The sequence below is a fragment of the Microtus oregoni genome, unplaced genomic scaffold (genome assembly GCF_018167655.1).
Source record: "Microtus oregoni isolate MIOR12 unplaced genomic scaffold, Mior012 000003F_ref0000135, whole genome shotgun sequence".
NCBI lineage: Eukaryota > Metazoa > Chordata > Mammalia > Rodentia > Cricetidae > Microtus > Microtus oregoni.
This window is the reverse complement of record NW_024543062.1, coordinates 8,361,929-8,647,037: the sequence shown is the minus strand read 5'-3', so window position 1 is coordinate 8,647,037 and position 285,109 is coordinate 8,361,929. Positions and strand designations below refer to the sequence as shown.

Sequence of the window (285,109 nt, the reverse complement as noted above, 5' to 3'; positions counted from 1 at the left end):
AAGCTTCAGTGAGTTGAGACTTGGATCTATCTGTTACAGGTCACACAAGGACTTCTGTCAGTCAACAGTTTAAGCACCCCCTCCACCCACCCACACACATACATACACTGCCTATCCTGAGGGTGGGCTCCTTCCTTCCCCATGGCTTTGGGACTCCTTTCTGCTACCAAGCACCAGTTCAAGTTCCAAGTGTACACTCACAATAAAGATTTCCCCTAGGCTCTGTAATTTTACCTTGTCCTGCTGTGGGACATTGGTCTTTTATCCTATCACTTGTATTACTTTTAACAAAACGTTCATTGGCCAGTAGCCAGGCAGGAAGTAGAGGCAGGGCAACGAGGCAGGAAGTAGAGGCGGGGTGATGAGAACAGGAAAGACACAGTCTGCAGTCATCACCCAGTCACAGAAGAAGCAAGATGAGAATGCCTCGCTGATGCTTTCATGGCTAATACAGACAAGAATTATGGGCTAATATAAGTTATAAGGAGCCTGAGCTAATAGGCCAACCAGTTTATAATTAATGTAGACCTCTGTGTGATTCTTTGGAGGATAAACGGCTGTGGGATTGGGCAGGACAGAAATCTTGGTCAACATTTTCCCAGGAGATTTCCACTCCGCTGATAGACACCATCCAGGAACCAACTACAGCCCTTGTAAACTGCTCCAAAATAGCCTGCACTTTGACAGCCACAGGCCAGCCCTGGACTTGCTGAAAGCTGAATCAGTCTGCCCAATGACTGCTCCCTGATCTTCAGGCTTCTTTGGAGAACCAGATGCTTCTGACAAAATTTCCACTCCTCCCCATCCCTACTTTTAACTTGCATTCCAGCCTTTCTGGGTCCATGACAACCTTCCCGGCGTTGAAGCAGTCAGATTACATTATATTGCTCCTTATCAACAAAAGGCTGGGATGTTAGATCTCAGGCAGTCCAAGATGGACTGCCAAGCACTCCTTTGGTCTGCCAAAAGGAGCCATTTCCCTTACCTCTGGCAGAAGTGACATATGGCTCTACTGACAAATACCTGTAGTTGCACATCAAAGTCCATGCTGGCCTCCAGGTTCCCTTAGTCCCTACTCACATGTACTTGTTATACATTTCAAAGTCCATGCTAGCCTCCTCAGGCTTCCCTCCTCCCAGATACCCTTTTGTTCTTTTTATAATGGCAAGGTTTCTCCCCCTGCCCCTGATAGTCTCTCTTCTTTCAGATAGCCCTGGCCATGTCTAGTCTACTTCTTTTTCTCTCTGCTCTGGACTCCAGCTGCCTCTGGATATTTTCTTTCTCTTATGTACAATAAAAACCTTCCCCCTAATAGGGGAAAGTTTCTTTACAGTGCCATGTCTACACTTTCTATACTGCAATCCTTCTCATTGCAGAGGGAGATATATCAGAGAAAAAGAAAAGGCAGGTGTACAGGAGCATAGAGGAGCAGAAAGGAGCAGGGAGGGCAGGAGAGAGGCTGACTGCTCAGACAGAGATATCAAGAGGCTATCCTGTTTGTGTCTGAAGCTAGAGGAATACCAGGAGTTCAGAGTCGTGGTGGTGTGGAGGCCGGGGCTAGCAGGAGTGGCTGGAAGCCTACATGGAACTTCTTCCATTCACATAGTCACAAGAATTCCCCCAAAGAGATGAGTGCCATTTTTGCGCCGGCCTTTCCTGCCGCGTCTTTCTCTGTCGTCCGGCTTTCCTGCCCTCTTCGGGTCCCGAGGTCGCCGCGCTTCTCCTAGCGAAGCATGGCGATGAAGGCCGTGTGTGTGCTGAAGGGCGACGGCCCTGTGAAGGGCACCATCCACTTCGAGCAGAAGGCAAGTGGTGAACCAGTTTTGGTGTCAGGACAAATTACAGGATTGACTGAAGGCCAACATGGGTTCCACGTTCATCAGTTTGGAGATAATACACAAGGCTGTACCAGTGCTGGACCTCATTTTAATCCTCACTCCAAGAAACATGGCGGACCAGCGGATCAAGAGAGACATGTGGGAGACCTGGGCAATGTGACTGCTGGAAAGGATGGTGTGGCCAATGTGTCCATTGAAGATCGTGTGATCTCACTCTCAGGAGACCATTCCGTCATTGGTCGAACAATGGTGGTCCACGAGAAAGAAGATGACTTGGGCAAAGGTGGAAATGATGAAAGTACAAAGACTGGAAATGCCGGAAGCCGTTTGGCCTGTGGTGTGATTGGGATTGCCCAGTAAACATTCCCTTTGTGGCTGAGTCTCAAACTCATCTACTGTCCTGCTAAACTGTAGAAAAAACCCAGAACATTAAACTGTAAAATTAAAAAAAAAAAAAAAAAAGAGATGAGTGCCAGTGTTAGGACACCAGCATCTCCTGTTCAGGCTGCAACACTGACCACAACTATTGAGTGCTGTCACCGCAGCAGGGCTGATACCTCCCTTCTACTCTGTGCACGCACAGCCACCTGCTGTATCGAGCACCCTTCTGCTCCCAGCTTTCTGCCACATCTATCAATCTATCTATCTATCTATCTATCTATCTATCTATCATCTATCTATCTGGTCTGAAACCCTTAGGCTCACTTCCAGTTTACCTCATCTTCTTCCTGAGTCCATGGCAGCTCTGGGGTTAAGGAAAGCAACAAAGATCAAAATCAGGGGTTGGAGCTGAGGATGCACCCAGAAGGTAGAGGCAGGAGGATCTCTGAGCTCAAGGACAACCTGGTCTACAGAGTTCCAGCATATGCAGGACTACACAGAGAACCCCGTCTCAAAGGACAAACAAACAACAACAAAATCAGGGCTTGGATGTGCTCAGTAGGTAGAATACTGGTCTAGCATGCAGGTTCCAACTCCAGCACCACATAAACTGGTTTAATGGTGTACTCCTGTAATGCTAGCACTCGGGAAGTAGAGACAGAAGTATCAGAAGCGCAATTGGAGCTCCCGGAAACTTGAGGTCATCCTCAGCTATACAGTAAGTTTAAGGTCAACCTAGGACTACCCAGGACCTTTTTTCAAAACAACAGCAAAATACCCAACACGCACATACACAAAGAAGTCAAACTCGGGGATATCATGTAGCTCAGTGGTAAAGCACTTGCTTAGCATATGGAAGGCCCTGAGTTCTATCTTCAGTACAGCCATTTTTTTTAAAAAAAGGATTTATTCTATATGTGAATGTTTTTTCTGCACATATGTCTGCACACTGTACAGACAAGACACCAGAAGAGGGTGTTAGATTCCTTTGAACTGGCATTACAGATAGTTGTGAGATACCATGTGGGTGCTGTGAATTGAACCCAGAACTTCTACAAGGACAAGTGCTTTTAACCACCGAGTTATCATTCCAGCCCCTACTGCCAAATATTTTAAATGACTTTATCATATTTATTTCTTTGTTGAATGTGTATGATATATACATACTACATGAGGTCAAAGAACCAGAGTTGGTTCTCTCCTTCCACCATGTAGGTTCCTCCTAGGGATCAAAGTCAGGTCATTAGGCTTGGTGGCAAGTGGCTTTACTGGCTAAGCTATCTCATTGCCACCTGCCCCCCTTTGAGAAAAATCAATATACTGTAACCTGAAGTCAAATGGGCATGCACACGGCCACAGAGTAGCAGGCAAACTCTGGGAATGGGAAGGGGCTTATCATCATCCCACTCAGATGGCAAGATAGTGATTCTCTTTGCTTGGGCCCAGTCTTTTGTTTTCCTGGATGTTTTTTTTTTTTTTAATCCAACCAGGTGTTCTGGATCACATGTGTTCAATGGCAGGGCATATGCAATTACAAACAAATCCAAGATATTAAAAACAGGCGAAGCTGAGGGTGTTGCTCAGTTGACTGTTTGCCTAGCATGCATAAAGCCCTGGGTTCCATCCTCAGCACTACAGGAGCCAGGCATACCTGTAATCTCAGAATTTGGGAGATGGGAGCAGGAGGATCAGGAGTTCAAGGTCATTCCTGGCTAAACAAGTATGAAGCCAACCTGAGCTAATAAAAGCAGGGTAAGCAAACATATGAAGACCTCAATGAAGTACAACCTAATGACACACATACAAGTCAATCCCACTGAAGCCTAGAAGGGCTAAAATAACTTGGCTAACCTCACAGCCAGAGCACTGCAATTGACAATCTGCTTTTCATTTCTTGACCCTGGAATGAACGGAGGGCATCTCTGCGCTTGCTCACTCTGTAGATCAGAAAGGGAGCCTGACTAGCTCCCAAGATAATAATAGCCTAATTGATCCCTCATCCACAAAGAGCATGGAATCCACTAAAGCACATCTCAGCGGGAAGCAAGCTGTTGGCCCATGACCACTGCCAAGAGAGGATGTGGAGGAGGTGAAGGGCCAAAGACACCCTACAGGGGAAATGCCTTCCCAGGAAGGGGTTATCATGAAACAGGAGCTACCTGAGCAGAGGTATTTATAGTCAAACAACAAAGGGGTGACTTCAGTGGCACCTCCTGAGCAGGCAGAAAGGCATCTCACAGCGGTCCAGAAGATCAAGAGCTGTGTTTAACAGTCTAAGCTGAACAGCTCTCACCCAGCAACAGGAGGAGGACAGGATAGCTTGACACCCTGGGGAAATGAGACTCCACAGTCATCAAAAAAAACACAACGTGGAGAGAGGAAGTTAGAAGAATGAATCTCATATTAAGTTTCAAAAGCACATTTAAACAAGGTATCTGTCTGGGATGCCAGTGTCTAATTGGATGCACAGATCATCTTCATAGACTGCAAGCTGGGTTTGAGGGCTTCCACTTTATCTCTTCAGGAAAGAGAGGAAGAGAGGATAGAGGATCAAACAGATTTCCAAGATAGATTTGATCACACACTATAAGCAACAAACAATGCTAATCACCTCAGGGCTTTCTTGGCAATGGGCCTGGAGCCTGGGCACTGGGACACTGTTCTGAAACAACACATTCCCAAGACTACTGGAGCCAGTTTCTACAGGTCCATCTTAGCTTCCAATGCCTTCTCCACAGCCTGCACATTTCCACAGAGGCCTCCTGGGACTTCCCAGGAAATGTGCTTTTCAAAAATCCCATTAAGATATTCTTTTCCCTGGAGTTGTAGAGATAGCTCAAAGTACCCAGTCTTCACGTCAAAGCCAGGCACAGGACTGGGCATGGTGGTATACACCTTAATCCCAGCACTCAGAAGGATCTCTGTGAGTTCCAGGCTAGCCAGGGTTACATAGTAAGGCCTGTCTTGGAAAAAAACACAAACAAACAACAACAAAACAACACCCCCCCCCACCAAACAGAACAGCAAAATGCTAATCCATTCATAGAGGGCAAAGTGTGCTATGATCTCAGTGCTGGAGATGTGAAGCCAGAAAGATCCCTGAGGCTTGCTGAGTAGCCAGCCTAACTGAATTGGCAAATTTCAAGTTCAGTAAGATCTTATTCAAAGAAGGTGAAGGGACATGTTCGAGAACGACACTTGATAGTGACCCCTATCTCGTGTGTATATACAGACAAGATACTCTCTTTATCAGGACCAGCAGGCCACATAGCTCAATCCTTAAAAAAACTGTTTTTGTTTATATATGGAGTGTGTGTAGGCATGTGTGTCACTGTACATGTGTTAGTTAGAGGACAACCTATGGGTGTCAGTTCTCTCCTTCCACCATGTGCCATCTGGGGACTGAACTCAGGTCATTAGGATTGATGTGCAAGCGTCTTTACCCACTAAGTCACCTTATCAGCCCCTGACTCAATCCTCTTAATTCTATGGCCCAAAGGCTTTGGCTTCCTGTAAAAATGGAAAGAGGGCTGGAGAGATGGCTCAGTGGTTAGGAGCACTGGCTGCTCTTCCAGAAGTCCTGAGTTCAATTCCCAGCAACCACATGGTGGCTCACAAACATCTGTAATGAGATCTGGTACCCTCTTCTGGCCTGCTGGCATACATACAGACAGAACACTGTATATATATAATATAGCTTAAAAAAATGGAAAGCAGAGAAGAGAAATTCCTTCACATTTAAGAGGGGCCACCATGGCCTAATTCCAACTTACGTTAAGCCCAACAAAAACAGTCACAGTGCTCACACCAAGACCCCCACAAGGGAAGGGTCTGGATCTGGGAGTTCCATCCTTACCCAGCCTGTGAAACAGAAATGTTCATCGCTTTCCCATACCAATGCTGGGTAAGTTATGTGGGTCTCCAGACAGCATGGAGGTCTGCAGACATGGAATGATGCCTGGATCCAGGAAGAGCTGTGGCAGAGACCTTTATTCTTACTCCTGCCACAACCACAGACCTCTGCTCTCTCCTAACCATCAGCACAGCCTCAGTCCCTGGAACCACACTTAAAGTAGGAGAAATTATCTGACCTTTCTTAATTGGTATTTAGCTGAGGTAGTTCACACAGAAACTATTTCAGATATCAACAAACAAAACAACCCTAGGAGGGCAAAGGGCACTGGTAGGCAATTTGTATAAAGCAGATATAACAGGGCAGGTCACAACTGTGTATAACTCCAATCCCAGAGGATCCGACCCCCTCTTCTGGCTTCTGAGGATACTGTATGCACATGGTACAGACATACATTAAGGCAAAACATCCACACTGAGTGGGGGGGCAATATGGTTCAGTGGGTAAAGGCACTTGCCACCATGCCTTATGACCTGAGTTCTATCCCCCAAACCCACACAGTCAAAGAGAGAGCTGACTTCCACACACATGCCATGACAGCCACATATCCTCACACACACAAATAAATATGAAAAAATAATATGTATGTCTAGGCCAGAGAGATGGCTCAGTCAATAAAGCACATGCTGTGCAAGCATAAAGATAGGAAGTTGATCCCCAGCACCCAAAGTCATGGGAAAGCAGACATAGAGATCCACCTGCCTCTGCCTCCCGAGTGCTAGGATTAAGAGCGTGTGCCACCACCGCTTGGCTCAGAAATATTTCTTTACTTAAAATAATAGTTATATGTGAGCCATGCCATATGAAACTACAGAATTAAAGAAGAAAAAGCCATGTGACTGGAGTGGTGTAGCTCAGTAGTGGAGAGCATGCTAGGCAGGTGTGAGGACATCCCAGCATGAGAGGAAGGAAGGAAGGAAGGAAGGAAGGAAGGAAGGAGGGAAGGAGGGAGGGAGGGAGGGAGGGAGGAAGGAAGGAAGGAAGGAAGGGGCCGATGCAGGGTCAGAGTGAAGATATGGCCTTGCTAAGTAACCCAAAGGAACTAGTCAGTCAGCTGGGGGAATTACTGTGTGAGTACACAGGAGGGGCATAGTGAGAGTAGATTGTCTGTTGGGTGTCTTGTTTTACATTTACTATTTGCAGAGGTCTGAAGTGTGTCATTCCTTCAGTGACGTCAGTGTCCAAGTGGTTCTCCCATATTCCTGTTTGCCTGTATTGCAAGGTGTGAGGAAACATGAGTGTGTTGGCTTCCTGGTATTGTCTCTGACCAACTGCACTTTTAAGCACCCAAAGCTTGTTTGCGAGGTGCTGCTGGGAAGTCATTTTCTTTGCCCTTTTTCTGATTTCATTAGTTGCAAGGAAAAGTAGGTTAGAATGGAGGTACAGTTGAGCTAGCAAAAATTGGGTCAACAAAAAGGATTAGAAATCCTGGGAATGTGCAGAATGGTACCATGTTACCACCTTCCCAGTTATTCTGCAGCCAGTGAGTAGGGTCTTCCTTTGGCTAATTATTCACTTCATGTCCTGTCCTAGTTGTGAGGCAGAATGAATATTGTATGAATGACCAACTGTGTCCACCATACAATAACCTCTTCCTTTACTCCACTTCATCCCCAAATTCCTATGTGCAGTTTGGATATACCCATCCCACCTCCAGGCCTTTGGACTGGAGGATGTTATTGGCTTACACAGGGTCATGCTGACGAAGGATAACACAGAGTGAGTCACAGCGGAGTCTTTTCCCTTGGGACTGAATGAACTGCTCAGAAGGACTCCCGAGACAAAGGGTCATCTCTTGTAGGACCAATTACAGGAAGGTGAACAGATAACATCCTGTTTCAAGTTGCCCAAGGTACTAGACAAACAAACGAGAAAAGGGATTCAGGAAATAGTGGATTTGGCCCAGGGGATAAAAGATGCCGTGATGCCAGCTGGGCCTCAGTTTATAGAACCAACCATCTGTACAGACTGTTAGAAAATCTAAAGTTTCCAGGAAGGAAGTTATAGTGGTATATTATTTGTGTTTTAAAAAAAGCTTGCCTGAAGATTAGTGCAAAACAGCCACACTAGTCAGCCATAGAGGCCAGGCAGTGGTTGCATACACCTTTAATCCCAGGAGCCACACTAGTTAATCACAGAGTCAGGGTAGTGGTGGTGCACACCTTTAATCCTACTACTAGAGAAGAATATAAGACAGGAGGAGACATGGCTCATTCTCAGTCTCAATCTGAGGATTTGTAAAGGCAGGATCACCCATTTTCAGTCTGAGGTAGAGGTAAGAGCCAGTGGCTGACTGTTTTGCTTTTCTGATCTTCAGGTTGAACCCCAGTATCTGTCTCTGGGTTTTTATTATTTGTGCTACAATTGGTGCTCAACATTTGGGGTAATGTCAGGGACCCTTGTCCCAAAGATGATAGAAGGGACCATTGTCCTAATATGTCAGGGACCCTTGTCCTAAAGATGATAGCAGGGACCATTGTCCTAAGGATGTTTGCAGAAAGCCCCACTACCTTGAGAGCTGTTTGCTAACAGAACCTGCCTCACATCCCAACTATCTTGATAGCAGGGACCACTGTCCTAAGAATGTTTGCAGGGAGCCCCCACATCCCAATCACCTTGAGAGCTGTTTGACCAGGTGTGCTGACTTTTGCTACCCCGGCAAAACCCCCACCCCAACCCAAATTCCTCATTCAAGGGCTATATAAGCCGCTGCCATTACGCTAATAAACTGAGACCTTTACAAGAATTTTGCTTGATCTCCATTTCTCTCTCACACCCATATTCTTTCAGATAGTGCCTCTTTAGGACTCTGGAATAACTGGACCTGCTTGGCGGGTGCAGGGTAAGAAAAAGCTGTTAGTCTATTGCTTTACAGGCACTGGCATAGGCCGGAACTATACATGATTGAGGTCACTGCCCTACCAGCTAGGTTTTCCTTCTCTCCTAGCAGGGCTCTCCCTGAGCCCTTTTCTTGGGTTACTGCCAAATTAAGTAGCTGTCTTGAAATTAAGTCAGGCCTTTACTGTATTACGCAGCAGCAAAAAGCCTCACATCTTCAGCAGTAGCAGATTTGGAAAGACAATTGGGAATTCTTAAAGGGAGGAATTATTTAAAAGAATTTTTCCCACATTAAAAAATGAGAACCATTACAATGGAGGGATTTGGGTCTCTGAATGAAAATATGCTTGAAAGTTTGAAATTAGAAGGATTAAATGAGAGGATAACCAATTTAGATGGGATTTACGTAATGTCAATTGTGTTATCAGATTATCATTTTTGTTTTATCACTAAAAATTGGTTAATCTGAGTGCTATTAGAAATTGTCTTGAAATTAAGCCAGGCCTTTACTGTATTATGCAGCAGCAAAAAGCCTCACATCTTCAGCAGTAGCAGATTTGGAAAGACAATTGGGAATTCTTATTAGAAAAATCTAATAAAACAGGTCACAGAGACACTCAAATCCAGACAGAGGAATTTAATGGAGAACCAATTTCAATGTTGCATTTTAAGAATAGAGAGGAACAGCTTAAGGTTTTCAAACAACCAACCCTATCCAGTAACCATATAGGAATTGTCAAATGATAGAGTAAGAGCTGATTGGACTCCTGTGCCAATGTTAAATTTAAGGAGATTCAGGAAAGCAATAGTCTCATATGGCTTGCACTCACCTTTTGTGAAGCAAATGTTAAAAACTCTGTCAGTTTGTGATAGAATTATCACTAACTTAATAGAATTGGTTAAAGCTGTTTTAGAGCCTGGTCCACAATTACAATGGAGTATCTGGTTCAGAGAAGAGGCTAAGACTATTGAATAATGGAGTAAAGCCAGAGGTAGGGAAATCGCCCAAGATCAAATTCTTGGAAAAGGAAATTGTGCTACTATAGGAAGGCAATCTTTACATGATGGCCACATCCTGGCTTTATGCTGAGCAGCTGCTTTGAATGCTTGGGACAGAACTGATGAAGTAGGGAAGAAGGTTGTATAATTTACTAAAGTCATACAGGGTCCAAAAGAAACATTCACTGATTTCTAATAAAGATTGACATCAGCAGTAAATAGAATGATAGATACCAAATTCAGATGCTAGACAAATAATAATTAAATCTCTGGCTTTTGAAAATATAAATTCTCTATGCAAAAGGATAATTAGGCCTTTAAAGACAAGGTCAGCACCTTTGGAGAAGGGGATTCAAGATACAATTAATAATGAATCTCATGACCATGATGGTGTATGAATAGGAGAGGTGATTTCCACAGGTTTAAGGAAAAATTGAAATGTCAAGTGTTATAACTGTGGCAAACAAGATCACCTTAAAAGGGATTGTCAACAAGACGTTCCAGATATAAGGTTTTTTCTAAAAATAATCCATTCATAATGCCCCTCCCTTCTAGATATGCAGAAGGTGTGGCAAGCAGACATTGGACTAATGAATGTAGGTCAACAGGGATATTCAAGGTAGTCCTTTGCTGTTGGGAGAAACTCTGTGAGGGGCCTCTTCCGATGCCAAATTTGGTTCAGCCATTTCCTGCCATTGTAGAGGAAACTCCTTCCCAGAGCAATTAAAGAAACTAATGTCTATTGTAAGAAACCATACTGCTCTGGATAATAGAACAGTTATAAAAGAGAGAACAAAAAATTCAGAAGAAACCATAAAGCAAGTATTTTGGCAAACTTCTATAAATAAAGAACAAAATTAAAAATATGAATAAATGATGTCATTGAAGGTCTAGTAGATACTGGTGTGGATATAACAATAATTTCATCAGAATCTTGGCATCCAAATTGGCAAACGTTCAATTTTTAGGGACTGGAACTTTATCTCAGGTAAAGCAGAGCATGAGATGGATGGAATGTATAGGGACAGAAGGAGAGAGAGGAATATAAAACCTTATTGGATAATACAGCAATGGATTTGTGGGGACATGATTGGAATGGAATTATAATCATTACAGTAATGGAATACTCAGACTAACATTCCCCCAATCTTAGAAACAAACCATAAATTAACATATGTTTCCAGGAAAAATATTACAAAGTTTTATAAAGAACAGTCACTGACCATTCAGGTTGTACAAGAACAGGGCACAACAGCTGCTGATCTTCCAAAGGCACCAACAGCCCTACCTATCAAATGGTTGATAGACAGACCTGTGTGGGTTGCACAATAGCCTTTAACAACAGAGAAACTGCAGGATTTAGAACAGTTGGTACAGGAGCAACTAAATGCTCAGCATATTGAAGAATCAACCAGCCCTTGGAATTCTCCTATATTTGTTGTGAAAAAGAAATCTCGAAAATGAAGAATGGTAATAGCTCTAAGAGCTGTTAATAAGGTGATTCAGCCCATAGGCTCTCTACAGTTTGGAATGCCTTTGCCGTCCCTATTGCCTAAAGGAAAGTTTCTTATAGTTATTGATTTAAAAGACTATTTCTTCATTATTCCTTTACAAGAAAAAGAAAAATTTGCCTTCACAGTGCCTACTTATAATAATACTCAGCATGCTAAGAGATGTTAATGGAAGATTATCCCACAGGGAACATTAAATAGCCCCTCCCTGTGCCAATATTTTGTGAAATCAGAGATTGGAAATGATATCTAAGCAATTTTCTGAATCTCTATTTCACAATTAAATAGATGGCATTTTACTTATTCAAATGTAGATACTTTAGGAAGAATGTTTGAAGAATTAAAGAAAATTTTCCCTTGTTGAGAATTACAAATTGCTCCCTAGAAAATTCTATTATTTAGATTATAAAATAGGTTTATAAAAAAATTAGACCCCAAAAGGTACAAATTAGGAAAGATTGATTGCAGACTCTTAATGACTTACAAGGATTGGTAGGAGACATTTCTTATCTACAGTGCACTATTGGGATAGGTCCTGCTGATCTGATTAATTTAAACAAAACCTTAGATAAGTGACAAGGACTTAAATAGTCCCAGGGAATTATCGGCTGAAGCTGAGAGAGAACTGACTTTGATTGAAGAGAAATTACAGAAGGCACAGATGGATGGATCATGTGGATCCAAATCTCAACTGCATTTTGGTCATATTACCCTCCAAATATTCCCCTACAGGAATTTTAATGCAGAGGGAAGATATTATCTTAGAATGAATCTTTTTACCAGGTAAACCAGGTTAAAAAATTAAATATGTATGTGGAAAAGATCCCTAAGTTAATTCTAAAAGGAAAGTTGAGACTTTGTCAATTAGTAGGAATAGACCCAGCAGAAATTATAGTATCTTTTAATAATGATGAAATTGATTAAAAAATGGGAAAAAAGTGAACCCTGGCAAAGAGCTTGTAGTATTTTTGCGGGGAGAGATTAACAACAACTATCCCAAAAGTAAGAGAATTCAACTTATAAAGAGAACTAAACTGGATCCTTCCTCACATTGTATGGGATACACCAATAACTGGAAACCCAACATTCTATCCTGATGCAAATAAGGAAAGGCAGGTTACAAACCAGAAAATTTAAGTGGAAAAAGCCCTTATAATTCTGTTCAAAAGTCAGAATTATATTCTATTCTCATGGTACTAATGGATTTTAAAGAACTTCTCAACATAGTTACTGATTTACAATATGCAGAGAGTTGTTTTGCATATTGAAACCACTGAATTTATACCAGAATTGGCTTAATTATTTATTCAGTTACAAGATCAATCAGGAATAGTAATCATCCCATATACATAACACACATATGATCCCCTACAGGTCTGCCAGGTCCTCTAGCACAAGGTAATGCAGAAATCGATCAATTATTGATTGGAAATGTGCTGATGGCCTCAGATTTTATAGAAAACATCATGTCAATGGCAAAGGTTAAAAAAAAAAAGACTTAGCACATGACAACAAGCTAAGGAAATTATAAGGAAATGTGCTACTTATTCTTTATACAACCAAACACCACTACCTGCAGGAAGTAACCTAAAGGGTACTCTAAGGAATGAAATCTGCCAGATGATGTATTCCATATCTGTTATAGAAAGATCAAATCAAACTCTAAAGGGTATTTTAAATAAACAGATATGGATGATAAATACCCCCAGAAATAGATTGCATAATGCTTTATTAGCTTTGACTTTTCTAAATGCTAAAGAGAAAGAAATAACAGTTGTAAAAAGACATTGGATAGTAGAAAACTATAGAATTAAATCAGCGGATATACTTTAAAGATATACTGACCTCAGAATGGAAACCAGGACATGTATTACACTGGGGAAGGAGTTTTGCTTTCTTTGTTTTCACAGAAGAAAAGCTATGGATTCCATCAAAATTGACAAAGATTCGATTTGAACAAGAGACACTTTTTAATTAGAAGAGATTATAGTTCATCAAACAGCATGGCCATTTAATCTGAACTAACCTATAAAACTAACAAATGCTTTTCATTTGATCAGATGTAACTTGCCAAAAGAAAATCTCCCCAAAATTAGGGTTGGGGAAGGGTTTTGTTTCTGTCTTTTCAAGAGAATAAAGGTATCCATTCAGCTAAGGAATCTGAAGACCACCAGACAAATGAGACCATCTGAAGAAAAAGGACAAATCATCTAGAAAAAAGTCACAAGAGTAAAATGACCTATTGGTGTATCACATTTACAATAGGATAAAATTTTATAAATCTTCCCAAATGTTTGTTTTTGCTACATTCTACAGACATATAATGCAAATGGTCTTTTGTAGTCCCAGTCCAGTTAAAGATTAAACTGGCTTTGAAGGTGGAGTGTGGCTCTCTCCTCCTCTCAACCCAAGCATGCTTATTTTAAAGTGAAATCCAAAATCTCTGTCTCATGTCAGAAGAGTCAACTGATATGACAGAAGAAAAACAAAAATTTAAGGACTATTTTATTGTTACTAATCTCACAATCCTTTGATTTTTTTTTTTGTTTTTGTTTTTCGAGACAGGGTTTCTCTGTGGCTTTGGAGCCTGTCCTGGAACTAGCTCTGTAGACCAGGCTGGTCTTGAACTCACAGAGATCGGCCTGCCTCTGCCTCCCGAGTGCTGGGATTAAAGGCGTGCGTCACCACCACCCGGCACAATCCTTTGATTTTACATTAACTCTTTAAACAGCATTTCAAAGTTTAAGATTAATATATATATTTAAAACTTTTTGTCACAATATCAGTGGTCATATAGAGTACTATTTAATTCTAGAAAATGGTTTCCTCTACCTTTCTGCACATGATTTCTGGTTTGAGTCTCTATTAGTTTTCTGCAGTGAACCATGAGCATGCCTAACAGCGACCTTTGCAGTCTCCAAAAGGAGAATGGGCCCACAATGACTCCTCCAGGACTATGATAACACTGTTAAGCTGAAAAACACCACCTTAATATCAGCCTTTGAACTACAAACTGCTCAGAACAATTTCAAGGTGGCTAACTGAGAGGATCCATCCTAACATCCTACCCTAGCCAGGACCTGAGATGAGCCCTGCACTTTCCAATTACAGAGACTGGACAACAAACAAATGGTACAGCTAGCTAGCTCTCCCAGGACTTGACAATTAATACAAAATTTTCCTTAGGGTTCCCTAAAGATACTGTTGTCCCCAGACAGCAGAAAGCAAATTTAAGAATACGATGCCCATATTCCCAAGAGGTGAGGTTGGATGGTTTTGGTTGTTCAATGGGTTATGGATATTTGTCATTGTTTAGAAAGTCTGGTTATAAGTTGTTATTGGTTATGGTCAGGAGAAAAGTTGAACAAGGGAGATTAGATTCAGATTTCTTGTTTTGAAAAGAAAAAAAGGGGGATATAGATGACAGGATAAAAGGGTAGATTATTGAATCTACTCTGAAAAAAAGGACACAGATATGACAGGATAAAATGGTAGATTATTGATTCTACTCTGGAAAGAAAAAAGGAAGGATATAGATATAAGATAAAAAGGTAGATTATTGAATCTACTTTTAAAAATCAACTACTAGTTTTATATTGGATTGGATTTTTGTATACTGTAATGCAAATTTTGTATATTGATACAAATTTGAGATTAATTTTGTTAGAACATACTGTACATACATTTCTACTCTTGTTCAAGGTATTGTACCTATACAACTCATTTAACAATGTAATGCAAATTTCTAGTCCTTGAAAATTATTATTACTAACATTGAGGATAAGAATACAGGTTAGCAGTTAATCACTTATTATAATCAAACTTGTAGTCACATTAGGGATGTTTTTAGGGTCAATCAAAGATATATTTTAGATAGACAGGTCATCTTCAAGCACTTCAGAGATCTACAGAATATGGCCTTTAAGATGTTTTAATAACATAGATTCTTGTTTTTTAAATGACAATGAGACATATGTGCTCCTAGCTGCACCAATCTACTTCAGAGAACATAATGGGCATAGAAGAAAACTCCACAATGGAGTTTACTTTGTGGCAAAAGTAAGCCATTGGGCAAGAAAATGCCCTTGCCTCGACTACTGACAGTATGATGTCCTAATTGGACAAGCAGGAACAAAAGAAAGTGACTGACAGACATTGTCAAGACAAGAAGGGACAGCCCTTCAAGATATTCTGCTTTACAGAAAAGTCTGTCCGATATGCTAGGCCTGTAGGCTGAAGATGGATGTCCCAATGTTGCAGAGGACTATGTGTGACTGTTTCTGTCATTTCTCACATTTTTTGGAAGTCGCTTACTTACACTTACTACTTACTTAGTTAATATTATTTCCTTCTTGGGTCTCTGAGGGTGTTGAAGATTAGATAGTTATAGTTTTCCTTGTTTACCAGAAGCAGAAAGCAGGTTATGGTAGAAAGTAAATTAGGTACAAGACTTTGGACTCACCAAGAAAGGACAGATAATGGAATATTTTCTCTGAATTTGTCAAATGCAAATGGACTAGACATTAATGTATTTATTGTTTGTATTTATTGTATATAGTTACTGTACTTACTGTATAGTTTTTCTTATATTAGATATAACCTTTTAATTTAGACAAAAAGGAGAAATATAGTGGTATATATTATTTGGGTTTTGAAGACCAGTGCAAAGTAGCCACACTAGTCAGTCATACAGGCCAGGCAGTGGTTGTACACACCTTTAATCTCAGCAGCCACACTCGTTAGCCAGGCCGTGGAAGGAGAGTTACAAGCCCCAAAAGTTGTCCTTTGACCTCTGCACATGACTCTGTACTCTCTCACACATGAAAATAATCAATATGTGAGTAACTGGTCAGGCCACACTTATGGAAGAACAGGGCCAGAGGAACATGACAAGAACTAAGCAGGCTGTGATGCTAATAGGAGTGGGAATATGCCACTGTCATGTGAGATTCCAACACTGTCACTGATGACTAAAGGATGAACACTCAAGAGCTGGGGCTGTTCAGGGAACACAGCAGCCACAGAAAATGGAAGGCAATCCAATGTCCTAGCTAGGATTCCCAAGACTGGTTCCAAGCTGAGCATGTCAGATCAAAGTTCTACAGAGAGTCTAGGAAAGCACCCGGGAAACAGTCTAGAAGTAAAGTGCTACATAAGACTCAAGTTTAATGCCCAGAACTCACATTAAAATCCAGGCATGGTGGTGCATACTTATAATCCCAGTCATGACAAGATAGGTGGAGGAAACAAGCAGACCTCTAGAAGCTTGGTGGCCTGCTAGCCTATCCTACTTGGCAAAGCTAGGTCAATGCACACAAAACACACACAGGGAGAAACAGAGAAGAGGGGAGGGAGAAAGGAAGGCAAAGAAAGAGAGGAAGGGAGAGAGAGAACAGTGGTACATACACATGCAGCCACACAGATCCACATACCCACAGGTCTGGGAAAACAGATGTCTATGTCTCTACTGAATGTGACAAGAGCCAAAAAGGAGAGATCCCTGACTCTCAGCTTAGTTCCCAAGTTCTCTAAAGACCCAGAGGATGGGGTCAAAAAGTCATACCCACAAAGGAACTGACTGGTAGCATCTGCCAAGCAGACAGCAGTGCTTCAGAGATGGTATGAGCGCATGGATGAATGAGCCTTTCATGGCCCCTCCTCTGAAGCCACTTTTGTAGACAGAGGGGCATCAAAGGGCAGATTTACTGCAGGAGCCCGCTCAGCAGCTGCTTCCTTCTTCTTCCTTGTTTAACTTCTCTCAGGAGAGCAGGGCTCTGAACCTGGCTGAACAGGTGTTTAAGGCAGGCAATTTTGTTCCCATTAATTGTCTTAAGTAATAGCAGAGCAGACTGGAAGGTTATCTTGTGTACTTGAGGGGACACTCTGTCCTGCACATACTCAATCACAAGCTGACACTGCCTGACAGCAATGTCAAGTTCTGCTTTTTTCAGGTTTCGGCATCTTCAAATTTTGAATTCTGGTAGTTAGTGAACTGAAAAACCTCAGCACCACAAATATAGCCTACAGCCAGGCATAATGGTGTACCCCTGTGATTCTAGTACTCCTTTATTTGTTTGTTTTTCTTGTTTTTGTTTTTGGAGACAAGGTTTCACATTATGTAACTCTGGCTGTCCTGGAACTCACTCTATAGACCAAGCTGGCCTTGATCTCAGAGATCTGCCTGCTTCTGCCTCCTGCATGCTAGGACTAAGGTTGTGTGTCCATGCCTAGTTTACCACTGCCCAAATTAATCCTACTACTCTTGAGGCTGAAACGGGAGAATTGTTGAGTTCCAGGTCAACCTGAGTTACACAAGGAAATCCTATCTCCAAAAACAAAAAGGAGGACTGGATATCTGGCTCAGTCTATAAAAGCACATATTGCTCATGCAGAGGACCAGAGTTCAGGTCCCTGCCCTACACCAGAAGGCTTACAACTGCCTATAACTCCAACTTTAGAGGATGTGACATCCTCTTCAGATTTCACAGGCATCTGCGTTCATGTGAATACACCAATAGATACATGAACACAAACATATAATTCAAACATACAAACACATCTACAGCAGGCTGGGACTGTGGCTCAGTTGGTACAGTGCTCGTCTAGTTTGTATACACTAGCACACAAAAGGTCCAGGGTCCCATCCCCAGTACTACACTAATCAGACTGTGGTGGCACAGTCCTGTAATTTTAGCAGTTAGTAGAGGCAGGAGAATCAGGAGGAGTCCAAGGTCATTCTCAGCTATATAGTGAGTTTCAGACCAGTCTCGCCTATATGAAATTATCTCTAATCACAGTAACAAAAAGAGAAACTCAGTTCTTCTCTTTTAAGTCCAGCTAAACTGTCACACTAATGACCTCATCCATTGTTTCAGTTCTAAAGAACTTTAAAGAGAGTTTAATTTTACAAACCATGAAAAAAGTCTTTTGAACGGGAAGTTTCAGGACATGTCAAATATGACTGTAACCTCCAAGTCTTCCTCCCTCAGTGACCCACTCTGTGGAAAGGCCCCAACAGTGTTATTTTGTGGTATGCTGTCCTCAGTGGAGATAACCACTGGTCACCAAGACTAGCTGAGGAGGACATCTTCCCCAATGGACAGAACTCTGAATTCCCTCATGCATGCTCAGTCCTGTACCTTCAGTTTCCTCCCACTGAGGAGCCGCCCCCACAGGGAGCAAACATGCGGTGACACATCTCTTTCTCTCTGTCCACGTAGTTCCTGTAGTGGCTGTGGAAAGAAAGACAAGCTTTGTAGGTTTGCAGGAGGTGACATCTGGTGGCTGGAATTCTCTGGTAACAGAGACACTTAAAAGTCTGCATTGGAGGTCAGGTGGTAGTGGTGCATGCCTTTAATCCCAAAGCTACAGAGAAACCCTGTCTCAAAAAATTTTTTTAAGAAAAGTCAACTTTGGACAGCAGCCAATGGGGATGACACTGTGGACAGGCAGAGACAGGCAAGGCTAAGCTCACTAAGGATGGTCCTAGACACGAGGCCCTCATTTGGAAAGACAACAGCTGGGAAGGCAGAAGTCACTGTCAGTGGGCTCAAGCCAAGTCTTGCCAAATTACTTCTTGCACTAAGTGACTTCTGAGTCATTTTGAGATGTTCTTGCTAAGGAAAGGTCAGCTTCCCCCCATAATTCAGTATCTAACCTGAGAGGAGTCTTTTCCATACCAGACAGGAGCTCCTGGGAAACCCAAAGAGAACAGCAGCATAGTGGCTGCATTCAAATAAAAATGATACACACGGAGCTGGAGAGATAGCTCAGAGGTTATGAGCACTGGTTGCTCTTCCAGAGGTCCTGAGTTCAATTCCCAGCAACCACATGGTGGCTCACAACCATCTGTAATGCGATCTGATGCCCTCTTCAGGCCTGCAGGGATACATGCAGGAAGAACACTATATACATAATAAATATATCTTAAGAAGAAAAAAAAAGAAATGATGCATAAACCTTAAAAACTTCAGCAATGGTGATAAAATGTTTAAGGTTAAGGAGAGACCCTCACCAAGGCAGAAAATACATGTTAAAAATGGTGGCTGTCTGCTGGGCAAGGTGGCACATGCCTTTATCTGCAGCACATGGGAGGCCAGTCACACAGACTGGCCTTGAACTCGAAGAGATCCACCTGCCTCTGTCTCCCAAGTGCTGGGATTAAAGGCATGCGCCACCACCACTTGGCCTTAAGTATAGTTTTTTAAAATATTAATTTTTTTTGTGGCAAAGTTTGTAAAGCTCTAGCTGTCCTGGAACTCACTCTGTAGACAGGGTAGTCTTAAACTCAGAGACCCACCTGTCTGGTTCCTGAGTGCTGATTTCAAGACTTTATCGTGGGAGATCTTTTTGTACATTTATTTAGCGTGTACATGTACAAACCATGTATGGAGGTCAGAGGATAACTTGTAGTCAATTCTTTCCTTCTACTATGTAGGTCCTAGGATCAGAATGCCAAGAACTTTTAACTGCTGAGTCTCCTCACCAGTCCTTTGGTTTTTGAGTGACTTATTAATTATATCCTAGAAGGTCGGCATTTGAGATCTTCTTGCCTCAGGATCTCAAGTTCTAGGACTACTAGAGTGGACCACCATACTTGGTTTGTACAACACCCTTTTAAGGTCACATGGGGGACTACAGAAATAGCTCAGTTGGTAAAGTGCTCAGCACCATGTTAAAAAATCAGACCCAGTGAGTAGAGCGTGTCTGTAATTCCAGCATGGGGTGTCAGTGGGGGTGGGGGCAGGGTCAGACAGGAGGATCTTTGAGACTAGCCACCAGTCCAGTCTAACTGCTGGACCCCAGCATAACACTCAAGGTTGCTTTCTGGCCTACACATATAAATATACACAAAGGGGTTGTGAAGACTCACTTCTCTAAGAAGGGCTCATCTGCAGGGTGGTACAACAGGAAGGAGGGAAATGCTCAGAAGTGAAGCTTCTTCCCCGCTAAGGAACAGCCAGTACAGATCAATGAGCATGCAGGTGGGGTGGCTGCCTCTGAGCCAGTTTGGGACAACATTCTTAGCCTGTCCTCTATCCAGATGGTTGGACTAGAACTCTTACAGCTACCTCTCACTGTACCTCTGGTCACACTCCTGCCCCCGGCTCTCACCTGGACAGTTTCTTCAGCTCATTATTGATGTCATGGTTACAGGGCTGCTCCTTCTGAGCTCGCACTAGAAAATCCCGGGCCTGCTCGTACTCAGTTAGAAGGAGGCAAGCCTGTGAGGAAGGAACAGGGCATTAGATTAAGAGATTAGCATTTGTGGTAGTGGCCCAAGTGAGACCGACTGCTCTGTGTAGGAGTGCGTAAGTGCACATGTGGATGGAGACCACAGGTCAACCTGGCTTCCTTCTAGGGAGCAGCACACGTTATTTTCAAGATAAGGTATTCCTCTGGGATCCAGGACTCCCAATTCATCTAGGCTGACTAGCCAGAAATCTCTAGGGACCTACCTGTCTCTGCCTCCCCAGTGAGGGGATCTAGCCCCCTGGGCTCTGGAGAATGAACTCAGGCTCCCAGGCTGGCATACCTGGCAAGTCCTTTATTGACTGAGTTATTACTCCAGCCCCTCTCCCCGCTTCCTTCTCTCGGGCACTTACCCTCAACTCACCTGTCCACACCGGAAGAGAGCCTTGGCGTTCCTTTGGTCAATGAGCAGAGCCTGCTCCCCATAGCGCAGGGCCATGGCAGGTCGGTCTAGCTTCAGATACACAAAGGACAGGTTAAGGAGGACCAGAAGCTCAGCAGGCTCCACTAGGTGCTGCTCCTCACAGATTGCCAAGCGTCGGTGAAGCAGCAGCAAGGCCTGAGGAGAGGAGGGAAGACAAAGGGTAAGGAGGGACCGTCTTATGTCCTTAAAAATCACACAGAACTATGACCTAAAGGAAGAAATTCATCTAGCTGTCAGGAAACAAGGTTATTAAAGTCAGGAGGCTTCTTTTTATATGTGTGGGATAGGATGTGTGCATGTGAATACAGTGCCTGTGGAGGTCAGAAGAGGGTGTTAGATCTTCCTGGAGCTGGAGTTACATGTAATCCTGTGCTTCCTAATGTGGATGCTGGGAACTGAACTCAGGTCCTCTGCAAGAGCAATATATGCTCCTGACCACTGAACCAGCTCTCTAGTCCAGTTTGAAGGTTTCTAACAAAAGGCATGTAAACCTGAGTGAGGCAGACAACATGTGTCCTCTATTCTTTTGCCTCAAAAGTAATAAGGACAGTATATCCAACATGAGCCAAGGACTAGCTAGATTTCTGGCACCCACATCAGGTGGCTCACAACTGTGTGTAAGCCCAGCTCCGTTAGCCACAGCACTTTTACATGCACACATTCCCCACACAGAAACATAAACACAGTTAAAAAACAGACATAGTTTTGAGAATGTATCTCTCTCTATAGCCCTGGCTGTCTTGAAACTCACTCTGTAGACTAGGCTGGCCTCAAACTCACAGAGATCTGCCTGATTCTGCCTTCTGTCTACTGGGTTAAAGGTGTGCGTCACCACACCTGGTTTCTTTTTTATGCATTTTTTTATTTTATGTATGGATAGTTTGCTGTATTTATGTGCATTACATGTGTGCCTGGTACCCAGAGATCAGGAGAAGGCATCATATTCCCTGGAGTTTTATTTATGAGTTACAGATGGTAGTGAGTCACTATATAGATGCCATGACTTGGGTCCTCTGTAAGAGCAGAAGTGCTCTAATTTGCTGAACCATCCTTCAGCACCCCATCCCTGCTTTTTGAGACAGGGTTTTTTTTTTTTTAAGACAGGGTTTCTCTGTGGCTTTGGAGCCTGTCTCTGGAACTAGCTCTTGTAGACCAGGCTGGCCTTGAACTCACAGAGATCTGCCTGTCTCTCTCTGCCTCGCGAGTGCTGGGATTAAAGGCATGTGCCACCACTGCCCAGCTTGAGACCGGGTTTTTTTTTTTTTTTAATATAGCCCTGGTAGTCATGGAAAACTCAACCTGTAGACCAGGCTTGCCTTGACCTCACAGAAATCTGCCTGCTTCTGTCTTCTAAATACTGGGGCTAAGGTATGTACCACCATGCTAGCCCCCCCTTTTTTTAATTTTTGAGATAAAGGTCTCATATAGTCCACGCTGGGTCTCAAACGCACTACGTAGCAAAGGATGACCTTCAATTTCTTGTTTTTAATTACGTGTATGCATGTGTATCTGGGTGTTGTCTGTGGGTATATGCACATGGATGCAGGTGGTAGTGAAGACAGATAACATATCCTTTGGAGCTGCCAAATGGGAATGCTGGGAACAAAATCCAAGCCTTCTGCACTCTTAACTGCTGAGCCATGTCTCCAGACCTAGCTTCAACTTCTCATCCTCCTGTCTCCAACCAGGGATTATACCTGGTTTATGCAATTCTGAAGTTGAAACCCAGGGTTTCATGAATGTCGATTCACTAACTGAGCTGAATCCCCAGCCCAGGAGGTCTGTTTTCTGGAGAAATGGAACAACAAAGAGTACTGACTCTGGAATGGGCAAATGGGAGTGCTGCTAATGGGTGTGTGGACTAGTACTGTTTCCACAGCAGAGAGCCAGGCCTCTGTCCCACTTCTGCTTATCACACAGCTCGCAAGGTAGCTTGAAACCTAAACAGCCACAGAGTGACACCAGTCTCTATGGTAAGAGGGACAGAAAATCCTGTAGATGGCAAACACGATGGAAAAAAATCAGCTACAACTGGTGGTGGTAGTGATGCTGGGATGAGGATTTTTTAAAATAAACTTTTTGGAGCAGTAATAGGGATTTTTTATACTTATATGTATGCATGTTTATGTGCACAAGTGCACACATACCTATGGGCATATGTACATGCAAGTGCATGTGGAGACCGGAAGATGACCTCAGGTACACACCTCAGGAGCCATTCACCTTGTTTTTTCAGACAGTCTCTTACTGGCCTGAACCTTGCCTAGTGGATCAGACTAGTTGGCCAGGGAGTCCCAGGAATTGCTGCCTCTGTCTTGCCCATTCTGGGATTACAAGTAGGCACTACCAAACCTGGCTTTTTTCTTTATTTTTAAGTATGGGTTCTCAGGACAAAGACTGTAATGCTTGCTTTCAGCACTTTACTGAGCTATTTTCCCACCTCCCCAGGAAGGTACTTCTTGAAATACCAAATTAAAATACATAAACACATGGGTAAGAAAAAAGTTCACAGCTTAATGAACTTTCATAATTCAAATATACCCAGGAAAACATCATGATCAACACACAGGCCAGACATGGAGTGCATACCTTTCATCCCAGCACTTGGAAGGCAGAGGCAGGTGTATCTCTGTGAGTTCAAGGACAACCTAGTCTACAAAACAAGTTCTGTCCAGCCAAGAGTGCACAGTGAGACTCTTTCTCAAACAGACATACAAACAAAAAAAGAATCAACATACAGAGCCAAGTTTGTATCTTATACCTATAACTTCAGCACTTGGGAGGCTGAGTTAGGATTACCATAAACTTGAGGTCAGTTTGGGCTAGACAGTGACCTTGTCTTGGAAAACAAAAGGAAAAAAGATCAACATAGAGAACATCACCTCACATCACCCAGTCCCTACTCCCCCTGTCATTTCCTTCTAGCACAAGAATTTTCTCTGTGTATAATGTATATGGTGTATGTACATGCGTGGGTACGTTGGTGTGGCCATTAGGAGGCCACAGGACAATGTCAAGTGTCCTGCTATATCACTCTACCTCAACAGTTCTCAACCTGTGGTTGAGACCCCTTTGGGGGTGGGGGTCGAAGGACCCTTTGACAGCAGTCGCCAAAGACCATTGGAAAGCACAGATATTTACATTATGATTCATAACAGTAGAAAATTGCAGTTATGAAGTTGCAACAAAAATAATTTTATGATTGGAGGGGTCACCACAACATAAAGAACTGTATTAAGGGTCATAGCTTTAGGCATATGGAGAACCACTACTCTACCTTATTCCTTTAGACAAGATCTCTCACTGAACTTGGAGCTAGGTTTCAAGTCTCAGTAATCTTCTTGTCTCTGCCTCCCTCAATACTGGGATTGCAGTACACATGTGGCCATACTTGGCTTTAAAAATATCCTTTATGTGTAAGTATGCAAACCCATGTAAACTTACATATATCATGTGGGTGAAGAAACCCACAGAGGTCAGAAGGGGGTATGGGATTCCCTGAACTAGAGTTACAAGCAGCTGTGAGCCATATGGATGCTGGGAACCAAACTCTGGTCTTCTGTAAGAGCAGTAAATACTCTTCTCTGTTACACCATCCATGCCGAGTATTTTATATAGCTACTGGGATTTCAACACAGATCTTCATGCTTATAAAGCAAACACTCTTACTCATTGAACTATCTCCCAAGTCCCTTTTTTAGTTTGTTGAGACAGGGTTTAGCTAATAAACCAGGCTGGCCTGGAATTTATAATCCTCTTGCCTTAGCTTCCTGGGTGCTGGGATTATAGGAATGAACAACCAGGCCCATCTTAATGTGATCTTTCTTTTTTCTTTTTTTTAACTGAGACAAGAGTTTCTCTGTGTAGCCCTGGCTGTCCTGGAAATCACTCTGTAGACCAGGCTGGTCTCTGATGGAGGAGTTAATTTCATTGGTTAATAAAGAAACTGCCTTGGCCCATTTGATAGGTCAGCCCTTAGGTGGGTGGAGTAGACAGAACAGAATGCTGGGTAGAAGGAAGTGAAGTAAGACGCCTCAGACAGACGCAATGAAGCTCCAGCCCAAGATGGACATACACTAGAATCTTTCCCGGTAAGACACCACCTTGTGGTGCTATACAAATTATTAGAAATGGGTTAGTCAAGATATGAGAGTTAGCCAAGAAGAGGCTAGATATAATGGGCCAGGCAGTGTTTAAATGAATACAGTTTGTGTGTTGTTATTTCAGGGCATAAGCTAGCAGGCAGCCGGGAGCTGGGTGACAGGAACGCCAGCCCGCTGCTCATACTACAGGCCTCATACTCAGGGATCCGCCTGCCTCTGCCTCCTGAGTGCTGGGATTAAAGGCGTGCACCAACACTGCCTGGCTTACTATGATTTTATTAGCAGATGCCCATGAAGAATAGCAAAGAGATGAAGATTAGCTCTTAAGTTTCCTGGAGCTGGAGAGATGGCTCAGAGGTTAGGAATATTGGCTGCTCTTCCAGAAGATTTAGGTTAGATTCCCAGCACCACATGGTGGCTCAAACTGTCTGCAACTCCAGTTCCTAAAATCAATTCTTAGGGATCAGATGTCCTCTTCTGGCCCTGTAGTCAGCAGGCACGCATGTAGTGGACAGACAGACATGCAGATTGCACACCCATCCACGTAAAATTTTTAAAGATGAAAGTTTTCCGGACCATACACTTCCAGAGGATTCTTACCCGCTTGTATCTCACTTTGGCATCACAGAAGCGGTTCTGGCGGAAAAGATAGTTGCCAAACTCCCTCTCAGTTGCTGCTACCTTGAGAACCTTCTGAAGTGGAAACTGTTCTTGCTGCTCCTGAAGACCAAAGACAAGAGCAGTGACATGGAGCAAGAAGCCCCAGTGGCACAACGGCAGTCGTGCTACATTCATCAAAATTTCCCTCTAGGACCATAAACTCTGTTTAGTCCCCTATGTGTGCAGAGGCCACACATGTGGATGCTGGAACAGGCCCACCTACAGAGCAGTGCGGGTGTCAGTGGCTGCTGTGATCCTCCTCAGATTCCCCCAGAAGCAGAAGCATCCATAGAACCTGAGGGAGTCTGCCAAGCTCAGAAAACTTTGGCACTTCCTGGTTGGTTCAGGTCCCTGTGGTTCTATATGCTCATGCTGCTATCCTGGATTCCTATCAGAACCTCCTGCAAAATCCTATCCAGAGTCCCAAATTAGAACCCAGGTTAAGTACAGGACCATTTACTCTGTGGAAAGATGTGGGCAAGGTGAGACACACAAACTGAGGTACTGACAGCTTTAATGTAGTGTAGAAGACCCAATCAAATGGAGAAGCAAAATCTGGAATGAATGCACAGATACCACCACACATGCAGTCGGTAGATGACAACATCATAGAGACACGCATGTGATTGTTGATGGGATTATACACTGTGCTTCTATGGGCTGGGAGTGAAGGACTGCATAGGAACCAAGACTTGGGTTGTAAGGATTGTGACTCTATACCCAGTATCCTGAGATTGTCTTAGTTTGCACCTCATGTCGTAATTATCTAGTAAAAGCCTCTTTCAGTTCTCAAGGGAGGCACCAATTCTCTAGCTTGTTTTTATGGTCCTGGCGATGAAACCTAGGGTTTGTTAATGTTGTCACTCTAGGCAAGAACTCTATCACTGAATTATATCTCCAAGCCTCAATCACCTTCATTAAAGCTACCAGGGCCTAACTTCCTGAAAAGCAGTTACCACCTTATAGTGAGAACTAAGCAAAGGGCCACTAAAATAGCAAACAGCTAATACAGAACCAATCTATACCTTACAGTCTTTGTTTTACCTTGGACAGACTTGAGAAGATACCACTGTGTGGGAGGCATGGATGGAACCTGGGACAGGCAATCTGACAGAAATATCCAAATACAATCCGATCCCTCCCCCTTTAGAAAGTACTGGAAAATCTGAGGTATTGAACTTACAGCTGAGAGTGCACAAAACTTGTCTGACTCAGCAGAATCAAGGAAGTCAATCAGCTCAATCTCAAACAGGACAGTGGCATTTGGAGGGATGAGGGGCGGGCACCCCAGGGTGCCATAAGCATAGGTTGGCTTGAACAGGAACCTGGCCAGCTCCCCTCTGCGCATGCTTAGAAGGCCCAGCTCCATGCCCCAGAGTGTAATATCTGGAAGAAAGGACAGAGAACTCAAATGATGCTCACCCCGCATCCCATTCAAAGTCACCAGTTTCTCCCTACTCCAAGTGTATGTGCCAATCCAAGTCTTTTGCACAGGTACCCCAACTCAATGCCTGGTCTTGTTTCTGCTGTCCTGCTTTCTCCAAATGCCATCTTTCACAGGTTCCATCTCTATCACATACTCTGTTCTTTCTTCGAAGCTCTCTTCCCTCAATGTCTGTGGTCTACTTTAACTGAAATTCTTCAAGATTTTTTCCTTTATGTTTATGTATGTTTTGCCTATATGTACCACATTCATGTAATGCCCTCAGAGACCAGAAGAGGGCATCAGATCTCCAAGAACTGGAGTTACAGATGGTTGTAAGCCATCATGTGGGTGCTGTAAATTGAACCTAGTCGGCTGGAAAAGCAGTCAGTATTCTTAACTTTAGAGGCATCTATCTCTCCACTCCCCTAGTTGAGATCTTATTCAAACCTCAGGACTCTCGTCTCAAGCCTTCTTTTCTGTGTAGTGCATGTGGCCCTGCCAGAAGGAAAGTAATTATAATTTCATTAAGCAGACCAAGAACATTCCCCAAAGCTCCATATTTCATTCAATTCTATGAAGTTAGTTTCTGGATTAAAGGCCAACCTCCCCCACCCTGGTAACATGCACAAGGACAGGGTTCTCATCATCTGGGTATGGCCTGAGATCTGTGTGTGTTGTTGTGTATTACACGTGCGTGCATGTGGATGCTAGAGGACAATCCTAGGTCACACTCCTCAGGTGGCATCCACCTTGCCAGGATCTCTCACTGTCCTGGAGTCTGGTACATAGGCTAGGCTGATTGGCCAGAGAGCCCCAAGGATCCATCTGTTTCTGCCTGCCTCTCTACACTGAGATTATAAGCATACACTATCACATTTGGTCTTTTTTTTTTTTTTTTCGAGACAGGGTTTCTCTGTAGCTTTGGTGCCTGTCCCGGAACTAGCTCTTGTAGACCAGGCTGGCCTCGAACTCCCAGAGATCCGCCTGCCTCTGCCTCCCGAGTGCCGGGATTAAAGGCATGCACCACCACCGCCCGGCTTGTTTTGTTTTTTTAAATGTGGGTTCTGTGGGATGGAAAACAGGTCCTCATGCTTGTACGGCAAGCACTTCACTGACTGAGCCATCCTCCCAGATCCTACAATTTCACCACACATGCTGGGGAGTTAAGTATTCACTACATTTATTTGATAAATGCACAAGGAAAAGTGCCCAGTGGATCCAGGTGCATGTTTATCATTTTCTCACTCAGCGCTGGGGCAAGAGGCTTTTGAATTCAAGGTCAGTGTGGGCTGTACAGTGAGATTCTGTCTTAAAAGATGCCCTGTAGCTGGAGAGATGCCTAAGCAGTTAGAGCACTTACTTATTGGGTTTGGTTCCAAGTAACTATATGGTGGCTCAAAACCACCTAACTCCAGTTCCAGTTCTAGTAGACTTGGCACCCTCTTCTGGCCTCTGCAGGCACTGGATACATACACACATGTGGACAACATATGCATAAAATTTAAAAAATCAAGACTAGAAAAAAATTCCCAATGGGTAACTTAGATGCCAAGATAGATAACTTTGCCATCTAGGCTATCACTCAGAAATAAAGTCCCAAGAAGAAGTGACATATAACCTGGGTGCCTCCCTGAAAACTAACATCAGCTACCAACTGTAAGAACCTGTTCTTGCCGGGCGGTGGTGGCGCACGCCTTTAATCCCAGCACTCGGGAGGCAGAGGCAGGCGGATCTCTGTGAGTTCGAGACCAGCCTGGTCTACAAGAGCTAGTTCCAGGACAGGCTCCAAAATCACAGAGAAACTCTGTCTCGAAAAACCAAAAAAAAAAAAAAAAAAAGAACCTGTTCTTAAAGGAGTCAAGACCTGAGCTGAGCTAGTAGGAGCTCACTGACTCTGGACTGACAACTGGGGAACCTGCGTAGGACTGAACTAGGTTCTCTGAATGCAGGTGACAATGGTGTGGCTTGGGCAGTATGAAGAGCCACTGGCAGTGGGACCAGGATCTAACCATAATGCATGAACTAACTGTGGAGCCCATTCTCTATAGAGAGATACCTAACTCAGCCTAGGCATAGCGGATGAGGGGAGGGCCTTGATCCTGCCTCAGTGAGGTGATGGGACAAACTTAGTTGACTTCTCAGGGGAGACCTTACCCTCTGAGGAGCAGGTGGGGGAAGATGGGAGGAGCAGAGTGGGAACAGAGGGGAACTGGATTGGTATGTAAAAAAATTAAAAAAACCCTGAATATTGTGACAATCCTAAAACACGTCATGTCTTTGTTTGCCTAGAGGCCCCAGATGACCTTACCTTCCCCAAGTTTCATCAGTCGAGGTGCTTTCCTGAAGTAGTTAGAATCGAAAGGCTTGTCCATGTGCTCCAGGTACCCAGAATATTTCACTAGGGCAGAGGGAGAAAAGCACAAGTGCAAGGAAAACATTACAAAGACATCCCCAGAACCATCACGTCAATACCACAGGGAAACACAGCAATTAGCAGGGTTATGTCTATAACCCCAGCACTTGGGAAGCAGAGATAGGAGCCCCCGACACAGGAGTCCTTGTCTAGGATAAAAGAAGAATTAAATGAGTTTCAACTGCCCGGCGCCCAGATCCACAGGAAAGCTCTTGTGGTATTCTGAATCTCTCTCAGTCCTGAGGTTCAAGGGCTCTCCTGATGAATCTCAGCTCACTGTTCACAGTGGCATAAAGGGGAGATCAGGAACATGCTTTACTTCTTTTTTTTTTTTTTTGATTTTCGAGACAGGGTCTCTCCGTAGCTTTTTGGTTCCTGTCCTGGAACTAGCTCTTGTAGACTAGGCTGGCCTCGAACTCGCAGAGATCCGCCTGCCTCTGCCTCCCGAGTGCTGGGATTAAAGGCCTGCACCACCACCGCCTGGCCTCATGCTTTACTTCTTAAAACCCTGAGGCAGGCAAGGGTAGCAGCCATTTGTCATCCCAGATCTGCAGAAGCTAAGGCAGGCAGAGTGCCAGTTTAAGGCTGGCCTGGAATATAGATCCTATATTTGAAAAAAAAAAAAAAGACTGGGCTTGGTGGCACATGCCTTTAACCCCAGTGATGAGGCAGAGACAGGTGGATTTCTGAGTTTAAACTTAGCCTGGTCTATATATGTCCTGGTCTACATATGGAGCTACAGGCCAGCCAGGGCTACAGAGTGAGACCCTGTCTCAAAAACAAACTAACCAAGGCCAGCTGGCCTAGGTCTGAAAAAGCATGGGATAAATCCGGACTAGCTGAACATAGCAGACAATGAGGAATACTGAGAATTCAAGAACAATTGCAGTGGGTTTTTGACCCTACTGCACGTACTGGCTTTGTGGGAGCCTAGGCAGTTTGAATGCACACCTTACGAGACCTGGATAGAGGTGGGCAGTCCTTGGGCTTCCCACAGGTCAGGGAACCCTGATTGCTCTTCGAGCAGATGAGGGAGGGGGACTTGATCGGGGGAGGGAGAGGGAAATGGGAAGCGGTTGTGGGGACGAGGCAGAAATCCTTAATAAATAAATAAATTAAAAAAAAACTAACAAAAAACAAAACAAAGGCCGGGTGATAGTGGCACAGGCCTAATAATCCAAGCACTCGGGAGGTAGAGGCAGGTGGATCTCTGTGAGTTCAAAGCCAGTCTGGTCTACAGAGTGAGTTCTAGTACAGGTTCCAAAGCTACTTAGAGAAACCCTGTCTCCACAAACCAAAAACAAACAAACAAACAATAAAACAAAGGCTGGGGGTGTAGCTCAGTTGGTAGAATGTTTGACTAGCATGTATGAGGCCCAGAGTTCCATCCCCAGCACCATATAGACCAGGCATGGTGGCATAAATGAACAATCTCAACAGTTGGGGAGTAGAGGCAGGAGGATCAGAAGTTCTAGTCATCTTTGGCTACATAGGATTTTGAGACTGTTTCTCAAAGAGCAAACCTTCTCCATTCAAGAGAAGCACATCCAAGCCGGGCGATGGTGGCGCACGCCTTTAATCCCAGCACTCGGGAGGCAGAGGTAGGCGGATCTCTGTGAGTTCGAGACCAGCCTGGTCTAGAGAGCTAGTTCCAGGACAGGCTCCAAAGCCACATAGAAACCCTGTCTCGAAAAAACAAAAACAAACAAAAAAAAAAAAAAAAAAAAAAGAGAAGCACATCCAGTCCTTTAAAATGCCGTAGTTTGGAAAGATGCGACCAATTACCTGAAGACACCTAGGTTCTAGGTTCAGTCCCCAGCACCTTGAAACAAGGTGTCATGAAGTCCATTTGGAACCAACACAACTCACACACCAAGTCAATGCAGAAAACAGAAATGTATTGTAATCAAGCCACTGCTGAGCAGTCAGGGCCATAGAACAGACTGCAGCTGACCCGCGGCCCCCAGCCAGAATGTTAGAGCTTTTAAGCCTGAAGAGCACAAACATCTGTGCCAAATTACAGCTGCGTTTGTCCACCAATCAGGATCCAGGGATAGGGGTCTGTCCTAGGAACATCTGTTCTGTGGCACACTGACCGTATTCTCATTGGCGGGTTTACTCCCTGCCCACCACTCATGTCTCACCTTGCCAACCAGGACGTCAGTTACCCAGCCAGGTCTGGAGAGATCTTGGCAACTTAAATTTTATTTAACCCTTACTCAAAACGGAAGTTCGATCCACAGTGGCTTCAGTTTGGTTCCTTGTTACAAGTGAATGCTCTAAACCAACCAGGAAGACAGGTGTACACGGTTGTGATGCCAACACCTGGGATGTAGGGGAAGGATCGGAACTTCAGGGTCATCCTCTGCTACACAGGAGGTTGGAATTCGGTCTGCGCTATTTTTGTGCCCATGTTTCAGGAACAAAACAAAACAACATAGGTAAACAGCAGGGCTGGGGATGGGAACTCAGCTGGCGGTGGTTTGCCTAGCATGCGCAAGGCCCTGGGCTCTGTCTCTGGCACCACATAAAATGAAGTCCTGCCCACCCCTAATTTCAACACAGAGACAAGTGTCAGCAATGCCGGGCGGTGGTGGCGCACGCCATTAATCCCAGCACTCGGGAGGCAGAGGCAGGCGGATCTCTGTGAGTTCGAGGCCAGCCTGGTGACAGACTGAGTTCCAGGACAGGCTCCCCCCCAAGATAAATGAATGAATGAATGAATGAATGAATGAAAGGTGTGAGGCGTTCAAGGTCATCCTCAGCCTACACAAGACCGTTAGGAGGCCAGTCGGGGTTGCATAAACCGTAGTTTCCCAGGGACGAAACGCGGCCTAGTGGCCTCCAAGTACCCAGCACGGAAGCATCGGGCGTCACGGGATCGCCGGCGCCCTCGCGGATGATGTCCTTCAGCACACCCCGGTCCCCAGAAATGTCCAGCATCCGCTGGCTCAGCCGCTCGTAGGGAGACTGGAAGAGAGAAAGCCACAGGCCTCAGGCGCGGCAGCCACGGGCTCGCCTCCCCGGCTAGCGTTGTCCCGCTCCCGCCCTCACCTGGCCAGGGACTTCGCCTCCTTCCGGGGCTCCCGGGCCGCGGGTGCTGCCACCCATGGCCGCGCTCCGACTGCTCCCCAGCTCGTGCCCCCAGGTCCCCGACTCCCGCTCCGTACCCGGCAGTCGTCGCGCGACGGCGGGATTCCGTTCCTGAGGCGCGAGAAGACGCTCATCTTGCCGCTCAACAGTCACCAGACACCTCGCCGGAAACAAGCCCGGAAGTGAGGCGCGGGCGCGTGCCGTGCACGAGAAACACACGTGATTGACGCCGCGGGCATGCGCCGAGGCGTCTCCCAGCATGCACCACACACGGAGCAGCGGGAGCAAAGCCTGATTGGGGCTCGAAGGCTAGGCTCAGAGCCTTTCTTTAGGTTTCTGTCTTGTCACAGGTGGAACAGATCGCCACATTAGTGACTTACAGCGACACCGGCCTTTTAGCCTCAGGGGCGAATAGTTAGCTGTTAATAACTTATTTTTGTGTGATACTGAGGATTGCATGTGGTCAGTAATAACAAGTGTCCCAATGCTGGACAGCATCCACGTAGATGCCCGTCTCTGAACAAAGCGTCCAGCCCTTCACTGAGGAGTCTAGGCAGGCTCTCTGCTGCTGAGCTATGTCCTCGACCCAAAACTTCACCTTTTCTTTAAAAACTTATTTATTCATTTGGTTTTTCAAGACAGGGTTTCTCTGTGTAGCCCTGGCTGTCCTGGAACTCACTGTATACCAGGCTGGCCTTGTCCGGCTGCCTCCGCCTCCGGAGTGCTAGGATTCAAGGTGTGTGCGCCACCACAATTGGCTCCAAGACTTCAGACTTTGAAAGTTCGTAATTTAGTGACATTTATGGAAAGGATCCTTATGTCAAAGAGTACAACGCCTCAAATTCCCAAACAGTGGACTGAGTTAGGGGTGTAATTTGGTGATAGAGAGCTTTTGCAGCATGCTCGCGACCCTGGTTCTAGCTCCCAACAAGACAAGAAACAAATGAGGCCAGGCAAGATGGCCAAGTGGGCAGGATGCTTGCCACCAACCCTGACAACCAAGACCTGCAGGCGGAAGGAGAGAACAGACTATTGCGGGTTGTCTTTTGCCCTCCCCATGTATAAGGGGGCCCGTGCCTGCAAGCACACACAGCAGATGTTAAATAAATAAAGGCAGCTAGCGTACCATTCCCACGCTCACCCGGCCCAGGATTTCATCCCCTTCCAGAACAGTCACCGTCTTGATTGGGAGCCTGGACTGGCAGGGGACAAGGGACTGACACTGGAAATGCTCTACAATTTGATCTGTTTTGTTTTGCTTTTGAGACAGTCTCATGAAGCCCAGGATGGCTTTGAACTTTTGTACCTGAGGATGAATTTGAACCTCTGGCCTACTGTCAGCACTTCCCAAGTTCCAGGATTACAGGTGTTCACTACCTGTTCAGTTTACACACTTGAGAGTGAACATACACAGGTAAGATATACATCACTACATCACACTGTGAGGTTAAATCTGTTTATGTCGGGGGCTGGGGAGATGGCTTGTAGCGAGCTGTGTGGAATCACACCTGATGGAGATGTATAATCAACTCCTGAGATGGCTAAAGTCTGACTTATGCCTGATCACGCAATGATCATCAGCTGCTTGCATATGCGTGGGCCTATGGGCAGTGCCCACCTAGCAATCCGGGATTGGCAGCCCATGCCTACTTAAGGGCTGGGAGAGGTTTGCCCAGGGAGAGAGGGGAAGAGAGAGAGAAAGTGAATAAAGTCCTGGAATAAACTGCAGTGAGAAGAGCTCTGGTGTGTCGCGCGTCATCCTTGCGGGTCGAGGGTGGCCGTGACAATGGCTCAGAGGTTAAGAGCACTGGCTGCTCTTCCAAGGACCTGAGTTCCGTTCCCAGCAACCACATGGTGGCTCACCACCATCTACAATGAGATATGGTGCCCTCTCCTGGCCTGCAGAACACTGTATTAATAAACAAAACTTTATTACACCTCAAATGAAAATAAAATCAGAATAAGCAGTGTGTTTTTTCATTGTTTTGCATACACACACACACACACCTCATCCTAACTACAAAACGAGAAAATCTAATAAATAAAATACCTTTAAAATTCTGTGTGTGGGGGGGGGGAGGGGGTAATTCAGAAGCATGCCTGTCATAGCACATACCTGCTCTGATTTGGAGTTCTTAAGTACAGAAGGCATGCTTGCTTGCCCCTCCCCCATCCTGGGCAAGGCCACTATCTGCCTGTCTAGGTTATCAGCAAGGACCCAGCAGAGGCTGCCGCCTCAGTCTCGTGGTGTGACCCACTTTCCACCTGATTCTGGATGACCTTGGGGACACAGGTGTTGCTGGGAAAGGGGAGGGGAGAGGAGAAGGGGCAGACACCAGGCAGTGGAAGCTGTGTCCAGCTGGGCACCCCGGGTCTGTGTGTCAGCTGTCCCATTCTGGGAGGAAGAAAAGGCTTGCGTGAGCAGACCGAGCTGCTGGTTTGAGACCCCCGGGGGAGGCCTAGTGGACCACAAGAGATCAGGTAATGCAATAGTGGTATTGGGGACAAGGTTGCTATCGTGGTCAGTGGAGACTTCATTTCTGTTTCCATAGGGAGCAGGTGGGAGATGAGTAGCAAAGCCTCCCCATCCCAGACTCTCGGTGGATAATGTTGTTCTGGGACAAGGGACTTGGCCCTTGGTGCTGGGGATGTAGCTAGTGACTAGGTACTGACTTGCCAAATATGCTTGAGGCCCAGGGTTTTATACCCAACACTGTATAAAGCAGGTGTAGTGGGGCATACCTATGTTCCCAGCATTCCTAGTCCTCCAATCCCAGGTGGAGGAGGAGGCTCAGGGGTTCAGTTTCATCCACGGCTACATACAACATTCAATTCTGTAACCACTTACATGAACCTTGTCTCTAAAGAAAAAAATTAACAATCTTGCTTTAAGATTGCCTGGATGGGCTGGGCAGTGATGGCACACACCTTTAATCCCTGCACTTGGGAGGGATGGGCAGGTGGATTTCTATTAACTCAAGACCAGCTGGGTCTACAGTGAGTTCCAGAATAGTCAGGTCTACACAGAGAGATGCTGTCTTGAAAAATGAGAGAAAGAGAGAGAGAGAGAGAGAGGAGAGACTCCTTCTTAAAGTAGAATCTTGCTTAAAGTAAGACTCCTTCTTAAAGTAGAATCCTTGAAGCTGGGACTATGGACAGTTTAGTGAAACCCCGTCTCAAAATAAAAAGGGGAGGGGCACTAAAAAAGGAGAAGGTAAAGAGAAAGCTGAGTGAGGCTTTATCAGTAGAGTGCTTGCCTGGTGTGTGAAGGGCCCTGTGTTCAATCCCCGATGCTGGGGGAGGGTGGGGGTCATATCTCCATGTGACTTTTGTGGTGCTGGGGATGGAACCCAGGACCTCGTGTGTGCTGGGAAAATGACTGCACCTCTCTGAGTTACCCTCCCAGTTGAGTGTATCCAGTCCCATAGTGACCATTTTTTCCATTTAAATCCTTTTTATTTTCTGGATGGGGAAACTGAGGCTGAAGGTCATAGTGGGTCGAGGTCGCAATCCAGGGCTGGCATCCTCCCTAAGCTTCCAGCATCTCTTGGATTGGGGGCAAAAAAGGACAAGGGGAGGGAGTGGCAGGATAGAAGTAGCCGCCACCTGTGTTGCAGCTGAACTGTGTGCATGGCGTGGCGAGTGACTGTGCCCGAGCTACAGGACCAGCTGCAGTGTCCCATTTGCCTGGAGGTCTTCAAGGAGCCCCTGATGCTACAATGCGGTCATTCCTACTGCAAAGACTGCCTGGACTCCTTGTCCCAACACCTGGACTCCGAGCTGCGCTGTCCCGTGTGTCGTCAGTGGGTAGACTGCAGCAGCTCCCCGCCTAATGTTTCCTTGGCGCGGGTGATCGATGCCCTGAGGCTCCCGGGAGACACGGAACCCACCGTCTGCGTGCACCACCGAAACCCTCTCAGCCTCTTCTGCGAGAAAGACCAGGAGTTCATCTGTGGTCTCTGCGGCTTGCTGGGCTCTCACCAACACCACCGAGTCACACCTGTCTCCACCGTCTACAGTCGCATGAAGGTGCGAGGGGAGGGCGGGCCGCTGGGCGGGGGAGGAGCGGAGCAAGGGGCAGCTCTCCTGAGCTCTCTTGCGCCGCCACTCCATCACACACACCCAACTCCTCCTTGGGAGCCTATGCCCAACAAATACAAGCATGCCTTCATTCATTGGGTTTTAACGTTGTTTTGTTTACTGACTGTGCGCACCGTGTACCATGGCATGCAGAATCAAAAGACAACTTGTGGAGGTCAGTTCTCTCCTTCCATGCGGGGCCTCATTCGTTGATTTGGAGCAACTGCTTATGCCAGGTGCTGGGGATCACGGCTGCAGGAATGAAGGGGAGTCCCTCCGCCAGACCTTTCACCCTCTTTTTCTTTGCATCTCTGGCTTATTTTATTTTGTTTTGCTGGCTGTGCTAGAGACAGAACTCAAGGCTCAGTGTATAGCTTAAGCAGCACTCTACCCCAAAGCAACATCACCAGATCTCCTTCGGTTCAGTGGGATGTTTGTTTCGAGTGGTTCATCGGTGGCAGGGTTTTAGTATGGCAGCTCAGGCTGGCCTTGAACTCACTGTGCAGCCCAGATTGGCCTTTGGCTCTAAATCTTCTTGTCTCATTCTTCACAGAGCTGAGATTACAGGCATGCACCGGCATTGATTTTTTTTTCTTTTTACAGTTTTTATTCATTTCTGTGTGGACACACGTGTGCATGTGTGTGGAGGTCAGGGGACAACTTCCAGGAATCAGTTCTCTTCTTCCACCATGTAGGTCCCAGGCTGCATCTGCTGAGCCCTATCATTGGCCTGGCTTCTTGAGAGCTCCTTAGTCTGTCTATTCACCAGCACGAGGGCGGGACCTTTGTTCCCTGCTGTGTTTCAGGGGCTACAGCAGTGGTTCTCTACTGTCCTTTCACAGGGCTTGCCTAGTAGATATCCTGCATAGCAGATATTTCCATTATGATTCTAAGAGTAGCAAAATTACAGTTATGAAGTAGCAAAAAATGTCTTGTGGTTGGGAGTCACCACAGCATGAGGAACTGTATTAAAGGGCCACAGCATTAGGAAGGCTGAGAACCACTGATCTACAGCTATAGCTGGCAAGTGGTGAGTATTCAAAATAAATATGTTAAATTGAATCCCTCAGTTCGTGGACTTCGGGTGAACAAATCAACATCTATTCTTTAAAAAAAATTCAAATGTAATATACCTAACGCTTAAGAGTCACATGTATAAGGCTGGGAACATGGCTCAGTGGTAGAGCCCCTGCCTAGAATCCCCCAGTGAGGGGCTGGGGTATAGCTCAGTGGTAGAGCCCCTGCCTAGAATCCCCCAGTGAGGCGCTGGGGTGTGGCTCAGTAGTAGAGCACCTGCCTAGAATCCCCCAGTGAGGGGCTGGGGTATAGCTCAGTGGTAGAGCCCCTGCCTAGAATCCCCCAGTGAGGGGCTGGGGTATAGCTCAGTGGTAGAGCCCCTGCCTAGAATCCCCCAGTGAGGGGCTGGGGTATAGCTCAGTGGTAGAGCCCCTGCCTAGAATCCCCCAGTGAGGGGCTGGGGTGTGGCTCAGTGGTAGAACACCTGCCTAGAATCCCCCAGTGAGGGGCTGGGGTGTGACTTAGAGGCAGAGAGCTTGCCTAACAGGTGCAAGGCCCTGGATTTCCCCAGCACCAGAAGGAAAGACAGAATATTATATGTATAAATTTGTAAATGGGACTGAAAGAGGTTAGTTTTATTGTTCTTTTTTGACCTGGAAAGACAGGTAGGACACCAGGGCTGGGCAGTGCCCATGCCTTTGACCGACATGTACACACTGGGTGTCTGATATGTGCGGCCCTGTGCCTGTGTCTGCTACAGCAAACAGTGGGGCAGAAGTCCCACAGGCCTGGAAGCTGCATCACTCGGGATCTGAGAGTCCTGGGTGTCAGAGGCCCAGGTTAGATACTTACTTCTGACAAGAAGCAACTTAAGGAAGGAAGGGTTTACTGTGGCTCATGATTTGAGGGTACAGTCCATCATGGTGGAGAAGGCATGGCGGCAGGAGAAGGAGGCGCTGGCCACACCCACAGCAGGAAAGCAGAGAGATGGATGCTGGTGCTCAGCTCACTTTCTCCTTTTCTCTCAGTCTTGGACCCATGGCCTGGTGCCTCCCACACTCAGGTTAGGTTTGTCTTCTGGACTAAACCACTGTAGATACACCTTCACAGCCATTCCAGAGATCCATACCACGCTCTTTATTAATCTAGTCAATTAAGATTAACCACCACAGTGATCATGCACACTGCAAAGTCACAAGTAGTCAGGGAAGGCTTCCTGGAGGAAGTGGACTTCCAACCTGAGATCCAAATCACTAGGACGATAAGGGGAAAAAAGAGGAGGAGGAAGAGGAAGCAGCACCTGCAAAGGAGCCAGAGGCATGTGGGAGCCATTCCAGCACTGGAGAGATGGCACAATGGTGAGGGCACTTGCTGCACGAGGGCCTGAATTTGAATCTCCAGCACCTGTGTAAAAACATGAACCAAGCTGGGCAGTGGTGGCACACGCCTTTAATCCCAGCACTCGGGAGGCAGAGGCAGGCGGATCTCTGTGAGTTCGAGGCCAGCCTGGTCTACAAGAGCTAGTTCCAGGACAGGCTCCAAAACCACAGAGAAACCCTGTCTCAAAAAACAAACAAACAAACAAACAAAAAAACCAGTGTATTGGAAGAAAGAGACCGGAGGATAGTGGGGTTGTTGGCTGCCAGCCTACCTTCAACATCATGGGGAGACCCTGTCTCAGGGGACCAGGGCTGGCAGTGATAGAGCAGGACATCCTCCTCTGGGCTCCACAGGCGTGCAAATGGGCAGGCACACTTAGACGCACGCGTGCTGTCCCACAGTTCAGTAGGGAAAGAGAGCTGGAGAGCCAGACCTGGTGGTAAATACCCCAGGCCTGGAAATGTAGATGCAAGAGAGTCAGAAGTTCAAAGTCAACCTTGGTTATGTATCAGGCTTGAGGACAAATGGAGTTACATAAAACCCCCTTTTAAAAGAGAAAGAGAGCGAAGGAGGAGAGGGAGAAAAGGGAGGATGGAGAGGGGGAGAGTGGGGGGGTTAAGAAGGAAGAAAAGAAGGGCCAGGCATGGTGGCATATAGGAGGCAGAGGCAGGCAGATCTCTGTGAGTTCAGGGCCAACCTTGTCTACATAGTGAGTTCTAGGCCAGCCAAGGCTATATAGTGAGGCCTGTCTCTAACAGACAAACATAAAATAAAGGAGAAATGAAAAAAGAGAGGGATGGAGGGAGAGATTGGAACCAGATGGGATAGGCAAGTAAGCAGGACCCAAGTCATGGAAGCCTGGATGAGCCAGGAAGGGACCTAGAGTTGATTTAGAAACCATGGGCAAGTGGTGGTCTCTGGGGTTGTAGCGTGGCAGTGATGTGGTCAGATCTCCCTGGCTGGAGTGACTGGAGTGAGGCTGAAGGCTGCATTCGGGTTTGCAGAGATCGGGAACCAACAAGAGAAAGAGGTAAGGAAGTCTGGGTAGGCTTGGGAGGAAGATGAGGGAAAACCTGAGGCCGGAAGGTGGGAAGGAGGCAGCGTGCGAGGAGCCACAGCATCGCAGGCAGGGGGGCTGCCATGAGAGGGATGCAGTAGTCCACACCTGGGGGATGCCATTACTTGGGGCCAGGCAGAAAGAGATGGAAGACACAGACGAAGCCAGGAGCAGCAGAGCTTAGGATATGGAGCGAGGGCTGGAGAGCCGGCTCAGCAGCCTTGTGAGCACACATTGCTCTTGCAGAGGATCCGTGTTTGGTTCCCAGCTCCTAGATCAGGTGACTCACAGCCACTTGTGCCTCCAGCTGCAGTAGAGTCCCATGCCTCGGGCCTCCTTGGACACCGACACTTACGTACACACACATCCCCACAGTTACACACACGAACACTCACATAATTAAATCTGTTTTAAAATCCTTGCATGGGGCAAGGGCTGTGGAGACAGCTTAGCCAGTACGATGCTTGCTGTGTAAGCATGAGGAATTGAGTTAGATTCCCTAGACCCACATCAAAAGTAGTATATGCTGGCAAAGCAACACTTAAGAGGCTTGGGGTTTCCTGAGCAGCCATCCTGCCTAGCTGAATTAGGGGAGCCCCAAGATAGTGACAGGCCCTGTCTCAAAACACAAGTTGTAGAGTACATGAGGAGTAACACCTTAGGTTGACCTTTGGCCTCCACACACATGCATCTGCACATACATAGACATGCATGCACACAGGATATGGGGAGAGAGAGAACAGTAGTGGACTGTGGCATTCTGGGAATCGGAGAGCACAGCGCTTTAAGATCAGCTATCTGTGTCTATGAGGACTGGAAGGGAGCACTAACTGTAGGATGTGGCTGCCCATGTCTGTAATTCCAGCGCTCCGGAGTTCTGAGGCGGTAGGACCAAAAGTTAGAGGCTATCCTGGAGTACATACAGGGGAGTCTGTGTCAAAACAAAAAAGGAGCTGGGTGGTGATGGCACACGCGAATCCCAGCACTCGGGGAGCAGAAGCAGGTGGATCTATGTGAGTTCGAGACCAGCCTAATCTATAGAGCGAGTTGCAAGATAGGCTCCAAAGCTACAGAGAAACCCTGTCTCAAAAAAATAAAAACTAACCAATCAAACAACGAAAGCCAATGACAGCAAAAAAGCAAACAGCACTTGGGAAGAAGGAGGATCTGAGTTGGCAGCTGGGTCAGTGAGACAGCTCAGCACATAAAAGCATCTGCTGTGCAAGTGTAAGGACCTGAGTTCAATCCCCGCATATGGTAGAAGGAGAGAACCAACTCCTTAAAGCTGTCTCCTCCTGACCTTCACACGTGCCTTGGCATGTACATGTACACACACACAATTTTTTATAAAGATATGCTGATTGATTTTTTTTTTTTAGACTAGATCTCAAAACATCCTTCTGGCCTGGAACTCATGATCTTCCTGCCTCAGTCTTCTCAGAGCTGGGAATGCAAGTGTGTGACTTGCCTGTTTATCTTCCTCTCCCTGTGGTCCAATTCACTGACCTGATCACAGTGTGCTCTGTTTAAGGGGTGACCATCAGGGATCCATCCTGAGGCTGCTGGAAATGCTCTGGGGTCTGCCTGTCTAGGGAGAGAACATGGCATCAGTTGCTCCTGCATACCTGGGCTTGCTTGCTTCTTTTTTTTTTTGATAATTTCTAGATTTGTTTTATTATTTTATGTGCACGAGTATTTTGCCTGCATGTCTGTGTGTGTGTATCATGTGTATACCTGGAAAGGCGGTCAGGAAAGGGTGCCAGATCCCCTGGGACTGGAGTTAGAGATGGTTGTGAGCTGCCACATGGGTGCTTCAAATCAAACCACTGAACAATTTCGCCAGACCCTTGTTCTGCTCGTCTTTCTTGCCTGGCCCTTCACTTTCCCTGCTTTCCTTTCCTTCCCTCTGCCTCCCGTCTCCTTCTTCCTCCATCTCTCTCCCCTCTTCTTCCTCTTTCCCCTCTCCTTCTCCCTTTCCCACCCTCTCCCCTCCCTCGCCATTCCCTTTCTCTTTCCCTCCCAGACATAGTCTGGTTAAATACAGTGTAGCGTGGCCCTGAGCTGCCTCAGCCTCCCGCATACTGGCTGATAGGTGCGCACCATTACGCCCCTCTTCCTTAAGTACTCTTCACTGTGTGTGGAGGGCGCTGGGACGCTCTGCTTCCCGCTCTGACCCCACTGTCACAGTCACCGACACTCCCGAGAAGGGAAATGGTCTGTGCTGTACAAGAGCTGCTCACAGGACCATGGCATGTCACCTCCAGGAAGAACTTGCAGGCCGCTTATCTGAGCTGAAGGAGGAACGGAGGAAAGTGGAGGAGCACATTGGCAAATTGGTGAACAACCGGACCCGGATTATCGTAAGTCCCTTCCCTCCGCCTGGGGCCCTAGATCCAGCCACCCCATTTCCTACAGCTCTCAGGTTCCTACTCCCTTCTCCTCCCCAACCGCCATTCCCTCTTTTTGACAGGTTCTTGTGTAGCCCAGGCTGATCTTGAACTCTTGATGTAGCTGAGAATTACCTTGAACTTCTCACCCCTCTACCTCCTCTTGCAGAGTGCTGCGATCATAGATGTGTCCTACCATGCCTGGTTTATACAGTGCTGGGGATGGGACCCAGAGCTTCATGCATGCTAGGCAGGTTCCCCTCCTACTGAACCACATCCCTGGGAGATTCTAGTTAAGAGCTCTAGCACTAAACTATACCCCAAGCCCCTCACCGGGGGATTCTAGGCAGGGGCTCTACCACTGAGCCACACCCCAGCCCCTCACTGGAGGATTCTAGGCAGGGGCTCTACCACTGATCCACACCCCAGCCCCTCACTGGGGGATTCTAGGCAGGTGCTCTACCACTGAGTCACACCCCAGCCCCTCACTGGGGGATTCTAGGCAGGTGCTCTACCACTGATCCACACCCCAGCCCCTCACTGGGGGATTCTAGGCAGGGGCTCTACCACTGATCCACACCCCAGCCCCTCACTGGGGGATTCTAGGCAGGGCTCTACCACTGAGCCACACCCCAGCCCCTCATTGGAGGAGTTTAGACAATTGTTTTACTGTTAAACTCTGTCTCTGACCCAAATTTTCTGAGCATTTAGTTTGTTTTGATTTTTGTCATGGTGTAAATCAACCTGGAGCCCTGGACAATCAAGGTGAGGACAGGATTCTAAGCACTGAGCCACCCCCATCTCCAACTGCCCATAGCCCTGTTCTAGTTTGTCCTTTACAGAAAAGGGCGCCTTCTGTACAAAGCCAAGTTCAAAGAATTCCCTGGTGGCTGTGGGGAAGTTTCATTCCTTATAAGGGAATTGAACCCAGTTGTCAGAACTGGTTCCAAGTTGACTTTTGTTCAGTGCCCTTTGAGGCTGTGATAAAGTAGGACTGGAGTCCCAGAGATAAAGTTCCAAAGCTTGGGCTCAGGACTCCCCCACACTCCGGTGTTGCCCATGTCTGCTTGCCCTTAGGACAAAGGTCTGGACAGAAAGCTGTCAGAGTTGGGGGCTAGGAGTGGCAGAGGAGGGACAGCAATGTTACGCACGCTCTCACTCAGCACTGAGCCTTAGGAGGAAGATATGGAGATTTTGGTTTGGTTTGGTTTTCTGAGACAGGGTTTCTCTGTCTGTTCTGGATCTCACTATGTAGACCAGGCTGGCCTCTGCCTCCCACATGCTGGGATTAAAGGCACATGCCACCACCTCCCGGCTAGGAAAAGCATGAGGGTCCTTTAATCTGATTACAGCTGAGTGGCTGTTTTTGATCTACTTGTCATGTTTGTAAGCCACATTCAGGGTTTGGTGGGGAAGCATGTAATACCTGACTGTCCCTTTCTACAGTATAATCCCCCACCCCCCGCTCTTTTTCTGTTTGGTTTTTTTGTTTGTTTAATTTGTGACATTGGATCTCACTGTATATCCCTGGCTGGCTTTGAACTCATAGAGATCTGCCTGCCTCCTGACTGCTGGAACTAAAGGCATGTGCCACCACACCTGGCCCTAGTTCTTATTCTTCTGTATTATTACAAATCGTTTTACTCTTCATCTATTCTGTTTTTTTAAAACTGAGTGTTTGGGCTGGAGAGATGGCTCAGCCGTTAAAGGCTAGGCTCACAACCAAAAATAAAACTGAGTGTTTAAAACCATGTATGTGACCAAAAAGTTAGCTATGTATTTTTACTCTCAAGGTCAATTGAAGATCACTTCTAGGGGCTGGGGAGGAGCCCTGGGTTCCTTTAATCTGTCCTCTGCCAGTCACGCTGTGGGATATATTCAGGGTCTTGATGACTAGGTGGCTTCCCTCAGAAGTGCTGAGGACATTTGACTCTGGGGCAACCCTACTTTCAGAATGTACACTCTTGAGAATGTAAACCCTGGACCTCCACAGCTCTTTCTGGTCAAGAGGATGAGGATGGGTGACTTGCCAGAACTGCAGGACCCCTTGAGAAGCATCCTGGGGTTTCCTGGAAAGTAGCTGTCCTGAGGGCATGGACCAAAGTGTAGGCTGTTGTCTTAGACCCTGGATCGTTATTGGTTTTGGCCTCCAACTATGGTTATTGAACATCCAGAAGGTCACTTACACCAGTATTTAAGGACAAACAGTGCTTTCAAACTTAGCTGTTGATAACACGTAGGTAAAGTTTAACAGACATGTTTCTAAAAACACCTTACTTCGGTCAGGGCTCAGTTCGTAAGGGGAGGCTGACGTGCTCAGTGGAAACCTGAGCGTTATCTGACAAAACAGTAAACCCGTGTTCTCTAAGCACATTTTCCTAATAAAACAACTTTATATTTCAAGGAAAACTTAGGAAACTGTAGCTTAAACACAGAGAACATGTGCATTATATAAGAACATGTCTTAAATATGTAACATCTATGAATGCAAACAAAACAGACCTGGAGATAGCTTTTTTTTTTTTTTTTTTTTTTTTTTTTTTGGTTTTTCGAGACAGGGTTTCTCTGTGGTTTTGGAGCCTGTCCTGGAACTAGCTCTTGTAGACCAGGCTGGTTTCGAACTCACAGAGATCCACCTGCCTCTGCCTCCCAAGTGCTGGGATTAAAGGCGTGCACCACCACCGCCTGGCTTGGAGATAGCTTTTTAAAATAACATGTAGCCATGAGTGGTGGTCCTTTAATCCCAGCACTTGGGAGGCAGAGGCAGGCGGATCTCTATAAGTTCCTGGACAGCCTATATGAGTTAGTAGAGATCCTGTCTCAAAAGAGAGAGAGAGAGAGAGAGAGAGAGAGAGAGAGAGGAAAAAGAAAAAAAAGAAAATTAAATTAAAAAATAAAATAACAAGGCTAGAGAAATGGCTCAAAGGTTAAGAGCACTGACTACTCTTCCAGAGGTCCTGAGTTCATTTCCCATTTTTCCTCATTTGTGGTTCACAACCATCTGTAATGAATCTGATGCCCTCTTCTGGCATACAGGAATGTATGCAGACAGATACTGTATACATACAAAAAATTTAAATAAAATAACATCTAAATTAACCAATTTGTTAAATATTAGTTAAATAATAAATAAATCTTAATACAACAAGCATTTAGAAACTAATTTTGGTTCAAAGTGTTTACTTTCCGCTGGGCAGTAGTGGCACTCAGGAGGCAGAGGCAGGTGGATCTCTGTGAGGGGGAGGCCAACCTGGTCTACAGAGCGAGTTCCAGGACAGGCTCCAGAGCTATAGAGGAACCCTGTCTCGAAAAACCAAACCAAAACAACAACAAAGTGTTTACTTTTCATTTTGAGTTCCTAAGGAAGCCAAAGCAGCATAAAGTCTCAGCATCTCTTTACACTTTGTGTCTGGGCTTTTGCTAGTCTTACTTTTCCTTGCTTACTTTTGCATGTAAGCATATTAGTTGCTTAATCTGAAAGCACAGAGACAAGTGACTGTCTTAATTTTTGAGTTCCAGGAATAGTAGAGTCTAGGAAGATCAACCCCCAAGTGAGGCTATTTCTCCATTCGCGTGAGGATGGAGGCTGGAGCGAAAGTCACCATGTCCTGGGGGGCAGTTTATTGTCCCCAAGCCATAGGGACTTCTGGGAACCAGACCATGACCCAGTGAACAACACTGTAGGAACGCTTAATGACATGCACATTTTGTCTTCTGTTTTAGAGTTTCAGTTCCACTGTGGACTAAAACGAATTTGGCCTAACTTGGCAGTTTGAATTTTTATATGATGTTGTGTTGGTTGCTGTTCTATTGCTGTGAGGAGACCTCATGACCAAGGCAACTCTTATAAAAGAAAGCATTTAATTGAAGCCTTGATCACAGTTTTAGAGGGTTAGTCCGTGATCATCATGGCAGGAAGCAGACAGGCATGGCTCTGGAGCCGTAGATGAGAGCTTTACATCCTGATTCACCAGTGGCAGAAGAGGGTGGGTGCAGAGGGAGAGAGACAGACACTGAGTCTGGCCTGGGCTTTTGAAATGCATGCTCTCTTATGCACACTCTCTGTGACACACCTCCCCGACAAGGCCATACCTCCTAATCCTTCCCAAACAGTCCCACCAACTGAGGACTAAGCATTCAAATACATGAACCTATGGGGGCCATTCTCATTCATAAACCAAACAGGTGCTGTAATGGTCTGTCCTGTCCCTTTAAGAGACAAGTCCTGCCCACTCCCCCTCTTCTGCTAAGGTAAGCAGATCTTCCTTCAGCTTTCTGCCTCTTCTCTCTCTGCCCCTTCTCTCTTCGGAAGAGGTGGCTCCCCTGCCTCTCTCTCTCCCCTCCTTTCCCCTTTCCCTTTCCTTCCATAATCTACTGAATAAACCATACCCAAACCCTCTCTCTGCATGGTGTGCCTATCCGTCTCCCACCTGCCATAGCTCCTTGTGGGACTGGCTGCCCTGCCGATGAGGTCTCTCACCTGCCACCTCCCATCTGCCTGGGACCCACAGAGGCCTCAGGTGGTGGGACCCGACTTCCCCTCGTGGCCCGCTGCTGCCTCTCAGGGAACTATACCATTTTATCTAAACTATTACAGGCTGTTGATGGAGAGAGAAGGACCTCCTACACCAACAGGTGCTATATAAACAGTATTTTAAAATCATGAATAGAGGCTGGAGAAATGGTTCAACAGTGAAGAATGCTTCCTGCTCTTATAGAGGACTCAGGTTCAATTTTTTTTTTTTTTTTTTTTTTTTGCTTTTTCAAGACAGGGTTTCTCTGTGGCTTTGGAGCCTGTCCTGGAACTAGCTCTGTAGACCAGGCTGGTCTCGAACTCACAGAGATCCACTTGCCTCTGCCTCCCGAGTGCTGGGATTAAAGGCATGCGCCACCATCGCCCGGCTTCAGGTTCAATTTTTATAACCAACATGGCACCTTGCAGTAATCAATAACTCCAGTCCTAAGGGATCTGACACCCTCTTTCTGGCCTGCATGAGCACTAGACAGTCACGTGGTGTATATGCATGCATACAGGCAAAACATTCATAAAATAATAAAATAGATCTAAAAAATAGATTATTTTGATATGTATGAGTGTTTTGCCTGTATGCATGTATGTGCACTATGTGTGTTTCTCGTGCTCAGGGAGGCCAGGAGAGGATGTCAGATCCCCTGGGACTAGAATTTCAGACAGTTGTGAGCTGCCAGTAGGAGCTAGGAATTGAGTCCAAGTCCTCTGCAAGAGCAACAAATGCTTTTAACTTGTGATCCATCTTTTCAGCTCCCATAAATGAATTTTTAAAAAGACCTAGAAACCAATGCCAAGGCCCATTTCTTTTTTCTTTTTTCCTTTTGGGACAGGGTCTCTTTATGTAGCCCTAGAACTCACTATGGCTAGCCTTGAACTCACAGAGATCCACCTGGCCCTGCCTCCCAAGTGCTGGGATTAAAGGCGCCCACCACCACACCCACCCTCAGTGCTTATTTCTGACACAGTAATGTGCAATGATCCGGTGGGTGATTCAGCAAAAATCCCACCGGTACTCAGTAAAACAGCAAACTATGACTAAGCACAAAGAAATAATAAATTGGGCATAGTGGCACACATCTTTAATCCTAGCACTTGGGAGGCAGAGGCAGGCAGATCTCTCCATTTTGAGGCCAGCCTGCTCTATAGAGCAAGTTCTAGGTCAGCCAGAGCTACACAGAAAAAAACCTGTCTTGAAAAACCTAAATAAATAAATAAATACAGCCAAACATAACTCAGCCAAGGCAAACCATGACTCAACAAAAAGCATACCATGACTTGACCAAAAGATCAAGCCATAACTCAGCCAGAAATTCAAACTGTGACTCAGTAAAAGCAGTCAAACATAATTCAGTAACTCTCCAAACTGAGACTCAGCAAAATCATAAACAATGACTCAATCGAATAAGCAACCGTACTGCATGCACCCTGGTTCCTTTAGGGTTATAGGGTTAGGATCAGGGTTATGAATAGAGTAAGGAGTTGGGCGGTGGTGGCTCACGCCTTTAATCCCAGCACTCTGGAGGCAGAGGCAGGTGGATCTCTGTGAGTTTGAGGCCAGCCTGGTCTACAAGAGCTAGTTACAGGACAGGCTCCAAAGCTACAGAGAAACCCTGTCTCAAAAACCAAACAAACAAACAAACAAACAAAGGAATAGGGTAAGGTACTTGCCTAGCATGCATGCAGCCCTAGGTTCAATCCCCAGTACTGCAAAAAGTAGAAAACAAAACAAAACAAAAAACCATAAAGTAGGAGCGGGTCATTTCTAGGGCTCCCAGTCACAACGTGAACTTGCAGCTGTCATCAACCCACTTGGCATTTAGGCTGAGCCCCCTTCAGGATGGATCAGAAAAACAATGAGGCCACCCCCAGCCCAGCAGCCCAGCTGTGGCTGCCCAGTGACCAGCCCTCCTTGTCTTAGAACGAGTCCGACGTCTTCAGCTGGGTGATCCGCAGAGAGTTCCAGGAGTTGCATCACCTGGTGGATGAAGAGAAAGCCCGCTGCCTAGAGGGGGTAGAGGGTCACACACGTGGCCTGGTGGCTTCCCTAGACATGCAGCTGGAGCAGGCTCAGGGTGCCCAGGAGCGACTGACCCAGGCCGAGCAGGTGCTGGAGCAGTTTGGTAATGAGAGTCACCATGAGTTCATCCGGGTGAGTGGCTAAGAGTGTGGTTCCCAGCTCTCTCCTTAGCAACGCAGGTTCAACACAGCAGTAACCCCCACCCCGTTCTTCTCTTTTCTTCCAGAAGTTCCACTCCATGGCCTCCAGGTAACAACCTCAACTGAAGCTGCTGGGACAGAGGTCAGCCAGTGTCTGCGGGCATAGGCCTCTCGTCGCCATGGTTCCTCCCTGTGCTCTAACCCTAAGCTGCTCCCCACAGGGGCTCTGTCACTGAGTTCAAGGAAAACAGCAGAAGTCAAGTTCTTACCATCAGGGTTCTCACAGACTAGTGGTATAGAGGAAAAATTGGTCCCATCCCTGTGGTAGCTATGGTAACAGATACGACCTCAAGCTATAGACACGCTGTGGGGAGATGATGACCAGGGACTGGCAGAGGCATATAGGTGTGACAGTTGACAAGCCTGCAGTGTGCAGACAGGCAGAGTGGGATCCATGTTGAGAAACAGGGGTAAGCGGGTGTGCAGACCACAAAGTTCAGCGCTGCTTTGAAGTCAACTGTTATAATTGAGGAAGGGGAGAAAGGGGGAGATGTACCAGGCAGGCAACAAGGGCCCTTGAGGTGTGCTCTTTGGACTTGGGAAGGGAGTTGAGCCCATGTGAGTGAGTGCTGGAAATCTCAAGTTTCTGAACCTCCCTCAGACCCTGCTGACGTACAGCTCCTTGTTTTCTCTTAAATTCCTACTATCTTAGGTGTGTGGGTGTTTCGCATGCATGTGTATCTGTATGAAGTGCCCACAACAGCCATAAGGGAGCATTAGAGCCCCTAGAACTGGAGGTACAGACGGTTGTGAGCTGCCATATGGGTGCTGGGTCCTCATGAGGAGTACCCAGCGCTCTTCACTGCTGAGCCATCTCTCCAGCCCCTCCCAGTTTTCTTTATGTGTATTGTGTATGCGCATTTATAGGTGTGGAGGCCAGAGGACAGCCTTGGCTGGTGTTTTCACACACCTTCTACCTTGTTTTTTGAGACAAGGTCTCTCACTGGCCTGGGCTCACCAAGTAGGCTAGGCTGGCCAGCTAGAGATTCCCAGGGATTTGTCTGTTTCTGCCTCCTTCCGAGCATTTACTGCACCATCACGCTCGGCTTTTTCAGATTTATTCTTTTATTTAATGTGATGAATGCTTTGCCTGCATGCATGTCTGTGCACTGATTGTGTGTTTGGTGCCGGAAGAGGTCAGAAGAAGGAGTTGGATCACCTGGCACTGGAGTTGCAGACAGCTGTCATCTGCCATGGGGAAACTGGGAACCAACCCGGGTCTTTTGCAAGAGCAACAACCGCTCTTAAGCAGTGAGCCATCTCGCCAGCAGCCATGACCGGCTCTTTTATGCGGATTCTGGGGACTGAACTCAGATCTTCATTCTTACTTGGCAGGCAATATACCCATTGAGTTATATCCCTGCCTGCCCTTGTCTTTTTTGTTTCCTTTAGTCTTTGGGGCCATATGCCTAGAAGGCATGTATGGAAAAGAATAGACGGATAATTTGCGTAGCTCAGATAGGGGCAGAATCTTCCCCAGCTATAGTGAGCAACCAGGTCACTTGATGTCGACGAGAGTCTCAGGTGTCGGCACACATCAGCAACACCTGGAAGGCTAGCTAAAACATTACACAATTTTCCCAGGGTGATCGGTTTCTGATTAGTGGATCAGCATCTCTAACAGGTCCCCAGGAAAGTTAGACTCCTCTTCCCAGACCACGCTCTGCCTTGTCTCGCTGAGAACACATTCCCTGATGCAAATGACTTAGGGAGCAAAGAGTCATTTTGGTTTCAGAGGAATTTTAGTCCTTTGCGGCCAGGAAGGTGTGACAGTATTCATGGCAGTGGGAGCGTGGGCTTGTTCACGTCGTGGCAGATAGGGAGTTGAGAGATAAGGCTGAAGCCAGAGGTGGGTATGACCTTCAAAGCCCTGCTACAGTGACCTGTTCCACCAGCCAGGTTCCAGCACTTTCTAATAGTACTACCGTCTGGGGAGCAAGCCCGGGAGCATGAGCCTGTGGAGGACCCTTCCAAGACCTTCCATAGCAGCAGCTATGCAGCATCTCACGCTGTCTCCAGCGTGGCGTGGTCCTGGAAACCTGCCTGGGCAGCGAGGGAATGAAGAAAGAGCAAGTACAAAGACACACAGAAAAGCTGGTGTCAGCTGGGATGTGCACAGCCTGAGGCGGTTGCTCTGTAGCAACCTGGAGCCTCAGCATGTTTATATTACACAGCACGGGGTGGGGGTGGGTTGCATACTGTTGGCAGGCAGTGTCTGTGGGTCAGCAGTCTCAAACCATTACTCTCTAGGAGGAGGAAGCTGCATTTTCCCACACTCTAGTCAAACTTGTGAACACTTGGACTATTACACACGGTGAGCATTTGTACTGGGACAAGAGGAAGGCTTTGAGGTCCTTGACCTGGTCACACCCAGGTCAATGATCGCAGTCACCCAAGACTTCATCGGTACTTTGCGCATTCGCTCAGGGCTTCCTCCGCTCCCCAGAATCCCAATTCTCAGAAGCAGGCATGTCCTCCAGAAAGGAGGTGTGAGGGGAGGGAACGGTGGTAGCATGAGTGTGTGGCCTGGGTGCTGAATTTGCCTCTGTGGGCTCCCATATTGGAAGGAGGGTGGGAGATGGCCATGACATAGAGCTCCCCCATCACTGGAACTCCTGCACACAGGGTGGAAGTCCAGCAGGCCCGGCCTTTGGAAGGCGCCTTCAGCCCGATATCCTTCAAGCCAGGTCTCCACCAGGCCGACATCAAACTGACTGTGTGGAAGAGACTCTTCCGGAAAGTTCTGCCAGGTGAGGCTTCAACTTGTTATCCTTTCAATCGATTGATGGCACCCAGAGGCATACAGAGAACTTTAGGGGAGCCTGCACGGGGTAGTGAAGAGCGTGTGGGAATGGGCGCATAGGCACATACACTTGCGAAAGTCAGGAGGTGCACACACCTCCTCCTTAGTAAAACTCTTCCATGGTGGCCAGCATCCATCCACTCGCCCATCTCACCACTTACCCACCTATGCCATCCAGCCTTCATTCATCCATTCTGTCCATCAGCTCTGTGCCTGCCCCTTCCAGTCCTGGAGACACAGGCGGCACACTTGTCCCCTCCCCGAGGACTTAGGCTTGCCATCACCTCCTGGGCAGGGTCTGCAGGTCTCTGTGTCCCAACCCCAGACTTCTTTCTCTTCCAGCTCCAGAATCGCTCAAGCTTGACCCAGCTACTGCCCACCCTCTCCTGGAGCTCTCCAAGGGCAACACGGTGGTACACTGTGGCCTCCTTGCCCAGAGACGGGCTAGCCAGCCCGAGCGCTTTGACTACAGCACTTGTGTCCTGGCCAGCAAGGGCTTCTCGTGGGGTCGCCATTACTGGGAGGTGGTGGTGGGTAGCAAGAGTGACTGGCGCCTGGGAGTCATCAAGGGCACAGCCAGCCGCAAGGGCAAGCTGAGCAAGTCCCCGGAGCACGGTGTATGGCTGATTGGTCTGAAAGAGGGCCGGGTGTATGAGGCTTTTGGCTGCCCACGTTTGCCACTGCCTGTGGCCGGCCACCCCCATCGCATTGGCGTCTACCTACACTATGAACAGGGGGAACTCACATTCTTCGACGCCGACCGCCCTGATGATCTGCGGACACTCTACACCTTTCAGGCTGACTTCCAGGGCAAGCTGTACCCTATCCTGGACACATGTTGGCACGAGAGGGCCAGCAATTCACTGCCCATGGTACTGCCCCCAGCCAGTGGGTCTGGCCACCTCACACCTGCACGGCGATAGACTGCCCTGGTGCTGTCTCCCCATTGGCCCATTCTGCTAGTTACAAGAATTTAAGGGGTTCTGCTTGTCTTAAAGTTTGGACTGCTTGAGAAGTTTCTTCATACATGCATGTCTCTGGGACATTTATGTCAGGGAATATAGCCCCTTCCCTACCACCTAAGGGTTTCCGTGTTACCGTCCACCTTTCCAGGTCTTGTATCCACTCAACCTGAGTAACCCTGTCCCTCCCAACTCTTTCCAGGAGAGGGCAGAAACATTCCCACACATACTTAATCCTTACCATTGAGACCATCAAACATTTATTAAAAACAACAAATTGGACATTTTCTCAATTATTATTACTATTTTTAATATTTTAGTTTTAGTTACATGTATATTTGGGGGTGCTGTGCCCACAAAGGCCAGCAGTTGTGGGATCCCTTGGAGCTGGAGTTACAAAAGGTTGTGAGCTGCCTAACAGGTTCCAGGAACAGTGCTCTTGATAGTGCTCTCGATGGCTGAACCATCTTGCTTAGCCCAGCTACTGCTATTATTTTGAGAAAGAGACTCATGTTGCCCATACTGGCCTGAACTGGCTAGCCAAAGATTACCTCGAACTCTTGATCCTTCTGCCTCCATTTTCCGAGTGTTGGGGTACAGGAAGGCACCATTATGCCTGGTTTATTCAGTGGAGGAACCGGAACCAAGTGCTTTCTGCCTGTTAGGCAAGCACTCTGTTGACTGAGTAACATCACTAGCCTCCTCCTCCTCAGTGTTGAGAACTGACCCCAGCATCATCAATGTTGAGGACTGACCCCAGGGATCTCTACATACTAGGCAAGTGCTCCACTTCTAGCAACAATCTCTGCTCTATCAAACACATACTGTTTAATAGTCTATAATTTGCAGTGCTGAAGTAGGCGCTCAACCACTGAAACATGTCTCCAGCACCCCATTAGTGGATTTAAAATCGGTAATCTACCACTGAGCCACGCCCCTCACTGGGGGATTCTAGGCAGGTGCTCTACCACTAAGCCACACCCCAGCCCCTCACTGGGGGATCCTAGGCAGGGGCTCTACCACTGAGTCACACCCCAGCCCCTCACTGGGGGATTCTAGGCAGGTGCTCTACCACTAGGCATCTAGGCAGGGCTTTATCACGGAGCCTTTCATCTCATCACTGGAGGAGGCTGAGGCAGGGTACATTCTAAGTTCCAGAGTAAGTCACGGTCTTAAAAAAACTACAAAGTTGGCCGGACCGTGGTGGCGCACGCCTTTAATCCCAGCACTCAGGAGGCAGAGGCAGGTAAACCTCTGTGCGTTCGAGGCCAGCCTGGTCTACAAGAGTTAGTTCCAGGACAGGTTCCAAAGCTACAGAGAAACCCTATCTCGAAAAACCAAAAAAAAAAACAAAACTACAAAGTAACTTTTGAGACAGGGTATGTCTGTAGCTCTGGCTGTCCTGTAACTATGACTCCAACTCACAGAGATTCCCCCTGTCTCTGTCTCCCGAGCGCTGGGATTAAAGGCGTGCACCACCACACCCGGCTTTAGAATTAACTTTTGGATGCTGAAAACGCAAATCAGCTTCTTGGGAGTCTAAACAAGGGTTGTGCCTTTGGAGTCCGGAAGCCCGGCTGTGCGAAAGGTTGCAGCGGCCGCAAAGCCGGACCGAGCTTTGCGACAGTGTCGTAAGACCTTGCCAAAGCCACAGCATGGGGCTGTACGCGGCGGCGGCGGTCGTGTTGGCGGGCGTGGAGAGTCGCCAGGGCTCCCTCAAGAGCCTGGTGTATTCCAGCAGCTTCCAGGTAGTGAGGCCGGGTGCGGGGAAGAGGGCTTGGGGAGCGGGGTCTGGCGGGGCGGGAGTGGGAGGCGAGGCCCGCCTTGGGTGCAGCATGTCTCCCCTGTCCCTCGCAGAACGTGAAGCAGTTGTACGCGCTGGTGTGCGAGACGCAGCGCTACTCGGCCGTGCTGGACGCCGTGATCGCCAGCGCCGGGCTCCTGCGCGCCGAGAAGAAGCTGCGGCCACACCTGGCCAAGGTGAGCAGCGGCCGGGGCCTGTCGCCCACGCCTGGCTTTGCAGCTCTTTCTGGGATCCGAACTGAGCTGGAACGGATGTGACTTCACCTGTAGCATTACGTGAAGAGTTAAATAGGCGGAGACACAAGCTCGCGGTGGCAGATGCTACCTAGCGGGAAAGGGTGATGATGGCAAGGAAGGCTAGGGGTCCAGAGCTCTGCTGAACAGGTGGCTTCCTGGGGGAGAGGGACAGGCATGTGAGGCAAGCAGGACACCGGGATTCAATACTGAATCTGCCTTCTGCTGTCTGTCTGCCTATTTGTGACACTGGAGATTGAACCCAGAGTCTCTGGCATGCCAGGGAAGAGCCCAATCCCTGAGCCACACTCCCAGCCCCTCACTGGGGAATTCTAGGCAGGTGCTCTACAACTGAGCCACACCCCAGCCCCTCACTAGGGCAATCTAGGCAGGTACTTACTGCTGAACTGTACCCCTAATTCTTCTCTGGCTGATACTAGATAAGCTGTCTACCCTACTGCTGAGCCGCGCTCCCAGTCTCTTCAGTGGGGGATGCCCAGCAGTCCTCGTTGAGCCACGCCCACAACCCTTCACCTAGAGATTCTAGGCAGGTTCTGCTGAACTGTGTTGTGTCCCCAGCCCTTGTTTTTTTTTTTTTTTTTTTGAGACAGAGTCTTGCTAAGTTGTGCAGGCAAGTCTTAAATTGGTAACTCAGGTTGATTTCCAGGATGGAGTCTTCTTGCTTAAGTGTATGAGGTTGCTGGGATTATAGGTGTTTGCTCCCATATCAGGCCATTATTTCTTGGGTGATCTTGGGCAAGAGAATCCCCTTGACGTGACCACCTGGACAGGGCGTAGTCCTCTCACTGAAGGGTTTCATGGTGTTTATAGTTTTTCTGTTTTCCTCTCTCCAGGTGCTAGTATATGACTTGTTGCTGGGGAAAGGCTTTCGAGGGGCTGGAGGCCGATGGAAGGCTCTGCTGGGACGGCACCAGGCAAGGCTCAAGGCTGAGTTGGCCCGGCTCAAGGTTCAACGAGGTGTGAGCCGAAATGAGGACCTGTTGCAAGAGAGATCCAGGCCTGGCCAAGGTGAATTAGGCTGAGGGGAGGGTGATGGCCGTCAGGAGGGGCTTGCCTTCTACCCACTCCCTGCTGTGCTTTCTAGCCTTCCAGGTACCTCGGTTTGTGCGTGTGAACACGCTCAAGACCTGCCCCGAGGACGCGATTGATTATTTCAAGAGACAAGGTTTCTCCTACCAGGGTCGGGCTTCCAGGTGAGAACTTACCTGGGTACCTACATTTTCCTGGATGTCCAGATTCCTGGGGAAGCAGGACCCTGTGGGAAGAGGGACTGGGGCAGTACCTGCTTTCTCTAGATGTTTTTTCCCCCTACTTTCCCAACAAAAGTTTCTTTTCTTCTTTTGCTTTAAATGATATGTATGTATGTATATCTATGTGTGGGTGTCTGCTTGTGCCCGAAGAGGGCATTGGCCCCTCTGGAGACGGTGCTATAGGCTGTTGACCTGCTGGACACGGTGCTGGGAACCAAACTTAGGTCCTCTGCAAGAGCAATATGTTCCTAACTACTGAGCTGTGTCTCCCAGTCCCCCCCCCCCCGCCCCAGTGTGCTCCTAACTGCTGAGCTATGTCTCCAGCCCCCCCAGTGTGTTCCTAACTGCTGAGCCCTGTCTCCAGCTCCCCGCCCCCAGTAGTGTGTTCCTAACTGCTGAGCTGTGTCCCCAGCCCCCCCCCCAGTGTGTTCCTAACTGCTGAGCCGTGTCTCCAGCCCCTCCCAGTGTGTTCCTAACTGCTAAGCCATGTCCCCAGCCTCCCCCAGTGTGTTCCTAACTGCTGAGCCGTGTCTCCAGCTCCTAACTGCTGAGCTGTGTCTCCAGCCCCCCCCAGTGTGTTCCTAACTGCTGAGCTGTGTCTCCAGCCCCCCCCCCCAGTGTGTTCCTAACTGCTGAGCTGTGTCTCCAGCCCCTAGCTGCTGAGCCGTGTCTCCAGCGCCCCCCCCCCAGCAGTTTTTTCCTCATCATCTTCTGAGACCTATTTTTTTTTTACCCTAAACTGCTACTCCTGCAATTCTTCGTCTACGTTCTGTCTACCTCTCCATTTGTTCTTCAGCCTAACTGCTCCCTGTCCCCTTTCCAGTCTTTTGTCTAGATGACAGTCTCTTCAGCTGTAGGTCAAGACCCCACAGGCTGCAAGAACAATGTACAGTTTGCACTATTTGGAAACAGTAGAAGGTTTCCGAAGACACCACGAGCACAGTCCATTCATAATCAAAGATCCATAAATCCAGGGTGCTTTTAGCAGCATGTGTCTGTGTGTCATTACGTGGCATCGTCTGCCCTGGGCTCTAAACCCACAGCAATGCACTTTACACTGCACACTCGGGCCCAGCCCACAGACACTACACGGAGCATCTTGGCTCGTATTTGAGACTGCTGTATATTAGGGACTACGGTGTTTTGCTGCACATATAGTTTCTGCTCTTTTAGAAACATAATGGTCTAAATACGGAAAACAAAGGCTTCAGTATTGCCCTATAGTCATGCTGCTATCCCTTAGCCTGGAAATATCAGACTAGTCTGTCTGGATTATATTGCATTAGAATGTCTCATCTTAAAAACTGGTGTTTGATTTGCACCATCTGCACCTGCAATCCTAGGGACGCCGATGCCCTCTTTTGGTCTCCACAGGCATTGCCTGCACGCTGATGCAGACAAAACACCTAGACACATAAAAGCTAAAAACAAAACCTAACCAGTGGTTGTTCCCTGCCAGCCTAGAGGACTTGCGGACCCTCAAGGGGCAACATTTTCTTTTGGATCCTTTGTTGCCTGAGCTGCTTGTGTTCCCTGCACAGACAGATCTGCATGAGCATCCGCTCTATCGCGCTGGCCATCTCATCCTGCAGGATAAGGTTGGGGGGGGCAGATGGGGAAAGGGAGGATGTGGGAGGAGTGCCTTCGCGGCTGTGTTCACTCAGCTGTCCACATCTGCTGCCCTGCTAGGCCAGCTGCCTCCCAGCCATGCTGCTGTCTCCCCCGCCAGGCTCCCATGTCATTGATGCCTGTGCTGCCCCTGGCAACAAGACCAGTTACATTGCTGCTCTTCTGAAGAACCAGGGGTGAGTGCTGGCAATGAGCTTTGAGGCAGGGGGACAGGTGTGGTCAAATCATGTGCTTTGTGGGTAAAAAGTCTCACCGGATGCTACAGATTGAGAGCGTGGCTCTGGACAGCTCATAGGCTTGGGATAAGGCTCCCTCAGCCCTTGGGGTTCTTCCCAGGCTGGTTATCTGTGGTTGGAACCCCTATAAGCCATTTGTTTTATTTTGGGTGGTAGTGTATTGAGGATTGAATCCCCAAAGCCTTATATGTGCCAGGTAAGCACACTACCACTGAGCCACGCCCCCAGCCCCTCACTGGGGATTCTAAGTAAGCACTCTATTACTGAGCCACAGCCCCAGACCTATGTCCTGGCTTAGTATGTTACAGTTTGATGTTCTTTTGGGGCTCCATGCTCTATAAATTCTTAGTTCGGGGGCTGGCAAAATGACTCAGTGAGCACTTGCTGCTCTTCCAGAGGACCTGAGTTTGGTACCCAGCACTCATATCAGGTGGCACACAAGTTCTTTAACTCTAGCTCCCTGGGTTCCATCACTCTTTCTGACCTCCACAGGCATCTGCACACATGTGGCATACAGACACATAGAAGTTAAAGATTTATTTTATGTATCTACATATATCTATCTACATATATACCTGCTCGCCAAAAGAGGGCATCAGATCCCAATATGGATGGCCATGAACCACCATGTGGTTGCTAGGAATTGAACTCAGGACCTCTGGAAGAGCTGACAGTGCTCTTAACCACAGAGCCCTCTCTCTAGCCCCTAAAAGTCCCCTAGAAGTCTTAGTTTAAAACAACTTGTTAGTTCATTCTGCCTCTGCTCTCTTCCCTAGGAAGATCTTTGCTTTCGACCAGGATGCTAAGCGGCTGGCAGCCATGGCTACATTGCTGGCACGAGCTGGGGTCTCTTGCTGCGAGTTAGCAGAGAAGGACTTCCTGACAGTTTCTCCCACTGACCAGCGCTATGGCCAGGTCCAGTACATCTTGCTGGATCCTTCTTGTAGTGGCTCTGGTGAGATGGGGATAATGTAGCTGTGGTCTAGCCCCACAGCAACTTGGACACTAAAGGCTACCAGTTAATCTTGGTATTACTTATGACTTGTACTATAGGCAAATGCTCTCAATTATAAAATGGGGATTTTGATGGGAAATGGCTTCATAATTGCAGCGCCTTTTCCATAGGTATGCTGAGCCGGCAGCTGGAGGAACATGGGGGAGGCACACCTAGCAAGGAGCGCTTGCAGGCCTTGGCAGGGTTCCAGCAGCGGGCTCTGTGCCACGCACTCGCCTTCCCCTCTCTGCAACGCCTAGTCTACTCCACATGTTCCCTTTGCCAAGAAGAGAATGAAGATGTGGTCCAAGAGGCTCTACAGCAGAACTCAGGGGTCTTTAGGTAATGGTGTCCCCAGGACCTGAGAGGTCATGGCTACTTCTCATCAGGGTCTGAGTCCTCTCCTTCTCCACAGACTAGCTCCTGTCCTACCCACGTGGCCTCACCGAGGTCTGAATACCTTCCCAGGGTCTGAACACTGTCTCCGGGCTTCCCCCGAGACTACACTCACTGGAGGCTTCTTCATTGCTGTGTTTGAACGGGCAGAAGTGGTGTCTAGGTGAGTGAAGAGGAGCCAAGTTTTTGTTTAAGGCAGGGTCTGTGTAACTGATTGGCTTGCAACTCAGTATGTAGGTAGATGAAGAGTTTGAGCCTATGCCTCCTGAGTGTTAGAATTAAAGGTGTGGGCCATCATACCTGCTAACCTCTGCCCTGTTCTTCCAGCCCAGCCCCACAGGACAAAGCACTGGCTCCAGAACCTCTCAGCAAAGCTCCAAAGAGAAAGAAAAGACGCAAAGCAGCAGCTGGTGCCAGCATGCAGCCAAGCACATAGTAGCCACTGTGAGCCCTACAACCAGTAAAACCACCCTCACTGTGTGGGCACCCGACTCCTTCTAGGAAGGGCAGATGATGTCCTGGCCCTCCCTGTAGGTCCCTCACTAGGCAGCTACAGTCCTACCAGCAAAGTCTTTGCTTTACAAATAAAGAGCAGATTCAGGTCTATGACAGATCACAGTTTTATTTTTCATGACATAAGCAAGAACAATCTCACATTCATACTAAAAATCTTAGCTACGCTCACAGGAACTCAGTCTGTGGTGGGAAGCCCCAACCTCCCTGTCCAGCGTGAGCACGGACAAATGTGCTCACACACCGAGGCTATGCCAGGACGCCTCTTCAGGGGCCCTGGAAGCAGGCCTGCTGTGGAGCTGAGGTAATTAGCTCAGACTGAATTGCAGGGAGGCCCCTTCCTTACCTGAGGCACAGGTAGAGACTTCCTGTGCAGACCCCCCACCTATTCCCATCCCCAAAGGCATTGGGACGAGGTCCAGCTCTTTCCCAGCTCCACACAACCCATCTTAAACCCTGCCAGTCACAAAGGGAAGGGACCAGTTACAGCTACATCACATTGTTTATAAAGTAAGAATTACACTTATACGACATGTCCAGAAGGAGCTCCGCCCCCTCAGGAGAGCTGCTGGGGACAGCCACGAGCTCCTCCTTCACACAGGCATACTATACAGCTAATTCCTACTATTCAATAGCATTTATATTTAACCACCTCAGTGAACCAAGCTTGAAGGAATTTAAAAGGCAATTTAGCTTAAATATAAAAATAAATTTTTATTTTGTTAAAAAATGTTTAAATATTTTTTTCTTTTAATTTAGACACACGCATTCATACTTCTCCCAAAGAGGATGGGCATGGCAGCCAGGCTCTGGGGCCTAAGGGTGTGGTTTTTAAAAGGAAAGACAGGCAGGGAAGGACCCTTTTCAGGATACAACTATTAGGAACCTAAAAGTGTAGTTCATTAATCTACAACTCCAAACTCAGGCAGAAGATGCCCTTGCCTGGGGTGTGTTACGTGGGGGAGGACCAACAGGGAAGTCTGCTCCTACAGGCTCCATCCCCTGGGCTGCCAGCCCTTAATTCAAAACACTATTGAGAATTCAGGAGTCAGTACTGTGGCTGTCACGCGGTGCCACTTTCAGCATTCAATTAGCTAGGCCCAGGAGGGCCCAGGCGACATTGAGTCCGGCATTATCAACATGCCGCCACGCATACAATTCAATTCTTCCTCCAAACTCGATTCAAGGAGCAACACACATTAACATCAGACAAACACAATACAAGGCTTGGAAAATACAACCCCGAAGAGGCAAAGTGGCCCGTGGGGTGGCGGGCAAGTAAAGAGGCAGCTAGAAGCAGTGGCGGCAGTCTGCCTGCCCCAGAACTTTGTGGAGCAAACTCCCCTGGCTCTGCCAGGCTAAGTCTTGAACTGCCAACCTTTTGGAGGCTGGACTGGCAGAGGGCTGGAGATGAAACAGACTTGGCAGAAGAGGCGAGCAGCGCCCACTGGGGTCTCCAAGGCAAAGCAAGATTCACAGCCATTTAAAAGGAATGAATCTTACAGGACAGGTGAGGGACAAAGCAGCAAGAAATGAGAGACCCTGAAGGAACCAGAGGAAGAAAACCACTTCTTATGGCCAAGCCAAGCAGGCAAAGCTCAGGGACATTGTCTCCCCCAATCCCACCTGATGTATATCAGGGACCCAGGTGGGTTCCACGCACCCTCTAGCAGAGACGGTGCTCAAGGAAAGGGGAGGCGGCCTAGGCTACACACTAAACAAGCGCTGGGGCAGCAAGAGGACAATATGTACAGATGTTTCTTCAGTTCTCCAGCCTCACCAGTGGGACTGTTCAAGTAAAGTATCGGGCTTCTGCCCTCCCTGGGGCACCCACTTTCTCTAGAACAGAAAGGGCCAGGCTGCCACTTCTGCCCTGGTGATGGGCTGGTTTTGCTATGGAATTCGAAGGGTCAGAGGCTCTTCCTAGCAGGTGCTGAGGTCCATATCTGGGCAAGGGATGGGAGAGTGGAGCCAAGAGGCAGGTTACTTCTTGCGGGTATGCTGCCTTCGGGCCTGAAGTCGCTGTCGAGCCCCTGGGGTCTTGGATCCCGCGCCAATGGAAAACGAAGGGGCCGCTGATCCTGGAAAAAGTTGACAAGACCTCATCAGGGCAGCTGCTGCCACAGAAAATGTACCTGGTGCCTTGCTCTGGGAAGTTAGTTCAACAGCAGAAGCATAGGTGTTCCACCAGGGCTTCTGAACCTGTTGGCAGTCCTCCCAGGCCTTGGCAGGAACCCACCAGAAACATGCAGGAACACCAAAGCAAGTAAAATAAACCTGTACAAAACAACACAGAACAAAAAAACCACCAGCACTTGCTTCCCAAATGCCTGAGTTTCCAGAGAAGGCTCCACTCTACTGTTCAACTACCCTAGACCCTGAGGGCCAGCAATCTGCTATCCTGATCACTCCTGGTCCAAGGGACGGGGTGTCATGTTGGCAACAGACTGTCTCCTTACCAAAAGTTCCGACTCCAACAAAGCCTTGGGCAGGTGCTGAGGAGGCCCCAAATGAGAGGCTGCTACCAGCGGTGCCTATTCCAGGGGCAGGGGTACTCTGCCCAAAGGTGGGTGTGGATGTACCTAGCGGGAACAGACAGAAGAGCTGCAGAGACCGGGCAGGTGTCAGACCTATCCCCCTGTACCTAGTGCTGAGGAAGGTGGTCTCCGCCACCCCTCCATGTGTAACTGCAGCAGGAGGTGTGGGGCTGACAGGTTAATCCTGATCTGTCTCCCTGGTTCCCTGCCTTCCCTCTCACACTCACCTTGAAGGGCCCCAATCCTCCCAGGATCCCCTCTGGAAATGGCTCCTGCTCAGCCTGCACAATTATGCGATCACGTCAGGGCTGCTTTGTTCTGACATTGTTTCCAAGGCCACTTTTCACCCCTCCTACCTCAAACACCCAAATCTTTTGTTTTGCTAATTTTGAGACCGAGTCTGTTATGAAGCCCAGGTTGGCCTGGAACTCTCCAACCTCCTGCCCAAACCTAAGTGCTGGGATAACAGGGATGCACACAACCCCCAATAAGTCCAAGGGATCTGCCTACCTCCACACACTCAGCACTGGGATTACAGATATACACTGTCTCACCTAGCTACTGAGTATTGGGGACTGAACCCAACCAAATCCTCACACTAAAGTGGCAAGCACTTTGACCGTTGAGCCATCTCCCCAGTCTCATCCACCTGCTCAATCTAGAGGTTGCTTGAGTCTCTGAACACTGCGTATAAACGTATCATGTTTCCAAAACCTACAACCAACCACCTGGCAAACCATACACTTTCTCTGGCTATATTCCTTTTCTCACTGTCTTGGAAGACTCATTCACAGGCCCACCTCTCACCTCCCCACTTTCCTCAAGAGCTTCTTTCTCCCTATTTACCAAAAAGGTCAGTAGCTTTTAGGTCCAAAATTCACCCTGCACACAGCAAACAAGATCTCTTTACTCTTCAACTTGAAATTCTGTGACTTCCCTAGATATTTAAAATCCCAACAAGAAACCCTGGCTATGACCAGCCTTCTACTCTAACCAGCCAATCTTGCCTGTCTCTGCTAATGAACCCACCATCCCTGCTTCTGTTGCTGTGCCCTGACACTAACTACCTTCCCCGGGGGCCAACATGGATGCCCACTACCACAGCAGTTGGGAAGCTGGAGTATGAAGATCTTGAGTTTGAGGGCAGCCTGAGTTACACTTGGAAACACACACCCACACACACCCACCCACCCACCCACCCACACAAAACCAAACCAAGAACTCAGTGAGATGGCTCAGTGAGTAAAGGCACTTGCAGCAAAAGCCCAGTGATCTGTGGTATATTCCTAGAATTTAAGAAAAGGGGAAGGGGAGAACCAACTCCATGAAGTTGTACTCTGATCTCTACCTGTACATGATGGCAATGCATACACATGAGAGAGTGAGAGCCTATACACACACACACACACACACACACACACACACACACACACACGCGCGCAAGTTAAAATGGGTTGGGGAGATGGCTTGGTGAGTTAAAAGTACTTGCTGTGTAAGCATGAGTAACTATAAAATAAAGCTGAATGTGGCTGTACACACACGTATATACCAAACACAAACCACAAACATTTTCCCTTCCATTCACTATTTCCTCAAATGCATTATGATTTTTGTTTTTAAATGGGGCTGGAGAGAGAGCTTAATGGTTCCAGAGAACTCAGGTTCAATCCCAGCCCAAAAATGCCAGCTCAAGTCCTAGAGGATCGATCTACCACCCTCTTCTGGCTGCTAGAGCACCAGCATGCATATGGTTCACATACATACATGTACCAAAACACATATATCAAAATACATCTATCTTCCTAAGATTATTTTAAAAATTGTGTGTGCGTGTGTGCACAAATGCAGTGTCTGTGGAGGTCAGAGAGCAGCACCAGATCCCTTGGAACTACAGATATAAGCAGCTGAGTCACTGGATGTGGGTGCTCTCTAAGAACAGGTCTTATCCCCTCCAGCCCTCCAGAAACTTTCCTGGCCTACACAGGGCCCCTCCATCATTAACTAGCTTGGACTGCCTACAACTTACTTGTAGGCTGTTATACACTAAGCCTTATTAACAGCTCCCAATCTTACCTCCAAACACAGGCTTGCCTTCAGGCGTACTGCCCACACTGAAGGCGAAAGGTGAGCTCTGACTGGTTGTGCCCAGGGTGTTCTGACTCAGGCTTCCCCCAAAGGAGGTGGTGGTGCCTGTGGTCCCGCTCTGTCCAGATCCAAAGCTGAAAGTTCCAGAGGTGGAGCCAGTGCCTGGAGTAGCACTAAGCCCAAAGCCTCCACTGCCAGAAGAAGCTGCTGAGCCACCAAATGTAAACGGGGATGGAGCAGAGCTGCCAAATAAAGAGCTGCTGCTTCCACTGTTGGTGGTCTGTGTGGTGGCACCAAAGCCAGAAGTGGTGGCTGAACCAAAGGAAAATACAGATGTGGTGCTACCAAAAGCGGGCTGTGTGCTTGCAGGGGTGCCAAAGGTGGAGGCTGTGGCCTTCAACCCGCCAAAAGCCGGCTGTGCAGCACTACCAAAGGTGGCTGGTGCTGGTGCTGCAGATGGGGCTGAGGCCACAGAGTTGCCAAACGTGAAAGAGCTGCCAAAACTTGGGGCAAGTGCTGGCTTGGTGACCCCCTCAGTGGCTCCAAATGTGGGCTGTGGGTTGGCTCCGGGGTAGGCTGGGAGTGCAGGCTTGGCACCAGAGCTAAAGGGAATGTTGAAGGTAGGGGTGACAGTGTTGCTGAAGGTAAGTGTAGGCTGGCTGGTGGTGGCAGGGGTTGAGGTGGAGGTGGTGAGGGTGCTGCCAAAGCCACTGAAGCCACTAGCGCCACTGCTACTACTGGCCGCTGTCTGAGCAGAACTGCCAAGGGGCTGGCTAAAAGAGGTGCCTGCTGCAGATGCTGCTGTGGCAGGGGACTTGCCAAACTGGAAGATGGAAGGCAGGGCTGGGGCAGAACTAGCAGCAGTGACAGAGGGACCTCCCCCGAACAGAAGTGGCTGGGAGGTGGAAGTCATGGTATTGCTGGCAGTGCTGGCCACAGAGGTCACTCCAAAGCCAAACACAAGCTTTGAGGCAGAAGTTGTGGTGCCAGAGGCCACTGTGGAGGTGGCAGTAGCAAGGCCAGCGAAGAGAGGGGCTGGTGTGGCTGTAGTGGTGGCTGTAGCAGTTGTCTGCTTCAGGGAGAAGGGGGCTGACAGGGGCATGGCTGTAAATGGCTCCACACTGTCAAAAATAGGCTTGAAAGTGTGAGTTGTAGTACTGGCTGTGGTGGAGAGGGTGGTGTTGGACGAGGCTGTAGTGGTGGCTGAGGAGCTAGATGGTAAGGGGCTATCATTCTCACTTTTAGGTGTGGCCATAAAAATGGGCTTAAACATGGGAGAAGCAGAAGCTGGGCCAGGCATGGCAAGGGAGGAAGAGTTGGCAGGTGGGCTCAGCATCCCGAACAGCATGCTGGGCTTTGGGGTCGGGGAGGGAGCCGTGGAGGCTTGGGTGCTGGCAGACTGCTCAGCCTGAGGGACCCCAGGGGACTTGGTGTCAGTGAGTGGTGTGGCAGATGAAGCAGGAGTCAGCCCCAGGAAGGTGGCTGTAGGTTTGGAGTCCGAGGAGGTGCTGGCCACTGGCTCTGTCAGTGGTGAGACAACAGGGGTCAGGAGGCTGGGTGTCTTCGGAGGTGAAGGGGCTGTAGTAGTTGCTGCTGCAGCAGGTTCTGTGAGGAAAAGGAAGTAAGATGAGTTCTGAGGTCCTCTGCAGGCGGCACTTGGCATGCTCAGCACCACCAACGTACAAGGGACTCAAGAAGGCATTATTTCCACTCCCAGATTCCAAGAAAGACAGAAGGAAGAAAGCAGGGGAGCCTACCTGGGGCTGCATGTGGGGTCATGAAGGAAAATGCTCAACTCTGATGTCTACTTACCTACATGCGCCTACTCATTTAACAAAGACCCATCCTGTTTACCAGCCCAGCAAGGCAGTGCCTGTGAGCCCCGAGAGTTGTATCACCACGCCTGCAGTCCAGTGTGAGAAGCACAGCTACACTGCTGTGTCCATGTGCGATAGCATGGATGTACCAGTTGGCAAGGTTTACCAGCCTTGCCCAGACAGAAAGGGATTTTAGTTATTCTAAGTTTGGGATCCAGAAAGCTAGGACACCTTATGGGAAGGATCATGTCATATTGCAGATACTTCTCAGGGAAGACATAATATAATTCTCATAGACGACACAGACTCAGGGCAGCTAGGGCAGATGCCTTTGAATCATGAACCCAGTATGACAGTCTGCCTTCCTGTATATTTCCAGACCAGGGCTTTCTGAAGCCCAGAACCAACAGGCTCTATACCTGCGTCGTGTCAAAAGCCTGTCATTACAGGACAGAATGCTCTTCTTACCTGAGGATGGTGGGGCTGGAGAGTCCTGCATCTTCTTCAAGCTCTCCAACAGTGGGTTAGAGCTAGGAGCTGGGAGGGAGGCTGGTGAGGCAGCAGGCCCCACAGCAGGCAGGATGAACGTGAAAGGAGGATTGGTGGCAGGTGGGGTTTCAGTGGCCGAGGTGGGGGCATCATCTGAGGAGGACAGACAATCTTCTAGCAAGTTCCAGAGCAAAGGTACAGGAAGCTCAGAGCCCAAAATGCTTGTTCAGAAATGTTTCTCTATTCTCACGGATGGGACGCTAGACTGCAGGTCTCAATGAAGACCCAAGCAAGTTTTCCCGAGAAGAACAAACAAAGGAAGCTGGAGGGTGGGAGTGGCACTTGGTCTGTGCTGGAGTGGAGGTGGAAGGACTATGAGGGTGATGCCAACCTGGGTTAGACAGTAACACCATTTTCACTAACAAAACAAAACTTTCAGGTTCCATGGAAAAGTGTTAGTAACAGCTACTGGAAATAAAACTGGTGAAATCAGGGGATAAAAAATTCAAGAGCTGACTATGGTGGCATCCATCTGTAACCCAGCATTTGGAAGGCTGAAGCAGGGTTATAAATTTGAAGACAGCCTTGGACAGATGAATCTAGACTCAAAACTGGAGCAAAGGAGAATCAAGCATTCTACTACTTCTCTTCCAAGGAGAGCTGTGGAAACAAACCTCAAAGATAGCAAGGTGCTCAGGCCCTCTGGATCACACTGCACTCTGCACCCTTACCTGTCTTGTCCTCCAAAACCTTGTTAAACCACTGCAGTGAAGCTTTCCTCTCCATGTCCAGGTCTTCGGCAGTGATGGAATAGCCAAGCTCAGGGGGTGGAGGCTACCCAAGAGAACAAAGACAGGTTAGGCTGACCCCCAGAAGCAGAAGAAACCTGTTCCCAGCCCGAGTCTAAAAAGAGCTGAGAGGGAGGGACAAGGCATACCAGGGTGAGCTGGTCCCCTCGCCGGGAGGGCAGCAACTGAACTTTGCGTTTGCGTTGCCCAGAGCCGCCAGATGTGGGTGGGGAAGTCCAAGAGTTCTGCTGCTTCCCAGTGGCTGAATCTGCAACTACAGACAAACACAGGTTTGCTGGCCTCCCTGCTCCTCCAGGACAGAATGGTTTTGTTGGAAGACTTCATGTTTTCTGTGTGTTGAGTGGCCTGCAAGTATCTGCAACGTTATTCGAAAGGTGCACACAACTGCTTGGGGGATGGGAGTGACCCCGAGCCCCACATGAGCTCATCACCTACCAGTCCTTGCATTCAGCACTGGACTGTGTCTGCTTTTCTCTCTTCTCACACTAAGGATCTATTAAGGGCCAGATTATCTTCCACACCCCAGATAGAGCAATGCTCTGTTAACTTCAATGGTGTTGACTTCCATTGCAGAAGCCACCCTCAGCCCACATGGCTTCTCTACTTACCCTTTTCTCTTGGGGACTCCTTGTCTGTTACCAAGGGAGCTGAAGAACTGGAAGGGTGACATGGCTCCTCCTCTCTGTGGGGATGGTGAAAAGGCTAGATTTTGTTTGGGAAGACTACCAGGAGTGCACAGCACCTCACTGGCTCACACATGGCCAACGTCAAGAAAGACCGTGGCTCCCGGTCTCAGCACGTCACCATGTCACACTTCTTGTAGAAGTAGAGGTGAGCAGTTGACAGAGGCCACAAGCATCTGGTCTTTAAACACAGAACTGTGAAGCTTTACTCAGAGCCTGTCAAGTCTAGGGCCCCAGTCTGCATTTTCAGGCTCTAACAGCGGGTTAGTGATGGAGCTAGGAGTGAAGCTGATGAGAAAGCAGGCCCGTGACAGACAGGGTGAAAATAAAAAAGGCTAGGTGGCATGAAGAGTCAGACACCAGACCTGATCCCCGAGGGGCCGAGCTCCAGTGAAGAGTGAGCTGGGGCCAGGGACCCAGGCTCCCTGCTGACCCGATCCACTCTGCACCACTCCCACTGGAGTACGAGACAGAGAAGGGACCCCAACCATCAGTGTGCTCTGACTGCAGGACAGGGGAACAACTGTAGCAGGCACTTGCTGCTCTTCTAGGGATTGACTCTGATTTGCTCAGTCAGAGTCAATAAAAGCCCAAAAGCCAATCCCTGTGAAGCCTCATTCCCCCCATCCATACAAAGTGATCAGAAGTGAATGGTGATTACCTTGTTTTCTTGGCTGGCCTCTCTGGTGTCTGGGAGCGAGAGGAAGCTGGGCTAGAAAAGGGGGACGAGCTGGGGCCACCACTCCTCTTCCACAGCTGCAAACCAAGCAGAGTGGCACATCTAAGACTACCACTGAGAACATGACTATAGAGACATTCTGAATAGGCCAGGCATGGTGGAGCTGATTTTGAGGCCAGCCTGGTCTATATAGTGAGTTCCAGGACAGCCAAAACCAAACCAAAATAAAAAACTTTTTTGAGGGGCTGGAGATACGGCTCAGCAGTTAAGAAACAATGCTGCACTTGTAGAGGGTCCAGGTTTGGTTTCCAGCACCCACATCAGGCTGCTCATAAGTACTGTAACTCTAGTGCCAGGAGATCGGATGCTTTCTGGCTTCTGCGGGTACCTGCATGCATGCATATGGTGCACCTAAATTCACACAGACTCAAATAAATAAGTTTTTTTTTCCTTTTTTGAGTCGAAGTCTCACTGAATAGTCCTGGTTGCAATTCTTTATGTAGACCAGGCTAGCTGAAAGCTTAGAGTATGCCACTGCAACCGACAAAATAATAAATCTTAAAAGAATGCTTGTACCCATTACATATTCCAACAATGATGATCTACGGGTATACCCTTTATTTTGCAGATTCTGAAATTCTATCAGAGTAAGCTTATGCATATTAAAAACTACAAACTGGGTGTGGTGGTGCAAGCCTGAAACCCCAGTACTTGGGAAGCAGAAGCAGGATAGCCACTGCAAGTTCAAGCCCAGACTGAGAGCATAGCAAACTTCAGGAGAGCCAGGGATCCATAACGCCTTGTCTCAAAAAACAAAACCAAACAAAAAAGATAACTGATCTACCTGTGCAAGCCCATACAGCTACTAGTGTCAATGTCAATATTAATATCAAGTCTGCCTGAAAGCAAAGCTGCCTGGCTTCCCTACCCACAGATATTAACTAGCTCTAAACAATAACGACAACTACTTCATTGTTTTAAAAACATGTACTAAATTCCAACTGCTTACAGATCTCATCTACACGTCAAACTGAACAAACCTTTTTTTAAAAGATTTATTTATTTATTTATACAGTATCCTGCCTGTAGGCCAGAAGAGGGCACCAGATCTCATTATAGGTGGTTTTGAGCCACCATGTGGTTGCTGGGAATTGAACTCAGGATCTCTGGAAAAGCAAGCAGTCAGTGCTCTTAACTGCTGAGCTATCTCTCCAGCCCCTGAATGAACCTTTTCAACCACATCAGTACCACCTACTGCACTGTTGTTTTCCTGTGGTCCATCTGTAGCAACAGCTCCATTTATACCAGTCCCACAGATCCATGTTTTAAGGCTTTGTATTTGTTAGCCTAGAGACAGACCCAATGCCAGGCAACAGAGAGTGGTCTGCATCTTTGTTTGCGGCCCTGAGAGATACCTGAGAGATACCACGGGTGGAGCTGTAGGAGCTGGTGATGGCATTGCGGCTGGAGCTGGGGATGCCTCCTGTGCATGTACTAGTCAGAGAGCTCACAGAGGAGGTGCGAGACCGTTTGTTCAAGTGGTCATCTGAGCTCTGGGAAGCCAGACTTCTCTTCAGGGAGCCAGGCCTAACAGAAAGGAAGAAGACACGCTACTGAAGATATGTTCTTCTAATATTTCCTCCATGGCTGCAACAAAGCTTTTTGAATAAACCTGAAGAAAGCCATAATATTCTCACGGCACTATCAGCAAATGACAAGGTGACCCATATCTGACACAGCATGGACAACGCACACAGGAAGCAGAGAGCAGAGCACACGCATGGGGTTGGAGGGAGGATGACATCTTTTTTTTTTTTTAAATATTTATTTATTTATTTATTATGTATACAACATTCTGCCTTGATGTATGCCCGCACGCCAGAGCAGGGCGCCAGATCTCAGTACAGATGGTTGTGAGCCACCATGTAGTTGCTGGGAATTGAACTCAGGACCTCTGGAAGAGCAGCCAGTACTCTTAACCTCTGAGCCATTTCTCCAGCCCGGGAGGATGACATCTTGACTGCCCCTTCCTGGGGAACTTTAATGCCCTTCAATAAAGCTGTTCAGAGAAAAATCGGAGTGAGCCAACCACTCTCAGCCAGGCAGTGGGGGCACACACCTTTAATCCCAGCACTTGAGAGGCAGAGGCAGGCAATCTCAGTGAGTTCGAGGCCAGCCTGCTCTACAGAGTAAGTTCCAGGACAGTCAGGACTGTTACACAGAGAAACCCAGTCTCAAAAAACCAAACCAAACCAAACCAAACCAAACCAAACAACAACAACAAAAAAACCAACCACTCTCCTGAGCCTCCAACCCCAAAAGGAATCTCCCCCATAATCCTCTCTGTAGGCCTGTGTTTCTAGCTTTGCTACACTATGGTCCCAGGGCAACCCGCATCAACCACAAACCAGATGACTGACACTTCAGCAAGATGTGTTTCCATTTTCACCTGTGCAACCCGTCTGCAGCCACAGCCAGCGGTCCCATCCCTTCACACAACAGTGCTTTAGCTTTAGAGGACCATTATCTTAGCTGGCTCCCAGATCTCTGGGTTTCCCCTGAGACTGTCCCCTAGGCTAGAGCCTCCAAAACCACCTGATCACCAATGTTTACCCATTTCAGGCCCTTTTACATCTCAGTGATCCACAAGATGTGTGCATGTCTCCTGAAGTGCAGTACAGTGAGCTGAATACAAGGCTTCACAGACAGCCTTTTTACCATAGGGGAACCTATGTCCCTTGCGCCCAAACTTTTTGTAGAATTTTAAAATTCAAATGTAGATATTTAGTATTTATCTTAAATTCCATGTTACAACATTTCTTGAACTGCAGAAGCCTTGTGATCTTGTGACCTCCTGTGAAGGATCAACTATATAACATGTTAGTGAAGTAGATAAAGACAGAAAAGACCAATTATTGGACACGGACTTGTTCATTTATTTAGGAGTTTACTTAAAGCACTCTAAGATTTCACTTGCTACTTGGAATAGAATGACCTGGAGAAACACAAGGTTTTTGCCCTTAACAATCTGAACACAAACGCTTACGCCTGTCTACTGTAATATATGCCTTTAAAACCACCCGACTACCACATATGCTTCTGTAAAATCTCACCTGCTTTTTCACCCACCCCCCTTATGGCTTCAGAGTATAAAATAAGAACACAAACTGGACCTAGGAGCAAGGAAGGCCTTTCGGGAACTGTCCTGGCTTTGGCCCACTAGTGAATACATCTCCTCTCCTCCACTCCCACTGGTGTCAGAGTGCTTATTCCAGAAAGATTACCACAACATTAGCACAATAGATAGAATGTCATTAAACACAGACCCTCCCTATGCATCTCACTCAGGTTAGTGGAAAAACATGGCAAGAGACTGGAGAGAAAATACCTAAGCATGGCAAATTAGTCAAGAGTGTGAACTGGACAGGATGCAGAAAGCGAAGAGGAAAGCCGACAGCTACAGTTGTCAAAGCGCACTTTTCCAAGCATCACCAAGGGTTTAACTTACTTGGGCACAAATGCAGCAGGGACTCCGTTGGCAACAAGGGGCTCGAATGCTGAATGCCCGCTCCCACTGCTATCATGGCGCCTGTGATAAACCAAAAAGTCCCTCATTAAATACTGCGTCTGTCTTCCCAATCCTTGTAAGCATTTCCCAAACCAGCCATACAGCTCAGCAGGTAAAGGCACTTGCTGCAAGCCTGCTGACCTTCATTTGACTCTGGGAATCCTTGCACCCCACAGGTAGAAAAAGAGACTCTCATAAGCTATGCTCTGCCCTCCATTTATAAACCAACTCACACACAAATACAATAAACAGTGTAAAGAAATTGAAAGTATTTCTTCATATTCCTGGGGCCCAGCACTACCACTAGAGTATACATTTCATGCTAAACAAGAAAAGGTTTATTTCAAACCACTGGGTTCTGGAAGGTCCATTACTCTAAAACTATCCTGGTTAATTAAGGAGCAGAGCAAGAAGGACTCTGTAATATACCTCAGCGACTCAGGTACATCACAAGAAGGAAACACAGTCTGAATCAGGTTCTTGTTATTCTGTTCAAACTATACCAGAACTCATTATGTAGCCCCAGGCTATCTTTGGACTTCCAGTCCTCCTGGCACAGTGCTGGGGATTACAGGTGCCAGCTACCATTCCTGGCAGATTTATCAGTTTTTACTGGCTGATTTTGTATCAAAATATTACAAATTCAGCTGCAATATAGGTAACAGTCCACATACCCCCAGTGCTCCAGAGCTGTTAGGAAAGCTCTATACATTACACACAAGAGTATACTCATGGGGTTGGAGAAATGGCTCAGTGGTTAAGGTGCCTCAGGTGTTAAGAAGGATCAGCAGTTGGACTTGGGTTCAATTCCCAGCACCCACATAGCAGTTCACAACTGTCTGTAACTCCAGTTCCACAGGATCTGGCATCCTCACATAGTGATACATACAGTCAAAACCGCAATGTACATTAAATCCTTGAAAAAAATGGAAGAGCCTGGTAGTGGTGGCGCATACCTTTAATCCCAGCACTCAGGAGGCAGAGGCAGGCAGGATCTCTGTGAGTTCGAGGCCAGCCTGGTCTACAAGAGCTAGTTCCAGGACAGGCTCCAAAACTACAGAGAAACCCTGTCTCAAAAAACCAATAAAAGGGGGCTGGAGAGATGGCTCAGTGGTTAAGAGCATTGCCTGCTCTTCCAAAGGTCCTGAGTTTAATTCCCGGCAACCACATAGTGGCTCACAACCATCTGTAATGAGGTCTGATGCCCTCTTCTGGCCTGCAGGCATACAGACAGAATATTGTATACATAATGAATAAATATTTAAAAAAAAAAAAAAGGAAGTGAACTGTATTAAAGCCCTTACTACCAAGCTGTCCCAAGGCTCACATTGGAGCTGGCCTCTATATCTTCGTGGAAATCAACCATATTTCCACAAATTCTCTGGAGTTCACCTGGCAAGCCAGTTTAGTACTCTCCTGATCAGTACCTTCTCTTGTTTTCCTGGCCATCTAGGGGTAGCTGGTCTTCTTCCTCCACTGTCCTTTTCTTCTTTTCTCTGAGGGCATTCAGCACAGTCTCCTTCGCACAAGGGTCCGGGACATTACTTGATGGTGAAGACAATGTTGTGTTGAGTGTCTGCTCTGGCCTGTAACAAAAGATAAAATTCTAGAAACAGAATATTTTTATCTATCACGGACAGAACAGAAACCAGAAGTTAACTGACAACTGAGACCTTAACTCATATATGTGTAGAAACTATCATGATTAGTAAATCAGGCCTGGTAGCTTAACCTGCAATCCCAACAGTGAGAAGTCAGAAGCAGGAGATCATCCTGAGTTTGGGGCCAGCCTGAGAAACAGTCAATTTCAGGTCAACCTGTTCTATGAATAGAGTGTGACTGAGCGCACACACGTGTGTGCGTGTAGAAACGGCTCAGTGATGAAGAGCTGCACAATCACGAGGACTGGTGTTCAGATCCCAGCACTCACACAATTAAGGCAACTGGCATAACCCTGTAACCCCTTGCCAGGGAGACACCCTGGCCTCAAGGAAGTGAGAGCAATAAAGGAAATCTGAGGCTTCCTTCTGGTCTCCATAAAGGTGCAGGTGCTTAGGTGCTTACCTGTATACACACGTTTGTACACACACACTTACATGGATGAACGAAGTAACTTGCTGTCCGGAGGGGCAATCCTCACGGTCACTGGGCTACACACCATTCTTGAGTTCCGTGCAGACAGCACAGCCTTCTTGTGACCACCATTCCAGCACACCGTTGGCAGTGCCCCAAGCAAGGAGTACTGGGCCTGCTGAATGGGATAGCGCCTTCGGGGTGTTATAACAAACCGACTGGATAAAGACCCACACTCTCTGTAGGGAATAGGAGACACATGCTGGAAACAGAGTCTTAAAGGAAGACCTAATTCAACTGACTGCAGAAACAGAGGCATTAACACTTCCTTTCCAGAGAATATCAACCTCTCTCTCTTATTTATTTTTAGGAGTGACAAAACTCAGGGGTGTATGCATGCTAGACAAAGCACTCTGCCACTGACAAGGCAGATCTCCAATTTTTCTAAGCAACGGGGAACACAGCTTTTGGACGGCAAACTTCTCCCATTCCATCCGAGGGCAGAGAAGATCAGCTGCTTAACGGCTGTCTCTACCATGGTCTTCAACAAACTAAGTACTTCAGAAGCCCACACAGGTACGTCAGAAGCACATGCAGATGGGCTGTGTAGGGATAATTCTGTCCAATTTGTCTGCACGACATAGCCGGAGCCAAACAGGAATAGGTATTCAACACCGCAACCTAACGCATGTATCAGGGCCAGTGACATGGCTGAGTGGGTAGAGGTGCTTGCTGCCAAAAGCCTGATGACGTGAGATCAATCTCAGGGGCCCAAACGGTGAAAGGAGAAAAACAAACAAACAAACACACAAAAACCCTCCAACAAGCCGGGTGATGGTGGCGCACGCCATTAATCCCAGCACTCGGGAGGCAGAGGCAGGCGGATCTCTGTGAGTTCGAGACCAGCCTGGTCTACAGAGATAGTTCCAGGACAGGCTCCAAAGCCAGAGAGAAACCCTGTCTCGAAAAAACAAAACAAACAAACAAACAAACAAAAACTTCCCCAACAAACAAACACACAAGCTTCATCCAGAATCTAGGCTGACTGCGGTGCAGCACACCTGTAACCCCAGCACCTTGGAGGTGCAAGCCGGAGGGTCAGCAGGCCAAAGTCATCCTCACCTACAGATTGTGTTCATGGAACAACGTGAGCTACAAGAGATCGGTATCTCAGAAAAAATTAAAACCAAAGGCTGGGTAATGAATGGGCAGAGTGCTTGCTGCCATGAATTAAGCTGAGGATCCGATCCCACCACAGCACTGTAATCCTGTCCTTGAACTCCTCACCCAGAAGGTGGAGGCGGGAGGATGAGGAGTTCAGGGACAGCCTCAACCAAAGAAAGGGTTCGAGATCAGCCGATTTGGACCACCAAGCACCCTACCTTAAAAAAAGGAGTGATAGAAAGAAAAGGAAAGGTTACATCAAAGAAAAAAGTAAGGGAAAGTCGGATTTCCAGGTGGAGCCCTAGGTTAAAGCCGCAGCGACCCTAAAAAAGATCGCCGTGACTTACCGGTGGGGTAGCCGCCGGGAGGGTCGTAAAAGCGGGGTGGGGAGCGCGGGATAGACATGGTGGACTCGCTGGGTCGCCGACGCGGGCGGCGGGGAACGTGAGGGTGGGCGGCGGCCCGGCCTCTCCCGAGGGTCCTGCGCCACGGCAGGCTGGGGAGGGCCGGGCTTGCCCAGGTAGCTGCCCATAAGTAAGAGCTCAGCGGAGTCGGGGCCTCCAAGCGGACTGCGGGGCTCACAGAGGCTGCCGTTGACCGCCGACTTAGCCGGAGGCGGTGAAGCAGTGAGCGCGGGCCGCGGGTGGCGGCGCGAGTCGCGCACGAACGACGACAGGCCCCGTGGGCCGCGGGGCTCCCGACTCAGGCCCCACCAGGCCGCGCTCGCCCCCACGGCCAGCCAGGCCAGCGCGGCCGCCGCTGGCACTAAGTAGAGCGCGAGGCCGAGCAGCGCTAGGCCGAGTGCCGCGGCGCCCGCCGGTCCTCCGCAGCCGCGGACTCGGCCCCGACCCTCCCGTACACCCAATGGGGGCCGCGACCGCTCGACTCCGCCAGCCGCGGCTGCCGCCGTAGACATCGCGGCTCCGCGTCGCGGAGCGGACTTAAATATCCCAGGGTACACCGCGCCGCGCACCGCCGCTTACGTCACTCTCCCCGACGCGGCGCGCCGGGTGAAAAGGGGAACCGCGGCGGCGTGGCAAACGAGGCGCGAGAGGTTTGTTTTGAAAAATTACGGTTTGGGTAGACGTTGTTGACCTTTAATCCCAGCACCCAGGAGGCAGAAGCAGGAGTATGTCTGTGAGCTCGAGGCCAGCCTGGTTCACAAAGAGAGTTCCAGGATAGCCAGGGATACGTAGAGACTTAAACCCTGGCTCAGAACGTAACGAAAAGCCAGGGCGGTGAGCAGTGCACTCCTTCTATCCCAGTATGTGGGAGACAGAGGCAGGAGAATTTCTGAATTTGAGGCCAGCCTGAACTACACGATGAGTTCCAGGACAGCCAGTCAAACACAGAGAAACCCTTTCTCAACAAAACAAAACAAAACAAAACAAACAAACAAACAAACAAAAAAACAACCAAGAACAAAAGCATAACAAAAGAAACCAAAATAAAACCATCTGACACTTGAGGTTGAGGAAGAGCCTCATTAGAAATCAAGGCAGTGGCCAGGCATTGGTGGTGCATGCCTTTAACCCCAGCATTAGGGAGGCAGAGGCAGGCGGATCTCTGTGAGTTCAAAGCCAGCCTGGTCTCCAAGAGCTGGTTCCAGGACAAGCAAGCTCCAAAGCTACAGAGAAACCCTGTCTCGAAAAACAAAACAAAAAAGAAAAAAAAGAGAAAAGAAAGGAAAAAGAAATCAAGGCAGTGAGCCTGTTGGCATTTGCCTGTAATCCTGGCATTTGGGAGGTGAAGGCAGAAGTTGGATTGTGAGTTCTAGGCCAATCTGGGCTAGTTAGACTCCTGTCTCAAACAAAACCAAACCCCATCAATCAAAGGCTAGCCAGGATGCATAGTGAAATCCTGTGTGGAAAAAGTCAATCAGATGGATGGGGCAGATTGGGCAGAAGGATGCCCCAATGTTGCAGAGGAACTTTGGGTGACTGTCCAGGCAGCCAGCTGTTTCTGTCATTACATTATTGAAAGTCGCTTGCTTGTAGTTCCTGCTTACTTCATTAATGTTATTTCCTCCTTGGGTCTCTGAGGGAGTTGAAAACTAGATAGTTTTCCTTGTTTACCTGGTGTCGAAAGCAAGTTATGATGGAAAGTAAATTAGGTACAAGACTTTGGACTCGCCAAGATAGGTTAGATATGAAGTATTTTTCTCTGAATTTGTCAAATGCAAATGGACTAGACATTGTTGATGTATTTATTGCCTGTATATACTGTATATCCAGGCAGTGGTAACACACACTTTTAATCCCAGTAGCCACACGAGTTTGCCATAGAAACCGGGTGGTGCATGCCTTCAATTCCAGCCCTAGAGAGGATTATAAAACAGGAGGAGACAGCTCTCAGACTCAGTCTCATTCTGAGGTTTCCTGGAGGCAGGATCACCATTTTTGGACTAGGTCAAGGTAAGAGCCGGTGGCTGGCTGCTTTGCTTTTTCTTGTCTTCAGGTTGAACCCCAATATCTGTTTTTATTAATCGTACTTCACCCAGAGCTTACCAATTTGGCTTGGCTGGTCAAAAAGACTCAAGCTCTGTTTGTGTCTACTTCAGTGCTGGGATGATAGGGACTTGCTGCTGTGCCCAGGTTTGTTTGGGTTTTTTTTTTGTTTGTTTGTTTTTTGATTTCAAGATAGGTTTCTCCAGGATAGTCGTGGAGAACTTTATTTGTGGAACTTTATTTGTAGGCCAGGCTGGCCTTGAACTCACAGAGACCCACCTGCCTCAGCCTCCTGAGTGCTGGGATTAAAGTGTGCTCCACCACACTGGGCTACTGTGCTCAGGTATTTATTTATTTATTTATTTATTTATTTATTTATTATGTATACAATATTCTGTCTGTGTGTATGTCTGCAGGCTAGAAGAGGGCACCAGACATCATTACAGATGGTTGTGAGCCACCATGTGGTTGCTGGGAATTGAACTCAGAACCTTTGGAAGAGCAGGCAATGCTCTTAACCACTGAGCCATCTCTCCAGCCCCTGTGCTCAGGTTTTATACTCACGTTGGAGATCTAAGATTAGGTCCTGTGCTTGCACAGAAAATGCTGTACCAGTGGAGCCATCTTCCCAGCCCACATTTTTCTTCTGGGGGTCGTGGGGGTGATTGAAAGCTGATTGCCCACAATCAAGAGCAAGGTAAAGCCAGGCATGGGTAGAGAAGGCAAGATGGAAAGAGAGAAGGGGGTTGGGAGGGCGAGGCAGGAGCTGGAATTCAGAGACAATGCACATTGTTTAGTTTTTAGTGAATACTAGCTGAACTGGTAAATGCCAGCGAGTAAAGTCAAGAAACAGGCTGGTCCTCCTCAACAGGAGTTTTCTTAGTTTCTCAGGTGGAATCCAGGGGAGCTTTATTGTGTAGCTGCCACTGGAGGGCAGCCCCGGGCTTTTCTGTAAAGGCACACCCAGCCTTACCTGTCAAGCTTTACCTAGGTCTTAGGGAGTCGCTAAAGCACTGTCTAAAGGACACAAGACGGAAAAATGTGGTTAACAAAATAGCAAAATGGTTCAAGTTTGTGCTTGGAACTTGCAACCTATTCCTTCAGTTGTTTCAGGGGGTGGGGTAAGCCGAACCCGCTGTACCTATTCAAGAGTTAGAGCCAGGAGGCTGAACAGTGCACGGTCAAGGTCATCCTTACCTATTGAGTGTTCCGTTACAGCCTGGATTATAGGAGACCCTGTCCTACCCCCAAAAGGGGAGAGGTTGGGTGAAGTAATATGGGGCGGCAGGGCTGCGTCCCCCACACCCGGCCGCCCACATGGCTAGCTTATGCTCCGAAATAACAACACACAAACTGTATTCTTTTAATCACTGCTTGGCCCATTCTCTTCTAGGCTAATTCTCACATATTAATTTAGCCCATTCCTAATCATCTGTGTGTAGCACCCCAAGGTGCGCTTACCGGGGAGATTCTAGCCTAGTCCATCCTGGGTCCGAGCTTCATCCCGGGAGCAGGGCATGGCGTCTCTCTCAGGCGTCTGCTCCCGCGAGGAAAGCGGTCGAGTCTCCGAGCTCACTTCCTCTTCCTCCCAGCATTTTGTTCTGTTTACTCCTCCCACCTATCCTCTAACCAATAAAATGGGCCAGGGCAGTGCCTTTATTAGCCAATGACCTTCCTCCATCATTTCCCCTTTTTCGGTTTAAACAAAAAAAAAAGGATTTAACATAGCAAAATTACATATAACAAAACAGTTATCAAGTAAAAGTTACAATAATCTTTATCATAACTAAGGAAAACTATAACTATAACTAACTATTCTTAACTCCATCAAAGACTCCAGAAAGATATAATATTACCTAAGTAAACAAGAACTAAGAAACTTTTAAAACTCTAGAAATGACAGAGACATCTTGCTGCCTGGACAGTCACCCAAAGAGATGGCTCAGTAGGTATGCTGGTTGGTTTGTGTCAATTTGACATAAATGAAATATCTAGGAAGAGAAACCTCAACTGAAAAAATCCCTCCTTTTTTTTTCTCCCCCGAGACCAGGTTTTCCTCTGTAGCTTTGGAGCCTGTCCTGAAACTTAACTCTGACGACCAGGCTGGCCTGCAAATGCACTGAGATCCTCCTGCCTCTGCCTCCCAAGTGCTGGGATTAAAGGCATGCGCCACCACTGCCCAGCACCTGTAGGCAACTCTTAGAGCATGTTCTGGTTAATGATGTCTGGGTAGGTGGTCTCACATATGGGTAGGTGGTCCCACGTCTGGGTAGGTGGTCCCAAGCGTGTATGAATAGCTAAGTAAGCTATTGAGGAGCAAGCCAATAAACAGCTTCCTTTGTCTTTCATGGTCTCTGCATCAGTTCCTGCCTCCAGGTTCTTGCCCCGATTCCCTTCCTTGATGGCCTATGATGTAGAAGGGCAAGCCAAATCCATCCTTCCTCCCGAAGCTGCTTTTGGTCATGTTTTGCTTTTGTTTTTATCACTGCAGCAGAAACCCAGCCTAATAGGTAAATTGTTTGCTTCACTTAAATCTCTAGGACCCACATTAAAAGCCAGGGACAGCCAGCCGGTGGTGGCGCACGCCTTTAATCCCAGCACTCGGGAGGCAGAGGCAGGCAGATCTCTGAGTTGGAGGCCAGCCAGGTCTATCTACAAGAGCTAGTTCCAGGATAGGCTTCAAAGCTACCGAGAAACCTGGTGCGGGAAAATTGTCTGTATTCTGTCAATCATATTTTAAATAAACACTGATTGGCCAGGCAGGAAGTATAGGCAGGTCAACCAGACAGGAAGTAGAGGTGGGGCAATGAGAACAGGAGAATGCTAGGAAGGAGGAAGCTCATTCCTGCCAGACCAACCCAGAAGACTGAAGAAGCAACATGTGACCTGCCCCGCTGTGAAAGATACCGAGCCATGTGGCTAACATAGATAAGAATAATGGGTTAATATAAGCTACAAGAGCTAATAAGTAGCCTGAGCTAATGGGCCAATCAGTTTTATAACTTATGGAGATCTCTGTGTGATTTTCTTTGGGACTTGCCGGCTGTGGGGTACCAGGAGAGACAGAAACCCCAACAAGCAGGCCCTCATGTTACAGAAACCCTCTGTGGGGCGGGGAGCCAGGGGCAGCTGGGCATGGTGGCACACACCTTTGATCCTGGTACTCCAGAAGCAGAGGCAGGAGGACCTCTGAGTTCGAGGGCAGTCTGTTCTCCAGTGAGCTCCAGGACAGCTGGAACTATGGCGACTCTGTCTCAAAATACAAACAAAAAATCCAATTGTGTGTCCTTGTAACCCCAATGATGGTGAGATGGGAGACAAAAAATTTTTTGTTTTTCTGGTTTTTCGAGACAGGGTTTCTCTAACAGTCCTAACTGTGCTGGAACTAACTCTTGTATACCAGTCTGGTCTTGAACTCACAGAGATCTGCCTGTCTCTGCCTCCCAAGTGCTGGGATTACAGGCGTGTGCAACCACTGCCCGACTGTATCTAATAATTGTTAATAAATGTTTGATGACAGTACTGGTTTTAAAGTAACCCTTTTTGGATTGTGTGTGTGTAACTAATACTAAGTTGTGCCCCAGTCCTGACTCCTACTCTTGACATGAAAACAGACTCCTGAATCCCAGGCAGCACGGAGAAGTGGTGCTGTCAGTCACTGTCTGAGTTGAAGGCAAGATTGCAGGGTAGGGGCCCGATAGATGGCTTAAGTGGTAACGGTATCTCCCATGCAAATCTGATGGACCTTGCTTGGATTTCCTAGGACCCACACAAAGGTAGAAGGAGAGAACCAACTCCACAAAGTTGTCCTCTGACCTAACTACACACACACCTTGGAACATATACCCCCATACCTATGTCACATGTACATGCGTGTATACACACATACACACACACACACAATGATAATGTTTGCATTTTTTGAGACAGGGTTTCTCTGTGTAACAATCCTCCCTATGTAGACCAGGCTGGCCTCGAATTTTTTTTTTTTTTTTTGGTTTTTCGAGACAGGGTTTCTCTGTGGTTTTGGAGCCTGTCCTGGAACTAGCTCTTGTAGACCAGGCTGGTCTCGAACTCACAGAGATCCGCCTGCCTCTGCCTCCCGAGTGCTGGGATTAAAGGCGTGCGCCACCACCGCCCGGCCTGGCCTCGAATTTAGAGCTCCACCTGCCTCGGCCTCCCGAGTTAAAGGTGTGAGCACCTGTGCCCAGCATACATCTTTTAAAAGGAAGGCAGTTGTGCGATGCCCTTTTGCTGTGGACTTGTTGGCTCTCCCCACTTGCCTTGTGTGGTTGCTAGGCCTTGTCCAGCCTCCCTCCATGCAGGGTTTCCTGGGGCAGCTGAAGGGAGCAGGCAGAGGTGGGGGGACCCATGGCACCGTGGTTCTCCCCAGGCTTCTCTTACTTTGGTGATGAGTGGGCAGGTTTGTTTTTGAATTTTTTTCAATTTTTTGAATGTTAGTTTTATTTATTGTGTGTATGCGGGTGCTTTGCCTGCCTGTATGTATTACACTGTGTGCCTGCCTGGTACCAGAGGAGGTCAGGAGAGGGCATTGGACTGCCTAGAGCCGAAGTTATGGGTGGCTGCGAATTGTCTGCCATGTGGATGCTGAGAATCATTCCCGGGCCTCTGCAAGAACAAGTGCTCTTAACTACTGAGCCATCTCTTCAGCCCCATTTTTAGGGTGTTTGTTTGTTTGTTTTTTGCTTTTCAAGACAGGGTTCCTCTGTGTAACAGTTCTGGCTGTCATGAAAGTCACTCTGTAGACAAGGCTGGCTTCAAACTCACAGAGATCTGCCTGCCTCTGCCTCCTGAGTGCTGGGATTAAAAGCATGCGCCACCACCGACCAGTGTTTTTAGTATTTTTGAGACAGGGTTCAGTGTAGCTCGGGCTAGCTTCAGTGTGTAGCTGAGGTTCCCTTGACTTTCTGACCTTCTGCTGCTGTCTCCCAAGTCACCGGTATGCAGGCCACCACACCCTGACTTCAATTTCATTTTAGCTTCTGGGGACAGGCACCAAATTCGCTTGCAACTTTGTCACAGAGAAAGGTTTGAAAGGTACAGGGACGGCTGCTCCTGTTCTGAGCCATTGGCTACTCCAGCACAGGGGTGGCTGTGATGGCCTTCAATTGTGATGTCGCCTCTGGCTTCTTTAAAAGGTAAACTTGGTTGGCTGTGGGCTCACACACGGGTAGGTGAGTCAGATTCCTGTCGCCCGAAGTTTGAAGATGAAATTCCCATCCATTGGCCAACCTGCAGTGATCCACACTTATAATCCCAACACTAGGGAGGTGGAGGCAAGGAAGGTCAGAAGTTCAAGATCATCCTCGGTTACCTAGTTGAGTTTGAGGCCAGACTTGGATTCAGGAACAGAAGGACCCTGTCTGAAAACTCAAATATGAAGAAGTAACTAAGATACTCTCAGATAAACAGGTCAAGGAAATGTGGATAGTATAACAAGCCTTAGAAACTGCTTTTGCTACAAAGCACAGACTCCTCACAACTAAAATAGGCAAGGACTGCTAGACAGATGGCTTAGCAGTGAAAGTGCTCAACAGGCCTGAGTTCAGTCCCCCATGAAGGAAGGCAACAACCAACTCCTGAAAGTTGTCTTCTGTCTCCCATGCTGGTGCTCTGACAGTCAGGTGACTTCACTCACAGCCATCTCTCCCACATGCATGTCTCTCTCCCACCCCTCTCCCTCCCTCCCTCCCTCCCTCCCTCCCTCCCTCTCTCTCTCTCTCTCTCTCTCACACACACACACACATACAAAATATATTTTTAAAAAATAGAAGTGGGCAACAGGTGTGATGGCTCATGCCTTTAATCCCAGCCTTTGCAAGGCAGAGGAAGGAGGATCTCTGTGTTTGAGACCAGGACAGTCAGGGCTACATAGAGAAATCCTGCCTTGGGGAAAAAAAAAAAAAAAAATCAAGCTGAAAACCAGATACCCCTGTATCCCTGCCCTCATTTTGCGCCTGTTTCCCTTACTTCCTCTGCACATAGACATAGGTTGTCAATAATTCAAGGTGATGTTAGTACCACTCCCCTCAGAGGCTGAACTGGGGGGCATCCAAACGTCAAGTTTTTATAGTGTCCCAGACCGCTGAAAAACTTGGAACCACCTTGTACTCCACGTAGCTGAGCTTCCAAGGATCACCACCAGAGGGCACTGGTTGGCCATCGAGAAGGCGCTCAGAGCAGGCGCAGGACCCTTCTGAGAACCTGCTTGTCCCCTCAAGCAGTAAGGACTTCTTTTTTTGTTTTGTTTTTTTGTTTTTCAAGACAGGGTTTCTCTGTAACTTTGGAGCCTCTTCTGGAACTAGCTCTTGTAGACCAGGCTGGCCTTGAACTCACAGAGATCCGCCTCCCGAGTACTGGGATTAAAGGCATGCGCCACCACTGCCCAGCTAGGCAGTAAGGACTTTTTGAGGCCACTTTGCAGAAGCAGAACTCAGAGATCAACTGGACCCCCCCTGCTTAATTACACATGGCTCTCTACCCCTGGCCCCTCCAAAACCTACAGCTCAAGTCCCCAAACATGGACAAGAGGTCACTAGACTCATTTAATTGTACCCCCTTTTAACATTTAAAAGTAAATAAATAGATTTGTTTATTATGCATGCACACATTCAAATGAGTGGTTTTTCAAGACAGGTTTTTTTTTTTTTTTTCTGTGCAGCCCTGGCTGTCCTGAGACTTACTCTGTAGACCAGGCTGTCCTCAGAGATCTGAATGCTTCTGCCTCTTGAGTGCAGGGATAAAAGGCATGTGCCACCACTGACCGGTATATTGTTCATTTTTTTTTTAAAGACAGGGTGTCACCCTATTGCCCTGGCTGACCTGGAGCTCACAGAGATCCTCCTGCTTCTGCCTCTCAAATGCTGGGATGGAAGGTGTGCACCACATGCCCAGGTTCAGATGTAAACACAAAAGAGGCATGCCTAACGGAGCGGCCAGATTCCAAGTGTGGTCCCGACCATCGTTGTCTTCAGCTCCACGGCATTGTCACCTGACGAGCTGCCAGGACCGTGTGAATTCTGTTCCTGGGAGATCAGAGCTACTCTTCCGTTCAGTCTCCTAAACTAGGTTGGAATTCCTCAGAGCTCAGACTCCTTCCTGGCATGCCTGGCATTCTCCCCTCCTCCACAGTAACTTTAAGGTGCTGTGGCTGTGGGATGATCCTTCTGTATGTTGGGAATGTGTATTACTCCCATTGGTTAATAATAAAGAGCTATTTGGCCTATGGCAAGGCAGATAAGGTTAGGTGGAACAAGCAGACTGAGGTCTCTGATGAAGAGGGGTGGAATGGGGAACAGGCAAGTCAGTCACCCAAGAAGCAAAATTCCGGAGTACCAGTAAAGCCACGGCCATGTGGCAATATATAGATGAATAGAAATGGATTAATTTAAATGTAACAGCTGGTAATATAAGCCTGAGCTATTGGCAGAACATTCTGTATTAATATAAGCTTCTGTGTGTTTATTTGAGATGAGGCAGTCTGTACAAAAGAAAAGCTCCATCTCCGTTTGCAATAAGATTTGATGAGTCATCTACTTATGTATTTATTTTAGATTTATTCTAGTGTTTTGTTTACATGCATGTACATGCCTGGTGCCCAAAGACAAAAGAGGGCAGCGGAGCTCCTGGAACTGGAGCTACGGATGGTTGTGAGGCACCATGTGGGTGCTGGGAACCGAACCCAGGTCCTCTGAAAGAGCAGCAAGTGCTCATGAACACTGAGACATCTCTGCAGGCCCCTGGCTCGTCTTTTAGTGTTCAGCACTCCCTGCAACTACATGGAAACTAAAGTTATTTAGTTTTATTCCCAGCACTTTACAATGCCAGGAATAGCTGATGGTTAGTCTTTTTAAAGAAATTTTATACCTTTTCATTTTTCTCTCAGTATAGTACATTTTAAAGGTTTATTTTAATACTTTACATGTAAATGGCTTTTTTTGCCTGCATGTATGTATGCGTACACACACATGCCTGGTGCTTGTGAAGGTCAGGAGAGTGCCTCAGATCCCCTGGGACTGGTTACAGACACTGGTTGTGAGCTGTCACGTGGGTGCTGGGAATCAAATCTGCTGCAAGAGAATTCCATGCCCTAAATGGCTGAGCCAGTTCTTCACCTCTGAAGATCTTACCTTGAATTATTATTTTTTTGAGACAAGGTCTTACTATATGTAATCTTGGCTGTCCTAGAACTTGCTGTGTAGACTAGTTTGACCTTGAACTCACAGAGATTCTCCTGCCTTTGCCCTCTGGGTGCCGGGAATAAAGGTGTGTGCCAACCATGCTCAGCCTGCTCACCATCTTAAAGAAAACAAAATCAAACAAAAAAAAATTTTTTTTTTTTGTTTGTTTGAGCCAGGGTTTCCCTGGTTAGCTTTGAAGCCTATCCTGGAACTTGCTCTGTAGACCAGGCTGGCCTCGAACTCACAGAAAACTGTTTTTGTCTCTAAGTGCTGGGATTAAAGACGTTTGCCATCATGACTCCTGCAATCATTTTTTGTTTGTTTTGAAATTTTTTTCAGATTGCTTTACTGTTTAGCCCAGGTCTGCATTGAACTTCAGAACCTCTGCCTCAGCCTCCTCAGTGCTAAGATTATATGCCTTCTTTACCACCATGCCTACATGTTTTTGTTTGCTTTTGTTTTTGCTTGTCTTTTCTTAAAAAGATTTCTCTTAATTTTAATTTTTAGATTTATTTATTAAGTATACCGTATTCTGACAGAAGAGGGCGTCCGATCTCATTACAGATGGTTGAGTCACCATGTGGTTGCCGGGAATTGAACTCAGGACCTTTGGAAGAACAGCCATCTTAACTGCTAAGCCATCTCTCCAGCCTTTACTTTTTTAGTGGGGTGTGTGTGTGTGTGTGTGTGTGTGTAGATATATGTGTTTGAGTAGAAGTGCCTGAAGACATCCAAAAGCAGGTGTCCAATTCCCTGGATATGGAGGATGTGAGCGTCCTGACTTGGGTGCTGGGAACCAAATTTAGGTCCTCTGCAATGGGAAATAGTCAAGCTATTTCATCAGCCCCCCCCCCCTTTTTTTTTGAGATAGGGTCTCATGTAGCTTAGGCAGGTCGCAAACTGTCTATATAGCTGAAGCTGCCCTTGAATTCCTGATGCTGCCTCCACTTCCAAGTGCTAGGATCATAAGCATGTCTGACTTCCAGGCCAAATCTTGACAGGGTTCTAGGTGTCCCTCGCGGCCCTGAACTTTTGGTTCAGTGTCTCTGTCTCCCCAGTGCTGGGATTAAAGGCAGACACCAGTACCCGGGCCTGGAATCTGCCTTTTCATTGTGATGTGTTCCTTACAAAAACGACGCTTGCTACCCATCAAGACATCTATGTGGACTGTTGCTGAACTTGACTGGCAGGGAAGCCTTAGATGGCCCGAGGGTTGCAGCAGGGACTTACCGGACCACACCATGTCCAGGCGGGTTCACATGGACAGTAGACTTGTGCCAGCCTCCCTGGGCCAGCGCAGCCCGGAGCGCTAATCAACACGAAGGTCCAAGAAAGCAGAGACCTCATGGCCCCAGCCTCTTACGTCACTACAGAGCCCCTCCTGCCGGAGAAGCGCCAAAGGCAATCGGTTGCCAGGCAACAAGGCAGCAGCTCCCAGCTCCCAATCAACTGCCAGCTTTCGGCGGAGAGCGGGAAAAGGAGAGGCATGTGGTTTGAGTTTTCTAAGTACGGCTTGTTTTCTTTACTCTTATTTATTTTCTTCTAGTTTCCTTCCTCTTCCTTTTCTTTCCCGTAAAGTCCCTTTCCCTTATTCCACCTCCTTTCTCCTTCCTGTCCTTTCCCGATCCCCATTCCTACCCTTCAGGCATGCTGATTGGCCAATGAAAGAGAGTAAAGGTAGGAAGAAGCCAGCTAGCGTGCGCCCCTTCATCTACCCCAGCGAGTGTGTCTCTTGCTGCAGCTGAAGCCTTGGGCATTAGACCCTAACTTCTCCAGATTGACGGTGGCTGGATCGTCCGTTCCTCTTAGGATTTTTTAAAAAGATTTATTTATTAAGTATACAGTGTTCTATCTGCATGTATGTCTGCAGGCCAGAAGAGGACACCAGATCTCATTACAGATGGTTGTGAGCCACCATGTGGTTGCTGGGAATTGAACTCAGGACCTCTGGAAGAGCAACCAGTGCTCTTAACCACAGAACCATCTCTCCAACCCTCTTATGGTTTTTAATAAGTACAAAGCAATGTTTCTGTTCTTTTTTAAAAAAAAGTGTTTTTTGAAGTAGCTTCACTTAGCCCTGGCTGGCCTTGAACTCCTAAGGGCAGGGCTGAGGTTGCAGCCATATGCCACCCAGCTAGTTTTATGAAATGCCCATGGCTTTGAGCATGCTGGGCAAGCACTCTTCAACCATGCTGCAGCCTTTTTCTAGGGTATTGAAGCGGAGGTCTACAGAGTCCAAACTGGTCTCAAATGTGTCATCCTCCTGCCTGTTTCCCAAAGTCAGAATGACAGGTGCACACAATCTAAACCTGCTTCCTCACCACCCCCATCTTCTGCAATGCTGCAGAGAGAACCCACAACCCTGTGCTTGGTAGGCAAGCACTCAGTCTTTGAACTACACCTCCTTACAAACTGTGGTGGTTTGACTATAAATGGCCCCTGCTTGGCCCATAGGGAGTGTCAATATTAGGAGGTGTGACCTTGTTGGAGGAAGTGTGCCACTAGGGGTGGCCTTTGAGGTCTCAGAAGTTCAAGTTTTCTGCTGCCCACAGATCCAGATGTGGAACTCTCAGCCACCCCTCCAGTGCCCCTCTGCATGCATACCGCTATACCTCCTGCCACAATCATGGACTAAACTTCTGAACTGTAAGCCAGCCCCAATAAAATGTCTTTCTTTATAAGAGTTGCTGTGGTTATGGTGTCTCTTCACCAATGTTTCTTTAATCGTAATTTTAACATTTGTGTGCATATGCTTTTCAGTGCATACAGGTAGCCACAGAAACTAAGAGTGTAGGATCTCCTGGAGCTGGACCTACAGGGAGTTGTGAGCTACCTGGTGTAGGTGCTGGGAGCCTAACCAGGTCCTCTGGAAGAGCAGCAAGTATTCTTAAGCACTATGCCATCTCTCCAGCCACTTTGTGTATTTAAATTTTTTTTTTAAAGGAAGCAAGTCGGGTGTGGTGGTTCATGCCCTTAATCCTGACATTCAGACGGCAGGAGGACAATCTCCAAATTCAAGGCCAGCCTGGTCTACATAACTAGTTCCAGGACAGCCAAGGCTACACAGAAAAACCCGGTCCTGAAAAACAAAACAAAAAAATGGTGTAGCTTATGGGTATGTGTGTGTGCTCGAGTTTATGCATGCGTACTACATAAGTGTAGGAGCCCGAGGTCAATGGTTGGTGTTTCGATACCCGGGAACTGGAGTTAAGGTGGTGGTGAGCTGTCGTGTGAAGACAAACAAGACAACAGAGCCCAATTCTCAGGGCCACTGTCGCCCCTTGCTCATCTCTGTTCTCCGTGGCCAGGCTGACATCTTTATTGGAAAAATTGAAAACACAGATGCAATGTATTATACAAAGAAAGGTTTTCATTCCATAACAAAAGCTCTGTTGGGAGGAAACAGGAGCTGGTGGCCACCTGCCCTGGGAAGGTAGGCACGCAGTGAAAAGTGAAATTCACTGATAGGAACTGTTCTAATGGAAAACTGTGGAAAAGGTTAAAAACAGAAGGGGGGCATAAACGAACAAAAAACAACCCCATCCCTGCAAGTTTGAGAGTTGTTATAAGCTTGAGACATTTAGGTTATCACCAAGATTTAGTGGGATTCCTCGGTTTGTCCCTAGAATGCTAATCAGTTTAACTTAGGGTCTTCAAACCTGAGGTAGTTGAGGGTCACCTGAAAAATATGTCTGGAAGGTTCTATATGCTCGGAACTGGATCCAGCCCCATCTAACCAGCCGTTTCTGACTTTGGCTACTGGGAGAGGAGGCTCTCCACCACTGTGGTGGCCAGTCCCGTGCTGGGCTAGACCTGCTGGACAAGGGTGGCCAAGAGCTGTTCTGGATCGCTGTTGATGGCTTCCATCAGACAGTGCGGTCTCTGGGAACCCGAGAGGTGGAGGCAGGGCAAAGCCACTCTGTGTGGAAGGCCAATATCGAGGATCCAAGATGGCAGAGAGAGGGCAAAGCTGCTCTGGTGGCAGGATGATCCAAGATCATGCAGAGATGGCAAGGCCACTCTTATTGGCCGGCCAGTGTTGGGCCCAAAGGCTTTCTTTTATAGCAAGGTTCTCAGAGATCTGGAAAGGCAATAGTGTAGCTTGACTTTTGCCAGCTTTCAAAAATTAGGGTTATGCTGGGCGGTGGTGGCAAGGATCTCTGTAAGTTCGAGGCTAGTCTAGTCTACACAATGAGTTCCAGGACAGCCAGAGAAACCCTGTCTTGACCCCCACCCCTCAAATGAGAGTTAAATAGTGCAGGAGACCCTCCTACAACCAAGTTGCTGACAAAGAAATGAAAGCTTCCCTAGACACAAGATGAGAAGCAACTCCTAAGGTAAGAGAGAGAGGTCACAGCAGCCTAAGGTGACAAGTGCTTGTGACCTCAAGTTACCTGGTATAAAGCCTGATTCATCAGCCACACCCATTCTGAGACAGGACACCCTGGAGGTGTTTGGTTCTCCCAGATACTGGCTTAAGGGCACCTACATAGGCTGGATTCTAGGAACAGCATTGTGGGCAGGACAGTAAACAAGCCATTTAGGTTATAGTCTAATTTATTCTTCGGTCTTTTTTGAGATAAGGTCTCAGCATATAGCCCAGGCTAGACCTGAACTGATGATCCTCCTGCCTCAGATTCCCAAGTGCTGGGATTGCAGGCATGTACTGACAAGCCTGGTATGGTCAGTTAAATTTCCTGCTCAGATATGAACTAACCCCACAAAGGCAGATCTTCCTTGCACAGACATATCCTTAATCTTGAGGCAGCAGAAAACTACAACACGAAGATAACCACGAGACACAGCTGGATTGCAGTTTATCAACCCATCTGAGCCATTATTTTGTCCAACTTCTACCTTGAAAAAATGCTTTACTCAAACGTATGTGCACGCCACCAGTAGAGGGCATCACATCCCTCGGAGCTGGAGCTAGAGGTGGTTCTGGAGCACATGCTGTGGGGGCCCGGGCCAGAACTGGGGTCCCCTGGAAGGGAAGGAAGTGAACTGCTGAGCTATCCCTTCAGCCTTCCAGGTCCCTGCGCCGAGGATCTGCCCAGCAGTCTTTAGTCCACTGAGCCTCAGGAGGGCTTTAAAAAGCTGAGAAGTTCCTTCTGGGCTGCAAGAATTTTCAGAGTTTGGTATGTCCGGCCATTGGGTTAAAGACTCATGTTTAGGTAGCAGCAGAGCCAACAAATTATGGTCTAGGCTGAGTGAGATGGCTCACACCTTTCACCCCAATACTTGGGAGGCAGAGGAAAGGGCATCTCTCTGAGTTTAAGGACAATGAGATGTATGTAGATACTTTAAGGCCAGCCAGGGCTATTTAGTAAGACCCTGTCTTAAAAAAAAAAAAAGGTATATATAGTTTATACACACAGATAAATAATCCAATTTTTATTAAATTCTTTTTTCGAGACAAGGTCTCAGAATGTAGCCCAGGCTGTCCTTAAATTCAGGATCATCCTGCCTCAGTCTCCTGAATGCCAAGATTACAGGTCTGTACTACCAAGCCTGGCTAAAGAAAGGCAATTCCCGACTTGAATTACACTAAACAGTTCTGCTGCGACGCTGAGCAGGTAGGACCCTTGTTCTGTTGATTCACCTCGTGCTGGGGCGCTTGACTGTTTCGCTACTCAGGAAGAGATTAATTATTAGGGTTTTAGAGATGAGCCCTGCTCTATTGCTGTTTGATTTCCTCTTGCTGGGACACGTGTGTGCATGGTTCAATGCTAGCGGTCACCTTTGGAAAAGCTGACCTGCGGTGAGCACATGGATTGGCTTCATGGGCAGAAACGGGCCAACAATGCCACACATTGCTTGTTCTGGTCCTCGGATGCAGGAAATGCTAATCAGAGAAACATTCTTCTGGCACCAGACTGGGCCGTTCCTACTGCAGGTCATGTGTCTCAGCAGCCGCCTGCATTGCTGGGAGTTCCCGTAGTGCCAGCTTAGAAAATACTCTGGGACAGAGTGGGGGCGGGTGGAACAAGAAGAAGGGGGTTGATTCACAGTGATCAAACATCAGTCTCACAAACCAGTGCCCAGCAAAGCCGAGCCATGTCCCACAGGGGACAGGTTTAAGGACGTGCTCGCTGGCTGCCACCTAAGCAGCACAGATCAAGAAGGAAGATCGCCACCTCCCTGCTCCACCCTACAGATCAGAAGGTCACTTCATTCAGCGGTTGCTGCTTGCATCTAGGCGGGTTGCCTTCTGTCTCCACCCTGTCTTCAGGGGAGCAAGAGTGGGGAGTGGCAGAGACGGGTGTCATAGCCGGTGGTTCCCTTGCTCCTCTTCCCTGCTTCTCTATTCTTCAAGGAACCTGCCTGCTTTAGAATCCGAGACCAGAAATGACCAGAGATGGCTCTTTGCTCTGTGGTCTGTGAAGAGGGCAAGCCTAGTCAGCCACCCTCGGGCCTGATTGCCCCAAGCATCTCTGGGCAGGTGTTGCACGAAGATCGTTAGTAATAAATATGAAGAGTCCTACCCTGAGTCGAGTTCCCTTCCTGACGGGAGCAAGTGGGTCTGTGGAAGAAGTAGCACACGGAACCATCTTTATCTGGTTCAGTAGGATGCAGAAGCAGGCGGCTGGAAAAGGAACCACTTCTGGTTCCCTTTTGTCCCTCTTAGGGCCTTGTCTAGGTTTGATGGGAGGTGGTCCATGGCACAGGAAGTTGGCTCTGGGGGATGTAGTGTTGCTGCTCACACCAGCTCTATACTGGCATGTGATGGAGTGGTAAACCTGGTCACATGAGCTCCTAAGAAAATGTCCCCTGCACTGCTGGGCCCCTGGCACCTTTTTTTTTTTTCTTTTTTTTTAAACCTCTGGTGTTCCCTGGCTTGTGAAGGTGGACAGAGGCCCCGAGATGGCACCCGGGGTCAGACAATGAAGGCACTAGCTCTGCTTCAGACTTCAGAGGAGAACTGTCCCTCTGGAGAGTGGTCTTGACTGACAGAGAGCTGAGATGGGTGCACCAAGGCGTAGCCTGAGCCGCACCATGGTGTGTGGGAGGGCTTCCTCTCAGAAGGCTCAGAGGTCAGGGTGGGAGTGGGGGCTGGAACCCTTTTTGGGAGAGTTGGCCGTGTGAAACTTTCAAAATATAAAACCAAAATAACCAAACGACCACCAAATAGGAAGCAGGAGGGGATCCGCCAACTGCTAAAAGTGTAGTGTGGAGGGGGGGCCGCGGCTCTGGCGCTCTCCGCCAGGACACTCGATCCTGTCCCTCTGCCTGTGGATTCGGGTGGCAGTCCGGTTTGCAATCCAGCGGAGTTCTGATGCTCACAAGTTTGTGCGAATGACAAAATGCAAAGACTGAGGAAGGGGGAGAAAAAGAAGAGGTGTCAGATGTCCCCTCTCCACGCTCCCAGCGACAAGAACCCTCTCTACGCAGGACATGACCGGTGAGGAAGTAGAGAGCAGGCGGGAGAGGTTGGCCGTGTCGCTGTTTTTCTGTGAACCTGAGCTCGCTCATGGCCAACACTGGCCTGCCTATACGTCAGGGCCATAGGGAAGGACTCGTGCACCCAGAGAGGAGTCATGAGGGGACACGATGGGCTTCAGCTTTTGTCAGTAGAGGTCTGCGAGGACCTGGTGTGCCAGGGTGGGGACTGTCACAAACTGAAGGGGAACAGGGATTTACATTCTGACGTGTGGGGCGCTGGCGTGGCTCTACTCTTCTTCAGGTATTGCTTCCTGAACAGTAGCCGGCGATGCTTCTGTCCCTAAAAACAAAAACAGCAAAAACATTTCACAACGGAACCGCGTGCATACACCAACTCTTCATGCCAGGCGGACCCCATGTGAGAGACCTTCAAGCTCATGACGGCCATACTTGCTTTTTAAAACAGAACCCTTTAAAAAGTATGTGTGTGTGTGTGTGTGCATGCGTGTGATGTGTTGGTACACACATGCCAGGGTCGGAGTGTGGAAATCAGAGGACAAGTTTTCCGGGAATTGGTTTTATCCTCCTGTAGGTTCCAAGAAGTGGGCTCAGGTCATGATGCTTTGCGATTTTAGCTACTGAGCCATCTTCCTGGCTCCACACTGCGGTCCTTTCAGGCTCTAGAGCCAGAACCTCAGAATCCCTGTGCCTTGTCTGCCAGCTCTCCACTGACCATTCTTCATCTACTGTAGGCTTGCTAGCAAGGTTGTGTGTGCGTGTGTGTTTGTGCGGGTGTGGGTGCGTCTGTGTCCGTCCCAGGGGTGCCAACTTCGAGCCCCAGGACCCACCTGACAGCTCACAACTGTGCGCAACAAGAACAGATCAAGGTGAGTAACCCAGGAGGCCCTGGCTGCAGCGATGAAGACACAAGTTCACCAGTCAATGTGGAAGCTTTTATAATATTCAGTTTGTTTGTTTTTGGCTTTGTAGCCTAGGGTGGCTTCAAATTCCCAATCTTTCTGCCTCTGTCTCCTAAGTGTTAGGTTTACAGATGTGTGCCACCCAGGTTAAAGCTGAAGCTTTGAAGCTTCTTAATTCTCTATGACTTGCCCATAGGTTTAAGGATTACTTAGGAATGGAAAGGGGACAGGAAGACCAGGAAGTGACAGGCCAGAGGGTCCCATTCTACTAGGGGAAGGCCTGTCTCTTCTGCAGCACCGACAGGAAGTACCCAAAGTGTGCCCACCTTCTTCCCAGCCCTCAGCAACACCAGCCAGCTCGTAGTGTTTCTTCCGAAGCTCTCCTAGCTTTTGACGCTCCTTCTGTAGGTCATTTTCCAGCTCCAGAACCCTAACCTGTGGGAAAAGGGTATGAGAGGGTCTCCCATTGGTTTAATTCAGTTTAAAAACCTTACCCTTCTGAATGTCCTATGGATGAGCTATGTTCCCACCACTGTATCTTTCCTTTGTATCTCTCAGTCTCTGTCTCTTTTGAAGTAGGAGAGATTGGGTCCAGGGACTCATGTATGATAGGAAGTACTGTACCACTGAGCCACACCCCAGCCCCTCACTGGGGGATTCTAGGCAGGGGCTCTACCTCTGAGCCACACCCCAGCCCCTCACTGGGGGATTCTAGGCAGGGGCTCTAAGACCTAGTGACACCTAGCCCCTGTAAAGCTCCTTTGGTCACTCCTTGGGACTTGTCTTCCCTAGACTTAATCTGGTCTCTCTGTGGCTCAGATCCCTTCTTCCATCATATCCATCCCATCTCCACAGCTCACTCAAATCCATTTAATGGATGGAGCTATCTTCCTAGCCCGAGAGGAGACTGCTAAGGTTATAGCGCAGCCCCCAGTATAATTCTTTTTTGAGACAGGATCACAGGTAGCATAGACTGGCCTTAAACCACACTGTTTCTTCACCTCCCTAGAGCCAGGATTACAGGTATACAACATAATATTTAGCCTTCTCTCCTCTTTGTTCCCATTTTTAATTATGTGCACATGTGTGTGTGGGGGTGCATATTCAAGTGAGTATATAGGTGCCTACAGAGGCCAGAAGGTGTTGGATCCCCGAGAACTGGAGTTACAGGTCGTTGTGAGCAAATGCTCTTAACTGCTAAGCCAGCTCTGCTGGTTTTTGTTGTTGTTGTTAAAGATTTATTTATTAATTATGTATACAGTGTTATGCCTGCATAGATGCTGCAGATCAGAAGAGGGCACCAGATCTCATTACAGATGTTTGTGTGAGCCACCATGTGCTTGCTGGGAATTGAACTCGGGACCTCTGGAAGAATAGTCAGCGCTCTGAACCTCTGAGCCATCTCTCCAGCCCCTTGTTTTTTGTTTTTGTTTTTAATAGATTCTTGCTCTATAGCACATATGGGCCTCAAACGCATGGCAGTCCTCCTGCCTCAGTCCTCCAAGTGCTGGGATTTTTACATGCATGCTCACCCCTGGCTTCATTTTCCCCGAAGTTACTCTCTTTCTCTCTGGCTTCTCCCTGGGGAAATGATACTCGGGGGATGAAGTGCAGGGAAAGGAGCCAGCCCGACCGTAGACATGGCCTCGGTTTTCTTACCTGAGAATCCATCTCCTGGCGCTTGATCTGGGTGAGTGTCATGCTTGAGAAATCCATACTGTCTGCAAGGATGGACACAGGAAGATCCCATCAAAGGATGTCCCGAGCTGACAATTGCGAGGACCACGTCGAGTCCCCCACTGCAGTGCTTGGCCTGCACTTTGCCACCACAATGGTTACAAGCTGAACTGTCCCACAGGCTCAGTTTGGAATACTTATTCCCTAGCTGTCGGTGCTATTTTTGGGAGGCTGTGGAATGTTTAAAGGCTGGGCCTGGCTCACAGAAGCAGGTCCCCGGAAGCATGCATTTCTTTGTGTGTTTATTAGTGTGTATAGGGGCATGGCATGGATGTTCATGTGTGTGAGTGTGCATTGACCGCGTGGGTCCAGCCTCAGTGACAAACTCTTTCCTAGAGAGGCATCTCACCAGTCCCTGGACAGATAGAGAATCACTATGGAAACGTGCCCGGGAGCATGTTTGTAGGTTAAGTGGGAAAAGCCACTGTAGATGTGGGCAGTGATAATCCATGTGTTGGGTCCTGGTCTGAATTAAAGGGAGAAAGTGGAAACGAGGTGAGGTCTCCTGTAACCCCAGCACTATGGGGGCAGAGGCAGGAGGATCTCCGGGAGTTTGAGGACAGCTTGATCACATAGTGAGTTCCAGGTCAGCCAGGGGTACCCAGTGAGACCCAGATTCAAAACAGCAACAGACAGACAGACAGACAAAAAGAGAGCAATTAAGCAAAGGTGGGGGTGGAGATGGGGTGAGCACCAGCATTTGCCCGCCTCTGCTTCCTGACATAGCATGGATGCAATGCTACCAGCTGCCCCACGTTCCTGCCACCCACACTCACGCCTTCCCACCACCGCGGACTGTACCCTCACACTGTGAGCTGAAATAAACCCTACCTTCTTAATTTTGTTTTTTTACACATTTACGTGAGATGTGTGTGTGTGCACCCCTCACGTGCCATGCCGTGAGAGTGGAGGCCAAAGACAGCCAATTCTCCTCTCACGTGGGGCCTGGGCCTTGAACTCAGGTCACCAGACTTGGCAGCAGTCACCTCTGAGCCCAAATCCTCCTTTTACCAAGGCCTTTGGTCTGCTCACAGCAATGAGAAAATTAACTAATTCATGGTTAACAAGGGTCTGATTCTCTGGGAACAACTTCCCCTCTAGTGACTTTTCTCTGACCTCAGGAAAGTAGCAGACAGAAAACAATATACACTTTTTCCCCCTTTTTTTCTTTCTTTCGTTCTTCTCTCTCTCTCTCCCTCCCCCCCCCCCCCCTCTCTCTCTCTCTCTCTTTTTCTTTTTGGGTTTCTCTACATTTTAGAGCCTGTCCTGGAACTCGCTCTATAGACCAGACTGGCCTCGAACCCATGGAGATCTGCCTGCCTCTGCCTCCTGAGTGCTACAACCCAGCCATAAAAACCTACTTAATAGCCTGCCATTATAGCAAGATGGTGGTGGTTCACACATTTAATCCTAGCACTAGGGAGGCAGAAGCTGCCAGATCTCTGTCGAGTTCAAAGCCAGCCTGGTCTACAGAGCAAGTTAGAGGACAGCCAGGGTGACATATTGAGCCCTGTCTCAAAAACCTAGAAAAAAAATCATGTTTATGTGAGGTCCTGCCTCAGGAGGTCAGCATGTCTATAAAAAGACCAAAAGAACAACCTGACTTCATACGTGCCAGGGAAGCACGGTGCTGACTGAGCTACATCCCTAGCCAAATACATCCTTCGTAAGAGTGTGTCTAGGAAGAGCTGGGTGAGGTGGCGCACACCTTTAATCCCTGCACTCAGAAGGCAGAGGCAGGTGGATCTCTGTGAGTTTGAGGCCAGGACTACTTAGTGAGGTCCCATGTCAGAGAGAGAGAGAGAGAGAAAGAGAGAGTGTGTGTGTGTTATGGGGAGAATCAACAATGGAAGAGACCCAACCTCTGGCCCCATACATATTCGTATGCATACCTACAAGCACATCACACACAAAAAAGAAAGAAGGAAAAAGAATTAAAAAAAAAAACAGAATTAAATTGAGATCATGGTGAAAGAGATTCAGAGTGGCTGAAAAGTTACCTGTCTCCTCAATTTGAGATTTGCCGGAAATGGTTGAGGCCACTACAGCGGCCGTGGCCTGGTTCACTCCCCGCGAGGCCTGCTGAAGCTGGGTCAGATTGACGCTGCCCTTGTTAGCTTTCACCTGCAGGGACAAAGGACATTAATGTTCAGCTCCATCAGAAGCAGCGAGGACGGTACCAAGCAGCTCGCCTGGTGGCACTCAGCCACCACCAACTGTCATCACCAGGTCACCAGTCAACCTCTCAAGGTCACTGTTTCCTGTGGGACCAACCCCCGTCAGAGCGGAAAGAGACCCTGGCATATGGGTTGGGTTACCCTACACTCTAGCTTGCACAACTGTCTGCAGGAACTCTTCTGTGTGTGGGAAAACCTGTGATCCTAAGAGATGCAGGAAGAACAAAGAACATTCGTGGGGTGAAGTTCTGCTTCACTGGTGAGGAGACCTTGGTCAGTAGCTCTGTGTGAGGATGAAACGGGGCAGTGATTCAGAGACAACGGAGGGACAGACATGGGTTACATGGGCTGTAAGGGATCAGTCAGGTGACCTGTAGTCTATATCAAGTTTCATCACCCTTGGCTGGCCTGGAGCTCATCATGTAGACCAGGCTGGCCTCGAATACAGAAGACTAGACTAACCTGCCTTTGTTTCCTGAGTACAGGGACCAAATGTGTGTGCCAGCACGCCGGGCTAACGGATATCATGCTTGGTGAACAGATACTGTTTTGATTTTAAATACTAGAAATGGAACCCAGGGCCATGTGCTTACTACACAGGTGCTCTATCACTGAGCCACACCCCAGCCCCTCACTGGGGATTCTAGGCAGGGCTCTATCACTGAGCCACACCCCAGCCCCTCACTGGGGATTCTAGGCAGGGCTCTATCACTGAGCCACACCCCAGCCCCTCACTGGGGGATTCTAGGCAGGGGCTCTACCACTGAGCCACACCCCAGCCCCTCACTGGGGGATTCTAGGCAGGGGCTCTACCACTGAGCCACACCCCAGCCCCTCACTGGGGGATTCTAGGCAGGGGCTCTCCCACTGAGCCACACCCCCAGCCCCTCACTGGGGGATTCTAGGCAGGGGCTCTACCACTGAGTCACACCCCAGCCCCTCACTGGGGGATTCTAGGCAGGGGCTCTCCCACTGAGCCACACCCCAGCCCCTCACTGGGGGATTCTAGTCAGGGCTCTACCACTGAGTCACACCCCCAGCCCCTCACTGGGGGATTCTAGGCAGGGGCTCTACTATTGAGCAATGGCCCCTGCCTCTTACCAGGGCAAGTGCTTTGCCAGTAAACGCTACCCTCAGCCCATTTGAAATGACCTTCGATTGTTTTATTTATGCAGTATTTATGTGTAGGTGTGCATGTGGAAGTCGGAGAACAACATGTATGAAAGACTAACTGTGGCATTCATTTTTCTCATCCTCCTATGTAGGTACCAGAGATCAAAGTCACATTATCAGGTTTGGCAGCAAATGCCATCTCCCTAGCTCCTGTTTAAATTTTTTATTTTGAGCCAAAGTCTTGCTCAGGTTGTCACCAAATTCACTTTGAGCCCAGGCTAGTCTTTCATTTTTAATTTTCCTGCCTCATCTTCCCAAGTAGGCAGGATGACAGGCCTATGTCACCTGGTCCACCCAAATGCTCCTTGAATGACGGCATTGCTACTTGGAGGCTGGCATGCCTGGGACCCTCAAAAGCTGCCTAATGATAAAGACGAGAACAGCAAGGCACGCAAGTGATGAGACGGGTGGAGGGGCTTCTTACTATTGTCATATATTAGGCTTTAAAAGAGGTTGCTATGGCATCATACAGTGATGGCACACGCCTTTAATTCCAGCATTCCGGAGGCAGAGGCAGGCAGATCTCTGTGAGTTCGAGGCCAGCCTGGTCTAAAGAGCAAGTTCCAGGACAACCGGGGCTACACAGGGAAACCTGTCTAAAGAAAAAAGGCTGAACTTTTACTCAGGACCCAACCAAGCAGGGCTATGGATTATCACCTGTCCTAGAGGTCGGTTTCATGGCTCAAGTCCTCTCTAACTCAGCCAGCCTCACCGTGTGCTGGAGCAGCCTGCACGATTGTGCCTACCTTGGATGCAGCCACAAGCTGAGCTGTGCTAGCAGCAATCTCGTGTGAACACACCATCAGTTCCTCGAACTTCCCTTTGCCTTGGACCACGAGATCAGCAGCATCCCTGAGAACCCAGAAGAGCCACGGGGGATGAGGTTGCAGAGAGCAGAAGCCATCATGATCCCCCCTCGACAGGAAAGGCAGCCTGCTTGCCCTACCCCAGGTTGTCCTCTCTCTCAAACTTCCAGTGCTAGCCACTTCATTTTGTACTTTTGTATTTATTTGTGTATGTACGCAAAGGTGTGTGTGTGTGTGTGTGTGTGTGTGTGTGAGAGAGAGAGAGAGAGAGAGAGAGAGAGAGAGGAGAGGGAGAGAGAGAGAGAGCGCGCATGTGGAAGCCAAAGGACCACCTCAGATATCTTTCCTCGGGTGTAGTTTTTAGGGCTGGAGTCTCACTATACAGCCCTAGTTGCCTCAAATACAGAGTTCCATCTGCTTTGTCTCCCAAGTGCTAGGATTGAAGGCATATACGCCCCATGTCTGTCTCCAGCTTATTCTTTAGATATGTTCTCTTTTTTGTTTTTAAATTTATTTGTATGGTGTTTTGCCTTCATGTATGTATGTGTGAAGGTATTGGATCCCCTGGAACAGGAGTTATAGACAGTTGTGAGCAGCCATGTGGGTGCTGGGAATTGAACCAGGGTCCTCTAGAAGAGCAGTCAGTGCTCTTGACCACTGAGCCATCTCTCCAGCCCCAGATTTTAACAACTTTTGGGGCCAGGTATGATGTTGCACGTCTTTGATCCCACCACTTGGGAGGCAAAGGCAGGTGGATCTCTATGAGTTCAAGGCCAACCTGGTCTACATAGTGAGTTCGAGGCTAGTCAGGGTTACCTAGAGAGACTCTATGCTATGAAATGGATACTTTTTTCTCTCTTAGCAACTGTCCGGGGTGGATCAGTGGGATGGGGAAGGGAATATAGGAACCTTGGAGGAAGACACTTACACCATGATGGTAGCTCCCCAACCAACAGCTTTGGAGGCAGATATAAGTCCTTCTGTCCACCGAGAGTTCTTGGCATAAAATTCTTTAGGGGATGCAGTACCCTATAGAAGCAAAAATAGAATAGTTTGGTTAGTTGTTTTTATTTCATTTCATCCTTAAACAGATTTCACATATAAATGCCTAGCTTGCATGGACATGCACCACGTGAGTGTGCAGGTCAGAAAAGGGTTCAAATGCCTTGGATTTGGAGTTAGAGGGTAGTGGGAGGCCACACTAGGTGCTGGGACTCAAGCCTTGGTCCTCTGCAAGAGCAGCAAGTGCTCTTAACTGTTGGGCCGTCTCTCCAGCCTGGGTTGTTTTTAGACAGGCTTTACTACATGGCCTAAGCTATCTCCCAATTCTTGTTCTTCCTGCCTCAGCCAAGTGCTAACATTATAGGCATGTACCGCCATACCCAGGGGTTTTTCTTTTAAATTACATTTATTTGTATATTTTGTGTGTACAGGTGGGTGGACATGTTCATGCCATGGTGCAGGTGTGGAGATCAGAGGACAGCTTGTAGGAACTGGCTCTATCTTTCTATAACGCATGACCTGGAGCTTGAACTCATATTGTTAGGTGTGGCAGCAAGCTCCTTTACTTGCTGAGCCATCTTGCAGGCCCACTACCCAGCTATTAACAGCTAATTTTACAGAATGCCTCTGAAGTGCTAAGTGCCTTTATTCTCACGTTAGGTATAAGAAAACTAAGATGCAGTGAGGCAAAATAACATTAAGTCTTGGAGGTAATGAATTAAAGTAAATCTCCAGCTTTTAAAAAGGATTTATTTTTAACTTTTAATTGTGTGTGTAAGAAAATGTAGGTGCCCAGTGATGCCAGAGGCATCTGATGCTCTGGAGCTGGAGCTGCAGGCAGTTGTGAGCCACTGATATGGATGCTGGGAGCTGAACCCAAATGGCTCAGATGACCAGGAAGTACTCAGCCATCTTTCCAGCCCATAATTTGGTCTCTATGTATAGACCAGACTGGCCTTGAACTCACAGAGATCTGCCTGCCTCTGCCTCCCAATACTGGAAATAAACCATGCACGGTTTTATGCAGAGTCTGGGACAGAATCCATGGTTTTTATAGATGACAGGCTAGGACTCTACCAATTGAGCTACATCCTCAACTCACGAAGGGAGTTATGAGAGAAGGTCCAGCTATGCAGCCCACACTGAGGTCAAACTTGAGATCCTCCTGCCTCAGCCTTATGAGCATTTGGACTGTTAAAAGGGTTAAGTATGTGCAGGTCTGGAAATCTAGAAGACCTGTCTCCTATGTCTGAGGATGGACAGACAGTACCAGGTCTATGGCTGGGATCTGCCCAGTTTCCCAGAGTCCTCAGCTGTCCCCCAAAGACTTAGATTTGCAGCGTCAGTGGGGTTTCCACAGTAGGGCTGTATGGCCTCTGGGAGCTGGGGCTAGAAGTTACCGGCTGATTGCTCCCTAGAGGCAGCTACCAGGGAACCCTCAACTGCCCACAGTGTCGGGGAAATATCCCCAGGGATGGCAGATCTGCCCGCGGTGGAGTACCGTTGAAGCCCACACAGCGAAACCAGATTCTAACACACGCGGAGGGAGAGGGAGCTGACACCACAGCCTGCCTACCCTGCCACTTTCCACGATCTCCTTCTGGAGGTCCTTGGAGGCCACGACGAGGACCTTGATGGCTTGCATCAGACTGGTACAGGAACCAAGGATCCTAGTCAAGAGAAAGGGTTGGTGACGGGACACTAAGAAGAAAAAGAACAACTTGATTTCTCATCCCTAAGCCAGGAAAACCTTGAGTAGCAATGAGGGGCAGGAAAGGTGTTGGGGTTGCTGGAGGACCCTGAAGCGTCGCCTTGGAGGCAAGCTGGTGAGTGACAGTTCCCTGTGGGCCTCGCTTTCAAGGACCTTGCTTACCTACTGCCACCACAGTGCTCTCACTGACCTTTCGTTCACCTCCAACTTGACTCCCGTGTCTCCTGCTCGAGATTTACTGAGTATTTCCTGTTAAAAAGAAGCATGTCTGGTTTCTTTTCTCTCTGTGTGTGTATTACTGGGAACTGAGCCCGGGCTTCCTTCATACTCTCTGATAAACAACGGCCTCAGGTCCTCACTGTTGGGGGATTCTAGGCCAGCTACATCTCCACCCCAAGAAGCATGGTTCCTAAATGTATCATGAACCCAACCCGACCCAACACCACTGCCTTGATACCCTCTGGATCCAACAAGGTGTGGTAGCCTAGAAGGCTGAATCTCCGCATCTTCATCTCTGTCTTTGTGAGTCAGAAAAACCCCAGACCCCCCTCTTGTCTATAGGGTGGCAGACAGCTGGAGCTGATGGCTCTAGCCCTGGCAAGTTTTGACCTTGGCCCTTGGGCTGATGTCCATGAAACACACTAAGAGCTGCAGTACCTGTCCCCAGGGGCAGCTGCTACCAGATCCACTAGGTGGGTGCTCACACCACAGCAGGGAGTGAGTCTTCCACAAAAGGAGCCACGCGAGACCTTTCTAATGGGGGCCCATTCAGCTGCTCCTGAGGAGTTCTTGAACACCCACCCATCAGGCTTCCTCGGGCATTTTATTATTGTGACAGTGAAGGCTGGCTCTAGCTGTCAACCTGACAGCCGAGACTCACTTAGCAAGAGAGTTTCAATGAGAGACTTGGGGTTGGCTTGTGGGTACATCTGCAGGAGGGATGTCTTAAGTTAACTGATGTGGGACGACCCAGCCCACCATGGGCAGCACCATTCCCTAGACAGGGAGTACTGAACTGCGTAAGAGGGGAGAAATCAAGTTAACGCAAGCAAGCAAGTGAACACGTATGCACAAATGCTCTGCTCTTGACTGTGGATGTGATGTGATGTGCACTTCCAACTCCTGTCTTGGTGACTTCCCTGCAGTGCCCTTAAACTGTAAGCAAAAATAGACTCTTCTCCCCTAAGTTACTTTTTTTTTAAAATTATTTATTGTGTATACAGTGTTTTGCCTTCAGGTCAGAAGAAGGCACCAGATCTCATTAAAGATGGTTGTGAGCCGCCATGTGCGAATTGAACTCAGGACCTCTAGTAGAGCAGCCAGTGCTCTTAACCTCTGAGCCATCTCTCCAGCCCCTAAGTTGTTATTTGTTAGATGTTTTATCACAGCAACAGAAATGAGGCTACATTAATGGCTGCCCTAAAGAAACAGGATTTAAAGCCCAGCCAGGTGGGGGAACTCACGTAAGTCATGTGATTATCAGCCAGCCTGGAAATCAAACTCCAGGTGGCTGACAGCAAAATATCCTACCTGGGAGGAAACCGCTCCTCTTTCTTTGTAAGGGCCTCGTTTTCATCCCCTCATTGGTGCAGTGACCTTGGCCTTTGATTTTTGTTTTCTCTTTCTTTTCTTCTTAATTATGAGACAATATCTCACATAGCCCAGGCTGGCTCCAAACTTACTATACAGCAGAGGACGACCTTGAATTCACCTGCTCTACCCCCAGGACTGAGGTCACAGGTCTACATCACCACATTGGCTTCTCTGGCAGGAGTCTAAGACACTCCTGAGGCACAGTGCTGCCCGAGAGAACTGATGGGAGCGTTGCTCCTACAGAGTCCTCTCTCTCACCTCTATCCGGGTGGTGGCAGCCTCAATGGCAGCTGAAGTGGCGGCCATCTCCTTGTCTACGAGGTCACCCAGCTCTTCCTGTTTGATGTCCAGGCCCCTGGGCAGCAATTCCTGTGAGCAGTACCACAGAGGTTAAAAGGACAGGAAGTCGACCCCTGCCTCTGATGGATGTCGAGTGTAGGGATTAAGGGTGCGAGCTGCCACACCTGTTCTGACCCCCACCCCTTTATTTTCCCTAAGAAAGGGTTTCTCTGTGTACCCCAGGCTGTCCTGGAACTCACTTTGTAGACCAGCCTGACCTTGAACTCAGAGATCCCCCTGCTTCTGCCTCCCAAGTGCTGGGATCAAAGGTGTGGGTTACCGCGTCTGGTATTAATTTTTTAAACAAGGTCTCATGAAGCCCAGGTTAGCCTTAAACTCTCCACATAGCCCCGACTGTCCTCGAATCCTCCTGCCTCAGCCTCCGAAGAGCTGAGATTACAGGCAGGTGCCACCAAAGCCAGTCATCTTACTATTCTGCCTCAGCTCTAGGGCACCGAACAGAAACAGCTGCTCATGCATTTCTGTACTTTCATAAATACCTAATGCAAACTTTTTGTGTGTGCATGGTCACGCATGTAGAGGGCCACACGTATGTACAGATGTGAACATCCATGTATGTATGGAGTCCAGAGGACAACTTGAGGTGTCATTCCTGAGGAACCATCCACCTTTTCTCCAAGGCACAGTCTCTTCCCTGGCTGGTGATTCACCAGGGAGGCCGTGCTCCCTGGCTGGAGAGCCCCGAGGAGTCTGCCCAGCCCTGTGGATTCAAGTCTGTACCACCATGCTCAGCCGTTTTTCTTTTCTCTTTTTAATACAAGTTCTGCAGACTGAACTCATGATCTCATGCATTTTAGGCGAGTACTTTGCCCAGTGAGCCACCTCTCCAGCCTCTCTGAAAGTCATTTTGTGGATACCCAACACATACACTCTAGCTTCATGGAATGAATGCGTGCCCTGTGGCAAGATGCCACCCTCTGAGCGACACTGCCACCACCTTCCCAAGATGGGCTGTGCAGACCTTTGAGAGCCCGTCACAGCTGGGCTTGTTGACTTCCGATATTAGCTCATAGGAGGGGGTGCAGAGGCCTATACCTAAGGGTCCAGCCATTGCTCCCAGTCACTTGTATGCAATTCTGCTCTAATGGCACAGGGTCCTCAGGGTTTCAGGGAAGGGCAGGAGACGTGGGGATTCACCTGTGTGACCATAGAGAAGCCATCACCCATGTTGGGTGAAGACTTTGCTGAGAGGCTGCTTTGGGGTTCCCCACATCCCTGTCAGTCATCCCTCACCCTGTTCTGTAAGGAAGGCCAAACTCATTGGTACCCAGGATGAACTTCAGAGGAATCGGATTTTGGTTTGTCACTAGGACCTCAGCGGGAGGGAGTAGGCATTGTTTACATCTCCTCGGGGTGTGAATTCTCATGATACTTTTGGGTCTGTGTCCACGTTAGGTGTCACTTGCCAAGCCAACAACAATACTTAGAGATGGGTAACAATTTATCCTCTTCTCTGGCAGTGACGCATCATGGTGCCGCCAGCAGGCCAGTGAATTAAAACACATAAACGAGGTAAAGTGGTCCAGGCCTGTAATCCCTCGAGGTGGAGGCAAGAAGAGAGGCATTCAGGGTCATCCTTGGCTACATAGAGAGTTCAAGGCCAGCCTGGGCTACAGGAGACCTTGTCTCAGACAACCAAACAACAACAAAAAACAAATCACATTATTAATGGTACCTCGCCAATGGCCTTGATCTTGCTGAGGAAATTCCTCATGGCTGTGCTGTCGGCCTTACTCATGGCTTCATCTTCCTCCAGGGAGGACAGAAAGGCCAGGGTTTCCCTGCCATATTGCCTACAGGCCTCTGTCAGAGCTGGAGATAGGAGAGACAGGTGTTCAAACACCTCTTGTTTTCCTTGTTCTCAGGGGCCTCCCCTCCACCCTGATACTCACAGTCGGCTGGCTCAGACGGGGCCCGGAGGCTGGTGGCGCTTCCCTGAATGATGGTGTCGCTAGTCAAGTGGGCAAGCAGGGTCATCGAGTGCAGAAGCTCACTGATGTCTGCAGGGAGAAGGAAGTAAAGCCTCAGGCCCAGTGGTGGCGCTGCTGTCTTTCTATTCCGCTTAGATTTATTTTTACTTAATACATGTATTCCTGAATGCAGATACCCCCAGAGGCCAGCAGAGGGCGTCAAATGCCCAGGAACTGGGGTTTCAGGCAGCTGTGAGCAGCCTGAAGTGAGGTGGGTGGGGAGAATCGAAACTGGGTCCTCTGAGGACGAGCACTCTTAACCCCTGGCCATCTCTCCAGCTCCCCTCTGGTTGCCCCTTGCGACAGAGCCCATGTCCTGTGTTCCGCATACCTTCTGGGCAGGCCAGATACTGGCTATGGTTCTTCTCCAGTTGCTCGAGGCAGCTAGACACAGCCTTGACTTTGGAGAGAAGGTGATCTGAGGGGAGACAGGCAGCAGCAGAAAGGAGTTCTCACATTAGCTCTACAGAAGCAGCTAGGTGGGCGGGATGACCTGCTGGGAGTCCCTGCCCTGTGGGCTTTCCCTTAGATGGGAGGAGGGAGGGAGGGCTGCTGGCTGCGCTCATTCTAATGTGCTGGACACATTCTTTTTGCTTCCTTCTTTCTTTTGAGGCAGGGTCTCCTGTAACCCAGGCTGGCCTTGAACTCACTAAGCAGCCAAGTTCTGATCTTCCTGCCCCCTTCCCCAAAGTGTCAGGAAATCAGGCACGAACCATCAGACCCAGTATCTACTGGTACTAGAACTAGAACCTAGGGCTTTGTGTATGCTAGGCAAGCACTCTACCAACTGAGCCACACCCCAGCCTCCAGAACTGCCTCTCACTTTACTATTATGGTACTGCTCACTACAGGGGCACTGCACGCTATAAGGTGTGAAGCTCAAGGGTCTCTTAAAAGCTCATAATATTGATATTATTATTATTATTTTATTTTGAGACAGGGTCTCACTACATAGCTCTGTCTGCTGTCTGCCCTGGAACTCACAAAGATCCTCCTGCCTCTACCTCTGCCTCCTAAGTATAAGTTCATGTTCCAATGCTTGGTTTCCCATTTTGGCGCTACTTTGGGAGGCTATGGAAAGGTAGGAGGTGGAGCCTATTGGGGCAGAGTAGGTCACAGGGGGCAGATCTCGGGAGCCGGTTCTTCCTGCCTATGTCCTGGCTTGTTCTCGGCTCAGTGCACCCTGACCGCGAGCACATCACATGCTCTCACAGCCATGAAGACAGCAGCTCTTCCACGCCTGCCTCTTCACTGTGGACCAGAACCTTCTGAAATTGTGGCCCAAACGAATCTTTTCTCCCTTAAGTCACTTCTGTCATGCTAGGGTCAGCGTGACACAGCACAACCGGGCAGTGGGTGCCTCAGCTGCCAGGCTGACGAAGTCATAAGTGCTCAGGCAGTATGCCACAGAGGTTCCGATTTAACTGACCTAGGGTGAAGAGGGTGGGCACACCCCGGGGGCTCTGCGCGCAGCTAGGCTGAGGACCCTGAGCTGGGTGGGCTTCCTGTGAGATCAAACCCCAGGCAGCTGGAGGTGGGCATCAGAAAACTACCTGTGGACCCTGCACAGCTGATGAGGGTGGGCTCCTCAAGCTGGCTCAGCGCCTCCTGTATCTCACGCTCTGCAGCCTTCCTGGTCCCTGCCAAGAGTTTTTTCCTCTGGTCCTTCATCTGCTGGCCCACGGATTCCTAGAAAAAGGCCAGAAAGGTGGGAGTTGGCCGGGCACAGCACAACGAACCCCAGCAGCATCCACCTGGGACCACACTGGGATGCCTGGCCTCTCATGGTGGCGCTAGTGAGATCCAAGCTGGTCAGCTCCACGCGGGAAAACAATATCTGACCTTGGTCCACAGGTGTGCGCAAGGGCCAGTGACCCACCTGGTGACCCACTCCCAGGGTGGCTGAGGACTGCTAACGTCGTCGTCATCTCGATTAAGATAAACCCGGATTAATAAAGCACACCTCTGGCTGTGTCCTAGAGGATTTCTCAAGATAACTAAAACCCAACATGGGTTCTCTGGAAGAGCACAAGCATCGAGCCTCTGAGACATCTCTCCAGCCGAGACTCATGGATCTCAAGCTGGCCTCAAACTCAGAATTAGGGAGCTGCGGATAGCTGGAACTTCCGATCCTCCTGTCTTTACCTCCTGAGTGCTGGGATTACAGGTCTGAGCCTGCATACTCTGTTGACGTGGTCTGCAGACCAAACTCAGGACCCAGTGCATGGGAGACAAGCGCTCTGCCCACTCAGGTATATCCCTGGCCCACACAGTTTTCTTCTTATACAAAAAGAGGCATTTGGCTTTAGGAACTGTGTCCACAGAAAGCCTTGGCCACCAGGCCCGACGGCCTTGAATCCATCACCGCCCATCTGTCTCTGGCGTCCACAGGGTCCCAGTGGATGTCTGTCACTTGCCTGGGCACTGGCCAGTTTGATCTGGGTGCTTTCCAGCTGGTCTCGGAGGGCTGAGAACTCTTCCTCTCTCTGAGCTGCGGCCGTTGTCAAGCTGCCCTGTTCCTTCTCTAGTTCGGCGATCTGCGTCAGCCACTTTGCTTCTGACTGTGGAGATCACCATGTGGAAACAGGGAGAAACTGAGGACATTAAATGGTCCCCTTCACTGGGACTCCAGACCCCACCACCTGGCTCCACACGGCAGGCGGCAATAGCTTGTCCACGTGCCCATCACTGCCTTCAAGAGTAAGTGTGGATTACAACGGCGGCCAGAGGGCACACGGGAGGGACTGAGGCACCAGAGGGAAGGGGACGGGGAGTGGCTCACCTGGGCAGAGGTTTCCAGGCTGCTGTGGAGGACCTGGAGCTCTTGTCTGCTGGTGGCTAGTTCATGCTTCAGGTTTTCCAGAACATCCTGTTGCTCCTGAGTCTGAAACGGAGGTAAAACAGGAACACAGTAGCTGGGAGTCATGAGAAGGAATACACATAGGTATACACTTCCCAAGCTATTGACTGAGACCATGCACTCCGCTGGGTCTAAGTCAGAAACGTGTGTGTCACGCAGCCTAGAAGGTGACCACCCAGACCCAATAGTAAGAACTCATGACTAAGATTACACATACACACTGACACACACACTCCCTTTTCCTTTCTTAAGACAGGATTTCAAGGTGGGCCTTGAACTTGTTACATATCCGAGGATGACCCTGCCCTATTGCCTCCACCTTCCAAGTGTTGGGATTCTAGGCATGCACCACCATGCCTGGTGGTGCTGGAGATGGACCAAGGGCCTCCTAGGTGAGCAAGCTCTACCAACTGAGTGACACACCCAGTCCCCAGCATCTGCTCCTCAGAGTGGTCCAAAGGTCCTCTGGAAGCCACTCCTGGAACATGATGACTTCCTCTGACCAATGTCTGCCTCAAGGGCCGTTTGCAGGGGTCGAGGGGATGACCGAGTGGCTTGCAGGGGTCGAGGGGATGACCGAGTGGCTCAGTTGCTGCTGATTCAGATGATCTTAGTTGAGACCCCCGGACCCACACGGCACAAGGAGAGAACTTAAACTCACAAGTTGCCCTAAGACGTCAACGTGCACGCTGTTATGTGTACAAGCACACGTGTACACACACACACACTACACATACACACACATATGCAACCAGAACACTATTAAAAACCCACTTCCAGTAGACACCTCCCTCCTACATCCCAAGTGCCTCTCCTGCTCACCTTCCGCTGGGCCTGCTCACTTACACGGGCAAAGGAATCTTCTAGTTCTTTCTTCTCTCTTTCCAAATCCACCTGGGTTTGCCTTGCCACAGACACCTGTTTGGTAACCTCTGCATTCTGAAAGGGGAGAAGAGTGTCTTGAGCAGACATCTCTCGGGCCCAACTCCAACCTTCCTTCTAGTACTAGTGATTTCTATCACACTGTGAGGATCAAGGAGGCAGACACAGAAGTTCTTTTCTACCCAGAGGAAAGCCAGAATGGAGTCATGACCTGCAGATGCTAGGCTTTTAGGTATTTGTAAAAATATACAGATGGGGTAAGGTGGGGTTGTCTGGTGTAGTGTTTTTCCGGGTTGGCCTGGAATTCACTATGCAGCCCAGGCTAGTCCCTGGAACTCACTATGCAGCCCAGGCCAGCCTCAGATTCAGAGCAATCCTCTTGCCTCTGCTTCTTAAGTTTGGGGATTGCAAGAGACATTACACCTACTTAGTTATTTTTTGCGACTGCTATTTAGTCCTGGCTGCCCTGGAGTGCTGGGTTTAAAGTCATGTGTCACCACACACGGCTATTTTTTTTTTTTTTTTTTTGGAGGATCTTGCCTCTGCTTTCTGATAGAATTACAGGTATGTTCTACTACACCCATCTCAAATGAGGGGTAATTCTAACTGTGCCTGGCACACAAGACAGAACTTAGGAAAACTTACCAAGCTGGGGTTAAGAAATGAGAGCGCTAAGCGGTTAAGAGCACACACGGCTCTTCCAAAGGACCCAGGTTTGGTTCCCAGCACCCATGCTGGCTAGCTCACAATTCCTGTTATTTCAGCTTCAGAGGATCTAATGCCCTCTTCTGGCCTCCTCGAGCAACTACATACACATGTGCATACACACGCAGAGGAAGAATGAACAAACAGAAGGGCATCGTGGAGAAACCCAAGGTTTGCACCTTTTCTCCAGTAATGTGGGGTACAGAGGAGTAATGTAGGAGGAACAGAGGAGTCAGAGTTCCTACCTTCCGTAGCAGGTCAGCGTGATTCTGAACCAGCTCGCTATACTTCTCCTTTAGCTTGCTATACCGCTGTTCATTGGCCTGGGCTTTTCCTGCATTGGGAAAGACCAAGGTGAGGCCACTGCCCTGGCTGGGATCCCCCATCCTCCCTCCAGTAAGCCGGGGCCCTTAAAGATGTTTTTATCCTCATTTATTTATTTACTTTTTGAGACAGGGTTTCTCTGTGAGACCGCTCAGACTGCCCTGGCACTCACTCTGAAGACCAGGCTGGCCTTGTACTTACAGAGATCCACCTGCCTCTACCTCCTGAGTGCTGTTTTCTTTTCTTTTCTTTTTTTTTTTTTTTTAAAGACATGGTCTCACATAGCCCAGACTGGCCTCAAACTGGCTACATAGCCAACATGACTTTGAACCCCTGAGCCTCCTGAATGCTGGGACTACAGGTGTCCACCACCACACTCAGCTGGAAGTTACCTAATTAATTAATTTCATTTCTTTTCTTTCTTTTTTCTTTTTTTTTTTGGGGGGGGGGGGGGGGGGAGAAGGTCTTGCTACACAGCCCAAGCTAGCATTATAGTCATCCTCCTGCCTTAGCCTCCAAAGTTCAGGAATCACAGGTAAACATACCTGTACTACACTGGACATAAATAAAGGATGTCTTCTTTAAATATACACTCCCCTGATTCAAATTCTTCTGCAGACCGAAGTTTACAAAAACACAGAGTGGTAATTTAAAAGAAAATGGCGCCCAAAGAGAATGGTACTATTAGGAGGTGTGGCCTTGTTGGAGGAGGTGTGTCACTGAGGGGGTGGGCTGAGGTCTTCTGTGCTCAAGTTACTGAGTGAGAGAAACAACTTCCATTTGCAAGCAAGATGTATTAATTCTCAGCTCCAGCACCATGTCTGCCTGCATGATGCCACGTCCCACCATGATGATAACGGACTGAATCTCTGAACTGTAAAGCAAGGCATCCCAATTAAAAAATGCTTTCCTTGCAGGGTGTTGGTAGCTCACGCCTTTAATTCCAGCACTTGGGAGGCAGAGACAGGATAGGAACTGGAACTCCCATCCTCTGTGTGCCCTTGGTTGCTAAGGACTCGACTGTGCCAAACCTGTCTCTGCATTTGAGGACAGAGCCGGCACCTCAGGCTTTACTTCCGGGGAACAGCCTCACCCCCTCTTGCTCCCGGTGCACACCCTCAGCCCCAGCCCCTCACTTTCTATCTCAGTCAGACTGCGCTGGGCTTTCTCCGTGTCCTCACGCTGCCTCTTCAGCTCGTCCAGCTCAGTGCGCAGGAACTCGCAGTCATCTGTAGCCTGCCGCCCCAGGTGCTGCTGCTCCGCCAGCTCTGCCTCCAGCTCGCTCACGCGGCCCTTCAGCTGCAGCATGGCCCGCTGGCTCTGTGAGGGGCACCCGTGGTGAAGAGCCTGCTATCCTAAGGCTGACCCAAGGGGGGCACCACACAGGGCAGGAATGACTTATCTCCTGGCTGGCGTTGATGGATTACACTTGATTCTATATCTTCAAATTCCTGACCCACAGATCCAACCACCAAAGAACATTTTATTTTATTTTATTTTTTTGCTTTTGCTTTGGTGCTCTGGGCAGGGAGCCTAGGGTCTTATTCTTGTTAGGCAAGTACTGCTGAACCACACCCCAGCCCCTCACTTGGGGATTCTAGCTAGGCAGTACTGCTCAGCCACCCACCCTCTCCACGTTCCTAGTCTTTGACTAAGGGAGCCTAGGCAAGCCTCCACCAATGAGCCATGCTTCCTGTCCCTTCCTGGGGCATTTTAGCCCCAGTTCTTTACAACTGAGCCACACTTCGAGGGCTATTACCTCCTTCCCCTTACTGAGGAATTCTAGGCAGGAGCTCCATCACACACCAAGCCCAGCATTGATGGACTTAGGAGAGTTATCCTGAATCACGTCTATTAACTAGCCCGTCTTAGGACAGGATCCGAGCACTATCACGAGACACGAGACGGCAAGTGCCCGTGCTGGTGCAGCCCAGTGCATACGGAGCCTGGCATATACCTCAGCCTTCATGCTGTCCAGCTGTCCTGTCAGCACACTGATCTCTCTGTACAGTCGTTCAATCAAGTGGTCCCTGGAAGAAAAGAACAGGCCTGGTGTCACCTCCATGTAAGTTGACAGACTGGAAAAGGAGGGAAAAGCTGGTGCTAATTTGGAGTCATTCTCTTAAAACAAACAGACAGACAGCTTTTTGGTTTGTTGTTACCAGACAGCCACTGAAGGACGATTCGCTCTTCCTTTTCTCCTACTTTCCCCTGGCGTGCCAGAATTACAGACATGTGTGACTGTACTGGGGGTGTGTGTGTATGTGTCTCTGCAGGCTACGCAGGCACCCTGCAAGTGAAGCCACATCTCGAGCCCCACAGAGAATATTAACTCTTTCCAGTATGAATCTTAGAGTCAACTTTTCTCACCTGCGGTTCTATATCCATGCATTCAAGCGAGTAGGGATGGAAAATATTTGGGGAGGAAAAAAATGGCATCTATATTGACTATATATAGACTTTTGTTCTTCTCATTATTCCCTAAACAATATACACAAACGGGCTGGAGAGACGGCTCAGAGGGAAAAGATGCTTGCCGCCAAGCCTGGCAATCTTCGTTAGGTCCCTGGGACCCAGATGGTGGAAAGGGGAACTGATTCCCGCAAGCTGTCCTCTGATTTATACACTAACGCCACAGTGCACAGGCAAAACCATTCCCTCCCAGGCCAAAATTTAACCACGTAGCCAGGTGGTGGCAGCGCATGCCTTTAATCCCGGCACTCAGGAAGCAGAGGCAGGAGGATCTCTGTGAATTCAAGGCCAGCCTGGGCTACTGAGCAAGTTCCAGGACAGCCAGGGCTGTAACACAGAGAAACCCTGTCTTGAAAACAAACAAACACCCAAAACTTAAAGGTATATAAAAAGAAAAGCTCACAGAAACAAACATTGTATCAGTGTCTATATCAGGAGCTATGAATCATGTAGAGATGATTTAAAGGGAACAGAAAGGGAGGAACGTAGGTTCTATGCAAATAGCATCCAGTCTCACAATGACGTCTTGCACAGTGGCTGAACTTTGTGTCTGTGCCTGTCTGTGGGGGTGATTCTGAAACCAATAACCCTTGGATACCCAGGGTGATCAGACCCTAAATGTGAGGTCTCTTACCCTGATACCTCAGATTCAGTTCCTGATCTGGGATACAGGGGTGCAAAGACTAAAACAATTTCTTAATCTTGTATGTGTGTCTCTGCCTGTTGGTTTATACACATGTGTATGGGTGCTCTTGGAGGCCGGAAGAGGGTGCTGGATCTCCGGGAATTACCGATAGTTAATGTGACACTTAACCCGGGTACTGGGAAATGAACTACATAGCAAGGGCTCTTGACCACTGACCATTTCTCCAGCCCCAGCCCCTTTCATTTTTTTTTTATTTACTTATTTATTATGTATACAATATTCTGTCTGCATGTATGTATGCAGGCCAGAAGAGGGCACCAGACATCATTACAGATGGTTGTGAGCCACCATGTGGTTGCCAGGAATTGAACTCAGGACCTTTGGAAGAGCAGGCAATGCTCTTAACCACTGAGCCATCTCTCCAGCCTCCCCCCCCCCCCCCCGGCCCCTTTCATAGAAAGACTGATCCCAGGCCTTCGGCATGCTCTGTGAGGGTCCTGAAAACCCAGGAAGTAAGGGTTCTGAGTGTGGCTGAGGAGGCTCTTTAAGTGAAGACGAGTGCTCCCAAGCCCAACAGCCTGAGTTTGTGGGAGGACAGAAATGACTCCATAATGCTCTCGGACTTCCACAAGTACATCTTGACACATCCCCATTGACCCACAACACATATATAACCACACAAAACAAATACAACAATAATTTTTTTTTCTTAAAAAAGTGCTGTGCTCAGTAGTTAAAAGCACTTGTTCTTGCAGAGGACCCAAGTTCAGAACTGCCTATAAGTATAGCTCCGGGAGATCAAATGCCTGTCTCAGGCCTCCATGGATACACAGACAGACAGACAGACAGACACACACACAGTGGTGGTGACCAATAGGGAAGGCACACAGGCACGCATAGGCAAGCGCACTAGCACACACGTGTATACATATCTACCACGCCACACACATATAAACACACACATGTCTTAACACATATACATAGTCACACTCATATAAACACACACACACATACAATCAGACACCCAACAAACAAAGGAGGTGGAGAACAACTATGGAACAGCATTAGAGGTTGACTTCTGGCAGAAACACACATACATCCGCACATACACACACACAGAATTCCGTCTTTTTGGAGTAGCTGCCGCAAGGCAGACCACGGCTTAGCTTCATTTCTAGACCGTGTGCCTCTGCCCCCCGCATAAACTCACTTCTCATCCTTGTTCACGCCATTTTGATTGTTGAAATTGAAGGGGTCGCTGCTCAATGAGCTGCCAAAGATGTCATCGAACTTGTTGTCGAACAAACTCTGCAGTGATTGGGAGGGTGGGGGAAGAGCAAAGTCAGAGACCTGGGAAATTGTCTGGGTGTGCGTGTGGTGGGTAAATTAGCATGAAACTTACTATTTTATTTTTCAACAGGGGCACACTGTGTCGCCCTGGCTGTCCTGGAACTCACTACACAGACCAGCCTGGTCTGAAACTCTTGGAAATATCCCCCTGCTTCTGCCCCCTGAGGACTGGAATTAAAGAGTATGCTACCATGTCTGGCTCCTTCCTTCCTTCTTATCTGTCTTTCTTTGTATTTAAACAAAACTTTTTAGCCTGCAAGCATGTCTATGCATTGTGTGCGCCCTGGTGCTCACAGAGGTCAGAAGAGGGTGTGGGCTCCTTTAGGACCGGAGTTACAGAGGGATGTGAGCTACCTGTGGGTGCTGAGAATCAAACCCTGGTCCTCTTTGAAAGCAACAAGCACTCTTATGGCTGAGCCAAACCTCCAGCCCCTTTGTATTTTGGGGACAGGGTCTCACAATGTGCTATAAGGCTGAAGTTGACCTTGAGTCCCTCTGTTCCTGCTTCCACCTCCCAAGTGTGTGATTAGAGACATGTACACTACGCATGGCTTCAAGAATCTTTATTTTCTTGATTTGGCCGAGACCTATCTAAGATCACTCCTGGAACCTGAGTGCAGAGAGCTCAGGCTAATATCCCACTTTCTGATGAGACGGGGGGACACACCTAGGCACTCCGGCATACATGCATAGATACACCCATGTTAGAAGCAGGAGGATTTCAAGAGCCCAGGCATTTGAGATCAGCATGGGCAACATAGTGAGATGTCACATCCAAATATTAAAGTCAAACAGACCTCATCTGAGTAGATAGACCCAAGCTAAGAGCCTCTTCAATTGTCTGATCTGGGGGCAACGGGAAGGACCTAGTTCCTCTCCTAAGGACCCTATACCTGCTGGGAGGCATCCATGTCCATGAGGTCATCCTTCTCCAGGACCGGCTCGCTGTCTGGAGACGACACCTCGGCTGGGATCACCACCACAGGGCTGATGTGCTCTGACAGGGCTGAGGCGCGGAGGAAGTTGGGTGGATTCTGGAGGTGGAAGACACACCTTCGAAGGATGCTCACCTGCCAGCCCCAGAGGCACGCAGAGCCTCCCGTTCGAGCACTCACCTCAGGCAACTGGGGGATCTGAATGAGCCGCTTGAAGTACTGCAGATTGCTGGAACGCTGGAACAGATCCTTCAACCTGGGAGTACATGGGCATCTCAGGGCTGCTGGATGTGGCCGCCAGTCCCAGGAAGACGCGGGACACCGCCCCAGCATTCCCACCCTCTGCCCACCTTACAGGCACAAGCCGCTGCTGTGCTGCCCTCTATGAGGCCAGGATTCAATTATGATACTACAGGACCAGGGGACGGCTCAGTGGGTGGAGGCACTTTGCCAACTGAAGAAGCAAGCTTGAGTTTGATTCCTGGGATCCACATAAAGGTGGATAGAGGAAACTAACTGCGTAAAGCTGCCCCTGGTTTACACACACACACACACACACACACACACACACGGTGCGCACCCCCCCCCTTCACACACACACACACACACACCAACCCTCTGGGCTGAATCAGAACATGGGCCCTTCCAGAAAGCTCAGTGCGCCAAGTCATTGGCTGCCAAACCCAATGACTGGAGTTCAGTGTCTGGGGCCCACAGGGTAGAGCACAGAACTGATTCCCTCGAGCTGTGCTCTGATCTACACATGTGTACTGTGGCATAGGCCTACGGAGTAAATAAACGTGCGTGCGCATGGGGAGAGAAACTAAAGCAAGCGGCAGCTTCCCAGGCTCCTGCCATCATGCCGTCCCATCACGATGGACTGCACCATCAGACTGTGGGCCACAGCACTGCTCCTTCTTTAAGCTGCTGTTGTCACAACAACGACAAAACTAGGAAACCCCCAGATCCCCAATCATGTAGGAGGTCCTTGTGTCTATGTGTTGCTTTAATTGGTTTAATAAAGAAACTGCCTTGGCCTTTTGATAGGGCAGAACTTAGATAGGTGGAGTAGACCGAACAGAATGCTGGGAAGAAGGGCAGTGTGGCAGACGCCATGAATCTCCTGCCTGAGGCAGACGTAGGTTAGAATCTTGCCAGTAAGCCACAGTCACGTGGTGATACACAGATTTAATAGAAGTGGATTAATCAAGATGTGAGAGTTAGCCAATAAGAGGTTAGAGCTAATGGGCCAGGCAGTGATTTAATTAATATAGTTTCTGTGTGATTATTTCTGGTGCAAGCTAGGCGGGCAGCCGGGATGAAAAGCAGGCCCTCTCTGTCTTCAACACCCCAAACTCATTTCCTCGCGGCTGCAGACTCCACACTGCTGTTGGCAGATTTTTCCCGAGGATGAGTTAGCGTGGAGGAACATGAAAGGGAAGGGATTTTCCCTTTCACACCATGCTGGACTGTACCCCCAAATTCCTTCAAGCTGCTTTTTGTCATGCATTTTGTTACAGCAACTGGAAAAGAAACATCCCATGATTCTACTCTAATCTATTCCCTTCCCTTCTTCTCTATTCAACTTTATCCCAGCCCACTCCACTCCATTTTTCCAGTCTATGCCGCAGTGCTTGGGGCTAGGAACCCATGTCTTCATGCACATTACACAAGCACTGTGCATTTGAACCAAACATCAAGCCTCAGAAAGCATTTCCCTCCTGGTCAGGCCTCTAACCGACATAAAGGAGGAGCTGAGGTTCCAGCAGCCTTTGGTTGCAGCACAAAACGTTGGCTTACTCAGCCCCATCAACCAACCCCTCCCCAGGGTCTCAACACAGTCTATCAGACCCCGAGATTAAAGTGTCCTTGTGATACTGCTACGGCTTTGCTACAGCCTCCAAGAACATCCGCCTCTGTGCGGGAGAGAAAAATGAAGCAGCTACCGCAGGAGATGTTTTCACAAGCTAGGGAAAAAAATGGAAGGAAATAAAACAAGCTGACCACACGTCCCCGTCTCTCTGGATGGGCGCCAACAGTAATAGACGCAAGTGCTTTTGCAAGCTACTGGAATTTCACATTCCAGGAAACCAGCCCCAGGGCCTGCCTCCTAGGATTTAGTAAGTCATTCATCATAGGATGTGTACCAGGCTTCCCTAGTGGAGCGAGGAAACTGGGAGTGGGGGGGAGGGGGTAGGTCAACCCTGTGCTTGTCCTTTGACTGCTCCTGAGGGAACCTATAAGTAAAGTACCAGCTAGGGATTTGGAAGCCATGGTCAAGAATGAAGACATTAACAGGGAAAACAAACTATGTCAAGATGGCTGCCTCACAGGTGAACAATTCACAAAACAAGAAATTCAAAGGCCCAACCATGACGGTTAGCTTGTATTGCCAACCCGACGACCATGATGGTTAGCTCGTATTTTGTCAACCCAGCCAGCCTGATGGTTAGTTTCTATTGCTAATCCTACGACTATGATGGCTAGCTTGTATTGTCAACCTGATGTAATCTAGAACCATCTGGAAAAAGTCTCAACAAGGGACTGTCTAGATCAAGTTGGCCTGTGGGGGATTGTTAATTGATGTGGGATGACCTAGCCCACCGTGGGCGGCACCATTCCCTGGCTTTGTGCCTTGGGTTGTATAAAATTAAAGAAAGCTAGCCGAGCAACAAGCATGCGTGCATACATTCTATGGATGTGGTCCTATGGATTCTCTTGGATGTGACGTGGCTAGATGCCTTGACTTCCCTGAAACAAGAGACAAACCTGGAACTCCACAACAAATAAACCCTTTTATCCTTAGGTTGCTCTCTATCAGGGCAATTGTATCACAACAGACATGAAACTGAGACACGAGTGTGTGTATACACACACACACACACACACGTATACAAGTATATATGACTTAACATCCTACCTACCAAGAAAACGCAAATGAAAACTACACTGAGAGCTTTCCCTCTGAAGTGTGAACGGCTATCATCAAGAAAACAAACATGAAAACAAAAGGAAACAAACACGAGAACACGGGGAGAGAAGAATTCGAATGTATTGTTAATAGGTAAAATGGTACAGCCACAATGGACCCTAGTAGCAACATATGGTCTGCCTGTAACACAGCTTCCTGAAGGAATCTAATTCAGCACACCACAGAGATACCTGCACACCCATGTTCACTGTGGTGTCCTTCACAATAGCCAAATCCCAGAAGCAGCTTAGGTGTCCATCAGCAAATGAATGGATAAAGAGTATGGTCTACGTATGTTTCATTCAGCCGAAAGGAGGATTTCAGGGCTGGTGAGATGGCGAAGTGGGTAAAGGGATATGTCACTAAGCCTGAGACCTGAATGAAATCCTCGAGTCTCACCTGGTGGAAGGAGAGAGCTGACTCCTGAAAACTGTTCTCTGATCTTCATACACAGCCAGGGATTCATGCACGCACACACACACACACACACACACACACACACACACACGGGCACACACACGCACGCACACGATGCTCTCTGCCCTGCTCGGCCTTTATACCCAAGCGCTGGGGATCCGAACTCGGGTCATGGCGCTTCTGCAGCAGACACTTTACTCTAACCCCCTATCGTAGGTTCTGAACGGACTTCATTCTCTTCGAGAGCCACTTACTTTGTGAACTGCTCCATGAAGCGGTCTCGGTGGCCTTGCAGGGTGTCAGCTGGAAGACCTGGAGGAAATAGACAGGAGCACGTGAGTACGGGGACACCAGGGGACAGGCAAGCCACATCGGGACCAAGGGAGGGGCCAGCCTAGCCACGCTGGCACTCCCGGCTAAGATGCCCCGAGGTTTGGTAACTGAGAGAACCCCACAGGAGCAGCAGGCTGCGAGCCTCCTCTGGTTCGGGTGGAATGGAGGCTGCAGCCCCGGCGAAGCTGTGGCTTCCTCAAACTGCAGGACTGCTGAGGGCAAGTGGAAGCTGGCTTGGCTCTCAGGTGAGGGACTCATCCATTAGGGCGTGGTGAACGCTGTGACCCTGCACCAGCGCAGGCCACTCAGGGCCAGCTCCCTAGGGAGTTGCTTCTCTGAGGTCCCTTCATATCCCAGACCATAGGAGGCTGCATATTTCAACCATGAGTTAAAACTCGGTTTTTCAATTTATTTTAAGAGGAGGAGGTCTTGCTATATGGCCCAGGCTGGCCTTGAACTCATGAGCAGACTGCTTCGTGCTGGGATCACAGGCACACCTGGCTTGATTATAGCTGGTACCACTTTTTAAACTGCTCTTTGTCTTCACATGTGAATGCCCTTGTGCCACAGGGCGTGTGCAGGTCAGAGAACAGCCCTGGGGAGTTGGTTCTTTTTCCCTTGTGTCACGTGGAAGACCCACAGCAGCAGCTTTTTTTGTTTTTGTTTTGTTTTTCAAGACAGAGTCTCTGTGTAGCTTTGGAGCCTATCCTGGAACTAGCTCTGTAGACCATGCTGGCATCGAACTCACAGAGATCCACCTGCTTCTTCCTCCTGAGTACTGGAATTAAAGGGGTGTGCCACCACCACCTGGCTCACGGAAGCAGCTTTTATTTTAAGTCCCCTCACTCACTCAGCCCCCTTTCCTTCTTATCTCTCCTCCCCTCTTCTCTTTCTGGCACAGAGTCTAGCTACGTTACCCAGGCTGGCCTTGAACTCCTGGACTAAAGCCATCTTCCAGCCTCAGACTCTCTTGTACCAGGAACAACAAATCATGCCACAGTGCTGTGCTCTTTTTTTCTTTATTTGAGACAACGTCTCACACTGTAGCCCTGACTGTTCTGGTACGTACTATGTAGCCCAGGCTGGCCATGAACTTGTAACAATCCTCCTGCCTCTGATTACAGATGTGTGCCAACAAGTCCTGTTTTTAACTGTTTTTGAACGAGTGATATAAACACTATGTTCGTGCATAAATTATGATTACTGAAAGCGATGAAAGTGGAGCCAGGAAGATGAAGAGCTGAAGGTCAGCCAGGACCACATATAGAGACCTTGTTTCAAAACACAAACCAAAAAAGATAAAATTAGGCAGAGGATAGAAATAGCATTTAATTTCTATTCCAAAACCCTGATTTCAGTTCTACTAGGAGAAAAAAACACAAAGAAAAAAGTCAAATTGAGGAAGATTCCACTTAAAAAAAAATTGACCAGAACTCAAAGCTGTTAAGGTCATCAAAAAGGAAGTCTCACAAGCTGTCACAGCTACTGGGAGCCTGAGAAGAAGCAATGACTAAGTGTTACGGGATCCTGGGTGGGAGCTTAGAAGAGGAAATAGGGATCTGAGTGAAGGGCTGGCTTTAGCTGAAAGTTATAAAGGGCTGGGGTGTGGTTCAGTGGTAGAGCACCTGCCTAGAATCCCCCAGTGAGGGGCTGGGGTGTGGCTCAGTGGTAGAGCCCCTGCCTAGAATCCCCCAGTGAGGAGCTGAGGTGTGGCTCAGTAGTAACGTGCTTGCCTAGTACACACAAGACCCTGAGTTTCTTTACAGCACACACAAAGAGTATCAACACAGCTTCACTAAGAAATTTCTTGCTAATCCATTAACAATGAGGGTTGGGCTTGGAAGCACACGCCTGAAATCCCACTGTCTAGGAGAGGGGCAAGGTAGGAGGGTTAGAAACTCAAGGTTATCCTGGACCATATTTTGAGTTCAAGGCCAACCTGGTACACATGAAATTCTTTCAAATAAATAAAACAAAAGAAATACATAAATAAGATGGGCAGCGGTGGTGCATGCCTTTAATCCCAGCATTCAGGAGGCAGAGACAAGTGGATCTCTGTGAGTTCGAGGATAGCCTGGTTTCAAGGCAGGTTCCAAAGTTAAAGAGAAACCCTGAAGGAAAAACCAAAAACAAATTAAAAAAAAAAAAAGAAAAAAATATATAAATAAAAGTAAGTTTACTTGTATTTGGAGTTTATTTTTATTTAAGTATTTGCAAAAAATATTTATTTTTGTGCATATGAGTGTTGGACCTGCATGTATATCTGTGTACCATGTGAGTGCAGTGCCTTCAGGAGTCCAGGGAAGATGCTGGATCTCCTGGAACTGGAGTTATAGACAGTGTGAGCCACCATGTGGGTGTTGAGAATCAAACCCACGCCTGGAAGAGCAGACAGTGCTCTTAACTGCTGAGCCATCTCTCCAGCCCCCAGCTCTATCTACTTATTTTTTGACAAAGTTGCATGTAGTCCAGAAACCTGATTCTCCTGCCTCCACCTCCCCAAGATGAAGCAGGCAGGTGTGGGCCATATGCCCACGTATGTGGTACTGGGGAGGGAGTGCAGGATTTCACACATGCTAGGCAAGCCTGCTCTGCCAACAGAGCTACACTCCCTGCCTGTAATTGATGATGTTTCTAAGCAACAGACTCTCCTTCTCTAGGGATTTGGTCCACCCTCTCTGCTTCCTGTAGGCACGCCCTATGGCACCAAGCCTTTCCAACCCTGGAACAGCAAACTGCAGTCGCTATCGAGGGAAACGGCCCCAGCTGAATCAGAGGGATCAGGACTATGAAACCTGAACAGTATCCATTCATAACTCCAAATCTTGCCTAGTTTCAGATAACCAGACAGATAACCTGTGAGGCAGGTCCAGGTAGAAGCACGTGCTGCCAATCCTGAGGAGCTTAGTTTTGCCCCTGGGGCCATTGACAGAAGGAGAGAACTGATTCCTGCACATTGTCCTGTGACTTTATAAGTGTGTATGAGCACACACATGCAACACACAAACATATAAATAAATGGAATAAAGAAAAGGTTATTACTTATAAGTCAACAGTTATAAACTGTCCCTTATTTCATATGGGTGTGTGCGCGTGCACACTTTAAGTTTAATTTTACTTCCCCCCCCTTGAGATAGGGATTTATTACGTCAAATGGGTGGACCTTGGATTCACCACACAGCCCAGTTCACAATAAATTTCTCATCTTCTTCTAGAACCTCCAAAGTCTGAGATTCTAGGCATGCACCCCCACACTCAGCCACTGTTCTGTGCATCTAAAACAGACCCTGGTCCTTTCTGGGCTATGAAACCTGAACAGTATCCATTCATAACTCCAAATTTTTAGGTTTCCTGCCAAGTTATGGGCATTCTTCAGTGTGATCACCTTGGCATATGACAATGAGGGGCTGGGAAAATGGCTCAGTGGTAGAGGACTTGCCTAAACTTCTCCAGTGAGGATTTATACTAGCTTTATCTTGGGAATCTGCATTTAAAGATAGAGATTCTAAACTATACCAGAGACCCATCCAAGCTGGCCCAGAAATAGCCTGCTTTAAATAAAAATACATAATATTGATTGATTGATTGATTGATTGTGCATGCGTGCGTGAGTACTCATGTGCACGTGTGAAGGTCAAAGGTCAACTTGTGCAGTAGGTTCTTTCCTTCCACCATGTGGGTTCTGGAACTAGAACTCAGGTCCCCAGACTTGAGAGCAAGTACCTTTCCCCTGACCATCTTGCTAGGCCTCCTCAACCCCCCCCCCACCTCTGCCAGCCTGCCCCCAGCCCCCCACCAGTCCGGCCAAGCACTCCACATTTTTAACCAGGGCATCAAGGATAAGAACTTCTGTGAATCAGCAGCCCTCAAGTAATGCTTTTGACTAATGGTGCAGCAGGGATCTGCTGCTGAGAAAATTATAGCCCTTGGATCAGCTGTGATTTGTTTATTGCTTTATTTAAGAAAGTGTCTCACTATGTAAGCAAGGCTTGCCTGGAACTTAGTATGTAGCTCAAGCTGGTCTCACACTGGCAGAGATCCTTCTGCTGTTGCCTCCAAACCGCGGGGCCTACGGGCATGTGCCACCAGATCCAGCTCTATTTAAATTTTCTGCACTGAGGGGATGGAACGCAGGACATTATGCCTGCTAGTTAAGATCTCAACAATTAAGCCAAGCCCTCAGTCCCTCACTGGGGGACTCTAGGCAGGAGATCTGCCACTGAGCCACACCCTAGCCCCTCACTGGGGGATTCTAGGCAGATGCTCTACCTCTGAGCCACACCCCCAGCCCCTCACTAGGGGATTTTAGGCAGGTGCTCTACCACTGGGCCACACCCCTAGCTCCTCAATGGGGATTCTAGCCAAATGCTACAAATATAACCTCAGCTATGGAGTTCCTGGCAAGTGTTCTATAACTGAGCTACACTAGCCCTGTAGCTGTTTTCTGTTTCTATTTCTCCAAAGAGAGTTCCATCTGTTACAGGGATTGTGTTTCTAGATGTTTGGAGGTCACTCTATTAGCTCATGCAGGTATGGGTCAGGTCAGTTGTCCTCTATGTAGACCTAAGAACACAAGATACTTTTGGTGAACAGTGACACAGGACTGGATGTGGACAGAGAGAACCCTCTTAAGACACAGGACTGGAAGGACAGGAGCTAGACCGGGGCAGTCTAAAGCTTGGGTTACTCCCTTCCATTCATGGATGACCAGGAGCCCCAGGCCCCTCAGACCAGAACAAACGGTACTGACTGAGTAGCCTGCATCACTTGGGGAACTGGCCAGGGCTGTGACCCTGCTCCCAGCCTGAAGCTCACACGAGATGGTCAAGGCGGTCCTACTCACAGGAGTGGAGCTTGAAGAGCAGCTTGACAGTGTAGTCATAGAGGTGACTGCAGTCCAGGATGACCTGGATCAGTGGTGCGAGGCGGCACTGCCCAGCTGTGGTCACGGACACCGAGCGGGACATGTCCAAGGAGTTGAACACTGTGGACGAAGATGGGGAGAGAGGCTGAAGTGAGGAAGAAATATCTGCAGTAGAGCAGAATCACCCATCTGACATATACCAAGACTTATTCTGTGTTTCTGTCTTACTAAGAACGGAACCCAGGATTTTGTATTCTACTGTGGACTATTCCTTTACACTGTGTTTGAATATATGTCGCTGTGATTGGTTTACTAAAGAAGTTGACTGGTCAACAGCTAGACAGGTAGAGGTTAGGTGGGACTAGCAAACAAAAAGAGAACACCGGGAAGAAGAGGGAAGGAGTCTGAGGAGTCACAGAGAGAAGCAAGATGAACTTGCGGAGTTGAAAAAAGGTTCCGCCACATGGCAGAACATAGACAAGAAATAAGGGTGAATTTAAAATGTAAGAGCTAGTTTACTAACAAGCCTGAGCTATTGGCTGAGCGTTGATAAATAATAAATCTTTGTGTGGTTATTTGAGAACTGGCTGGCAGGAGAGAAAAGTCCAACTACATTCCACTGTTGAGCCACACCCCAACCCCTCACTGGGGGATTCGAGGCAGGGGCTCTACCACTGATCCACATCCCAGCCCCTCACTGAAGGACTCTAGGCAGGTGCTCTACCACTGACCCACACCCCAGCCCCTTACTGAAGGACTCTAGGCAGGGGCTCTACCACTGACCCACACCCCAGCCCCTCACTGAAGGACTCTAGGCAGGGGCTCTACCACTGAGCCACACCCCAGCCCCTCACTGGGGGATTCTAGGCAGGGGCTCTACCACTGAGCCACACCCCAGCCCCTCACTGGGGGATTCTAGGCAGGGGCTCTACACCTGAGCCACACCTCAGCCCCTCACTGGGGGATTCTAGGCAGGAGCTCTACCACTGACCCACACCCTAGCCCCTCACTGGGGGATTCTAGGCAGGGGCTCTACCACTGACCCACACCCCAGCCCCTCACTGGGGAATTCTAGGCAGGCGCTCTACTACTGAGCCACACCCCAGCCCCTCACTGGGGGATTCTAGGCAGGGGCTCTACACCTGAGCCACACCTCAGCCCCTCACTGGGGGATTCTAGGCAGGGGCTCTACCACTGACCCACACCCCAGCCCCTCACTGGGGGATTCTAGGCAGGGGCTCTACCACCGACCCACACCCCAGCCCTTCACTGGGGAATTCTAGGCAGGCGCTCTACCACTGAGCCACACCCCAGCCCCTCACTGAAGGACTCCAGGCAGGCGCTCTACCACTGACCCACACCCCAGCCCCTCACTGAAGGACTCTAGGCAGGTGCTCTACCACTGACCCACACCCCAGCCCTTCACTGGGGGATTCTAGGCAGGGGCTCTACCACTGACCCACACCCCAGCCCCTCACTGAAGGACTCTAGGCAGGGGCTCTACCACTGACCCACAGCACCAGTTCCTTGCTGACATATTCTAAGGAAGTTCTCTCCTGTTAGATATGTCCACAGCCCCTCACTGGAGGATTTTAGCCCAGGGCTCTGCCCTTGAGCCACACCCCCAATTCCTCACTGGAGGAGTCTAGGCAAATGCTATGATCCTGAGCTGAACCCTAGCAATTTCTGTAATCTCACATCAAGCTAGGACCTTGCTATGTAGCGCAGGCAGGACTTAACAGCTCTCTCCTCTCCTCTCAGCCTCCCATGGCCTGGGGGACAGGTGTGTGGCCTGTGATTGACAGGTGCATTAACTCATGTTAACCCTATGATACCCCGAGACAGGAAAGGGTATCCCCACCAGACAGGTAAGGAACTTGCATCCTAAGTCACTTGAAGGTGATCACAAAGCCAAACCCATATGGTCATCGATGGGTAGAACAGGCACCTTTGCTCTTGATGGCCAGAAAGCTTGGTGTATCATGACTGAGCGAGAGAGACGCTCTGCTTTGTACTGAACCCCATGAGAAGCATGGGAAAGAAGATTTACTGGTGACCCCTGAGATCTGCTCCAAGTCTGAGCAGAAACACTCAGCACATTTTCTTCCTTTCTGGATTAAGGTCTCATGTAGCCCAGGGTGGACCCGAACTCATTAAGCAGCCAATGGTGATCTTGTATTTCCGTTCTTCCTGCCTCCATCTCCTGGGTGCTGGGAGAAGTGTGTACTACCATGCATGGTTTATACAGTGTCGGGGATTTGAACCCAGGACTTCATGCACGTCCGGCAAGCACTCTTCCAATTGTGCTACAGCTTTTCCCTAACTTTCTTATTCCAGGTATCTACCCACATTTCATCATTCTATACCCAGCTATTGGATGCCTGGCTATAGGCCATCATCTCACTCCCTGGCCAGGGTTGACTGTCTTCCTTGTACTGGCGGCCCACTGTCCCTGGATATGTAACATGCAACACAAGAGTTCTCTAATGTCCCCACATGTGTGGACCGGCCCATGGGTAGGTCTGCAGAGACCCCGTAAGTGTGTTTGTCTGGTGGCTGAGAAAGAGATAAAGTTACACACACACACACACACACACACACACACACACAGAGAGAGAGAGAGAGAGAGAGAGAGAGAGAGAGAGAGAAATAGAGACAGAAAAAGATCCACCCAAATTGAACCACCCTATTTAAAAGGTAGTTTTTCTTACATAAATTAAAAGCAACTGTCATTGCAAGGCAGCCGCCAGGGCCAACTGACTTCCACAGGCTGTTTGACAAGAAATCACAGCCGCCTCCATCTCCTTCGGGGAATGACACTTGACCCCCAGTAGCAGCTACAGCAGTGTGACTGTGGGCAAGTCTCTCAGCCTGACTGGGCCTCTCGACACTCTTCTGTGAAGCAATATGGTTGTGCGAACCCACGCACATGGCCTGACGAGAAAAATGAGGAGCCAAGAGTATCTGCACTATGCTTTTCAGCTTTGGCTTTGTGGGTAAGCGTGTATGTGTGTGTGTGTGCCTGTGCACGTATGAAGGTCAGAGGTCAACCTTAGGTATCCTTAGCTGTGTTTCCACTCTATTTTATTTATTTATTTTTTTTGAGACACAGTTTCTCTGTGTAACAGCTCTGACTGTCCCCACTTGTAGATCAGGCTGTAGATCAAACTCATGGAGATCCACCAACCATGCCTGTTTGTTTGTTTGTTTTTTGTTTTAAAACAGGGTTATCAGGGCTGGAGAAATGGCTCAGTAGTTTAGAGTGCATACTGCTCTTTCAGAGGACCCAAATTCAGTTCCCAGCACCCATATAAGGCAGGGTGGCTTACAATTGTCTGCAACTCTAGCTCCAGGTTATCTGATGCCCTCTTTGGCCCCTGCAAGCAACTGCACTCATATATACATGCTCCAACACAGACACATATGCATACATGATTTAAAAAAGAATCTGTGTGCATGCTAGCAAGGACTTTACCATAATGAGCCGTATCCCTAGTTCAAGACAGACTGCCCTACTGCAGAGTGTTTGTTTAATTAACTATGAAAAGATGTGCTGCATTTTTTTATATTATGAACTGTTTGTTTACCTAAGTAAAGATGTGTTGCTGTTTTACCTTACCTGCCTAAGGCACCTGATTGGTCTAATAAAGAACTGAACAGCCCATTGGTATAGAGGAGACTTCTGGGCAGGGAGAGTAAGTAGGATAGGAATTTAGGCTCAGGAGAAGATAGAAAGAGACACCAGGGCCAGGCGGTGGTGGCACACGCCTTTAATCCCAGCACTGGGGAGGCAGAGGCAGGTGGATCTCTGTGAGTTCGAGGCCAGCCTGGTCTATAAGAGCTAGTTCCAGGACAGGAACCAAAAGCTACGGAGAAACCCTGTCTTGAAAAATCAAAAAAAAAAAAAAAAAAAAGAAAGAAAGAAAGAAAGAAAGAGACAGCAGGGGCCACCCAGCCAGACACGGAGGAAACAGGAAAGTAGGACATATGGAATGAATGTAAGGTAAAAGGATCCAAAGCAAAATGTAGAGGACTAGGAACAGGTTAAATTAAGTTAAAAGACCTAGTGAGAAAAGCCTCAGTTAAGACCGAGCATTCATAATTAACAATAAGTCTCCACGTCTTTATTTAGGAGCTAGTTGGTGGCCCAAAGAAAAATGACTGCACTCCTCTTCTGAGCAGAAAGCATTGCCAGTGTAGCAGCTCAGCTTCAATCATGGACTGGCTGGAACCATGGCTGTCAGAACGGGTGAAAAAGCCTCTGAGAGCTTGGTAGCCAGGGGAGAGGGAGGCTCCTTAGGTCGAGCAGAGCAACCGGTCTCCCTGTCTCATGTGAAATAACTGACTTCAAGGTAGCGAGGAGAGCAAAGGATGACGAGACAGCTCTGCTTCAACGCCCTCTGCTAACCATCGGTAACAAACGAGGGCTCGTTTCGCTGGACATGGCAGTGCAAGTCTGTAATTCCAATGCTCAGATGGTAGAGGCAGGACGGCTGCGAGTCCGAAGCCAATGTGTGCTACAAAGGTTTTGTCTTTAACGAAACAAAAAGACCAACAAAAGGGCTGGGCCAGCTGAACCACACAGATCAGGCTGGGAATCGGGAGAATGATTCCCAGGACAGCTTGGGTCAGCTAAGAGGGAAGAGACTCACCAGTTTGGAAGAGGTTCAGTTCACACTCCAGGTAATCAAACATCTCCACTGTAAGCTGAAAACTGACACAAGAAGAAACAGAAATCAAAGTCTATAGGCCCGAGCCCGCATCAATGCTCAACCGAATGCTGAAGATGAAACCCATGACCTTGTACTTGCTAAGCAAGCGTGATAATGCTAAACCGCATCCCCAGCACCTCACTGGGGCATTTTAGGCAAGTGTTTAGGTAAGAATTCTAATGCTGAACCATACCCTCAGTCACCAAAGCCAGGTTTTCATACACCTCCATGCTCTGTCCTGCTTCCCCATGCTCGGGATTCCCATGTGAGCTCAGGGGCAATCTTGCCAGTACAGGCATATGCTCCAGCTTCCTTCCAAGCATCTATCATGAACGTTATTTAAAGACTAAGCCTCTCAAGCTTCTACCAGGGAAACGAGAGATGACAGGGCTTGGTCTGGAGTTAGTGGAGACTGGGACAGAGGAAACCCTCTTGACATACACATGGGTAGGATTCCAGGCAGAAACAGCACTAGTGGTAAGTGGCCTTGAGTCCAAGTCACCCAGGGAACTCATTCCTCACCCCAGACCCTGTGTCGCACCTTCAGGCCCTCTTACCATTTCCAGGAACAAAAAAACCAAATCACAAAGGCTTACTTCCCTACTGGGTCTGGAGCCCGATAGCCACTTACAAGTTGTTGACATCACTTTCTCCGGCCTCATCCAGCTGCCGGTCACTCATCTGGAGGTTGCCCGGGAACCTGGGATTCTGGAAGGAAGTTTGGGTGAAGGGAGATGATAGAAGGGAGCACAAGAGGGCAGCGGGTGCAGATAAGTGGGTGGAGTGTTGACAAAGTCACTCAGGACAGAACGCTTATGTGAGGGCACAACTTAGACATGGAATGGTTCCCCTGCATGTACAAAGACCTGGGTTCGATCCTAGTACCTCGGGGAAAAAGGCCCTATACAGCCCAATGAGACCAGTGCAAACACAGGCTGCCTATATTAAATACATGTAGCAGGTCCTATGTCAACTACACACTTTTGAGGGAGGCAGGATCAGTCTGCATGACCTCACAAACACAGACCCCTTAATGGCTCCCAAGAAAGACCACCGTCTACTACCCATCATCGGAGCTGAAGGTCCCGCTCTTGCACGAGTCCTGGAACGTTCTAAGCATGTCCTCCCAAGGTGCAATGAGACTCAGTGTGCAAGCATGTTCCCCAGGCGATCGTCAGGGATCCCTGGGCAGTAGACGTTCACTTATCACTGGTCATTTCTGATTCCCATTCAATCTCCTCAAGCCTTGGCCTCTTACCAAAGCTACTACAGTGAGCTCATGGGAATCTAGGAGAGACAGGACCACGTTCTCGAGTGTTTTATTTGTTTTTTATTGTTTGTCTGCTTTGAAGCTTGGTTGCTGTGGAGCAAGCTTTGTACAATTGGTTAATAAAGAGCTGACTGGCCTATAGATGGGCAGGAAGAGATTAGGTGGGAGGTCAGACTAGGAGGATGCTGGGAAGAAGGGCGGAGTCTACAGAGTTGCCAGCCAGACACAGAGGAAGCAGGAAAGAGAACAAAATGAGCTAACAAGCCATGAGCCACGTGGTAGAACTTAGATAAGAAGTATGGGTTAATTTAAGTTGTAAGAGCTATGGGCAAGCATTTTTAATTAATATTGAGTCTCCATCGTGGTTATTCAGGAACTGGCAGGCAGGAAAGAAAAGTCCACGTACACAGGTTGACCTGAAACTTACTATGTAGCCAAGGACAACTTGAACTTCTGATCCTCCTGCCTCTACCTCCTGAGTGCTGGAATTAGATGTGCATACTATACTAGGTTTATGCAGTGCTGGCATGAAAACCAAGGCTTCATGCGTGCTAGGTGAGTGCCTGCCCATTTAGCTACATCTCCTTCTGGATTCAAGCGATTCTCCTGCCTCAGCTGCAGAATTAGCCAAAACACCATAGGACATGGAAACAGATCATAGAAAGATAGGTGGCCATGCATCAAGAACTTCTAAATTCCAGACTGAAAACCTGGACAAGGAGCTAGAACAAGGTGAGAGCGCAATTATTTTTGCTTTATCACATGCTATTTATTTTATTATTTATTTTTGGCTTGTTTGGACCCTAATTTGATGCCTGGGACTACATGATAGAAAGGGAGAGTAAACTATTTTTCTCCCCTAATACTTTAATAAAGAGTACATTTTATTTATTATTTTTATCTTCCAAATGATTTTTAAAAAAAGATTTATTTTTACTTTATGCATATGAATGTTTTCCTGCAAGTATGTATATACACCATGTGTATGTGTGCTGCCCACAGAGTGTAGAAAAACAGCCTTGGAGCCCCTAGAACTGGTGTGACAGATGGCTGTGAACTGCAGTGTGGGGTGGGTGCTGGGAATTGAACCCTACTCCCTTTGAAAAGACAGCCTGCGCTCTAAACCTCTGAGCTGTCTTTCCAGCCCTGAAAGAACCGACTCTTCTAAGTTGTCCTCTCACACTATCTCCCCAAATAAATAAAAATATAATTCAAGACAAAAAGCCAAGACGGGCTGGATTGGTGGCTCAGCAGTTAACAGCGCTTGCTGGTCTTTCTGGCACAGGAGGTGCATTAAGTTCCTAGCACCCCATGGAAGCTCACAGCTGTCTGTCTATAACCCTCCTTCTAGAGGATCTGCGCCCTCTTCTGCATGCATATGGTGCACATACATATATGTACACAATACATACAAACTATAAATCTTAATTATATACATAAGTAAAGGTTTGCCATTTTCCTCAGGAACACCACCCACTGGATGACTTGTTATCCTATTTGTGAAATGCAGAATAAATGACCCCGTGAAAGGTCACAGGTCAAAAGGTCATCCTGGGGTCCCTGATCACCACTGTTCTATCAGCTGATTTCCCCTTAGAGTTGGGCCACAGCACCCCCACTTCTTGAGGCTCCAGACTGTTCCCTAGAGTGATAATAAAGATCAAGTAGGGTCTGGAGGGAAGACTGGGGGAGGGCTTGGAGGAGGGATGAGGCGAGGGAGCAGGCGCCATGGAGAACGGCAGGTGCTCACTTTGGTGTGGTACTCCATCCTTGTTCTCAGCAGTTTGAGGTAGATGCTGCACAGCTGTCCGTACCCCTCGCTCAGGTGGCCCTTGGGGGGAGAAGAAAGCTGCATCAACATTGAGGCAGTGTTTTGCCTTCAGCCTTTTTCTCAGGCTACTGGTTGCTCAGTGGGTGAGAGCTCTTGATGCCAGGCCCGACAACCTGAGTCATGAGTCAACCCCTGGGACCCACGCGGTGAAGGGAGAAGACTGACTGCCACAGGCGAGGTGTCACCCGTATGAGTGTTATGTCACACACGTGCCCCACCCATCCCAACACACGTAATAAATATAATTAGGGTTAGAAAGATGTTCAGAGGATAAAGGAGTTTGCCACCACGCCTGACGACCCCAGGGTCCCATATGGTAGAAGAGAGACCCTGATTCCTGCAGCCATGCTTGGTGTCAGGCATGTACCCCTCCCCTACACACACACACACACACACACACACGCACGCACGCACGCACGCACGCACACACACAGACACACACACACACACACTTAAAAATAAAAATGTAAAGGGTGTGCACCCCAGCACTCCCACAGATATTCAAGTTCAGTTTCCTCCACCCAGTCCTGTGTTAAACCAGCCCTGGGAGGGAGACCCAGCAGACTCCCCAGGGGCCTTCCCAGAATTCCTAACCTCCAGCTGAGAGCTTAATTGAGATCAATCTCTGCGGAGGCAAACACAGGTTCTCTCTGGAGGAACCTGTCTCTGTTACTGACTTCAAAGAATTGTGTTCCCAGGAAAACTGAGTAGCTCCCAAAGGGGGTGGGGGAGGAGCACAAAAAGAAAATGTGAAGAATAACTAAAATTCACTAGAAATACCAGATGGCCAAGCAGATCTTTAAGGACAGATGATAAGATTAGAAAAAGCGATATATGGCATGGCTCTCATTACTATAGCTAAACTATTTATCAGGCAGAAGACCTTGTAAAGACCTGGAGCACCGGCTCAGCTGTCCAGAGTGCACGGTGCTCGCTGCTCTAGCAGAGGACCTGAGTTCAGTTCCTTGCTCACAACTGCCTGTAACTCTAGCCCCAGCGAATGTGACACCCTCTTTTGGCCTACATCAGCGCCCTGTGCGCACACAGACAAATAAAAATAAAAATATATCTTAAAAAGCTATCGTAAAGGGGGCTGGAGATATGGCTCAGTGGTTAAGAGCACTGACTGCTCTTCCAGAGGACCTGGGTTCAATTCCCAGCACCCACATGTCAGCTCACAACTGTCTGAAGATCCAGTTGCCGGTTATCTGACACCTTCACACATAAAAATAAAGTTAAATAAACCATAAAAATATTAAAAAAAAAAAAAGCTATCGTAAAGGAAGTCAGGTGTGGCTGTACATCTGCAAGCCCAGCACCAAGGAGGCTGAGGCAGAAGGATCTGGAATTGAAGGCTAGCCTGGGTTACATAGTGAGACCCAATGAATCCATAAGAAAGCAAGGAATGAGATTAAAAATTTCTAACAAGGGCTGGGGATGTGGCTCAGTCGGTAAGTAGTTGCTGAGCGGGCCCAGGGGTCAGCACTCACAGAGTGAATTTGCAGTGCTGTGGAGGCAGAGATGGAGAATCCCCAGGGCTCACCCGACAACCATCTCTACCTAATCGGTGAGCCACAAGATCAGTGAGCTCCTGAATAAAAAAATGAGGTGTAAGGGCTGGAGAGATGGCTCAGTGGTTAAGAGCACTGGCTGCTATTCCGGAGGTCCTGAGTTCAATTCCCAGCAACCACATGGTGGCTCACAGCTATCTGTAACATGCGGGCATACATGGAGGCAGAATGTTGTATACATAATAAATAAATAAATCTTTAAAATGAGGTGTAAGGCTTGGTGTAGGGTGATGTCAGAAGCCTTTAATCCCAGCATTAGGGATGCAGAGGTAAGAGGATCTCAGTGAGGCAAGGCCAGCCTGGTCTCCACAGTGAGTTCTAGGACAGCCAGGGCTACACAGAGAGACCCTGCTTCAAAAACCTAAAGACCAAACAAAAACAAACCCAACAAGGTGAAGAGCTACTGCGGACCAATGCCGGGGGCTGACTGTGTGTGTGTTCACATACAAATGCATATCCTACCACCTCCACCCCTCCTGTGTTCCCACCCCACCTTCCCATTGCATGCCTATATAATCCCAACCCTCAGGAGGCTAAAGTTCTAGGCTAGCCTGGGCTATGTATGGAGACCTCAAACAAATGATAAAACTTTAATTTTTTTGATCTTATATTATTAGGTGTATAGGCGCATTGTGGGCATAGGGGTCTGTGTATGCATGTAAGCATGTCTGAGGAGGCCGGAAGAGGTCACTGGATCTCTGGAGTTATCACGTGGATGCTGGGAATTGAACTCTAGTCCTCAGGAAGAGCAGCCAGTGCTCTTAACTGCTGAGCCATCTCTCCAGCCCCGAAACAAAGAATTGAAAGTGCAATGTATTGTGACCACAAAGGGCACAAGCACAATGACAAGTCCCTGTGAGGGACCCTAATTTCATGACATGGAATTCATGTCCCCAGGACAAGCTCTGGGGACTTGGTATTTGCCTGTAGCTTCCGACATCTTCGACTCACCCCTCACAGAAGAAGCTAAACAATCAGAGATGGGCTGGCTGGTGATGTGGTTTAGTTGGCAGGGTGCCTGCTTCCCCCACCACTGTATAAACTGTACGTGGCCATGCATCCCTGCAATCCCAGCACACAGGAAGGGGAGACAGGAGGATCATGAGTTCTAGGTCAGCCTTAGCAACATAGTCACTTGGGGCTAGCCTGGATTCCGTGAGACACTGTCTGAACCAAACCAAACCAAGAAGCTAACTTGTTACATCCCACGCTCTTGATGATATGGTATGAGGATTAGGGGGTCCCCTGTGCACCCCCACACTTACCCACATCCTGCTCATATCACTCAATTCATTTTTGTATCTCAGAGAGTCTTTTAGCACCTAGAAAAGAAGAGAAGAACCATGAGAGGAGACACGGGTGGCCAGAGGACAATCTTCCTGGGCTGAGGTGGGGAAGAGACCCATCAGAAGGGATGACCCCACCTCCTATGGGAAATCAAAGACCAGGGCTATGGCAGCAGACAGCAGTCTCTTTTTCCATTGTGTGTGTGTGTGTGTGTGTGTCTGTGTGTGTGTGTGTGAATGGGTAGCAGGAGCCACAGCATATAAAAGGAGATAAGAGGATGACTTTCAGAAATCAGTTTTCTCCTTCCACTTTGGGCTCCTGGGATTATCTTGTAGGCCTGTTGATTGCTCTTGATAGGGGACAGGAGAGATGAATGTGGTGCTTCCATATTCTATGTTACAAAGAAACTTGTACTTCATGCTGTTTAGCATAATCAGTACATACACAATGTTGCTGGCTTCACACAGCTGGAGTGTAACACCGCCTCCTGGCCCAGATGCCTCTGGCACAGGCTGACACCAGCAGACACTAACCTGACCAAGCCCATCAATAAATATTTGAGCCCAGACACCCACAGAATGAGAGAAGGGTGCAAGGGATGATAATGAGAGGCACAAATATCAGAAGTAAAGTGGGATTTCTTGATCAGAAATATGGGGGATCACCCCAGCAAATGGGCAAGGCTGAACCCTGAAATGATTGACAATCTTTGTCTCCACCCCCTTCTCCCTATATAATCTGCTGGCTTAAGATGAGCTAGGAGCCGGGCGGTGGTGGCGCACGCCTTTAATCCCAGCACTCGGGAGGCAGAGGCAGGCGGATCTCTGTGAGTTCAAGACCAGCCTGGTTTACAAGAGCTAGTTCCAGGACAGGCTCCAAAGCCACAGAGAAACCCTGTCTCGAAAAACCAAAAAAAAAAAAAAAAAGATGAGCTAGGAGACACGGTCTTCTCTAATTCCTGGTTCTCTGGATAAAATAGTTTTAAAGATTCAGTTCCTGGAGCAGGAGAGATGACTCCGCAGTTAAGGGTGTTTCACAGCTCCTGCAGAGAGCGCTTGTTTCCCAATACCCACACTGGGAGGCTCACAACATCCTGGAATTCCAACTCCAGTGGATCTGGCGCCCCCTTTTGGCCTCGTCAGGCACCTGGACACATGTGACATACACTCACATAGACACACACATTTAAATAAAAATATATCTTTAAAGCTTCCGTTCCCGTCTTTGCTCGCTGGCGTCTGTCACGGGCCACGGGCGATAGGAGCGGAAATCAGTTTCCCGTCCCCCCCCCCCCTCCGCATGCGCCACTGGCCTCCCCTGCTGCCCCAGGGACTCACGTTTGGATGTCCGTCACGGAGGAGTTTGTGGAAGACGTGACAGAACTTCCAGCATAGCATGGCGTTGCTGGACAGAGGCAGTCGATTAACCACGGACCAAAATGTCTGCGCCCCTTTCTCATGGTGGGTGCCCAGGATGCACGGTGAGAGGGGAGTCAGGGAAAGCAAGGGCCTGGCACGTGGTACTGGCAAGGAGGGTGGGGCGCCGCTCACCGCTGTGACCCCACAGTTTTTTTTGTTTTTGTTTTTTTTGGTTTTTCGAGACAGGGTTTCTCTGTGGCTTTGGAGCCTGTCCTGGAACTAGCTCTTGTAGACCAGGCTGGTCTCGAACTCACAGAGATCCGCCTGCCTCTGCCTCCCGAGTGCTGGGATTAAAGGCGTGAGCCACCACCGCCCGGCCACCCCACAGTTCTACACGTATGCTCCGGCAGTTTGGAGGCTGAGGGTATTAAAATATCTTGTTCTCTATTTTATAAGTTTCCCCGAAAAAGGAACTGTCTTTTTTTAAAAAATTACATTTTCATTTATTTATGTATTATAATTATGTGTGTGTGCATGTGTATGTGTGGGAACTCAGATGCCCAGGTACATGTGTAGAAGATGGGGGCAGCTTGTTGGAACCAGTTCCATGCGGGGGTCTCGAGACTGAACTCGGGTCCTCAGGCTTAACAGCAACCTCCGTTACATCTGCTGAGTCATCTTACCGCCCCCTCCCCTGTCGTTTTGAGACTGGGTCAACACTGAAGTACCCCGGCTGCCCTGGAATTAGTTTGTTAATAGAGGATGACTCTGAACTTCTGATCCTCCTATCCCCACCTCCAGATTTCTGGGATTACAGCTACACAGGACACATCTGGTTTATGCCAGGCTGGGGCTGGCTGGGACCGAGGACCCTGGGCATGTTAGGCAAGCAGCCTCCCAGCTGAGCCACACTCCCAGTCCCCTGCCCCCTCACTCAGTAGCCCAGGCTGGCCTCCAACTATGACAATCCCCCTGCTTCATCCTCCCAGTGGCCGAGATTAGGGTCACCACTGTCCCCAGGAATGGAAGTGTGTTGAGAGAGACAGCCCCTCTAATCTGCACCTCTGGGCTAGAGGTGGCCTTGGCTGGGTAGGGCTCTTGGGACCATTGCTACCATTTAAAACAATAACTTATTTATTTGTATTTTATGTCCATCGGTGTTTTGCCTGCATTTATGTCTGTGTGACGGTGTCAGATCCCTGGAATAGGAGTTGCAGACAGTTATGAGCTGCTGTGCATGTGCTGGGAATTGAACCTGGGTCCTTTGGAAGATCAGCCAGTGCTCCTAACCCCTGAGCCATCTCTCCAGCGCATGGCCACCACCTTAAACGGGGTTCCCTCTTTGACTTTTGTTGTGCCTGTGATCACTGTTCACGTGGATGCCATGCGTGTGTGGGCGTGAGTGGCGCGTGCCACAGCACATGTGTGGATGTCGGAGGGCAGCCATGAAGGCAAGCTTCCTTGGCCCACTGTGCTTTCTGAGAACCAGACGAGGGATGTCCGTCGTGACCAGCTTCTGCCAGCTGAGCCAGCTTAGGAGGCTTTCTCAGACATTATTAAAGTGAGGGAGAGAAGCTGGGCATGGTGGCACACACCTACAATCCCAGTGGGATCGAGAGCAGGAGTATCCCAATTCTGAGGCCAACTTGTAGGACACAATGAGGTCCTGTCTCACAACCACCGCCATCAAAAACCATCAAAAAGTGGAGGCTGGAGAGAAGCTCAGCACGGAGGGCACAGCCATAGGCAGGGACATCGGGAGAGTGCAAAGTGGACATGACCAGACTGAGCTGGGCCGTGAGGGGAGAGGGAAGAACAGATGAGCTGAAAAGGCCAGGTCACCAAAACGGTGGGGTTGTATAGGGAAGGGCAGCCCAGCATCTGGGCTAGAGAGGTTTAGGGGTGGGGAGTGGGTTTGCCAGCCAGGACTATGTAACAGGCAGGGACTGGGGGATTCTGGGAGAACCTGGTGGCCAGGTTGCTTTAGCGTGTTAATGGATCCCTCAATTAGTCAACTAAATACAGAGAAAAGGTCTGGGCTGCATGGCCTCCTGGGTCCCTGGGGCCTTGCCAGGCTTGGGTGTCTGAGACGAGTGCTCTCTGGGTCTGTAGTTAGACCGGAAGTGGCTTCCATCGGCAGTCCTCTGTCCCAGGCAAGAGTTACTCTTCCTGTTGGCAGGCGAGAAGCCTCCTCCTGACCTCAGTTCCCAATATTTGACCCCCCTTTCCAGGGTTGGCCTCCCAAGGATCACATCCAAAAGGATATTCCTGGCATGTTTTTCCTTCACGGCCACTTCCTGCGTATTAATGGCTTTATTGACACTGACAGTCTGCAAAAACAAGATGGGGGAGGGGAAGGAGATGAAATAAATAAGCCTCTGAGAGTGGCTGAGACCCTCCCAACTTTCCACTCCTCCCCCCCCCCTCCAATGACCCTTGGGGTTTCTGATTGCCCTTAGACCATCCAGGGCCCTCTAGATCCTCTGCCGGTACCCAGCTTGGGGGTCGGAGGGAGGGCAGAGGTGGGCAGTGCTCCCAGACCAGCTGTCCCAGGCTGTCCCAAGGGAACAGGCTTTGCTGCCTGGCATTGGCTATGCCCAGCTGCTGCACCCGCCTGCTACTCGCTGGCTTGGCACAACAGCCTGGTAATTAGGGGGCCACACAAAGGAAGGCTTTTTCATCCCCGGGGAAACATTATTCCTCGGAGTACAAGAGGAAGAGATGCTGGTGTTGGGGAGCCACTGTGGCCTGAGACCAGCCGGCTATCCCTCGGCCATTTCTAAACCTTCCCACTGAGGGCTGGCGAGAGGGATCGGTGGGTAAAGGTGCTTGCACGGCAAGCCAGGCAGTCGGGGTGCTCCTCCCAGGACCTCCAGGAAGATAGAAGGGGAGATCCCAATCCACAAGTGCTCCCCGACCTTCACGCAAGAGCTGGAGCAAGTACTTTTCCCCCAAATAATAAACCAAACAAAACTCCCCTGGCCCTCCATCCACTCTTGGTCATCTTCCAGCTAGAGGGCAAATCCTTTTTCCTTCCTTAATTACACGGAAAAACATGAAATTATTCCTTTCCTGTTGTTTTCAAAATCAAGACCCTGGTGCTAATTTTAACAGAGTTCCCAGACCCGTGAATAACGTGCACAAATGGCATCATATCATGGAAGCTAGTTGGTAGCCGGGATTTTTGAAAAGGTTTATTATTTTGTAAGATTATGTCTTTGTGTGTGGCTGACTGCAGGTATGTGTATGTGAGTGCAGACACTAGGAGAGGCTAGCGCTGTGAACCACCTGATGTGGGCGCTGGGACCTGAACTCAGGCACTCTGCAAGAACAGTATGTGTGCTCTTAACCCCTGAGCCGCCATCCAAGCCTCTGTTGTTTGACTTCTCTAAAAAGGTTTTAATTATTTATTTATTTTGTGCATTGCAGGGGTGGGGGGGGGGTGGGGGAGAGGTTGGGGAAGGATGCCTGCCTGCCAAAATGCACACACGTAGGTCAGAGGCCAACTCGTGGGAGTTGATTCTTTCCTTTCACCACGTGTGACCCAGGGATCAAACAGATCACAGGCTTGGTGCAGGCATCCCCAGTCACTGGGCCCAATGCAGGCTCTGTTTAGCTGTCTGTCTGTTTATTTTGAGACACAGCTACCACCAACCACTGAGCCCTCATTCCCTGGATTATTCTGAAGCAAATCATTGCCACACTCTAGATCAAATCATTTTACCCATCGATCACCTCTCTGAGCGCCTATGAGAAAGACTCACGGGTTAGAACTAGCTGAGGTTCCCACCGTGAGGGAGAGGATGGTAATGCCACTGACACACTGATGCTGGGGGCCCACAGAAGGCTCTTGAGCAGTATAGGGGCTTACTATAAATGAGGTGGGTTTTTTCAGTGTTGTATTTAAAGGGTCACTGCCTCCAAGCCTGGGTCCAGCACAACTGCGAAAGACCTGATCTAGCACTGGGTTTGGTGAAGAAGCCGGGTCTTTGTTGCTTTTCTCATTCCTAACAAAAGCCACACGAGGGAGAAAAGGTAGCTCATGGCTCCTAGGCTGAGGGTCCAGTCCATCACGGTGGGGAAGGCATGGTAGCTGGAGGTGGGGCAGCTGGTCACATTGTATCCACAGGCACGAAGCGGAGAGAGATGGATGCTGGCGCTCAGCTCTCTCCCCTCCTTAGCCCCAGACAGGCAGGGTTTGTCTGTGTAGCCCTGGCTATCCTGGAACTCATTCTGTACACCAGGCTGGCCTCCAACCCACCTGCCTCTGCCTCCCAAGTGTTGGGATAAAAGGCGTGTGTTACCACAGCGGCCACCACCACCCAGCAGCTCACTTTTTTATACAGGCCAATGGGACGGTGCCACCCACATTTAGAGTGGGTTTTCCCATCTAAATTAACCTAATCCTGAAACTCCCTCAAAGGCAGGTGTAATAGATACTAACTCCCGAGTCAGCAAGATGGCTCAGTGGGTTAAGCATGCTTGCCACCAAGCCCCAGGCCTGCACTGTAGTATAGTAATAACTCCCATAAACTATTCTCCGACCGTCACGTGTGGGCACGCACCGCACTCCCACCACACACGCACAATAAATAAACGTAAAAGCCACTTGGGGCACTTATAGGTTCCCCCGACCTAGCTGTTACCCGACGTCCTCTCCTGGAGCTGGGGGTGCTCACAGGAGCGCATTCAGTGTTACCGGTATACCCGGCGTACTTCCAGAAATATTCACGGGTGCGGAGGCCCCACCAAGGCTCTCGGCTACAGCTCAGCTTCTGCTCACACCGCCTCTCAGGCCTCTGAGACACAAGGAGGGTCTGAGCTTTAACATTCTCCAGTTTTGGGTTTTGCTGAGACACAGTCTCATTTATTCCAAGCTGACCTTGAATTCACTATGTAGCAGAGAATGGCCTTGAACTTCTTATTTTCCTTCCTCTACCTCCTGAGCGCTAGGATTACCAGTGTGCCCCACTGTGCCCCATTTATTTGGTGCTTCAGATGGCCTCACACAGACTAGGCAAGTAAGCCACCAACTAAGCTGTATCCCCAGCTCCCCTCCCCACAGTTTTGAGACAGAAGCTTACTAGTCCAGGCTGGCTTTGAACTCACAATCCTCAAGTCTTCTCAGGATTACAGATATGTGCCACCATGTCTGGTTCATGCTAGGCTCTTTGATGCAAGCTGGCTGTGGCCAGGCTGGGAGGTGCTAGCCTGTCATCCCAGCTAGCGGAGGAAGCTGAAGCGCAAGGCTCCTATGTTCTACGTTATGCACCTGGGCTACAGAGCAATTTAAGGCCATGCCAGGCAATATTAACATCCTGTCTCAAAAGAAGGGAGTGGGGGCACCTCAGAGGCACCCAAACCCTTGATAATTCTGGGGTAGAGGTTCCCGTTAAGACCAGTTTGCCCAGATGACGCCCTCATACTCCATCCGACCTCACACAAACTTCTACATCTATCTATATTGCAAAGACTACATCTTGGAGCTGGTGGAAACGGCTCAGCAGGAAAAAATGCTTGTCGCTAAACCTGACGACCTGGGTTCAATCCCCAGAACCCAGACCAGACTCCTGCACATTGTCCTGTGAACCCCATATGCACGCCTTGGTAAGCTTCCACCTCTCATAAATAAGTAAACCCCATATGCACGCCTTGGTAAGCTTCCACCTCTCATAAATAAGTAAATGCCACTTTAAAAGACCTAAAGCCTACGTTTTTACCATTTTCTTACACTTGTCAAGCTACAGCCACGCAAGCATGAACCCGGAATTCAACCCTCAGCGCCCACATAAAATAAAGGTGTGGTGCACATTCTCATAACTCCATCATCCCATCTGGGGAGTGTGATACAGAGCAGAGATGGCGGGTTCCTAAAGTTCACTGGTCAGATGATCTCCGGGTTCAAGGGCAGATGCTGTCTGGAAAAAAGTAAGACGGGGAACCACCAAGCAAGGCACTTTAAGTTGACTTCTGGCTTCCACGTGCACACACCATTACGAACACGTCTATATATTACACATACACATATGAACATGAACACACCACCCACACAACACAGATCCAAAGTAGAGACTCTGGCTTCTCCTTCTATATGCCCCCACACCTAAGGCAGGGCAGGATGGGGGTCCCCAAGCCTCGACGCTACCTGCTCCCCCATACCACTCAGTTGCTGCCCAGACTCGGAGAGAAATCATTTGGTCTGGACGGATCTGGTTCTGCAGGCGAGTGCCTGTGTGAGTGGAGGGAGGGGGGACTTGCAGGGGCTTTGCGTCTCACCTCTGGAGGGGGGTCTAGGTTCGAGAACATCCTCTAAGAACTCCCTGTTCCCTCTACTCCGCTGGAGTCACACGGGACCTAAGGCCAGCAGCGGCTCTCCTGAAAGAAGAGCATTGTACAACACTTCCTGGCCCAGCTGGCCCTTGTGTCCCCAGCTGGTCCCCAAGAGCCAATTATCAGCAGGCATTGCGGAAGGGAGGCTTTCTCTCCACTTCTCTTCCTCCCTCTCTAGTCTCTCTATTTACAGGCTCCCTCCGGGCACACCAGCCTGGATGTAGCCAATAGGAAGCTTTTGGGTGTTGCTACTAGAGGGGGCAGTGGAGCTTGGGCTGGCTTGCGGGACTGACAGGGCATTGTCCAGTCACGCACACAGCTCTGGGCAGCAGCCCAGCCTTTGGGCTACCAAGGCCAGGCTAGCGTGCAAAGGTTAACAGGGGTCGGCAGAGAGGATGTGCCTTGGGTTGGATGCAGCCTTCAGGCAGGGGGCCAGAGGAAGACCAACTGCTGAGGCCAGAAAGAACACCCAAGAAAAGGGCAGGGAAGAGCAAGAACAGAAAGCAAAATAGAAGAAACGCAAAAAGCAGGAGCTGGCATTGCAGCTCAGTGGTAGAGCCCCTGCCTCGAATCCCCCAGTGAGGGGCTGGGGTGTGGCTCAGTGATAGAGCACCTGCCTAGAATCCCTCAGTGAGGGGCTGGGGTGTGACTCAGTGGTAGAACACCTGCCTAGAATCCCCCAGTGAGGGGCTGGGGTGTGGCTCAGTGGTAGAGCATGTGCCTAGAATCCCCCAGTGAGGGGCTGGGGTGTGGCTCAGTGGTAGAGCCCCTGCCTAGAATCCCCCAGTGAGGGGCTGGGGTGTGGCTCAGTGGTAGAGCCCCTGCCTAGAATCCCCCAGTGAGGGGCTGGGGTGTGGGTCAGTGGTAGAGCCCCTGCCTAGAATCCCCCAGTGCAGGGCTGGGGTATGGCTCAGTGGTAGAGCACCGGCCTAGAATCCCCCAGTGAGGGGCTGGGGTGTTGCTCAGTGGTAGAGCATGTGCCTAGAATCCCCCAGTGAGGGGCTGGGGTGTGGCTCAGTGGTAGAGCATGTGCCTAGAATCCCCCATGAGGGGTTGGGGGAGGTCATAGCCCAGTAATAGAGTATTTGCCTAGAATCACCTGGTAGAGGATTGGGGGCTGGCTCAGTGGTACAGTGCCTGTTTTGCATACCAGAGACCCTCAGTTCAATTCTTATTACACAAAAATAAAAAAAGGGTCTGGGGAGATGGCTCAGTGGTCAAGAGCCTGGCTGCTCTTCCAGAGGACCCAAGGTCTGACTCCCAGCACCTACATGGTGGCTCACAACTGTCCGGTTCCCTCCTCTGGTCTCTGCAGGCAGCAGGTGCACACATGGTGCACATGCAGGCAAAACACCCATATACGTAAAAAAAAAAAAAAAAAAAAAAAAGCAAAAACTCGTCCGTGCTTCTTTTAATTTTTTGTGTTTCCTTTCTACTTCTTCTATTTGCTTTCCCATTTTCTTCCTTTCTTTCTTTCTTTCTTTCTTTCTTTCTTTCTTTTTGGTTTTTCAAGACAGGGTTTCTTTGTGTATCTTTGGAGCCTGTCCTGACACTCACTCTGTAGACCAGCCTGGCTCTTCCCCTTCCTGCTCTTCCATTTCCCATGCTTGCTCAGTAAACCCCAGGCAGGGCAAAACAGGAGCCAAGCTGGGGATGAAGAGGCAGTCAGTGTGAGCCATGGTAGACACTCCATAAACAGGAGGCTTCCATGCAATCCTGTGGGATGGCACCACGTACATTCAGGCCAGCTCCTCCCCCATGCAATCAATCTAATCTAGACAGGCGGAGGCTCACTTCTAGGTGACAGAATTCACCACTGTACCATCCATCTGGATGAGGTACCGCCATTTCTCCATCATCTTTCCACTCACCACCTCGCCAAAGCCCATCGTCTCCTGCTGTGCTATGAGAAATGTCTCCTACAGAGCTTATGTGTGTAAGCTCTTGTTCCCAGCTGGGGGCACTGTTTGGGAAGGTCACGGAACCCTTAGGAAGTGAAGTCTCTCTGGAAGAAGAGGGTCAGTGGGGGCAGGCTCTGAGCCTCTATTGCTCTGGCCCACTTCCTGGGTGAACAGCCGGGATTCTGCTCCCAACATGCCTTCCCCGCCTGCTGCCCTGGTATTTCCATACGTGAGAATAAATCCTTTCTCCTTTAAGTTACTTTTGCTAAGAGTACTTGTTTGTTTGTTTGTTTGTTTTCAAGACAGGGTTTTTCTATGTAACAGTCCTGGCTGTCCTGGAACTCATTTTGTAGACCAGGCTGGCCTTGAACTTGCTGAGATCTACCCGCCTCTGCCTCCTAAGTGCTAGAGTACTTAAAAAAAATAAACCAAACCAGCAACAGAAAAAGGCACCAATATGCCAAACAGCCCTCTTCACCAGGCTAATCTATCGGAACACTGGTCCCCAGCTGATGAGGCTCTACTGGGAGGTGCAGAAATACTGAAGAGGAGGTCTTCCTAGAGGAAGTGGGTCACTGGGTATCAGGAGTCAGACCTGCCTGAGGTAATGGCTGACCCTGATTTCAGCCTGAACTCTCTGCTTCCCAGCATACAGCAAGAGGAGTCCTGACCACAAGTTCCTGCCACTGTCAACTCAGCCACGCCTTGGCCAACGAGGTGGACTGTGTCTTCTCCAACCCTGAACCGAAACAAATCAGTCCAACCCTTAGGTTCCATGTCAGGGATTTGGTGACAGTGACAGACAACTAAGGCACAGCCTGTGATAAAGATTTCCATACTGCTGGTGGTATACCATGCCAGGGCTTGGGGGGGGGGGGGCATTCCTGATGGACCGCGCTGGGCTGCATCTGCCCTCAAACCACTATGTTGCCCAACTGCTCTCCTCCCTCTTCCCTCTCCATGCCACGCCCACCCCATTTCCACAGCTGGTGGGAGCTCGGCTCCTCTCTCCCCTGGTGAGGACCCACAGCAGCTTCGCACCCACAATCTCACCACACAAAGTGGGGGAGAGGGCTGAGATGGGTGGTACAGGAAGCTCTCGGGATCCAGCTGTATCGCCCATGGAGCTGATTCATCAGTGACCCGTCTGTCCCATGACTGAGGCAGGAAGTACTTGCTGCAAGCCCAGCAACGCCAAGGCCCACTGCTTCTCCCCCCAAACATCCTATGCCTTCCTAACTCTTATTCTAATTCCCTAAGAGGCACCCTTACCTCACGACCGTATCACTGTAGGACCTGAACTCTACCTCTGCCCCATAGAGTCAGCTCTCAATATCCCCTGGAACTTAACTCTGCTCCCCTCCTCCCTCATCTGGTCCAAGGAGGGAACACTGTACACGTCATACATTCTTTTACTTTTATCTTCTTGTCTTGACACAGAGTCTTGCTATGTAGTCCAGGCTAGCCTATAATCACCAAGAAGGACCGTGAACTTTTTTTTGATCCTCCAAATGTATCCACCTCCCGAGTACTGGGATTATAAACGTGCCACCATGCTTGGTTTAACGCACTCTTCAGATCAAGCCAAGAGCTATGCATGCGGGGCAAGCGCTCTATCAACTGAACCACACCCCTAGCCCCACGATCTGGAACTCTCCTCCCACCCCTGCCAAAGTTTCTCTATATAACAGTCCTGACTGTCCTGGAACTTTCTCTGTAGATCAGGCTGGCCTCGAACTCAGAGAGATCCTCCTGCCTCTGCCTCCCAAGTGCTGGGATTAAAGGCATGCACCACCACTACCGGACTATTCTGGAATTCTTGATTCTCCTGCCTCAGACCCCTAGACTAGTTGGGGTTACAGGCATGTATCACCACACTGGATCCACAGGAGAACGTTCCATACACGAGGAAAGAACTCGGCAAAAGAATGACAGGAAGCAAGAAGGAAGAGTTTGGGCAAAGAGAGAGAAACATAAAGACAGTAACCACGTGGAGAACAGAGATTCCCCCTACACCGACACACCAACGAGCATATCTTGAATTTTTTTTTTAATCAGCGCAACTTTTCTTCATAGAAAACAGGAATTGACACTGAGCGCAAATTAAGAGATTAATTATGCACTTTACCAAAGAGACTGGCATCACAGGCCTTGAAATAGCAATCCCCGTTAGTACATTTAAAATAGGGCTGCATTTACAGAAGTGTGATTTACACAAAACCACATCTGTTACATAAAGCTCAGAAAAAGAGCTCCTCTCCCCTGGAGCCTCTAACTATAGAGCCGGCCCAGCCGACAGTCACCTGCCTTCCTGAAGCTACTCAGCCCCACCCTCACCCAACACTAAGATTAACCCCAACCTTAGTCAAGTCCTTAAGGGCCACTCTCTGTAGCCTCGGCTGTCCCAGAACTGGGTGTAGGCTAGGCTGGCCTTGAACTCAGAGACCCAACCTGCCTCTGTCACCCCACACAATTCTTTAGCATGTGCTGAATTTTGCTTTTTTTGAGGTACAATCATGAAACAGAACACTCTGGCTTGAACTTACTATGTAGCCCAGGCTAGCCCTAAAATAAGAATGGTTCCTCCTGCTTCAGTCTCCTGACTATTGGAATGCCAGGCATGTGTCACCATGTTTTTAAGCACGGGTAACACAATTGGGACTTGCTTTCCTTTAAATTTGTTTTGTTTAAGATGTGACCTCACTTAGCCCAGGCTGGCCTTGAATTCAGGACGCAGTTCAGTAGATCAGGATGACCTTGAATTCCTGAGCCTCCAGCTTCCACCTCCAGAGGACTGGTGTTACCGGCAGGCATCACTATACCTGGCTTTATGCAGTGCTAGGAACGAATCCAGAGCTTTGCCTATGCTAGGCAAACACTCTAACCGAGCCACATCCCTGATCCTGGCAGCATTTTTTATTTTTTTTAAGACAGGTCTCATTATGTAGCTCTGGTCGTTTTAGAACTCACTCTGTAAATCAGGCTGGCCTCCAACTCAGAGATCCCCCTGCCTCTGCCTCCTGAGTGCTGGGATTAAAGGCAAAGGCTATGCTGAGACTAGATTACAGGGACAAGATGAGGGTGGCAGCAGAAGTGACAAGCTTGCACTAGGGCTCACAGTTCATTTCTTCATTTACTTTTTCTTTTCAGTGCTAGAGACTGAACCCAGGGATTGTGCGAATGCCACTGGAATGTTTTGTGTGTGTGTGCGCGTGGTGTAGTGTGCATGTATGTGTGCGGCATAGCGATGCCCACCCTCAAAAACAAACACACGAGGTGGAATGATGGGAAAAGTTCGAGGCCACGGGAGCTTGTTTTCAGGTATGTTAAATCAAAGCAAGCTATCAGAGAGCCACACAATACTATAAATGAGCAAACTAGGCAAGCATTCTACTGACTGACCTACATTCCTAGCCCAGGGTTCCAATATTACACCTGGGGAAATGACCAAGTGGGTGCCACATATGGAATTAGAAGAGTCCCAGCGGGCTGGGGACCAGCAGGAGGGAAAGCACATTCCTAGAATCCCCCAGTTAGGGGTGAGGGGTGTGGCTCAGTGAGGGCACCTGACTTAGTGTCCAGGCTGGATTTTGTTTGTTTGTTTGCTTTGGGTCAACTTGACACAAACTAAGAGTCATCTGAGAGGAAAGACCCACAGTTGAGAAAATGTCTCTATAAGATTGGCCTATGCAAGCCTGTGAGACATTTTCTTTTCTTTTTTTCTTATTTTGGTTTTTCGAGACAGGGTTTCTCTGTAGCTTTGGAGCCTGTCCTGGAACTAGCTCTTGTAGATCAGGCTGGTCTCAAACTCACAGACATCCACCTGCCTCTGCCTCCCAAGTGCTGGGATTAAAGGCGTGCGTCACCACCGCCTGGCTGAGACATTTTCTTCATTAGTGATCATATGGGAGGGCCCAGCACATCTTGAGTGGTGCCATGCCCGAAACAGGTGGTCCTGAGGTTCTGAAGAGCTCAGGCTGATCAAGCCAGTGAGCAGTGTCCCTCCATGAATTCTGCTTCGGTTCCAGCAGTGACAGAGTGTGGCCTGAGAGATGTAAGAACTATTTCCCTCCCCAAGTAGCTTTTGTCAAGTCCAAATGGATCAAAGACCTCAACATAAAGCCAGCCACATTGAACCTTATAGAAGAGAAAGTGGGAAGTACACTTGAATACATTGGCACAGGGAACCACTTCCTAAATAGAACCCCAGCAGCACAGACACTGAGAGAAACAATTAATAAATAGGACCTCCTGAAACTGAAAAGCTTCTGTAAAGCAAAGGACACGGTCAACAAAACAGCCTACAGAATGGGAAAAGATCTTCACTAACCCCACATCAGACAGAGGTCTGATCTCCAAAATATACAAAGAACTCAAGAAATTGGACACCAAAAGATCACATAATTCAATCAAAAAATGAAGTACAGACCTAAACAGAGAACTCTCAACAGAGGAATCTAAAATGGCTCAAAGGCACTTAAGGAAATGTTCAACATCCTTAGTCATCAGAGAAATACAAATCAAAACAACTCTGAGATTCCATCTTATACCTGTAAGAATGGCCAAGATCAAAAACACTGATGACAACTTATGCTGGAGAGGTTTTGGGGAAAAGGGAACACTTCTGCATTGCTGGTAGGATTGCAAGCTGGTACAGCCCCTTTGGATGTCAATGTGGTGATTTCTCAGAAAATTAGGAAACAACCTTCCTCAAGACCCAGTTATACCACTTTTGGGTGTATATCCAAAGGATGCTCAATCATGCCACAAAGACATGTGCTCAACTATGTTCATAGCAGCATTGTTTATCATAGCCAGAACCTGGAAACAACCTAAATGCCCCTTGATCGAAGAATGGATAAGGAAAATGTGGTACATTTACACAATGGAGTACTACACAGCAGAAAAAAATAATGGCAACTTGAACTTTGCAGGAAAATGAATGGAGCTAGAAAACATCATTTTGAGTAAGGTAACCCAGACCCAGAAAGACAATTATCACATGTACTCACTCATAAATGGTTTTTAGACATAAAGCAAAGAAAGTCAGCCTACAAACCACAATCCCTTGAGAACTTAAGACAACAATGGGGACACTAAGAGAGACTTACATATATCTAATCTACATGGGAAGTAGAAAGTATAAAAAGACAAGATCTCCTGAGTAATTTGGGAGCATGGGGACCTTGGGGGAGGGAGAGAGGCAGGGAGGGGAGCAGAGAAAAATGTAGAGCTCAATAAAAATCAATTTAAAAAAATAGCTGCTTTTGGTCCCAGCAGGAGAAGCCCTAACTAAGGTAGAATTTGGTACCAGGAATGGGGTATTGCTATGACAGACCTGACTGTGTTTGGAAGGGTGGGAGAAGGACTTTGAAACTTTGGCCTAGAAAAGCTGTTGACTGTTCAGAGCATAAAGAGCTGTCGTGGGAACTCAGAAGATACTACTGAGAGCAGCGCAAACGATGGAGGCCTAGCCTGTGAAGGTTCAGAGGGACCTTCTGGAGCCTCTTAAAGGCTCTACTACGACGGTCCGATATTCTGAATGAAGAATCGGAGGTTCTGGTCATCTGGGGCTGAGAAACTGACTGTGATTAACAAGAAACCATTAAAGTAAAACAGAGCTGACTGTGCTTGCTTTTGGGGAGACAGGCAGAGATGATCCCATAGTGGGGGGCTGGCCTGTGGTGGAGCTGACTTGCCTAGCATGTGTGACTTGTATGTGTGAGGTCCTGGGTTTAGCTCCCGGCATGTATGTGTATGTGCGCGTGCACACATACACACACACACACAAACACACCTCTCTTAACTCTTTCTAGCCTGTAATAAATCCTGGGTTCAAGATTCAAGCTTATACATTAGTTTGTTTCTCTTTTATAGCAACACTGGGTCTAACTCTGCTGGACAGATGGGGAAACCGAGGCTCAGAATGGTTCAGTAACCTATCTGGCTGGTCAACATGCCCGGCATGAGGATTGATTGTCACTGTCAACTTGACTGGATTTTCAGTCGCTAGGACACACACCTCTGGGCATGTCTGTGAGGGATATCTAGATTGGGTTAACTGAGGTGGGAAGGTAAGAGCCTCCCTGGATGCATCCCATGGGCTGCTCCCAACTGCATAAAGGAGAAAGTGGACTGAGCACCAGCGTTCATCTCTCTCCACCTCCTGATCAAGGATGCAGTGTGACCAGCCAACTCATGATCACGCAATTATAACTTCCCCGCCATGATGGACTGAAAGGTCCAATAAACCACCTGTTTCTAAGTTCCTTTGTCAGGTCTTTTGTCACAGCAATGAGAAAAGGTAATCAATATACCTCCCTTGATGACCCAGCCTGTAAACAGAAGACTCAGAATTTGAACCCAGATCTCTATGGAGTGCCAGATCCATCCATTGTAGTTATGTTCTTCCTGGCCTGGTGGGCTACTTGGCTCTGTCTGTTTAACACAACCAGAATTATTCTGGAAAGAGGAACCTCAGTTAAGAAATTGCCTCCAGCAGACTGGCCTATGGGCATGTCTGTGGGCATTTTCTGGATGGATGATGGATGTGGGAGGGGTTGGTGGGAGGGCCCAACCCACTACTGGTAGTGTCACCCCTAGGCAGGTGGGCCTGGGTTTATAAGGAAGCAAACTGGAGAGGAGATGGGGCTGGAGAGATGGCTCAGTGGGGAACAGCACTGGTTGATTTCTCCAGCCGACCTGAGTTCAAATTCCAGTACCCATATAATGATTTACAACTGTCTGTAACTCAGGTTCCTGGGGATCCAGTGCTCTTTTGGCCCCCTCTGGGCAGCAGGCGGACATGTGGGACAAATACATGAATGCAGGCAAAAGACCCACACAGATGACATTAAATTAGAAGAGAGAAGGAAGGAAGGAAGGGAGGAAGGAAGGAAGAAGGAAAAAGGAAGAAGGAAGGAAGGAAGAAAAAAATCCATGAGAACAAGGCAGTAAGCATGGAAGGAAGGAAGAAGGAAGGAAAGAAGGAAGGAAGGAAGGAAGGAAGGAAGGAAGAAAAAAATCCATGAGAACAAGGCAGTAAGCAGTGATCCTCCGTGGCCTCTGCTTCAGTTCCTGCCTCCAAGTTCCGGTCTTAGCTTCCCTCTATGATGGACTATAACCTAGAAGATACTAGTATACCTGGGAAGGACAGTGCAGTCATTTCCACAGATGAGAACATACTGCCTGATGCCAAGCCCCCAGGGGACCAACATAACCAGGCAACAGAAAGCCTGATGCCAAGCCCCCAGTTTGGGGACCAGCATAACAAGGCAACAGAAACGCAAGCTTCACTGAAACTAAAAGTATAACTGGGTGTACTAGCACACATGCCTGTCATCCCAGTCCTTGGGAAGTAGCTGCGGCAGAGGGGGCAGACGGACCGGGAATTCAAGGCTACCCTCAGCTATCCAGTGAGTTCAAGGCCTATCTCAAGAGATGGGGTGGTGGTGCATGCCTTTAATCCCAGCACTGGGAAGGCAGAGGCAGGCGGGATCTCTGTGAGTTCGAGGCCAGCCTGGTCTCTAAGAGCTAGTTACAGGACAGCTAGGGCTGTTACACAGAGAAACCCTGTTTCAAAAAACTGAGAGAGAGAGAAAGAGAGAGGGAGGGAAGGAGGGAGGGAGGGAGGGATGAGTATAGGGGTAATAGAAAAAATAGAAAAAAAAAAGCTGGGAAGATAGTTTAGTTGGTGCAGCATGAGGACCCAAGTTTGATCCTCAGAAACCATTAAAAAGAAAGAGAGTGTTGTGAAACGGAGTGTGGCTGGCATCTGTACATTTGTAATCCTAGCACGGAGGACGCGGTGGAGGCGGATCCCTGGGGCTCCCTGGCCAGGTAGCGTAGACTAATTGGAGAGCTCAAACCTAGTGAAATACCACATCTCAAAGAAGCAGGGTAGACAGTGCCTGAGGAATGGCACCTGAGGCCGTACACACACACACACACACACGCACGCACGCACGCACGCGCGCACACCATACATGCTTGTGTACACAGAAGAGAAAAAGTGAACCAGTAGAAAAGGGCATGGTTCTCCTCAGCAGCCATGAAATGTCACACCAAGTCATGGCTGGGCGGGGGGGTGCTCCCTGTTCTGACCACAGAGTTAGTGTAAGCTGGGAAGGATGTTCTACAATTTTCTGGGGGGGGGGGGATTGCTAAATTTGGAGGTACATCTCATTATCAGCTGCAAGGTTGAGGCTTGACTTCCTCAGAAAGCAAAGCCACCAAGAACTCTCACTTCTGTGTCTCCGGGACCAAGGGGAACTCTTCCCTAAGGGAGGTGAGAGGAAGAGCCTGGGAAAGCGTAGGGGTGAGGCAGGCAGAAACTTTCCAAAGTGCCCCTGGACAGGGCAACGCCCACCTGGACCTCCAGGCCTGGGGGTCTGCTGGTTATCAGTTCAGGGTGCCAACACCATCAGACAGATCCCCCACCTCCATTTCTAACAGATGTTCTCACACAGCTCAGGCTGGCCTTGGACTCACCGAACACCCTCCAAGCGAGTGCCGGATACAGGTGTGCACCAGCACTGCCCAGTTGATGCTGTGCTGGAGACTCATGCGTGCTGACCAAGCACATCTACCGCCTGAGCTACGCGTCCAGCTCAGAACCAGGGCTCAACGGGGAAGAGGCTTGCCGCCGAGTTTGATCCCTGGGACCTACACGATGGAAGGAGAGAACCAACTTCTCCAAGCTGTCCTGCTCCGACCTCTGGGCACACCCACATACATGTGTACAGCATAAATAAAGGCATAATTTTCAAAAGTGAAGCACTCTCCAACAGTGGCCCATGCTACGGCTTGGGTAAGAGCCCCTCACAGGCCCTCACTGAAGGTTTGGTCCCCAGCCTGTGACACTATTTCTTTTTCAGTATTGGCACTGAGCCGTGTATACCCAGCTCTCCTTAACTTTTTGCAAATCTTTACTTTCTTTACATCATCTCATGTAGCCCAGGCTAGCCTTGAGCTCACTACGTGGTGGGAATAAGAGTTAAGATCTTCCAGAAAGTAATGAAGTCATGCGAGCTCTGCCCTCATGAAAGAGGCTAAGAGGACAGCCTGGTCCTTCTATCCCTTCAGACACTTCTTTCCAGTGTTGAGGACGCCACGAGGAAAAACCATATATAGAACAGGCCCCTGCTAGATGCCCTCTACGCTGCCTCTGTGAAACTGGACTTAACTAGCCTCCGGAACCGTGGAAGATAAACTTTTTTCTGCGGAGGTAGGGGTGGGGTGGAGTTCGACACGGGGTTTCTCTGTGTAGCCCTGGCTATCCCAGAACTTACTCTGTAGACCAGGCGAGGCTCGAACTTAAGAGACCCACCTGCCTCTGCCTCCTGAGTACTGGGATTAAAGGTGTGCGCCACCACCAGCTGGCTTGAGAGATAAAGTTCTATGACTTACAAAGCAACCCATCTTGAGCGTTTAGTCATGGCAGCGGGAACGGACTAATTACAAAACTGAAGTTATCAGGTTACAGGGCAAAGCACAGGAGACTAATCCTGTGCCTTCGCTACCCAGCTCAAGAGAGATGAATAAAATAATTCTTCCTTTAGTTTGTATGTGTGCATATGCCAAAAATCGCTACCCAGCTCAAGAGAGATGAATAAAATAATTCTTCCTTTAGTTTGTATGTGTGCATATGCCAAAAATATACCTATGGAGGCCAGAGGACAACTTAAGGAAGTCAGTTCTCTCCTTCCACCATGTGGGCTCCCAGAATGAAACTCATGTGGTCAGGCTTGATGACAAATGTCTTGCCCGCTGAGCCATCTCCCTAGCCCAATGAAAAGAATTTTTTTTTCTTTTTGAGACAGGCTCTCACTACTATACCTGCCTCCCACTCCCTTTAAAAGATGTATTTATTTTACTTCCTATGTATATATGTGTGTGTGCTAGCATGTATATATATATATGTGAGGCCAGACAAGGACACTGAATCCCAGGGAACTGAAGTTACAGACGGTTGTGAGCTACCATGTGGGTGCTGGGAATCAAACCTGGGTCCTCTGAAAGAGCAAGAACAGCCAGTGCTAATTGCTGTTTGCTGTTGAGCCACCATCTCTCCAGCCCCCAGTTAAAAGAATTCTGAGAAGCTGAAACCAGGCACTGGGAAGACAGCTCAGTGGCTAAGACCGCCTGCTGTGTAAGCACAAGGACCCGAGTTCTCCGGCCCCTAAATAGCAAAAGAGAAAGGCAGGTGCAGCTGTGCGCTCATCTGCGACTCCAGGGCAGGGGTGGGGATGGGAAAAGAGGACGGGTTACAGAGGCAGGAGGATTGTTGGGGCTTGCTGGCTGGATCAGGTGAGCTCCAGATTCTGTGAGAGACCCTGTCTTAAGTAACACACCGGAAAGCAACAGAGCAATCGATGACATCTGAGGTCTCTCTCTGCTCCACAGTGGAATGCACACGCATAAAGACACACAAACACACACACACGCACACCATTGTGGCCTGAATGCACAATCACAGTCACACATACGATTATGGCCTGAGTCCTTAAAATATAAAGAAATGAATTTTAGCCATGCATGATGGCACAGACCCGTGATCCAGTACTCAGGCCAAGGCAGGAGGAGCTCCAGTTTGATGCTAGCCTGAGCTATCCAGTGAAACCGTGTCTTGAGAAGCAGTAAATGGATATGATGTCTTTGATCTATGTGAAGATCTCACAGCAATGGCGGGACGCGTTCACAGACGACTCAGGGTAGAAAGATGTCGTCACATCAGCTTGGCTGGATATTCTACAGCACGCGCTTACTTTTTTGTTTGTTTGTTTTGGTTTTTCGAGATAGGGTTTCTCTGTAGCTTTGGTGTCTGTCCTGGAACTAGTTTTTTTAGACCAGGCTGGCCTCGAACTCAGAGACCTACCTGCCTCTGCCTCCCAAGTGCTGGGATTAAAGGCGTGAGCCACTACCACCTGGCAAGCACGCACTGACTTCCGACCAAGTACCTGCTTTGTGCCAGGCAGTCCTCTCAATGGCTTTACAGACTCCAGTGGTGCACTCATCAGCCCTGGTGGAAGGTTCTAGAACAACAGCAGGGAAGGCCCCAGCACTGGAGAAGTCCAGGTAGGAGATCAAGAGTTCACAGTCATCCTTGGCTACACAGTAAGCTGGAGGCCAGCCTGAGGTTGCCCAATAGACCCTTTCTCAAGAACAAATATTCAAACTAACATATAAGGGCCAGCTGACTTGAGTTGATTGATCCCTAGAACCTACGAGAAAGGTGGAAGGGGAGAGAGCCAACTCCACAGAGCTGCCCTCTGACCCCCACATGCACACCTAGGCAAGAGCACCCTCCACACAAACATCACAATAAGAATAAATAAGGTTTATTTGTTGGGTTTTGTTTTGTTTTTAAAGTGTGTGCCTACTATGGTGGCGCACGTCTTTAATCCCTGCACTTAGGAGGCAGAGGTAGGTGGATCTCTGTGAGTGAGGCTCTGTCTAAAGAAGAGAGATGTGGGGGAGAGAAGCAGAGGTACAAGGAAAGAGAGGGGAAGGCAGGTATGAAAATGCTTCATGCCTTGTTGGGCACTGTGCAAACACAAACTGTTCTACACATCCATGCTCCTGCCAGAACAGATACTGTTGCCTGCTCCCCAAACGCCAGAAGCTTGCTCTGGGCGTGATCAAGACAGGCGGCACTATGCACCCCTGAACGGCATCTGTACTTCACCCCCAAGTTCAGCGTCCGATGGCTCCCCCTTGGGCAGACACCGGATGCCATCAAATATTCACCAGTGGCATCAGCTGGTGAATCTACTGCCCCCAGTCATTTGTAGCCTTGTTCAGAAATAACGAGAGCTGGGAAAATTGTTCCCAGAGCTGTCCGCTGAAACCCAGGTGAGGCTCTGCTCTGCAGGCCAATCAAGGAACTAAAGGGTTACGGGAAGAATCAGTCACCTTAACATCCAGGGAGGTTATTGTCACAATAACCATTATGTAAAATGTTTCTCCTACAGGTGTAGCTGGGCATGGTGGCACCTGCGTGTAATCCCAGCACTTGGGAGGCCAAGGAAGGAAAACTGGGAGCTCCAAGTTAGTCTCAATTATAAGGTGATAATTGATCTGAATTAGAGAGAGAGAGAGAGAGAGAGAGAGAGAGAGAGAGAGAGAGAGAGAATATGAATGTAGCTCAGCAGTAGAGCACCTGAATCCCCCAGTGAGGTGCTAGGGACCTGACTCAGTGGCAGAACGCAAGCCTAGAATCCCCCAGTGAGGGGCTGAGGACATTGTCAGTGGTAGAACTCTTGCCTAGAATCCCCCAGTGAGAGTTGTGGAACATGGCCCCATGCTACATTTGTTTAACATTTGCAAGATTCTGGGTTCCATCCCTAGCATTTCAAAACGGAAATCAATAGATCAATTTCCAATGGCAGCTAGCTGTTTATTTTATTTTTGTTTTTCTTATTTGTTTTGTTTGAGACAGGGTCTTGCTATGTAGCTCTGGATATCCTAGAACTCACTCTATAGCGAGGTGGCTGGATTAATGCGGGCTTGGGGTCAACTCTGAAGCTCTAGGCTACCAGAGTGAGGCTTCAAATCAAACATGGCCGGAGAGGAAGGGTCAGAGCAGAAAGCAACCCGGACCTCCCGCGGGAATGGGAAACAGGCGTGGAGGGCCAGGGCTGGGAAGGTTCTCTCGGCAACACAGCCCAGGGTCTGTGTTCTTCACAAAGAACCGGGGACAATGGCTTCTGGGTTGGGCGCTGGGCTACTCAATGATTAATGAGAATCAAATATCACTTTTGTTTAGACTCCAAGCTAAAAGGGGAGAGAAGCCATCAATGTGCAGCCTCTGTGCTCACAAATCCCAAGAGCTTCGCCAGTCCCTACAGGCTAAGCGCTGGGGTTGGCATTTAAGGCCTTCCTGGACCAGCCACAACTAACCAGCCAGCTATTTCCTGATCTCCAATCTCTGTGCCCAGCCTCACCCAATGGGCTGTGCCCATTCCTCTGCCAACGAGCAATGCCCTTCGCTGTTCAAGCAGAACCAACTCCACCCAGCCCTCCAGAACCAGCCAGGTCATATTATCTTACTATTGGGTACATGTGCATGTATAGTGTGTGTGTGTGTGAAAGCCACCTTGGATGCTGGTCCTCAGGAGCCATCCAGTCTGCTTGTGTATGGGTGTGTGTATGTTGTACACACGTGTGCACTTGTATATGTGGCTCACCCATATAGCCACTGCAGAGGTCAGAGATTGACATCAGGACATCCTCCTCAATCACTTTTCCACTTTTTTTTAAAATATTTATTTATTATGTATACAATATTCTGTTTGGGGGGCTGGAGAGGTGGCTCAGCGGTTAAGAGGATTGCGTGCTCTTCTAAAGGACCCGAGTTCGATTCCCAGCAACCACATGGTGGCTCACAACCATCTGTAATGAGGTCTGGTGTCCTCTTCTAGCCTGCAGGCATATATGTAAACAGAATATTGTATCCATAATAAATAATATTTAAAAAAAAAAAAAAACAATATTCTGTTTGTGTGTATGCCATTACAGATGGTTGTGAGCCACCATGTGGTTGCTGGGATTTGAACTCAGGACCTTTGGAAGAGCAGGCAATGCTCTTAACCTCTGAGCCATCTCTCCAGCCCCACTTTTTGTTTCTTAAGCAAGCTCTCACGATGTAGCCCTGGTTGGTCTCGAACTCACCGAGCTCCACCTGCCTCTGCCTCCCCAGGGCTGGGATTAAAGGCGTGCACCACCACACACAGCTCTACATTATATTTTGAAACATGATCTCTCATTGATTGAGTAGACTGGCTGCCAGCAAACTCCTAGAATCTATCCGCCTTGAGCACAAGGGTCATAGCTTTTACGTGAGTGCTGGGGATCGAAGCCTGAGTCCAGCTAGTTTAGTGCTTTACACACTGAACTGTTACCCAAGCTTCCAACTTTTTTTCTTTCCAAGACAGGGTTTCTCTGTGTAACAGCCCTGGCTGTCCTGGAACTAGCTCTTGTAGACCAGGCTGGCCTCAAACTCACAGAGATCCGCCTGCCTCTGCCTTCTGAGTACTGGCACTAAAGGCGTGCGCCACCACTGCCCAGCCTGACTCGTTCTTGAGACAGGATCTCTTGCTGGTCCGGAGCTCCCTGATTCAGCTAGGCTGGCCAGGAAGCCCCAGTGATCTGCTTGTCCCCACCTTCCCAGTGCTTGGGTAACAACTGTTCTCCACTCCACCCAACTTTCCCCCCATGTCTGTTTCTCAGACAGCATCTGAACTCTACTTTTGAGTTCCTTGGCTCTTTAAACCTGCTCAGAGCCTCTACAGACAGCTGCCTGCTGTCTGGCCCGTTTGTCCCAGGGAGCAGGAGGCCTTGGGGATTTATTTCTTTGTGCCCTTCATCCAAGCACTTGGTACATCAATGATAGGAAATACCATGGAATTCAGGAGGGATAGAAAGAAGTAGAAGTATCAGAAAGTACCAGAAGTAACGTGCCTAAAGTCAGGGATAGGCCAGGTAGCAAGATGGCTCATTGGATACAGGTGCCTGCTGCCAAGCCTAAAGACCTGAGGTCTAGCCCTGGAACCTACATGATAGAAGGTGAGAACCAACTCCTATAAATTGTCCTCCAACTGCCCAACATGCTCTATAGTATATACATGCATGTGTACACACACAGACACACAGACACACACACACACACATAAACGGGAGGTTGTTTTCTTTTGTAGCCCTGGCTGTCCTGGACTAGCTGTGTAGGCTAGACTAGCCTACACTAAGAAATCAGCCTGCCTCTGCCTCCTGAGTACTGAGATTAAAGGTGTGCACCACCACCACCCAGCTAAAAAAATTTTTAAAGACTTTAAAGGTAGAAGTCCCTGACCTTGGCAAGTTGGAAGGAACTTGAACGAAAGCAGATGGAAGCTCAAGGGCCATCTGGAGTAGCAGCCATGGGACCCTAAACTATGGTTCAGACAGGGGAGCCTTTAATGTTGCTAGCTATGACAACTTCAGAAAAGACCAGCTGGTCAAGTTTCCCCCCATGCTGTAAAGAGAACAACTTGATGAAGTTGGGTTTCCCCTTCCACCATGTAGGTTTCAGGGATCAAACTCAAGCCACCAGGCTCAGCAGCAAGTGCCTCTATCCACTGAGCCATCTTCATATAAGTTGCTATTATTATTATTATTATTATTATTATTATTAGTGTGTGATATGTGAATGGTGTGTAGAGGTCAGAGGACAACTTAATGGAGTTGGTTTTCTCTTCCACCTTTACAGGGGTCATGGGACTTGAACTCAGGTTATCAGATTTACATGGCAAGTGCTTTTTGAGCCATCTCATCAGCTCTCCCCCCCCCTTCTTTTTGTGCATGTATGTGTGCGTGCAGGTTCAAGTGAGCACATGTACATGGGGGGGGGCAGATATAAATCTCAGGTGTTCCTGCCTGCTCAGGTGCTACCCATAAGACTTAACTTGCAAATGAAGCTGGAATGGGTGGGCCAGTGAGCATGGGAGATATCCTCCTATCTCCACCTTCCCAGAGCTGGGATTGCAAGTGTGTGCACCTGGGTCTGTTTCCACAGGGCCCTGGGACTCAATTTCTGGTTCTCGTACTTGCTCTTTAGGGATGGTGTTATCTCTCCAACCCTCAGGAGGGTTTTTTTTTTTTTTTTTTTTTTTTTTTTGAGGATTTCAAGTTGTCTAGAGTACAAACACGGGATGGGGGGCAGGGTCTAGTCGTTTGGTACCATCCCACCACAGAAAGACAAGAGCTCTGGGGACCCCCACTCCAGCCCTTACCACAGGTGCTGAGGCTTAGCCTCTTGGAAAAGGTTCCTGCCAGGGGAAGAAAATTCACACCTGTCTCAACGCTTTGGTCCAGAACCAAGAACTAGGGCCTGAGGTTTTGCAGGGACCATGGACTTGCCTTCTCTAGGGTAGGTTTGCGCCCTGAAAACGCACCCTCCGCAGAAAATTGACCTCAAGCCTTCTCTATATGCCACAGGTCCCCGAGTCGCCTACAGCCACACACACACACACACACACACACACACAGTCAGACTCCGAGTCTATCTGCTTTCCCCTGCCTCCCTGGGACTCTTAAAGTCATAGCCCACCCTTTAGGGGAGCGCGCCTCTCCAATCTGAGGCAAAGATGGGGAACCCAGGTGTAAAGGCACCCAGAGTGGCACTGGTTTCCCTGGAAAAACCTGCAATGCCCTCCTGAGATACCACCTCCATCCCTCCAGGAGCCTCCAAATGACATCCTGATATCCGCTGAGAGTCACTGTTGGTCTCAATTAATGAGCAACAATTTTGGCCTCTCCTGCAGTATTTGGAATGGGGGCGGGGCTGCTCTGAGGCAGGGAACAGACCCCTCCATTCTAAAGGAACCAAAAGAGATTAGATATTTTAACGGGCCAAGAAAGGGGTCGCTGCTCCCAGGCTCACCGAAGCTGAGGCTTACAAGTGACCAGTCTATAACATAGCCCCTCCGAGGGCGCGCGCGCTCGCGGGGTGGGGGTGGGGGTCTCGTTCTCGCCCCCTCACTTTGGCCAAAGCCAGGATTTCTCCTCATTCGCCCTCCCGGGGACACCTGTACCTCCCAGCCCCCCAGCCCTGCGCGAGCAGGGGGCTCCGAAGGGATAGCAGAAGCCCCCTTCCTGCAGTGCTGCCCTCACTCCTCCGCCTCGCAGGTTGACTAATTTAGGAAAGGGAGCCCGGCCCAGGGCAGCCCTGGCAGCTGGAGAGGCGGGAAACCGGGAGCCCCAGCCCTGCGGGCCAGCCGCCTCCAGATCCTTGGCCGGGTTCTCCCTTTCTCCCAGCGCTCTGCGGAGCGGGGCCAACAGGCAGGAGAATCAACAATCCAGAAAACTTTCAATGGATCACGCTGCAGACTAGGGGGAGGGGGAGATGGGATGCGAGGCGGGTGGGGGCGGGGGGCTCGAGGACAGAGCCTCGGAGCTCTCACTTACCATCTTGTTCACATCCATGACCGAAGCGGTAGGGTGTCCTCCCCACACCCAGGGAGATCCCGGGTACCCCACACTGAAGACTGGTGGCGGCTACTGCAGCCCCGGGGGTGCCATGCTGCTTGCTGGCAACGGCGGCCAGCGGGGGCCCTGGTGGTGGCCGGCGGCACCGCTGCTGGACCGAGGACGGCGGGGGCGGGGCGGGGAGGGTAGGGGATGGAAGAGGAGGGGACAGGAGGGGAAGGGCGCCAGCGGGGGAGGCGCGGTTCTTCGGCGTAGCTGGAGAACGTGCTCTTGAGGGGAGGGGCCCGGGGAACCCCAAGATCCGCCTCAAGAAGTGAGGACACCGCGCGATGGATTCCGGGACCCTGAGGTCCCTCGGAGCACAGTGAAGAGGGTGTGATTTGAATAACAAAAGGTCTGTTTTCGGCAGCTGCCCAGGCGAATGGGATGGGATCACTGACGAGCCAGGAGCTGGGGGCCACCAGGAAGTAAGTGTGTGTGTGTGTTGTGCGCTCTCGCGCGCGCGCCCTTGCATGCATGCAAGCATGTGTGAATGTATGTGTATGTACGCCGCGTGTGTTTCCGTGGAGGGCTCCGTGGAACTCAGGAAGTGCGCGGGGGAGGTGGCAGAAGGGGCGGGAGAGATACCCCCTCAACCACGAATGTGCACATTCCAGCGAGGGCAGGGGTCCAGCCCCTTGTCCCTCCTCCACTTGGCTTTCCCCCCCGTGGACAAAGAGGTAATTGAGAGGCTGTAGTTGGCCTCCTGAGGCTAATCCCCGGGGGCCTCCCATGCGAGGCTGGGGGCTCCAAACAAATGGGCGAATGGAAATGACGGTGCTAGGTATCCTTCCTCTCCAGCCTTCAAGGGGCAGGCCCTCGCTCCCAAGTAGCAGCAAGCCTGTCCCTTTCTGAGGAGAGACTGGCTGCCTGGCTTCTAAATTGAGTGTCTACGCCCTCTCAGAACCCCTACCTTCACAGCCCAACCCTGCTTCCCCGCCAACTTCCTATCCTTGGAGAATCCCTTGGCTGGCTCTCTGCTTTGGGAGACACAGCTGGTGTCTAGAGCAGGACTCCAAGTAGAGGCTCCTTTGGTGTAAGGTTTCCCAGGAGACAGAAGTCTTCCTCCTCCTAAATCAGAGGCAATCTGGTTCGTGGTGTAGTTAAGACGCCAGAGATCTGACAGTCCACTAGGCCAACTCTTCCTTACACAGGCAGGAAACTGAGGCCCAGAAGAGAGTGAATTGGCCCCTAGTAATAAACCTCAATGCAGACAGTAGCCCCCAAGCCGCAAAGGGCTCCCAGAGATGCCCTCCAGTTGGAGCACACAGCTTTGCAAAGCTTTGCATTTTGTATGTGTGCAGTGCACAGGAGGAGGGAGGCGGAATGGAGGCTGGAGGGCACAGGTCTTCAGCGATCCCTTTGTGCATAAGCACACTCAGGTGTCACACTGCGCCAATGTGGCAGTCAGTGGGCAACTTTCAAGAGTCCGTTCTCTCCTTCCGTCTAGCAGGGTCCTGAATAACAACTGGGTGATGGGGCTCGGCAGCAAGCACCTTTGCCAGGCCTCCACCGCATCTTTTGAGACAGGGTCTCTCACTGATTTGGCTGGGCTGGTGATTGGACAGTGAGGTCCAGGGATACACCAGTTTTCCCTTCGCCACACTGGGATGACAGACAGTGTGCCTAGCTTTTCACATAGGTTCTGGGGATCTAAATTCAAGGGCTCTTGCTTATGTGGCAAGCTCCTTACTAAGCCTGTGCCCCCTCCCTTTTAAGTTATTTGATGTGTGTGTGTTGCCAGCATGTATGTCTGTGTACCTTGTGCATGACACTCAGGGCCTGTAAGGGGTCAGAAGAGGGCACTGGATTCCCTCGAATTGGAGCTGCAGATGGTTGTGAACCACAGTGTGGGTTCTGGGCACTGAACCTACGTTCTCTCCAAGGGTAGCCAATGCTCTTAGCCTCAGAGCCATCTCTCTGGACCCTGGTTTTGTTTAAGATGGTCTCACTGCGTAGCCCTATAGCTGACTTGGAATTCTCTATATAAACCAGGCTGGCCCCACACCCACAGATATCTGCTTTCCTCTACCTCCCTAGTGGGACTCAAGGCTTGCAGTAGGCTTCACAGACTTTCTTTTTCGAGACAGGGTCCCACAAAGCTCAGGCTGAGGATGAGCTTGATAAAGACTTTCAAAGGAAGAAGGGATAGGTCCCACCCACTACCAGGAAGTAGACCCCGCGCCTCTCAGTACCTACAGGAAGAAGTCTGCTGGGCGGGCTAGCAGCTCCCTCCCTTTGCAATTTGAGTTCTTATCAATGAAAGTGGGACTTCATTGATAAGAACTGGAGAACTGTGTGCAGGAGCTAGGCGTGGTGGCAATCCCAGCACTGAGGTGGGGGATGGGGTTTCCTGAGTAGCCTGGGCTACACAGCCAGGACCTACAATTAAAAAGATGCTGCCTCAAAAATAGTCAAAAAGTCTGTGAACCATCAAGCGTGGAACTGGTTGGCAGATCAAGGAGTCCCAACAGACGCTTTTTATCTGAGTGTGGGCTTCTGGTGTTACTGGCTTCTATTATTTATTTATTTATTTATTTTTGTTTTTGTCTTGAGATGGTTTCTCAGTGTAGCCCTGGCTGTTCTAGTACTCACTTTGTAAACCAGGTTGGCTTTGAACTCACAGAGATCCGTCTGCCTCTGCCTCCCGAGTGCTGGTTGGAACATACACTCTTAATCCACTGAGGCATGACCTTAACCCTTGTCTTCACCTTAGATTGTGACCTAGTAACATAAATTTTCCAGCTTCTGGACTCCATGGCTGTGAGAAGACAGGATTCTGTTTCTGTTTTTAAATTACATTTATTTGGGGGGTGTGTGTGTGTGTGTGTGTGTGTGTGTAGATCATAGGACAACTTGCAGGAATGAGTTCTTGTCCCACCATGTGAGTCCCGAGCAGCAAACTCAGGTCCTCGGGTTGTTGGGCTTGGTGGCAAGCACGGGAACCATTGATCCATGATGCTGGCCCCAGGATTCTGATGTTTTAATTACTGAGCTTGTGGTCAGCTTTGTTACAGCAGTTACAGGAGATGCACACAGGTCAAAGGTCAGCAAGTGCTGGTGCTCCGGCTTTGGCACTCAGCCGCCCAGAGGCTCTGATGCTTTTCGAAGGCTAACTCACCTTGAAGCTGTGACAAAAGAGGACAGGCTAACCAGGGGCAGGGCTATGACTTCCTCCCTTTACAGGGGTAGGCGAGACCGGCGCAAAAGTGCCTTAAAAACAAAAACAAACAAACAAAAAAAAAACCAGCCTCTGGGGACTGGCAATCTGGCCCAGCAGGTAAAGATGCTTACTGACAAACCTAAGGATCTGAGTTCAAACCCTGGGACCCACATGATGAAAGGAGTTAACCGACTCCTATAAATTGTCATCTGATCTCCACATAAGGACCATGGCAATGTGTGACTCCCTCATATGTAAATAAATGTAATAAAAATTTAAAGCAAAAACATCCTCTGAACTTATTCACATGCCTCCAGTCTCTTGTCTCTTTCTTCTTACAGTAAATTAGCTACAATTAATTAATAGTAATAATTAACAATAAATTATAGTATACCTTAAATAACAAGTAAATCTTATTTTGGTTTATTTTGTACCAAGATCCTAAATGCTATAGCCTCCTCTCCCTCCCTTACAGTCTTCCTTCTCCTAGCTTTCCACCCCTCCTTCTTCCTCAGGCTGCTCATTTGTAATAATTTAGTGAGACCCTGTTTCAAAATAAAAAGCCTAAAGAGGGCTGGCTCAGTGGTAGAGCCCCTGCCTAGAATCCTTCAGTGAGGGGTTGGGGTGTGGCTCAGTGGTAGAGCCCCTGCCTAGAATCCCCCAGTGAGGGGCTGGGGTGTGGCTCAGTGGTAGAGCCCCTGCCTGGAATCCCTCCAGTGAGGGGCTGGGGTGTGGCTCAGTGGTAGAGCCCCTGCCTAGAATCCCTCAGTGAGGGGTTGGGGTGTGGCTCAGTGGTAGAGCACCTGCCTAGAATCCCCTAGTGAGGGGCTGGGGTGTGGCTCAGTGACAGAGTGCTGTCCTAGCAGGTATGGAATCCTCACCACCACAAAGAAAGTTTGAGGGAGAGCCGGGCGGTGGTGGCGCACGCCTTTAATCCCAGCACTCGGGAGGCAGAGGCAGGCGGATCTCTGTGAGTTCGATACCAGCCTGGTCTACAAGAGCTAGTTCCAGGACAGGCTCCAAAGCCACAGAGAAACCCTGTCTCGAAAAACCAAAAAAAAAAAAAAAAAAAAGAAAGAAAGAAAGAAAGAAAGTTTGAGGGAAAAGAGGTGAGAAGGCTGCCATTCCTTGACAAACCTAAACAGAGGCTGGTGGATGTGTCCTGACACCTACTGGTGACTAGATTTGTACAGCCTAGCCCTACCTACCATGCCATTCCTTGAGTGCCAGGCCAGGGCAGGACCTTGTTACAGGGTATTGTGCTGTCGAGGTGTTAAATTTCAGTAATCCCGAGTAATAAGGCTATTTATTAGTAATCAATCGTCCTTGTCAAAGGGCCTTTGAGGTCTTAGTTGTGCTATTGTAAAGCTCTCTGCAGGGCAGTGGTGTTTCCAACATGCCTTTTGGTTTATTACCTCATTCAGTCCCTATGAGCCACCAGGTAGGCTGGGGCAGAATAGACTGTCAGGACTACATGGGTACTTCCTGATGGAGCTATAGTTTTGGTTGTGAGCCTAGCCTTTAACTGCTGAGCCATCCCTCCAGGTCTCCTGATGGAGTTATAAGGAATGGTGACCATGGAACCTCTGGATAAGCAAAAATGGGCCGGAGGTTCTTGGTTTTGTTTTGTTTTGTTTTTTTTAAAGATTTATTTATGTCAGGCGTTGGTGGCACACACCACCTTTAGTCCTAGCACTGGGGAGGCAGAGGCAGGTGGATCTCTGTGAGTTCAAGGCTAGCCTGGTCTACAAGAGCTAGTTCCAGGATAGGCTCCAAAGCTACAGAGAAACCCTATCTCAAAAATACCAAAAAAAGGGCTGGAGAGATGGCTCAGTGGTTAAGAGCATTGCCTGTTCTTCCAAAGGTCCTGAGTTCAATTCCCAGCAACCACATGATGGCTCACAACCATCTGTAATGAGGTCTGGTGCCCTCTTCTGGCCTGGAGACATACACGCAAACAGAATATTGTATACATAATAAATAAATATTAAAAAAAATACCAAAAAAAAAGATTTATTTGTTTTATGTATATGGCGCTCTATCTGCATGTACATGCATGTACACCTACATGTCAAAAAAGAACATCAGATCCCATTATAGATGGTTGTAAGTCACCACATGGTTGCTGGGAACTGAACTCAGGACCTTTGGAAGAGCTGTCAATGCTCTTAACCATTGAGCCACCTCTCTAGCCCCCTTGTATTTTTTGACAACTGTTTGTTTTTTTCTTCTTCTTCTTCTTTTTTTTTTTTTTTTTTTTTTTTTTTTTTTTTTTTTTGATTTTCGAGACAGGGTTTCTCTGTAGCTTTTGGTTCCTGTCCTGGAACTAGCTCTTGTAGACCAGGCTGGCCTCAAACTCACAGAGATCCGCCTGCCTCTGCCTCCCGAGTGCTGGGATTAAAGGCATATGCCACCACCGCCCGGCAACTGTTTGTTATGTGCACATGGTGTGTGTGTGTGTGTGTGTGTGTAGGTCAGAGGACAACTTTCAAGACCATTTCTCCACTTCTGCCATGTGGGTTCTCAGGATCAGACTCAGGTCAAGTCTTCAGGCTTGCTGGCAAGTGTCTTTCCCTGCAGAACTTCCTCCCCAGCCCCTATTCTTCTTATTTAGAGACAGGGTCTCATGTAGTCCAGTTGGACCTCAAATTCTCTTACACAGCCATGCTGGCTTTGAACTTCTGGCGCTCCTGCTTCTACCTCCCATGTGCTGGAATCACTGGCATGCGCCGCCATACTTGGCTGTTTTGTTTTTATTATTTTTTTGTTTGTTTTGTTACACAGTCTCTCTGTGTAATTAATACTGGTTGGGAATTATTTATCTATTTATTTTTATGTGTGTGAGTGTATTGTCTGCATGTCACATGTGTGCCTGCTGTCCATGGAGTCCAGAAGAGGGCATGGATTCTCTGGAATTACAGATAAAGATGGTGTGGAGGGGGGAGGTGGTAGGGGAACTGGAGCTATGGTTTAGCAGTTAAGAGCACAAGCTGTTTTTGCAGAGGACCCAAGTTTGATTCCCAGCACCCACACAATGGTTCACAGCCACCTGTAACTCCTGTCCCAGGGAATTCGATGCCTTCTTCTGACCTCCACAGGGACTAGGAACACATGTGGTAAACAGATATGCATACAAATCATTCACACAATAAAGATATGAATGTATGTATGCATATAGAAAGTTGTGTGTCTCCATGTGTATTGGGTGCTGAGAAACATGAGGTCCTCTGGAAGAGCAGCCAGTGCTCTTAAACCCTGAACCGCCTCCCCAGCTCCTGACGTCCCTCCAGAGTGCTGGGGTTGTAGGTGTGCACGACCAAACCCATCATAAGTTTCTGCAACCTTGTCTACTATGCTTTAATTTTCGGGTTGTGGCTCAGTGGGTGGAGGGCTTGCCTTAGCATGTATGAAGCCCTGAGCTCCACTCCAGGGTCCTGTAAACCCAGCATGGTGCTACATACCTGCAATCCCAGCACTCACTCAAGAGATAGAGGCAGGAAGATTAGAAATTCAAGGCTGTCTCTGGCTACAGAGTGAGTTTAAGGCCAGCCTGGGCAACATGAAACACTTTTCAAAACCTACAACATGGGCTGGAGAGATGGCCCATCACATAAAAGCTCTTGCCTGGGAAGGCTTGACAACCTCAGTTTGAACCCTGGAGCCCACATAGCGGTGAAAGGAGAGAACAGACTCCATAAAGTTGTCTACTGACCTTCACACGTATGACACGGCACGCATGGACCCATTAAAATTAATTAAAATGGAAAACTAGAAAAGGAGGAAGAAATGAGGAACTGAAGGAAGAGTGGAGAGGCAGCTCAGAGGATGAGGACAGTTGCTGCTGCCCTGCCAGAGCACTGGAGTTTGAATCTCAGCACCCACAACGGATGGCTCACAAACACCTTCTAATTCCAACTCTGGAGCATTTGATGTACCCTTCTGGCCTCTGTGGATACTTGCACACACAGGTATGGCAGACACACATGCACACGTGTGTGTACATACACACACACATACACCACACAATAATAATAATATAATAAATCGTTGTTCAGTTTTGTTTTGTTTTTTGTTTTTGAGACAAGATTTCTCTGTGTGTAGGCCTGGCTGTCTTTCCTTCAAATGCAGAGATAAGCCTGCCCCTCCCGAGTGCTGGGATTAAAGGTGTGAGACACTACACCTGCCTATAAAATATGAAATAAATCTTTTAAAGAAAAAGAGCTGGACAATGGTGACGCACAACTTTAATCCCAGCACTGGGGAAGTAGAGGGAGGCGGATCTCTTTAAGTCTGAGGCCAGCCTGGTCTACAGAACGAGTTCTAAGACAGCCAGGGTTACACAGAGAAACTCTGTCTAGAAAAACCAAATTAAAAAGAAAAAGGGAAAAATGGAAAAAGAAAAAAAAATAAAGAACCAGAATGATGGTTAAGCATGTGCCTGTGAGGGGCCTCCAGAGATGTATCCTGAGGGCTCTGGTCTAATCAATGGAGTAATTACTTAGTGCTTTCATAATCATTCATAATATGCCATTATAGAAGTGGTCAAAGGGAGGAGGTGGGGCCTGGTTGGAGGAAAGTCACTGGGTGAAACTTTTTTTTTTTTTGATACAGCATCTCATGTAGCTTAGGCTAACCTCAACCTTGGTATGTACTTGAGGATGACCTTTAACTCCTGATCCTGTTGCCTCTATCCCCAGGTGGCTGGGATTACAGGCTTGTCCCACCATGCTCAGTTTGTGTGCTACTAAGGATGGAACTCAGGTGTTTGTGCATCCCAGGTGTGGTAGTTTGAATGCAACTGGCCCCCATAAACTCATAGGGACTGGTACTATTGGGAGGGGTGGCCTTGTTGGAGGAAGTGTGTCATTGTGGGGGTGGGCTCTGAGGTCTCTCATGCTCAAGCCAAGCCCACTACTCAGTCCACTTCCTGTTGCCTGCAAGTCAATATGTAGAACTCTCAGCTCCTTCTCCAGCACCACATCTGCCTGCACACTGCCCTGTCCCACCATGACGATAATGGTCTAGACCTCTGAACTGTAAGCCACCCCGATTAAACGTTTTCCTTTATAAGAGTTGCCATGGCCATGGTGTCTCTTCACAGCAATAGAAACCCTGACTAAGACACCAGGCAAGTCTCCACTGAGTTACACCCATAGTCCATTTGCTTTTTTTGAATCAGTCTGAGACCCCAGCCCACCACAATCAGGGTGGCTCTGGGCCCATCCCTGGCACCACATACACAGGGCATGGTGGCATTGTCCTCCTTAGTTATATATCTCTGGAAACACCTTCATGATTCTACTTATTACATTTTATTTGTTTATTTATTTGCTTGTTTATTTATCTGTTTATTTATTTTTGGAGTAGGTTCTCACTGTGCAATTCTGGTTGACCTGAAACTCAATATGTAGTCCAGGTTGGCTTCAAATTCAAGAGATAAACCTGCCTCTACTTCCCAAATACTGGGACTAGAGGCAGGCTCTGCCACACATGATTCATTCTGTGTGTGTGTGTGTGTGTGTGTGTGTGTGTGTGTGTGTGTGTGTGCAGTGTATGCCAGAGAAGAGAGAGAACATATGGGGGGGCGGGCATCAAAGGATGACTTGAGGGAGTTCGGATTCTCCTTTTCCAATCATGTGTCCAAGGATTGAACTCAGGTTGTCAGTCTTGAAGTCAAGCACCTTTGCGGGTCAAGCCATCTTGCTGACCCAGGACTCATCTAAAGTTCATCAGGTAGACAATCAAGATTAATCACTACACATAGGGGCAACAGGGTGGAGCTGAGCAACTCTCTTAGGCCAGCTGGTCCCCAGGAGGATGTCCTGGACGGCCCTGGATGTCTTAGACTCGTCCTCAGAGAGACAAGTCTAGCGTTCTGAATGCCCAGAGCTGTTCCCAGTCTTGTCACCCGCTGTGGTGCTAAAAAAGCTGAGTGTCAGTAGCTCTGAGTCCTGAGCTGACCCCACAGCAGGTGCCGGGGCCTCAGGTCCCCTGGTGACCTGCCATAGACAGTCATCTGTGGGAAGGATACCCCCGTATGTGTTGTGTTTGCCTAATGGAGCAAACAGGAGGGTGGACTGCAAGCTCCCCAAATCTCCCTCAAGGGCACTGTAGCGACAGCATCCAAAAGTCCTGGCAAGGGCGACTGGATAAAGACCCAGTTACAGGGCTGAGGATGTGGCTCAGTTGGCAGAGGGCTTGCCTAGCGTGCATGAAGCTCTGGGCCCATCCCTGGCACCACATACACAGGGCATGGTGGCATACACCTGCTGCCCGAACACTCAAGATTTGGAGGCAGGATGATGAAAAATTCAAAGACATCCTTAGCTGGATGAATTAGAGAACAGCCTCGGCTACGTGAGACCCTGTGTCAAACAGCACCAACAGGGTGAAGAGATGGCTCCCTCAGCAAAGTCCTTGCTTCATAAATGTGAGGACCCATTTAATCCTCAGCGGCCAATGGCCAGGCTAACTACTGCTGCACATGCTTGGAATCCCAGGAGCTGGGGAAGGAGGAGACAGGAGGATGCCTGGGGCTCGATGGGCTGTCAGTCCAGCCTACTCAGTAAGTTCCAGGTTCAATGAGAGACCTTGCCTTGAAAAGCAAGAGAAGGCTAAGTGAGTAAAGGCCAAGCCTGATGACCTGAATTTGATCCCCAGATCCCACATGGTGGAGAGAGAACCCACTCCCAAAAGTTGTCCTTGACCTCCACATGGGCACTGGGGCATGCAAGTGTGCACACGCGCAGGTGCACATACACACTAAATAAAATATTATTTAAAAAATATTTTTGCTCACTATGTAGCATTGGTTGTCCTGGAACTCAATATATACCCCAGACTGGACTCGAATTCAGAGATGTGCTGCCCGCCTCTGCCTCCTGAGTGCTGGGATTAACAGCCTGGCACTGACCTCTCACCATCTGTGTGCACACACAGAACAACAATAAAACAAAGAAGCCTAGTTACTGCTGCCTGGGCCTGCATTCGCCCTAATAAACGGTGTGTAGCTATGCTTTGCCACAGGATGGATGCTCGCTCACTGGTGGCACGCCAGGCTGTGTCTGCGCAGCCCTATCTATCACATAGCCTGGATGCTGAGCCACTTTGAAGATGGTACCCAGGCCCCCGTAAGTAGTAACGTCTGCTTCCTCCTATAGCCACTGTCCACTTCGACTTGGGTCAGCTCAGCTCAGCTCAAAGGCTCCAATCACTTTCTGCTGGCAGTCTGTCTGTCCTTTAGAAGAGAGGCCGTCAGCAAAGACAGATCTGCCCCCGGCCACTCTGGGCACCAGCTGGGGATGCCAGAGCTGTCCCTGGGGGAAGGCTGAGAGCTTTGGCATCAATGAGTAATGAGAAGAGGATGGAAGCGCCACTCAGAGCCAGCAAAGGTCAAGTGCTCTGTGGTCATCCCAGCCAAGGTCAGTCTGGGGCACTGCCCCCACGAGCTTAGCAGCACAGTCACTGACAAAAGGTGTCTGGAAGTGTGGCCTCCTGGGCTGGCTAAGGACTGGCTGGCTCCTAGGGGGGACCGCTGAGGAGTTCCAAGTGTCTTATCTTCTGGTACCCACTCAAGTATATAAACCCAGAGGACTCAGCCTTGGTATTTTTTTGTCTATATGTATGTTGGGGGGGGGGGCAGAAGTGAACCTTGGGTATTGTTCATCAAGCACTGTCATACTGGCTGGTTTTATGCCAACTTGACACAAGTTCTCAATTGAGAAAATGCCTCTATATGATCGGCTGTAAGACATTTTCTTAATTAGTGATCAATGGGGGAGAGCCCTGCTGTTGTGGGTGGTGCCACCCCTGGACTGGTGGTCCTGGGTTCTATAAGAAAGTAGGTTCAAACTGGGTGGTGGTGGCACACACTTTTAATCCCAGCACTCAGGAGGCAGAGGCAGGTGGATCTCTGTGAGTTCGAGGACAGCCTGGTCTACAGAGTGAGTTCCAGGACAGCCAGGGCTACACAGAGAAACCCTGTCTCAAAAAACAAAACAAGAAAGAAAGAAAGAAAGAAAGAAAGAAAGAAAGAAAGAAAGAAAGAAGGGAGGGAGGCCAAGCAAGCCACGAGCAAGCCAGTAAGCAGCAGTCACCCATGGCCGCTGCATCAGCTCCTGTCTCCAGGTTCATGTTCTGACTTTCTTTGATGATGAACTATGATGAGTAAGTATAAGCCAAATAACCCTTTCTTCCCCAAGTTGCTTTCATGGTGTTTCATCACAGCAATAGAAACACTAAGGTTTATGTTATATGTATTTATTTAGGGACCAGGTCTCACTACATATCCTTAACTGGCCTGAAACTCAGAGACCCGCCTGCTCTGCCTCCTGAGTGTGGGAACTAAGTGGGTGAGCTACCATGCCAGGCCCCTGCCTTAGTATTTTAGGTAGAGTTTTTCATTGGCTTGGGGCTCACTGGAGGCTAGTCTGCCTGGCCAATAATTTCCAGGCATCCATTTGTCTCCTGGTGCTTGGACCATAAAGCCTGTGTCACTGTGCCTAGTCTTCTTAAAATAAACATTTTAGGGGCTGGAGAGATGGCTCAATGGTTAAGAGCACTGACTGCTCTTCCTGAGGACCATGGGATCAATTCCCAGCACCCACATGGCAGCTCACAACTGTCTGTAATCTCAGTTACAGGGGGCCCCACACCCATGGCAAACACCAATGTACTTTTAAAAATATTAATAAAAGTGATAAACTTCTAAAAAATTTAAATAATAATTTTTAGGGGTGGTGGTGTATAGGCTTCCAGGTCTCAGGCAATTCCAAAGCTCACAGGGACAGGACATGCAGGTTAACTCTCGATCCCAGGCCTGACAAGCACTGGCCTCTGCATTGCAATCATTTGAGACACTGGTCCTATTCTAGGGTGTCTGATGTCACCTATTTCCAGACAGGCTAGGCATCAATATTTTAAAGCTACCCCAGGACGTTGTGACATACAGTCAATGCTGGAAGGAAGCCTTCTGGGATTCTTTTTCTCCCAGTGCTAGGACTAAAAATCCAGCCCTACACTAGGATGGTTCAAGTCAAGGGCTCTACCACTGAACCACACCCCAGCCCCTCACTGGGGGATTCTAGGCAGGGGCTCTACCACTGAGCCGAGGGTCCTTATAGCCAAGACTGGAAACATGCCTAACCAGAGTCAGGACTAAAGAACCCTACCCTGGTCTTGTCTGATGCCAACATAAGGTGCAGGGAGGAAGAACCGTGGGACTTCCCTTCTGGCCTATACAGGGAATTTCCAAGTTTCTACCTGGAACTTTCCATCCCTTAGCCACAGACTATCTATGTAAGCTATAAGCGGGGATCTCCAAGCCCTTCGTCCCTTGGAGACCTCATTCTCCCTTTATAATGCTACTCAAACGTAGGTGACCCAGGCCTTTGCTCACAATTTCCAAACAGCTGATGTATTGGGAAAGGACCGTACCTTCCATCCCGGAAGAGCTCTGCAAGAGCGACCCAACAGGGAAGAACATCGAGGCCGGATCTTCAGATCCTAACACTGTTGGGTTCCGGGATGCCAAAAGTGGGGCGTGGGTGGCCGGCAGTGGTGAGGGGCCATACTCAATTCACAGAGAGGGCTGGGAGCCGCTCAACCAAACCCCTGAATCAGCACCAGCTTGCGCGCGCTCCTGGGCCGTGCCTGCTCATCAGCCTGGGCGGGGTCATCGACACAGGCAGCAATTTTGAAGCTCCTTGGTTTCCCAGCCCAGAAACAATTAGCTTCATCCTCTAAGAGGCCAAGGAAATTTCCAGGGCTCTTCCCTAAGAGGCAAAGTCCAGAATTATACCTCTGTCCAGTTACCTCATCCGCTACGGGGTCTGAGTATTTAGCCCAGGCTGGCGGTGATCCTCCTGCCTAAGACTCATGCGTGCTAGGCAAACAAGCGTGCGCCATAACACCAGCCTCAGATACATCTGAGGTAGAGATGTGTGCGTACAAGTGTGGCCCCAGTGGACCACGCAGAGGACCAGGATGCTGGCTCAGAGATGCCTGCGGTGAGACTACCGGCTTCCTTGCCCTGGGGAGGCGAGCAGCCAAGTTAATTCCACATTATTAGAGCTTCACAAGAAGCCAGCCCAGCCCAGCTGTTGAACAGCAGCAGTTTACAGGCCCTGGGGGAGAGCAAACAGAGGGGAAGACAAGCCCCCTCCCTAAATTGATCCGGGGTTATTTTTAGCTTTCTGTTCATCCCTGGGCTTCCTTTTTTAAGAATCTCAACGCAGACTTCGCGCAAAAGCCACGCAGCAGGGTGCAGCTGTTCCTGCAGGTAGCCCTCGGAGGGAGCGCTTGCAAGCACAGGCCTGAATGAAAAGGAGGAAGGCATCGAGGCCAGCCTGGTCTACAGAGCTAGTTCCAGGACAGGAACCAAAAGCTACGGAGAAACCCTGTCTTGAAAAATCCAAAAAAAAACAAAACAAAACAAAAAAAGGAGGAAGGCAGCAGCGTGTAAAGGTGCAGGACTCTAGCACTCAAGAGACTGAGGCAGGGGGATAGCTGAGTTTGAGCCCAGCCTGGGCTATACAGTAAGACCTTGCTGCAAAAAGAAAAGTCTGGTGTGGTGGTGTACACCACAGTTCTAGCCCCAGGAATCATTGAGGACTGAGCAGACGGCTTGCTTGGCAGAGTGCTTGTCTTGCACACATGAGGTCCCGGGTTCAAGCCCAAAGAAAGAAAGAAAGAAAATAGTGCATGGAGCCAGGCAGAGCTGGCACATCTTTCAGTCCCTGGTACTTGGGAAGCTGAAGCAGGAGGACCCTCAACAGAGGAATCTGGGCCAGCCTGGGCTACATAGCATGACTTCCATCTAAGTCAATAAAGAAGTGAATAAGTAAACAGCACGGTGGAGTTGGGTACAACATGAAAATAAAAGCCGCATGAAATTAGCTAGAATCAGCAAGGATGAATGGGGGGGGGGGGCTTCCTCTTAGGTCTGAATGTCCGATGTATCTTCTGCTCACTGAAAATGGCTAATCTTCAGCCTCTTTCTCTTAAGGTTTCTTTATTAGCATATATTACACACACACACACACACACACACACACATATATATATATATATATATATATATAATAAGGAGTTTATTTTGTTTGCTATTTGCTATTCTCTCTTTCTCTCTCTCTGATTACCACTGCCCAGTCATGATTTTATATATATGAGTTTTTGCCTGCATGTCTGTATACCATCTTTGTGCCTCATGCCCTCAGAGGCCAGAAGAGGACGTCGGATCCCTTGAGATTAGGATGACAGGTGGTTGTGTGCCACCACATGGGTCCTGGGAACGGAACCCGGGTCCTCTAGAGGAGAAGTCAGTGTTCTTAACCACTGAGACATCTCTTCAGCTATGTTAGTTTGTATGAGACAGGGTTCACTTTGTAGCCTTGGCTAGCCTGGAACCAGGCTGGCCTCAAACCCAGAGAGATCCACCTCCCGGGAGCCACCATGTCCTGCAATAATAGTTTCCATTATATTTTCTTATATCTCTATGATGTATTTGGATCCCATTCATTCCCAGCACCCTCTCTGCCCCTCTCACGCTGATCCCTTCCTCTTCTCAACTAGCCCCTCTTCCATCTCCTGCGAGACTTTAACTCAGGTATCTGCAGGAACACTGGCACCTTACCTGTGGCTACACCACAGGAGAAAATGTCTCTCCCTCCCTTAGGCTCAATTCATTGCCCCAAGATTTTTTATTGCATACTATTTATTTAGGGTACTAGGAACAGAATCAAGAGCCTTTCCCAGGCTAGGCAAGATGGCAGCCCCACTGAGTCACATCCTGAACCCCTCCTTGGAGGATTCTTTTCTATTTCCAACCCCACACAGGAGAGTTTTATGAATGGGATGCTGGATTCTTACAGGGGATCCTGTGGCACACAGGCTTGCAAATGACTTTTGCTCCTATAGGCATTGAAAGAAGGGATAGGAGGATTATGGGGTGGGGTGGATACAGGGTGGGGCAGGGAGGGTAGGTAAGGTGTGGGGATGGAGGAGAGGATAAGGTAGATTGCAGAGGGAGGGGAAGGTTAGGTTTCTAGCTTGTGGTAGGGTGTGAGGGTCTCGGCAAATACCAGTGTCGATCTGCCTGGGGCAAGAAGGAAGTCCAGTTCAATACAACTCAGTAGCTGTTCTTGGTTCCAACTTCTAGAGTCTGACATAATTAAGGCATTTAAGGAACAGACAGCCCTACGGTAAGGAAGCGTTACTCATGCCCCGAAGGATGAGAAGTCAGGGAGGGAGGGCGGAAAAACACTGTTAGTTTTGTTCACCTCCCCTGGACAACTGATGGAGGAGATGGGTGGAGAACCACAGGAAGCTCCTTAGGAGCTGGAAAATTCCAGAAGGCAGTGGGGCATCGAAAGGCGGGAAGATTTGCAGGTGGGAGTGGGTGGAGGAAGTAGGAGTGGACACTGGGGTGGGAGATGAATGGCAGGAAGAGGGTACTGAAGGGAGAAGGGGCCTGAGAGGGTGAGGGAGTAAACCGGGCGTAGGGGAGAGGTGATGAGGAGCAGACGGGGTAATAACGTCATGGAACCATGCATTACGACAGGAGCTCAGGAGTTGCTCTTGCTTGGGACTGAAGAGGTGGCTCAGTCAAGTGTTTGTTTTGAAGGCAGGAGAACCTGCGGTCAGATCACCAGCACAAATATAAAAGCTGCACAGGCCTGCACTCTTAGCAGGGTGAGTGGAGAAAGGCAGATCTCTGGAGCTTGCCGGCCAGCAGCCCCTTCTAGCTACTCCTCATTCCAGAACACACGGACTATCTTCTCTCTTCTTTCATGTCTAATTCATATTCGGGGCAGCTGGCTGATGAGTCCTTGGAGACTCTAGGAACGGCAGGGATGTTTGCCCTAAAATTCCAGTTATGCAAATCAGAAGTGGAGAGGATGCCCACGGTCCATGGAGGGTCTCCTCTTTCTATTGTCTCCGGAGAGGCAGGAGACAGGATGAAGAAGGAAGGGAGACCTAAGAGAAAAGGGCACCCAGGAAGCTAAGGTGGGAGAGATTCCTTAAGATAGTGTCCTACTTCCTGTTCCTGTGGCTGTGCTAAAACACTGTGACAGACACAACGTAAGGGAGAAAGGGTCTCCTGATTTACAGTGCACAGTCCACGGTGGGAACGGAGCGAAGGTGGCAGCTGCTCACACCCCACCCATACCCAGGAAGCAGAGAATGGCAAACGCAGGCTGCTCCTCAGCCCCTTTTCTCTGTTCACACCATCAAGGACCCCTGGTAGGGAATGGCAACGCCCCAAGTGGGCCTACCTTCCCAGTTCAATCTGTGCTATCAGCAGGCATGCTCAGAGACCCACGAAGCAGCTGAGATCAGGTCCTACTAATTCAGCAACACTAATCATCACCGACAGTCAGGAGTAAATGGAGGAAGGGAGGTAGGCTCCATTGCCACAGAGCAATGGTTCTTTTTTTTTTTTAAAAAAATATTTATTTACTTATATGTATACAATATAACTTTATTTACTTATATGTATACAATATTCTGTCTGTGTGTATGCCTTCAGGCCAGAAGAGGGCACCAGACCCCATTACAGATGGTTGTGAGCCACCATGTGGTTGCTGGGAATTGAACTCAGGACCTTTGGAAGAGCAGGCAATGCTCTTAACCACAGAACCATCTCTCCAGCCCTGGCTTATTTATTCTTATTATACGTGTTTATGTGCCAGAGGACGGTTGTTCACATGAGTGCAAGTGCCTGTGGAGGCCAGAAGAGGGCGCTGGATATCCTGGTGCTGAGTGGCCCATGCTGTAAGTTGCCCCATGTGGGCAGAGGGAACTGAACTCTGGTCCTCTACAAAAGCAGTGTGTGTTCTTAAACACTGAGCCATGCCTCCAGCCCCGTTCTTGATTCTTTAAACCCTGACTTTCTTTCCTATAGATTAGAGGTTCTCAACCTTCCTAATGCTGCGACCCTTTAATACAGTTCCTTGTATTGTGGTGACCTCCAACCATAAAACTATTTTCATTGCCACTTCAAAACTGCATTTTTGCTACTGTTTTAAACTGTAATGTAAATCTCTCTTAGTCGACACCTGCGAGAGGGGTCGAGATCCACAGGTTGAGAACCACTGCTGTAGCTGGTACTGAAACTCGCTGTGATAAAGCTGCAGACCCTGGCTGCACAGGAGAAGTTATCTCAGACAGGACTCAGACTGCACGGCCCACAGCCTGGAGTCACAGCTCCCACTACCAGGTAGTGGTGGGGGGTGGGGGAGGGATGAGCACAGGCTAGTCCAACAAGATCTCAAAAGAGAAGGACAGAGGGAGGGGCCCAAGGAAGAGGCAGGGTAGGAAAGAGCAGTCAAAGACTCAGGAACAGATTAGAGGCACATTGTGTGTTGATAGGCTGGTCTGGAGCTCGGGGTTCAGTCTCTATGACTGTGACACAAACAAGTGACAAACGTGGAGGAAATGGACCGAGGCATTTCCACGACTCCAGTGGAACCCTGAGGAAATGAAGACGATGAGACACACGTCCCTGTGTGTCTACTGGCATTCCATGACGTCTACCGTATAAAGACAAAAACGAGATGGATCTAAGCTACTGGTGTGGTTCATTCTTCGTACCAAAGTTAGGAGTTTGAAGACAGAGTTTGCCTTACCCTTCACTGCTAGTTGGTTAGTTTTTTACAGACAGGGTTTCTCTGTGTAGCCCTGGCTGTCCTAGAAATGTGCTCTGTAGACCAGGCTGGCCTCGAACTCAGAGATCCGACTGCATCTGCTTCCCGAGTGCTGGGATTAAAGGTGTGTGCCACCACCACTCAGCTGTATGGTAGGTTTTTAAAAAGATTTCTTATTTATTTATGGTGTGTGTGTATATGTGTGTGTGTGTGTGTGTGTGTGTGTGTGTGTGTATGTACACTTATGTGCCGCAGCACTCCAGTGAAGCTCAGAGGACAGATCTGTGGAGTTGGCTCTCTCCTTCCTTCATGATGGCCAGTGATTTTACCTGAGTCATCTTGATAGTCCCCCATATGAAGGATCATCATCATCATCATCATTATTTGGAGACGGGGTCTATCATATGATTTCCAAGACAGGCAGGGCTATAGAGTGAGATTCTGTTGAAGAAGAAGGGGAGGTGTTGTGGGAACTCCTTCAGTAGTTAGTCTTTAAGATGCCGGCCCACTTTGGGCGTGGTCTCATGTTCTATAAATGCAATCCTCTCCGTGCGCTGGGAACTGGAACCCAATCCAACAGCCAAGAGGCCCAAAACAGGGTAAGATGGTTTCTAAAATGTTCCTGCCTCTGAAAATGGTCTGTCAGTTACTCCAGGCCTTAGCCAAAGTTGGTTGCCCCAATGTTGCAAATGAGACTTTGGGTGATTGCCCAGGTAGCTGGTTGTTGCTGTCATTTCTTGTACCTTTTAGAAGTTGCTTGATTGCACTTCCTGTTTACTAAGGTAATATTATTTCCCTTCTCAGGTCTGTGATGGGGTTGAAGACTAGATAGTCATAGTTACTTTCCTCTCATGACTTAGCCAAGCCATTTTTAATATAAGACTGAGATGCCTTAGGATAGGATAACTATTGAAACATTCAGCATATGTTTCTTGTTTGATGTTGTTCATGCTGGTTGTAATTCTAATTTTGTATGTTTTTGCCTCTTCTTTTCCCTGGACAATACTTGATATTTGTTCTTATTGTATATAGTTTTATATTAAGACTTAGAACTCTCTTTTTTAAAAATATTTATTTATTTATTTATTATGTATATAATATTCTTTCTGCGTGTATGCCTTAAGGCCAGAAGAAGGCACCAGACCTCATTACAGATGGTTGTGAGCCACCATGTGGTTGCTGGGAATTGAACTCAGGACCTTTGGAAGAGCAGGCAATGCTCTTAACCGCTGAGCCATCTCTCCAGCCCCCAACTTAGAACTTTCTTACTTAGATAAAAGGGAGGTGTTGTGGGTACTCCTTCAGCCAATAGCCTTTAAGATACGGGCCCACTTTGGGCATGGTCTCAACTACTATAAAGAAGGAGGAGAAGAAAGAAAAGAAGGGAAGGAAAGATAGTTGGAAAACAAAGACCCATTGGCTGGAAGGAGAAAGAGGCACGGCCGGTGAGACGGCTCAGGGAGCAAGAGTGCTTGCCTGTCAGTCTGAGGACCCAAGTTGTGTACCTGGAACCAACAAATGGTGGAAGACGGGAGACAACAGTTCCTAAGATGTCCTCTGATTCTACACCCAAGTTGTGGTACACATGTATCCCCCACCCCTGCTCCATGCACACACAGATGGGGGAAATAGGCAGGAGAAAGAGAAAAAAAGGACAGCAGAGATTGGCTAGGATCAGAAAAAAAAAAAATCCAGCCACAAAAGGGTTAAATAATTCCTAAAGGCGCATGGGGAACAGGGTCTTGCACTGGGGCTCCAAGGCCCAATTAACCTTCACCATAAAGCTATTCTGAGCAGCACAATACCACAAGGGGTGAGAAAGCAGAATAGGAACCCATTTATAGAGCGTGAGGACAATCTCATAAACCTGTATAAATACATACGTTCGTGCATATGCATAAGTGCATACGTATTTATAGGCAGGGTATTTATAGGCAGACACTGGAAAGAAAGACTTCAAACTGGTAACTGTGGCAATTCCTGAAACTGTTTTTAAAATAGCTTTTCTAAAATTAATATGATTAATGGGGAAATGTTATTTAAATAGGCACAGGAATGGGCAAGTATCAAAGGCAGGCTATAAAATAGACGTTCTGGAAATAATGGTGCCTTGCCAACCTACTCTGAGGGCTGGGAGAAATCCAAAGTTTTCCACTTAATTCACAGATAGCGATGGGAGGGACATAAGATCTCCAAGACCTGGGCTCCCTGCAGGTTAAACGCCTCCAGCTCCTTGCATCAACCCCAGTATGAAAATAATACAAACAATACAATTTGAGCCGTCCAGACAGCAGGCAATAAAAGTGCTTGCCACGAAGCCCAGGGACCTGGGTTCAATCCCCCACACCCACATGGTGGAAAAAGAGGTGAGTGACTCCTGCAAGTTGCCCTCTGACCTCCACATAAGCATCATGACATAGAGATATATACACACGTAAAAAGTACACACACGCACACACATATACTTTTTTTTTTTTTTTTTTTTTGGTTTTTCGAGACAGGGTTTCTCTATGTAGCTTTGATGCTTGTCCTGGAATTCACTCTGTAGACCAGGCTGGCCTTGAACTCGCAGAGATCTGCCTGCCTCTGGGGCGTGCACCACCACCACCTGGCCACACACGTACACTTTTTTGTTGTTGTTGTTTTTGTTTTTGCCTTTTGAGACAGGGTTTCTCTATAGCTTTGGAGCCTGTCCTGGAACTAGCTCTTGTAGACAAGGCTGGCCTCCAACTCACAAAGATCCACCTGCCTCTTCCTCCTGAGTGCTGGGATTAAAGGCGTGCGCCACCATTGCCCGGCCTACACATACACTTTTTTAAAGAAAGGAAACAACAAAATTCACTTTACAAGATTGTCAGCAAGACCAAGTAAGATCACAAATGAAAAGACTCTCAGATTCATTTAGACCGCATCGAGTCTGTCTTACACGTGGTAAATGCCTTGGCACTGACCCAAGTCACAGTTAAACTGGGGTCATAAAATACAATGCCAATTCTAGACTATTCAGTCATGATTTCATGAGATGCCAAATCCCAAATTAGCTATTTAAAATATCTAAAATCGTCAATTTGGGATCAGATGTAGTGGCACACCCTTGACTTTTTTTTAGGTTTTTCGAGACAGGGATTCTCTGGGTGGCCCCGACTGTCCTGGAACTCACTCTGTAGACCATGTACCCCCCACTGCCCGGCGCTCTCACCTTTTAACTCCAGTACTCAGGAAGTAGAGGAGAGCAGATTTCTGTGAGTTCCGGGCCAGCCTGGTCTACATAGCAAGTTCCAGGCTGCCAGTGCTATATACTGAGACCCTGTACAAACAAACAAACAAATGCCAACTTGGGGGCTGAGGACATAACTCAGTAGGTAGCGTGCTTGCTAGCATGTCTGATGCCCTGGACTCCGTCCCCGCACTGCAGAAACTGGGAATGGTACACACCTGAATTCCCAGCAGCAAGGTGAAGGAGCTCAAAGTCATTTTTAGCTACCCAGCATGCTCAAGTCCAGCCTGGGCTATGTCCATCATCTCAAAACCAATCAATCCATCAGTTAAACAGCTGATTTAAAGTATTTGTCTGGTAACTCTGACTTTTAGGCTTCAACGGGGACAGCGTCTTTTTAAAAAATTTCATGTGTTTTCGTGCGCAATGGAGAGCGCTTGTGAACGCACGTGTGTGCCACGGTACACACGTGGAGGTCAGAGGACAACTTTCAGGACTCAATTCTCACGTCCACCTTTACATGGGTTCCTTGGATGGAATCATGCCACGAAGCAAACATTTGCTTTACCCGCCGAACCATCCCAACAACCTGACAGCTTCCATCCCTTTCCCTGTGGTTTCCTCTGCATGGTTCATAACTTTTTGTTGAAAACTGGGCATTTCAGCTGGGCAGTAGTGGCACATGCTTTTAATCTCAGCACTCGGGAGGCAGAGGCAGGCTGATCCCTGTGAGTTCGAGTCCAGCCTGGTCTACAGAGCAAGTCCCAAGACAGGCTCCAAAGCTACAGAGAAAGGGGGGGGGGGTGAGGGGAGGAAAGGGAAAGAGGAGGGAAGGGGGAGGAGAGGGAATGGAAGTAAAGGGAAGGAAAGGGAGGGGGAGGGGAGGGGAAGGAGGGCAAGAGGGGAGGGGAGGGAGGGGAAGGGAGGAGAAGGAGGGCAAGAGGGGAGGGGAGGGAGGGGAAGGGAGGAGAAGAGAAGAGAAGAGAACAGGGCATGTTATTAGCACCCCCAGAATCCGAGCTCTGCCCTCTGGAACGTTCTTCACGTGTCAGCTGCTATTTACTTAATGACTTCCCCAGTGATTAAGCAAAGCCTGGGTTCCAGGGCATCTGTAGCTACTGAAGGCTTTGCTCCATTAACCTAGCAGCCAGCTAATGATTAAAATGGGATTTCCTGAGTTTTCTAGAACTAGAAACACCCTGCTCTTTGCCGAGAAGCTCAGCAAGTGCGTTGGACAGAACCCTTCAGCACGCGGCTGGCAGGGTGCTGTTTGCCGACTCTGAGGGAATCAGCTGAGAGCTAAGACCTCCTCAAGACTTTCCTGGGCAAGTGCCTACACACCAGAAAGACACACTCCTGTGATTGTCTGATTGTGCACATGCACACACATCTCCCTCTGAATTCCAAGAATGTTTTTTTTTTCTTTTTCGTCTTTTCTTTTTGATTTTTGTTTTGTTTTGTTTTGAGACTGGGTCTTACTGTGTAATTCTGGCTATCCTGCAACTTGCTAATGTAGACCAGGATGGCCTCAAACTCAAAAGATCCACCTGCCTCTGCACTATACCTGGCATGTGTCAGAGCACCCCCCCCACACACACACACACCAGCCAGGGTTTCTCTGAGTAGATGTGGCTCTCCTGGAATTCATTTTGTAGACCAGGGTGGTCTTGAACTTGGAGATCCACCTGACTCTTCTGGTCTTCATGGGTATCTGCACTCTTGTGTGCATACACAGAGAAACACAGTCACATAATTTTTTTTTTTTTGGTTTTTCGAGACAGGGTTTCTCTGTGGCTTTTGGAGCCTGTAGCTCTTGTAGACCAGGCTGGCCTCGAACTCACAGAGATCTGCCTGCCTCTGCCTCACGAGTACTGGGATTAAAGGCGTGCGCCACCACTGCCTGGCACCATAATTTAAAATAAAACAAAATCTAAAAACAAACCAGATTTAACATCTTGTCTCATTTGGTAGTGCTGAGCGATCTGTGGGTCCCCTCTGATTCCTTGCTGTTACATCAACCCCCTCCCCCCAATGAAACATGAGATTTTCGTTGTTGTTGTTTTTTTTTTGTGTGTGTGTGTTTTGAGACAAGGTCTCAATCTGAAGCTCTAACTGGCCTAAACTCATGATCCTCCAACCGCAGGTACTGAATTCTGGAACTTTGGTGAAGATGTACACGCTGAGCCATCTCTCCAGCCCTGTCTGCTTTCTGTGAATACTGAACATTCAGGGTTCTTCAGAACCGTCCACCTTGACAGAATCCAAACCACCATTTGATTTTTTTGCTATGCTAATTTATCAAGCCATTCTCACTCTGTAGACCAGGCTGGCCTCAAACTCACAGAGATCCACCTGTCTCTGCCTCCCGAGTGCTGGGATTAAAGGCGTGCACCACCACCACCCGGCAAGTCCCACACTTTTAATAACATCCAAATGGAGCTAGGTTTAGGCCAGTCTGGTCTACATGTAGAACTAGTTCTGGGATGGTCAGAACTACACAGAGAAACGCTTCCTTGTAAAACAATAATCAGACTAATAATATCCAAATGGACTTCTTTGAACTCTCTTGTCCACATTTCTTTATTGTGTAAAAACAGATCATATATTTATTTTTCTGTGTATGAGTATCTGTCTGCACCATGTAGTACTCTTGGAAGTCAGAAGAGGGCATAGGATCCTTTCAAACTGGAGTTACAGACAGTTGTGAGTTGCTATGTGGTACAGGAAAATCAAGCCAGTGTCCTCTGTAGGAGTAGCGAGTACTCTTAACCACTGAGCCATCTTTCTAGCTCCCTCTTCTTTATCCTGCTGGGGGTCTAGTTTCCTAAATACAAAGCTGACATTTCTAGGCTCTCCACATACCATAAAATCTCTGGGCGTTAGGGTGCACACCGTTAATCCCAGCTCTCAGCAAACAGAGGCAAGTGGATGTCTGGCCTACATAGAGTTCCAGGGCAAGGCTACATAGTGAGACCTCATCAACCAACCAACCAACCAACCAACCATCTCTGTCTGGCCCTGCCACCCTCCTTCAGGGTCCAGTTTCCCATGGCTTCCTCTCTGCTCCACCTTGATTCCCTCGCTCTCACTGTGCTCTGAGCCTTTGCAGGAGCTGTTGGCCTCACAGTCTTCTCTCTTCAGCACTGGGCTGTGAAAATCCTTTGATACCAGGGCTTATTTTCCTCAATGAGGAGTCCTCATATCCTAGGGCCTGACCTCCACACAAGACACACATACATATACACAATCTCTCTCTCTCTCTCTCTCTCTCACACACACACACACACACACACACACACACACACAATCTCTCTCTCTCTCTCTCTCTCACACACACACACACACACACACACAATCTCTCTCTCTCTCTCTCTCACACACACACACACACTGTTAAGGTCCCATAGTGTCCCCTCCACACTTCCACAGGGCCACTCTAATTGTTCCTGCTAAACAGTGAGCAAAGACTGGGCTCGCTATCAGTTTCGGAACCCACATCACAAGTGCCCCGTGGCCTGTACAACTCAGAAACTGCCTTTCTGGGGCCATCGTTAGGCAAGGCAATGGGAAGAGACAGAGACCCTGCTTGTACTGTACAGCCCCAAAGCTCTTGGTCCCCAGAGTCTACCCAAAACAAGCAGACTTCATTTGGGGTCCTCAGAGCTGCATCCACAGCCTAAGAACTGGAAGGGTGCCCTAGGTTCAGCTTCTGCAGAGTTGAGTCCCTGGAGGGCGGGCAAAGGCAGCCTGGACAACAGGAAGCCAAATTTAGGACAGATCCACTCGCAGATGCCACTCTGGAGGGGGGACCCAGAACACAAATCCCCACCTGTCAGGACCGCCACGCAAACAGACGTTAGCCCTGCTGTCGTGAGTCTGGCCTTGTGCCCCACCAACAGCTGCCTCCCTCAGAGGCCTCTGGTCCTCAGCCGGGGACAGCTGCGCCAAGTCCTCAAATGGGTAAGAATCCATCACCACATACCCCGCCTCCAACTCCCATCTCAACAGCAAGCTCCAAATCACAGGTTTGTCCCGGGACCGGCAGGGCAGGGCAGGGCAGGGCAGGGCAGTGCAGGGCAGCCTCATGGTACCCGACTTGGATGGTAAGCAGAGGACAGGTGCTGTCTGCCAGTCAGCTGACTCCCCGGGGCTCTCCTCAAGGCTCCTTTTGTTCTCCCTGAGGTCCCCTGGCTTATTTTCCTATGGGTGCCATGCTGGGGAACCCCCACCTTTCTTGTGTGCAGCCTACAGATGACTTCCGTAGGACGAAGGGGAAACAGACATGAAAGACAAACCCCTAAAGAGAGATGCGGACAGATTCACACTTTCACCTCACTGTAAAAGCAACATCAACACACACACACACACACACACACACACACACAATCACACATGTATTTATGCACACGTAGAAATCATCATATACATTTATATATACATATATAGCACAAATGGAATTTTGGGGTGTCTCGGCCTTCTGGGGTAGCTGGTTTCCATGGAGCACGGTGAGTGACTACCTCCGTGATTCTACAAAGAAATCACGAGAATAGAGTTGATGGCTGCTACTGAAACACATGCCTGAAGCAGGTGCGTGTGACAGCTCCTACCTGCGACATTCCAGCACTTGGAAGGCTAAAAATACAAGAGTGGTTTTGAGTCTGAAGCCTCCTTGGAGTACATGGTGACTTCCGGGCCAGACTGGGCTAGAGTACAGAAATGTCAGCCTTGAAAAATAGTTCATGATCAACTTTTTTTGTTTGGTTGGTTTTGGTTTTTTTTTTTTTCAAGACGGGGTTTCTCTGTGCGGTCCTGGGTGTCCTGAAACTTTCTCTTTAGACCAGGCTGGCCTCGAACTCAGAGATCTGCCTGCTTCTGCCTCCCAAGTGCCAGGATTAAAGGGGTGCACCACCACCTGACAATGATCAACTTTTATTTTATTTTTTTATTTTTATTTTTTTTTTGTTTTTTGAGACAGGGTTTCTTCTGTGGCTTTGGAGCCTTTCCTGGAACTAGCTCTGTAGGCCAGGCTGGTCTCGAACTCACAGAGATCGGCCTGCCTCTGCCTCCCGAGTGCTGGGATTAAAGGCGTGCGCCACCATCGCCCGGCCCAATGATCAACTTTTATATTTTTTTTTAAAAAAAGGGCTCAGCGGGTAAAATAGTGGCCACGCAAACAGGAGGATCTGAATTTGTATTCCTAGCACGGATAGAAACGTCCAGAAACGGCAGCACACCTGCAATCCTAGCACTGGGGAGGCAGAGACAGGAGGATGCCAGCCTAGCTATATTGGTGAGCTCCAGGTTCAGTGAGAGACCCCGCTACAGAAAAGTTGGAAGGAGGGCCCCACATGGTGGCACACGTTTTTAAGGCCAGCACTTGGGATTAACATCTTTTTAAAAGGTAGGAGGATTTCTGTGAGTTTAAGGCCAGCCTGATTTACATAGTGATTTCTTGGACAGCCAGGGAGACACAGTGAGAGTCTATCTCAAAAGGGGGTGGGGTGAGGATTGGCAGAGGAGGGTATCTAAGGTTAACTCTCAAATCTAGGAATGCACCTTAGACTTATCAGGTGAAGAAGAACCTTCATCAGACTGGCCCGTGGGTACGTCTGTATGATGTGTTCTTGACTTGACTGCTGATTAATGTTAGAAGGCCAGGCCCACTGTGGGTGCTGTCATCCCTGTGCAGGTGAGCTTGGGCTATATTAAGAAAGGTAGCTAAGCAGTCTGGAGAGATAGTTCAGTGGTTAAAACCACTTGATGCTCTTCCAGAGGACCTGGGTTTCATGCCCAGCACCCACAAGGTGGTTCACCACCATTCTTAACTCCAGCTCCAGGGATTCAAGGTCTCCAAGGCTACCAGCACTCATGTGCACATACCCACATGTACACACACAAAACTACATATATAGCTAAAAATAATAAGAGTAAACTTTATGAAGAAGGAGAAGAGTGAGAGAAAGGTAGCTGAGGAAGCGGGGATGCAAATCAGTAAGCAGAATTCCTCCATGGCCTCTGCCTCAGCTCCTGCCTCTAAGTTCTTGCCTTAAATTCCTGTCTTAGATTCCTCCAGTGATGGGCTGTAATCTGTAAGCCAAGAACAAACCAAAAACAAAAAACAAAACCCAAAAAAACCCTCTTTCTTCCCCCAAGTTGTTTCTGGTCAATACTTTATGACATCAAGAGAGATCAAATCAAGGTAGGAGCTGGCAGGGGAGAGGGGTGTTACTGGGAAGAACATGACCCTGTTTTTTTCCCCAAAGGAACAGGGAAGATTTTGGAAATCTGCAATAGAAAAGTGGTTGGATGTCAGCAGAGCCCAATGGGCCATTCTAGAAGGAACCTGGAAGGCAGCAGGAATGAGAGCCACGTGGACTGTGGAGACGCAGCTGGAGAGGTTTTACAGGGGAGAAATACTGGCAACTGGGCTGGAGGCCATTCCTGTGATAGTCTGAGAAACACTCTGGCTGCTTTCTACCTGTGTCCTAAGAGCTTGCCTGAGGCTAAACTTCAAAGTAATGAAGAGTCAGGCGTGCAACTCTACTGCCAGTACTTGGAAAGCAGAAGCGAAGCAGGTGGATCTCTTTGAGTTCAAGGCCAGTCAGAGCTACACAGAAACACACTGCCTCAAAAAAAAAAAAAAAAAAAAAAGGAATGCACTAATTTCTTTGGCAGAGGAAATTTGAAGACACTGTGACACTTAGTACTGAGTAGCACTGATTCTTGTACACATCTACAATGGAGATGAGCAAGTGTGGAAGGAAGAAATACAGACTGTGCGATTTGGAGAAAACGGGAGCTTAGGAAGCTTAATGTCCCCGTCAAGGGATGTGCCATCATGACAGAGATGATGAGATGATGAAGTTTGCGAGGGCTGCTGTAACATGAGGTCCTGCTTGTTGGGGTTTCTGTCCTGCCCAGTTCCCACAGCAGTTTAGCCCCAAAGAATCACACAGAGTCTACATTAGATATAATCTGATTGGCCCATTAGCTCAGGCTTCTTATTAGCTCTTATCACTTATATTAACCCATTATCCTTATCTATGTTAGCCACAGGGCTCAGTACCTTTCTTAGTGGGGTAGGTCACATCCTACTTCTTTGGTGGTCTGGGCAGGACTGGGGAGGAATGGGCTTCCTCCTTCCCAGAATTCTCCTGTTCTCATTGCCCCACCTTTACTTCCTGTCTGGGTGTCCCACTTATACTTCCTGCCTAGCCAATCATTAACCCCAACAAGCCGGCCCTCCTGTTACAGAATAGCACCTACATGGACAACCGCATCCACATAAAACCTCCTTAGAGATGAATGCGCAGTGGTGGGGCTTGCTTATGGATAAATTAATTTTCGAGGAAGTGGGCAATGAGCTGGCCCTCTCCACCAAGGCTCCCTACTTGGTTTTCCCAGAAACATCTGCCTGGGAGACAGATGGCAGGAAGCTCACATTTGGTTCCTCTGGATGAAGAAAAAGTTCCAAACTTCCAGTTAATCCCTTGTTTTCAGCACCTGCTGTGTTCTGCCCTCTGCCTACACTGGTCAGTTACTCCCGCCAAGACCACAGCTGCAGAAGAAATGCCTGCCTGTTGACATTCAGCTCGGGCAGGCTACGCCAGTGTGCCTGGGGTTGGATGCCGTTGTTTTGTGTATAGGGGGTATGTGGGTATGTATTTATGTGAATTGTGTGTGTGTGTGTGTGTGTGTGTGTGTGTGTAGGCCAGCCTTAGCTGTCATTCCTTAGGTGACATCCACCTTGCTTTTCGGAACAGGGCCTCTCACTGGGACCTGTGATTTGCTAACGCTCTTAGGCTGGCTGACCCCAGAGATCCACTTGGCTCTGCTCCCCAGTGCAGGGATTATGAATATGCGCCTCTGTGCCTGTTTGCTTCTGTTTGTCTGCTTGATTTTTTTTTTTTGTTTTGATATGGGGTCTCACTATGTAGCCCTAGCTGGCATTGGAACTCTCTATGAGAACCAAGGCTCAACCTCATACAGGCAACCTCTCTGTCTCCTAAATGCTAGGATTGAAGATGTGGGCCAGCATGTCCAATTGTTTGTTTCAATGTGGGCTCTGGGGATCAAACTCGGGTCTTCTAATTGAGCCATTTCCCTAGCCCACTATTCTGAGACAAAAGTTTCACCATGTTGCTTAGGCTGGCCTGGAACTTGCAATCCTCCTGTCTCAGCCTCTCCAGTGCAGGGATTAGATGTATGTGCTACCACCAGGGAGGACACTAGTTTGTCCTCTCACGTGACTTCAGCCCTGTGTCCCTTCCAATAGGACAACTCCCAATAACTTCTCCCTGGACCCCAACTCTGTCTTCCCACAACTTGTTGATATCTTATTGGGCGAGGATCCCTTTTTCCATTCTCATTGTCCTTGTAGGTCTTTATTATTCTCATTTATTTATTTATTTATTTATTTATTTATTTTAATTTACTTACTAACTTATGGAGGGGGTATGCATGCCATGGTCCTCGTGTGGAGGTCAGAGGACAACTCTGTGGAGTCAGTTCTTTCCTTCCACCATGTGGGTTCCAGGGATGAACTCAGGTTGCCAGGCTTGTGCAGCAAGCTCCTTTTCCTATTGAGCTCTCTCAGCAGCCCCTTTCCCATGCCTTTGCTATCATAGGTAAAGTGCATTGTGGAAAAGGCATGTGTGTGGCCAGTGCACTTCATCTTCCCGAAGTCCCGTCACACTTCAAAAGACAGAACATAGATGTCAGGGCTGGGGAGGTAGCTCAGTGGTAGAACACTTGCTCAGCATTTGAGAAGCCCCAGGTTCAATCTCCAGCATCACCAAACAAAGAAAAAGAATGTTAAATGTTGAAATATAGTCCCTATATCACTCTGGAAAGTTGAAGCAGGCCAGCCTGGGCCACATAATAAGAGTCTGTCTCTCTCTGTGTCTGTCTGTCTGTCTCCCCCCCCCCTTCTCTCTTACACACACACACACACACACACACACACACACAGAACTACAGGCAACTAAGGACTGCAGGGAGAAGAATTAGCCCCTCCCAGGCTTGAGCCCCTCATTTGTTGTCCAATACAGAATGGTCAGCCTTGAAACCATTTACACACAAACCACAAAAATGAACTCAATTCTTTGTATTTACATTGTGTGTGTGTGTGTGTCAGTGCCACCGAGGTCAGTTGGTTTGTTTATTTTTATGCCATGAATTAAGCCAATGCTTTCATCATTAAAATATGCTCGGGGGCGGGGTTGAAACAGGGAATCAGGAGGTCCAAGTTAGCTTCAGCTATATCATGAGTTCAAGGCTAACCTGAGTTACATGAGACCCTGTATCTTAAAAAGGGGGGCTTATAATTTTCACCAAATATACATATATACACATATGTATATGTGTGTATGTATACATATGCCAGAAATTGGTTCTTTGCATCCGCTCTGTGGAGCCTGGAGATTGAACACAGCCTGTCAGGGTATTGCGTTCTGGGATCACAGTTGCATAGCATCACACCAAGCTCTGCCTTTTCTGTCCACATCTGCATCTGCATCTGTATTCTATGACCCTTATACACCTAGTTATCATCACTCGTATCCCTTACCTTATTTACTAAGTTTCAGACTTTTTCCTGTGTCTCCTGGGGTTTCACTGAACTCTGTGACTCCAGGGTCACATGGGAGGAGTAAGAACTAGGGTAAGGGACATAGTTGAGTTCTCCATATAAAGTCATTTAAGTCCTAGTTTAAAAACAAATTAAAAAAAAAAACTCAAAAAACCAAAACACTGTGTGAGCCAAACAAAACAAACCCACAAAAGATTCCAGCCTCGGGGACGCCAGTCTGGGACTTCTGCAGTGGCACGGTCTCTGTTTCCCCTCGCTTCCCCTTGGCTCCAGCCTGGTCCTCCCAAACCCTCCTCCAATCCTACCTGGCCCTGCTGCTGGCTTCCTGTGGCCTCTCTAACCCAAAAGACACTCTACAGCCCAAAGCACTCTCACGAGTAGCTGGAGGTGATTAATCTTACCTCCTCAGACTCTTTCCACCATTTTTGGCATCCCTTGCTGCTGTGGTTACAGAAGGCTGAGCAGTGACCACTTAGCCACCCCCCCTTCAGTTCTGGAAGCTACTTGAACTCCACAATCAAGTCTGATTCATCCTTGACTCCTAGCCCCTGGCTCTGCAGGCATATCTGGCTGAATGGTGAGCGCTAGGGAGGGCGTGTTGACATTCCAAAGAACTCATTCATCCCAACCCCAGTGGACCTCAGTAGAACAAACAAAGAAGATGACAAGATGATAGGTCCCTGTAGACAGAGCCTCCGGGAGAGGAGCCTCTCATTGCACACCTGGCACAGCAAACCCTGAAAAAACGCTATCTGCTGGTTGACTGACATGGAGATTAGCATCCGGGCACCAAGAACATAGCCACAGAGGAGAGACAACAGGAAAACCAGCAAGAAGGGCTCCTGGGACTACAGGTATCCTGGGAAAGAGAGCCCTAGAAATCCCTCACTGGGGACATGAATGCTCCAGGCCTAAGGAACAATCGCTGCACCTGTCCCAGGGAATGAGAACACTGCTATTTCAGTTTGATTCCCAGTGCTGGGGATGAAACCAAAGACATTACATGTGTCCAGCAAGTGCTGCACTGCTGAGCCACGCCCCTAGCCCCTCACTGGGGGATTCTAGGCAGGGGCTCTACCACTGAGCCACACCCCAGCCCCTCACTGGGGGATTCTAGGCAGGGGCTCTACCACTGAGCCACACCCCAGCCCCTCACTGGGGGATTCTAGGCAGGTGCTCTACCACTGAGCCACACCCCAGCCCCTCACTGGGGGATTCTATGCAGGGGCTCTACCACTGAGCCACACCCCAGCCCCTCACTGGGGGATTCTAGGCAGGTGCTCTGCTGTGCCCATCTTGCTGCCCCCAGCATGGGTTTTTGTTGTTGTTATTGATATGTCTGGGTTTTTTCTTTACTAGATTTTTAAAATACCAACTATCACCAAGCAGTTGTAGTGGTCACACCTTTAATCCCAGCACTGAGGAGGCAGAGGCAGGAAGATCTCTGTGAGTTTGAGGCCAGCCTGGTCTACAGAGTAAGTTCCAGTATAGCCAAGGCTACACAGAAAAACCCTGTCTTGAAAAATTAAAACAACAGCAAACAAACAAATAAAAACTCATCATCATTAACTTATTTTGATTATTTTTGGAGCCAAGCATGGTGGTACATACTTATAATCCTAGTACTCAGGAGACTGAGGCAGGAGGATCACTGTGAATGCAAGGTCAGCCTGGGCTACAGCAGTGAGTTTCAGGCCAAGGTGTGTTAAGAGTGTGAGAACTTGTCTTGAAAAGGAAACAGAAAAGGAAAAACTGTTCCCGTTTGTGTGCTGTGATGGTTTATCTCATCAACTTGACAAGGTCCAGAACTACCTGAGGCAAACCTCGAAGCACATCTGTGAGGAAGTCTTTAGCTGTGTTAAGTGAGGTGAGAAGACACACCTAAATGTGGGCAGCACCATTCCATTCCCTAGGCTGGGGTTCCAGACTGCATAAGAAAGGAGAAAGTAGGCTGAGCATCAGCGTTCATCTCTCTCTGCTTCCTGACTGTGGATGCCACGTGACCAGCTGCCTCATGCTGCCCCACCATGATGAACTGTATACCCTCAAACTGTGAGCCACATAAACCCTTCCTTCCTCCCTCCCTCCCTCCCTTCCTTTCTGTCTTTTTTTTTTAAACAGGGTCTCTCTATTATGTAACCCTGCAGTGCTAAAACTTACTCTGTAGACCAGGCTGGCCCTGAACTCACAGAGATCCTCCTGCCTCTGCCTCCCAAGTACTGGATTAAAAGCGTGTGCCACCACATCCAGCAAACCCTTCCTTTCTTAAGGAAATGCTCTTGCCAGGCATTTCTGTCACAGCAGTGGGAAGAGTAGCATCTGTGTCAGTCTTTTGATTACCACAGAGGGAAAATGGTGCAGTGTAAGCTACAAACACGAAGACTAGAATGTTCACTCTGCTAGCTAGCACTCAGTACAGGAAAAGGTACTTGTTTTTTAATTTTTTTACCAAAAAGAGACATAAACTCAGCCCCCAAAGAAGTTTAACCCCACCCCCTCAATAGTTCTATTTTTGGCTTAGAAAACACTTGAGATACAAAAACATTAGCTCAAAAGGGTCGGACTTTCTTAAGGTCATTCTGTCCACCCAAAAGCCCAAGATGGAGCCTGGAGGAGAAGGAGCAGGTGGGGGCCATGTGCTGGGAGGCGGCCCCGGATACCATGCATGAATGGAATTTCAGGGCTGACCTCTCTCTCTCTGAGGCATGAGCTGTTTGTTCCCTGCTTTCTGCAGTTGGTGGTTTGCTTTTGGCCCAGAAAGATTCCAGGGCCCCTGTCCCTCATCACTGCTGCTGTCAACCAGTACTTGAGAGAGGGGAAGGAGGAGGGAGGAGGGATAGATTGGCACTGGCCTTGTTCAAGGCAGGCTCCCCCTTGCCTGCAAGTCCTCCTAAGAGAGTGACAGGAAGGATGCCTGTGTCGCATTCCAGGAAAGGCGGGAGTTTCTGCTCTGTTAGGGCTTCGCTTCGAGATGGAGTAACCTATATAGGCCAGATCGGCCTTGAACTTGTGATCCTCCTGCCTCAGTCAGCAGGCTCCGGAGTGCTGGGACGACAGGCATGCGTCCACACCCGGGGCCAGCTCTTGGGGTATTTTTAAACAGAGACAAGTAGGAGTAATCAAGAAATGACTGCCTGGAAACAGAAAGCTAAACTCCAAGCCCCGGGCTGGTGACAGGCCTCTGAGGAGCACCTGGGAGTGCTGTAATTAAAACTTTGACACCTGGCCCTGGCTCTGCTCCCAGGAAAACCTGGTACGACTCCGCTCTCCATCACAGGGGCTGTAAAATTGTCTTCTCCCCTCTCTGTGCAGACATAACACTGCCGGCACCGCTCTTTAAATATCTGTGCAGGGAGGCTATATTTAGAGACTATTTGGCCCTCAAAATAAGCCCGATTTCCTGTGGCAAGAAGTTCTCGGCGACAGGAGAGAGGCCAGGACTCCGGGGCCCTGGCAGGCAGGAGTGGCGCACCAACAAGGGTAACTGACCCTTAGATAGGTGACTGCTGTCCAAGACCGCGGAGAAAAGGACGCAGGGCTCCTGGGCACGTTCAGAGTCGCACGGGAGAACAGCTTGCTGCGGAGGGGGGGCGAGAAGCCGTGTGGCAGACACCCCTCTCGCAGGCGAGGAGGACGTGGACATACTCACTCATTCATTCCCTCCGTCATTCATGCAACCATGCATTTCTTGACTATTCATTCACCTGATAGCTCATTCTCACAACCGCTCATCCGTGAGATCGCTCGCTCATTTACACACTAGTCATTCATCATGGATCCATTCATTCATTCATTCATTCATCCCAGCACTCACTAATTCACTGGTCATTCATGCATTTATTTATGTGCTAACGTTTATTCATTGTTTACTCATCCAGTCATTGCTCATTCATTAATTCATCTGCTCATTCACTCATTCACTTCAGTTTACTTGGTCAGCCACGTATGCACTCACTCATTCTCACTCACTTATTCGCCCACTTACTCCCCCCACCTCAGACAGGGTTTCTCTGTACAGCCCTGTCTGTCCTGGAACTCGCTCTGTAAACCAGGCTGGCCTCGAACTCCCAGAGATCCGCCTGCCTCACCCCATCACTGAGTCACTCACCCACCTCTTCAGCCATTCAATCCTTCACGTACTCGTTCACCAACTCTAAGCTCTCACCATCCAATCACTGCGCCCTTGACAAGACACATCTCTTTGGCGGTCCTATGTGCACAACTCTGTTACCTAATGGAGCCCATAGCCCATTAGTTCCGGGTGACCAGGTGGAGGTTTGGAGCTGAGTACCTGACCACACTGAGGCAGGAGGTGAAGGGGCATGGGATATGGGGGCACTTCTACTGGGGACACGCGGGAAGGCTGCAGCACCTGGGGACAGGGGACAACAGTCGGCACAGGCTATGCTGTGGCTACTCGTATTCAGTCCATTCAGTGAGCCTACATGTTAGCAAAACACTGTGGGGGCCGAGAGGAAACCTGTAAGCTGGGCATGGTAATGCTTGCTTGTTTTCTCCCGAGGCAGGAGAATCTCCGAGTTTTAGCCAACCTAGACTATATATAATGACACTCTGTCTCAAGAAGAAGAAAGAAAGAAGTTAAGAACTGCAAGGGCCTGGGGTTGTGGCTCCACCCCAGTAGAGCACAAAAAGTCCCGGGTTTGACACTCAGCATCATGTGATATGGATGGAGTGGTACTCTATCGTAATCCCAGCATCTGGGAAGGAGAGGCAGAGGGTCAGGAGTTCCAAGACATCGTGAACTAGTGCGAAACACTGCTGAAGGCAGTGGGTCTCCACTGTCCACGGCGGAAAGAGACCACATGTCCACTCAGCCTGTGCTGAGGACTGGGTTAAGTATCATGCCATTCAGTTTATTCCGCTGAAAACTTGGGTTCGAGACCCCTGTAGATCTTCAGAAGAGTTGCTGAAGTAGCTCGGGGTCCCTGCACGCCCTCTCCCCAGCTCGCCTACAGAACTGCTGATCGATCAGTTAGCCCAACCGCGCCTGCCCTTCAAGCTGCCCTTCGAGCTGTGAGCGGCACACTGACTGCTTTCGAGTCAGCCATCTGTCCATCACTGTGCTCTTTCTGTTCCAGGATGCTAACCGGGTAGCACCATGTATTAGTGTCCTCCCACCTGACAGTTCTTTAGCCTCAGCGCTTCTGAAGAGTCCTGGTCAGGAGTTTTCTACGGGCGCATGCACATGTGTTTGTGTGTGTTGTGTGTGTATGTCTGTATGTTTGTGTGTGTCTGTCTTTCTCTGTGTGTGTGGTATATATGATGTATATATTTGTGTATGTGTGGTGTGTGTGGCTGTATGTCTCTGTGTGTGGGTATTTGTATGTCTGTGTGTGTGGGTATTTGTATGTCTGTGTGTGTGTGGTGTATGTGTTTATGTATGTGTGGTGTGTGTGTGTGTGCAGTGAGTATATGTTTGTGTGTGTGGTATGTGTGTGTATGTATGATGTGTGTATATATTTATGTATGTATTATGTAAGCCAGAGGACAACTTCCAGAGTGTGATACTCTCTTTTCTCCACATGGGTTCCGGGTGACCAGGTGGAGGTTTGGAGCTGAGTACCTTTCCACACTAAGCCATCTCCCTGGCTCCGGCTTCCTGAGTCTTCACTCAGTACTCTGCAAGAGCCTGATTCCCCTGTAGCTAAGCCCGGGAACACCAGAACATTCCAGATCTTCAAGGCAAGCCTGAGTAAGTGTAGGGGCACAACAGGACATGCCTGGGTGGGGGGGGTTCTCTCTCTCGGACGCCTCATCTGCTTCCTGTCTCCACGCCGGCTTTCTTCTCTGCAGACATTCCATCCCATTTCTATCATGACGCTGGGGTTTCCCGCCCGCTTTTTTAAAAATAGCACAGCTTCATTAAAAGATTTTTTTCCCCCTTTAAATGCTAAGCAAATTAGATCTGCGAGCCTCCAACCTGGAATTGTATCAAAGAACTCGGTGGCCTAGTGGGAAGAACATGTCCTTTCGGGATAAACTTCTGGGGACGGGTGCCAGCGCTGGAATTCCAGTGTCTGATCTATGGCCACAATAAGCACACATCAAACAGCATGGGTCCCCTGGGGTCCAGCAAGGTGGTTTGCCTGTGAAGTCCGGGTAGGGGTCACTGGGCGGCCTGCCTGAGAGCACGTGTGTATTTGGGTGGAGCCACATGTGGCCGTCAGAGGACAGCATTCGGAGTCAGTTCCCTCCTTCTACCATGAGGGCCCCAGGGACTGAACTCACACCATCTTGCTGGCCCAGCCTTGTTTATTTTCTATCACTAACAAGTGGTTACAAGCTCAACAGTATACAATACCATTATTTACTTACATTTCTTCCTTTCCTTTTTATAGTCCTTGTACTAATCTATGGCTGGGCAGTTGTAATCCCAGCCCTCAGGGCAAAGAGAGAGAGGCAAATCTCCAGCCTGCTCTACAGAGTGAGTTCCTGGACAGAGAGGGATACACAGAGCTTTTGTCTTGAAGAACCAAAATTTAAAAACAAACAAATAACAACAACAAAACAAGCTCAGGAAAGGTTCTTTGCCTGTAAATGAGTGGTTATACTGGGCTCACTGGGAAAAAAATAAGACACTATTCATATTTCTCTCTCTCTCTCTCTCTCTCTCTCTCTCTCTCTGTGTGTGTGTGTGTGTGTGTGTGTGTGTGTGGTGCTGGGGACAAGACTCAGGATAGCATGCATATTAGGAAAAACCTCTGATGTAGGAAGGTCATCTGTCTATGTGTTAGTTTCATTGGTTAATAATGAAACTGCCTTGGCTTTTTGATAGGGGAGAATTTAGATAGGTGGAGTAGACAGAACAAAATTCTGGGAAAAAGAAAGCAGAGTCAGGCAGACACCATGCTTCTCCTACCTAGGACGGATGGTGGTTAGACTCATGCCGGTAAGCCACAGTCAAATGGCGATACACATTAATAGAAATGGGTTAATCAAGATGTGAGAGTTAGCCAGTAAGAGGCTAGAGCTAATGGGCTAGGCAGTGTTTAAATGAATACAGTTTCCGTGTAATTATTCTGGGGCTAAGCTAGCCATGAGGGAGCCGGGCGGGACAAAAAGCAGGCCTGCTCGCCTCATCACTACAAACCTCCACCACCGAGCCACACCCCAGCCCCTTACTGGGGGATTCTAGGCAGGGGCTCTACACCAAGCTCCTTACCAGGTAAGGTGGCAAGGCCTCTGCCACTAAGTCAGGACCTCAGTCCATCACTGGGAGATTCTGGGCTAGAGCTCTACCAACAAGCCACACCCCCAGGGCTTTTTTTACTTTTGTTTTGAGAAAGTGAGAATGGCTCAGAGTAGAACACTTAGCTGGTATGAACACATCATTGGGTACCAGGTGAGGGACAAAAAGAATACGGCCCCAGGGCTGGCAAGGTGACTCAGAGGGTGAAAGTGCTCACCGTGAAAACCTGACACACTGAGTCAACCCTCAGGACCCACCATAGAAGGGGGAGAACCAGTGCCTAAAAACAGCCCCTCAGACTGCCACGTGTACCATGGCATGTACGTGATGATACCCTGCACCCACATGCACAATAACAGATAAAGTCAGCAGAAAAAAAGAATATGGCCCCAGTTATGACACAGCCAGAGAATACGAGATGTATACGGCACACAAATTCAGCCAGACGTGACTGTGGAGCTGGACCACGGCTCACACCCAAGCCAGCGCACCTAAGAAATGTACACTGTGTGGGCTGGCAAGATGGCCCAGTGGGTAAAGGTGCTTGTTGCCAAGCCTGGTGAGCTGAGCTTGGTCCGTGGGGCCTGCAGGGTGAAAGGCGAGAGAGAGCTGACTCCTAAAGCTTGTCTCCTGAAGCCTACACAGGCACCATGGCTCTCTCACCTCTAAGAAAGTGGTGGTGGCCACGCCTATAATCCCAGCACCTGGGAGGCAAAGGCAGGTCGAACTCTGAGTTCTAGGCCAGCCTGGTCTACAGAATGAGTTCCAGGACAGCCAGGGCTACACAGAGAGAGCCTGTCTCGTAAAAACAGTGTGTACTGCTTTTACAGGGGACCAGTTTGGTCTCCCACATCTAGTGACTCAGAGACTGCTTGTAACCCCAGCTCTAGCCAGGAAATCTGCCTTCTTCTGGACTCCTTGGGCACCTGCAGTGATACATACATGGATGCGTGCACGCATGTGCATGTACACACACCCACACACACTTCAAAACTAAACATAAAACTTAAAAATAGAGGCAGAGGCAGGCGGATCTCTGTGAGTTCGAGGCCAGCCTGGTCTACAAGAGCTAGTTCCAGGACAGGCTCCAAAACCACAGAGAAACCCTGTCTCAAAAAACCAAAAAAAAAAAAAAAAAAAAAAAAAAAAAAAAAAAAAAACCACTATGAGTAAGTAAATAAATGCAATAATGAAAAAGACAGAAAGATCCATGATGGGTTTGTCTGGAAGGTGCCCAGCTAGAAACTGAAGCACCCCGTAGCAAGGGCATTCTGTGTGTGCACATTCCCAGGTGACATCTCCCAGATGCTCCCAGCAGCTCATCCACGGTTCATCCACAGCTCTGTCCTTTGCCACCTGGACTCCTCTTTGGAACACGAGCCATGCCTGAGATCCGTGCTAATGAACCCATCCCCAGGCCTTGTATGGTCTTTAGACCAGCGGTGATCAATCTGGGGCTCACAACCCCTGGGGTCCAATGACCCTTCCGCTGGCATCACTAAGACTATGAGAAGACGCAGATATTCTCATTACAATTCGTAACAGTAGCAACATTACAGTTATGAAGTAGCAATGAAAATAGTTTTATGGTGGGGGGGGCACCACAACATGGGGAACTGTATTAAAGGGTCACGGCATGGGGAAGGCCGAGAACCACTGTTCTAGACACGTCTGGGTTCCCCTCATCCCCTTTGGAAAACGCTGCCACCTGATCGATCTGCGTTTCCCCGAGGCTGTCGCTGAAGTGGTGAAAGCCCTCTGCTAAGAGCTCAGGGCCACCACACTGAAAAGATAAAGGAGAAACATCCAGCGTCTTGATGTCGACAGGAGGCAGACAGAAGATGCGAATGAACAGAAGCCCAGGACCACGTGTAAGTGCGGGTTAATGAGGGGCTCCACTTCCTGGCTACCAGCTACTGCAGTACCGGGAAGCTGCAGACAGGTAGATGACTCATAGGTCACCAGCTCTGTTCCCGGACAGCCGTCTTTGAGAATTGCCTTTGGGGAGGCTGGGTTTGAGACAGAACGTAGAGCAGGTGTGGACAGACAAAAGGCAAGTCCCTGCATACAGCTGCCTGCTCCCTGAAGAACTGTCTTTTTTTTTTAATCTTTTGCACATTGAAAAATAACATAAACACAGCTGTGTGTGGCGGTACACACATCTTTAATTCCAGCACGTCAGAGTCAGCTGAAGAAGGACCTATGTTCAAGGGGACACACCGTGTCTGAGGGTAGCCTGGGCTAACAGAGAATTCAAGGGCAGGGCTAGGAAGATAGCTCAATGAGTCAAGTGCTTGTCTTGCAAGCATGAGGACTCAAATTCAGCCCTTGGAGTCTAAGGTACAGAGGGCCAAGAGTGGTGGCACACGCTTGTAATCCCAGCGCTGGGGAGGCGGAGACCGGCAGAGGGGCTCTTATGGGGGCTCACTGGTTTAGTCAGAGACCCTGTCTCCAAAAGCAAGGTGGGGAGGGGCAGGCAAGGTGGCTCAGTAGGCAAAGGTGCTTTGCTGCCAAGCCTGATGATGCAAGGGTCAATCCCTGGGACCTATCTGGCAAAAGAAGAGAACCAACTCCCTTAAGATTTCCTCTGCCTCTTCACGCTTGCCACGACTTATGGTGCGCGCGCGCGCGCGCGCGCACACACACACACACACACACACACACACGATACACAGGAGCATGTGCATGCATGGACAAAGAAGAGATGGGGCTAGATAGATGGCTCAGTGGTTAAGAACTTAAAATGCTCTTTCAGAGGACCTGAATCCAGTTCCCAGCGGCCACTTTGGTTCTCTCACAACTGCCTGCAACTGCAGCTCTGGGTGATCCAGTACCCTCTTCTGGACAATTTAGGCACCTGTACTTGCACATGTGCATGTACACACACACACACACACACACACACACACACACAAGATAAAAGGTAGAAGGAGCTCAAGAACAGTCTGCATCTCAAAACAAAGAAAGAAATACAGAATGGTACAGATACAGAAGACTTCGTTGAACACTAAACTCTGGCCACCGCAGGCCGCTGGCTGGAGTTCCTACTCCCTCACCTGCCCCACAGGGCGGCTGTCCCTCAGCTGTGATCACTTCCTGAATTCCTGCGGGCTGACCGCCTGAGCAGTGGATTTTGTTTTGCCTGGAACCCCAGTCATTAGGAAGCAGAGGAAGGATTACAAGTTTGAGGCAATGCCTGTCTCAAAACAATAAAATAATAAAAATATATTAACTTGTGTCTGACTTTTTTTTTTTTTTAACTAATGTGGCAACCCTGCTGTGTTGCTCTCGCTGGCCTGTGATTCCTGGTCTCACGCTACCCTGTCTTAGCCTCCCTAACAATAGCATGTTCAGTGTCTCTCTGCCCCTCCCCTCCTCACGACAATGTCCCTGTTGGCCATGAGCACAGGGGTCTGAACCAACCCAACTGGCATCTTCCTGCCTCCACTCCACGTCCGGAGTGGCTGGAACTCACGTGCACACCACGAGGATAAAACACTCTGACCAAACGACCTGAGGGAAGAAGGCTCATTGTGGCCCTCAGCTCCATCGGTGAGGGATGGCACAGTGGAGAGAGGGCAGCGAGCTAACGCAGGAACGCTGGCACTCACTTCACCGTCTCCATTTTACACGGCCAGACTCCCCCGCCGAGGGAATGGTTCTGCTCATAGTTACCACGGGTCTTCCCACATCCATTCATGCGATTAAATCCTTCTCAGAGACTGTCCATATTCTGGATACTCTCTCTCCTCTCTCACGGGCACGCCTGAAGGCCCTCTCCTAGGTGCGTCTAGAGGCTGTCAATTTGACAGTTAACGCCATGGTCTCTAGATATATCCTAGGAGGGTGCATGTGTGCCTTCTTTTTTTTCCTGGAAGGAATTTAAGACATCCAAGTATGTCAGTTGGAAAATATTGGGAAAATCTAATCTGTGTATCTTTTTTTTTTTTTTTTGGTTACTATACTAGCCACAGACAAGACTTCAGCTTTAAAGGAGATTTTAAAAGGGGTTAGGAGTGGGGGCAGGGAGATGGCTCAGTGGAAGGAGATTGCTGGCACACCTAATGACCTGAGTTAGATCCTGAAACCTATGTTAGGAGGTAGGAACACACACATGTACATATTCAAATGTGTAAATTAATTATTTTGGAAAAAGTAAAGACAGGTATGGTGTTGACCATGTTAATATCCACCCCCCTCATCAACCTGGGCAGCGTAAGGTGTCAGACATCTGTGATCAGACCTGTGCCATGCTCGAAGCTTTCCTGTGCACTCTCAGGAAAATCACTTAACCTGAGTCTCAGTGTCTGTACTGGGAAAATGACCACAACCATGGATGGTGCGATGCAACCTTAGTGGGGGTGGGGGCGCAAAAGAGGGTCTACGTAAAAGCGGCCTGGGATGCAATGAGCCATCGTTGGCTCACAGGTGGTGCTGGCAACCTGAACGGAGCACATTGGCTTCCTGAAGTGTCTCACCATCGCATTAACTGTGGTAGCGGTTGCGAGTTCATCCAAGAACTACAGGCTTCTTAACTGCACCGCCTCCGTCTCCAGCCTCCCAGCACCAGTATCAGACTGCACTGCCCAGGGCTCGGAACAGGGTTCCTCCCTGCCTCCCGGGCAGGAAAACAGGAAACAGCCTCCACCCTGTCGGGAGGTGGGACTGACAAATTCCCTTTGCTAGGTGGGCAACAGTCCAGGCAGCCAGAGCTTCTGGAAGCAGCGGCAGACGGACTGGCCACGGGCCCACTTCACCGGGCTGGTTTTGCCACACCCGCATCTCCTCCACACTGCACCTAAGGGAGTAGAATATGCAAGCCAATGACCCAGGTACACAATGCAGCCCTGATCACTCATTGCCTTGAAGATGGGCCAAATAAGGAACCTTTGGGGGTGTCTAAGAGGACCAGGGAATCTGCAAAATTATTCCCATTGTTTCCTAAAGTGCTATCTCAAGGTTCTGAGAGCCCCATGCCTCTAATCGCTGGTCCCTATTCTCCAGACAGAGAAGCATCCAACAGAGCAATTTAAAGATTGCTAGAAATATATCAGTGTGAAGGGCCAGGAAAACATACCTGACAACCCGAGTTCAGCCCTCAGGACCCCTGTGGTGGGAGGAAAGAACTGATTCCCATAAGCTGTCCTCTGACCTTCACACACACACACACACACACACACACACACACACTCTATATGAAAAAGATCAGCACCAGCACCATATATATGCCTGTATCTCTTTTTTTTAAATATTTATTTATTTATTTATTTATTATGTATACAATATTCTGTCTGTTTGTATGTCTGTAGGCCAGAAGAGGGCACCAGACCTCATTCCAGATGGTTGTGAGCCACCATGTGGTTGCCGGGAATTGAACTCAGGACCTTTGGAAGAGCAGGCAATGCTCTTAACCACTGAGCCATCTCTCCAGCCCCCTGCCTGTATCTCTTGATTCTAAAACTCAGTCTCCTGAGCAGCTGGGATCGTAAGTTTACGCTATGACACCGGGTCTAACGGTGAATCATTTTTTAAGATTTTGAATTTTAATATGTGTATGTTTGTGCGCATCTCTGTGTGCGAGATATGAGACTTTTAGTATGCGTATGTTCATGCATCTCTGTGTGTGAGATGCAAGTACAATGTCCGAGGACATCGGGAGAGGTCATTAGAGCCCTGGAGCTGGAGTCACAGGAGGCTGTGTGCGCTAGTGACCAAACTGTGGTCCTCCGTAAGAGCATCAAGTGTAATCCTGTCACCTTGGTATTTATAACCATATAGGCAAAGTGGCTCAGTCAGTAGAGCTTGAGGTTTTAGAACAAGCCAGGACATGCCTGTGGGAATGCTTATGTGAGTGGGTTTTATGTATGTATGTATTTATTTATTTATTTATTTATCTAATCTTATTTTATGTGCATGAAGGTATCAGATTCCCCTGGAACTGGAGTTACAGACAGCTGTGAGCTGCCATGTGGGTGCTGGGAATTACACCCTGGTCCTCTAGAAGAGCAACCAGTGCTCCTAACCACTGAACCATCCCTCCAGCCCCTCTATGCTTCCAAAGAGTTTATCTGAACAGAAGAGAGAAACCCAGCCTGAATGTGGGCAACACTATTCCCTAGGCTGGGGTCCCAGACTGAATAAAAAATGAGAAAGTGAGCTGAGCACCGGCGTCCACATCTCTCTGCTTCCTGACGGTGGGTGCCGTGTGACCAGCTGCCCCATGCCTCTGCTGCCGTGACTTCCCACCATGATGAACTCTACCTCTGAACTGTGAGCCAAAACAAGCTCTTCCTCCCTTCAGTTGCTTTGGTCAAGTATTTGATTGCAGTAATGAGAACATCATACTTGGTTTTGTTTTAGCATTTTTGTTTTTAGGTAGGGTCTCAGAATGTTGCCCATGTTGGCCCTCAGCTCCTGGCTTCATTCAATCCTCCTGCTTCAACTTCCTAAGTACCTGGGAGTACAGATACAGATCACCACTTCTCGCTTCTCTGGCTCTTTGTTTACGTCTGGTCAACGGGCACCCAGCACCAAGGGTCGCCCGATGAACAATGAGACTCACAACCACATCCAAGAGGGAGCTATGGACACAGGAAGTCAGGATGTGGACTTGTATAAATGTGATAACTCACTACAGCATCCCAGATTCCCCGGAATACATGACCCATGTACAACCAGACCACAAGAGAAGCCTGGTACGTGTTTGAGTTACACAAGGCCAAATACCCTGGTGGTATCATACCACACAGAATCTGGGATGACCTTGAAACTTTTAGTTTTTTGAGACCCATTCTCACTATGTAGCCTCTGCTGGCCTGGAACTCCATATGTAGACCAGGCTGATGTCAGCTTCATAGAGATCCACCTGCCTTTGCCTCCTCAGTGATGGGATTAAAGGCGTGCATCACCACACCTGCCTTTTAAAATTTTTTATTTTATTTTTTATAATTTATTTATTTGTATTTTTTTGTGCAGTGTTGTTTTGCCCAGATGTATATCTGTATGAGGGTGTTGGATCCCCTGGAACTGGAGTTACAGACAGTTGTGAACTGCCAGACTGTGGGTGCTGGGAATTGAACCCTGGTCCTCTGGAAGAGCAGCCAGTCCCTGGCTTTTTTTTTTTCTTTTAAAGATTCATTTCTGAGCATATATATGTGCACCACCACGTGTGCGCAGGTGCCTTCAGAAGCCAGAGAGTATGTTGGATTCCCTGAAACTGGGATTACAGGTGCCTGTAGCACAGAATGCGACTGCAGGGATGTGAGCCTTTTCGGTAGCTTCATGCACACTTCACCAACACTTCACCACTGAGCCATCCAGCCTGCTTTACTAATTTTGATTATGTGTGTGCATGTGTGTGAAGGTGCCCATGGAAGACCTCAGAGGTTTTCCAGTCCTCTGGAGCTGGAGTTTGATGGGGGTGCCGGGAACTGAACTCGGAGCCTCTGCCAGAGCGGCATGCACTCTTAGCCACTTTCCAGCCCCAGCCTTGAGCTCCTGATCCTTCTGCCTTCACTTCCCGAGTGCTAGGATTAAGACACACACTTATGAGCCTGGTTTATGCGATGCAGGGGATGGAATCCAGGGCTTTGCGCTAGGCAAGCAGTCTACCAACTAAGTTAAAGTCTCAGCCCCTAGCAAAGGTTCCTGAGAAAAATGATCAGTAAAGAAAGAAAAGGGAGAGAGGAGGGGAAGGGAGAAAAAGAAAGAAATGTAAAGGTATGGAGGGCGGGCACTCAAGGAACTGAAACATAACAGAGTAAAGACAACAGGACACAGTGTAGGCAAGAGGGAGGAAAGAGGTTGGGCCAGGGGCACGAGGGACCAATGGCCGGGCCACAGGGCATGGAGAAGGGTATCGATGACTCAATGACTCGAGGGAGACAGTCCCACAGAACAGGAAGTCAGGAAGGAGATGTAGAGAGGTGATATCGTGGTGAGGACAGAAACTGTCAGGTGGAGGTGAGAGATTCCAGAGAGGAAGTGCACAGTTATAAAAGTTATAAAAGAGAAGTGGCGCATGCCTTTAATCCCAGCACTCGGGAGGCAGAGGTAGGCGGATCTCTGTGAGTTCGAGACCAGCCTGGTCTATAGAGCTAGTTCCAGGACAGGCTCCAAAGCCACAGAGAAACCCTATCTCGAAAAAAAAAAAAAAACCAAAAAAAAATAAAATAAATAAATAAATAAAAGAGAAGTGGGGTGAGGACAGCATCCCCCAAAGATTAGGGGGAGGAAGACAGCAAGCAGGCTGGGACAAGGACGGTTAACAGAGAGGGTCTACCGTTACCTAGGAGACAAATCTGAGCACACCCACAAGGGAGTGTCTAGGTGGGAGTGGGCAGATCCACCCTAAATATGGGCATTACCATCCTATGGACTGGGGTCCTGAATGAAAAAGAAAAATCAAACTGAGCACCAGCATCCATCTCCTGCTGCTTCCTGACTGTGGATGCCGCATGACCAGCTGCCTCCTGCTCCTGCTGTGCGCCTTCCTTGCCACGATGGACCACGTTCCTCCTGATACCGTGAGCCACGCCCCAGCCCCTCACTGGGTTATTCTGAGCAAGCACTCTATGGCTGAGCTACACCTTCAGCTTTCCTGCCTTTGGTTTTAACACCCTTGAAGGTCTGCCGCTTTGGTCCTCTGACCACAACAGAGCCCTGCCTCCCAGCTGACTCAGAGCTCCTCCGGGGCCCGTCTAGCTCTTACTTGTCTCTGTGTCCACGTCATGGTATGTGCTCTCCAAAGTAATGGTAAAAGAATAAACAACCCACAGAGAAAAGCCTGCTTGGGATCAGTAAATACAGGCAGGGGCCAAACAGGGTGGGTATGCTTTAATCCCTCCAGTGGCTGAGGCTGGAGGATCACGTATCCAGAGAGATCTATCTAGGACGACCCTGTCTCATGAACTAGACCTGGGGGGCACCTGCTGATGAACTTGACAACCTGAGTTCGAACCCCAGGACCCACGGTGGGAGACCTCCACGGGTAGCGTCCCCCACACCTATACATACACAGGCACACAGAATGAATAAATAAAGGCAAATAAAAATGCAGGTAAAGCTATTTCCTTCACGTGGTTGGTAACCCCCGACTCCTTCCAGAAACATCCGCGTGGAGGGCATCGCGGTGTGCTGGGCCTGACCCAGGGAGCCTGAAATCCGGGCTCAGTCTTTCATTCACACATCAGCACTGGCTGAGCAAAACAAACTGCCACGCTCTCTGAAGGCTGACATCATTCATTATCACTCATTTATAAACTGTAAAGTGCTCCCCAAACCAGGTATCATCACTGCAGTTCAGCCCCCTTCTCAGTGCCGCAGACCAAACCACACCCTTGCACTTGTAGCTTTCTAGGGAGCTGAGTCCTCCTCAGTGCCACGGTAGCTTTCGGGAAGGGAGGAACTGTTTTTCAGATCCTACGTAAAATAATTTCTTCTAAAAAGCACAGGTCTGAGGAGACAGCTCAGTGGGTGAGAACACTTCCTGCACAAGTAGAAGGACCTGAGTTCAAATCCCAAAGGTCCCATGTTTAAAACAACGTTGGGTATGGCCACATCCACTGTAAGCCCAGTGCTGGAGGTGGCTGACAGACAGGAGGCTAGAGCTTGCAGCATGACTCTGGGTTCTGTGAGAGACCGCCTGATGTTCTCCTCTCTCCTCATGTGCACGCGTGGAGAGCGCGAGAGGATGTATGCCCGCGTGCACACACAAATAAATCATTTTAATTAAAAATTTTTAATTACATATTTCATGATAATTATACATAGTTTGCATTCTCATTCACAAAAGTAACACTAAAGCCAAGTGGACTAGAGCACACCTAGAGGCTAGCACAGGAGGTGGAGGCAGGAGGATCAGGAGTCTAAGGTCATCCTTGGGCATAAGCGAGGCTGTCCCGGGCTATATAAGACCCTACCTCAAAAAGGAAGGACGGAAGGAAGGAAGGAAGGAAGGAAGGAAGGAAGGAAGGAAGGAAGGAAAAACAATACTAGAGTATCAGGGTGTGAAGACCATTAACCCAGTTACTTGGGAGGCTGAGGTAGAAAAACTACAAACTCGAGGCCAGCCTGGCTGTACAACAAGTGTGTGTGTGTGTGTGTGTGTGTGTGTGTGTGCCATGCTCCACATGTGGAGGCCATAAAAATGACCTCAGGTGCCAGTCCATTTCCAGCGTACTCGAGACACAGTTTCTCGCTGTATGTCACGACATACTCCAAGCTACTTGGCCTGTGAGTGTCCAGGGAGTCTCCTGTCCCCACCCCCATATTGCTGTAAAGTCACTGGGGCTACAGATGTGTGTTAGCATGCCCAGCTTTACATGGGTTCTGGGGATCCGAACTCGGGTCCTCACACTTGTGTAGATACCACGGAGCCATCTTCCCAGGCTTCCTCCCCCTTGCACACTGAGTCCTAGTAAATACAGAATTGACTCAGTAAGTAAAAGTTAAGTTAAAATTTAAAAGGTCAAAAAATAAACTACTATTCTTGTCCCTAACATCTGACCAACACTTGTGCTGAGCTGAATGGACCATTGGTGACAATGGGGTACAGCACTGGCTGGGCCACTAGAAGGGACAGTGGCCATGCGGCATTTTGAAACAGTGCTGACGGTTACGGAGGACAGACTTCCTGGAAGTGGCAGCTTCTGGGACCGTGCCCCATAATTTACAAAATACCTTCATGCTTGTTATTTAATTCATCCCACACCATAAACCTGCAAGGTTAAAGCTTATGTTTATTTTGTTTTGTATATGTGCATCGTATACTTATGTGTGCTGATGCATGTTCCTGTATGCGCACACATGTAGAGGTCAAAGGTCTGTATTGGGTATTTTCATCTATTGCCTGCTACCTTTTTTTTTTTTTTTTTTTTTTGAGACAGTTCACTGAACTTGAATCTCACTGATTTTGGCTAAAACGGGCACTGCCCTGTTTTGCTTTGTTTGGATGTGGGTTCTGAGGATTTGAACTCAGGTCCTCATGCTTGGACACCAAGCATCATACTCACTGAGCCCTTTCCCCAGCCCTGCATTATCTTTATTTTCCAGGCAGGGAATTACTTGCCTGAGGGCACACAGTCCCATACATCAAATCACCCTATGCTTGGCCACAAAACTGAACTGTCTCCTAGGGGCAGGGATGTGGCTCAGTTGGTAGAAAGGGCTTGCCTAGCATGTCTGAAGCTCTAGGTTCCATTCCCAGCACTGCATAAAACCAGCCATGGTGGGGTACTCCTGAAACCCCAGCACTCGGAGGTGGAGGCAGGAAGATCAGGAATTCTTCATCACTAGTCTGAGATCAGCTGAACTACAAGAGACCCTGTCTCAAAACAAAAAGAAATGAGCAGAACTCAGATGTCTTCCGGATCTGCCCAGGACTGAGAGAGTGCGCAAGGCAGTGGTTAAAGATTGGGACCACTTCCACCTGTGGTACCCAGCAAGCTACTTAACCTCAGCAGGCTTCAATTTCCTCTGAGCAAATGGGGCTGCTAACCACGCCAGCAGCCCTTGTGAAGATTAAAGATAGCAAATAAAGTACTGTATTTAGAGGCCCTCCAAACATAATAATTAGCTACAATTATTATTATAATACCTTTGCCAATTCTCTTGGTCTTTGGTTTCTTAAGATACCAATCAATGTTTTTGGTTTTGCGTTATTGAAATTCTTTTTGAGATAGGGTCTCACTCTATATAGCCACAGTTAGCTTGGAAGCTGCTATTGAGACCACACTGGTTCAGCCTTGCAAGGATCCTCTTGCTTCTGCCTCCTGAGTGTCTCGCCCTGTCTGCCAGCTCAGAAGAGTTTCAACAACTGAGTTGGATTGTGGGAGCTCACTTCTGTAACCCCAGCTCTAGGGAAACAAAGGCAGGGAGGCTGGCGAAAGTTCAAGGCCAGCCTGGTCTACCTAGCGCACAGTGAGTTCTAGGCCAGCCAGAGCTACACAGTAAGATTCTGATTCAAAAAAAGGAAAAAAAAGAAAAAAAAAGTTTCAACAATTCTTGCTGTAGTCCGCCTCAACACATATACGCTCATGTGACCCGCCATGGGCACACACAAACACACATAAAATCTAGCTAACTACAAGTGTTCTACAGAGGGCAAAATGAGACACTGGCCTACCACTCCCCAGGTTGGGTGTTCCCTGGAGAGCTAGGGAAAATGTTAGTCGTGGCTGGAAACATTCAAAGGCCGACATTTCTATCACGTTAAGTTCAAACTTTTTTAAGAATTCGAATGAACTTTTGATGTGTGTGTGTGTGTGCGCGTGTGTGCGTGTGCAGGGGATGTCATGGTACACCACGAGTGTGGAAGTCAGGTTGGCTAGACTAGCCGGCAGGAGCATTTACCCCCGAGCCAGCTCCCCAAGTTCTAAGCTCAGACCCTACGTCTACTTATTGCTCCAGTTTTGAGTTATCTGAGGTTCTCAAAGGAATGGATGGTATAAAATAGCTCCAGTTTCTTTTCTTCTTTCATTAAAAAAAAAGGAGGTGGGGGAGAAAATATGAAAACTTTTCTTTTTTTTTGCAGGAACACCCAAGGCTAAAAGCAAATTCTTTTTCTTTCCTTTTCCTTTTTTTAAAAAGGGGGTCAGTTCAGAAGATCTGAGGGGAAAACTCCAAACCCCGTTGAACCCCGAGAGGCAAGTGAATGGCCGCTTCTCTTTCCCCTCAACTACCCTCCTTTCCTTCCCTCAGACACACAGAGTGGATCCAAGGGTCTCAGAAACAAGAGGTGGATTGAAGTCCCCTGGGCTAAACTGGCTTTCTTTCTTGCACAATCCATTTATAGCACACACAGGCCCTCCCTATCTCTTCGATCTTTCCTCACAACAGGGGACCAGCCTTTGGCAGAAGTCAACTGGACCTTTAAAGTAGAACTCCGAGAGCCAGAGAAGAACAAGGGAATCTGTCTACCCGCACAACTTGGGCAGCGGGATCCTAAGGGTTGTATTCTCAGAAAAGGATTTTACATACAGATGAACCGGCTACACCTCGCGCCTCCCAGCTTGATTCAGTCCAATCGATACAGCAAGCATAAAAGCTCGAGGTAAAAGCGTCTAGTGGTTTTGTTGATAACCACGGTGGAATTTTGGCCATCTGCCCTGGTCAAACCAGACAAATAAGGCGGTCTGCTTATTAGCAGTCAGGCATATTTTGGAGGGCGAAAACAAAACCTCGAATCAGGATTCTGGGTCTCACTGGACAGCTTATCCCCGACACGCCAAGGTCTGACAGTTCAAGCGCCTCAATTCCTGTCCCGGACTGCACGCCGCCCCATTCCTCCAGTCCCCCGGGTCATTTTCCAAGTTGAGCCACACTCCGCATTTCCTACATTCCTTCTCGTCAGACCCCTTCGGCCCGGCCTCTGAGGCCAACAGCTGGGACTGCTCAGAGCCAAGTTTGAGGCACCGTTGAACGGGATGCTGAGGAGTGGAGGGAGAAGTCCATAGGAACATAAAGCGACCAAGAGTACCTTTCACACCCCCAGACCGGCGTCCCCACAGTTGCAAATCCCAAGTGTCTGCCAAGTCCCTTACCCAGGGGCACTCCTTCCATCAGCCCCCTTTCCACACGTCTCCCTTTGGCCTCCCTTGTGACCCCTGATGATGTTCACCGGGTCCCGTCCGCTCAGCCTCAGGGATCTGCAGATCCGCGGAGTGCACGCAGGTCCCCAGGCCAGTAGGGATGCCCCAGGTCCCTGACCTCCCTGGGACCCGCCTAGTTCTGCACCCCAAGAAGATTCTGACTGCGGCCACCTTGCCTAATCCCCTCCCGGGCCTGCAAGACCCTCACTCCCTTCTAAGCTTCTTCAGCACTCTGCACCACTCCGGGTGCCCCAGGTATGCCCCAGGGTTCTCGAGCCTCACCTGAGTCCGCTCGAAGCTCTCGCGCTCCGCAGCCTCCATCCCAGCACCAATCCCACGCCGGCTCAATACTTTGGGCAGCGGGTTGGGTACCTGCTTCATGGAGCTGGCCATTCGGTCCATGTTCCCAGAGAGAACAGAGTCAGGGGCCCTCGGCTGCCCCGGGATCCCCGCGGCGCCTCCGGCCCCGCCCTACCCGCGGGGATCCGGCGCTAACGGGGACAGCTTTCATCTTCCATTGGTCGATAGAGCTGTCCATCTCCCTCAGGACCCACCCCATCTCTCCAAGAGGCTCCCCCCCCCCCCCCCCCCCAACACACACACACGCCTCCTCCCACTTGGGAGGCGCTCCGCTCACTTCTCCCGGCTGGCCCGCCTCAGGGCGGTTAGCACGTTATGATTGGTTTAAAAGTTTGTCTATTATCATTAGTGGGCGGGACCTGGTGGGCGGCTGTTCCAACCTGCCATCCAAGGCTCCGCTCCCTACCTGGTGCATCACCTCCCGGGTCCCTGAAAGCTGTAGATACACTGTGATTGGTCAGCAGAATAGTCTGTCATCGTAGCGGGGCTGGACCTGGCAAACTCGAATTTCCCTCACTAGTTCCACCCTACATCCGTCGCTCCACCTTCTTATCCCCTTCAGAACCACAAAAGCATCATGACTGGTTTGAAGGCTTGTCCGTCATCTTCATGGGGCGGGACCTGGCTGTCCCGGACCAGCCCTCGCAGACTCCACCCTACTTTGAAGCACCGCCTCCCGGGCCCTCGACAGCTGAGTGTATTTGGGCTACAAGAGCAGAGGTCCGGCCGGCGCCACCTCGCGTTCCTCAAATGAGTTTCTGAGGCATGGATCGGCAGATCTATTGTGGGAAGCTTGGCTGCACAGCTCTCACCGGGCACGTGGAGAAACTCCACGTTAGTGTGGTCCTCCTTCCGGCACAACCAATGTCTGCGGGAGGAATGCAGACCCGGGTCTCCAAGTACTGGACTGTGACCTCTCCAGAGCTTTCCAGACTTCATCCCCACTTTACCTGTTGGTAGAAAGCCCCACAGATCTACCCCTCTCATCCTGCGCTGATTTCAGCCAAGGGCACCCACATGTGCTCCTCAGCGAAAAAAAACAAAAACAAAAGTTGCACGTTCTCCACTAACAAAACGAATGTCACCTTTAAGCATTAAACAGTTTGGTGATGCTATCCCTCATCTCCACACTAGAACGGGTCTCACTCGTACTGACCTAGCGATGCTTTAACTAACTAAAGACAGCATCATACTCATTATGTAACCGAGTCCCTCGAATCCCTGGTCCTCTTGCTTCTTCTTCCCAAGAGTTAGGATTCTAGGCATGGGCCACTATGCTTGCCTTTTGTTTAATGCATGCATTTGTATGTTCCCGTGTGCATGTGTGCCCATGCTGCACCTGTGGAGGTCAGAAAGCAAATAGGAATCTGTGTTCTAGTGCGAGGGACCCAGGGATCTGACTAGGGTGGTCAGGCTTAGTAGCAATCTATCCACTGAACTATCTCACCAGTGGGATTCTTTTTTTCTTTCTTTATTTTTGTTTTTGTTTTGTTTTTCGAGACAGGGTTTCACTGTAGTTTTAGAACCTGTCCTGGAACAAGCTCTTGTAGACCAAGTTGGCCTTGAGCTCACAGAGATCTGCCTGCCTCTGCCTCCTGAGTGCTGGGGATTAAAGGCGTGTGCCACCACCGCCCAGCACCAGTGGGATTCTTAAACAAACAAAAGCAGAGTTTCACTAAGAAGTCTAGGCTAGCCCTGAACTCCCAGCGATCCTGACTCAGCCTATTAAATGCTAAGATTACGGGCGTACACACCTGTATGCCCATGACCCACAGAACCCCAGCCTCCCACAGTGAAAAGAAGTCTGCTTGCAGGTATGTGGCTGTGTGTGTGACTGTGTGTATGACAGTGTGTGTGTGTGTGTGTATGTGTGTGCGCATGTGTGTGTGTGCACGCACATGCACCCGTGCACGTGGAGATCTGAGGTCCACGACCCACAGATTCCCCAGCTTCCCAAGTGGCCATGTGTATGTTTGTGAGCATGAGTGCACCCATGCACATGGAGACCTGAAGCTGATGTCAGTAATCATTCTCTTATCGATCTTGCATCTTATCCATCAAGGTCGGGTCCCCTGAAACCCAGAGTTTATGGCTATGTGTGGTGGTCGCACTATTAGGAGGTGTGGTCTTGTTGGAGTAGGTGTGGTCTTGTTGGAGCAAGTGTGTCACTGTGGAAGTGGGCTTTGAGGTCTCCTATTTGCTCAAGAGACTGCCCAGTGTGTGTGTGCGCGCACATGAGAGAGAGAGAGAGAGAGAGAGAGAGAGAGAGAGAGAGAGAAGTGCCTGAAGAAGCCAGAAGACATGTCAGATCCCCTGAAGCTAGAGATGGCTGTGAACCACCCCACATGGGAACCACCAAATTTGGGTCCTCTGGTAACTGCTGAGCCATCTCTTCAGTCCTCGACCCCTACCTTACGTTTTTTGAGACAGGGTCTCTCTTTGGTCCTGAGCTCATTACAAATGACAGAAACCCCTAGGGATGCCCCCTCTTCTGCTGCATGGATCACAAGCAGGAACCACAACATCTGCTTTGTCTTCTTGTTGATGCTGTTGTTGTTGTTGTTGTTGGTGGTGGTGGTGGTGGTATGTGTGTGTTTCATTTGGATTCAAGGGATCAACTTAGATCCTTGTGCCTGTAACACAAGTACTTTGCCAACTGAGCTACCACCCCCAGTACTCAAGGGAACAGTTTCAGTGGAAAACACCAGGGGGACAGACAGTAAACGCTCCAAACACTGTGACCCTGCTGTCCCCATTCTGAGTTCCACACTTGTCTTATGCACTAGGCTCAGCTAAAAACAGATTTAGGATCCCTTAGGATTTTACAGCATCAATAAACACCGGCCTTTTAAACAGGGATTAAGGGATCAGCCTACTTCTTATTAGAGTAAACCAGAGTGGGAATGAGGAATTTGTGGTTTGGAGGCACCGGGTAGGGGGAAATTCAAGCGAGATAGTTTTCCTGTGAAACTCAGCAAGTTGAAAAGAAGGAACCAGGGCTGGGGGTGCGGCTCATTTCTCATGGTGCTCGTCTAAGCATGCAGGGAGCCCTGGCTTCCACCCCCAGTACCTCACAAACCTGGGGGGAACTCGACGGCATGTGCCCATAATCCCAGCACTCAGAAGGCAGAGGCAAGAGGCTCAAAAATTCAAGGTCATCCTTGACTACATAGAAAGTCCCAGAACAGCCTCAGCTACATGAGACCAGCCAAAAGTAAGACAGGTAGTGAAATAGCCCAGCAGGGAAAGGCACCTGCCACCCAGCTGGCAATGTGAGTTCAATCCCTGGGATCCACGTGGGAGACAACAAGAACTGACTCCTGCAAACTGTCATCTGACCTCCACATAGGTACACACACACAATAAAAAAATTATACAAGTCTGGAGAGGGAGTTCAATTATTGCCCTTTCCGAAGTTCCAAGTTAGGTTCCCAGAATTAATGTCATGCAGCTTGCAACCATTATTAACGCTAGCTCCAGGCATCCTATGTCCTTTTCTGGCCACCCAGGGCACTGGTGTACACACCTCGTGGACAAAGTGTGTCCCAAATTAGTTTGGGTCAATTTAGCATCTGGTTTGAGGATGCTCAAGTGTTTGCAGGTGTGGATTCAGGTCTGCAGAGCACTTGTTGGAATAGCCAGCCAGGTTCTTTGATGGCAGAACAAATAATTTAGCCAGGGTCACATGGAGAGCAGTAGAAAGAGAGACCATTCATTAAGAAAGAAAGACACACCCGGCAGTGGTGGTGCACACCTTTAATCCCAATATTCAGGAGGCAGAGACAGGTGGGTCTCTGAGTTCCAAGCCAGCCTGGTCTACAGAGAGAGTTCCTGGACAGGCTCCAAAGCTACAGAAAAACCCTGTCCTGAAACCCACCCACCCACCCACCCCCAAATAAAGAAAGGCACTCATGAGAATGGTAGTGGGCCAGGACGCTGGGGAAGGGCAGTAGTCAAACGGCACTAGGTCATGAGAAGCCAACTCTTTTCTCTTTCTTTCTTCCTTCCTTTCTTTCTTTCTCCTTACCAATAAAAGTTGTATTTTCTTTTTTCTTGCAGTAGCTTTGTTAATTGCACAAAATCATGTTTTTTTTCCATTTAAACATGATCACACAATCATATTCTGAAAGACAAATGTTCATTAAAAACAAAGCGAAAATAAAAATTCACAGCCCTAATCACCTAGATTGGTCATTTAAAGGAAAAGGGAAAGAGGAGAGATGGGGTTTTCTTACATGCATTTTCACAATGTCACATTTTCCTCATAAAAGGGAAGAATTTCAAAACGAAAGGTGAAATCGCTTAAACAGAAATTATCACAAAAAGGAACTTTACCAGATTGTCAACAATATTAAAACAACATTGGCTAACCTAGAGCGTCTCCCCAGCCCCCAACTCCAGGACCAAGACAGACTGTGCCACACAGAAACAGGTCCAGCATCCCGGTGAATGAATATTTGTGTGGGCCCCACAAGCATTCGCTGCTCCACAGCGAGGCCAACTCTTTGTGGGTTGTTTATATAGCTCCCCGCCCCCCCCCCGGCATCCCCCACCCCTTCCCACTTCTGCACCTGCAGATCTCTGGCCATTTTTGGACATCCTCTGTCTTTTAACCAGTGGCTGGGGCTGGAGGTAGGTTTTCTCTATGTAGCCCTGGCTGTCCTGGAACTCGCTGTGTAGACCAGGCTAGCCTCCAATTCACAGAGATCCACCTGCCTCTGCCTCCCTAGTGCTGGGAGTAAAGATATGCACCCATATCTGGCCAATAAGTGTAATTTTAAAAAAGGAAAAAAATTCAGGAAATAGGTTTTAGTGGTCCAGGTACATCACGACAAGTACTCGTACAGCTGAGGTGGGGGAGTGCAGAGTCACAAAACTGGGCTAGAGAATATGTTCATAAAAGTGCCGGGCGATCGTCCAGCCTCAGCCTAGTCAATGCTGGGATTGCCGGCAAAAGCAACTGCACCACACACAGATCTTAACAAGTGTTCTTATAAAAAGTGGCCAGTAGGTGGCAGTGGTTAGCTGCCTCTGGCCTTTTTCTCTGTAGGGTTTCATTCTTAGTCCAAGTTGTCCTTGAACTCACAGCTCTCCAGCCTCAGCTTCCCAATTACTGGGATCGTGAATGTGCCCCACCATGCTTGACTGGTTTCGTCTTTTCTTAAAAGAGTTTCAGGCCTTGGTAGCAGGCGAGGAAGACGTCATGTCTGGAACCTTCCCAGAGCTGAGTGCCCACAGGGCAGCTGGCCATGTGTTCCTCAGATGAGTGACAACTGTCCAAGTGGTGATAGCACACTTTGGGCTAACCTGAGACCCAGTCTTAAAGTCATGGCTGTGTACTTAGCATCTCTGACCCTCAACATTCTCACCTGTAAAATGGGTATGTAAGCCCTCACCACCTCAGTCACCTAGCAGATTAAAAGGAATGATGTTGTGGGGCTGGAGAGGTGGCTCAGAGGTGAAGTGCACTGGCTGCTCTTCCAGAGGTCCTGAGTTCAATGCCCAGCACCCACATGGTGGCTCACAACCATCTGTGATGAGATCTGGTGCCCTCTTCTGATCTACAGGCGTACATGAAGGTAGAACACTGTGTACATAATCTAAAAAAAGAGAGACGATATGGTAATGGATCTATCTTAGTGGGTTTTCTGCTTATAGAACAGAATACCAGAGGCTCTGAAATGGAGAAAGCAAAGTTTGTTTCTCCCAGGTCCGGAGCCTGAGAAGCCCACTGTAAATAAAGGACCGGCTCTGATGAGGGTCTTCTTGATCCATTTCAAAATGGCACATGTCACCACACTGAGGGTCAGCATGCTAACTCAGACCCAGCCCTTTTCTTGGAAAACCACTCATATCAGGACTTGAAGTCCAGCCCTATGACCTCATCTGCCCTCAATTGCTTCCTGAATTTGTAACTTTTTATCTTGCTGTAGCGGAAGACCTAACAAAGGCAGAAGGCAAATTAAAGAAGTGTATTAATTAGGGTTCTCTGATAGAATGAATGTATACGCATGTACATATAACAACATGTACACATGCACATACAAACATGCACACACACACACACACACACACACACACGTTTTATTAGCGTGGCTTGCAGGCTGTGGTCCAGCTAATCCAACAATGGCTGTCTCACTGCGGAAAGCCAAGGATCCAGTAGTTGCTCAGTTCACGAGGCTGGCTCTCAGCCCGTCTTCAGTGTCCACTGGAATTCTGAAGCAGTAGGTTCTGATGTCCGTGAGTCAAGAGCCGAGGAGAAGCAGGCAAACAGCCAGGGATTCTTCCTTGTCCAGGTAGGCTGTCTTGAGGAGGTGTGCCCACCTTTAGGGCTGGTCTTCTGACCTCTAATGACCTGGACCTCAGGAGAGTCTTCCTACTTCCCTCACAGGTGTGCCCAGTGACGTGGGTTTTCAATTAATTCCAGATGTAGTCAAGTGGACAACCTAGAGTAGCCATCACAGGAAGGAAGAAGGGTTTATTTGGCTCACAGTGTGAAGGGCTACAGGCTGTCACGGGCGGGGGTGGCTGCAGGAGCGTGAGGCAGTCGGTAGCATTAACCCTGAAGTCAGGGAGCAGAGAGAGATGAACGCCAGTGTTCACTTCGCTTTCTCTTCTCATGTATTTATTTATTTTATATTTGGAGGTAGGTCTCACATAGCCTAGGCTGGCCTCAAACAGGCTAGCCAAGGATGATCTTGAGTTCCTGTCCTCTGCCTCCATTTCCCAAGTGCTGGGATTTTAGACACACGATACCATATCCAGCCCCTCCCCCATCTGGAGACAGGCTCTCAATGTGTGGCCTCTGGCTGGCCTGGAACTTGTGTAGATCTGCCGGCATCTGCTGGGATTCAAGGTGCGCACCACCAGCTCTGCTCCTTCCCCCTTTTTATTCTTTCCTGAATCCCAGCCCATAGAATAGTGCTGCTCACTCAGGGTGGGTCTTGCCATCTTGTTTAAACCTCCCCCAGATTTTATCAGTAGCCAATATTTTAGCATGGAGGGATAGCCCCCCCCCCATAAGCTCTCCCCACCCATGATTATTGACAAGTCCAGTCTTGTGCAGACCTAGATTTTTGTTGTTGTTGTTGTGTGTGATAGAGAGAGAGGGAGAGAGAGACAGACGGAGACAGAGTGGGGGGTTCACTATGTAGCTCTATCTGGCCTAGAACTCACTCTGTAGCCTTAACTAACAGATCCACCAGCTTCTGCCTCCTAAGTGCTGAGATTAAAGGTGTACACCACCATGCCTAGCTTTGTTTTTTATTTTTATATATTTATTTTATTTTATTATTTTGTTTTCAAGATAGGGTTTCTCTGTAACTTTGGAGTCTGTTCTGGAACTAGCTCTTGTAGATCAGGCTGGCCTTGAACTTACAGAGATCCACCTGCCTCTGCCTCCTGAGTGCTGGGATTAAAGGTGTGCACCACCACTGCCCAGTGATTTTTGTTTTTAAAGAAAGTGTCTTACTATATAGCCCAAGATGGCCTTGGACCCACTACCCTGCCTCGGCTTTTAGTACTGGGTTACAGGTGTGTAGTTCTATGCTGAGCTAATCACTATAGTCCAGGGACTATGCTAAGAGTTGTGTGTGTGTGTGTGTGTGTGTGTGTGTGTGTGTGTGTGTGTGTGCATGTAGGAACTTCTTCCTCGGTCGATCTCCACCTTACTTTTGTTTGAGACGGGATCTCCATGCAACACAGAGCTTGCTGAGTGGGCCAGACTATCTCACCAGGAAGTCTTAAGGACCCCGGGTTCCACCTCCTCAGGGTAATAATGATTACAGACATGCACTGTTGTCCCAGCTTCTTCATGTGTGTGTTGGGGACCCTGTAATCCCAGCATTGTGGAAGATAAAGGCAGGAAGGTCACTAGGACTTGTTGGCTGCCAGCTGAGCTCCAAGGTCAATGAGAGACCCCGCCTCAAAAGAACAAGACGGAGAGTGAGGAGAGTGATGGAGCAGGACACCCAACATCCCACTGTGGCCTCTGCTTGTGTGTGCATGCATGAGCACACAGATACACGCCAAAAAGAAACAAAGGAAAACTGGCTGGAGGCATCAGTGATACAATGGTTGCTTAGCATCCTTACAGGGTCCACCTCCGGGACCACATAAAATAGGTGTGGTGGTATACACCTGTCATCCCAGGACTGGGGAGGAAGAAGCAGGAGAATTTTACAAATTAGAGTCCAGCCTAGTCTATCTATTCTGTATAGTGGATTCTAAGCCAGCCAGAGCTAAAAAGTGAGAAATTGCTTCAAAAAATAAAAACACCAAAACCCAAAGAGATTCATAGGAAACTGCTTATACACGAGAGAAGCAATTGTTTTGTAGGATACCGACAGGAGAGAGGGGGCATGCGGATGTAGGGACTCCCCCATTCAAGCCTCCTGGCTTTGCTGGTTGAAATGAATGAAGCAGCAACACAGTGCATGCTGGGAAGGCAGCTGCCAAGCCAGCCCAAAGGGCTTCCCCTCCAGCCCTGTCTCCACGCTAATGCACTGGATAAATGGCTGCCTACACCCAAGGGAGCCTTAATGGACTCCTCAGCCCGGCCGCCGCTGAACTAATGGATTCCTAATGGAGGAGACAATGTCGTTACCAAATGGAGCAAGGGGGTGGAAGGCAGAAAGAAAGATCTATCAATTCTCTAGGGAACTAGCCACATTCAGCCCATTCTTGGGTTTGGGTCGGGGGCAGGGTCTCAAGTTCACTAGGGAGCAGAGAATGACCTTGGGCTTCTGATCCTTCTGTCTCTACTATCCTAGTGCTGGGATGACAAGGGTGCCCCAGTATGTCTGGCACCAACCTTTGGCTCCTAAATCCCCAACTATTTCATATTCCGGACATCGGCATGTCTACTGAGGCCTGAGCCCATCCGTCTGACTGGGTACCTCATTGCCTGGCTTTTGCTCGTTTCATTGAGAGGTCTCTTAGTTACTTGTCTTCTTGCTTTGACAAAACAGCTGAAAAAAGCCATGGAAGAGAAGGAGTGAGGAAGGGAGGGAGGAGGGAGAATTGGAGGGAGGGGGGAGGAATGGTTTGGGCTCATGACAAAGACAAACCAGCCACAACAGAGGCAAGACAGTCCATCATGGTGAGGAAGGCATGAATGCAAGAGTGTGAGGCTGCTGGTCACACAGCCCACGGGCGGGGGTGGGGGGCATTTTAGATTCATCCTAAATGTGGGTTGATGGGTGTGCCAGCTACATCAGCTTTGAGCTGTAATTCCACATGTGATACACTTACCAGTCCTGACTGATGGCTCCAAAGTATGGTGGAGGAGGTAGTGTGAGGGAGAAAACAGCCAGAGGCATCTGGAAGAGTCCAGACTGAACATGGCCATGAGAGAAAGAGAGAGAGTAGAGGGGAAAGCAGGAGAGGAGAGCTGGCCGGGGGGGGGGGGGGGATCAAGCAGACCAAGAGAGATCCAGGAGCAGAGCCAGACGGGACCAAGAGGCCAAGAGACTACATAGCCAAAGTGGCTGAGTTTATATCAGAAAGAGAAGCCCAGCCTGGGGGAGGGAGAGGTTTAGGATGGGGGGAGAGCATGGGAAGTGCTGGGAAGGAGATACAGGTACTGAAGGATACTTGTCCCAGGTTTCTTTGAGAACTAATACTGATTATGACCCAAAGTAGCCATCAACTGCTCATAGGTCCTCAACTATGGGTCGGAGGTTTTGGACCTCTTCCAACTTTGTGATAAAATGGTCCTCCCAGGATGCCGCCAACCGCAAGGTGATGTGAGCTCCTGTGTGCCTTGGTTCTGCCATTATCTAGAAGATGCTGTTTTCAATCCAGACCTTCCTATCTCTGGCTCTTAGAATCTTTCTGCTTCCTCTCCCACAATGGTCCCTGATCTTTGGGGAGGGGTTATGCTATAGAGGGTGTAATGGATTATTAAAAATGGCCGCAGATCCCCGAGTAGGTTACTGCGGGATCCCCGATGGTGGTAGCAGGCAGTGGGCAGGGGGTCCCGAGAGCAGCCAGTGCCAGGGACAGTGCATGAGACCATGCAGCAGGTCTCTGAAGGTGGCTGGTCCCCAGCGTTGAGCCATGTAGTGGGCAGGTGAGAGACAGACAGATAGGCACACCATGCAGAGTGAGGCTGGATATTTATTAAGTGGTTATGGAAGGTAAGGGAAAAGAGGAGAAGAACAGAGAGGGAGGAAGGAAGAAAGGGAGGGAGGGAGAGAGAGAGATAAAGAGAGAGAGAGGAGAGAAGGGAAGGGAGAGATCGAAACTGCCTCTCCGAGAGAAAAACAAAAAAGAGAGAGAACTCAGGCTGAATGCTGAAGATCAGCCTGTCTCAGCAGTCAGGGGAGGGAGTGGGCATGACTTGTCTCTTAAAGGAATAGGACAGACCATTACATTCCCATCTCTTTTTTATAATAAAAAGGCAGGAGGTTAGGCACCACAGGTTAAAGGAATTGGGGCGGCGGATTCTCAAGACTTCTTCCTGCTTATTTGTGGGCGTCATCTTTGGGAGGAACCTGAGAAAGCTGGGTGCTGGCCACATCCTGGCATAGCTGGTCTCTTTGCTCCTGTCCATTGTTTGTGGTATGGAAATGTCTGGTGTCTCTTACACCTGTTTAAGGTATTGGCAGAACAGAGGACAAAGTTATAATTAGGAAAAAAAAAATTAGGACCACGAAATTGAGGGGGGTGTATCTGACCTGTTTAAGGTGGATCCTAAAATTCAGGTCCCTGGAACTCACAAGAATTCTTTGGGTTTGTGAAAACAGAAGTTTTAGACATATACATTGTATAAACAGTAGCATATTTATGTCAGAATGACTGTGACATATTTTTGTACAATGAAAAGTATTTTTAAGACTATGAAAGGCAACATGAGAGAGAAATTTGATAACTTGTATTTGTCCTCACACCTTTATAACTTGCAAGTCTTGTATTTGTATTTTACTGAAATTTGTTTGATGAGGTTGCCTTTTAAACTGACAAAACCTCTCAGCTGTCAAACTACATTAGAGATCTTTGAGAAAGATAAAATTTTACTTGAGTTACTGATTTAAAAAATGACAGAGAACTTACTTGGTTGGCACCCAGAGCTATTCTTCAGGGTCCTCCATGGTCATGGAGGGTCTTATTTGACTTTTACTGTTTAGCGCAGGGCATGCCAGGCTCCAGAAGATCCTGTGGGCTAAGAAATCTGTAGGAAGACAAGCCTACCTTGACCTGAGCAACTAGGCTGTCAATTCTAGTGATTCTGTCCACGTCTGGAGATCTTCAGTTTATATGAAAGGCGGTTTTTCCCAGTGGTCAGCACTTGGCAGTTGAAGCGAATTGCCAATGGACGTTGTTCTGTGCCCATTTGTCTTCTGTCTTCTTTGGAGGAAATAGAGTGCTGCTGCTAGGAGCTAACCTGTCTCTTTTTGTTACGAAGTTTTTCTTAATATTTAAATATTTAAATGCCATATTCCCCAGATCTCTGAGCAGTTGAGAGCTGTTTATCAGGTAAAACTACAGGATAGAATCTGCCTGGAGAGCTGGGTCTGAGCTTCACTGTACTGGCTCTTAACAGGTAAGATTTACACTCGTAAAAAGAGAGAAAGAAGAAAAAAACTGCTTGCAATAGAAGGTTAATGACAGAACTGACAATAGTAGAGAACATCTTAATATATTTTAAATGAGGGTTGGGGAGTGGGTGTGGCTTGTCTCTTAATGGGACAGAACAGACCATTACAGAGGGTGCATTCGTGACCCGTCACTTCACTGGTGTTTATTCTCTACACTCTGACCAGCCGTGAATTTCTGCATTCACCACCATCCACTGCTGGTGGGTTCTGGAATCTGAGCTCAGGTCATCTGGAAGAGCAGGGCATGCTCTTAACTGATGAGCCACATCTCTGGGCCCTCTGGTTTGTTTTCCAGTTATTCAAGTTTTCAAGGTGTCATATTGTTCTGGATGGCCTCAGATTCTCTATGTAGCTGAGGATGACTTTGAACTTTTTGCCACTTAAGTTTGTTTTGATTATGTATATGATTGTTTTGTTTGTGTGTTCTATGCATATTCACCACATGCATCCCTGGTGGCAGCAGAGGTCATCAGATCTGGAACTGGAGTTACAGATGATTGGGAGCCACCATGCGGGGACTGAGAGGGTCCTCTGCAAGAGCTGTTTGATTGAAAGTGAGACCCCAGCCCTCTAACACCCCTATATCCAAGGAGTCTGGGATGAATGATTGGAAGTGTCACTCCAGGCCCTGGCCTGGGAGTTGTGTTGGTCCAGACTCCAACTCCCAGCCTGCCAAGTGCTGACCCCTCCCTAGGAGGGTCAGAACCATTCCCACAGACTAATTAGGAACACATGGTCTCCAGGGTTTGTGTGGGCTCCCCATGCCATGCTGTCTTGTTACCTGAGAGTGCTGCATTTATTAAACATGGGCATTTTAATCTGGTTTAATTGGAGTTGTTGTTGTTGGTTTTTTTTTTCATTGGTGGAGTGGCTTTTCTTAAGATTAAACCAAACAAGAGCAAGCGCTCATAATTGCTAAGCCACCTCTCCAGCCCCCATGACCTTGAACTCTTGATCCTCCTGCGCCTACCTCCCTAGGTGCACCAGTCACCATATCCATTGTATCCAATTTGGGAGACAGAACGGGGCTTCCTGCATGCTGGCCAAGCACTGTGCCAGTAAGGCCAATCCTCAGGCATAAATTTTGGTTTGATTTGGGTTTGGGTTTTTGATACTGGGTCTAGTGTGGTCCAGATTGGCTTTGAATTGTTAGTATAGCCTTAAACCCTTGATCCTTCATCCTCCACCTCCCATAACTTGCTTGTTCACACACATTTATTACTTTTCCTTTCTTTTTTTTTAAATATTTATTTATTATGTATACAATATTCTGTCTGTGTGTATCTCTGCAGGCCAGAAGAGGGCACCAGACCTCGTTACAGATGGTTGTGAGCCACCATGTGGTTGCTGGGAATTGAACTCAGGACCTTTGGAAGGACAAGCAATGCTCTTAACCACTGAGCCATCTCTCCAGCCCCTACTTTTCCTTTCTTGTCTTTACTCCTAATCCTGATTTCTTCTGAATCAATTCCAGAACATAGTATATGTAAATTCTTATCTCAATACCTGTTTCCCTGAAATTCAGATACATCAGATAAGAACTGGGATCTTGACCAGTCAGTACTCCCTTAAAGACCAGTGAGAATGGCCATTATTCACTACTAGTAAAGGACCCTATGATGTAGGAGGGTCTTTATCTATCTGTTGTTTCATTGGTTGATTAATAAAGAAAACTGCTTGGCCTGATAGGTTAGAACATAGGTAGGCGGGGAAGACAGAGCAGAATGCTGGGAGGAAGAAGGCAATGAGACACACACCATAGCTCTCCAAGATGGACGCAGGTTAAGATCCTTTCCGGTAAGCCACCACCTCATGGTGCTACACTCATTAATAGAAATGGGTTAATCAAGATGTGAGAGTTAGCCAGTTAGAGGCCAGAGCTAGTGGGCCAAGCAGTGTTTAAAAGAATACAATTTGTGTGTTGTTATTTCAGGTGTAAAGCTAACCATGCGGGAGCCAGTCAGGATGAAAAGCAGCCTGCAGCTCTTCCTCACTACAAACCCTGAACAAAACACAAGTGAATGGAAAGCTGTCCCGTGTTCCTGATCTAAGGAACTGAGAGTATTTTTTAAGTGTTTGCATTTTGTTTGCTGCTGGTTCATTTTTATTGCTGTCTTCGTTGTTGCGTTCACATAATTCCAGGTGGGCATGGTGGCCTGCCTAGGATTCCAGGCATAGAAAGTGAATACAGGGGATCCCCAGAGCAAGACCTATTGGTAAGCTCTAGGTTTGATTGAGAGACCCTATGTGTGTTGTATGCATCTATGTGTGCAGGTATTTGTGCCCTTGTGTGCACATCTGGAGGAGAAAAATTTATCTTCCTATTTCATTCTCTAAACCATCATCATCATCATCATCATCATCTTGAGACAGGGTCTTATTTTGTAGTCCTGGAAGGCCTGGAACTCATTATATAAGCCAGATTGGTCTCAAATTCAAAGAGATCTGCCTGTCTCTGTCTTCTGGGTGCCAGCATTAAAGGTGTATGCTACTATTCCTTGACAGTCAAATCTTTTTAAAATTATATTTATTCTCTCTTTCTCTCTCTTCTCTCTCTCTCTCTCTCTCTCTCTCTCTCTCTCTCTCTCTCTCTCTACCTGTGCATGTACCATGATGCACACACAGAGGTCAGAGGGCAACTTTCAACAGTTGGTTCCCTTTTTCCATCACATGGGTCCCAGTGATTGAACTCAGGTCATCAATCTTGGTGGTAAGTGTCTTTACTCGCTGAGCCACCTTGCCAGTCCTAGTAAAATCAAATCTTTATTTTAAAAACCTTCAATAAAAACCATGTCCTCCTTCCACCAGGACTACGACCACTATACGTGAATTCACTAGGTTCTGTGAAGGCAAAGGCGCCAAGAGCTGTGTTCAAGGGTCTTTCGGCTAAAAGTCCAGTAGAGTCACAGATGCTTCTGAGCTTTCAATAGAGAAATGTATCTCTGCACCCACTTGGCCTGTGGGTGGACACAGACTTTCTGACCTCGTTTTGTAGTGAATCTGTAGGAAAGAGATAAGAAGTGATTTTCAACGTCCCTGGCTTTGACGGAAGAGGAGGGTGAGTTAGTATAACTTAGCGGTCTCCCCATTCAACACAACTGTGACACTTCGTTCCTGTCCCATCTTCTGCTGATCCTGCTTCTCTTTCCATTTCCCATGGAATCTACACGTTCTCAGGCCTGCAGACCCCAGGAATCATGTTTCAGAAAGTCTAGTTGCCAGGCAGGAATCTATATTGTGACTCTAGCTTTCCTTTAAACGTAACAACTTTATTGAGACATAGTTTACACACTCTATGAAGCACACATTTGGTATGATTAGGGATGATGATAATATAGCTTAGCTGTAGAGCTCCTGCCTGGAATCCCCCAGTGAGGGGCTGGGGTGTGGCTCAGTGGTAGAGCACCTGCCTAGAATCCCCCAGTGAGGGGCTGGGGTGTGGCTCAGTGGTAGAGCACCTGCCTAGAATCCCCCAGTGAGGGGCTTTGATGGAGGGTGGCTCAGTGGTAGTATGTTTGCCTACCATATAGAAAGCCCTAACTTCAATTCCCAGTAAGGTAAATAAATAAATAAACAAACTTAAAACGTGAGTACTTGTTGGTTAATAGACTGCAACATATTCCTAGACTAGAGAACTACAGCCCAAACAGTTTTAATCTTTCGTGTGTGTGTGTGTGTGTGTGTGTGTGTGTGTGTGTAGAAGTATGATCCAGAGCTTCATAATATTAAATAAATGCTCTACCACTGAGTTACACTATAGCCCGGCCTGATGAATTTTAGAGGGCAGAAAGGAACCCCATATGAGCATGCCACTTCATTCCTTTTTTATATGTACTTTTAAGTGAAATGGTATTTATTTGTTGTGGAAGGGGGAAGACATTTACTACAGTGCATATATGGATGTCAGAGGACTGTTTGCAGGGAGTTGGCTTTCTCTCTCCATCACAGAGAGCTAGGAGAGCAAACTCAAATGATTAGGTTTGGTTGCCACCAGTTCATAATTCCTTTTTTTTTTTAAAAAAAAAAAAAAGACAAGGTCTTACTATGTAGCCCCAAAAGGCCTCAAATTCATGATTCTTCCACCCCAGCTTCCTGAGCGCTGGGATTAAAAATTACACCACCGTGTTCTCCTGGTGCTTTTTATACCCCGCTCTCAAAGCATGGCCTGCTCTATGGTCTGGAAGTCAGGATCTAACTCTCTCAGAGACACATGTGTTTCTGCAGAGAGAGGACTCTAACCTATCTTGGTGGTTAGTTTTTATTTTAAACTTAAAATCTAAACTCATCTAGGAAGGAGTCTCAATGGAATATTATCTAGATTAAGTTGGCCTGTGGACATGTCTGGGTTGGGGCTATCTTGAGTATATCCATTGAAGTGGGAAGACTTGCCCACTGTGGGAGGCACCATTCCTTAGAGGACTCTGAACTGCCTAAGAGAGGGGAAATCAAGCTGAGCTCTGTCGTGCAAGCATCAGTTCACTGTTCTTTGCTCTTGACTGTGAATATAATGATGACTAGCTGACTCGCTGCTGCAAGATTTCGCTACCTTGTCTTTCCAGCAGTGATGGACTGTTTCTTAGCCTGAGCTGTCAATCTGAAAAACCTCAACTAAAGAATTATCTCAATAAGATCGGTCTATGGCCACATCTGTAAACAATTGTTTTCATTAATGATTGATGTGGGAGAACCCAGCCAACTATAGGTGGTGTCATTCCCTAGGCAGCAGCTTCGTTAGGCAGGTGGGCCTGGACTATTATTAGAAAGCAGAGACCATGACCATGGAGCAAACCCAGCAAACAGTGTTCTTTCATATTCTGCCTCAAGATCTGACTTCCCTCCGTGATGGGGTGTGATTCGAAATAAACCCTCTCCTCCCCAAGTTGCTTTTGTTGTTGTTGTTGAGACAGTATTTCTCTATAGCTTTGGAGCCTGTCCTGGAACTAGCCCTTGTAGACCAGGCTGGCCTTGAACTCACAGAGATTCCCCCTGCCTCTGCCAAAGGCATGCACCACCACCGCCAGGTCCCAAGTTACTTTTGGTCATGGTATTTATCATAGCCACAGAAAGCCAGCTAGAACAGACTGTTACCTGGAATTTCTCCCTTAAGTTGCTTTCATCCAGGTATTTTATCCCAGACACAAGAAACAAAACTAAGATACTTGTGTCCCAGGTTTCCAGCCTGGTGTCCAGTCTGTCACTGTGGATGTCCACCCAGTCCCTGCCCACTGATGTGGCTGATGCAGCAGCGCCTAACACTCACATCACCACCTTTTGGAGACAGCTGTCTTTGACGAGCTCGTACGAGTATACCCAGTTCCACGGGAGCATCTTGTGGTTGAAATCGAGGCAGCAGGGCTCAGATGAGCCACTCCCACCTAAGGGACACAAAGGAGAGATGACCTTGAGGCTGTCCTTCAAAGGATGAGCTTCCGGGGCGAAAGGGGGAAGGGTACCAGCTACGTACCACTGGCAGCTCCAAGGTGGACGCTGAGGAAGAAGGCCAGGAGAACAATGGAACTCAAAGAGAAGGTCTTCATGGTCCATTGACCTGGGCTCTTCAGAGACGTCTCCTGAGTTCCTTTTGTCTTGTCTTCTCTGAGGCTGTGTAGTACCTGAAGAACATTCCAGGGAATTTTATGGTTGGAAACAGAGAGAAAGGGAGGCCAGAAGAGGCATTGGATCCCCAGGACTTAGAATTACAGTTAGTTTTAAGCCACCAACATGGCTCCTAAAACACAAATTCGGATCCTCTGAGAGAGTAAATGCTCTTAACTGTTGACTCATCTTTCTAACCCCCTCACCTTAGTTTTTCGTTTTGTTTTTTTGGTTGTTTTTTTTTTTGTTATTGTTGTTGTTGTTTGGTTTTTTGAGACAGAGTTTCTGTGTGTAAACACCCTAGATGTTTTGGAATCCACTTTGTAGACCAGGCTAGCCACAAACTCACAGAGATCCACCTGCCTCTGCCTCCCGAATGCTGGGAATGAAGGTGTGTGCCATTGCCACCTAGTTTTTACTTTATTTTTAAAGATAAAGTCTATTTATGTAGCCCAAATTTGTGATCCTCCTGCCTTAGCGTCCTGAGGGGCTTCCGGTGTTCATTACCAAATATATTTTGGGAAAGGATATTATAAACCATTTAACTCTTTAAATAAATAGTTTATTTTAAATTTGTAATTTTTGTACATATTTGTGGAGAGGTGGTATGTGCTTAGGAGCACAGGCGCCTGTGGAGACTAGAAGAAAGTCTGGGTCTCCTGAAGTCCTGAGCCACCCAAAGTGGGTGCTGGGAACTGAACTTGGGTCCTCTGCAAGAGCAGTTCTTGCTATTAATCAGTGAGCCATCTTTCCATGCCCAGAGTCAACCCTTTGCAAACCACCTCCCTTCTAGTCATCTGGGTGATTTTGATGACTTCCAATAACAGGGAGCTCATTACCTGATCCATCCCAGCTCAGGATAGCTATACATGTAACCATATTCTTGTTTTTTTTTAATATTTATTTATTTATTATGTATACAACATTCTCAGTATTCTGTCTGCATGTATGCCTGCAGGCCAGAAGAGTGCACTAGATCTCATTACAGATGGTTGTGAGCCATCATGTGGTTGACTGGGAATTGAACTCAGGACCTTTGGAAGAGCAGGCAGTGCTCTTAACTGTTGAGCCATCTCTCCAGCCCCCATAACCATATTCTCAAATTCTTCTAAAAACTCAGCTAGGTTCAGGCAAACCCCTCTAATCCCAGCACTCTGGAGGCAGAGGTAGGCAGATCTCAGAGTCTGAGCCCAGTCTGCTCTTTAAAAAATAATCTTCCAGGGGCTGAAGAGATGGCTCAGTGGTTAAGAGCACTGGCTGCTCTTGCAGCAGACCCAGGTTCAATTCCCAGCAACCACATGGCAGCTCACAACTGTCTGTAACTCCAGTTCCAGGGGATCCGACACCCTCAAACAGATATACACACAGCCAAAACAGCAATGCACATAAAAAATAAAACCTCTAAAAATCTGATTAATGTATAGGTTCTGTCTATGGCTGTCCTATGGTTAGTGATCATTGTGTTATTTTTATGAGTCAGAATCCCTCCAAGTAGTGGGCGAGTCCATCAAAGGGTTTCTGCAGGAATCTATCTTCTCAGCCCTGTGCACAATGCTATGACCAGGACTTTGAGGCTGTCCTTTTCTCTTTCATTATTCTTAGTTTTGGTCCAGGAGATCCAACCCCAAGCCTGAGCATATCCATCGTGTCAGCTCCCTGGGTCCTGTTCCATTCCCAGTTGCCTCTCCCCTATGTTTAAATTCCCCGCTCCATACCCTCCAGGTTGCTGGCTGGGATCTGGCTACATTTGTATGGATGTCCCGGAGCCCTCCATCTGGGATGTTTCCCAAGGTCTGCTCAGCCATTTGAACTTCTGCTGCCATGGATACCCTTCTAAAATTCTTCTGTTGTCATGGTCACAGGGATGGAACAGACTGGCTCACTTGTCCAGGCTTCCTTCCTTATGCCCCTTGGATCATAGACTGGTGTGTTTCAATCCCTCAAATTCAAATATTGAAGCAATAACCCTTCAGTGTATCTATGTTTGGAAATAAGAACTTTAAAGACAGGGGCTCACTATATAGCCCTGGCTAGCCTAGAACTTACTACATAGACCAAGTTGGCATCAAACTCACAGAGATCTATCCACCGCCTCTGCCTCCCGAGTACTGGGACTAAAGGTGTGCCCCACCCTGCCTGGCTACTTTTATTTTTATTATTTTAAATTATGTGTATGTGTACATCTGTGTGTGTGTGCATATGAGTGTAGTTGCCTGTTGTGGCCAGAAGAGAGAGTCAGGTCCTCCAGAGCTGTAGTTATAGAAAGTTGTAAGATGGGTTCTGGGAGCTGAACTTGGGTCTTCTGGAAGAACAGTAGGTTCTTAACCATATCTTGGAATATCAAAAAGCAAAGACAGGAGAGGAAATGGATCCCCGCTGTGATCTGGAAGGCTCCACTCTCCATTAACCTTCTTCCTCCAGTTAGGCTTTCCCTCCCTCCCAAAGGCTTCTCAGATCTCCCCAAACCACCATCAGCCAGATACTCTATATTCAAACACTTGTGCCTGGGTGGGGAGAGTGCAGGGAGGGGGGGGGGGGGGCGGGGGAGAACATCTTACTTTCAAAGCACAGCAGAGGAAAAGGCAGGTCAGTTCACAGGCTGGCTTTCTGAGTAGGTTTCCCCCAGGCTGTGTCCACAATGGCACTGTGGCTGAGTGAGGACACCAGAGCAATGGACAAATCACAGCTGGGTAGATAAGGCGAGCCACAGTGGAAGACCAGAAAACCATGTCCAAGCCTTCAAGAGCCCAAAAGGGGAAACACAAGTCCAGAGATTACAACACCCACAGCATAAAAGCACACTGCCAGTTGCCTAGGAGACATGCAACTGTTTTCATTAGATCACTCCTGTTCTGAGACACAATTTCCCAGGCAAATATGGCAGCCTGGCAATTCCCATGGCTTCCTGAGTATGTGAGTGTGTTCCACTGGCCTTGAAATTACTTAGGAGTTAGGACTGAGGATGTGGTTCGGTTGGTAAAGTGTTTGCCTAGAGTCTTAGTGAGGGTTTCTATTGCTGTGATGAAACACTGTAGCCAAAAGCAAGTTGGGGAGGAAAGTGTATTTGGCTTACACTTCCATATTCGTCATCAAAGGAAGAAAGGGCAGGAACCTGGAGGCAGGAGCTGATGCAGAGGTCACGGAGAGTGCTGCTTACTGGCTTGCTCACTGTGACTCGCTCAGACTGCTTTTTTTCTTTAAAAAAAAAATGATTATTAGCTGGGCATAGTTGCACATGCCTTTAACCCCAGAACTTGGGAAGCAGAGGCTGGTGGTTCTCTGTGAGTTCAAGGCCACCCTGGTCTACAAAGTGAATTTCAGGACAACCAGGACTGTTACACAGAGAAACTTATCTCAGGGAAAAAATTACTTATTTTTTTTCTGTAAATTGTTTTGTCTGCATGTATGTCTGTGTGAGGGTGTTGGGTCCCTAGAAACTGGAGTTATAGACAGTTGTGAGCTGCCATGTGGATTCTGGGAATTGAACCTGGGTCCTTTGCAAGAGTATAAGAGTAACCAGCTCTCTTAACCACTGAACCATCTCTCCAGCCCTCTCAGCCTGCTTTCTTATAAAACCCAGGACTACCAGCCCAGGAATGACCCCACCCACAGTGGACTATGACAACCCTAATTTTACTTATTTATTTATTTATTTTTAGCATTTATTACTTATTTTCTTTACCTGTATGTGTGTCTGCATATATGTGTGCACCCATTTGTGTGAGTACACACAGAGGCCAGCAGGAGGCAACTGATGCCCTGGAGCTGGAGGTGAAGACAGAGCCACCTGAGGTGGATGCTGGGAACTGAACTCAGGTCCTCTGCAAGAGTGCCACGAGCTCTTAATCACGGAGGCATCATCTCTCTCCAGTCCCACCTAATTTTCTTTTCTTTTCTTTCTTTCTTTTTTTTTTTTTTTTTTTTGATTTTCGAGACAGGGTTTCTCAGAAGCTTTTGGTTCCTGTCCTGGAACTAGCTCTTGTAGACCAGGCTGGCTAATTTTATTTTTTTAATTAATTTTTTAATATATATTTTATTGATATTTATTGAGCTCTACATTTTTCTCTGCTCCCCTCCCTGCCTCTCCCCTTCTGCCTTCAACCCTCCCCTAAGGTTCCCATGCTCCCAATTTACACAGGAGATCTTGTATTTTTCTACTTTCTACTTCCCATGAAGATTATATCTATGTAAGTCTCTCTTAGTGTCCTCGTAGTTCTCTAAGTTCTCTCTCTGGGATTGTGGTTTGTAGGCTGGCTTTCTTTGCTTTTTTTTTTTTTTTTTTTGGTTTTTCGAGACAGGGTTTCTCTGTGGTTTTGGAGCCTGTCCTGGAACTAGCTCTTGTAGACCAGGCTGGTCTCAAACTCACAGAGATCCGCCTGCCTCTGTCTCCCAAGTGCTGGGATTAAAGGAGTGCACCACCACTGCCCGGTTTGGCTTTCTTTGCTTTATGTCTAAAAACCACCTATGAGTGAGTACATGTGATAATTGTCTTTCTGTGTCTGGGTTACCTCACTCAAAATAATGTTTTCTAGTTCCATTCATTTTCCTGACAAATTCAAGCTGTCGATATTTTTTTCTGCTGCGTAGTACTGTTGGACTCTAGTGTCCAAACACCGAGAAGGAGTCGCCCCCAGAGACCATCTCATACACCATAGCTGATGTAAAAGCATGAGGATTTTATTAATTCTGTCATGACAGGGTCCCCCAGCATTCGGGAAGCCGAGGGACCTCGAATAGCTGATACAGTCTACTTTTAAAGGGGCCACAGAAGCAAGGGAGGTTGTTCTTTGACTATTCTGATTGGCCTATTTAAAAGGGCTATTACCAATAATTGACTGGAGAGCTGTTGCCAGATCAGATGAGGTAAGAGGTCATTTTGACCCCATTTCCCAGGGGACCAAACCAAAGCATACGTATATGGGTAATTGTTCAGGAACTGAGTACTTGCGAGTGTAGCTGTTAGGTCCTTGGTTCCCAGGGGAGGAGGGGAAGCACTATGGCACAGAGGCTGAGAGGATTCAGAATTGTCAAAAATGGCTTCAGGATTGTACAGTACTCCGTTGTGTAAATGTACCACATTTTCCTTATCCGTTCTTCAGTCGAGGGGCATTTAGGTTATTTCCAGGTTCTGGCTATGACAAACAAAGCTGCTATGAACATTGTTGAGCACATGTCTTTGTGGCATGATTGAGCATCCTTTGGATATATACCCAAAAGTGGTATTACTGGGTCTTGAGGAAGGTTGTTTACTAATTTTCTGAGAAATCGTCACACTGACATGCAAAGGGGTTGTACCGGCTTGCATTCCCACCAGCAATGCAGAAGTGTTCCCTTTTCCCCACAACCTCTCCAGCATAAGTTGTCATCAGTGTTTTTGATCTTGGCCATTCTTACAGGTGTAAGATGGAATCTCAGAGTTGTTTTGATTTGCATTTCTCTGATGACTAAGGATGTTGAACATTTCCTTAAGTGTTTTTCAGCCATTTTAGATTCCTCTGTTGAGAGTTCTCTGTTTAGGTCTGTACTCCATTTTTTTTATTGGATTATGTGATCTTTTGGTGTCCAATTTCTTGAGTTCTTTGTATATTTTGGAGATCAGCCCTCTGTCTGATGTGGGGTTAATGAAGATCTTTTCCCATTCTGTAGGCTGTTGTTTTGTCTTGTTGACCGTGTCCTTTGCTTTACAGAAGCTTTTCCGTTTCAGGAGGTCCCATTTATTAATTGTTTCTCTTAGTGTCTGTGCTGCTTGTGTTCTATTTTGGAAGTGGTTCCCTGTGCCAATGCATTCAAGTGTACTTCCCACTTTCTCTTCTATATGGTTCAGTGTGGCTGGCTTTATGTTGAGGTCTTTGATCCATCTGGACTTGAGTTTTGTGCATGGTGATAGATATGGGTCTATTTTCATTCTTCTACATGTTGATATCCAGTTATGCCAGCACCACTTGTTAAATATGCTTTCTTTTTTTCCATTTGCTATTTTTTGCTTCTTTATCAAAAATCAGGTGTTCGAAGATGTGTGGATTGATATCCGGATCTTTTATTCGGTTCCATTGGTCCTCCTGTCTGTTCTTATGCCAGTACCAGGCTGTTTTCAGTACTGTAGCTCTGTAGTAGAGTTTGAAGTCAGGGATTGTGATGCCTTCAGAAATTCTTTTATTGTACAAGATTGTTTTGGCTATCCTGGGTTTTTGCTTTTCCAAATGAAGTTGAGAACTGTTCTTTCTAGGTCTTCGAAGAATTTTGCTGGGATTTTGATAGGCATTAATTTTATTTTTAATTGGTGTTCAAAATGCTGGGTTTCTTATGACATTTTCATACATGAATGTCAGAGACCTGACTCATATTCACTCTGTTACCCTTTCTTACCTCATCCTGATCCCCTTCCCCGCCTTAAATAGCCCTAAGTATTTCCATGACATACGTGTATATACACTGTACTTCCATGACATTTGTGTGCTGGCTGGTGTTGTGTGCCAGCTTTACACAAGCTAGAGTCACCAGAGGAAGGAACCACATTGTGGAAATGCCTCCATGAAATCCAGTTGTAAGGCGTTTTCTCATTTAGTGATCAATGGGGGAGGGCCCAGGTGGGGCCATCCCTGGGCTGCTGGTTCTGGCTTCTGTAAGAAAGCAGGCTGAGTAAGCCATGGGAAACAAGCCAGTAAGCAGCACCCCTCCATGGCCTCTGCCTCTGGGATCCTGCCCTGTCTAAGTTCCTGTCCTGACTTCCTTCAGGGATGAACAGCAATGCTGAAGTGTGAGCCTAATAAGCCCTTTCTTCCCTCCCTTGCTTTTTGCTCATGGTGTTTTGTTGCAGCAATAGAAACCCTAAGACAGACGCATATGGATGTTTAAAAATAGGTTTCTTTGAATAAAAGAAAACACGTAAACTTCTCATCTGAGTCCCGCTGGTTTTGTTTTTCATGATCTTCAATTCCATCCACGTACTGGCTAGTTTTATGTCAACTTGACAGAAGCTAAAATCATCAGACAGGAAAGAGCCTCAGCTGAGAAAATACCTCCAGATGCGGTACAGACATACGACATTTCCTTCCTTCCTTCCTTCCTTCCTCCCTCCCTCCCTCCCTCCCTCCCTTCCTCCCTCCCTCCCTCCCTCCCTCTCTTCCTTCCTTTTTTTTCTTTCTTTTTAATTTTTCTTTTTAAAGACCGTGTCTCTTTGTGTAGTCCTAGCTGTCCTGGAATTCACTCTAGACCAGGTTGGCCTTGAATTTAGAGCTAACCCTGCCTCTGCCCCCGAGTGTTGGGATTAAAGGCATGCCCAACCACTGCTGGCCTGTAAGGCATTTTCTTAATTAGTGATCAACGGGGAGGGCCCAGTCCATGATGGGTGGTGCCATCCCTGAGCTGGTGGTCTTGGGTTCTTCTATAAGTAAGAAGGCTAAGCAAGCCATAACGAGCAAGCCAGTAAATAGCACCCCTCCATGGCCTCTGCATCAGCTCCTGCCTCCAGGTTCCTGCCTTGAGTGCCTGTCCTGACTTCCTTTGATGATGAAGCTTAAGCCTAGCAGACCCTTTTCCTCCCCAACGGTCTTTGGTCATGGTGTTTCATCCCAGCAATAGTCACCCTAACTAAGATAATTCATTTTCCCCAAAACGGCATCATTTCGTTTATAGTTGAGGGGCTAGCGAGATGGCTCAGAAAGTAAAGGGGCTTGCTGCCAGGCCTGACGACCTGAGTTTGATCCCTGAGACCTACACATTAGGAGAGAACCAACTTCTGCAAGCTGTCCTCTGACCTCCACATGTCAGTCAAGCTGAATGAAACCCTCTCTATATGGATGGATATTTAAGTGATCTTTAAAGTTTTATTTTACTACTTTATGTGCATGGGTGTTTGGCTGCATGTATGTCTGTGTACCACGCATGTGCCTGTGGAAGCCAGAAAAGGACGTCAGATAGCCCGGAACTGGGAGGACAGAAGCCTGAGGGCTGCCAGGTGTGGGCACTGGGAACAGAGCTCGGGTCCTCTGGAAGAGCAGGAAGAGCTACCGACCTCTGAGCCAGCCCTCCAGCCCTGCGTAGTTTGCCTAGTGCGAGCCGTTCTGATAAGAGCAAGCTGGAAACCCGCGGCTCTGACTTTCAGTTCCCTGGTGGCTACTAAATAAGGATAATGAGAACATTTCGTGTGTTTTCTGGCCACGTATCCTTCTCCTTTTTAGAGTTGCCTTTTCAATTTATTTGCTTGGAACTTCCGTTTTTCTTATTGACGATTGGAAAAATCACTTTTCCCAGTTACGCAGCTGATACAGATCAGGGGCAGGCATAGAAACTGTAGCTCACTTCAGGAAGGGGTGGAGGGCTCCTTCTCTTCCTAGGAAACTGAGCTCTGCCTTCAGCTGCATCGCCTTCTTTTGGTCTTTGCTTTTATGTTTATTTATTGTATATACGGGCGTGCACATGCGTGAGCATGTGTGTGCACAAGAGCACATTCGTGTGGAGGCTAGACAGCATTTGGTGTCTTTCTCGGTCATTCTCCGCCCATGTGTGTATGTGAGTGTGTGTGAGTGTGTGTGTTGCACTCCACCCATGTGTGTGTGTACTCCACCCATGTGTATATGTGAGTGTGTGTGTGTGTGCACTCCACCCATGCATGAATGTGTTGCATTCCACTCATGTGTGTATGTGTGTGCACTCCACCCATGCATGAATGTGTGTGTTGCATTCCACCCATGTGTGTATGTGTGTGTGAGTGAGTGTGCGTTGCATACCGTGAGCATGTGGGTGCATACACATGGACATGAAGATGCAGAGACCAGAGGAAGACATCAATGAGTTCCTCTCTTTTCTTTATCTTATACCCTTGAGAAAGGGTCTTTCACTGAACCAAGGCTCACCCTTTCATCGGTCATAGCTAGCTGGTCCCGTCTGTTCCATTGTCAGCCTGCCTCGGCTCCACCAGAGGCTACAGGTGCTCCCAACCACACTTGGTTTTTATGTGGATACTGGAATTTGTATGTGGGAATTTAGTCTCAGGCCCCGCCTTAGTCAGGCTTTCTATTGCCATCAAGAGACTCCATGACCAGGGCAACTCTTACGAAGGAAAACGTTTAATTAGGGCTGGCGTACAGCTCAGAGGTTTAGTCCATTTCAGCATGGCAGAAAGCAAGGCAGCGCACAGGCAGACATGGTGCTGGAGAGGTGGCTGGGAGTTCTACCTCTGGATCTGCAGGCAGCATGGTCCGGCTTGAGCTTCTGAAACCTCAAAGCCCACCTCTAGGGACACATTTCTCCAGCAAGGCCACACCTCCTAGTAGTCCCACTCCCTGTGAACCTGTGGGGCCACTTTCATTCAAACCCACAGGTCCTCACGCTTATTCAGCAAACACTCTGACCACTGGGAGAGCCAGTGTTAACGGCAGAGCAACGTCTTGTCCCTCAGAGCAGCAAGGAGCAAGCCGTGCCACCAAGTGGAACATATTGAAATTGTGTGTTCACAAAGGAATTAAACTAGCTAGGCTGAACCTGCATCCTGGCCTTTGGATACCTTTTGTTATAGATTTTGTAGATACTTTTAAAAATTAAAACTCTGTATCTATCATACACATATACAGAGGCAGGCAGATCTCCGAGTTTGAGGCCGGCCTGGTCTACAGAATGAGTTCCAGAACAGCCAGGGCTACACAGGGAAACCCTGTCTCAAAACAAACAAAAACCTGGTGGCACAGCTTGTTCCTTGCTGCTCTGAGGGACGAGAAGTTGCTGTGCCGTTAACACTGAACTCTCCCTACATTCTGGGGAGGGGAAGAGAGTTTGGGCACCAACGAAGGAGAGTGAGCGACCCCAAGGTTTTGTATGTGTGTATATGTGTGTGTGTGTGTGTGTGTGTGTATGTGTGTGTGTATCAGCCCAGGCTGGTCTGGAACTCGTGATCCTCCTGCCTCAGCCTCCTGAGTGCTTGCCTTATAGATGTGTCCATTATGCTCAGCTGTATGCCTTCCCCTTTCCCTCCCCTCTCTTCCCTTCCATTTCCTTCCTTCCTTCCTTCCTTCCTTCCTTCCTTCCTCCTTCCCTCCCTGCCCCTTCTTCCTTCCTTCCTCTCTCCCTGACAAAGTTCCATGTAGCCCAGGCTGGCCTCAAATTCACTATGTAGCTAAGGATATTCTTGAACTTCTTTTTGGAGGGATGAGGTTTGGAGGAAGGTCTCTCTATATAGCCCTAGCTGTCCTGGAACTCACTATGTAGATCAGGTTGGCCTTGAATTCAGAGATCCTCCTGCCTCTGCCTCCTGAATTCACGGATTAAAGATTTAAGCCACCGTGCCTGGCTAACCTTGAATTTCCGATCTTCTTGCCTGGGAGCTAAGATTACAGGCATTGCATCAGCATGCCTAGGTTTGCAGTGCTGTGGTTGAAACCCAGTGTGCTTTGTATGCTAGGTGAGCACCCCACCAACTGCGTGACATTCCCAGCCCCCCCTCCATCCCCTTTATAAAAGCTGACAGGTTTAAAAGTTTCAGTTTTTATTTGTTCAAAATTCTGAAGGTGGGACCAGTCTGGATTATCCCCAAGCTGCTTGGGGGTTACTACTGTTGACAGAGCTTCACCCACAGGCGGACAGCCAGCCAGCCCCCAAGCCCCACCCCAAGACCAGGACCCCATCGAAGCCAGCTGCAAACAAGCTACACCTGCAGGTACCCTGGTTTTATGCACCTGGGCTCTGATGAAGCCTTGGAGCCACGCGAGAGGAAAATGCAGAATGCCGTTCTTCTAAAACCTTCTCGTTCAGCACAGGAAACACCAGAACTCTGGCATGCTCGGAACTCCCTCAGTTTCTCACAGAAAAAAAAAATAAAAAAATAAAAATAAACACATTCCCCCAAAGAAACGCTGAGAGTGGGAGAATGAACTCAGGCCTCGTCCCAGCTGGTGTGCCAAGCCCAAAGCAGCTTGCCAAGGAGTCAGGACCGATGTCCAAGTTCAGGGGCAGAGGAGAAGCAGCTAAACCTCCGTGCTATTGCCACGGAGACTCTGGATGGAAAACCTGGTGCCCAGGGCTTTGACACGCGAAGAGGGTGGCTTTTTCTTGGCATCCAGGTTCTTTATGTACTTCTGGACCCAGGGCAACTTGGGGTCAGCACAGAACTTTTGCCCTTTCTTGGTGATGAAGCTGTGGGAAAGAAGAGCAAGGGATTAGTTGGAGGTCTGGCAAGGTCCCTTTGTGAGGAAGCGAGTGTGGGGGACCAGGGATCTCAGCTGCTCACCCTTGGGGCTAGGACGTCTCTGGTGAGTTTTCTTTCTGTACATTCTGGGTTTTACCACTGGGGGACAGGACCACCATGGAGTATGGGGTGCCGTGCTCATCCTATGGCCTCCTTGTGAGACAGAGGAGGCATTGCTTTTGAATTATAATGCTGGGTGTGATAGAAGATACAGTATCTAGAGCAGAGAAACTGAGCTGAGCTCAGTTGGTCAAAAGTCTGCCTTGCAACTGTGAGGATCCAAGTTCAAGCCTCGGAACCCACTTTTAGAAAAATGTAGGCATGGTGGTGAATGCTTGTGATGCCGGCACATGTACATGCACACACATGTGTGTGACTACACACGTACCTATTTCTAAAGGCGAATGTTACCAGTTCACACTATGCATGGAAACATGGCTACTGGGCATGCTATAACTGTCAGGGGAGCCTGGGATGTCGCCTTCCATGCCTGCTCTCAGAACCAATCTGATGCCAGCTGGAGAATATATTAGCATGTTATTTCCCACTGTGCACCATTGCTTGTCATGAGTTCATGCTTATTAACCCAGGTGAAGAGGTGGCTCTGGCCTGGCAGTGGTGGCACATGCCTTTAATCCCAGAGGCAGGCGGATCTCTGTGAGTAGAGGCCATCCTGGTCTACAGCGAGAGTTCCAGGACAGGATCCAAAGTACAGAGAAACCCTGTCTCGAACGCTCCCCCCCCCCCCAAAAAAGAGAGGTGGCTCTGAAGCTATTTGGAATCTAGAAATCTCATTGGTCATGTGACCTTGAGCCTCAACTGCTTTCAGTAAAAGAAAAAAGTCTTATGTTTTCTATAAGACTGTTTTTGTTTTTTACCATTCTGGGAATGGAAACCCAGGCCTTTGTGCATGCTAAGAAAGTACTCAACCATTGAGCCACGCCCTCAGCCCCTCACTGGGGGATTCTAGGCAGGGGCTCTACCACTAAGCCACATCCCAGCCCTTCATTGGGGGATTCTAGGCAGGTGTTCTACCACTGAGCCATACCCCAGCCCCTCACTGGGGGATTCTAGGTAGGTACTCTACCACTGAGCCACACCCCAGCCCTTCACTGGGGGATTCTAGGAAGGTACTCTACCACTGAGCCATAACCCAGCCCCTCACTGGGGGATTCTTGGAAGGCTTTCTAGTAATGCCTCATGGAACTGTTAAGATTAGTTAGGATAGGGCTGGAGAGATGGCTCAGTGGTTAAGAGCACTGTCTGTTCTTCCAGAGGATCTGGGTTCAATCCCCAGCACCCACATACTGTCTGTAACTCCATTTCCAGGACATCTTATATGACACCTTTGCACCAATGCACATAAAATAAAGTTAAATAAATTATTTTTAAAAGATTAATTAGGATAATGCTGTATCATGTATTTCCCTCCATGCACAATGCCTTGCCTGCCTTTTGGTACTTCATGGATGTTCCCAGCCTTCTGAGTGCTGGAATTACCGGCATCTAGAATCATGTCCTGGTTGTTATGTGAGGCTGGGGATTGAACACAGGGCTTCGTGGGTTCTAGACAGGCACTCTACCAACTAACCTACCCCACCCCTATTTTCCTCCCAGTTTTATGGGTGAGGAAGCTGAAATCCAGAGAGGTCTAGAGTCTTCTTCAAAGATGCCCAGTTCTGAACTCCCTCAGAGACCCTGGAGGTCCCTGGGTTAGATACTCACATCACCCCTGCCTTGGGGCAGACGCTGCCATTGGCCAACTGGTAGCTAACCACTCGGTGTCGTGGAATTTTCTTGGAAACAAAGGACATGCAGCAAGAAGAGGGGATGGTCGCAGAGTCTAAAAGGAGGGAGAGAGGTTTGTGTCAGCATGCAGTCTTCCATATGCTCTTTCTTAGCTGCAGACACAGAACAGGTTATACTCCAGGCCACTCAGTGCCTCCCCCAGTCCCAGGCTGCTCGGGTCCCTCATCCTCCTTTGTGCTAACACCCTTAGGAGCTTTTGCTACCAGCAGCCCCACCTGGGCCCAGATGTCTCACCTGTAGGGAAGATGTAGCCCATGCAAGCTACCAGGAGAAGAAGGCTGGCGATGACGGTGGTGGAGCCTGCCATGTCCTGGAGATCAGAGGCCTCAGCTCAGAGGTCAAAGCTGGGGTGCAGGAAAGAGGGCCTTCAAGATCTGAGGACACCCCAACTTCCCTCCCCTGGCCTTTATATGGAGATGCACACACTGGGGTCCCTCCCTCCCTCTCCCCCACGGGCTTCCTCGAAAATCATGAGCATTCTATGGTCTGAAAAAAAGGGGAAGTTTTGTCAGTTCCTTCTTTAGCTGAGTCAGGGATGTTTTGGGATTCTAGTAAGAAAGTGTTGGGGGAGGGCTGTCATCCTGCTTGGGGCAAGGCCGAGGGCAGATGTTTTAGATGGCTCAGTTCTGCTGCTTAGCATGTGAGATCCTGGGGAAGTTACTTGGTTCTCTGAGCCTCCGTTTTTTTTGTAGATGCAGAGTGGGGAGAGTTACCCCTCTGTGCCTGCCTTCTGCCCAGTCATCCATCGATCTACCTGTCCATCCATCTGTCCATCTAAAGGAAGCTTAGAATGGCAAAAATCAGGCTTCCTGAGATGGTGGTTTGTTTCCAGAAGGCACGGGGAGTAGAAGTGGTGGGAAAACACAGGGGTGGGTATCTAAACAGGACCCTTAGGGGCAAGAGGAGGACCCTGAGACCCTATAAAATTCCCAAGCCAGCATCCACTTAAGGATTTTGAACCTTAAGACCCCTGATATATGAAGGGATAAAGTGGTTACTTTTTTCCCCTCTGTGGTTTGGTGTTTCTGTCTTTTCCCAGAAGTTCAATCTTTGTCCATGTGGGTAAACGAAGTTGGCAATCTGCTAGATAACTACCAGTACCCTCATTACATAGCCATTGTCATCCATACATCCATTTATCCCTCCATCCATCCACCCACTAACCCATCCATCCATTTACCCATCCACCCACCCACTAACCCATCCATCCATCCACCACCCACCCACTCACCCACCCACTAACCCATCAATCCATCCACCTATCCACCCATACATTCATTCACCTATTCATTTATTCATCCATCAAACTTTATTTTTTTTTCAAGACAGGGTTTCTCTATCCATCACACTTTTATTAAACATGCCATGTGGTGAATGAGTCTCTAGAGATAGACGCTTCCTTTCTATGGTGGCGGTCCATGCAGGCAGCAAACAGAGAAGCAAACTGAACAAGGAAATGAGAACGACCTCATCACCCTGGATCAGACTTTGGGGGCTCTAATGCCAGGCGATTCATTGTCAGCAAAGTTAAAGCCCAGTACAGTTCGGGGAAAGGTTTCCAGGCAACCATCATTACAATTCCAGGTGCACAAGGCATCTTCAGGTGTGACTACATGGAGACTCTTTTTACACAGTACGTGTGACCGTGAGGGCAGGTTCTGTAGCTAAAAGTCCTAGAACCTAGTGGGGTCTCTGACTGATAGCACAGAGGTCAGCAGGCCATAAAGTACATGTGACATCTCCCCTGAGGATGGGTAACAGTCTAGAGAGGGAAGTCTGGGATGATCGTTCTGGGGTGTTGGGTGAGGTCTGCCTTCACAGACAGCAGAAAGGTCAGCAGCTCATTAACAAAACCCAGTCCCGGCTTTCTGGATGGAATGCAGGTATTTGGTATATAAAAACCAACTCCATTGAGGGGACACCCCTGCGTGGTGAACATTCCTGGTTCTCTTCGTGCTTCTCTGTGAGTATAAGGACCTCTGTGACCCCAAATCTATGGCCATCAAGTCACCAGCATTTTTAGAAACACCCATCACTCACTTGGGGTACATGTGTGTGTGGTATGTGGTGTGGGGGGGGAGCAGTGAGAATTCTCACCCAGCACCCCCATGAGAGAAGTCACAGAAACACCCGGCATGCATTCAGGGGTTGTGAGTGTATTGTATGTAGGTACCCAGGGATGCCACAAGGTGGCATCAGAACCCCTAGAGTTCTAACTGGCTGTGGAGTCATCAAAGGCAGTGAAAACTAAACTCAGGTTCTCTGGAAGAACCCAAGCCCTCTTATCTGCTGAGCCATTTCTCCAGCATACGCTTTAAAAAGTTATTATTGCATTTAGTTAGTAATTTAGCATGTGTGTGTGTGCACGCGTGGTCGTTAAATGTTTATTTCCCTTCTTATTTTGGATAGGAGAAAATAATTTCTTGAGTTCCCTACAAGAGATAAGTGGGCAGGGCAGCAAGTAGAGTGCCTACAATCAATTACGATACCTTCTGTCTATGTATGCCTTATGAGGTATGTGTGTACGGTGTATGTACTGTTGGGAACAGGCAATAGCACGCTGCTGCCCTAAGTGCTACCGTTCTGACTTCAGACTCTATTTACCTGTAGGGTGAAACACAGTTCGGTTCCCAAGCCCTAGGGAAACTGGGAACTTTCCAATAGCTGACCCACCTCCTCCCTAAACCGTAGAAATAGTCACTGTGCTTCTTTAGGTCCCTAGAAACACTATGGCTGTTCCTAACAACAGAAAGAACAAATAAATCGGGTTGGTTGGGCTGAAACGCCGACACCGGTTGTCGGACTGAAACGCTTGTACTGTGCGTCGGTTGACAATCACGGAACACTTAAAGAAAGCCCCTAATCTTTGATTTCTGATTGAGAGCAGTTGCAACTGTAACTTGGAAACAACTGTTTGTGATTTTCGTGCTTAAATACCTTGCTTCAGCTGGCACTCAGGGTTGCGGTTCAGCTCCAGAGTCTGTTCTGCGGCCCTGATTGATCGGCCCCCTCCACTTTCCCCCTTCTTTTGTGCTGCCCTGGGGTTAAATCTTGCCTTGTGGTAACTTCGTGTGTCTGTTTGGGTTGATCTGGAGCCTCGCGCAATAACAGTACACGAACACGTGAGTGCAACCGGGTGCGCGCGCACAAGAGTGGAAGCCACAAGAGGTTTATGTCGGGAATCTTTCCCTTCTCTCCACATTTATCTATGTAGATTTTATTTTTATTTTAAATTGTGTGTGTGCGGCTGTGCATGCAAGTGCAGACGCCGCTAGAGACCAGAAGAGGTGGTCAGATCACCTGGAAGCGGGTTTATAGGCAGCTGAAAACAGCCAGGCTTGGAGGCTGGGAATTGAACTTCTCCAAGAGCAGAAGGTGCGCTTCCCCACGGAGCCAGCTCTGCGGCCTCAGTCCGCCTCAGCTTCCGAGACAGGATTTCTCACAGACCCTGGAGGTCTCTGATTTGTCTAGACTGATTGGCCAGCGAACTTCAGGGATCCCCCTCTCCCTCTGCTCCAGCACTGGGGTTACAAGCTCCCATTGCTAAAACCCAACTTAAAAAAAAAATCGATCGACTGATTGATTTATGCGATTGTTGGGGGTAGGGAACCTGTGTGCTGTGACACATGTGGAGGTCTGAGGATAATTTCGTGGGACCGGTTCTCTCTTTCTGCCTTTGCCTAGGTTCTGGGAATCTGAATTCAGGTCGTCAAGTTTGTACAGCAAATGCTTTAGCCACTGAGCCATCTCCCAGCCCCTCCCCCACATTGTTGTATTTTCTAGGGCCAACCCCAGCCTTTGCTGCTTAGCAATTCTGCGGGGCAAGCCCAAGCACGTGGCAGGAAGAGGAAGTGGAAATTCGCGGCTCTCTGGGGAGAGAAGTGCATGGGCAGGGATGCTCAGGGCCCGGTGTTGTAACTCGAGTGAGTTGGCAAAGGTCATCAGTGGGAGGCCTTGAAGTGGTTGGTGCCCCCAGATTACTAACACCCCCTAGGGGGTTTTCCAAGGCCTTAAAATACCACCCACTCTGTCTTCAAGTCTGTCTAGGGGAGTGGGTGGGGTTCCCAAGCCTGGTTGTTGTTTTCGCATATGTATGTGAGTATCTGTGGTGTATGCATACATGCATGTGTTTGTCCCAGTGTGTGTATGTGTGTGTACAGGTACATGTAGCATGTGTGCCTATGGAGGCCGGAGGTTGACAGTAAGTGCCTTTTTCTAGGGTTCCTTTTATCTACGAACCTTTTATCTAGGGTTCCTCACTGTGCCCAGAACTCACTGACTCAGCCTCTTGCCTCAGGGATCCCCTGTCTTCACTTCCTAAGTGCTGGCGTAGATGGGCCAGTACCCCCACACAGCAAACATATGGGTGCTGGAGATTTGAACTCAGGCCTTCAGGCTTGCACATACATTCCTGATTCCTACAACCATAGTTTCCTAGAGGAAAATGGAAACCTTATGAAGGGAGATAAATAAGACGCTACCACTGGGCCACTAATCCTGGCTCTCCAAACGGGAACCCGTATTCTTTCTCTTGAAGGGCTGGCATTGACTGGCAGAGGAGGAAGACTGAAAGCAAGACTTAGAAGTGGGCCTGGTGGGTGGCACGTTCCTGTCTTCCTAGCCTTGGGAAGCTGAAGTGGAGAGATGGAAAGCTCGAGGCTAGCCTGGGCTATATGGATCGGTATGGTGGTCCAGCCTGGGCTGTTCAGTGAAAACTTGTCTCAAGAAATGTGAGAAGGTGGAATGGAGAGAAAGAGAAGGAGGGAAGGAGAGAGGAGAAGGAGAGGGAGAGGAAACAAAGGGGGGGGGAGGGAAGAGAGCAGAGAGAGGGGAGGGAGGTGGGAGGGGGTAGGAGAAGAAATCTCCTGCGAGATGATTCCAGAGCTTGAGGCAGGAGGACCTCAGAGTCCACCCTGCTTTAGGACAGGTAGAGGTGGAGGTTCTAGGAAGTGAAGGACAGATAGGAAGAGAAAGAAGCAAAAGGCACCGGGAGAAGCTTCTAGAAAGGGGGTGGGCAAGAAGCAGATGACAAACAAAGGAACCAGAAGAAGCATCTCAGAGCTGTAGGGTCCCCTGCCCAGGGTCCATCCCCAGGTCCAGCTCAGACCCCCCCTCCCACACACACACACTGCCTCTGCAGGCCTTGGTGTCCTCCCCTTAAGGTCCATCCCCAGGTCCAGCTCAGAACCCACCCCCCCCACACACACACTGCCTCTGCAGGCCTGGGTGTCCTCCCCTCAAGGTCCAGCCCCAAGTCCAGCTTAGAACCCCCCCAACACACACTGCCTCTGTAAGCCTGAGTGTCTGTCTGTCTGCCCGTGTGTATGCCCCCCCCTCCGCTCTGCTCACTCCAGTCCCGGGTCCAGCTCAGAACCCCCACCCCCACCCCGCCTCTGTAGGCTTGAGTGTCTCCATTTTAAAAGTGGGGTACTGGCTAGATCTGACTCAGTGTAAAACACTACACTACACAAGTAACCAGAGGGTGGATACTGCTTCATTGTACTTAAAATATGCCTTTTTTTGTCAGCTAAAACTGAAGCTTACTTTTAATTTAATTCTTAAATGTATTTCATTTCTTTTGCTTTATGTTCATTTTTGCTTTGTTTTCTATACCCCCTCTAACATAATTCTTGAAATGTCAACTATATTTTTGGAATTTTAAAAAATGCATTTATCATTAGTCTGTGTGTGTGTGTGTGTGTGTGTGTGTGTGCATGTGCACACTCCTGTACCATAAAGAATGTGTGGAGGTCAGAGAGCAATTTTGTGTTTACAAGTATGACACCAGATTCTGCTTAAGATGTTTACACAGGTGATGTTAGGTGTCCCTCAGGTAAGCTGGGAGTTGAGCATAGACCTGTCGTGCCAGCAACCTGAAAGTCTGAGGCAAGAGAATTACAAGTTCCTGGCCAATACACTGCTTCATATGATTCAAGGCCAGCCTGGGCAACTGAGTGTGACCCTGTCTCAAATAAAATGAGGAAAGAGGGCTGAGGTCTATGTCAACCATAGAGCCCCTGCCTAGAATCCCCCAGTGAGGGGCTGGGGTGTGGCTCAGTGGTAGAGCCCCTGCCTAGAATCCCCCAGTGAGGGGCTGCGGTGTGGCTCAGTGGTAGAGCACCTGCCTAGAATCCCCCAGTGAGGGGATGGGGTGTGGCTCAGTGGTAGAGCCCCTGCCTAGAATCCCCCAGTGAGGGGCTGGGGTGTGGCTCAGTGGTAGAGCATCTGCCTAGAATCCCCCAGTGAGGGGCTGGGGTGTGGCTCAGTGGTAGAGCCCCTGTCTAGAATCCCCCAGTGAGGGGCTGGGGTGTGGCTCAGTGGTAGAGCCCCTGTCTAGAATCCCCCAGTGAGGGGCTGGGGTGTGGCTCAGTGGTAGAGCCCCTGTCTAGAATCCCCCAGTGAGGGGCTGGGGTGTGGCTCAGTGGTAGAGCACCTGCCTAGAATCCCCCAGTGAGGGGCTGGGGTGTGGCTCAGTGGTAGAGCATCTGCCTAGAATCCCCCAGTGAGGGGCTGGGGTGTGGCTCAGTGGTAGAGCATCTGCCTAGAATCCCCCAGTGAGGGGCTGGGGTGTGGCTCAGTGGTAGAGCCCCTGCCTAGAATCCCCCAGTGAGGGGCTGGGGTGTGGCTCAGTGGTAGAGCATCTGCCTAGAATCCCCCAGTGAGGGGCTGGGGTGTGGCTCAGTGGTAGAGCATCTGCCTAGAATCCCCCAGTGAGGGGCTGGGGTGTGGCTCAGTGGTAGAGCCCCTGCCTAGAATCCCCCAGTGAGGGGCTGGGGCGTGGCTCAGTGGTAGAGCCCCTGTCTAGAATCCCCCAGTGAGGGGCTGGAGTGTGGCTCAGTGGTAGAGCCCCTGCCTAGAATCCCCCAGTGAGAGATGGGCTTAGTGACAGACATGTACATGAACCTGTACTAAAGAAATTAAAAGAGAAATGAATAATTTCAAAATATCTCAAGACATGATCCAGGAAGAGGGCTGTGATCATTTTTCTTGGCACTCAGACAAAATACCTAACCAAACAACTTGAGAAGAAAGGCTTTTGGTCATGACTTCCAGGAATTTAAGTCTATTATGGCAAGGAAGGCACGGGGTAGGAGAGGCACAGTCTTTGTTGACAGGGGCACCACTAGAAAGCAAAGAGCCAGGTAGGAGCCTTCGGGATTCACCTTTAATGACCCATTGCCAGCAGCTGGGGGGAGGGGATACCCTGTGCCAGAGATTGCATAGCCTTCCAGATCAAAGCCACCAGTAAGGGAACAAAAGTTCAAACACATTCATCACCATCATCGTCAATGGAAGGAAAGGGAGGCTTGCAACAGTCAGGAAGGGTGGCGCTGGTGTTTGGAAAGATCTGTGAGGGCTGGAGAGATGGCTCAGCGGTTAAGAGCATTGCCTGCTCTTCCAAAGGTCCAGAGTTCAATTCCCAGCAACCACATGGTGGCTCACAACCATCTGTAATGAGGTCTGGTGCCCTCTTCTGGCCTGCAGACAGAATATTGTATACATAATAAATAAATATTACAAAAAAAAGAAATGTACATATTTTTTAAAAAAAAGAAAGATCTGTGAGTGTCTCTCACAAGTGGGACCCAGCCTTGATCCTGTGGCAACCACTCCCAGTTCTGAGTGGTTAATGAGGTCAAGAACTGTGACCTGGCGACTTGGCAGGCTCCATGGGCGGGTGGGATGAGACGGTATTGGGGCCGGGGTAGTTGACTGAAGCAGCGGGAGGGAGGAGGTGTCTATTTGAGCCCACAGCTTCAGGAGCTAACAGTCTGTCATAGCAGGGACATCAGGTGGTAGGGAGATCCTGTTGCCAACTCTGCTGATGTCCAGGGGGCCTAGGCTTAGATGGGGACTAGACAAAGCCCAGCTGCATTCTCCAGAGGGGATACACCTTGAAGAACACACAGGAGAGGAAGGAACAAAATCTGAGTTGCCCTGCTTAGGACCCCATTCCCACTGGCTGTGGTCGGAATCCGTTCCTGTTGGTAATGGACTGCAACCTTTAAGCTCAAACGCAGCCTTGCTGAGAGGCAAAATCTCAGGCTGGGGGTGGCTTCAGGGATAAGGGTGCAGGCAGGAACCTGTGAGTTCAGACCCCCAGTGTCCACACATAAAGTAGGGTACAGCTGGGTGGTGGTGGCACACGCCTTTTATCCCAGCACTCGGGAGGCAGAGGCAGGAGGATCTCTGTGAGTTTGAGGCCAGCCTGGTCTACAGAGAGAGTTCCAGGACAGGTAGGGCTACACAGAGAAACCCTGTCTCGAAAGAACAAAACAAAAAGTAAAAGAAGGTGTGGCTGTGCATGCTCACGGGAGCCCAGCTGGGGGTGGCGGGAAGGCAGGGCAACCACCCGCCCTTGTTGGTCAGCCAGCCTAGGTGAAGAATGGTGGGCTTCAGATCCGGTGAGAACACACACACACACACACTCAGACCCGCACAGAAAGAGATGGGACATTCAGTAGTCGTGAGAGCTCTGTGCTCACTAGCAGATGAGCACTTTTGTGGGAGAGGGTTGTGACAAAGAACGAGGCTGTGACAGAGGAGACAGCTCAGTGGGTAAAATATTTGCCTCGCAAGCGTGAAGGTCCGAGTTCAATCCCAGGAACCCACGGTTAAACAAACAAATGGAAAAACCAGCTTGCTGGGCTTGGTAGCGAATGCCTTTAGTCCCAGCACTCCAGAGGCAGAGGCAGGCAGATCTCTGAGTTCAAGACCAGCCTAGTCTACATAGCAAATTCCAGCCTAGAGTGAGACCGTGTCATTAAAAAAAAAAAGGCAGGTGTGATAGTCCACAACTGTGACCCCAGAAGCCCAGGACCAGGGAGGCAGGAGGACCTGGGCCTTGCTGGATAGCTAGCAGAGTCTACAAGGTGAGCTCCAGGAAATGAGAGACCTTATCTCAGAAATAAATGGAGAATATGAAGGCACCTGAGACATGAAAGCTGAGGGAGTCCTCTGGCTTCCTCCAGCATGTGCACCTAAGTGTGCACAAGCATACACACATGTATACACAGGGCGAGCTCACAAGCATACACACATGTATACACAGGGCGAGCTCACAAGCATACACGCATGTATTCACAGGGCGAGCTCACAAGTATACACACATATGTACACAGGGGGAGTCTCTTTCTCCCTCGCCCCTCCCTCTTTCCCTCTGCCCCCACCATACGATGATACAGCCAGAGGCCCTTCTGAGATGCCTCTTGAACGGTTAGAAAATACTTTCCTTTTCTTTATCAAGCACGCTCTCTGAGCCAGGCGTGGTGACTCAGCCTGTAACCCAGGCACTCAGGGCAAGAGAACTACTGTGAGTTGGAGGTCAGCCTGGCCTGTATCATGAACCCCAGACCAACCCAGGCTACAGTTTGAGAATCTCCAGAAGAGCTAGAGAGATGGCTCAGTGGTCAAAGCGTTCACTGCTCCTTCAGAGGACCTTAGTCCTCTTCCCAGTCCCTACATTGATTGGCCCACAACCATCTTTAACTCCAGCTCCTGAGCTCCTGACTCTCTCTTATGACCTCTGTGAGCACTGCACTCGTGCGCAAACACAGACGCGGACACACACAGACAGAGACAGACAGACACACACACACACACACACACACACACACACACGTACCTAAAAATAAAAATTAAAAAAGATAATAAAAAACATTGCCTAGCCGGGTGGTGGTGGTGCACGCCTTCAATCCCAGCACTCGGGAGGCAGAGGCAGTGACATTTCACCCAGCTTTGAGCTTTCTTTGAAAGAGTTGTTAGTTATTGTGTGTTGGAGTTCATTGCACACATACCATCTTGTGCATGTGGAGTTCAGAGGATAACTTGCAAGTGTCAATTCTTTCCTTCCGCCATGTCAGTCAGGTTTATCAGCAAACACCTTTACCTGCCGAGCCATCTTGCGGACCCCTGTACGCCACAACTGGTCCATTAATGGCTCTACTGCTGCGGGAGGACCTTCCGCTCCTTCAGCCAATAGCTGCTGAAATACCAGCCCACTGGGGCGTGGTCTATTTATCTTTTAAAAAGAGCTGCAAGCCCCAGCCTGCTCTCTTGGTTCCGGTGTTTGGTTTCCGCTCCTGCTCCGGGCGACTAGGCTCCTTTCCTGACGGTTGGTGCTTTGTGAGTTTTACCCCCCCCCCCAAAATAAATACCCCTTTAAATCCTAACTGGTGTGGGATTGTTTCGCGCATTACTCTACAGATGAGCTACCTCCCCTGTCCTCCATTTACAGAAACACCCCCAGCAGTAGAAGTCTGATCATTAGAGGCTATGGGTAGGTAAGCAGTTGGATGGGTGCAGGGTTCATTTGCAACATGACGAAGTTCTAGAGAATTAGATGGTCTGTTATGCAACAACGTGAGCAGGTTAATGCTACTGAGCTGGAGGCACACCTACGTGGATTTCGGTTTGGTTACTACAATGAAATGAAGACGGAAAATAACAAATTCTGTCAAGGAACCAGGAACTTCCGCTCATTGCCAGTTGGAATATAAATGTCATGGCCACTATGGAAACGTTCAGCAGTTCCTCAAAGTTGAGAATAGCATTATGATGTGACTCAACAAGTTTACTCTACATGCCTTAGCAAATTTAAAAAAAAAAAGGACGTCCGCACGAGAACTTGCCTGCTAATGTTTCTAGCTGCATTTCTCATAATTGCTAAAAATGGGATGGGAAAAACTGGGCAACATCTATGCAGTGGAATCTTACAGCTGCGCAAAGGCATTAGGTGCTGATAGATGCCACAATGTGGGCGATGAACCTTAAGGACATCACATGAAATGACCCCATTTATAAGATATGATTTGGGTAATCACTTCTCAGGCTTTTGGCGAAGGGCAATTGAAGAAATAGAACAGAAAAATCCATAGGGATTAACCAAGACCCGAGAGGTAGGGGAAGTGGGGACAGGGTTTCTTTTTAGGGGTGATAAAGTGTTATGGAATTAGACTGTGGTTATATGTTCACCATTTGTAACTGTCCTGCTCAGTGTACCCTATTTTACCTTTCCAAAAGCTTTCTTATATTTTATTTATGTAATTTGTGTGTGCAGAGGTGCAGGGAACATACATGCCATGTCACAGCTGTGAATGTCAGAGGAAAATTTGCCAAAGTTTCTGTTTTTTTCTATTTGTTTGTTTGAGACAAGGTCTAACTATGTAACCCTGGTTGTCCTGAAACTCACTCTGTAACCAGGCTGGCCTCGAACTCACAGAGACCCACCTGCCTCTGCCTCCTGAGTGCTGGGATTAAAGATGTGTAACACTACACCTCTTCTCATCTCTTTGTAGTTACAGGAAAGAGGTCCAGGGCTTCCTTCCTGATAGGCAAAGGCTCTATTGATGATCCACACCTCGGCCCCTCACTGGGGAATTCTAGGCAGGTGCTCTACCACTGAGCCACACCTCGGCCCCTCACTGGGGGATTCTAGGCAGGGGCTCTACCACTGAGCCACACCCCAGCCCCTCACTGGGGGATTCTAGGCAGGTGCTCCTCAATTCTTTCCTTCTACCTTGTGGGGCTGGAGGACTGAACTCAGGTTCTCAGTCTTGCTGGCAAGTGCCTTTACCTGCTGAGCCGTCTTGCTAGCCTCAAACTACCCTTTTAGAAGATCTTTCTGTTGGTGGTAAGGGTGCTGGGGATTGAACCCAGGACACTTCTCCATCACCAAGCAATACCACACCCTTCAACTTATATTGTAAAAGGGATAAAATGATGAATTGTATATTTGTGGATTTGGTTTCAATTAGAAAAAGAAATAGAAACTGGGCAGTGGTGGCACATGCCTTTCATCTCAGCACTTGGGAGGCAGAGGCAGAGGCAGGTGGATCTCGATGAGTTCGAGGTCAGCCTGGTCTACAGAGCGAGTTCCAGGATTGGTTCCAAAGCTGCAGAGAAAACCTGTTTTGGAAAACAAAACAAAACATAATACAAAAAGAAAGAAGATGAAAAAGATAGGATACTGAGATGCTTTTCAAAACTATTTATGTAAATAGCTGGGCCTTAAAGGCTTGATTCAGACCACACCCAAAGCCAGAGAGATGGTCTGTCCCCTCAAGTGGCCCAATTTTGGACCAGTAGTCTGATTTATCGGTTGGAACCTGGCATAGCACAGGAAGGTGGGGAGCAAGGGGATTTCCCCTCAGGCTCCCCAAAGCACAAGTTGTGCCCCTGACCGAGGAGGAAGCTTCTAGCAGAAGACACCTGGCAGAGTCCTCAGGAAGCCAGCGTCAGTCATCACCCTCTCTCTTGTCTGTTTCCCTCTCTTGTCTCTCCCCTGTTTTATGAGATGGAGTTTTAATATACAGTCCAGCTTATGATCCTTCTGCCTCAGCCTCCTGATTGCTGGGACCAAAAGTATATACAGGTCCCACCTGTCCCTCGATCTTTTGAGTCCCTTGTGGTCTTCCTTGTGCTGCAGGGCCCTCTTATTCTCTCTGGCAAATCTTATATCAAACACCACTCTATGAAAGAAAATGAAGGCTATTAATGTGACTCAGTGGTAGAGCCCCTGCCTAGGATCCCCCAGTGAGGGGCTGGGGGTGTGACTCAGTGGTAGAGCCCCTGCCTAGAATCCCCCAGTGAGGGGCTGGGGGTGTGGCTCAGTGGTAGAGCCCCTGCCTAGAATCCCCCAGTGAGGGGCTGGGGTGTGGCTCAGTGGTAGAGCACCTGCCTAGAATCCTCATGAGATACAAAGAAGGTTGTGCATTCTAGACCCCAAAATAGGTTACACAGAGTTCCAAGCTATTCCAGATCTGGACTCAAAAAATCAAGCAAAAGAGAAAATGGCCAGTCTAGCCCTCAGGTGGGGAAAGCAGAGGCTGGGATAGCTTTATATGCTAGGCCGATAGGGGGACCACACAAGAGGAAAGAGCTAGCTCATTGGAGTACACGCTGGCCAAATCCAGAACAATGTGGACAGCAATAGGTCAGTGATGCCCTGAATAATCATAAGGATTCCTAGATGTGCGGATGGATGAAGAAATGGACAGATGGGTTGAGGATGGAATTCTGTTTTCTCTACCCGTACCTGAAATGTTGGACTGCTTTGGCATGTGACTTATTTAGAAGGCGCAATCTTTCTACAAAAGATCAAGTTAAAATACGTTCATTCGGATAAGCCCAAGCAGTATGATTAGTGCTCTTCTCTTTTTCTTTTTAGTTTGTGGCCCTGACTGTCCTAGAACTCCCTCTGTAGACCAGGCTGGCCTCGAACTCACAGAATCCATTTGCCCCTGCCTCCTGAGCGCTGGGATTAAAGGCGTGCGCCACCACCTCAATGATTAGTGTTGTTTTCTCTTTAGTTCATTTGAGATTCGCTTGTTTATTTGTTTGCTTGTTTGTTTGAGGCAGGATCTCAATAGATAACACAGAATGGTCTCAAATTCAGGATTCTCTTGCCCTCAGACTCCCAAGTGCTGGGATCATAGGCATGGACCACTGTGCCCAGGAATGTTAGTCTTCCACTCACCTCTTCTCATCTCTTTGTAGTTACAGGAACGGGATCCAGGGCTTCCTTCCTGATAGGCAAATGCTCTATTGCTGATCCATACCCCAGCCCCTCACTGGGGGACTCTAGGCAGGGGCACTACCACTGAGCCACACCCCAGCTCCTCACTGGGGGATTCTAGGTAGGTGCTCTACCACTGAGCCACACCCCAGCCCCTCACTGGGGGATTCTAGGCAGGGGCTCTACCACTGAACCACACCCCAGCGCCTCACTGGGGGATTCTAGGCAGGGGCTCTACCACTGAGCTACACTAGCCTGCTCAATCAATGGTTTTCTCATAGAAAAAGGAAACTTGAACACATAGACAGATTCAGACAGAGGAGAGAGATGTGAAGCCAGAGGAAAAAGCAAAGGCCATTCATGCCGGAAGAGAGGCCTGGAATAGGGCCCTTGGTTCAGCCCTGGGAAGAAACCATCCCTTCCCATGCCTCGGTCTCACCCTAGCCCCCAAGACTAGGATGTGGAGAAAGCTGCTGCTGAAGCGGCTGAGTCAATAGTGCTATGTAGTGGCAGCAGTCTGGTAAATGGGGTCAGTACCATCCACAGAATGTCTCCTGATACAGGAGAAACAAGCCAGGAGATCTTCAATGGCTGCTCAAATCAGTAAAGACAACATTTACGAGCGTGACACAGTGAGTCTGCAGAGCAGGAGGAGACCTGCAATCCCAGCCCTTCGTAGGCTGAGACAGGGGTGTTGTGGAGTCTAGATCAGGCTCCGCTGCAGAAGAAAACGTGGTTTCAAAGACAAACAAATTAAACAAGCCCATAGTCTCAGCACTTGGGGCAGGGCAGGGGCAAGGATGTTTGAGGATGGAGGATTTCCATGAGTTTGACAATAACCTGGACTACAGAGTGACACCCTCTTGAAAAAGCCAATCCAGGGACCGGGAGTATAGCTGAGTTTGTAGAGCGCCGGGTTCTATCCCGAGCACTGTATAAATTGGCTGTGGCAGTCCCACACTGATAAGGGGGCATGTGTGTCCTCTCGTACCCCACTTCAGACCTATGTACCTATGCATGTATGTCTGAGGGTGGCTGTTCCTCTAATTCTGCGACAGGGAGTAAAGGGCAGTCAAAGAGTCCAAGAGTGAAACACTATGTCCTCAAGACCAGCTAGAAGGTGCACCGTTTCCAACAGACATTTCTACTGCCTAGCCTCTAATACAAAGCTTCCTGCAGTGGGACAGAGAACCTGGGCATTCATCTGTGGGAAGAAAGCTCAGTGGGGCACTCTGGCTGACTGCCTCGGCTTCCCCATTGTTTTCTGCTGGATATTTTGAGTACTGGATTTGATGATAGATAGTTTTTATCCATCTGCCTGTCTACTTACCTCCTATCATATATCTGTCTGTCTGTCTGTCTATCTTCAATGTCTGTGATCTATCTATCATCATCTATCTTTTATCTATTTATCTAACTGTCTATCTTCTAGCTAGCTAGCTGTCTGTCTTCAATGTCTTCCATCTATCTATCTCTCTATCATCTATATAGCTCTTGCTATTTTTTAACTTTAGCTTGCTATAAACTTAACAAGCTCACTCATTTAAAACCACCTATGATCACCTATTGTAGATCATTCTCTAGATGGCACAAAACAGTCACCAACAAAATTCATGCTTGAATATGACCAAAATGACCCGGGCAGCAGTGGTCTGCACCTTTAAATCCCAGCACTCTGCAGGCAGAGGCAGGTGAATTCATCTCTGTGAGTTTGAAGTCAGCCAGCCTAGTCTAGAGAGTGAGTTCAAGGACAGCCAGGGAAACCTTGTCTCAAAAGCCAGAAAAAAAAATGACCAAACTATTTTAAGTTACCAAAAACATAATAGCAGAAAGTTTTAATAATGTATAAAGTAAGTTTATCCTTTTGTGTTGGGCCTGATTCATAGCTCTCCTAGGAGATATGTGGCCCATGACCACAGGCTGGCTACACCTGTGATCAAACACAATGATAAAACTTAATCAAACTAATCATTCACTAACTAGCTGTGGCATCAACACTGTTGCCCTTCAGTGGGTGGGTGTTCCTCCAGGTCAAGGGTTCTCAACCTGTGGATCACAACCCCTTCAGGGTCACTGAACATTGGAAAACACAGATATTTACATTACAATTCGTAACAGTGACAAAATGACAGTTATAAAGTAGCAAGGAAGATAATTTTCTGGTCAGGTCCTGTATCATGAGGGTGGCAACATTAGGAAAGTTGAGAACCACTGCTCTGGGTCCTGCCTGGCTCCTCTGAACTTTTCAATGGAATTTAGAGCCTTGAATATGCTAGGCAGACACTCTACCAGTGAGCTGTGCTTCTGGCCCCTTACTGGAGGATTCTAGGAAGACACCCTACCAGTGAGCTGTGCTTCCAGCCCCTTACTGGGGGATTCTAGGCAAACGCTCTACCAGTGATCTACAGGTATTATCCTCTGAACTTCTTTTCTTGTATTATCCCTATTTCACCAGGGAGAAAACTAAGACGGAGATTTTGATGATGAGCCCAGAAGAGCCCTAAGGTGGGACAGAGCAGGCGGACCCCATGCCTTCCTGGGAGGATCCCTTGTCCTCATCGTGTGTTGGGCAAATGCCCTCTGTTGAGTGGCGCCAATTCCATATGATGCGTTCTTCTCCCATCTGTCCCTTCCTTTTCAAAATAATGATATATTTATTTTCTATGTATGAGAGTTTTCCCTGTATTCTCTTCATGTACTACGTGCCTGTGGAGATCCCTTCTGGTCCACAGTCCCAAGCATCTGGAGTTACTGAGGACTGTGAGACACCATGTGGGAGCTGAGACTCGAACCCGGGGCCCCTGGAAGAGCAGCCAATGATGTAACCTCTGAGCCATCACTCCAGGTTCTGGTCCTTCCTTTTGACCCTCACTGTTACCATCATCACACACCATCCTCAGGTCCCTTTTTAGTTCCCTTGTCTCCCAAAGTGAGCAGGACATCTGGGGTTTGAAGTAAGGGGAAGTCACAGGTGCTAGGAACTTGAACAAGATTGAGGTAGGAAGCGCAGAAGATTCAGGAGAACAGATTGGTGGTGTCACAACCGTTTGTGGCATCCTCTTCCTTGCTATCAGTCAGTCAAGCAGTCAGTCAGACACACATGTGCACACACCACACACACACACACACACACACACACACACACACACACACACTCTAAGGGTACTAGGCACAGGGGAATCCTGAGAACCACTTACCTGGAAGTGACCCTGTGACGGTTCCAACACCAAGTTGAGAAGTGGTCTTCCCTTTGACTTACTCAGATCCAGAGGTTCAGGAGAAGGGGAGGGACCTCTTGAGGAGGGTGTGGAGGAGAAGGCTGAGAATTTCACCTCACTTGGCTTTGCAAAATGGAGAATTCGCAAGGACTTTCAAGATGTTGACTAGCCCACGATAAACAGATGGAAAGGACTGGTTGGGGTGAGAGCTACTCTCAGCAGGGGGTGCACATTGAGCCACTCTAGAGATGAACTTCTACCCCACATACCCGAGCCCAATCCAGGAAGGGGTGTGGCCCAAGACAGAGGCAGGGAGGGGGCACAGACGGCCTCTATGGATTGTCTTGCCCTTTGGTCTATGGGAGGATTGTCAAAGACTTGCCTTGAACATGAACAAGAAACCCAGATTAGAAAAGAAATTTAGTGATATCTCTAGCCAGCTAGCCCAGCTGGGGTGTTCAAAGAAACAGCTGCACCCACAAGGGACCCTTTTGTCCGTTGCAATATCACGATTCCATCTCTTCTTGGAGGTCCCAGCGGGCAGAAGAGCTATGGAGAGGTTGAGCTCAAAGAAAGAGAAGGAAGACAGCTGGGGAAAGCAAAGTCACCCAAAGACAAAAGGAGTAACCTTGAATGATGGAGGGGACCAATGTCAGGAAATGTGCGGCCATTGTGTTAAGTGCATGTACCCACGTGTGAATGTCATGTACTTGTATACATGGGAGTGCATAAGTATTTCGAGGTGCATATGGAAGTCAAAGCGAACCTCGGGTGTCATGCCTCAGAAGCCATGCACCCAGTTTTAAAGTTTACATTTATTTAGTTTTCTATGTGTGCACGCACTCACAAGAGCATTCAGACATTTTAGCATGCACATGCGTGTATGCAGTCTCTCTCAAATGCATGCAGAGCACCTCTGAGAAGATCAGAGACCATCTTGCAGGAGGCGGCTTTCTCCTTTTACCACGTGGGTCCCAGTGATAGAACTTGGGTCATCAGGCTTAGCTGCAAGGACCTTTGCTGAGCCCCATCTTGTTTTTTGAGATACGGTCTCTCCGTGGGCGTGGGACTTACTAATTCAGCTAGACTGGTTGATCAGTTCGTCCCCGGGTTTTACCTGTACCCGTTCTCCAGTGCCGGTTTATAACTGTATACACAGTGGCATACTGTGCCAGGCTTTTCTACATGGATTCTGGGATCCAACTCGAGTTCTAACCCTTGAATAACAAGGGCTTCACAAAATGAGCCGTCTCCCTAGCACCTCAAAACATTCATACAAGTCTCAGAGGACGAAATACTAGCTATCTCATGAGGAGCTATTTCTTTTCTTCCCCTCCCTTCCTCCTGTATTCCCCCTCTCTTTCCACTCGTTATTTTTTAAGTTACATTTATTTATGTGTGTGTGTTTGCATGCACGTGGAGACGGGAGGGCAACTTGAAGGAATCAATTTTCTGCTCCTACCTCGTCTTTTTGGGATCCTGAGGATAAACAAATCGCCGGGCTCGGCAGCAGGCACCTTCACCTGCTGAGCCCTTTAATTCTTTGTTTGTTTGTCTCTATGGTTCCAACCTTTCCAGTAATTCATGCGACTCCTTATCTTCCGGTTGCTGAAGCAGCCCAGCGGGGCGACATCTGACCAGAGCAGTATCTGTCAATGTGCCTGGCCATAAAAACCCAGCACTCACTGCACTGATCCAAAGGACATCCACTAAATTGCCATTTTCTTCCTTGTAGCATTGCAGGCCAGCTGGCTGACCTTTCTTTCTCGTGATTTTTTTTTTTTCTGAGACAGGGTTTCTCTGTCGTGGAACTGGCTCTGTAGACTGGCCTGGTCTTGAACTCAGAGATCCTCCTGCCTCTGCCTCCCGAGTGCTGGAATTAAAGACTACAGGCATATGCCCCTACACCAGGCCACTTCTCCCCTCTTTTAGGGTGAAGTCTCAATCTGAGATAGAGGGTGGGCGTCTCTCGAATGTTATAGCCCAAAGTGTGGCCATTTTCTAGTTGCTTACAAGCAAAGATCATGTCTTGCTCTCAGGAGGAATTTCCCCTTCACCCTGGATCTCTGCCGTTACATTGTCTATAATGTCTAAGGGCTCAACCTTGAGCTGTTCCTCCCCTTAAGTGAGGATGGAAAAGTTTTCCTTCTCTTTTTGTTTCCTTCCTTCTTCCTTCCCCTTCTCTCTCTTCCCCTCCTCACCCTTCCCTTCCTCCCGCCTCTATCTCTGATACAGGGTCTTATCATGTAACTCAGTGTGGCCTGGACCTCACACTCCCCGACCTCAGCCTCCTAAATTCTGGGACTGCGAGTTCACAGCACCAATCCTGGTCCTGAAACACCCATTTCAGACACGATACCTAAGACCTCAGTATCCACTGGACAAACAAAATAAAAAGTAATGGCGGCCTAGCATGGTGAAGTCTCTGCAGCAAGGGCAAGCAGGGCTGCTTTGGATCCTGGCTCTGCCAACTGTGGTGTTATCATCGTTATCTGGGAAGTGAAGACGAAACTCTTTTTCCCTGTGCGGTGTCTAGAGGGACAAAGAGTGAACTGCTGTTTATTGAGCTCCTGGCTCCATGCCTGGATGCAGTAAACATTAATGAGGTACCATGTTCCTCCAAGTACAAAGGACTCTTTGGAAGAGGGGACACATCCAACCAAGAAGCTTCAGAAAGGGGCAAAGAAGGTGAGCAGGGAGCTCCAAGACAAGCACGGCAGAAAAGCCTGGAGGACTTTTAGAAGGTGAAAGAAGAAATGGGTCTGGGAGATTAGGGGCAGAAAGTGTAGGTCTTTGTCATCAAGGGTCCCATGCTGTCTGCCCCAAATGCAACTGGAATATCACGGCGTGAAGTGTACTTCTGAGTACCGTAATCCCAGCATTGGAAGGCATAAACGAGAGGGCAGGAGTTCAAGGTCATCTCATCCATCTGCACACTGAGTTCAAGGCCATCCTGGGATATGTGAGACCCTGTCTCAAAAAAAAATTATTATTACAGCACAATTCTTGACAAATGCCTGGGGAGGTCTTGGTGGACAGACAGACGAGATGGGCTGAGGGGCTAATGATAAATGTTTCCCTTCTGGCCCTACAGAGGGAGCCCTCACTATAATAGTGCTTGCCCGTTCCTATGGTGAAGATATTTCCACTGTGATCCCAAGTTACAGATTCAATGTCCCTGAAGAGGATTTGGAAAGAAATGCTCACAGTGAGTATGAACATGTCCTCAAGCCTGAACTTCTAATCTTCCCGTCTCCACTTCCCAAGTGTAGGGTCTTGGGTATACACCATCATTCCTGGTCCCTGAGGTCCTGGACACCAGGCGTGTATCTTTTCTATGCTAGGAAAAGCTAAGGCTGGGACTCGCTCTGCAGAAGCCTTTGCTGAACCTGAAGTAAAGCAGGCTGTGGAAGTATGCGGAGGAAGAGGCTGCTCACATCATTGTGAACAGGAAAAAGAGAGGGCAGTATAGGGCTTTGAGTGAGAAATGTCCCTCATGGGCTCATATATTTGAATACTTGATTCTCCTGTAGGTGGCGCTGTTGAGAAGGTTATGGGCCAGGCAGTGGGGGTGCACACCTTTAATCCCAGCAGGGGAGGCAGAGGCAGGAGGATCTCTGTGAGTTTGAGGTCAGCCTGGTCTACAAGAACTAGTTCCAGTATAGGCTCCAAAGCTACAGAGAAACGCAGTCACCCTGTCTCAAAAAAGAAAAACAATGAGAGAGAGAGAGAGAGAGAGAGAGAGAGAGAGAGAGAGAGAGAAGGTTATAGAATCTTTAGGAGTTAGAGCCTTGCTGGAGACATTCAGTCACTGGGGAGTGGGTGGGCTTTGAGGGTTTATAACCTCACTCCACTTCCTGTCCTACCTCTCAGCTTCTTCCTAAGCGTGAATGACCATGTGATCATCCAGCTTCCTGCTTCTGCCCCCCCTGCTTTTTTTCAACTGTTGCCCTGCCTTCCCACCCTGGTGGACACTATCCCTCTGGAGCCATAAGCCCAAACAAACCCTTTCTTTCCTAAGTTGGTTTTTAGTTGTGGGATTCTATCACAGCCACAGAAAAGTAGGTAATACAGAGTGGCCAAGGGAAGATGCACACACTCACAATAACAGCCCTAGTGGTGTACACTCTCTGACCAGGCCCCACCCTGCCCCCCTCAGTACTCTAATCATGACCCTTTCCATGGACCAGTCCCTCCATGAGGACCAAATCATCATGATCCATCTGCTTCCTAAAATCTCTACTTGTAAACACTGGATTATGTCCATTAAGATCAATCTCTGATATCTGAACTTTTTGAAGGGGCATGTTATAGCCAAACCTAACAGAATTCTAGATTACCTTTCTTTCTTTTTCTCTCCTCTTCTCCTTCTCGCCCCCCTCCTCCCCTACCCTCCTCCCATACCCTCCTCCCCTACCCGCCTCTCCCTTTCTCCCCTTCCCTCCCTTCCTCTCTCTTTCTCCCCTTTCCTTCCCTCCTCTCCCTTCCTCCCCTTCCTTCCTTCCCTCCCCTTTCTCCCTTCCTTTCCCTTTTCTCCCCTTTCTCCCTTCCTTTCCCTTCCCTCCCCTTTCTCCCTTCCTTTCCCTTCCCTTCCCTTCCCTTCCCTTCCCTTCCCTTCCCTCCCTTCTTCTCTCCTCCTTTCCTCTTCCCTTCTCTCCCCTCCTCCCTTCTCCCTTCTCTCCTCTTCCCTCCTTCCCTCTCCCTTCTTCTCTCCTCTTCCCTCCTCTCCCCTCCTCCCTTCTCCCTTCTCTCCTCTTCCCTCCTTCCCTCTCCCTTCTTCTCTCCTCTTCCCTCCTCTCCCCTCCTCCCCTCTTCCTTTCTCTCCCCTCCTCTCCTCTCCCCTCCTCTCCTCTCCTCTCCTCTCCTCTTCTCTCCTTTCCTCTGGCTTTCTCTTTAGAGACAGAGTCACACCATGCTGCCCTAGCTGGCCTCGAACTTTACCTGAGTTTTACCTGCCTCTGCCTCTTGAGTGCTAGGATTAAAAGTTTGTGCTGAGCCTGGCAAAGAATCTAACATTTTTACGGGGAATAGACAAGTAGCCACACCTGGGCCTAGCCCACAGTGAAATTCCAAAGTCCCAGAAGGAATACTGGAGTTCCTTGACCCTGTGAGTTTTGGGATTGTGCAGACGGGTGTCTGTCCTCTGAGGAGAAGCCTCGTGTCACAGGCAGGGCTTCACAAGCACAGCCCTTCGTACAAGTGCACAAGGGACAGCTGGCTGTGGCACCTTATCAGTCAGTCAGTTGTTGGTCGACAAGACTGTGTGGCTGCCAGGTTCCTTGAGGCCAACCAAAGGCCAGCTCTGCAAGCAGATCTTTCTAGGAATGCGTCTTAGGTTTGCCCTGTTAACCTTTTTCTACACTTGGCATGCTGAGGAGCTATTGGCAATTGTTAGCTGATGGGAGAGGAAGAGACATTTTTCTCTAAGAGTGTAGCCCCTAGGGAGTTAACCACCATACCCCAGCTGAAGGTAGTACGTCCAGGAATGTCTGCGAAGCACAAATTGATCTTGATGGAAAAAATAAAATGCAAATTGGGTGGGAAGGGGAGAGGGGTGGGTCTGGGAAGAGTTAGGGTAGGAGATGTGAGTATGATCAAATCACATAGTACAAAATTGTCTAACAACTAAATAGACATATGTATATGATGTGTATATATGTATATGTATACATACATTTGTCTATATATATATGTATATATATTTAGAGGTACAAACTGGGCTAGCAAGATGGTTAAGCAAGTAAAAGTGTTTGCTGCCAAGCCTGACCACCTGAATTGAACCCAGGGACACACATGGTAGAGGAGAGAACTGACTCCTGCTGACCCCTGACCTCCCAAAGTATATGCCCCTCCCCACCACACAATAAAAAATAATAAAGTGTAATTTTTTTCTGTATGTATATTTTTAATTGATATTTTTTGAGCTCTACATTTTTCTCTGCTCCCCTCCCTGCCTCTCCCCTTCTGCCTTCAACCCTCCCCCAAGGTCCCCATGCTCCCAATTTACTCAGGAGATCTTGTCTTTTTCTACTTTCTACTTCCCATGTAGATTAGATCTATGTAAGTCTCTCTTAGGGACCTCATTGTCTAAGTTCGCTGGGATTGTGGTTTGTAGGCTGGTTTTCTTTGCTTTATGTTTAAAAAACACCTATGAGGGAGTGTATGTGATAATTGTCTTTCTGTGTCTGGGTTACCTCACTCAAAATAATGTTTTCTAGATCCATCCATTTTCCTGACAAATTCAAGCTGTCGTTATTTTTTTCTGCTGTGTAGTACTCCATTGTATAAATGTACCACATTTTCCTTATCCATTCTTCAGTCGAGGGGCATTTAGGTTGTTTCCAGGTTCTGGCTATGACAAACAAAGCTGCTATGAATATAGTTGAGCACATGTCCTTGTGGCATGATTGAGCATCCTTTGGATATATACCCAAAAGTGGTATTACTGGGTCTTGAGGAAGGTTGTTTACTAATTTTCTGAGAAATCGTCACACTGACATGCAAAGGGGTTGTACCGGCTTGCATTCCCACCAGCAATGCAGAGTGTTCCCTTTTCCCCACAACCTCTCCAGCATAAGTTGTCATCAGTGTTTTTGATCTTGGCCATTCTTACAGGTGTAAGATGGAATCTCAGAGTTGTTTTGATTTGCATTTCTCTGATGACTAAGGATGTTGAACATTTCCTTAAGTGTTTTTCAGCCATTTTAGATTCCTCTGTTGAGAGTTCTCTGTTTAGGTCTGTACTCCATTTTTTTATTGGATTCTGTGATCTTTTGGTGTCCAATTTCTTGAGTTCTTTGTGTATTTTGGAGATCAGCCCTCTGTCTGATGTGGGGTTAGTGAAGATCTTTTCCCATTCTGTAGGCTGTCGTTTTGTCTTGTTAACTGTGTCCTTTGCTTTACAGAAGCTTTTCCGTTTCAGGAGGTCCCATTTATTAATTGTTTCTCTCAGTGTCTGTGCTGCTGGTGTTCTATTTAGGAAGTGGTTCCCTGTGCCAATGCATTCAAGTGTACTTCCCACTTTCTCTTCTATATGGTTCAGTGTGGCTGGCTTTATGTTGAGGTCTTTGATCCATTTGGACTTGAGTTTTGTGCATGGTGATAAATATGGGTCTATTTTCATTCTTCTACATGTTGATATCCAGTTATGCCAGCACCACTTGTTAAATATGCTTTCTTTTTTTCCATTTGCTATTTTTTGCTTCTTTATCAAAAATCAGGTGTTCGAAGATGTGTGGATTGATATCCGGATCTTTTATTCGGTTCCATTGGTCCTCCTGTCTGTTCTTATGCCAATACCAGGCTGTTTTCAGTACTGTAGCTCTGTAGTAGAGTTTGAAGTCAGGGATTGTGATGCCTTCAGAAATTCTTTTATTGTACAGGATTGTTTTAGCTATCCTGGGTTTTTTGTTTTTGTTTTAGTTTTTCCATATGAAGTTGAGGTCTTTGACGAATTTTGCTGGGATTTTGCTGGGCATTGCATTGAATCTGTTGAAGTGTAAATTTTTTAAATGCATAAGTTGTCAGACTGCAAGGCTGTGTTATAAGCTGTTTATAAAAGATGTGTTTTAAATACAAAGACACAAGGAAAAATTGGTTCTCTCCAAAGGACTCTCACTGGATATATTGACCACTGTCGAGGGCAGGCCAGCAGTAGAGGGCCAACACAAAGGGAACCCAGTGGTGTTTTTGTAAACTTTGTGTTCATTTGGCGTTGTCTGGGTATCTTTTGTCTTACTGCTCTTTGGCTTGTGTATTATGGTTTCCGGTTGGGGTTGGGGTTTTTATTTTTTGGGTATGTGTGTTTCTTGTGCTTCCTCTTGATTTTGTTTTGCTTTTGATTTTTGTAAGTTATTATTTGTTTCTCTCTCTCTCTTTCTCTCTCTCTTTCTCTCTCCTGTCTGTTTTCCAAAGAGAGAGATTAAGAAGGCATGGAGCAGATACAGGAAGACAATGATCACATGTACTCACTCATGGGTGGTTTTTAAACATACAGCAAAAAAAAAAAAAAAAAAAAACAGCCTACAAACCACAATCCCAGAGAACGTAGACAACAATGAGGACCCTAAGAGAGACTTGCATAAATCTAATCTACATGGGAAGTAGAAAGTAGAAAAAGACAAGATCTCCCGAGTAAACTTGGAGCATGGGGACCTTGGGGGAGGGTTGGAAGCGGGAGAGGAGACGAAAAAATGTAAAGCCCAATAAAAATTAATAAAAAATTTTTAAAAAAGAAGGCATGGAGCTGGATGCATGAGAAGATGGAGGAGGATCTGGGAGCAGTTGGGGGATGAGGAAGCCATGATCAGGATATATTATCAAAAACACTTATTTTAGATATAAAGACATATCCCCAAACTCACATGAACAGCAGGGCATGGGGTACCAACATGGAGTTCTTGTGCTGAGGAGGCAGAGTCAGGCAGATCCCTGTGGCTCAATGTCCAGCCAGCCTAGCCTGACTGACAAACTTGAGCCATGCAAACAACCCCATCTCCAAATAAATAAAAAATAATAAAAAGAAAGGAAAGAAGGGAAATGGAGAATTTTAAAAAAATAACAAAGTAGACAGCATTTGAGGAAGGATACCTGAGGTACCCACACACACCCTAAAAAATATACTGGAGGGAGAAAGAGAAACGGATAGGGGAAGACCCACAACCATAAGGAGAATCGGGGCTGGCAAATTTGCCAGGAGGTAAAGGTGCTTGCAGTCAAGCCTGATGATCTGAGTTCAATCCCTGGAACACACAAGGCTGGAGAGAACCAATCCTTGAAGGTTGTCCTCTGACCTCCACACATGTGCAGTGACACACAGCCCACACACGTACACACAAAATGAATGCAAATATAAGAGGACAGTCCCTAATAGTTCATTAGAAAGACTCGCACACAGATAGATACATGTGCAAGCAGTGGCTCCTAAAGAAACAGCCAAAATCAGTAGAAGGGAAAGGAGGAGCTGATGTAGGTGGGTCATCTGTTTATCTGTTGCTTTCATTGGTTAATTAATAAAGAAACTGCTTTGCCTTTGATAGGACAGCAGCTTAGATAGGCGGAGTAGACAAAACAGAATGCTGGGAGGAAGAAGACAGTAAAGCAGACACCATATCTCTCCTCTCCCAGATGGACACAGGTTAAAGATCTTTCCCGGTAACCCACCACCTCGTGGTGGTACACAGATTATTAAAAATGGGTTAATCAAGATGGTGAGAGTTAGCCAATAAGAGGTTACAGATAATGGGCCAGGCAGTGTTTAAAAGAATACAGTTTTCATGTAATTATTTTGGGTAAAGCTAGCCAGTGGCCAGGAGCTGGGCGGCAGGAAGCAGCCCGCCGCTCCTTCTACAAGGAGCTAGAGGGATAGCTGCTAAGAATACATATCACTCCTCAGAGGAGCCACATTCAGTTCCCAGCACCCGTGGCAGACAGCTCACAACCACCTAACTCCAGCTCCAGGGGTTCTGACTCCCTCTTCTCATCTCTGCAGCTACCCATGAATACACACACACACACACACACACACACACACACACACACCACACCACCATGCCTGGCTTTCATTGATACACATGCCTTTAATCCCAACACTCAGGAGGCAGAGGCAGGCAGATCACTGTGAGTTTGAGGTCAGCCTGGTCTACAAGAGCTAGTTCTAGGACAGACTCCAAAGCTACAGAGAAACCCTGTCTCGAAAAACAAAAACGAAACAAAAACATTAATGTTAAGAAATAGGACTAGGGATGTAACTCAGTTTCAAAGTACCAGCATAGAATCTCCCGGTGAGGGTCTGAAAGCCTGGCTCTAGGTGTCCCAATGGGCCAGGTCCACTCATTCACCTCAAACAAACTGAGGGGTGAATGGTGGCGAATATAGGGAATTTGGGGGGTTTTATGGAGAAGGGACAAAATCAGGAGGCAAGAAACAAGCATAGTCACACTGTCTTTATACCTTTGGTGTGTTCTGTACAAGTACAATCACACTCATGGAGGTCAAGGGGTTTTGTTCCTCACTTTCTACCTTGTTTGAGGCAAGGTCTCCTGTTGCTTTTTGGTGTGTACTAGCTGGCCTGGGAGTTTCCAAGGATTCTTCTATGTCTGTCTCCCACCTTACCACAGGAGGTCAAGGGTCACAGTCATAGGCTACACAGACTTGGAAGACCCAAACACAGGATCTTACACTGATAACCGTTTCACCATGCCACCATCTTCCCAGCCCTAGCAGTCTTGTTCAACACATGGTCTGATTTATCCTGCATGTGTGTGCAAATGTTCCATTGGGTGCAGGTGAGGATGTGTTCAGGTGCGTGTATGTGCACATGTGTATGTGAGCATGTAGCAGCCAGAGAAAAACACAGGTGTCGTATCTTAGGTCCATTCATCTTTTCTTTCTTTTTATTTTATTTTGTTTACAAGGTCCCTGGAAATCAGCAATTAGCCTAAGCTGGCTGATAAGTCAGACTTAGCAATTTCCCTGTCTCTGTCTCTCAGCTCTGGAATTACAAGTGCCTGCCACCTTACCCAGATTTTGCTGTGGTGTTTTTTGTTTGTTTGTTTTGACACAGGGTCTCCTGGAACTCGCTGACCTCGAACTCACAGAGAGCTGCCTGCTTCTGCCTCCCGAGTGCTGGGATTAGGCACCATCATACCCTGCTAATACCCAGTTTTTAAATATCAGTTCGGGGGATGGGGGGGAATCAAATGCAGGGTCCATGCTTGCAAGTCAGGCTCTTTCCTGACTGAGCCATTTTCCCAGCCCTTGATGGAGGTGGGTCTTGTATCTTATCTCTTGCTCTCATTGGTTAACTAATAAAGAAAACTGCTTGGCCTGATAGGACAGAAAATTAGGTAGGCGGAGTAGACAGAATAGAATGCCGGGAGAAAGAAGCTGAGTCAGGCAGTCGCCATGATTCTCCCACTCCAGACAGACGCAGGTTAAGATCTTTCCTGGTAAGCCAGCTCGTGGTGCTACACAGAATATTACAAATGGGTTACATCAATATGTAAGAGCTAGCCAATAAGAGGCTGGAACTAATGGGCCAGGCAGTGTTTAAAAGAATACAGTTTCCGTGTAATTATTTCAGGTATAAAGCTAGCCGTGAGGGCGGCCGGGTGCCAGGAACCAGGAACGTAGCCCTCCGCTCCCAACAACAAGCCCTGGCTGATCACCTCTCAAGTCTAGCCCTGGCAGTGCAAGCAGAGACTTCTGTGGGCTTCGGGTTCCTAGAATATGAACGATCAACTGTTTGGAGAAGAGAGATGACCAGGGAAGGGGAGATGTTACCAGAACAAAATGGGTGATTTGGGAGCGATGCCTGGCTCCACATTTGTTTGGGGGCCATGGTGGGAGCCTCCCAGACACTACACTGCTGGTCCCGAACATAGTTTTGCAAACACTAATGACTGACAGTCTTGGCTGTGTTGTCTCTCTTAAGTCAGATGATTGATTGACAGTCTTGACTGTGTTGTCTCTGTTAAGCCAGACGATTGTCTCAATTTCTCTCATCTTCATTCCTTCAGCCTAGAAAGGGGAGAGATTGGACAAACTTTTGGTTAGCCAGCCTATCTCACCAGGTTTTGCTTCTTGTTTTTTAGGGGAACCGAGAGGCTAAAACAACCTCTTGTAGTCCACCCAGACTAGTCCCCAATTCCCTCTGTAGCCAAGGATAACCTTGAACTCCAGCCTCCCGCTCCCAACTGTGAGATCACAGCACACACCACCCCAGCTAGTTTCTGTGGGGCTGGGGGTGGAACCCAGGGCTCTGTGCTTGCTACGCGAACCCTGAACACACTGACCTCCAGCCCTGGTCCCAGGAAATGACCAGCTTTAGGTGATGCTGCCTAAACACACGGCGTGTGTCTGTGCAACGTCAAATTGGAATCTGATCCAAAGTGTAACAGTTCAAGAGAGGGTACAGACAGGGAGCTAAGGGTTTGAAGGTCCCGCCCTGTGCTTCGGTTACGTCGGGCATCTGAAGATCCAAGTGAAGATTTTACTTTCAGTAGAAGTATCTTCTAAATCCCCATTACGGGAAGAAGCGGCAGACATGTAGAAGTTGTGGTTGGAAGAAAATCTGAGGACCGTTTCTCTGGAAGTCATGAGACGCATTGACCTACACTTGATCTGCACCAAGTCAGAGTAAGATTCTCCCAGCCCGTAATTAGTAGCTGTCATCAATTGCAGAGAAACAGGAGCCTCTTGCCAGCAATGAACATGATTTAAAAAAAAAATAAACTTTTTGTGATGGGATCTCTCATTGTAGTCTTGAAATGCTATGTAGACCAGGCTGGCCCCAAACTCACACAGATCCTCTGCCTCTGCCCCCCGAGTGCTGGGATTAAAGAAGTGGACGACTTGTCCAGCTCAAGACAATTTAATTGTCTTGAGTCTGTTTTTGTTTTGTTTCTGAGGCAGAGTCTCTCGTAACCTAGGCTAGCCTTGAACTTGATCTGTAGCCAAGGGTGGCCTTGGCTTCTGACCCTCCCACCCTACCACCTGAGTGCTGGGCCTAGGTATGTGTGTACCACAGTGCCAAGTGTATGCATGTAGCTCACGTTTCCAGCCCGAGAAGCCTTTTTGTTAAGATTAGAAATGTTCTTTTTAAGTATATATTTAAATTGTCCATGTATGTTCTGCCTGCCTGTGTGTACATCACATGCATGCGGTGCCTGTGGAGGCCAGTATAAGGCATCAGGCATCCGATTGCCTGGAAGCAGAGTTACAGGTGGCTGTGAGCCTCCATCTGAGAAATGGGAATTAAACCTGGCTTCTCCAAAAGAGCAGCCAGTTCTCTTCACCACAGAAACCAGCCCCAACTACCCAGTCTTTAAATCTTACCTTGGTTGAAATTGACTAGCCCAGTTACAGTTCCCATCGACACAGAAAGAGATCAATAACATTATTAGCAAAAATAGAAAGTGGATAACAATGTAGAAATAAGGCTGCCAGCAGCAGTACTCTGGAGCTTTGGGGACATTAGGTGCCGTAGGGGGTGTTACTCCAATACAAGCATTGCAGAATCATGATGGTGACTCTTCATTGTCAATTAGACGATTTGGGATCACCTAAGAGACTGGCGAGGTGCACCTGTGGTGTGTCTGTGAGAGACTCAAGAGGGCTGGCCGAAGTGGGGAGACCGTCCTTGAATGTCAGTAACATCATACGACCAGCTGGAAGTAGGGACCGGATTCTAAGAAAACATGCTGGTGAGATAGCACAGTGGCACCTGCTGGTGAGTGCAGTGAACAGAGTTTGATCCCTGGGTCCCCCAGTGGCACCTGCTGGTGGGGCACAGTGAACGGAGTTGCATCCCTGGGTCCCCCACATGGTAGAAGGGGCACACCCACTCCAGAAAGTTGTTCTCTGACCTCCACAGCTCAGTGAGGGAGCCTGCCACCAAGCCTGACAATAGATGCTCCACCCCTTGGACCCATTCGGTGGAAGGAGAGAAGTTACTCCTGAAAGTTGTCTTCTGGCCTCCACAGCCACACAGTAGTCTGTGTACCAACACACACACACACACACACACACACCACAATAAAGAAACAAAAATGTAAAAAAAAATTAAGGGTGATGATGGGCCTGGAGAGACAGCTCAGTGGCTAAGCATACTTGATGCTCTTCCAGAGGACCAGGGTTCAGTTTCCAGTGCCCACATCAGGTGGCTCACAAACACCTGTCACTCCAGCTTCCAGGAGCTCTGATGCCCCCTTGTGGCCTCGAAGGCACTGCACTCATATGTACAGATACATACATAAAAATAAATCTTTTTTTTTTTTTTAAGGTGGATGGTGGTGGAGGAACAACACAAGATTGCCTTCAGGCTTCCACATGAATGCACACACACAGGCAAACTCACATGGGATACACACTCATGTATTTGTATTTGTATTTGCATTTGTGTTTGTGTGTATACAAATACAAATACGTGAAGAGCAAACCTTGCTCTGACTTCACCGTTATTCATCTCTGTAATCAGCATACTGGGATGAGCGGAGGGGCCTAACCTGTAACTCTGGTTACAAAAGTCTACCATGGCTCCCTGTGTGTGTGTGTGTGTATACATATTTGTGTTGCTTTATTTCCTGTGGAAATAAATACTCCAATTTGGCCAAAAGCCACTTAAAAGAGAGAAGTTTTTGTTTTAGCTCACTGTAGAAGGCATAGTGCATTGTGGCAGAGAGATAACGAGCAAGGAGCCTGAGGCAGCTGCTCACACCCACTCTGAGTCAGGAAGCAACGAGGGGTGGATGCTGGTGCTCAGCTCCCTTTCTCTACTTATGCATCCAGGATCCCAGCCAGGGAATGGCGCCCTCCACAGTGAAGATGGTTTTCCTGAGCCACCAGGATAACTCAGCCCAATGGCCTGAGTTCCATCGCTAGGGCCTATGTGGCGGAAGCAGAGGACTGACTCCCAAAGGCTGCCCTCTGACCTCCATACATGTCACCTTGGCACATATAATCCCTCACCCCACATCCTCACAAACAAATAATAGATCATTTTTAAACGAAAGATGGGTCTTCCCACTTGCATAATCAAAACCATTCCCCACAGGCACACCCGGAAGCCCAGCTTCCAGATGATTCCAGATTCTGTCACGTCAATAGTTACCTACGTACAGCCATCATCTGCAGAGTGTGGTGCCACACACCTTTAACCCCAGCAGTCTGGACACAGGGGCAGATCCATCCCTGTGGGTTTAAGGTCAGCCTGATCTACATATAGAGTTCTAGGCCAGTCAGGGCAACACAGTGAGACACCCCCCCCCACACACACACACACCAAAAAGAGCAAACAGAAAAAAAGTCATGACTGAAGACACTCTTGCAGGGGACAGAGGAAGTCAGAGCAGACTACACACTGCCTAGACACTGTGGGTGGAGGCAGTTTCTCTGGAAAGCATAGAGGACAATGACCTTGGCCAGCAGCAGAGGCATTACAGAACATGACCATCTAGAGAACGGTGCTCTTGCCAATCAGATAGTTGACAATCATGGGGAAATAGGAACCTTGGGAGCACCAGACTGTGGAAATAAAGAAGTCTCTGCCCTAGAAGTGCCAACACTTGCCCACACTAGGCCCTCGTCAGGAGATAAGTGCTCACTGGCACCACTCCCTGATGATCGCTAGCTTCTGAAGCCTGAGCAAAAATAAATCTTCTTAGCCATCAATCCCCTTGTTTCTAGTGTTCTGTAGCAGCGATAAAAATAATGGACAAAGGCAGCCATAATTCCTGTGCATTATTCTGCACATCTTTTCGTTGGAATAAATGCTTTTAATTCTCTTGAGTAATCCATTCATTGGGTCAGAACCCTCACGATTTAATTAGTTATGCAAATACCTTCCAAAGTGCACTCAGGCACTTACTCTTTTTTAAAGAGATTTAGGTTTTAGAACTAAACGTATGTGCGTATCTCTCTGTCTGTCTCTGTGTGGTGTGTGTGTGTGCACGCATGCACGCACACCCTATGCAAAAGCTCTTGAGTGAGACGAACCCCCTGGTACTGGAGTTTAGTGGTTTGTGAGTCGATTAATGTGGGTACAGGAACCTACACCTGGTACACCTGGGTCTTCCAGAAGACCCGAAAGTGCTCTTAGCTGCAACTCATCCTTCCAGCCCCTGTTTGTGTTTCTTTGTTTCTTTCTCTTCTTCTTCTTCTTCTTTTTCTTCTTCTTCTTCTTCTTCTTCTTCTTCTTCTTCTTCTTCTTCTTCTATTTATTTATTTATTTATTTATTTATTTTGGATTTTCAAGACAGGGTTTCTCTGTAGTTTTTGGTGCCTGTCCTGGAACTAGCTCTTGTAGACCAGGCTGGCCTCGAACTCACAGAGATCCGCCTGCCTCTGCCTCCCCAGTGCTGGGATTAAAGGCGTGCACCACCACTGCCTGGCTTGTTTGTGTTCTTTCTTTTTTGTGTGTTTTCTTTTATTATTGTTTTGCATTGACTTGTTTTTATTTTGTTTCTTGAGACAGAGTCTCACTGTATAGCCTAAGAAGGCCTCACACCCGTAATCTACCTGAATGCTGAGATCCAAAATGCGTGTAACACTGTGCTTGGCTGCTTCGCTGGCATTGGTCTTCACAGATGTACATCTCCTTCTGAGTGTTGCGTTGACTGTACTCCATACGTCCTGATATTTTGTTTTCAAGCATCTTTTAAAATGTTTTCTACTTTGCAGAGTTAGTCTCCTTTGACCTACTGGATGTTAGTGGTATGTTGTAGGGCTGGGGATTTAATTAAGGAGGCAAGAGCTTGCTTGTTCAATTATTAGAACCTGAATTCAAATGTCCAACACTGATGTTCTTTGCTTTCTATATATCTAAGGATTTCCCTTATTTTGGTGATAGGGAACCTCCTTCAGCCTTTGAGAGGCTGGACCATGTTGGGAGTGGCTTTTGGGTACCAAAAAGCCGCAGTCTCGCCCATTCTCCTTCTTTTTCCTGCACGCCACATCTGGATGTTGTACCCTGTTCCTATTCCTCATTGTGATCTGTGAGTTTCCCTTTTAATAAAGAAAAACCTTAGTATACCCTATTCGGAGTTAGTGTGGGATTGTTTGATTCATGTTCCCACCATCTGATGCATTCTGCTTCATCTGGCACCCAACACCAGATGAAGCAGAAATAATGTCTCCTCTGGGAATGGCAAGAATAGACAGTCTCAATCATCTGGAATGTGTAGGAGATGTGGCAAAGGCCGACATTGGACCAGTGAATGTAGATCAACAAAAGACAGACAAGGCAACCTGATACCATCAGTAAACTCCTTGGTGGGGCCTCTTTCAGGCCCCCATATCAAACGTGGTCCAGTCATTCCCAGTCACTGTGGAGAACATGTCTCACCAGGAAAATTAAAAACTCTAGTGCCTACTGTAGAAAAACATACTGTTCTGAATGATGAAATAGACATTGAGGATGAGTCAAAAACTTCAGTAAGAAATGGGAAACATATATTTGGGCAGACTTCTATAAATGTCAAAGACCAAAGCTAAGAGTCCGTATAAGTAACACTGTAATTGAGGGACATGGGTGTCGATGTGACTATCATTACTCCAGAATCTTGGCATCCAAATTGGTCTCTTCAAGGCAGATGTTCAATTAGTAGGAATTGGAACCCAATCTCAAGTGAAACAAAGTACAAGATGGGTTGAATGCATAGGGCCAGAAGAACAGAGAGGAAGGCTGAGGCCATATGTAGCTAACATTGCAGTGAATTTATGTGATCATGACCTGTTGCAGCAATGGAATACCCAGGTTAACATTCCTGCAGTTCCAGAAACTCACATTTCTAGGAAGAATATTGTAACGTATTATAAACAAAGGTCATCAGTCATTCAGGCTGTACAAGAATACAAAGCAACTAGCAAACCTTCAGAGGTATTAACAGCCCTACCTTTAATATGGCTAACTGAGAAAACAATATGGGTTAAACAATGACCTTTAACAGAAGACAAACTGCAGGCTTTAGAGCAGCTGGTACAGGAGCAACTAGATGCTTACCATATTGAAGAATCAGCAGGCCCTTGGAATTCTCCTATATTTGTTGCTAAAAAGAAATCTGGAAAATGGAGAATGGTGACAGATCTAAGAGCTGTCAACAAGGTAATTCAAACTATGGGCCCTCTACAATCTGGAATTCCTCTGCCTTCTCTATTACCAAAAGGATGAACACTCATAGTTATTGATTTAAAAGACTGTTTCTTCACTATACCTGTACAAGAAAAGGACAGAGAAAAATTTGCCTTCACAGTGCCTATTAACAATAATTCCCAGCCTACTAAGAGATATCAGTGTACTGTCCTCCCACAGGGAATGCTCAATAGCCCCACCCTGTGCTAATACTTTGTAAGTCAGCCATTGGAAATAATATGTAAACAATTTCCTAAGTCTATAATTTACCATTACATGAATGATATTTTGCTATCTGTTTCAAATGCAGATACTTTAGAAAGAATGTTTGAAGATGTAAAGAAAGTTTTTGCCTAAATGGGGATTACAGATTGCTCCTGAAAAATACATAGATGGGAGTGAACCTGGGACCTCTGAGTGAGGAGGCAGGAACCAGAGATCTCAGTGGGGCCAGGCATGAATCTGGGAACTCAGAGGGAGTAGGCCTGAGCCAGGACCTCTGTAGGTCTGGGCATTGGTCAGAGACATCAAAGGGAATAGGCAGGAACCTGGAACTTCTGAGGGTCTGAATGTGAATCTGGGACCTCTAAGGAAGTAAGCAGGTCCTCTGTGTGTCTGGGCACACCCAAGCCTGGGGATTCTGAGGCAGTAGACCACAGCCAGAAAACTTCCCATGTCCAACTCCAAGCCAGAGACTTCTGCAGGAGTGGATCCAGACCAAGATATACAGAAACAGGGCAAAGCTGGCAACCTAGGCCAAAGTAGGCCTGAGACAGCAAACTCCAAAGAGAGCAGAGCAAAGCACAGGAGCGCTGAGCTATCTCCAGGAACATGAAGTAACCAACGGGGTAACTAGAACTGTGACACTGACTGTACCACGAGGAACAACAATCTGAGCTTTGGATTCACTAGCACCTAGAAGATTATTCAACAGAATCTCAAAGACAGCCCCAACTACACCTATTAGAGGAAAAGATGAGTAGAAAAGGTAAGAACACATGCAACATTGCAAAGAGCAACACAACACCAGTAACTTAAAGACCCTACAACAACAAGACCTGAACAACCAAATATGGATGAAACAGAAGAAAATGACCTAAAAAATAACTTTAGGGGAATTTTGAAACTCGAAATGAGAAATTCCCTTAAAGAAATGGAGGAAAAGACAAACAAAAAATTGGAAGACATCAGCAAATTACTTAAAGAAAACCAAGAAAAAGAAATCAAACATATGAAAGAAACTATTCATGACTTGAAAACTGAAATAGAGATAATAAAAAAAACACAAGCTGAGGAATTATATAAACATAAATCATGAGAAAATGATTAGGAACCACAAATGCAAGCATAAACAGCAGAATGCAAGAGATGGAAGAGAGAATCTCAAGCCCTGAAGATAAAATAAAGGAATAGACTCATTAGTTAAAGAAAACATTAAATCTAACAAAAGCTTAACACAAAATATCCAGGAAATATGGGACACCATGAAAAAGCCAAATCTAAGAATGATAGGTATAGAAGAAGGAGAAGAATTTCAACTCAAAAGCACAGAAAATATATTTAACAAAATCATAGAAGAAAACATTCCCAACCTAAAGAAAGATATGCCTATGAAGATACAAGAAGCTTACAGAACACCAAATAGACTGGATCCAAATAAAAAGTCTTCTTGCCACATAATAATCAAAACACTAAACATACAGAGTAAAGAAAGAATATTAAGAACTGCAAAGGAAAAAGGCCAAGTAACATATAAAGGTAGGTCTATCAGAATTACACCTGACTTCTCAATGGAAACAATGAAAGCAAGAAGGTCATGGTCAAGTGTTATGCAGACATTAAGAGACCATGGATGCCAGCCCAGACTACTACACCCACCAAAACTTTCAATCACCCAAGAAGGGCAAAATAAGATATTCCATGACAAATCTAGATTTCACCAATACCTAGCCACAAACCCAGCCCTACACAAAATATTAGAAGGAAAACTCCAACCCAAGGAAGATGGCTACACCAACAAAAATATAGACAATTGGTGATGTCATAACAGCAAATCCCAAAGAAGAAAAAAAACACACAAATTAACATCACCAATGATGAAAACTAAATTAACATGAGAGAGAAATCACTGATCAATAATATCCCTTAATGTAAATGGTCTCAACTCACCTATAAAAAGGCACAGGCTAAAAGATTGAATACGAAAACAGAATCTATCCTTCTTCTGCATACAAGAACACATCTCGGGGGCTGGAGAGATGGCTCAGAGGTTAAGAGTACTGGCTGCTCTTCCAGAGGTCCTGAGTTCAATTCCCAGCAACCACATGGTGGCTCACAACCATCTGTACTGAGATCTGGCGCCCTGCTCTGGCGTGCGGGCATGCATCAAGGCAGAATGTTGTATACAAAATAAATAAATAAATAAATATTAAAAAAAAAAGAACACATCTCAACCTCAAAGACAAACATCGTCTCAGAGTATAAGGTTGAAAAAAATATACCAATCAAATGGACCTAAGAAACAAGTGGGTGTAGCTATCCTAATATCTAACAACATAGACTTCAAACTAAAATCAGTCAAAAGGGACAAAGAAGGTCATTTCATACTAGTCATAGGAAAAATCCATCAAGAGGAAATTTCAATACTGAACATCTATGCCACAAATACAAGGGCACCCTCATATGTAAAAGAAACACCCCTAAAGTTTAAATCATACATTAAACCACATGCACTAATAGTGGGAGACTTCAACACTCCACTCTCACCACTGGACAGGTCAGTCAGAGAAAAAAATGAACAGAGAAATAAGAGAACTAACAGATGTTATGACTCAAATGGACTTCACAGACATATAGAATATTCCATCAAAACAGAAAAGAATATACCTTCTTCTTAGCACCTCATGGAACCTTTTCAAAATTGACCACATACTTGGTAACAAAACAAACCTCAACAAATACAAAAAAATTGGAATAACCCAAAGTACCTTATCAGATTGCCATGCTTTAAAACTAGAAGTCAACAGCAATACTAATTCCAGAAAACCCACAAACACATGGAAATTAAACAATGCTCACCTGAATCATCAATGGGTCAAGGAAAAATTAAAGAGGGAAATTAAAGACTTTCTAAAATCCAATGAAAATAACCATACAACATACCTAAATTTATGGGACACAATGAAAGCAGTGTTAAGAGGAAAGTTCATAGCATTAAACACATACATAAAGAAGCTGGGAAAATCCCACACTAGTGAATTAACAGAACAATTGAAAGCTTTAGAATAAAAAGAAGCAAACTCAGGGGCTGAAGAGATGGCTCAGAGGTTAAGAGCACTGGCTGCTCTCCCAGAGGTCCTGAGTTCAATTCTCAGCAACCACTTGGTGGCTCACAGCCATCTATGATGAGATCTGTTGCCCTCTTTTGGCCTGAAGGCATACATGGAGGTAGAATGTTGTACACATAATAAATAATTGTTTTAAAAAAAGAAGCAAACTCACCTAAGAGAACTAGATGGCAGGAAATAATCAAATTGAGAGCTGAAATCTACAAAATAGAAACAAAGAAAACAATACAAAGATTCAATGAGACGAAGAGTTGGTTCTTTGAGAAACTCAACAAAATAGACAACCCTTATCCAAACTAACCAAAAGGCAGAGAAAGAATATCCAAATTAACAAAATCAGAAATGCACAGGGGGACATAAAAACAGACACAGAGGAAATACAGAGAATCATCAGGTCATATTTCAAAAACCTGTACTCCCAAAGTTGGAAAACTTAAAGGAAATGGACAACTTTCTGGATAAATATCACTTACCAAAATTAAATCAAGACCAGATAAGCAAATTAAACAGACTTATAACTGCTGAAAAAATAGAGTCATCAAAAGTCTCCCCCCCACACACACACAAAAAGCCCAGGACCAGATGGTTTCAGCACAGAATTCTACAAGACTTTCAAAGAAGAACTAATACCAATACTCCTCAAATTATTCCACACAATAGAAACAGAAGGAACATTGTCAAACTCTTTTTATGAGGCTACAATTACCCTACTACCCAAATCACAGAAAGACATTACTAAGAAAGAGAATTACAGACCAATCTCACTCATGAACATTGATGCAAAAATACTAAATAAAATACTGGCAAACTGAATCCAAGAACACATCAGGATCATCATCCACCATGATCAAGTCACTTCATCCCAGAGATGCAGGGATGGTTCAACATACAAAAATCTGTCAAAGTAATCCACCATATAAACAAGTTGAAAAATAAAAACCACATGATCATCTCATTAGATACCGAAAAAGCATTCGACAAAATACAATATCCCTTCACGATAAAGGTCTTGGAGAGAGCAGGGATACAAGGAACATACCTAAACATAATAAAGGCAATTTATAGCAAGCCAACAGCCAACATCAAACTAAATGAAGAGAAACTCCCAGTGATGCCACTGAAACAGGAACAAGACAAAGTTGTCCACTCTCTCCATATCTATTCAATATAGTTCTTGAGGTCCTAGCTAGAGCAATGAGACACCAAAAGGAGATCAATGGGATAGAAATTAGAAAAGAAGAAGTCAAACTCTCACTGTTTGCTGATGATATGATAGTTTATATAAGAGATCCCAAAAATTCTACCAAGGAACTTCTACAACTCATAAACACTTTCAGTAATGTAGCAAGATACAAGATTAACTAAAAAAAAATCAGTAGCCCTCTTGTACACAGATGATAAAAGGGCTAGAGAAGAAATTAGAGAAACAACACCCTTCACAATAGCCACAAATAGCATAAAATAACTCAGAGTAACTCTAACCAAACAAGTGGAAGTCTTGTATGACAAGAACTTTAAATCTTTGAAGAAATAAATTGAAGAAGGCACCAGAAGGTGGGAAGATCTCCCATGCCCTTGGGTAGGTGGAATTAACATAGTAGAAATGGCAATCTTACCAAAAGCAGTCTACAAATTCAATGCAATGCCCATCAAAATTATTCACAGACCTCAAAAGAAC

At 48.1% G+C, this 285,109-nt stretch overlaps 8 protein-coding genes across 13 annotated transcripts; 3 read left to right on the top strand and 5 right to left on the bottom strand.

Moving 5' to 3' along the window:
• Positions 1-1,647: 1,647 nt before the first annotated feature.
• On the top strand, positions 1,648-2,282 carry LOC121446310 (superoxide dismutase [Cu-Zn]). Its single transcript, XM_041648846.1, has one exon. It carries the CDS (start codon positions 1,734-1,736, stop codon positions 2,196-2,198), a length of 465 nt encoding a protein of 154 aa, XP_041504780.1. The 5' UTR covers positions 1,648-1,733; the 3' UTR covers positions 2,199-2,282.
• Positions 2,283-18,621: 16,339 nt separating this feature from the next.
• Positions 18,622-32,985, bottom strand: Fkbp6 (FKBP prolyl isomerase family member 6 (inactive)). 3 transcript variants are annotated; one of them, XM_041649165.1, is made up of 8 exons: positions 32,929-32,985; positions 32,611-32,728; positions 29,654-29,743; positions 27,103-27,305; positions 25,860-25,979; positions 21,097-21,291; positions 20,595-20,704; positions 18,622-18,712 (listed from the first exon to the last, which is right to left on the bottom strand). In XM_041649165.1, exons 1-8 carry the CDS (start codon positions 32,983-32,985, stop codon positions 18,622-18,624), a joined length of 984 nt encoding a protein of 327 aa, XP_041505099.1. The 3 variants fall into 3 exon arrangements, with proteins under 3 accessions (XP_041505099.1, XP_041505100.1, XP_041505101.1); XM_041649166.1 differs by lacking the exon at positions 32,929-32,985 and adding an exon at positions 32,813-32,869; XM_041649167.1 differs by lacking the exon at positions 25,860-25,979.
• A 3,496-nt stretch (positions 32,986-36,481) lies between these two features.
• Positions 36,482-53,529, top strand: Trim50 (tripartite motif containing 50). 2 transcript variants are annotated; one of them, XM_041649111.1, is made up of 6 exons: positions 36,482-36,880; positions 42,650-42,745; positions 49,222-49,452; positions 49,550-49,569; positions 52,146-52,270; positions 52,666-53,529. In XM_041649111.1, the coding sequence occupies exons 1-6, from the start codon at positions 36,482-36,484 to the stop codon at positions 53,244-53,246; spliced, it is 1,452 nt and encodes a 483-aa protein (XP_041505045.1). In that variant the 3' UTR covers positions 53,247-53,529. The 2 variants fall into 2 exon arrangements, with proteins under 2 accessions (XP_041505045.1, XP_041505044.1); XM_041649110.1 differs by having other exon boundaries at positions 49,547-49,569.
• Positions 53,530-54,922: 1,393 nt separating this feature from the next.
• Positions 54,923-60,476, top strand: Nsun5 (NOP2/Sun RNA methyltransferase 5). Its single transcript, XM_041648099.1, has 10 exons — positions 54,923-55,033; positions 55,143-55,265; positions 56,177-56,351; positions 56,428-56,536; positions 58,053-58,191; positions 58,283-58,398; positions 59,235-59,413; positions 59,584-59,794; positions 59,868-60,011; positions 60,176-60,476. Exons 1-10 carry the CDS (start codon positions 54,941-54,943, stop codon positions 60,282-60,284), a joined length of 1,398 nt encoding a protein of 465 aa, XP_041504033.1. The 5' UTR covers positions 54,923-54,940; the 3' UTR covers positions 60,285-60,476.
• Positions 60,477-61,065: 589 nt separating this feature from the next.
• Positions 61,066-77,213, bottom strand: Pom121c (POM121 transmembrane nucleoporin C). Of its 2 annotated transcripts, XM_041648097.1 has the most exons (13): positions 76,613-77,213; positions 75,125-75,340; positions 74,456-74,614; positions 72,969-73,049; positions 70,876-71,047; positions 69,443-69,537; positions 68,707-68,780; positions 68,227-68,351; positions 68,021-68,123; positions 67,269-67,442; positions 64,972-66,588; positions 62,821-62,943; positions 61,066-62,442 (listed from the first exon to the last, which is right to left on the bottom strand). In XM_041648097.1, the coding sequence occupies exons 1-13, from the start codon at positions 77,179-77,181 to the stop codon at positions 62,345-62,347; spliced, it is 3,606 nt and encodes a 1,201-aa protein (XP_041504031.1). In that variant the 5' UTR covers positions 77,182-77,213; the 3' UTR covers positions 61,066-62,344. The 2 variants fall into 2 exon arrangements, with proteins under 2 accessions (XP_041504031.1, XP_041504032.1); XM_041648098.1 differs by lacking the exon at positions 62,821-62,943.
• A 13,055-nt stretch (positions 77,214-90,268) lies between these two features.
• On the bottom strand, positions 90,269-215,663 carry Hip1 (huntingtin interacting protein 1). 2 transcript variants are annotated; one of them, XM_041648290.1, is made up of 32 exons: positions 215,461-215,663; positions 140,800-140,863; positions 138,513-138,655; positions 137,154-137,210; positions 134,237-134,317; positions 131,848-131,924; positions 131,157-131,218; positions 126,484-126,624; positions 121,562-121,619; positions 118,100-118,175; positions 117,878-118,018; positions 116,845-116,942; positions 114,474-114,546; positions 113,653-113,836; positions 112,438-112,526; positions 111,428-111,544; positions 110,528-110,629; positions 110,163-110,306; positions 109,299-109,434; positions 108,077-108,163; positions 107,668-107,775; positions 107,451-107,587; positions 105,674-105,784; positions 104,013-104,071; positions 103,688-103,781; positions 102,038-102,138; positions 101,050-101,155; positions 98,954-99,077; positions 96,876-96,937; positions 95,543-95,651; positions 94,555-94,636; positions 90,269-94,226 (listed from the first exon to the last, which is right to left on the bottom strand). In XM_041648290.1, exons 1-31 carry the CDS (start codon positions 215,578-215,580, stop codon positions 94,584-94,586), a joined length of 3,114 nt encoding a protein of 1,037 aa, XP_041504224.1. In that variant the 5' UTR covers positions 215,581-215,663; the 3' UTR covers positions 90,269-94,226; positions 94,555-94,583. The 2 variants fall into 2 exon arrangements, with proteins under 2 accessions (XP_041504224.1, XP_041504225.1); XM_041648291.1 differs by lacking the exon at positions 215,461-215,663 and adding an exon at positions 163,706-163,850.
• A 14,378-nt stretch (positions 215,664-230,041) lies between these two features.
• Positions 230,042-232,675, bottom strand: Ccl26 (C-C motif chemokine ligand 26). Its single transcript, XM_041646901.1, has 3 exons — positions 232,603-232,675; positions 232,399-232,513; positions 230,042-230,138 (listed from the first exon to the last, which is right to left on the bottom strand). Exons 1-3 carry the CDS (start codon positions 232,673-232,675, stop codon positions 230,042-230,044), a joined length of 285 nt encoding a protein of 94 aa, XP_041502835.1.
• Positions 232,676-243,275: 10,600 nt separating this feature from the next.
• Positions 243,276-246,091, bottom strand: Ccl24 (C-C motif chemokine ligand 24). Its single transcript, XM_041649378.1, has 3 exons — positions 245,956-246,091; positions 245,638-245,755; positions 243,276-243,860 (listed from the first exon to the last, which is right to left on the bottom strand). Exons 1-3 carry the CDS (start codon positions 246,026-246,028, stop codon positions 243,692-243,694), a joined length of 360 nt encoding a protein of 119 aa, XP_041505312.1. The 5' UTR covers positions 246,029-246,091; the 3' UTR covers positions 243,276-243,691.
• Between the last annotated feature and the right edge of the window lie 39,018 nt (positions 246,092-285,109).

Bases quoted from the DNA above. Each gene is read 5' to 3' on its own strand.
- LOC121446310 (XM_041648846.1), top strand. From the start codon at position 1,734: ATGGCGATGAAGGCCGTGTGTGTGCTGAAGGGCGACGGCCCTGTGAAG.
- Trim50 (XM_041649110.1), top strand. From the start codon at position 36,482: ATGGCGTGGCGAGTGACTGTGCCCGAGCTACAGGACCAGCTGCAGTGT. The intron at 49,453-49,546 runs GTGAGTGGCTAA...CTTTTCTTCCAG, and splicing joins GTCACCATGAGTTCATCCGG to AAGTTCCACTCCATGGCCTC. The intron at 49,570-52,145 runs GTAACAACCTCA...TCCTGCACACAG, and splicing joins TTCCACTCCATGGCCTCCAG to GGTGGAAGTCCAGCAGGCCC.
- Ccl26 (XM_041646901.1), bottom strand. From the start codon at position 232,675: ATGAAGACCTTCTCTTTGAGTTCCATTGTTCTCCTGGCCTTCTTCCTC. The intron at 232,514-232,602 runs GTACGTAGCTGG...TGTGTCCCTTAG, and splicing joins CCACCTTGGAGCTGCCAGTG to GTGGGAGTGGCTCATCTGAG. The intron at 230,139-232,398 runs GTGAGTGTTAGG...TCTTTCCTACAG, and splicing joins TGTCTCCAAAAGGTGGTGAT to ATTCACTACAAAACGAGGTC.
- Nsun5 (XM_041648099.1), top strand. From the start codon at position 54,941: ATGGGGCTGTACGCGGCGGCGGCGGTCGTGTTGGCGGGCGTGGAGAGT. The intron at 58,399-59,234 runs GTGAGTGCTGGC...TCTCTTCCCTAG, and splicing joins GCTCTTCTGAAGAACCAGGG to GAAGATCTTTGCTTTCGACC. The intron at 59,795-59,867 runs GTAATGGTGTCC...CCTTCTCCACAG, and splicing joins CAGAACTCAGGGGTCTTTAG to ACTAGCTCCTGTCCTACCCA.
- Hip1 (XM_041648290.1), bottom strand. From the start codon at position 215,580: ATGGACCGAATGGCCAGCTCCATGAAGCAGGTACCCAACCCGCTGCCC. The intron at 107,588-107,667 runs GTGAGTATCAGG...TCCTATCTCCAG, and splicing joins CCCGTCTGAGCCAGCCGACT to CTCTGACAGAGGCCTGTAGG. The intron at 103,782-104,012 runs GTCAGTGAGAGC...TCTCTTGACTAG, and splicing joins AAGTTGGAGGTGAACGAAAG to GATCCTTGGTTCCTGTACCA.
- Fkbp6 (XM_041649165.1), bottom strand. From the start codon at position 32,985: ATGAGCGTCTTCTCGCGCCTCAGGAACGGAATCCCGCCGTCGCGCGAC. The intron at 29,744-32,610 runs GTACTTGGAGGC...CCTCTGCCCTAG, and splicing joins GCCCGATGCTTCCGTGCTGG to TGAAATATTCTGGGTACCTG. The intron at 18,713-20,594 runs GTGAGAGCCGGG...TTCTTTCCACAG, and splicing joins GAGCTGAAGAAACTGTCCAG to CCACTACAGGAACTACGTGG.
- Ccl24 (XM_041649378.1), bottom strand. From the start codon at position 246,028: ATGGCAGGCTCCACCACCGTCATCGCCAGCCTTCTTCTCCTGGTAGCT. The intron at 245,756-245,955 runs GTGAGACATCTG...CCCTCCTTTTAG, and splicing joins GGGCTACATCTTCCCTACAG to ACTCTGCGACCATCCCCTCT. The intron at 243,861-245,637 runs GTGAGTATCTAA...TCTTTCCCACAG, and splicing joins TGCCCCAAGGCAGGGGTGAT to CTTCATCACCAAGAAAGGGC.
- Pom121c (XM_041648097.1), bottom strand. From the start codon at position 77,181: ATGTCTACGGCGGCAGCCGCGGCTGGCGGAGTCGAGCGGTCGCGGCCC. The intron at 69,538-70,875 runs GTATCTCTCAGG...CTTGGTTTGCAG, and splicing joins CCACCCGTGGTATCTCTCAG to CTGTGGAAGAGGAGTGGTGG. The intron at 68,781-69,442 runs GTAATCACCATT...CCATCCCCACAG, and splicing joins AGGCCAGCCAAGAAAACAAG to AGAGGAGGAGCCATGTCACC.